Here is a 281,185-nt window from a genome sequence, read left to right on the forward strand (position 1 = left end):
GCGGAGAGGACGGAAAGGCGCAGCTCCTGCTCGCTCAGGGGCCACGGCTGGGGCGGGGCGGGTTCCGTGTGCGAGCCCGCGGGGCAGACGGGCCGGGCGCTTCCTCCGTTCTTTCCTCCGGAACCATCAGCCTGCACCCCCGGGTCGGGAATCCCCATCCCCGGGCTGCGGGGGCACCCCGACCGGGGGTCTCCTCTGCTCCCCGCCGCGTGCTGCTGGGTGGGAGCGGGAGCGCGCGCCGGATCTCCCTGCAGGGCTTCTAGAACGACTGTGCCAGGCTGCAGCCAGCGCCTGGGAGGCTGAGGCAGGAGGGTCTCCAGAGCCTGGAGTTCCAGCGGCCCGGGCGCCTCCCTGTGGTGGGGTCCGCGCAGCGCGGACGCTGTGACTTTCCACAGGAAGCAGCCCGCCCGCCCCCGCAGCCCCATCTCGCCAGACCTGGCGCTGTCTTCCGCCTGGGAAGCATCCCTGCCAGCGCCGCCTGGGGGCCCTCGGGGCCAGGGACCCTGCGTCAGGCGCTGAAGCTAGGGAACGTGGCAGGGTGGAGTAAACGCGTTAGGGAGCCTAGCGAGTGCGGGCGGAATTTCCCAGCGTTCCCAACCAGCCCTCTGCTGCGCCTCAGACCCGTGGCTGGGCCGGGGCCCGGGGCCGGGGGCCCTGGCTGGTGCCTCTGCAAGGACAGCGTCGCACCACTGTGTGAGCTGCCGGTGCGCTTCCTGGAGGACTTAGCCATCAGCACCCAGTTATAAACATCGCCCAGGCGTGGGGGCGCACGCCTGGCATCCCGGCACTCCAGAGGCCGAGGCAAGAGGATCGCCCCAGCTTGGAGACCAGCCTGGGCTCCGAAGTGAGACCCCCGTCGCACAAAGTAAACATCGTCCTATTGCTAACTAAGGCCGGTTACTGGGCCTCTTGAACTTGGCTTCTGGGTTAGGGATAAAGAGATGATCAGAGTGAAGCCGCCGGTGCTTGTCAGGCGCCCGGTGAGGGGCATCGTCGCCGCTCACGCGGCTGCTGTTGCCCCTGCACTGGGGTGCTGGGCTTCCAGGACCCCAAGCCCCCCCGCAGGTGTTTTGCCTGCGAGGGCCCGGGGCGGCGGTGGCCGCGACACTGGACACTGGCCACCCTGTGAGCCGGGACAGGGCTGCACCCCAGCGCGCTGTCGCTGCCGTGCTTTCCTGACTCGGCCTCCGTCACAGCGGGCGAGAGATTCCGGCTCCTCTGCCATATGACAGCCCCGGGCGGCTGGGGTGCAGGCCAGGTGTCCTGTATCGCCCTACGTTGCCTGAGAGCCATCAGGAACAATACAGCGGGGGTTGGGGTGGCCTGGCCCGATCCATGACGATCGCTGTGCGCCCCTGGAGGAGTGGGACCCTCACGGCCCGGCGCGCACACCCAGCGAGCTCCTAGCTGCACCGCGGGGCAGCAGGTGCGTTGGTTTCCCGGGCTGCATCTCAGGCCAAAGCCAAGCTGCCGAGTGGTTACAGCAGGGCCAGGGTGAGGGGGAGCAACCTGGCCATCTGTCCCCGCGTGACCCACTTTCTCCCACACGCGCGCCTTCGGTCGTTGGCAGAGAATAACGGAGTGCTGGCGCCAGGGCTCCTCCCAGGAAACACCCTGGCAAGCAGCGCTGGGGTCTGCAGGGCCCCCAGGCCTCACTGACTCAGCTGCTGGTGGCAGGATGGGGTGACGGTCTCTGGCGTCATCAGTCTTCCCCAGCCGTCAGCAACAGGGCAAGGCCGGAAGTCCTAAGGGGCGTGGTCAGCTTGCGGGTGGCAGGAACCCAACCCAGTACCCTTGTTTCTAGTTTGGCCCAGGAGTGTTCAGTGCCTGACCAGCAGCCCCCTCGGGCAGGAGGGTTAGGGTTAGGGTCTCACCAAGTAGCCCAAAGTGGGCTCAATCTGCAGTCTTTCTGCCTCAGCCTCCCCAGGTACAAGCATCTTTCTTCTGTGCAAACCTACTGCCCAGCTGGGTGAAGGGCAGGCTCTGAGCACTGGGTTGTGAACCCGAACTCCGCTCTGCTGCTGGAGTGGGGGCCGGAAGCCTGACGTGGGCACCTTGAAAGTTTGGGCTCATAACTAAGGTTGTGAGGGTGCTAAGGAGCCTTCCAGCCCGTGGGGGGTGTCAGGCACTCGTCCCAACCACAAGGGAAGTGGCTGTTGTTTTGTTTTCTGAGGCAAGGTCTTGCTATGCAGTTCAGGCTGGCCTTGAGCTCACTGTGCAGTCCGCTTTGGCCTCAAACGTACGTAGGGCAATCCTCCTGCCTCAGCCTCCCAAGGGCTGGGGTTCCAGGCATGGTACCCGGCTCTTTTCTTTTCTTTTCTTTTCTTTTCTTTTCTTTTCTTTTCTTTTCTTTTCTTTTCTTTTCTTGAGACTGGGCCTGGGATCTTTCCAGCCTGCCCACACTGGTCTCAAATCCCTGGACTTGAGTAGCACTGACCACCTCAGCCCGATGGCGGGCAGGGATTACAGGTTAGTTTTTACAACACAAAAGGGCTGAGGACAAAAACAGAAAGTGGGTAGGGGGCAAGGAGACAAGACACTAGGAAATAACTGGGGAGCGACTTCTGAGGGGGATTAAAGAGGAGGAGGGGGCTCTGGAAAGCTGCCCTGCGGCTCTCCAATCTCAGAGAAGGGCTGGGCTCAGCCTGGTGACAGGGACTGTATTTTGCATTAGTGACTCTGTTTTGATTCTTTGGTTTGGTCTGTGGGACCCTGGTACAAAAAATGAGCCCAAACAGGGCGTGGTGGCGCACACCTGTCATCCCAACACTTGGGAGGTTGAGGCAGGAGGATCCCAGTGAATTTGAAGCCAGGCTAGACTACATGACAAGACCCTGTCTCAAAAAACAAAAAAGCCAAGGGTCAGTCACAGACAATGCTCTCCTGCGTTTATTTAACATTATTTTTTGTTATTAATTATTGGGCGTGAGCTTTAAGTTATATACTTTTTTTTTTCTGCTACTGGGTGTTGAACTCACAACCCGGCTCTTGTACTGCTGAGCTAAATCCCTGGCCCAAATTACATAAAATTATAGCAGAAGAACATCTTAGCCCTTTGACTGTCTCTGGGTATCTTTGATACTTGCTTTTAGCAATAATGGACTTTTTTGTTCTTTCTGTGTTTTTGTTTTTGGGACAGGGTTTTGCTGTCCAGACAGCCTTGAAATTCCTGTGTAATTCAGGCTGACCTCACACTCTAGGTGACCCTCCTGCCTCAGCCTCCTGAGTACTGGGATTACAGGAATATGCCACCAAGTAGTAATGAAAATTACAACCAAAGCACAGATTTACAGGGGAGAAACCATTCATGGGAACCCAGAGGATGGGAAGGGTCAGGTAACTGGTGGCGCACTGGACGCTGGAATGGGGGTGCAGATAGGTAGGTCAACAGCACAGCCAGAGGCTGGCTCTCAAGGACCTGCCGCTGGGCTGGGGTCCAGGCACCCATCCTCGCAGCCCAGGTGTCCTCATTGTGGAGTCCTCCCAGCAAGAGCCAGTGTCCTTCCCAGGAGAGACCAGCTCGGTCCATGGGGTCCCAGGCACATAGCTTGGCCTCTGCTGCACTCCAGGTGGCCACAGGCTCAGGACGGGGTAGAGGTTTCTGGGTATAGCTGACATCCCCAGAGACCTCTGACTTCGGTGTCCTCAGGCCTGAAGGGGTCCAGGTCACGTGCACTCAGGGCAGATCCGCGCGTGGGGCTCCCAGAGTGCTCAGCTGACCAGCAGGCCCTGAGCACGCTGGGAAGAGACCCCACCCGAGACCTCCAGTGACAAAGGACCCGAGACCCAGGGCAGCTTTGCTCTGCGGCCAGGGACCTGCAGGGCCCCGTGGGTCTTCAGGGAGGTCGTGGTTCATAGGAAAAGTGGTTTCCACATCCCGGGCTGTCCCAGAAGGAAGCACTGACTTGCTGTTCCTGATGGAGGGGAATAGAGCCCCCCACCCTGGGGCTGTCTGAAATCTGACAGATCCAAGAGTGAATTCTAGAAATGGTGACAGAGGTTAAGAGAGGAAGGGAGGCTGAGCATGGCGGTACACACCTGTAATCCCAGGACTCAGGAGGCTGAGGCAGGAGGATCAGCATGAGGTCTAACCCAGCCTTGGCTGCATCCTGAGACCCTGTCTCAAAAAATTAAAAATTAAGATGACTATTATGCCAGGCTGAGGCAGGGGTGTCTCATCTTCAGATATCTGTGGAGAGAACTCAGAACACAGAGCAGGGGCAGGCCAGGCTTTTCCAAGGTGGCCGGGTCACTCAGATCTTTGGGTACCTGCCAGGCTGCACTGGGACCGCCCCCCGTTTTCCGAGGTCTGTGGCTGGCTCTGACACTATCCTTCCAGAGATGCTGCTGCAGAGAAAGCAGGAAGAAGCCCCTAAGCCAGCAGTATCCCATCCAGGAGTGACAGCCGTTCACACCCTCCACGCGCACGTAGTTTCTGGAGCCTGTAACCCCGTACTTGAAGGCTAAAGCAGGAGGATCTCAACAAGTGTGAGGCCCGCCTGGGCTACCTATGAGACCCTGTCTCCCAAAGCACAAAGCTTGCTCGATAACTGTCAGGCTTTTATTAAATTACGCCTGTTACTTTTCCACTACAGGCGTTTTGACTACAGAAGCTTTGCCTAAGCATTTCCCTGCCGTGGGGGGATTTAATTCTGTTTCTCGGAAGCGGCAGCGAGCTGTGTTTCACCTTAGGGGGAGGCACCTTCCTTCCCCAGGAAAGCCACCGCCCGCCCAGCACCTGTCTGGCTGGGTCAGGTCTGACTGCACTGCTCCATGCAAATGGACTGGGGAGGTGCGTTCCCATGACAACTGTGGTGCACTCCATCCTTCCAGAGCCCGTGCGCCCCCTCTAATCCTGCAAGGGGACCAAGCCCCCTTGCTCAGCCTCATGGACCTCTCAGAGGCGAGGGGCTCACTGAGGACAGGCAGGGAGAGAGAGGGGGCGTCAATAAACGCATCCCAGTGCAGGGCACGAAGCACGCGGCACACGCCCCATGCCTGTCATCCCAGCTTCTCAGGACCTTGAGCAGGAGTGTCCCCAAGGCAACTTAGCAAGTCTCTGTCTCAAGATGAAGTAACAGAATGAAAAGGGTCTGGGGAGGTGACTCAGTGGTAACATACACTCACACTCAGACACACTGGCACACACTCAGACACATTTACACACACACAGTTACACACACACACACACACACATGCACATGCACAGACTTTGTACTTATGGTTTGGCTTTGACTTTTGAGCCAGTGTCTTGATATAGCCTCAAACTCACAGTGATCCTCCTGCCTCAGCTTCCAGAGAGCTGCAATGACAGGTGTGTGCCACCATGCCTGGCCTCCTGGGACTCATTCTAGGCTCCATCCAGGGCAGTCATGTGGTGAATATGCCAATGCTGTGTCCTCCCCTGGGGTAGCAACCTTGCTGGGCTCACATGGACACACGGAGGCCTTGGGGACCCACAGGATGTGCACCTAGGTACCCCCAGGCCCTGTAGTTACATGTCTGAACCCCTCTACCCAGACCCCCAGGGTCCTCATCATGGGGTGGCCTCAGGAAGTGCCATGAATGGCTGACCCAGAGGGACAGCACAGGCAGTGACCTCAGAGGGACAGGGGCTGATTTGCCAGAGGAAGTTTGCTTAACCTGACCTCAAAGCCTCCACCACAAATGTGGACAAACACCCTCTGCCCATCACGATGTCCCTGCCCAGATGGAGCATGGGGACAGGAAGTGTCCCAGGTGCTGCCCGTGCCCAGAGCACGGTGACCTCTACCAGCCTGACCCAGGGCCAGAGGAGCACGAGAAGGAGCCAGGGCAGCCTCGCCAGCCAGGGAGGTCAGGGAGTCCACTGTCTGTCTGTCTGTCTGTCTGTCTGTCTTTTTTGTTTTCTTTCCTCCTTTTTTTCTGGCTGTGCCCTGACGTCCCCCAAGGCATTACATGGTCACAGGCAGGGGTTTTCAAAGTGGCTCTAGGCACTTGAGTCCCTGCTTCTAATAATTCCCTCAGCCAACTGCTCTCAAAGACCAAGCATGTCAAACTGCCTGGCAGGCTCTCAGAGAAAGACACCTTTCACCTTATCTACCATGAACATAAATTTAGAATTTAAGCTAATGTGACCACTAGTTAATAAGCACAGAAAATTCCCAGCAGGAAATGGCTGTTTCATCTCCTCTACTCTCCTCCCCTCAAGATCCACTTCAACCACACCCACTGCTATGGTTTGTGTCCTGATGTCTCCCAAAGCCTCATGCAGTCACAGGCAGGGCCTTTCAGGGGGGCTGGGCCTAGACTGCGTGACACTGAGATGGATGCCTGGTGCAATGCCGGGATGAAGTGTGAGTGCTGCCGCCCCAGCAGCCTGGATGACACAGAGGGGACAGAAAGCGCTGTTGTCACCCCTCGCTGCTTTGCTGCCTCCTGCCGGCTGTGAGCTGTTTCTCCTCTGCGATGCCACCCTGCCTTGGAGCCAGCTGACTACTGACGGAAACCTCAGCCGCCTTGGGCTAAACTCACCTCTCCTCCCTTTGCTCTGGGTGTCGGTGTCTCCGCTCAACAATGAGAAAAGTAACTGAGAGCCCATCGCCCATGCCCATCGGCAGGGGTGAACCCAGGGAGGCCACCACAGCCAAACCCATTTGTTTGGTTTGTTTATTGGATTTTGGATTTTGGCTTTTGTTGTTTGTTTGTTTGTTTTGGTCTACTTTGTTTTGGCTTTGGCTTTTTGTTTTTGAGTTAAGGTCTTGCTAAATTGCCCACTCCCGCCTTAAATTTGGTGTCCCCCTGCCTCAGCTTCCCCACCCCAAAACCTGTGCAAGTCAGTCATGCAGTCAGTTTGCTGAGACGGCATCTCGCTATGTAGTCCTGTCTGACCTCAAATTTGCAGTGATCCTCCTGCCTCAGCCTTCCAAGTGCTGGGATTACAAGGGTGTATCACCACACCCAGCACTGAAGTTTTCTTTATACACATGGTTTTACACATTTTTACACACCCTTAAATGATGTTGTGTAATATACTTTTTCTTGAACTTTTAAGGTAATATATTAAATTTGATTAGCTTAAGTAATTGCAAAGAATGTAATTTCCAGGGTGTTGTAAATAGTGACACTTTAAAACTACTCTACCACTTTTTCTTAGAAGAGTTAAAAATTTCCTAACTTTTAAATGTGAGGCTGAACATGGTGGCTCATGTTAGAAATTCCAGCACTCAGGAAGCTGAGGCAGGAGGATTGCCGGGAGTTCAAGCCCAGCCTGGGCTCCATAGCAAAAGCCTATCACAAAAAAACCAGTAAAATAAACATTAAAAAATAAATTTCTGATATCACAGCTCATGTTTATGGGGCCACGTGCCTGCTGCAATAAAAGGAAAAAGAAAAGTCTAGGGTGGAAAGATGGCCTCAGGTGTCCCTCCGGTAGACACTGGGCAGCATTAGTGACCCTGTACCTGCTGCTGGCTGTGGTTGGATGGTGGAGCGAGGAGGCCTTCCTATCTCAGCGGCCGGCTTTTCTGGCCAGGAATGGTCATCACTGCCTTGTTTTGTTTTGTTTTGTTTTGTTCTGTTCTGTTTTTTGAGACCAGCTCTTGCTGTGTGGCCCAGGCTGGCCTCAAATTCTTGGTGATCCTCCTGCCTCAGCCTCCTGAGTGCTGGGGTTACAGGTGTGCACCACCACACCTTGCATAAAATGGTTTTTTAGAAATGTTTGATTCTGGCCATCGAGGCAGTTCGGGGACTGGGTCTTTGGCCAGCGCATAGGCAAACAGCTTAATGCTTACAAACCACTGCCCATAACCCTGTCTGCAATAAGCAACGTGTGCTTGACACGTAAAATGAACATTAAGTACCATTCTTCACACCTCCGGCAAGGACTGAAAAGAACTTTCCAGAGCTCCCCCAGGTCCCTCCATGAGCCCTGACCTGCTGCCCGCCAGCCTGGTTTGTGTAGTCTTCTTCCTACACCACCGCCTGGCTCTGGGACCCCACCCACACTCTTCCGACTGGGACTCCTGCAGCTCCTTCACCCACAAGGCTGAGGGTGACCCCCAGGACCTGGCCTCTCCTATCCAAACAACCTGCCCACATGTCATAAGTAAGCAGTCATTTCGGCACAGCCCAGTTTATTTCTGTCTCCTTAGGAGTTCCCACCAATCCCTAATTTGTGCAGAGCTATTTATAAGGTACAGGTTGTTGAATGCGCCTTCTGTCTTCCTCATAAAAGAACCCAGTGAGTCACACAGCAAGGGGGGTAGAATAACACAGCTACTCACAAATTAAGCAATGGAGCTGGGCAAGGTGGCACACTCTCATCCCAGCGCTCAGGAGGCTGAGGCAGGAGGAGCTTTGTGAATTCCAGAACATTCTATATAATGAGACTCGGTGAAGTGAATCCACATCATCCCTAAAACAAATGTATTTTCCTTTTGAAGTTTCTTGGCCCTAGTTGCCACCCCCGGGGAGTAAACAGGTGGCCTCTCCCCTTCCAGGCACGGTATTCTGAGTTCACAAAGAATTTGTGCTCAACGCAAGAGGGGTGTGATTTCACTCTTATTTATTTTATTTGGGGATCGGAGACATAGTCTTGCTGTGTCGCCCAGACTCTTGGCGATTCTCCTGCCTCGGCCTCCTGAGGGCTGGTATCACAGTAGAGAGACAGTAAATTCTAGAGTGTGTATCCTGCCCGACACCGCCCTTGCCTCAGTCTATCCATCTGTAAAGCAGAGGTGATGAGGACACCTGCCTCTCCAAGGGGCACCGGCTTTGGTCCAGGCCCTGGCAGAGTATTCGCAGGTGGGAGGTGGCCACGTGAATAACCAACTCTGAGCACTGCAGAAGGGCACAGGCCAAGGAAGCAAGATGAGGGCTGCAGCCAGTGGAGAGACTGGCCCGTGACGTCCAGAGGGTGGCACCTAAGGGACAGTCCTTCCTCAGCACCTCCTCTGCTCAAGAACCCTGCTATGGCTCCCTAGTGCTTGCTCCCCCAAAGCTAAGTTCATTAGCAGATTTTTTGTGTGTATTTTTGAGACAGAAGTCTGACTCTAGTCAGGCCGGCCTGGCACTCACTGAGTATCCCAGGCTGTGCTCAAACTCGTGCCGATCCCCCTGCCTACGCCTCCCGAAGGCTGGGTGGCCGGCTCAAGGCACGGAACCCTGAGGCGCTGGAGGCCCGGCCGCAGTTGTTTTCTGGGGCGGCGCACTCTCAACTAGCGCAACATCGCCCCCCAGGGGCGACCGCGGGTTCCTCGGGCTAAAGCTACGGGGCGCGAGCTCGGCGGCGGGGGCGGGACTCGGTCAGATCTGAGAATCGCGGTCCGCCCTCAGAGGAGGACAGCGGCAGCGTCTCAGTGGCGCTCAATTTAATCAGAATGGCAATGCATGGGGCTGTGACCCTAGCACTCGGAGGCTGGTGGCTCGCTGTGAGGTCAAGGCCGGCCTAGGCTGTGCGGCCAGACCTGGTCTCTTGTTCCCAGACTTTCTCAGTGCCCCAGAGGCCTGAGCAGCTCCCCCACACAGCCTGGCTGCCTCCCTACGACATCCATCCGTTTCTGCCACTGGGGATTCAAGCGGGCCCTTTTTATTATCTACCCGGAGATGGGGTCTCCCTCCGTGAGTCAGTGGCACAGGCTAGGCTAACTTAGAGCTCTTCCTGCCTCAGCTTCACAGAAAATGCTTCCTTCTTTTTTTTTTTTTTTTTCTTCTTTTTCTTTTTTATCGGGTACCGGGGATCGAACTCACGACTGCCTGCTTGCAAGGCAGGCGCTTATGCCGCTGAGCTAAATCCCCAGCCCCAATGCTTCCTTTTCTTTTGGTCCCGGAAGCCTAAGTGCCTGCATTCCTGCGGGGCACAGGAGCTCCTAGCTCCTGTCCCCAAGGCACAGAGTGTGGCTCAAAACGTTGTGGTGGTTCCCGGCCTCCGTTTTCTTCCCGGGTGAGTGGTCCTCTCTCACTCTGTCTCTCTCCATATATTTGGAGACAGGATCCAACTCCTGTGCTCAAACAACCCTCCTGCCTCAGCCTCCCTGAGTAGCTGGGGTTAAAGGGCCAGGTTTGTGCAGCACAGTTTAAGAGTTAAACATGCTAGGCGTTGAGCTTAGCAAATCAAATCCCAGTGCCTACAGGAATTTAAAGCGATCCCTGCTAAAGATGGTCCCCACCGCAGGAGCAGGGAATTCCTCGAGACCTCCAAACAAGACCATCTCTGTGGACTGCGGGCCCAGAAGACACAGAGGTCCCTTGAGCACTGTCACTCACCGCACACTGGGTGGGATGGGAGGGGCCAGAGGATTAGTGCTGTGCCACCCAGCCATTTGCCTGAAGGCCCTGGGGGGCCATGTGGGTGCCAGAGCTGGTGCTGCCCGAGTTGGGGGCAGTGAGGCCCGGGGAGAGGGTGCTTAGGTAAGGGACAGAGAGATGGAGGGAGGGGACGCCAGTCCCAGATGTCACCACCCAGTCCAGCCTGTGCCTGTGGGGAGCCTCAACCTGGCCTGGCCTGAGCCCTTGCTCTGCCCAATCTGAGGGCCTCCAATCTGAGGACATGCTATGCGGCCATGGCAGCACAACATAGCCGGCACTATGAAGGGCAATGTGCTTGACAAACAGATGGGCAATGGACAGATGAATGGGATGGACAGTGGGTGCAAATGAGGCTGAGGATGAGAAAGGTGGAGCCATGGGGCTGGGGATTTAGCTCAGCAGCATAAGCACCTGCCTTGCAAGCAGGTAGTTGTGAGTTCGATCCCAGTACTGATAAAAAGGAAAAAGACAAAACAAAAAAAAGAGAGAGAGAGAGAGAGGAGCTGAAGGGACAAACAGTGAGGGAAGGAGATGGGCAGACACAAAGTGGGTGGCCGGCAGATGGACAGACAGACTTAGAGGGCGGCAGAATCGGAGCCTCTGAACTCACAAGGCGGGAGCAGCAGGGGTGGTGTCCAGTGGTGTAGGGGATATCGGGTGCCGGCTCCGCTCCGCCCTCTGCCCAGGCCGCTCCAAGCTCAGGATGCACATGCACACAGGTGTGCACTCACATGTGTGCACATGCACCCAGAACACGCACATGAGCCAGGCGGGGGCCACCTCGGCCCTCCCTGCCACCCTCCCCCAGCTGCCTACTTTCCTCCTGGAAAACCAAGGCCCCAAAAAGACCCAGGCTTCCACCCCCTGCCAGGGACTCCCACGCCCGTCCCACTCAGCGCTGCAGACTTGGGCAGGGAGAGATCCAGCCTCCTCCAACAGCCACATGTGCAGCCACAGTGCCCTCTCTGCCACACACAGTGGACAGAAATCTCCTGCCTGCTGCTCCTCCATGGGGTAACATCTCTTTTTTCTTTTTCTTTTAGGATTTTTTTAGTGCTAGGAATTGAACTCACAACCTTGTGCTTGCCAGGAAGGCGCTGGGCCACTCAGCTACGTACCTAGCCCCCTTTTTCTTGAGCCAGCATCTCGCTGTGTAGTGCAGGCTGACCCTGATCTCAAGACCTGGTCCAGGCCGGCCTCAGACTCTTGATGATCCTCCTACCTCAGCCTTCTGAGTGATGGGGCTGCCGAGCCTGAGGTTCAATTTTAATTACATGATCTAGAACTGAAACCAAAGCCTTGCAGACTTAGCATACCCTGCACACGAGCACGACTGTGCTGCCTGTTCTGTCCATATCCGTGTCCGTTTCCCTTCGAAAATCCTGCTGGCCGTGCACGTTGGCACCAGCACTTGCGTAGGCTGTGACTGGTGCTAGGCTCCACGATGACTGGACAGTTGCACACATCTGCCTCCTCAGGCCCATGGGAACCAGGTGGTCCAGGAAAGAGTCACAGCGACAGCCACCAGCCTGGACCCCTGAGCCCCAATGGACAGAGTGACCCTGGCCCAGCACCACCAGGCCCAGTCAATCACACGGTTCTCGTGGAGGTGGAACAGAGTCGCGATGTAATGTATCACATTCTCTGCAGTCTAAACTCAGTGTCTCACTCTGCACTGTGACCCCTGGAGGTAACCGGGGAACATCAGCTGCCAGAGACACAGTGGATTCTGGGCCACCTCTGTGACTTCATGGTGGTTTCTTTACCCCTGATCCAGGGCTGGAAAGAAGCTGAGAAGATGGTCCTTAGAAAAGTGGCCTAATTAACTAACAAGAAGGGTTTCCCATTAAGGACACTTCTCCATCATCACCAGAAGACACAAACTGCTTCTCACAGGCGAACAGGGAAGCTGGCCCCTCATGCCACAGCAGAACACTGCTGCTTTTATTTCTATTTACTTATTTTTGCTTGGTACTCCTGTTTTGAAACAAGGTCTCGCTATGCAGCCCAGGCTGACCTTGAACTTGCAGCAACCATCCTGCCTCAGCCTCCTGAGTGTTGGGATTACAGGGGTATGCACCATGCCTGGCTGGAAAAGAGCAACAGAATCACCCTGGTTAGGTGAAGTTTTAAAGGCAATAGTGTCTGTTTATGCAAAACACAGGGTTTGGGGTGGAGACCCTCTTCTATAAGCCTTGACACCTATGTAACTGCCTGTGTACCTGGTTTTCCTTACACAAGGCCCAAGCATCACCCCTGAGCAGTGCCTAGGACTTCGACAGTCACAGAGCTATCACTGAGAGTAGGCTGATTGGACTTCAAGGAACAAGATGCCAAGAGAAGTCTCAGAAATAAAAATGCAATCTAGCCAGGTGTGGTGGCACACACATGTATTTCTAGCACTTGGGAGGCTGAGGCAGGAGGATTTCTGCTAGTTCGAGGTTATTTTGGGCTACAGAGTGAGTTAAGACTGTGTTCCAGAGGTGCTTCCCTTTGGACACAATTGTGGAATTCCTGTCAACTCAGGCACCTCTAAGCCAGGCAGGGCTATGCTCACCTTACGACAGAAATCAGAAAGTCACATCTGGCCCAGTGAAACCTGGCAGCGCCAACCCAGTGCCCATGTAGCTTGCAGTGGAATCAGGCAGGGGTACAATCGCCGGAGGTGGCCCTGGCTGGAGATGGTTCCCGGGCTGAACAGCTCTTAGACAGAACCAGGGAGCAAGGGACACAGACTGAAACCCGAAACCAAACAAACCTCTGCTGGAGGTTGCAGGTGTGTCGGGGTTTCTGTCCCCAAGATGGGACGATGGCGAAGACACCAGGACCCTGGGCGGCGTCAAGGTCCAGTGGGACGGAGATGCCTGGGTTTCAAGAGCAGCACTGCGGCAAGGGGCGCTCTCCACCCCCTCGACTAGCTGGACCTGCAGCCCAGCTCCTGCGCCCCGTCTTTCAGAAAGGGGGGGGGGGCACTGCGAGGCTGTGTGAGCGTGGCTGGACTTGAACCTTTGAGCAGTGTCTGCTCCGTGCAGCTCTGTCTTGAGCAAGTGATCTTTTTAACATTTGTATTTGTCTTTACGTGGTGTCCGCTTCCGTTTTGCGAAAGAGCTGCTGATGTTTCTGTTTCCTGGCTTTTATTTTGCTCTTTATTCTATTTCGAGCTCCTCATCCAACAGGAACAACGTAATACTTAAGCTCAGGTGTCCGATTGAGTTCACTTAACATCATGGCCTTAAGGTGTATACATTTTCCTGCCATGACTCAAGTTTATCCTGTTGAGACAGGGTCTTGCGATGCAGTTCAGGCCGGCTGGAACTCACTGTGTAGCCCAGGCTGGGCTGGAACTTGCGGCAAGCCTCCTGCCTCAGCCTCCTGAGTGCTGGGATCACAGGCGTGCGCCAACTGGCCTGGAAAATGTACCCCTGTTTATGGTGAGGCAGGACTTCACTGTGCGTAAGCACATTTGCTCCATCCTTCCTCAGTGGCTGGGCACCCAGGCCAACTCCAGGACTGGGCCGGTGCAGCGCACTGCTGTGAACAGTGTGCGTGGGTCACCGGGGCATGACTCCTGCGCTCCTACGGGAGGAAGCCCGAGGGCACCAGCTGGTTTCAGACTCAGTGCGAATTCGCCCCGTGGGGCGCAGCGTGGGTCCCCGTCCCCCGCTGCGAGCAGCCAGGGTGCAGAGTCCCGCAGTCACCGGGCTGGGCTCTGCCCACGCAGCCGCGCAGCGCTGGGCCGGAAACCGAGGAGACAGGCGCGATCCCGAGCAGGACACGAGGGCGGACCGGGTGGATCGATGCGACAGGCGCCCGCCCCGCCCCGCCCCGCGCGCGCCTTTGTCCCGGTCACGGGACCCGGAAGCCGCCGTCACGTGCGCGCGGGATAAACACGGGAAGATGGCGCCGGCCACGCTGCGCGGCGCTGCTGCGTCACAGCGATCCTCCGCGGACCGCGGAGAGAACAAAGGCGGGGCGGCCGCCGGCGCAGGTGGGCGCGGGGCGCGGGGCGCGTGGGGGCCCGGTGCCAGAGGCGTCGCCGTCCCGTGGGCGCCGCGCGTGCTGGGGACGCGGCCTCGCGCGACGCGGTCCCTGTGGCGAGATCGGGCCGGGCCAGGGTCGGGGTCGGGGTCGGGTCGCTGTCCGGGTCCTCCCTGCGCCCCTACTCCCCGCGCCCCGCCCGTCGCTGCGCACGGAGCCGCGCTGTTTACGCCGCGCGCGGGCGGGGCCGGCGCGGTCCGGGTCGCGGCTGCTGGGGGCGGGGCGCTCCCGGCTGCCCCCCCATCCGGGCTCGGCGCGCGCACCTCCAGCGGGCCTCAGTTTCCCCCCGCATCTGCCCGCGCTTGTCACCGGCGCGGGTGCCTCTGGCGGGAGGGCGCTCTTGCCTCGGGTGCCCCGTGGGGATCCGGTCCGGTTGGTCTGAGGGGACCCCAGGCTTCCTCGACCCGGAGGGGCCGCGCCCGCCCAGCGCAGGACCCAGGACCCTGCACTCCGGGGTGGGCGATCACAGTGGGCAGCCGGGGCGTTCCCTGCCCTGCGCCCGAGCTAAACTCTTTTGGGCAGCTAGATGACGCTTCTGCTCCTGGTGAGGACCCGCTCCTCCCTCTCTCCCAGAGCGGAGCCGCGCAAGAACTGGGCCTGGACAGCTGCTTCGCTGAGTGGCGCCACCCGAGCCCAGGGCGTCTCCCAATCGGGGCACACCCAGGAGGGAAGGAGCGGAGGCCTGGTCCACAGTGCCCACTCCGACCCCAAGGACCGCTCTTCCTCCTCAGCAGCTGGATGGTGGGGGGAGAATTTGGGGTGAAGGCGCTGTCCCCCCTTCCCAGGAGTGACGCCCCCTCACCCAGAGCTGGGCCTGCGAAGTGTACAGACACTTTTGCACGCCCCTCCGAACTTGGCTTTCCTGGCCACTAAGTAGCCAGGACCCCAAAGGGTCGAGGGAATGAGAAATGTCCCCAAGTGGTTCCCCAGTGACCGCCACCTCCTAGCTCAGGGCGTAGGAAGAGAGGAGCTCGGCAGGCACTACGCAGGACCTGCCAAACTTAGACCCGGCCCGAGGGGGACGGAGGTGGAGCCTGAGCCCGGTTGCTTTGAGGATAGGTCCTCCCCTGTAGGCGGTTGGGGACCAGGCCATGCACGGGTCTGACGCACGGAGTGGTTGTGCCTTTGGAGTGTCCGCGGTAGTGAGTGCTGATGGGATTCCCCACCCGGGTGGCAGGGGCACAGCAGGGAGGGAACCTGACCCCAGGACTCTGGCCGGCTGTGCAACGAGGTGGAGAGGCTGGTGAACCATGGCTGTCACAGGGTCCGGTACCCCGTTCACCTGAGAGACCCCTGTCACCCCTGCCCAGGGTCCTGTCCTGCCCCAGGGTTGAGAGGAGGTGACCATTTCCTGAGCAGCCTTCCCGCCAGCCCTGGGTGGCTGCAGCACAGCGGGCCGGGCGTGGAATTGGAGCCGGTGTGCCGTGGGACGGGTGCAGGGCGGGACCCTGGCACTGGCTGAGCTCTCAGCTGCTGTCGCAGCCTTGCTGGCCCCGGTTCAGGGTTAGGAGAATCCAGGGACAGAAGCTGGATTGGGTCCCCAAGTGCTGCAAGGGTGGCCACTGGGCTGAAAGGCTGAGTTGTAAACTTTTAAAAATTTTTTTAGATTCTATTTTGTGAGGTAGGGGCTGGTTCTGTGGTGCAGGCTGATCTCGAACTCACTGTGTAGCCCAGGCTGGCCTTGCACTCACACAATCCTCCTGCCTCAGCCTCCAGAGAGGAGCTGGGGTCACAGGCATGCACCCCCACACTCCATTAGAATTCATTCTTGTGTGAGTCTTTGGAATACTTAACTGTTTGGAACCATCCTTGGGCATATGTGTGTCTACTTTTGAACCATAAATATTTTGAAGTCTAAATGCAGACTGTTTCTGTTGAAAATTTAGCATTGGAATTGGGGTATAAGTGTAAAATACGCTCCAGATTTCAAATACTTAACTACCAAGAAAAAGAAGAAGTGACACAGTGCGTTAATGATTTTTATGTTGGGTTTATGCTCAGATAATGCTATTTTGGCTGTACTGAGTTAAATAAAAACACACTAATTTCATCTGTTTATTTTAATTTTTTTTTGACAAGGTCTCACTATGCAATTCAGGCTGGCCTTGAGCTCACTGTGTAGCCCAGGCTGGTCTCTAATTTGCAATGGGCCTCCTGCCTCAACCTCTTGAGTGCTGGGATTACAGGCGTGAGCCACCACGCCTGGTTTTAATTTTTGTTTAAACAGGGTTACCAGAGAGCGTAAAATTACATATATGGCTTATGTTATAGTTGTTTTCTTTAAATTTGTTTTTATTTGCCACCTAGTGATGTGTTTTGTGGGAGGCAATGTGACATTGTTCTAGTTTTTTTGAGATGGGGTCTCACTAAGTAGCTGAGGCTGGCCTGGAACTCACAGAGATCCTCCTGCCTCAGCCTCTGAGTGTGGGGATGACAGTGTGATGGTCCAGTTCATATGAACAGCCCCTCCCCTTGGACTTCTCTTGCCCAGCCCTGGCCTGCAGCATTGCCCATGGTATCTGTGAATTCATTTAGCTCGAAGTTGTACACAGCACCATGGCGCCCTTCTCACTGCAGGGTCCTCCCCCTGGGGAGGTCAGGTTTCCTGAGGGGCTGTTGGGGTGTTGAGGCAGAACGTGGGGAGCAGGCGCCTGGCCTGACCTGCAGGTTGTGTTGGCACCTTGGTGACACAGCTCAGGGAAGCCCCTCCCTCCCTGCCTTCTGCCCCTGGTTTCTGCAGGCTCGTAGGTGTGGCCCTGGCAGGGGCAGAGATGAGGCTGCCCCGGCTGTGTGGTGACCTGGGGACCCACAGGCCTTTGGAGCTGATCCCTTGGTTAAGGTGCACAGCGCTGCCCAGTGCCCCAGGCCATGTGATGACCAGGTGCCACTCGGGCCTCAAGGAACTTGGGCCCCTGGAATGGAAGGAGCCAGAGTTCCTTGAGGCCCGAAGAGGCCACACTTCCTGGAAGTGACCGAGCAGGGCCCAGGCCTCAAGGACATGCCTGCACGTGCAGGAAGAGGCAAGCCCTTCCTTTGGGGGAGACAGGAAGGGTATTGGGGTACAGGTGGAAATCAGTGGGTTCCCAGCTGTGCAGACAGGCTGTGAGTGCCTGGGGGGGGATGCACCTGTGCTTCCGGGCCAGTCTGACATCTGTGCTGTCTTTGCTACAATCCCTTGGAGCCCAGCCCTCAGAGGCATTTGGAAGCCCAGGTCTCAGCCATGTGTGTCTTTGCCAAGACAAAGTCTCGCCATGTGGCCCAGGCCGGCCTTGAACTGAGAGAGATCCTCCTGCCTCAGCTTCCCTAGTGCTGGGATGAAGGGTGTGCACCACCACAGACAGGAGTGCTGGGCCGGAAAGTGGGTGCGGGGCAGGCACCCCTGAGGGAGGAATGTGTGTGAGTGTGGGAGTGTGTGTGCTTGTGTGAAGGTCACACATCCTGGGCACCATGGGATGAGATGCCCTGTCCCTGATGCTGGGCATCCTGGGCTGGTCCTCAGCTTTTCCTTGTGTAACCAATTTCTTTTCCCCTAAGGAAAAGGGAAAAAAAGCCCCTCTCACTCTAGGTTTCCTGTCAGCCTTCAGCACAGTTAGTTTTTATTTCTCAACCCTAGTTTCTGCCAGGTCCGAGCTGGTCCCCTGCAACTCCCGAGCCCCGCAGAGTTGGTGGCAGGGTACAGACACCCACACTGCGCGCTGCACAAAGTGGAAATCGCCTCTCCAGCACCTTCAGCCGCTGGCCCCTTCTCCCTCCCGCCTGGCCTGCTGGACAGAGTCCTCTCAGAGCCGGGCTAAGTGGTTCAGACTAGGGAATGTCGTTTGAAATGCCAGCGGGCTTAAACTAAAAGACACTGTGTCTTTCCAGTGCTTTCAGATACGTGGCCTTCAGTGGTGTGTGTCATGGCACCTCGAGATGGACGGGTCACCTCTGAGTCTGCAGGTCAGGGCCACGCGCCCAGGGGCACCTCCACACCTGCCAGGAGGAGTGGTTTCCCATGGCGACACAGCCTTAGGTGGGTGTAATTCTTCGTCGTCCTCTTCCATGTGGGGTCCTTCCTTGCTGGGGTGAGTTCCTGAGGTCCCCTTTTTCCTAATTCATTTAACAGGCTTTTTTCTCTTTTATTTATTTATTTATTTATTTATTTAGAGACAGGGTCTCACTATGTAGCCCATCCTGGTCTTGAAATCACTGTGATCCTTCTGCCTCAAGCCTCCCGAGTGCTGGGTTGTGGAATTATACAGCAGTATAATTCTTAAAAGAAAAATACATAGATTGAAGAAGAGATGTTTTAGGTAGATTTTGCTTTATAAAAAAATTATAATAATTCCCAGAAGAAACAAAACTGCATTTTTAAGCACGTGTTTGTAAACTGCCATTTAACTTTTCCTCCCTGGAGAGTGCTTGCAGGTCAGCCCGAGAGAAAGTTCCTTTAAAAGCTCGCCGGTGAGGCTGTGCTTTTCACTGTGCACCCTGAGCAGCCCAGACCGTCTGTCGTGGGGAGCCTTGGTGAGTGGTGGCCTTGCCCAGAGTCCTGTGCCGACCCTGACCCCTCAGCCTGGGCTCAGCCAAGGGGGTGTGGGGCGCAGGGCACGGGGCAGGGCAGGGTGGGGGGGAGCACCGCCCCCTCTGGTCCTGGGCACAGCAGGGTGGGGACAGCCGAGGCTCAGCTCCAGCTGGGGCCGGGATGCTGTCGCCCTCTCGCGTCTCTGCACTGTACTACACTGGCCAGGGCTGTACCTGGCAGGGAGGGACCGCTGGGCTGCCTGGCCCAAGGGTGTGGTTGAGGGGGACCCCAACCCTGATCATCCAGATTTCTCCCTGGTGAGCTGTGGGAAGCGGAGATCAGCTGAGCCCCTCCTGCTCCTGTGGGCCAGCGGGCACGGGCTCCAGCTGTGTCCCCACCCCGAGTTCCAACCCCAGAATATCTCTGTGCCTCTCTGCAAAGTAAGGGTCCCTGGATCCCCCAAGAGGACGGTGGGGCGCCGCTCGGGCTCCAGCAGGCACGGCCAGTGAGGCTGCCATCGGCTCTCCTCACAGGTGAGCGACGTTGGCCTCGATCCTTCTGCCACTGCCCTGGCCACCACAGTGGCACCGAACTAAGAAAGCACAGTCATTAGCTGGGCTTAGCAGTGCCCGCATCATCCCAGAGCTCAGGAGGCTGAGGCAGGAGGATCTCAGCGAGGTCAAGGCCACTCTGGGCTGTGTAGCAAGACCCTGTCTCACAAGCAAACACACAGTCCTTCTTGTCACACAGATGTCGGTGTGGCCACCAGCAGGAGCAGGAGTACATCCCCAGCGTCCAGCAGGGCCACGAGGTGTGTCCTAACCCTCCTGTCCATCCGTCCATCCATCCACCTATCCATCCATCCACAGGAGCTGTGGGCCAAATACCAGCCGGGAGACTCGGGGGTCGGTTGGTTTCCCTTCCTCTCTCAGTCAAGTGGGGAGGAGGTGGAAGCCACTGCTGGCCCTCAGGAGAGGCTGGTGAGTGAGTCATCCTTCCGCAGGAAGTCCTGGGGCCGGCAGGTGACAGCGGCACTGGTGTGATGCCAAGCCCTGGTCCACTCCCTCCCCTCCCGTCCCAAGGAGGTGGTGCCCTGTGGTCCTCCTGGTAGGGAGCTCCCACATGCATGAGGATCCTGGGAGGGGTCAAGCGGGAACCTGAACCACAGAGCTGCTTCCTCCCCCAACACACAGAAAAACCACGCAAGGGCCCTGGTGACCCACGTCTGTCATCCCAGCATGCAGGAGGCTGAGGCAGGAGGATCTCTGTGAGTTTGAGGTGGGCCTGGGCTCCATAGGGAGTTCTAAGCCAGCCTGGGCTGAGTGTAAGACCCTGCCTCGAACAAACAGGCTGCGCAGAAACCCGACTGGTGAGCTCACCGGCCTTTCCTGTTTCAGCCTCCCGCCCACCAAGGAAGAGGAAGAAGAGGAGGAGCGCGCCGTCCTGCCGGCTGCCCTGGCTCAGTTATCACAGTGCTGATGCTGTGTGCTCCAAAGGTACAGTACTGTGATAACTGAAGGATGGCAGCCACCTCGCGGCCACGCGCCCGGAGCCCACAAGGGAGGAGGGCCGACGAAGACTGCTGTGGAGGGGGCCTGCACCCTGAAACCCAAGCACCCTCCTGGCCTGAGACAGGGTTGTTCCAGGGCTTGGCCTTGGTTTGTTTCTCACCGTGCAGTTCACGCTGGGCTAGAACTCATGATGGAGCCTGGCTGGCCTCGGAGCGGGGTGACCCTCCTGCCTCAGCCTCCCCAATGCTGGAGTTGAACCAGCCCTGTGCCGTCTTGTTTTGTAACATGTCCAAGGTGGTTCATTGGCAGTGTGAAGGTGACAGTGCCAGGCTAACACTGGAGGACCAGGAAGCCTCGGGTGTTCAGGGGTCAACATAGGGAGGTACAAGTGTGCGTAAGGGGGCTGGGTGTGGTGGTGCACACCTGTGATTCCAGCACTCGGGAGGCTGAAGAAGCAGGGTCGCTGTGAGTGTGAGGCCAGCCCGGACTACAAAGTGATCACAAGGGCAGCGTGGGCTAAAAAGCCAGACTGCAGCTCACAGTGAGAATTAGGCTTCCGGAAGTGTGTGCTGCAGTGAAAGTGTGCACCATGAGCTGTACACACCTGCACTTGTCCCTGTGCTCCCAGCTCCCCCGGTGTAGCGAGGAGAAAAGCCTCTGCAGTGACCGGTGATGATATCTCAGGGTTAAATTCGTCTCCGGGAGCGGCTGTCCTGTCCCCCGAGATGGTTACAGTCAGTCTGATTCCAAAGGTGTTTACTGCTACTGCTGCTGCTGTCCCTTTTATGTGAAAATAAAGTGTAAAATTGTTCTTGTCACTAAAGAAGAACCACCCTGGTGGTGCACACTCATAATCTCAGCACTTGGGAGGCTGAGGCAGGAGGATCGCTGTGAGTTCTAGGTCAGCCCAGGCTGCATACCTAGACTCTATCTCAAAACAACAAAAAACAACCCACACTCAGTGGGTCCTGTCCTTCTCCAGCCTGGGTCTTGGGTCCCTCACCAGAACCCACACATGAATGCAGGGCCTGGGCTCAGGTAAGTGGGAATGGGTAGAGGGGACCTCGCTCTCCCCTGCAGCACCTCCTCTTGGTGGATCGAGCTCCAAAGCCGTGACACAGGCTGCGGGTGTTCACATGCCTGTGCTCATGCCTGGCCCAGGGCAGCCCAGGCATCCCCTGAGCACAAACAGGTGAGCAAGGTGTGACACAGGAAGGTGGTAGAGTATTACTCAGCCATGAAAAAGTGGCAGTTCCTCAGAGCAGCATGGTGAGCCTCTCAGGTGCCCTGTGGATAAAAGAACCCAGACTCAGCGAGGACCCATGTGTCCCCACCGGAGCCTCCAGAGCCCCTCAGGCAGCATGGGTGGCCTTGGACACCAGGTGGGCGGGAATCAGGGTCACGTGGGCCCAGACTTTGGTTGGGGGATGATGGGTACCTGGAGGTGGGTGGCGAAGCTTGTCCAGTGGTGGGAAGGGACTCAGATGCTGCAGATTTTATGCCTGTTTCACCACAATTCAAACACCTTGTGGGCCGGTGGCACTGCCACTTGTCACTTCTGCTCGCTTTCCAGGTGGCTGCTTCCCCAGGTGAGGGCAGCACCATGGCCTCCCTGGCCGTCGCTGTGGTCAGTGCTGTCACCTTCCAGTCTGTGACCCTAGATTCACACACTGCAGGGCTTGTGGGGCCATAAATGTCAACATAGCAGGACCAGAGACTTAAGAGCGGCGGGAAAAGCCTGCCGGAGATCAGAACCTGGAGTCCCCTGCAGGCTCTGCCCCTGGAAGTGACCCTGGGCAACTCCCTGACCACCACCCTAGAGCTGAGGGAGGATGCAGTCCCATGCACAAATCCATCTTGTCTACCTGACCAAGGTGGGAGGCCAGGTCCTCCTGTGGGAGATGCACTGTCAGTCTGGACAGCAACCGTGGGATTTGTTAAGTTTTGGAGACAGGGCCTCACTGTGTTGTCCAGGCTGGCATATGGCTCCCAGACACCCTCCTGCCTCAGCCTTGGAGTGCTGAGACCACAGCTTCTTGGAGCAGCTGGCCACCGTAATGGCCACACTGAGTGAACCTGTTCCTTCTGCCTCATTGCTTGGCGAGACTGCAAGCTTGGGATGTTTCTGCCCATTGGGTAGCTGATTTTTTTTCCCCTAAAGGTTTCTTTAAAAACCATCCTGCCACCATGCCTGCCAGCACTCAGGAGGCTGAGACAGGAGGGTCCCTGTGAGTTTGCAGTCAGCCCAAACTATATAGCAAGACCCTGCCTCAAAAACAGGGGAAAGAAACCAGTGTCCTTCGCCACAGACTTGGCCTCTTCAATCTGGGTTCAGGCCAAGCAAACTGGTCAGGAGCGTCTTTCACAAACCGGACCTAGCTCCACAGCAGCCCTGACCCATGGATTGTACCAGGTCACACCACAGAGGTGGCCGGCCATCTTCCTCTCCAGTTTCGGCCTCACTGCCGCCTGCTTCACAGATCTGCACTGCATTCACCCGGCCTCGGTCCCCGGCTCAGAGCCCTGCAGCCGGGCTCACTGAGCTACATGCATGTGTTCAGTGCGGGGGATTCCTCTCACTGGAATGGAGGACACAGCTGATGGGTGGGTTTGGGTTTTTTTGTGTGTATGAGACCGCCTCACTATGCAGTCCAAGCTGACCTCGAACTCACTGTGTAGCCCAGACTGGCCCCAAACTCCTGGCCATCCTCCTGTCTCAGCCTCCCAAGTGCTGGGGTTATAGGTATGTGCCTCCACCCCAGGCCAGCTGATGTGTGGTGCATGCAGGCTGCTATGGTACTTTGATCTCTGGTGGGGCAATGAGAAATGAGGTGCTGAAAAGTGAAGAGGAGCCAGACCTGGTGTGGCCCTGTCATCCAGTTACTTGGGAGGCTGAGACAGGAGAATCTCTGGAATTCAGGAGTTTAGGGCCAGCCTGGGAAATACAGACCATGACTTTAAAAAATAAAGTCCTCAGTGGGTCCAGTTAGTATTCGTGGTCATTTCCAGCTACTGTCCTTGAAAGTCAAATTACAAAATCACTTCACAACCTGTCACTTGGAGCTTCTCTTTGCACTTTGAAACGAGGACCTGGGTCAGTCAGGCCGCTGTGGGAGGAACCTTGCACCTCCCCCAGTCCTCCCGGGACTGAAGAGCTGGGCCACTGTGGGCTCCAGGTAACAGGCTTTCAGCCACGGTGGTTCAGGCTCAGGTCTTGAGGGAAGACTCGAGTTTGCAAGTTCAGCTGGGCATGGCAGCACATGCTAGCAATCCTAGCATTTGAGAGGCTGAGGCAGGAGGATCACCACAAGTTAAGGGCAGCCTGGGCTGCAGGGTGAGACCCTGTGTGAAAAAAAACAAACCATAAATAGTCCCTACTTTCCGTGGCCCAGCTTCCCAGATGTCATCTGGGCTGCATTGGTGCCTTGGTCCCCACAGGAGAGATGGACAGAGGTCACCGCCCATCTCACTGGCCCTTAGTGCAAATCCCACTCCTGGGCCCAGAAGCTAAGACGAGGGGTGGGTGCCTGCCTTCATGGGAAGAGGAGAGTGACCAAGAGGCCAGGGCATGGGCACCGATGCTTTTTGTCTTAGTTACTTTTCTCTCCTTGCTGAGACAAAATTCCCAAAGCCTCTCCTGTGCAGCTGCCCTGTCCGACATTGTCCACCCTAACACGGAAGTCACATTGCCAGTACAGGGCCAAGGGGCCCAGGGCAGCTGCTGGTGTCAGAGAAGGAAACTCAGAGGTCGTTTACTCGGCTGCTTTTCAGGTTGTGGCTCAGGTCATTTAAGCGTGCTTGCCGGGTATGATGGTACATGCCTGTCATCCCAGCACAGAGAGGCTGAGGCAGGATCGCTGCAAGTTCCAGGCTAATGTAGACTCCATAGTGAAACTTGACTCTAGTGAGACCCTGTCACACACACACACACACACACACACACACACACACAAAAAAAAAAAAAAAAAAAAAAAAAAAAAACCCAGAAAAAATTTTTTAAGCAATGGCAAAGTTTAATTGAAAGTCACAGTGAAGTGTAAGAGAGACAAGCAGAGTGAGCTCGGGCTGAGTCAGGGGAAAGCAGGGTGAGGGCGACCACAGGCCACAGGCAGGCTGTGGCAGAGGAAGCCAGGGCAGCCGAATGTAACACGTCCTAAAAACCCTTGCTCTCATTTTGCCCAGATGACCACCCGGTTCTCACCACCCCGGCATCCCCTCCCTGCCAAGCAAGGACCTGCAGGGAAGTGCGCTCCAGGGCCTCAGCGGGGCGGCCAGAACCTCTGGGTGAGCACATTCGGAGCAAAGGCCGGATGGCAAGGTTTGTGGCTGTGCGTCCTAGTAACTTTTTAAAATCGGAACATTTCCCATTTTCTGATCACAGCTCGAGGTCTGCTGCCATGTGTGTCTGAGCAACTCTGGACCAGGAACTGGGCCGCAGCAGCCTGGCCGTTTGTGTCACCTCCTCAACTGTGGAGCTGGGGAACAGACCATGGATCACAGATCTGGGGCCCAGGGTGACGCAGTCACCTGTCCACAGCAGTCGGGGTGGGGCAGGGATGAGTGCCCGGCCGCTGTGTCCTGTTGGGCTTCTCCCTCCACACCATTCTGAGGAGCAACAGTGTTGCTGGGTGGGGGTTAGTGAGTGAATACTATGTGCCAGTCTGGCATGTGATGGGCAGGAAAGGGGTACAGTGGCTCGTGTTCTGCTCCTCTCAGGTCCACCTTCATAGCTGAGTGGCAGCAGAGACCCGGGCTTCGGCCCACTACCTCTACCTTGAGCCCCGAAGTTTTGAGTACAGACTTAAAAACTCTTGTAGCAATGTGATGGAGTAATTCTTTTTTTAGTCTTTTTGAGACAGGGTCTCGCTATACGGTTCAGGCTGGCCTTGAGCTTACTTTGTAGCCCAGGCTGGTCTCAAACTCACAATAATCCTCCTGCCTCAGCCTCCGGAGTGCTGGGATTACAGGCATGAGCCACTACACCCAGCAGACAGAGTAATTTTATGTCTGTCGAATGTGATAATAAAAATACTGGCTTCAATTTGTTTCTCTCAAAAATGTCCTGAACTTTTTAATTGTATTTTTGTAGACAGACTGAAAACAAGAACAGGCTGATCTTTCACCGTGGGTCACATGAGAAACCCTGGCAGGGATGCAGCTGAGCCCACATCCGCGCCCCTCAATGTCTGTTAGTGCTGGTCCGGTGCTGAGGGGTCACAGCTGTCCCTGAAAGGGGCAGATTGCTAGACCTGGCCCCTGCAGCAACAGAGGGGTGACTGCGTCCTCCACAGTACTTGGAGGACCTCCAAGCCTGGCCGAGAGTCCCTGGTGTTGGGGCTGCTGGCACCAGTGAACACCCAAAGCCCTGTTTACTCTGGAATTTGCAAGAGTGGGTGGGGCGAGATGAACTGGGGTTTTCCCCTCGGGACTATAGGGGGTCTTTCCTGACACAGAGGCCCCTGTGAGAGAGTCCAGTGGCAAACAGAGGAAATCCTCCTCTCCCAGCTTCCCAGTCTGCGTGGCCAGGGAGGAGACAGAGATGCTGGGCCAGGTGTGCTGGCAAGGGGCAGGGCTGTCTGGGTGACCTGCTGGCTCCCTGCAGGAGAGCCCTCTTGGGGCACCTCACCCATTGGTCTCTGGCAGGTTGCTGGAATCTTCTGGAATTCCCAGGACCTCAGCCAAGGAGTCGGAGGCCGAGCGCAGCAGAGCATTAATGAGTTGAGTGTTTCCTTATGTTGTCCTGGTTTGTCCTCCCATTGAGTGAGCTCGTCCAACTCCTTGCACCATGTGACCGTGGAATGCACCCTCCAGAGAAATACGGCCTTGTTTTTCATTCTGAGCACAATGGAAAGATTTGAAAATTGTACCGATGATGCTAATAATAAGAGCTAGCCGTGCATGCTGTGTGACTGCTTCACCTGGCCCTGTATTTATAGATGTTGTTTTCTGTTTTGTTTTTGTGGTGCTGGGGTCAGATCTATGGCCTTGTGTATGCTGAACTACATCCAAACCCCTGCACGTTTGTCCACCTTTTTGTTTTTTAAGAGATAAGGTCCTAGTGTATTACCCAGGTTGGCCCCAAACTCCTGGGCTTCGTGATCTTACTGCCTGAGCCTTCTGAGGCCCCTAGCTATGTATGTGTCATGGTGGTCAGCTATTTATTATTGCTGGTCAAATGAGAGGGAAACTAATCAAAAACAAGGTCACTCGTCCTGCCATGGCTCAGCTCCAGCAGGCGCCTGTGTGTATTTGGTTATTAGGAGGTGGTGGTGCTGGGGATTGAATCCAAGACCTTCATGCTGCACTAGATCTCCAAACCACTTATTTTTTTGTTTGAGACAGGGCATAACTAAGTTTCCCAGCCTGACCTCAAACTATCTGTGATCCTCCTGCCTCAGCCTCCTGAGTGCTCAGAGTACAGGGGTGCACCACCATGTCCAATGAGACCCACGCTCTTAAAAAGAATAAGAACATACTGAGTTGATGGCCAGCTTGAACTGCATAACAAGAACACCAGAAATTTAAAAAAAGAACCAAAGTTTGCATTTCAAAATAGAATCAGTCTGTAATATTTTGAAATTCACTTTTGTTCACTGGAGAATTATCCAAGCTGTGGTACAGGTTTTATCGTTATTATCTAAAGCCCAGGCATTAAAATGTAATTCTTACTTAATCTGAGCTTTAAATCTTCACTGTTTGTGTATTCACTTGGTGATTCTGGTCTGTACCCGGGGCTGCGCAAGGCACAGCTCTGGCCAATTGCTGGTGTGCAGGCCTCCTCTCACCTCAGTGTGGACCTCGGTGCAGTACCAGAGCTGCTGTTCTGCTCCATCCCAACGGAGGCTGCGTCCCCATCCCGGGACCACTTCCAGCACCAGCAGTTGCTGGCTCAGGGTTGCAGTGGGCTCAGTCCGAGGTCGGCTGCTCTGAGTCCAGAGATGCACTGTGCAAAGGCCCTGCGGAGGCACAGCAGCCGGGAATCAGCGAGAGGAGGAGGAGGTGCGTACCCCACCCCAGGAGCACCCTGAGTGGAGAAGAGCTCTAATGGCCAGCAAGGTAGAGCACTTGAGTCCCTGAGGGAGGCACAGGAAATGGTCCCTGGGAGGCAGCGCCCCGGTTTTCCAGTGTGGACATTGAGAAGGGTGCATCAGGGCGCAAGGGAATTCACTGCATTAAGGCAGCATTAGTGGGGGCCCCACCTCGGAAAAGCGTCTCTCCCCTGTGGCTGGCATGGTGACACAGCAGGATGACAAATGTCTCATTGTTCCCCCTGGTGCCTTAATATTCAGAGGATGTCTGCTGCCACGTGCTTCTCTGTCCCCTGGTCACCTGGTCACCTCTAACTTCAGGTCACTGCTGTTTCCTAATGCTGTCTTAGGTCATTGGCTCAGGTTCGTGCTGGGTGTGCTGGTGCTCAGGAGGATCACAAGTTCAAGACCAGCCTAGGCGAAGCTTAGCGACATAATGAGAACTTGTCTCAAAATCTAAAATTTAAAGAGGAGGGGCTGGGGACATGGGTCAGTGTGAAGGCCCTGAGTCCAAACCCCAGTACCAAAGACAAAGCTAATTGTAAGCTGAAGTGAGATTTTCTTCCAAGGTCTGTGACGTGTGCTTACAGACCACAATGGCCTTGTTGAAGTTTGAATGAAGCCTATGCAGTGTGTGTGGAAGAGGCGGGAAGTCCAGATGGGCGTGGGCACCCACGGCTGCTTCCTGGTCACTGACCCTTAGCTCTAGTTTTCAAGGCTGAGCATTTCTGTTAGGCCTTATTTCAGGAAATACAGAATGCAAATTGATTTTTTTTTTTTTTTCTTTTTGAGATAGGGTCTCCCTATGCAGTTCAGGCTGGCATTGAGCTCACTTTGTAGCCCAGGCTCGTCTCAAACTTGCTACGAACCTCCTGCCTCAGCCTCCCAGGTGCTGGGATTACAGGCGTGCACCACCACGCCCAGCTGACTTTTTTCCCACTTTTTGCCTTTTCTGATTATATTGAGATGGTCACCTGCTTTTCCTTGCATCTGTTTAGATGTCAGATTACTTTGACTCCATTTTGAATATTCAACCAATGTTACATTCTTAGGATAACTTTAGTGGTTATATATAACATCCTTTCATGTCCCTAGGCTTGATTTGCTAACCTTCTGTTTCATATTTCATAGTTTATATTGATAGGTCAAATTAACCCGTAATTACATTTTGTTCTTCTGTCCGAGAGGAATTTAAACATCATATGATGAGCTTGTGAGTTCTTCTCTGTTTATGTTTTTATGTGCCACTAGAATATTCTGCTTATTAAAATAATAGTAGAATTACTTTAAAACCTTCGAGCTGTGGTGTTTTCTCTGTGGTGTTTCCAGGAATTATTCAACCTATGTATACCTCGGTCATAGTACTACTTTACATTTAGTATCACTTCATGACTTGCTATTTTTCCCTAGGCAACTAGCCTGTTAACAGGCTTTCTCACACACTTCGGTGTTGGACCTTATTACGGATTCTTTTTTCATTTGGTACCAGGAGTTGAACTCAGGACCTTCCACTTGCCGAGCAGACACTGGGCCTCTGAGCTGTGTCCCCGGCCCTGGACACTTACCTTCTGAAGTCTACGACTTCTGGAATAATTCACCCCTTCACTGTTCGGATTGGTGTTTGTGCGTTCTCTTCCTCTCCTTTCTCTTTCATACATCTCGAGATTCAAATAAGCTCTACTGATTTTTATTTACTGATAAGCTCTACCGATTATTATCTGAGTGTTCTCAAAGAACCAAATGTTCACTTTCTTGGGCTTGTCATATGCTGTCTAATTTCATTCATATCTTTCCCTTCTTACTTATTTTATTCTGAGTTTTTCCTGTTTGTTTTGTTGTCTGTTTCTAATATCCGGAGATGAAGTCGACTTTTTTTTCTTTTCTGAAATAATATTTAGGCTATAAATAAACCCTCTACGCACTTTTTTGCACTTTTGAGCTATATGCTAAAAGTTTTTAATATACAGGGTTTTTTATTACTCAGTTCACAATTTTTTAAATTTTAAAATTTTAATCAGCATGTATAAATAGGACACATTTTTAGGACTCACAGTGCATTTTTACATGTCTGTTGTAGTCAGGAAAAGGATTTAACATAGGATACATCATTTACAGGATTATTTTATCGTATTCACCCAGGGTCAAATGCAAAAGAGTGCAGGAGATCTGTCCACCCACTAGAGACCCAGAGAATCCAGCCAAGGGCTTGGATCCCACAGCAATGTCCTGCATGAGACCAGCTGAAGACCCAGAGCCCATGACAGTGCCTCTCATGAGTCCAGCTGGAGGCCTGGAGCCCACGATAATGATTCATGCAAGTCTGTTTTACGATTCTGCACTGGGAAGGATCCAAGGTCAGTGATACAAACTAGAGAGTGTGTGCCAGCAGGTGATCTGTGCCAGCAGGCTGGGGGTCTGCACTGGAGCCAGGAAGTGGTGCTCAAGGTGAGGCCCGGAGCTCTCTCAAAGAGACCCACAGCCGTCCTCAGTAATGGTGAGGACCCAGTCTCCAACCACAGTGGGGGCAGCCGAGTTAACATGAGGAGGCCAGAATGCCGAGCTCCTCCAGGGGCACCACCAGCACCCTCTTCCCCACCTGCTCTGCTTTTCTGCTGCTGGCTACAATCCTCAGGGGGCCTTCCGTACCCAGCACCACGCTGACTCAGTTCTGCTGGGTGTTGCAGGGTGACCACCAGTTAATCCACCACAATGTGCTTATTTCTAACATTATTTCTCCTTTGATCCATGATTTATTTGGAAGCTAATCCAAGCTAAATCCCCAGCTGTTTTTAATATATAAGCCATCTAGTTTGAGTTTAACTTAATATGAGTCCATCTCTGCAATGATCTCTGCAAACTTTAGAATATTTTTCTGATGTTTTTGAATCTAATATGCCATCTCAATTAGGTTAATTTTATTAATCATCCATTTTTAAAATCTTCTCAATCTTCTCATTTTATCAATTAAATATATAGTTAAAACTATATAAGATATATTTTTGAAATGTCCATGTAATTGTTAATTTTTTTATTCTTCCCTATAACACTTCTGATTTTGCCTTGTGTAATATGAGACCACCTTACTGGGACGTACACATTTTACACTGTGGTGCCTACAGTATAGTTTAGTGGCAAAGCATTGGCATAGCATACTTGAGAACATAGGTTTGTTCCTGGCACCAATAAACTTACAATTTGTAAGGTAGACTACATTTACATTGTTACAAAATGATTTTCTATACTTTAGTAATCTTTTAATATAGAATAAGCCAGGTATGATGGTGCATATTTATAATCCCAGACTCCGAGGAGGCTGAGGCAGGAGACTTGAAATTTTGAGCCCAGCTCCAGTAACTTAGCAAGACCTTGCCTCAAAATAAGGGCTGGGGGTATAACTTAGTGGTAGAGAATTGTCCAGCATGCCCCAGGCCCTGGGTTCTATCAGTAACACCCACATGCACGCACTCACATGCATGCCCACCCGAAGTTACAATTCTAGGGGTTTTTTTGTACCAAAAACTCAGAACCTTGTGCTTGCCAGGCAGGCACTCTGCCATTGAGCTAAATCCCCGGCCCTATTATACCTATTAAGTGTAAAGTTCAGTCACCACGAGTCTTTCATTGCCTCACATGCAAACTGAAATGTGAAAACAAGCACCCTGCCCCTTTCCCCAGCCTCTGGCCAACTCCAACCTGCTTTCTGTCTCAGTTCATCTCTTCACAGTCCTCAGAACCAGGAGAAAAGCAACTAAGAATTATCAAACACTCTAGATCCAACCACCTCTGAAAACGCCCACTTCTATGGCTGCTTGAGGCTTTGGGGGGAGGTCTAGACATGGCTATAGCATTCCCGCTGGGTCCCCAATGATCCATGCACATTCTTCATGCAGAGGCATTTAGTCCATCTCTAAGAGTTGTCCAAGGCCTCACAGTTCCAGCATTGCTGAAAAGCCCAAGTCCAAAGTCTCCTCTGAGCTGTAAGGCAAATTCTTAACTGTGAGCCTCTGTGCAAACAAGAAGAAAGTTAAACACTTCTAATATACCATGGCAGAAGATAGATGTTTCCATTCCAAAAGTTACTAACAGGGGGCTACAAGCAAATGGGATGAAAGTGAGACCAGAACCCAGCAGGGCAAACGTTAAATCCTGCAGCTCCACATCCAGCATCATTGGCAACCTAAAGCAAGATGTGAGCTCCAAAGGGCTTGGGTGGCTCCACCCCAGGGCACTTCCATGGTTGTAGCTCCCATGGTTTCCTCTTGGACCTTTTCTGCTCCCTCCTTACAGTTTTTTCTCAGACAATCCACATTCCTGGCTTCTCCATATTTGTGGGGTCTCCACTGCACCTCTGGCTTCACGTACTGCCCTCTCAGGGGCATAGTGCCTGGCTTCCCAGGCCTTCTTTTGAAATCCGGGTGGAAGTTTTTTAAGCCCCCAACTCTTGCATCTTGCATGTGCCTAAAACCAGCACCACATGGATGATCTCAAAGTCTGCTGCAGTAGCTGGAGCAGGAGCCAGGCTTCCTTCTCTTTTGGCTGCAGGGATCAAGTGCCTGGATTGCTGGGCACTGATTCCAGTCCTGAGGCCACTTCCCTAGGCCACGGCCATTCTGGAACAATGTGTTCTGGGGCTTTCTTCCCAAGGCGGAGCCTTTCTGCTTTACAACACTGAGGCTGCGAGGGCTGCGAGGGAGTCCTGCTGGTTCTTGTGATGTCTTCGGGCCATTTTTTCTGTCATCTTCTCCTGAAATACTTGGTTTTCCTTGCTAGTCTGTTCAGCAACCAATTTCTCCTCTGTTCTGTCTTTGCAGGGTGTAACTTTACTGGAGCTCCCTTGCTGGCCAAACTCACCATGTTTTGAAACATCTTGGTGGGATCTTCACTCTTCAGTCTCAAGCTAGATTTGGCTAAAAGCAGCCATGCCACCACTCAACATCCGACTGCCTGGAAATTTCTTCTGCAAGATCAATTAGTCTGCCACCCTTAATCTCAGTCTCAGGCAAAGTCTCTGCACAGAAGCAGAATGCATACAAACTTTCTGCCAAGCCACAACACACATAGTTTGGAGTCTAAGAGCCAGAGCAATACTTCTTCCCAGTGGAAACCTCCAGAGCCTGGTCTTTCCTGCCAGGATTTCTCTCAGCCTTCTGGTCTTCTGAGCTCTAGGCAGTGTCTCCTATCAAGTACAGTCTAAGGCATCCCAGCCCTACTTTTTCATCTTTCCGGACTCTTTTTCTTCCCACCAGCCAGTTCCAAAGGCTCCTGAACCACACGGTCAGGCATAGCCACAGCAACAACCCAAATTCTGTCTTAGTTACTTTTCTCTGCAGGCCAAGACAAAGTAGCTGATACCCAAAGCCAAAGGGGAAAAGAGCATTTAGCTCACAGTTTGTAGAGGTTTTACTCTATCATTGGCTGGCTTCTAAGACAGGGTGGCACAGCAGAGGAGAAACAATTCATGGTGGGCAAAAGTCAGCAAAGCAAGGCACAAGACAAGCCTCTTCCTGTCCCTTGCGTCATGTGCAGGTTGCGGGATTAGGGTGGTGCTAACCCAGCCCGTGGACTGACTCAGTAATCCCTCACCCTGAACCCCAGCACTGCACCAGGAATCAACTGCACACTCTAGATCCAGCCACCTCCAAAAGAGACCCACTGGTGACCAAAGGAGGCTTTGGGGGGACATTGAGACACAGCCACAACTCTTGTGAGTGCAAGTTGACCATCTGTGCTCGGAGTTCTGGCCTTGTGAGGGCTCCCAAGGGGCCCCGGGTAGTCCTGGTCACCAGCAGCCCCACCCTGCTGCGTGACCACACCACGTGGTCACCTGCTGGGCACCAGGCTTGCTCCGGCCTTGGCTCTGAAGTCACACAGCTCTGTGAGACCTGCTTTCCACTCGAGGCCACAGGGCAATGGCTCATTTAGCTCCCTGAGGAACTGCCTGACAGCAGTCAAAGTATCTCTGTCCTGAGGCTTGTTTCAAAATGTTTTATTAATGTAAGAATGTTCACTGTTTTTTATCATATCTCTGGTGTATGTCAGTTTCCATTTTTAACTTTCAGCCTATTTAAATACATACTTTTTTATCCAGCCTGAAAATCTTTGTCTTGTCTCCATCTGTCTTTTGAGACAGGGACTCACTATGTAGCCCAGGTTGGCCTTGACTCACAGCGATGCTCCTGCCTCAGCCTCCTGGGTACTAGAATGACAGCCATGTACCACCACACTCAGCAAAACCTTTATGCCTTAATTGAAACTTGAAATGCATGTTTTAATTTGTGTTAACAATCATTTCAGACCTCTGCCCCTCTTTGCTCTCTCCGTTTCTTTTCTCTCATTTTGGGTTATTTCACCATTCTCCTTTTCTCCTTCAGTGGCGTCGAGCATGGATGCTCTGTGCACATCCCCCTGAGACCTTGGCCTGGAAATCAGGCCCCTCATGAGTTGGTGACGTCATTCCTGGGTGGGGGCTGCCGGGCGCTGCACATGCTCCCTAGTGCGGTCTTTTCTAACGCAGTGCTCGGACTCTTTGTATCCCACTCTCTCTCCCATCTTTTAAGACATCGTTGGTGCTGCCTCAGGCCAACGTTGTGTGGTCTCTTGTTGGCCACGCTCTGCATTTCACTCTGTCTCACACCTCAGGGCTTTTCTAAGGTCACGATGTTTCTTCAGGGATGGTATCTTTCTCTTTTTTGAAAAAAAAAAAATCACAGAACTTGATTAAAAGACACGCAATGCCCGAGTCAAGCAACATACATCACTGTTGTGAGGAAACTCTCTTCCTCCTTCATTAAGCCCTGGGATTGACCTCAGGGCCTTTGCACTGAACAGCAGTCATTATAAAACAGGCTCGCTAAGCCACTACATTGCTCAGGCTGGGCTCAGTCTTTCAGTCCTCCTGCCTCAACCTCCCAAGTGCTGAGATCACAGGCATGCACCGACACACCTGCTTCCGTTTGAGGCATCCTTGTATATGCGGGTCACATATTGTGGTCACATCTACCCCTTCAGCCTTCTGCAACCCTACCCTGCCCTCCCTCTCACAGAAGAATGAACTCCCTTTTATGATGGTCCAGGAGCAGTGTCTTTCTTTCGGCTGCTTCTCTATGCACGTCTAGGCCCAGGCTTATCCCTGAGAGAACTTCCATCAGGAAGATGATGGTAGGCTAGCAGCCACCTCCCACACCCCGTGGAGGATGTCACCACACTGTCATTTTGTCACTGCAGAGAACAGACACACAGGCCAGCAAGGGCTCTGCCACAGAGCCACACACCTGGCCCATCCCACCACTATGTGCCTGCTTGGAAATGCACGGCTGTGATCCCAGCACTCACGAGGCTGAGGCAGGAGGATGGCTGTGAGTTCAAAGCCATCCTGGGCTGCAAAGTGAATTCAAGGCCAGCCTGACCTGCATAGCAAGACCCTATCTGAAAAAGGCAAAAAAAAAAAAAATATATATATATATATGTGTATATATAGATACACACACATATATATCTTAGTTTGGACATCAGAAACTGATTTTTAACTCTTTTAAAACCTGTTTTATTAATTGAACTTTCCACATACCACCTTCAAGACAGTGGACACTTTAGGCTAAATGAAGATGCTACCAAATGCATGAAAATGTGAAAGAGAACACAATAATAAATCCCTTATATAGGCAAGTATCTATACACATGTACGGACATATGTGTAAAAATATGTGTATTTGTTAGCTACTCTTGTGTTAGCAAATTATTCTGATACTGAGCTCAAAACAACAAACACTTATTAGCGCACAGCCTGGGCACGGTGAATTTGGAAGGGCTTAGGGCTTGGAAGGTACAGTCCAGAGTGTTGCTGAGCCAAGGCCTGGCTGAGCTGAACCAGGAAACTCCAGCCTCCTGGTGGCAGGAGCCCAGGCCGCCTGCTGGCTGCAGGCCTCAGTGAGGGGCTCAGGACTCGACCAGTGGCCCCCTTCATAGCAAGTAGAGACACATGCACAGACAGACAGCCGGCATAGGGACATGCCTACTTTCCAAAGTCACAGGCTGCCACCTTTGTTTCACTGAAATGGCTAGCAACCCAGCAGATTCTCCAGGGAGGGGAACTAGGCACTGTGTCTGGAAGTGAACGTCAGACCACTTTCAGACATTTTAAACCACCACAGAGATCAGCACCGTCCCTTCCTGGGTGCCAAAGTGAGCAACAACCACAAAACAGGGGTTCCTTGCCCAGGGAACCCAGAGCCTAGGGAAGCCCGAGAGTGAACATGGGCTTCCAAGGCCTGATTTCCGGTGAGTAAGGTGGGAACAGCAGGTGTGTGGGTCTGCATGCCAGGGGCTTTGGCAGGAGCGGTTTGTCAAAGGGGTGATCAGGAGCCGAGGTTTTGAACCCGAATCCCAAGCTGGTGGTGCTTGGCAGTGAGGCCATGGGCCAGGGTCTCCCTTCCTCTGTGCCTCAGTTTCCCACTCAGGACAATGGCAGGACGACAGGGGCCACCTCCTGGGCAAGCAGAGCTGTGCGGACACAGCTGGCATTTGTGTCATCAGAAACAGCGGGCATGTTGTTCCGGTCTGGGCCAAGAGGCGGGCTTTCCCAGCCTCGCTGGGAGTGAGGTCAGCGTTTTTCTAAAGTGATTTTCAGTGCTGTGTCTGTCCTGTTCTTTCTCGCCTGCACCCTGCTGTAAACTGTGGGTGTCCTCCCGCCCAATGCCCCGCCCACTCCTCCATCCACTTCCTTCCTCCCAGGAAACCTCTTGAGCAGTTTCACAATGTTCTTTTCAGAACTGTCTGCCTCTGTTTATTTTTATGTATTGATTCATTTTTTGTGTCAAGGTCTCGACAGGGAGCCCAAACTGGTCTTGAACTCTCTATGCAGCCCAGATCCCCTTGCCTCAGCCTTCCCGTGCTGGGATGACAGGTGTGCGCCACCACACCTGGCTAGATGATGCTCTGATTTCGGGAACAGGACATTGGACTATCAAACCGGAATCAGATTCTATCTACCTAGAATTTCAACATTTTCTAGGAACTAGTAGTATTCACCTCCCCGCCCCAGATACCATCGGCAGAGAAGACAGCAGAGTTAGAAAACCACCGCACCTTAGGGTTTGCTGGTTGATCTAAAAGTGAGACTCTCGGAACTCGGTCTGCTTGTCACTGGGAACCCAGCTCTTTCTGGGGTAAGAATTCAGGCCAGGACTGTGACATTACTGTCACTGCATTCACATCACTGTGGATCGTTATTACTGACAATGCAGAAGCACCGGTTTAGGATGCGATTATTTAGCATTGTTCGGAGCCTCACGTGTGCTAGTTTGACAGGAGTGACTACTAAAATAAAACTTTGGTAGAGCCGGTCAACCTCCAACTGTCAAAGCCAGCAAGCTCTCTCTCGGCCATCTGTGAGTGGACGGAGGGAAACGGAGGAGTCGGGGAGGGAGCACCCTGCCATCACAGACCACCCTGTCCTTTCTGAGAGACATGTACAGGTCTACCCTAAAGCAGCACGAAGCCACAGTCAGGTCCAGAGGCGCCCAATCCTCAGGAGGAACCCCAAAAGGAGAACCCATCCCTCCATACGAGAGTAGCACTGCTGTTTTATACACTTCCCCCACCTCCTTTGGCTGTTCTGTGTGGTGAGGAAGTGTTCTTTATTGCCAGGTTGGTGGCCCATGCCTGCAATCTCAGGACTCAGAAGGGTGCGAGTTCGAGGCCAGCCTGGGTTACAGAGTGAGTTGGAGGCCAGCCTGAACTGCATAGAGAGACCCTATCTCAAGAAAAAATGTGTTGATCATTACTTCAATTATTTTATTCATGCGACCGAAGAAATCCTCCTGAAAGAATTCTATCATTTTCTCAGGGGAAGCGCAGCAGACTAATTGTTTTGCAGTCACAAATAACACTCAACGCAACTTACCTATAAAAATTTCTTAAAACAATCATCTGTGACACATTAGTAGAAATAGTAGAAATTTCAATAGAATTGCTCCATTTTAACAAGATTCACATACAAATTGGTTCTTAGTAATATGAAGAATGGAAATTAAGGTTTTTAAAATTGTCTATACTTAATTTAAAAGAAATTTACTTTTTGCAATAAAATGTGGTAGTAAAACAAAAGCATTCTTAACAATAAATGATCTTGTTGACTAAAAAATAGTGCTCCTAATTTGTGTAAATAATTAAAATGCCCGACTAATACCGTGCTTGGACACTGCAGAACTGAGTCCCCATTGGGGTTGGATCACAATTTTTCCTTTGGGTCACGCGCGTCTGTTTCGGAGGCCCAGGCAGGCTAGGCCCAGGGCTCGCAAGGGTTTCCCAGCCTCCCCACAGTGACAAGGACAGGACTTCTATCCCTTGGGGCAGCTGCCCCAGAGCCCACCGGTGGCAGGGCAAGGACCAGAACTCCGGGTTCTGGTTGCAAATTGTAAGCTCAGCAGGGATCGGGGACCCCTCGGAGTTGCCGCCCAGGCTCGCCTTCTGCACCCCGGGGCAAGGCGGGGGCTTTCCCAGGGCTCGGGTCCTCCCTGCCAAGGGACCGCCCCGCCGTGCTTCCCGACGGCCACGCGGACAGCGGCAGCGGGTGCGGGGGAGGGGGGAATCCGGGTGGGGGATGGGCAGGGTAGGGGAGGAGAGTGGGAAGGGAAACCTGGTGGGGGAAGCCGGGGGAGGGAAACCTGGGGGTGTCGGGGAAGGCCGGGGAGGCCCTAGAGCAGGGGAGCCCCGGGCTGGGAAGAGAGAAGGGAGGGTTAGGGGAGGGGCTTCCCGGGCCCCGCCCCCCCGCGCGTTGCAGCTGCGGGAAACCCCAGGACCCGGACCCGGCCGGGAACCGAGGTCGCCTGGAAACTGGGGGATGGGCGCTGGCCGGAAGTGGGACGTGACCGTCAGCTGAACCGTGGGCGAAGCTCGGGCCACGAGGGCGAGGCGTGTCGGCTACGCGCCGGACGCTCGTAGGTCGGGTGCTCGAGGACACGGCCGCGCGTGGGCTGTGACCAGCGTCTGCGACTGCGCGGGGCCAAGGTGCGCAATAGCGAGAGCGCGCGCCACGCGGGACGGAGGAACCGGTCCGCGTGTGGACTCCGGCGCGCTCCCGCCCTGGGCGGGGCTTCGCGCGTCTCGGTCGCCGCCCCCGGTCGCGTCACGCGGCTCCGTCCTGCGGGCTCGTGCGGGCTGCCTCCTCCCCGGGGCGCAGAAGTCCAGTCGCCCGGCCGGAACGGAGGCGACAGGGGCAGCAGCACGGTGCGGGCTTCGTCGCAGCAGGATTCTTAGGAATCGAGAAGCTGTGGCCTCTGCCTTGCCCTCTGCACCCTGGATGTGGGAGGTACGAACGCCCTCCTCAGGCTGGAGCGCCAAGGGGAAACGGGAGCACGACTGGAAGGACAGGCCTCTAGAAGCAGGAAACTCCCTTTTGTTTGTTTGGTACAGGGTTTCCCTTTGTGGTTCAGGTTGCCCTTAAACTCCCGGAGATCCTCCTGCCTCAGCCTGCTCAATGCTGGGATCACAGACATTCCTGCCACCACAACCCGTTTAGAAAGCACTTGCTTTAAAGCACACAATAAGAGCCAGGGATGTAGCTCAAGGATGGGGCACTCGGCCAGCACGTACAAGGTCTTGGGATTGGTCTCCAAGATGCAAAATAAACCACAATAAGACAAGACCTGCCGAAGCAGTTCATTGTAGAAAAGCCAGATATTGTTCAAAATCAGGAAGAAAAAATTGCTATTCCACCACCCAGAACACCGCTGTTAACCCCTGGATGTGCGGTGTTATACATGGTCACTCTGGACACAGTACTTTTTTGTTTTGTTTTGTTTTGTTTTTGGTATCAGGGATCAGACTTACGACCTGGCACTTACCAGGCAGATACTTGAGCCACTGAGCTAAACTCCTGACCCTGGAAGTAGTGCCCTGTAACCTCTTCTGGCGGCCGGAGACCGCATGACATGTCACCAAGTGTGTTCCCATCCCTGACAGGGGACCCGCGGGAGGACTTGAAGTCCTGCGTGGAATTTCATTTAAACAGAACCGCACTGTCTTCTGCTGGTGCTGAGAGTGAAGCTGGGAGGGCAGCAAGAGGGATGGGCTGAAAGGACCAGGGGTGTGGGGAGTGACCTGTGCCTAGGTCCTGGGGCGGAGCTTCTGGGTCCCCAAAATCATCCCTGGGGAGCAGAAACAAAGGACAGGACATTTCGAAAAGGAAATAGCCCAGGAGCATTCAAAAGGAAACTGCAGAGGGTGGGTCAGCTTCACTAGTGGTGACCACCGTGCTGTGACTCATATGGTAAGTGTGGTCGTGAAAACCTGTTTTTCTTTTCATTAATCTTAGTACGCTTTTGGTATGTATAGCCACCGCGTCCATAGGGGATTTGCAGCCGTGTGTGATGCATGGTGATTCTTTTTCCCTGTCCCCTCCCCTCCCTCCCACTCCTCGCATCCCTCCCACTGCTCGCCTCCTTACTGACAAAAGCTTGGCTTCCGTTTTTTCCTTCTGCTCTCTTTTCTCCACCACCCCCCTTGTTGCCCTTCATGGTTAAATGTTTTCTTTCTACTTCCCCGTTTTGATTCTTATTTGCACTTTGATTCTTATTTGCACTGTCACAGTGGAGGGCACAGCAATTTGATATTCTTTTTCTACTTTAAAGAGAGTGTCTTACCGGTTCAGTAACATTTGCTAGCAGTGCGAGACCCTGGGTTTGATCCCTGGCACCACTTAGAATAAATCCAAGAACGGTCTTTTACCTGCATCTGTCCAGAAATCAGCTTCCTGCAGGAAGCAAATCCAACATGTTCATTAAATTTAAAAAAATATTGTGTAGACTTTATTATATAAAAACCTTTGAAACCTTAAAGTAGAGCTGGGTGTGGTGGTGCACTCCTGTAATCCCAGCACTCAGGAGCCTGAAGCAGGAGGATTTTTGCAAGTTTCAAAGCAGCATGGGCTACAAAGTGAGCTCAAGGCCAGCCTGAACTGCATAGTGAGACCCTGTTAAAAAGAAGAAAGAGAAGGAGGAGCAGAAAGAAAGAAAGAAAAGAAAATTGTAAAGTAAGCTAGTGATGGTGGCAGATGGCACGTTTGAGCCCAGCTTGAGCAACTTAGTGATTTTGGGAGAACCTGTCTCAAAAAAATAAAAATACAAAGGGCTGGGGATGTACCTCAGTGCAAAAGTTGTGGGGTTCAATCCTAAGGGTTGAGAAGCAACGCAAGAACGTAGTAGTCAATGAGAGACTTATTTCAAAGTGGCGCTTAAGGCTAAAACCTTCACTGATAGACAGAGGGTCAAACCTCAAATGCCTGCAGTGGCAGGGTACTTCGTTACTTTCCACAGTTCTGGAAAATTCTTGGTATTGTCTCAGAATATTTCCTTGCAGTCTGTTCTCGTTCTCCTGAATAACTGTGTTCACCTGTGTGTTAGAAGAGACCTCATCATCTGCCTTTCATAGTTTGTCTTTACATTTTCTGCATTGCATTCAGAACAGAGTTTAGGCCCTGCCTGCCAAATTCTCTCTTCAGCTGTGTCCAATCTGCTCTTCATTTTGTAAGGCTCTTTACCCAGGCTTGCAGATGCCGGCAGTGACAACCTAGGGCAGACACCAGGTTTGTTTGCTTCTGTCTCCTTCGCTACCATAAACCCTGAGGGAGACCTGCGTTAAGCTCTGCACCGAAGGACTTCACGATCGTCTAAGGTTGTCTGCCAGAAACCAGTGCCATGAGGCCCAGTGGGCCTGCGCGACCGGTCCCATCTTACACCCCTCAAGAATTGGCACAGGGGTCTCTCTGGAGCAGTCTCCAAAAACCAGCACCGGGAGGAGCGTGAGGACCACCCAGAATCGCTCCGTGCAAACAGGGGCTTCTTTCCCGTCTCAGCCTTCTGATTTCTCGTCAGACCTGCACCCCCTTAGTGTCACCCCCTGGCTGCTCCTTCTAAATCTGCCAGTGCCCTCCCTGTTGGGCCCCACAGTGCTCTGAAATGATTGGGGGCTAAGTTACAGGCCGTGTCTCTCTTTTGGGGGCTCCCCTCACACCCCACCTGGTGACAATAACTGCATATTTTGTCAATTTCTCTCCCTCTTAAAATGTGACCTTCCAGAGACCTGGGGTATTTACTTTGTTGGCCACTTTATCCTCAGCGCTCAGGAGAACACCTAGAGGACGGAAGGTAACCAAATAATATGTGTTGGATCAGTTAATATGAAATTGTTCTTTTTCAACCGGGATTCAGACTGGCTTTGAACTCATGAGGAGCCTCCTGTCTCAGCCTCCTGAGTGCTGCTGGGCCTTAGGATATACATGACCACACCCATCCTGCATTCAGTTTTGCTGTTTGCCCGGGACCCAGTGTATGTCTCTGATTTCCTAACTACGCAAGCAAGTAGGGTGAACTGGCCCAGGAACCTAAGTGTGTGGACTGTCAGTTTTGGATTCAGATTACCAAAACAGGAAACCCATGTATCTTTCTACCAAGTGTCGAGGTACGCATAGGAGAGTGTCCTTGTCTTTCTGTGCAGCGGATATTTTTCCTGTTCCTCACCAGGTTCCCAGCTTTCCACGATGTCCCCATCTTAGGTGGGCTTTTGCTTCTCTTTTCTCCCCCTGCGGTGCTGGGGTTTGAACCCAGGCCTTCTTGTGTGCTAGGCAAATGCTCTGAACCACATCCTGGGTCCAGGTGGGCTTTTGCTTGAGCTGATTTCTAAAAAAAACTCCAGTGCTTTTAGAGCTTTGGACTTCGCAAAAATAAAAAAAGCTTTTACTTCGCAAAAAATAAGCGAAATTGGTGATCATTTAAAAAACTGGCGAACAATTCAGATTTGTTTTTGTAAGTGTGCTGGGGGACATCACCTGGTCTCACTGACAGTTCAGTTTATTGCCTCTGTTCCAGGGAAGCCAGCAGTCGGGCCACCGTCACCGGGAGTGGGTCCTGGACATGGTCCGTTACACACGATAACCACAGAGCTAGAGGGGAAAACCCACCGCTTCGCTCTTCCCACAGATGTCATTGCAGACCACGTGTCTGCCTTTTCATTCAGGAGACACTGTCCCTGCTGCTGCGATGCTGGGAGGTGTGGGGCAGGGCCGGCTCCCCTGCCCTAGGGGGCCGCAGCCTGGAGCCTGAAGGAGTGTGGCCACAGTGACACTGGAGGGAAAGCAGCAGCGACCAAGTGAGCAAATCACGGGATGTGATGGCTAAATGATGGCAGGATGAGAATAAGGAGAAACGTATGCCAGCTGGGTGTGGTGGCACATGTCCAGCATCTCGGCACGCAGGAGGCTGAGGCAGGAGGATAGCGTGACTTTGAGACCAGCCTGGGCCACCTAGAGGGTTCAAGGCCAGCTTGGACGACATGAGGCCCTGTCTCAGAAAACAAAACAAAGCCTCAGGTCTGTTATTGGATAGGATCCATCCCAGGACGATGCTTCACGCCTGTCCAAAGGAATTCCAGTGATTATTTTGAAGGAAAGAAGAAAGCAGAAAAAGCCTGATGCACATTTCTTTTGGTTTGGTCACTTCTTGTTAACGGATGGCAGTGTGAGAGATTTCTAATCATAGCAGTCTCAGAGGATTAATGGAGTTTTCGAATATTGTGGCCAATCCCACCCTGGATTTGACCCCCTTCTGCCGTCTTCTCTGCCTGTCTCCTGACACAACTGTGCACAGGGGCACGAGTGAGTTGGGAGCAGCTCGAGGCCTCTGGGGTCTGAAACCACAAGGAGTGGCGCCCTCTGGCTTCTCCCAAGGTCCCCTGAGCTCCATCTGCAACGCCTCCAAGGGTCTGCAACACCTCCAAGGGGACGCTGCTGCTGTTGAGTGAGATGGATCAAGGTCCTACCGGACTCTTGTCTCCCCACGGGCCCCACAGACCAGAGGTGGCTGGTGTGACTGCTTGTGGGACCGAGCACTTCATGGGGTTTTACCAGGAAAAATGCATCGATCGCAAACTCTCGGCTGGCGGCAAGTGGACTTGGAGCGTGGGTGATGAGCTCGAGGCTGGAGCCGTGGTCCGTTGTCATCGATGAGCACCCACCAGGATTCCTGCATTCCTTCCCTGTGCTCCGGGAGGGCAGCAGCAGGACGCACTCCTGTTCACAGCTTGGGTCTTGGTTACTTCTCTCTCATTGCTGGAACAAAACACCCAAAATGAAGAAAGAAAAGGTTTGTTGCCTGCTGTTGTGGATGTTTCAGTCCATCATCAGCTGGCTCCAAGGCAGGGCGGTGTGGCACAGGGGCAACACTTCACACTGGCAGAAGACAGCAAAAGCAGCCAGAGCAAAAGTGGGGAGAACAAACCTCTTCTCCCCACTTACACTGCACATAGGCCATCCCCACCCAGGGCAGGTGTAGCACTGACAAAGCCTCTGGGCCCTCCTCTTGCACAGGTTGAGGGTGTTTACAAAGTGGGGACCCCAGGGGCTGGAGATTTACCTCATCGGCCTAAGTGCCTGCCCTGCAAGCAGGCAGTCGTGAGTTCGATCCCCGGTACCAATAAAAAGGAAACACACACACACACACACACACACACACACACACACACAGAAACAAAGTGGGGACCCCGGCTCCCTGCTCAGTCTCTCAGTTAAACTTCTAGCCTTCTCAGGTTGACGCAGTGTATCAACCATAACACCCTGGGATCCGGACACTGCCCGGAGACCCTGGCCACTTGTGTGGGTCCCAGGCTCCTGGCAGCGAGTTGAGCAGGAACTTGTGTTTGCTGAGTGCGTCTGGAGTTCCTGAGAGCTGTCCCACACGCAGCACCCCCTGAACTGAACCCTGATTCTTTCAGAAAACAGGTGACTCATTCTCGCAGTCTGTAGACGCGTTCAGAGTTGCCTTGAGGTTTCTTATGCAGAATCGGTCACGTTTGGAAACCGGCTTAGCATGTGACACTCAAGTCCAGGGCCTCACTGTGGGCTTGGAAAGGCTTCGTAGCCCTTGATTTCCCAGGTGATCCCCTGGAGTCACCTTTGGCCTCTGTGGGGCAGCAGGGACAGTGTCTCCAAGGACGATCTTAATTCGTTTTTTCCTCCCCTCCCTCCCACTCGTTGTCTTGGCCCCTGCCCATTTGCAAAGATCTTTCTCCCTGCTTCTCGTGAGCCATCTTTCATTTTGCTCTTTGTTTATACTCTGGGTTTGTCATATAAGAGACACTGTGTGGTGTTTAAGCTCGTGTGTCTGATTGATTTCGCTGAACATCATATTCTCAAAGGAAAAATCCATTTTCCTGCAAATAACTCAAATCTGTCCTTCTTTATGGCAGAGGAGTACTCCACAGTGTGTAATACCATATGTGTGTCATCTGCTCAGCTGTCCATGGACATCTGGGCTGCTTCCCAGGTTATGAGCTGTGCTGTTATAAGCATGGTATGCGTGGATCCCTGGAGTGTGATGTCTTTAAGTCTCTTGGGAAGGAACTCTTCAGGGAGAGGGGAAGGGAAATCATTCTGCTGCCATAAACCCAGGCTCTCACTAAATTACACAGCCGGTCCTCGAGCTGCAGGTGCCCCCACTCTGCCTCCCATGTAGCTGGGGTCTCACCTGTGCTCCTGCCTGGCACAACATTCCTTTCCAAGTGCCCTGTGCATTTCTGCACCCCTTTCCTGTGGAAGGTTTCTTCCGCGAGCTGCCCTTTGTGCCCCCTGGCTCATGCTGGTCTCATGGGCTGGCGGCGGCGCCCAGTGCTGTGTGATGCCCCTCACTGTACAGTGGCACTGGGGCCCGGAGGAGAAGGACCTTGCAGCTGGAGGTGTGGGCAGTGTGCATGGACTTGGAGTGGGCAAGAAGGGGCTGCAGGGCCAGTGGAGCCAGGGCAGACGTGTAGCTGAATTCGGGTTTTTTGAATGGTGGTCACCACAGGCTTATAACATAAAATGTACCCTTTTACCCGCTCCGAAGCGTCAGACTCTGTGGCATGGGTCGCATTGTAGTGCTATGCGCTGCTGTGACCGTTACTGGTTTCCAACACTACCGCCTTCTCAATAGAAACTGCACTGGGCGGGCAGGAACTGCTCTGCCGGGTTCCTCGGGCCTCGGGCAAACTCTCATCTGCCTTCTGAGCCCGTGAATCTTGCCTTCTGAGCCCGTGAATCTTCCCTTCTGGATACTTCATGCCAGCAGACTTGTGCTCTCCTTGCCTTCCGGGGTCTGGCCTATGTTTTCAGTGTTCAGGGTTTGTCCCTCACTCAGAGGTGTGCCGAGGCTGAGGCGTGTCCTGTCTTACCGCATGACACACTGTGTTTACACACTCTGCTGTTGGTAGAGCTGGGATTAGTCTACCTCTTGGCTGTTGTGAACAATGCTGTAATGAATGCTTGCATCTTGAATTCCTTTTTCAATTCTTGTTGTTTGTTTGTTTTTGAGCCAAAGTCTCACTGTGTAGTCCAGGCTGGCCTGAAACTCTTGGCAATCCTCCTGCTTCAGCCTCCCGAGTGCTGGAATGACAGGACTGAGGCTTGCTTATGACTGTTAAGTTGCAGGGTGGAAATAGTTTGGTTGTAGCCAATCCCAAGATGCCAACGTGAACCGTTCTCCTGGACGGTGGACAGGGCAGTCACACAGCTTCCTCAGAAGGTGAGGGGGCAGTCAATCAGTAAGTCATACACTTCCATTTACCCTCTAAAGAGAATCAAATGATGGAGGAAGGAGTCCCAAAAAGTGATTGCCCTGCTCTGGGTTCCAAAGTGCTTGCTACTCAAGGCTGTTTGGTGCACCCTCTCCAGGTGATTTAACTTCCTGAGACTCGGGTTTTGTACCCCCATTTTCTCTCCAGCTTGCATCACTGTTTACAGAGGACACAGTCACAGGGAGGAGATCACTGCCCACAAGCCTGCCCCGCTTCTGACAGCTTGCCCCGCCTGGAAGGGCCTGTTCCTGATAGATTAACCAGCAAACCTAGTAGAGGTGTTGGCCTGCCTGGATGCCTGGTCCCGCCAGCAGTGACCAGCTAGCCGTGCTTGTCCCTTGGATACAAGCATAGGTTTCTCAGCTGTTCTCACCAGGCAAGCAATTCTGCAAATGCCATACGCTCTCCATGTAGTAATGTGTTTAGATCCAGGCTTGGGCCACTTTGAGTTACAAAGACCATCACACCCAGGAACCATCCATCTTGCCACTCACTCACCCATTCATCCATCCATCCACACATCCATCCACCCATCTATCCATCCATCCATCCATCCATTCTTCCACCCATCCACACAAGACTTTCAGAGTGTTGAGGGCTGCAGATACAAAGGTGATTGCATGATCCTTACTGCCTATCAGCTCACAGGCTGTGACAGAGTAGGACAGAGTGGGAACAGACATGTGAAAAAAATTTTAAGACTAAACTGTGAGGAGGGAAAGCGCCAGAGAGTACGGGCGACGAGTGGGAGACTCAAGGAGTTCTGCCAGCCAGGGGTTCTGGGAGGTTTTCACGGTGTATGTGTGGCAGAGGGGAAGGTGGCAGGGCTGGGTGACAGTGTGAGGGACCTGGGGGCCAGGCTCTGGGCTTGGTTCCCCTGCAGCAGGACTCTTTCTCTGTTTTATTGCCTTGTGCCTTAAAACTTCGAGTTTTGCTAAGAATGAAACCCTAGCCACCGTTTTCAGAGCTCGAAGTGTGACAGGTCCTGTATGTTCTCTTCCTTGTTGAAATTAATCTTTACAGCAGCCTTAGGGGCTTTTTCACCTTCACTTTAAATTGAAAGGTCTCACCGGTGATGCAGGAATTGGCCGACTGCAACCACCTGCGATTCACATCCAAACCTGCGATTTTGGAGTTGCAAGCCAGCCAGACATGGTGTAATCGAGGGAGCGGCGGTGGACCTGCAACTCACAGTGCTGACCCCAAAACTTCACATTGTGTAATGCTCATGCCTGGAACCCTCTCGCTACGACCTGTGCTGATCACAGAACTCTGAACATGCCACGTCCAAGTTCGGGCACAACAGTTACTGCAGAAGATGATTTCAAAAGACGAGGGCTCTGAGGCCAGCCTGGGCCACAAAGTGAGTTCAAGGCCAGCTCGAACTGCCTAGTGAGACCCTTTCTCAAAAAACAAAACAAAACAACAAAAAAGATGCTGGGGACCAGGGTTGCTGCAGGCCATACTGGGTCGGTGGTAACCATTGTGAGCCCAGTGTGAGCCCACCGGTGCCTTTCCTGAGTAATGTGTCATGCTGTGCAGCCAGCACACGCCTGTGCTGCACGTCCGGTCGTGGGGCCTGGGTGCCAGCTTCCTACCGTCCTCCTGGCGGGAAGGCGGAAGGCACGCACCACCATCTCTGAAGAGCACAGCTGAACTTTCTTTTCAGCCAGCTTGCCGGGTGTTTGTCTATACTTGGGCTGCTTACTTTGGCGCTGACATGACCTTTGCACACTTGCGTGTGTACAGAGGACTAACCCACAGCCCAGGAAAGCAAAGACACCTGTCCGGGGTTTGCTTCCTGGTGCCACTGCGGTGTGGAGCTCCGGGGGATTTGTTTCATTTGAAAATGAGTGTTTGGATGCCTTCACTCGGGACTCCATATTTTAGGGGAAGAGGACGGCACTTTGAGGCTCCATGGCCACCTGTGTTCAAGCCCCCCCTCCTGCTCCATAGGGTGGCCCTTCACAGGCCACCTAGTATCACCTCATCAGGGGACCTTGTGAGTGCAAGGAGATGGCAGGGCCCTGGGGCACAGATTCGTGTGAGTGTCCTTTTTGGTGCTTTCTCACCGGGATGCAAGTGGACATGTCCAGCAGTGTCCTACAGACCGGTGAAAGGCTTGAAGCATCGTCAGGGGTATTTAGGTTTCCTTGAATTGGAATGAACCTCTGCCATGTGACATTTTTCAGGAAGTGAGAGTATTGTGAAACAAGGTGAACCCTGTAGCTCCTATGGGTTGGGATCCAGGGGCCCCAGGCGAGGCACCCTCAGAGGTACCATGAAGTCTGCTTGCATTCTCATGACATTTCCTGTCTCCGACATGTCGTGATATCTTCTGCCTGCAAGAGACGTCTGATCATTTGTTTTGCAGATGGATCCACAAGTTTCCTGCGAGCCGGAGGTATGGCCACCATGCCCAGGGCCCTCTCTGTACCCAATCCCCAAAGGCGTTCAGCTGACCTTTTCTGGCTGTATCTGTCCCGTGTCCCGGTCTCCAAAAGGACACAGAGCTTCACGAGCTCCTACTGAAAATGGTCTGGCGACTCAAGTGGCAGCCTGGTGCGGACCTCAGGGATGATAAGACTTCTAGACATTGTCTTCCTGCGGGGTAGTGGAGAATGGGAACTTTCCAGGAAGACAAACCTGATTCCTACTTCAGGGGCTCAGGGTGTGTCATTTGGGCTTTCTGCTTCAGTTGCCCTGGGGCAGAACTGAGAGGTTAAAAAGTAAGGATGCTTGATTCCATGCTGGCAGGTATCACAGAATAACGTGGTCGTGGTCGGGGACTTGATTGTGCAGAGGTCAAAGGGTTGGCCCGCCGCTCCTTTTCTAGTGAAGAACTCGCCACGCTCAGGTCTCCTACTTTTTGGCCAAGGTCTTCCCAAGACATCAAGCTAGGGTGTCAGAATACTATTTCCTGGCCAGGTGTGGTGCCGCACACCTGTAATCTCAGCATCTGCAAGGCTGAGGCAGGAGGCTCCTCATGGATTTAAGGGCAACCTGAGCTCCATAGTGAGTTCAAGGCTAGCCTGGAATACATAGTGAGACCATGTCAACAACACACAAAAGGAAAACAAAAGAATTCCTCACAGTGTTTTAATTAATGCAGCGAGATAAATCCCCAGAGTGAGACAGCCTGCTGTGTTTTCAGAGGTGGTAAGTCAGTCCAGAGCAATCCGACTTTCCTCTAAAACCTGACCGATGGCAGGGAAGCACCTTCGGGCGGTCATCTCATTACCTGCTTCAGAAGATACCACCAATCAGCTCTTGCATGCAGAGCTCATGGCTTGGCTTTATTAATCCTACTCTGTTGCTGGTTAATTACAGGAACCACAGAAGCCTTCAATTAGATTAAAGCCATAGTAAAATACCTTGTTCTGTATATTGAGTGTTTCTAGAACACGCTGATGTTTATCTTTCCAGACGTTGCTTTGTTGACAACCTGTAAAATAATTAAACCGGAGAATCAGATTGTTTGTATATGTAATTTTTGTGACAAAGTCCCGCCATATATTCTAGGCTGGCAAAAAAAAAAAAAAAAAAAGTTTAGCAAATTTAGGCAAAAAAAAAAAAAAAAAGAGCAAACCTTAACCACTCACTGATGGGGGCTGTCATCTTCCATCCCTTCGATAGCCCTGAAGTGAACCTTATGATTCTCTTCTCTCACAGTAGGACAATGGAAGGATGCAGCACTGCAGTGTCTAAGCTCGGGCCCTGAGAGGGAGAGGCCAGGGGTGATGGGATATGCGTGCGCCCTCTTCTCAGCACAGTGCTGGCCTCGCTGTGAGTGGAATAATCGCAAGTGGGTGATGCCGTGGGATGTGAAGTGAGCTCAAGAGCACGGAGGAAGCCGGTGTGCAGATGCCACGTGAAGCACGTGTTCCGTGTGTGTGGTGGTGCAAATAAAGACCAGTCTGGGGTTTCTCAGTGACCATGGGTGGAACTATGAGTGGGAAGTAAGCTTGCCCAAGAGGAGCGCAGCAGTTCTTTGAGATCAGGCCCCAGCACCCCAGAGGGTGAGGCGGGCTTACAGTGGAATGGCTCCGGAAGCCTAGGAAAAAGTGACAACAAAACTGGGGTGTGGGGAGGAGGGCAAGCTGCCCTGGAAGTGGGCCAAGGGGGGCTCAAGAGGCAGAGGAAGGGGGCATGGTGGGATGGAACTATCATGCGAGACGGGAGGCCCCACCTGAGGACCGTGTTCCATGGCAGGCCTTGTGATCTGTGCTCAATGGGGTGATCCTGATGGCTCCATGGGGCCATCAGGATGGGTGTGGCAGGTCACAGCTGGAGTCCCAGGCCTCAGTGGCTGAGGCTGGAGGATTGCAAGCTTGAAGTTGGCCTGGATGGCTTAGCGAGACACCTTCTCTTCCCCCAGAAAGGCCAGGGATGTCGCTCAGTGGTAGAGAACTATCCCAACACGTGGCTTGGGTTCAATCTGCAGCGCTGTAGATGAATGAACAAACCAGTGACTGGACAAATGGATGAGTGAATGGAATTGGGCCGGCTGTGTGCATCACACACAGTTCCACCCAGAGCAGCCAGCCCCACAGGGTGCTGGGATGGCTCTGAGAGAGGACTCGGCCATCATCCTGTGGGATACGCGTTCAGCCAGAGGTCTTCAAATGGGGCTGTGTCACAACACACAGAATCGCAGGTCCAGGAGTGAGAGTCAAAGTAGCTGGGGTCCCATGTGAGTGACCTGTGGGGAACTTTGTCCTTCCTGTCCCCAAAGGTCGGGGCTTATGAAGGACCAAAGGCTTGGTCCTCCCAGAGGAATGTATGTGTCCCATTGAATCAGAAAGTGGAACTGTCACCTTGGATCCCTTGTCTCCAGGGCCCCCAAGGCAGGAGTCACTGTGCTGGAGGTGAGGTCCATGCTCAGCAGGAAGAAGAGGACAGGACCAGGAGGAAGTTGTGCAGAACCCAGTAGGTGTACGTGGGCCTTTCTGGTACTCCCCAAGCCATGGTGCTGTGCTGGAACGTATGGGCCCAAGGCCTGTGGGAACTGGGAGTCCTCAAAGGCTACAGACCAGGCCCTTCAGAGCCATGGCTGAGCGCAAGGGAGTTAAAATGCGTAGCAGGACCAGAGGATGAGGGCCACCTGTGGTCCTAAGACCAGTAGCCAGGAGCCAGCTGTGGTGCTGGTGAGGGCACTAGTGCTGACCCAGCCCTGTTGCCTTTCTGCCTGGGGACTCCCAAGAGGGCGAGGCTTTCTGGAGTCTCTGCCCTAGGTGGACTCTATCTGCCTTTCCTTTGTCCCTCCTCCGGCCCTGTCCTTGCTGGTGTTTTTCTCAGTTAACCTCATGTCTAACCTCGTGTTTGAACCACCCTCTCCACTTCCCCAGGACCTAGCCAGGGCACACTCACCGGCGAGCTGCTGGTGGGGTCAGGGCACCTGAGGCAGCGATCTGCACTTTGGCCACATCTTCACCATCACATCACGCACAGCCTGCGACACTCGAGCGGGTGCTGTGATTTCACGTCCACCTCGGAGGACGCTGACCGTCAAGTTAGCAGGAACACGGTGCATAGATGGCTGGGCGGTGCTGAAATTCCGACTGAGGTCACGTGGCCGCCAGGGCACCTCACCTGCCCAGCGCAGGCACTGCAGCTCACAGCAGAGCAGGCATCTTGCTAGCATGGAAGTGGCCGAGAACACGGGAGGCAGATTCTCTAGATGCACAGCCTGGTTTTTCCTGAGTAAGATCCCAAAGACTGCACCTGTAGTTCCGATTCCTGACAGAGCCGTGTGTGTGTGTGTGTGTGTGTGTGTGTGTGTGTGTGGGGCTGTTCTCGGGGCTGTGCACGCTCAGTACTAGTGTAAACAGAATGTACTGGGGGCATTCCTAGGCCCGCGTGCATAGAAGCCCTTTGCTGTTCACCGTGTTTCTTTTGCTGAATTATATGTGAAGTGGGTATCTGGAGGACTTTTATTAGGCATAACCTTAAGGTAAAAGAAATTTATAGATTCCTCCCCCCTACTACGTTTAATAATTTTCTTTTGTGTTAGTTACTTTTCTCTCGTTGCTGAGACAAAATGCCTGGAATGAAGGAAGGAAAGATTTATTTAGCTTACAGTTTGCAGAGGTTTCAGTCCATTACCAGCTGGCTCCCTGGCAGGGTGGCACATGGCAGAGGGGTAACCGTTCATGGCAGCAGAAGACAGCAAAAGCAGCAAGAGCAAACGGGGGACCAGGCCTCTTTTCTCCTTTTATCTTTTCAGACTGCTGGGATTAGAACAGTGCTGATCTAATCAGTGGATTGATCCAGCCATCACAGCCTTAATCCTAGCACTGGTAGTCGCTGCACCGCACTACAGACCGGTCACACATTCTGGACTCAGCTAACTCTGCAAAAGCCTGCCCCCACCAGGCTTTGGGGGCATATCCAGACATAAGCCATGCTAACTTTTAATCAGTTATTTTGAATAAGTATTTTAGACAGCCTACTGTTTGCAGGGTGCTGGGCAGCAGAAAGGGTCTCATTCCTGTAAGTCCAGTCACTTCCTCTCCTTAGATGAAGCTGATTGGATAGGTTAGGGAGGCTGTAGCAGCCAAAGGTTAGTTTAGATTCACATATTTTGGAGGGAAATCGTTAAAGAAAGAGTGAACATTTGTTGAATATTCCATTTCTAGTATGACAATATTGATGTAAAGAGTATCAAATTAAGGGCTGGGGATTTAGCCCAGCAGCATAAGCACCTACCTTGCAAGCAGGCAGTCGTGAGTTCGATTCCCTGGTACCGATAATAATGAAAAAGACAAAAAAAATCATCAAATTAGATACTTCAGAAGACTTTGAAACATTTATCTGTATAAAACCTGGAGTAATGAGAAAGAACCATTTGTGCTGACCCCTTTGACCTTTATGTACCCTAAGCTCTGCTTCTCTTAGTGGGCATGACCCTGTGGATTCATTTGCTTGTTTTAAACCACTCTCCTGCTGAGGAATCTTCTTTTATTTCATTTTTGTGTTCCCAGCAGCGCAAGGCGGATGGCACCTACAGGTACCTGTTGTGTTCGTCTATCGAGCCTAACGTAAGGTAAAGGGAAGCCTTTCTCAGACACCAGACCGAATGAATGAATTGCAGTGACAATAAATAAGCAAACAGAGACCCAACAGTTCATGACAATTCAACAGACTCAGCGGTAGGAAAATGGAGAGCTTTTGTGAGTATAGTTTTTTTTTTTTTTAGGGTAAAGAATATGGTGGAGAAATGACTCACAGAGAAAGAACTATACTTTATTTTTTAAAGAACTGTATTTTTATTGAATATCTCATTATTATAAATTGATGGGCAATTCTCCAGTCCCACTAAGTGGTGGGCAGAGAACAAAAACAGACCATACTTGTATTAGCACTCCGAACAAACACGGATAAATTAAGGGAGAAAAGTGGAAGAAAACCAGTGAGAAAGCATATGAGAAATTACTGAGCTCCTTAATGGCCATGAAAATTAAAAATTAAACAAGGTGCATTTTAAAAACATTAAAGGTGCAAACCATTTAAAAATTATAATGTGCACTGTTATTGAATCTGTGTGCATTTTTCAGGGCGATGTCTGTTTACAGAGACTGTGTAAAGTAACCTGGTGGCGTCAGTTTATGAACTCAGAATCAGAAAATATGCAACTCATTTCATCAGTAATCTCTTTGCCACTAATCTCTCCAAAAGTAATTATTTGTGTTGATTATTACGTCTCATGTTTAATTACTATTTAAAAATTATGTGCATGAAGAACTTGCATTAGTTATGAAGATGTGGAAATAGAGGTACGATCATAAATTTAAGTTAAAGAAACAGTTTACAAAATCAAATGTACATCATGTAATTTAAATACATTGAAAAAAATAACTGGAAGAAAATCTATACCATAGCTGTGTTTATGGTAGGGTTGGAAGGCTTGCCATATTTACCTCTCTTTAGTCTCTGAACTTCTGTAATAAAATTTGATGGTTGCACAATGGGGATTTAGTCATTGTTGTTCAGCACAACCTTTTAAAAGCAGATCTCAGCCAGAGATATAGCTCAGCAGCATAGCGCCTGCCTGGCAAGCATAGGTTGTAAGTTCGATTCTGGGTACAAAAATTTAAAAAAGCAGATCTCAGCCAGGCATGGTGGTGTACACCTGTAATCCCAGCACCCGGGAGGCTGAGGCAGGATCTTGCAAGTTCAAAACCAGTCTGGGCTACAAAGTGAGCTCAAGGCCAGTCTCAACTTATATAGCAAGATCCTGTCTCAAAATGATTAAATAAAAATAAAAGCAGATCTCATTGTTTAACCATGTTTTCCCATTTCTAGGTAGGCAGGAGCTTTGGCAGAGGCATAGGCAGATTAGAAAACACTCTTTTGATGGCTATGTGTGAAATCGTGTGCGTGCTTTTGGTTGTGATGTTACAGTTTCCTGGTGAGAGCCTTCCAGTTTGCCACCTGGCTTGGCTCAATTTAGGAGAATGCCGCACACTGCATGTTAGAAAGGACTCTTTGCTCCTCTCCATCTGCCATCATTTCTTCCTGATGTCAGATATGCTCTACAGAGTGACTTTTAATCCCTTGTATTCTCAGACAGTTTAGTTGGTGGTGTTCTTGGTCAGCTTGTCAGCCACCTCAGAAAACAGAGCCGTGGAAGAGTCCTTCCCCTCCACTGTGTCCAGGCAGTAGACCACTGGAGCCCGGGTGTTTGCATCTGTGGGGCTCAGGGAGCTCCTCCATATGCAACATGGGATCTGCCATGCTATGGGACTGCGGCCTCTAGTTCTCTTCCTGGCTATCCCTAGATTAGTGGCTCTCAAAGGCGGGGGGGGGGGGTGTCGTCCCTTAGGGGACCTGTGCAATGTCTGAGGACAGTTTTGCTTGTCACAGCTGCAGCCAGAGGAGTAGAAGATTGGGGAAGAGAGGGGGTATCAGAGGGTCTGCTGCTGGCACCCAGGAGTAGAGGCCCTGTGCTCCTCCCTACTAGGATTGAGCCCCATCCTACAGGGAATCTTCCAGTCCAAGCTGTCCGCAGTGCTGAAGCTGAGAAACCCTGCCCTAGAGTGATCCTTCCAAAATAAAAGCCTGCTTGCCCACCTGCAGAACACACTATTTTTTGCAGGTAAAGTTTTTGCGTAAGACTTCTTTTTTATAGTCCCCGGATATGTGGGGCAGACCATTTCTGATAGACTGTGGGCCTCCTCCCTGGCCCCTGGGACTAGGCTGCTACTCTAGGTCTCTGCTGACTTTTTCAGGCTGGGCCAAGACACTTCCTGCATCGCTATTAGAGGCCAGGAGAATAGAGGCCAGGAGAGGGTCTCCGCAAGGCCTCGAGTCCTCAGTGATGCTTGCCTGGTAGGAGGCAGTGGTCGGACTTGAGACCTTATGACCATTCCACTTTGTGAGTGGCCAGGTTTATTCTTGAGTACAGTGGATTCACTGTTGCTATCCTTATTTTTCCCCTCCCTTTAGTTTATTGAGACAGGGTCTTAACATACAGCACAGGCTACAAACTTAGCAGTGCCTCAGGTTCTGAAATTCTAAGATTATAAATGTGTCTGTCACACCTGGCTTCTTTTCTTTCTCCCTTCTCATTGGAATTGTTCTTTCATGGCTATGTCTACACTCGTGTTACCCCACCTTATTTAATGGCCAGATTTAAAACCAAAGCGTCAAGCCTGACAGCCCATGCTTTCCACTCTCTGCCCCTTTGTGACTTTAATTGGCCTGAAGGGAAGGTCTGATAAAGAGCAGGAAGCCGTAGTTAGCAGGCAGAGAAAGTGATGCAGGGGCTGCGGGGCAGTCACCACGAGCCTGGCAGACAGGACAGGGCAGGACAGCTCCAAGAGGTGCCAGGCTTGGCGCCAGGCTGGGCCCTGCCTTCTTCCCTCCCGCCTGGCCCAGCAGGCTTGGGAAGTCGCTTGGGCAGCCACTCCGACCTTTATGAGAGAACAGCTAAAGGATTAGGGAAATGGAGGCCGACTTGAAACCTATGACCTGGGGTCAGCCAGTAGCTAGTGGGGTCCAGACGGACATGCAGGCAGCACAGAGGCTGAGGAGCAGAGGCTGAGGATTTCACCAGGGGGTTTTCAGGAGGAGGCTGAGGAGGGAGGGGACAGCAGGGATCCCTGGGGCCCTGCGCAGAGTTTTTTGCAGTGAGTTAGGGGCAGCTGGGACCCCTGGGGGGACCCAGCAGGGGACACCTGAAGCTGACCAGTAAATGGGTTGCAGGTCCAGCTGAGGGTTTGAGGAGGGCTGGATAGGTGGGAGCCCAGTTGCAGTAGGACCCCAGCAACACGGAACCGAGACTGTTTGCTCCTGGACATCACAAGGCCGACGCCTAGTTCAGGAGTCAGCGAACTCTGCAAAGCGCTGACCACGCACCAGACTCCGGCGACCGTTTTCCGTGGTTTGGTTTCCAGCTCCACACGGGGTGCGCGGGTCCGGGCCGAGGTGCCGCCTGCAGGTTTGAGCTTTGAGGGCTGGGGTCGGGACACAGCTGCGCGCGCCGACCGCGACCAGGAGTCCAAGGCCAGGAGAGCGCAGGCAAGCCCCGGTGCGTACTTAGATCCCCGCTGCGTTCCGCGCTCCGAGTCTGCGCGGCGGGGCGGGGCGACATGAGAGGCGCGCTCCAAGGCTTCCCCGAAGCCCCTACCGAGGGCCACGCCCACTGCGCCTCGGGGCGGGGCCGACACGGGGCGGGGCTTCGTTGGATGGGTGGCGGGGCCTGCGCGTCTGGCTTGGTGGAGAGGCGGGTCTGTCCTGCGTGCTAGAGGGGTCGCTCCCCGAGGTGCGGCGGGGAGGCGGGGCCTGCCGTGGGGGGGGCGGTGCTTGCCGCGGGGCGGGGCGAGCGGCGGGGCGGGGCGAGCGGCGGCAGTGGTGGGCGCAAGAGGGACGTGGGCGCAAGAGGGACGTGGGCGCAGGCCGCGGCGGCCGCCGAGTACCGGACACTGAGGGAGCCGGCCGTGCCCGGTGCCTCGCGGCGCTCACTCCTCAGCCCGGGCACACTCGCCGGCCCCGCTCCCTGGCTGCCTCGGCGAAGGCCTGGACCCGGACGGAGCGGCGCGCGGCGCACGCGGAAGTGGTGAGAGCGGGCCCGGCGGCGGCGGCTTCGGGGGTTTCCAGCGGGCCCGGGGCGCGGGGCGCGGGAAGGCCGGCGCCGCCCCCTCCCCTTCCTCCCTCCTCGCCTCCGCCGGCCCGGGCGCGCGCCGCGACATCCTGTTTACCGCGGCGACGCTGGGGCCGCGAGCGCGCTCCTGGGCCGGGAGGGGGCCGGGGCCGGGGCCGGGGCCGGGGCCGGGGTCGGGGTCGGGGCCGGGACCAGGTCGAGCCTGGACGTCAGCCGCGCCCCGCCTGGCGGTCGTGTCGGGACCCGGGCGGGCCGCGCGACGGCCTGACGGCGGAGAGCTAAGGGGGCGGGGCGGGGACCGGGCGCCCCGACTAGGCGAGGGACTCGGCGACACCCTGGAGTAGGGCCAGGCCCAGGGCTGCGTAGCCTGGGGCGCTTCCCCGGCAGGCCCCGCGGTCCGTGTCCCTGGCCCGTGCCGGGTGCCCGTCTGGGGGTGGCGGTCCGTGCGTTCCCGGGTGGAGCCCCTCGAGGTCATCCCCCGAGAGACCTGAGCCATCGCCACCTCTGGTCGGGTCCCCGCAGTGCGAGTTCCCAACGTGGCCCCTCCGCCGAGCCTTAGTGTTTTTCTCGAGTGTAAAATTGTCCTTACTTCGTTTAGAGAGGAGGGCATGAAAAAACCCTGGGCTGGGAAATGGTGTGTGTAATGCAGAGACAGCTAGACAGGATCGTGGAGCCTTTGGTTGTTGGCTGCTTGTAGATAAGGTTTCAGTTAAGTGTGGGCTCCAACAGTGGAAAAGATTTTTTAAAAAAGATACACATTTTGAATTGATTACATTTGTGTTCTTCCTTTTCCAAAATCCTAGTTTGTTCCGTTTTGTTGCTGTCACTTTTGCTTTTGGTGGTGCTGTGGGTTTCCAAGACCAAAGGAATCATTTTCAGGGAGGATTCAGTGTGGTTTTTTGTGCATTTCGGTGAAGATTGACGGTGGCCATCGGAGTTCTGGACCCTTCTGGTATAATGTGCTTTGTAATGTGGAGAAAATGTCTCCACACTGACATCTGAATCACCTTTAAAGAGTCGACGGCATCATGTCATCATGCATAGGAATAATCATGGTGTTTTCTTAATTCTGTATATTATGTGACCCAAGCACTTTCATTTCATGGCATCTTATCTTTCTGTTTATAACCCAGTAACTAGCACTAGGTAACTCCTCCTACTAGGATTTCGAGGTTAATGCTGCAGCCAGTTTAAATTGTTTCTTTCTTTCTTTCTTTCTTTCTTTTTTTGTTTCTTTCATTTCAGGGTATACTAATGACTGTAGTGAATGACCTAGACATTGGCAAAATAACTGAACGTTTCCCAAAATATAACTACATTTCAGTTTGTTGTAATTTAGGTAGTTTTGATTTAGGCTAAGGCTGTACTCATATTGATCTCTGATTATTTGATAGTTACCCTTTACAAATTAAGGTGTCAAGGGATTTGAATAGGTGGCAAAATCTTTTCAGTTTGGGCACTTTGGTGAAAATAAGGCATTTTGATGGTAGGGTTGCTTTGCAGGAATACACTTGGATTAAATTGCATGAATTTGATCTGAGGATTGAGAGGTGTGTCCTTTGAGATTCTTTATAAACACTGGTGGTTTCAACAGCACATTCCCAGTTATCAGTGCTAATAATGTTCTGAGATTATCACTTCCTTTCTTTGAAGTAAGATATATTTGGAAGCTCACTCAAATGAAACAAGCATTGAGAATATGCGTAGATCTGTACCCATTTTTATAGAAAGAAGACTGTAAAGATAACTGCGTTAGTGAGGCCTCTGTTTTCTAACCTCAGAGTCCTCTGGTGTCTTCATTCTGTATGTTGTTATTATGTTTTAATGAGATAATGTGTTACTAAAAATTTGCCTGAGATGTGCATATTTGTGCAAAGAAAATTTTCTTGTTCATTTCCACATTAAAAAAAATACCCCTTCAGGTGGCTGGGACTTGGGTAAGGAGCTGAATGCTGTTGAGCAGGGTGTGGAAGAGAGGTGCCAAGACAGCCTTGCGGATTCTGGTAGACAAATGGGTCTCATCTTGGTAGTTTTGCCGTAGGCACTGTTCACGGGTTTTGAAGAGGTTTTTGGTAGCTGCAGCCTGAGAAGGGTTGGTCCTGTGGGCATCTAGTGAGTAGAGGGCAGGGATGCTAGCTACTAAACATCCTGCCCTGCCCAGGAACTCCCCACCCCCAGCAAAGTGTTATCTGGCTGCAGGTGCCAGTACTGTGTAAGCTGAGAAATCTCATTTCACCTCTGGCCACTGTTTTCCTTGTCTGTAAAGCGGAAATAAACATATTCACCTTGGTTTTCTCACAGAATTGCTCGGGCAGGTCAGATAAATAATGCACAAGTAATGCATAGAAACAAATTCACAAATTACAGTTTTATAAAGACATTGCTTATTTTTCTGAGCGGATGGTTAGATATGCTGGTAGTTGCTGAGTAAAACAGGTGGATTGTTTGATAATAGTTTTTTTCCAGTATTGGAGATGAGTTCAGGATCTTTTTTTTTTTTTCCTGGTACTAGGGTTTGAACTCATGACCTCGAGTTTACGTCCCCGAGTTCAGGGTCTTTTACATACTTAGGCAAGTGCTCTACCACGAAGCTACATATCTAGCACTTTTTAAAATTCACTTTTAGACAGGATCTTGGTAGGTTAGCCTGGAATTTGTGATCTTTCTGCCTCAGCCTTTTGAGTAGCTGGGATTATAGGTCTGCACAATCAAGCTTGGCCATTTTTCTGTTTTGGAAATGACACTGGAGGCAGAGTGTGGTAGTGTTCTGCTACTTGCAAGTCCAAGAATACTTTGAGCCCAGGTGTTCGTGGTCAGTTTGGGCAACACAGTGAGGCCTTGCTGTTTTGTGCCGCTCTGCAGGTTGGCTTCTTGGACACCTTGGTGTTTCTTTTTTTTTTTTTTTTTAATTTTATTTAAGGAGAAAAGAAAAAAAAAGCAGAGAAAGGGTACAAGTTATACAGATTTGCAGAAAAAAAAATGAACAGTAGGAAATCACTAGTTAATGGATTACATATTGTCATCTTAGAAATAATTGTTCAAGTCACAAAATTAAAGCTTGTAAAGTGGACATTCCATCAATGATACTGCAAACAGTTCTGTTCAATGATCCAATAAAACTCTGTGATATCATTTTCTATCTTATACACTTAAATATACATGCAGTTATATAGTTTAGAGCACTTTCTTTTCCTCTCTTTTGTACAATGACTATTACACATTTTGGGTTTCATTGCTCCCACGGTTCTGATTACTTTTTTGGAAGAGAGTAAAACCAAATGTGACATAACAGAACAGAATCGGTCAAGTCAAAAGGGTGGACATAATAGATAATGTGAAAACATAATACAAGGTGATCAACAATGGTTACCATAATGCCTCCCGCTATCTCTAATAGAATTGCCTATATCGGTAGTTATAATACAATTGAACAAAACAGTAAAGAATAAAACCGACAAAACCAAAACATTGGAGACATTGTAGGTCTTCAAAAGTAGATAAAAGTCAATGAGAATGGGCGTTATAATGAATCTCATTATCTTCACAGCTGATGCCTAAATTTTCGAACCTGATACTATCCAGCAAAACAGAATAGGGGAACATCAGTTAAAAACCAGATGGTGAAAGTAATACAGGGTTTTAAATCAAGATAATGGAAAGTCAAAGTAGGTTACTATAATATATCCTGCTATTTTTTTTCCTTTAATTAAAAGGATAAAAATAAAAAGTAAATAATGGAGTGGAGATTGAGATAAAAGAGGGCATAACAACGAAACAGCACAGATCAAAACATAACCATTTAAGCAGAATAGTGTTTCACCACCAGATAATCCTGACCTAAAAGTAGTTACCATATTGTCTCTTTCCTTGAAATCCTTGAGTACAACTTCGTATACTGTAGCAAACACCTTGGTGTTTCCTGTGAGCCTCTCGAGGCCCTCTGTCCTCAGCGAGGAACACAGGCCTTGTTTCCTGTCCCAGGGCTCCGTGGCAGCTCGAGGTTTCACACGCTGCCATGTTGTACAGCGCCTTCAGGCAGGAAACCAGCTCCTCCGGTGTCTTCCTCTGAGTGCCCCACGTTGGTGGCCGTGTGGAGGCCACGGGCAGCTGTAAACAGTCAGCTCATTTCCTGAGCCCTTCACTTGCAGGGCTTTATGATCTGTGAGCCTCCACAGCTGGCTGTGGGCACACATTCTTCCTAGGTGCTTGGAGATGAGATGTGTTGTTAGGAGCAGAAGGAAAATGTCTCCTGAGTCTGGTCTGGCCAGATGACAGCTGGCATTGGGTAGGATATTTTTAATCTGTGTAGCTGACTTTATTCTGCAGTAATAGTCACGAGTCATTTTGTTTATTCATTTAGCAAATATTTGTTGAGCTCTTGCTGTGAATCTCAGTGAGTAAACAGAAGAAAACAGGAGAAAATCTCTGTGTGCTGGAACTAGCAGTCTTGTGAAGCCCCTGGGGGTGCGCACAGCTGTGTGGTTGAGGTTGTGCACACACAGGAGTGAGGTGGACCTGGGCCCTTTCCTGGCAGCCTTCAGACACTGCTGGAGGTCTGAGCACCCAGGGGTGGCTTCCCTTTTTTCTGTTTTGTTTTTAGATTTACTGATGAACTCATTTTTGGTCTTACAGACACCTGTTGGTACCTACTGAATGTCTGGCAGATAGATGGGCAAGGCACTGCTGGAGATGGAAATAAGCTGCAGGGTACAGCTGCACATAGTGTGGGTAGTGCTGGGGGCTGTGACATGAAGACCACCCAAAGAGTGTGAACCCCTGCATGGAGCATTAACTGATGAGGAAACTTCAATTGAGAGGGACCCGGGGTTAACATGGGGAGGTCATCTAGGCAACACATAGTATGGGAAAGGGCATGAGGGCAGGCACATGTGGAAGCCCACTGGAGTGGATGACTCGGAAGGGTATAGGAGACTGGGCAGACTGGGCCGGGCAGTACAGAGCGACCTTCCTGAAGCCTGTTTGCTGCATGAAGTGGGGACAGTGGCCTGAGCTGGGTACAGTGAAGGCAAGGATGGGTAGCCACTGGAGACTAGATGTGGGAATCACATCACGTGTGAGTGGTATGGGACAGGCATGGGGCACAGAAGGTTGTGCAGGGTTAGGGTCTGGTGGCCATGGTGCACCCTCCCCTGGCTCCACCACAGCGGTGCTGAACTTGGCCCCACTCACAGCTCACCTGCCGTGACTGTCAGGCCTCTGACAGTGCACCTGTCTCACCAGCTTTCAGGGAGAGGATTAAATGGGAATCCTTGCCCCAGTGGGGTGGAACACAAGGGAGGCTGCCCTCGAGTCTCTCGAGTCTCAGCCAGGAGTGAGGAGTAGGTTTGTGAAGAGCAGGCTGGCTCAGGGTCTGCCTGGGGGGCAGACCTTTGTAACACGCTGGCAATTTAAGGTTGTCGTTGTTACCACACAGGATGGTGGTTGGCATTGGTAATGGTGACCAAGGAAGGCCACAGAAGGGGTCACTGCAGTGCTCTAGTCTCAGCAGAAAGGGCCACACTGCACGCCTGGCTTCGGGTCCAAGGAGTACATGACATGGCAGGGAGGCCGGAGGATAAGGACCTACTGCGGACTTCTGCCGAGCCAGTTGGAAGGCTTTACCTCCCAAGGGAGTGAGTTTTCCCGAGCAATGGGCAGCTGGAAGCCTCTGGTGAGCTGGAAAGGAAGCTATGGGGACGCAGCAGCAGCCTGAGCCCCGTGTGGGAGGCTGAGGCATGGGTGTGCGATGCTCTGGTACAAGGCAGGCAGGGTCTTGCGTTTAGCCCTGTTTCTTCTTGGTGTGGATGGTCTGTGTCTGCAGGCTGTGCACCCATACTGGCTGCTTCTAGCTAGGAGGACAGGAGTTCAGGACACCTGTTTCCTTTCCGTAAGATCGAGGGTAAGGTAATTCCCACCTCTAAGGGGCCTTCGAGGTCTGAATTCCTACAGAATTTTGCAGTGATTGGTATACATGCTTTATGTCAGTTTAAAAATTCAAACTATCCAGGATGTTTTATGATGGCCGGAAGTAGATGCAGAGCAAACACAAGTGGTAGCAGAGTGGCTGGTGTGCTGTTAGAGAGGCTTCGTTTAGAAGTGGGTAGATGGGAAAAAATCCTGCTGCTTGAAGAGGGCGTTTCTTGTGTAGAGAAACCTTATTATGTAAACAGCACTCAAGGTGGTACACTGTGCTTACTTCTGTTTCTGAGGAACAATGAGAAACGAAGAGGCTTTCATTTAAATGCCACCTTAGGTGTATCCTTCCATAGCAGCCAGCTGGGTTTCTGGGAGGGTCTGGAGAGATACTGCGTTGCTGCCACTGACCTGTTTTCACAGCTGGCAGTGAGCCTGGGCACCAGGAGCACCTGCTTGGAAAATGGTCTTCAGAGTTGTGTGCAGATGAAAATCTTAGAGATCAGATCATATTTTGGGGAGTTTAAGGAGCTGCAGGAGATAGAGGATCTCTCACTGTTCAATTTCCACAGTGTATTCCTAAAGCAGGTTTTAGCCAGGATACAAAACTGTGCAGAGTCAGGCCTGGCGTGCATGCATGTGTGCATGTGTGCGAGTTGCCGCCTTAGTGAGCTTTACAGGTTTCTCGATTTGAGAGTCAGTTTTTTCTCAAGAACAACAGCTGTACCTGGCTGGGGGAGGGCTGTTAGTACTCTTCTCGTGGGTGTGTGGGTGACAGCTGAGGGCTCAGCTGTTCCCTCCTCCCCCAGAGACAGCTAAACTCCCTAAGGGAGGAGCCGGGCAGTCGGTAGTGGAGTCCTCCTGCCCCCAGAAGAGGCTGGACTGTTGGTATTTAAAAAATAAACCTGGCTGTTTCTACTAGAGTCAGAACAGTGACCTTATCCTATGTTCCTGCAAATAACAGCCCTGTTTATTTTTTAAATAATAATTTGTTATTAATGCAACTCATTTGTTTTTCATGGTGTTGTAAAGGGCTTAAGGGTATTAAAACTGACAGCAGCTCACTTAATTAAGCACAATTACATCGGTAGGCTTGCTGCACAGTTAATTTGCCCACACTGTAGCCAGACTGTAATTCATAGCATTTTTCAACTAGTAGAAAAAAGCAGAATTTAAAGTAATCTTTGAGGCTGCCGTAGAGTAAAGACAAGGGAGACACGGCTGCCAAGTGTATGTCCTGCGGCAGAGGAGCTTGTTGCGGAGAGGGCAAGGCAGTTGGCCCAGAGACACAGCTGACGGGTGTGCACCGAGGGGGCCCTTGGGGAGCCCCTGCCATCAGCGTCTCCCGAGGCTCAGTTGTCAAAGGCCCCTGAGTCACATTGTCCAGAGTTGGTGTCTGGGGGGTGATGACTTCAGAGAACCTCACCCTGCTCCTGGCTGCAGGGTGGAAAGGAGTGGGGGTCAGAGTGCCTCAGGGTGGGAGCTGGGGGGCAGGCCGCAGGGAGCCCACTTGTCCTGGCCAGCAGCGGGCTGCCCCACTTCCATGCCGTCTTAATGGTCAGCAGTCTCTATAGATGGCACACATGTGGCAGTGAGATGTTGTGGCACTGCCTTCAGAGTGGCACCCTGCTGGGAGGAGGTGCGTGGAGCAGGTGCATAGCTGTTTGCAACAGACAGAAGAGGTGTCCAGGTGGCTCTGGGACAGCGGGGGCCAGCTAGAAAGGGGGTATCTGCAGTGACGGCTCTGCTCCAGACCTGAAAGCTGAGCGAACCCCCTGGGAAAGCAAGGGGTTTCTCCAGCGGTGGGGCCAGTGAGGGAGCTGCACATGTCAGGGAGCGCCTGAGGGCCTTGCTGTACCTGAGGGCTTTGCTGCTCCTGGCTGCCTCACAAGGTCGAAGGGGAGGCAGCACTTTAAATAGGACAGCCACATGCTGGGCTTCTGGGTTCCTGGCAGCCTGTGAAGAAGAGCAGCAGCCTACCCCACTTCCTCCATTCTCACTTCCTCCTTCTCTCTTGGTCCTTAACTCTTTGCGCTTGGTCCTTAACTCTTTGCGCACTGACTGCCACCTTCATGCTGTGAAGCTGCTTGCTGAGCTCGCCAGTGACTTTTCTGCAGTCACGCACTGACACCTTTTCTCTGTCCTGGTCATGTAAAACATCTTGTGCTGCCGAAACCTCCCCCTGGCAGGGGTTCCAGCTCAGGCCAGCTGGCTCTGGCTTGATGCTGCTTCCCCTTTCCCTGTGCACCCTTGCTCTCTGCTTGGGGGCCTTTTCTGTCTCAGACTGTTCTTTTTACTCAGCCAAGGCTTGCTGAAGGTCCTGAGTAGCAGATCTCTCTCACTTGTCCTTGCGACAGGGATGAGGATCCACTTTATGCCCTGGGGGGGGGGCAAAAGGCAGGGTCCCTGACAGGTTCTCAGAAGCCAAACATTGGTAATTATGACACCAGAAGCTTTTTTGATTTTTTTTTTTTTTTTTTGGTTGTTTTTTGGGACAGGTCTGTAGCCCAGACTGGGCTTGAATTTGGGCCATTCCAGCCTCAGCCTGCGATTCCGAAGCTGTGGCGCCATACCCAGCTGCTCTGCTGTTCTTAGTATGTCTTTATGAGCGTTGGCAGCCTCAGGCCTGCAGGCTATGTCATAGCCTGGAGCTATAGCACAGCATTGGTCCAATACTGCTTGGTGCGCAGATGCCCCACTTCCTCCCGTTTAATGCAGTCAGTATGCTTCTTATAAACACCAAAGGCGGGAAGGGAAAGAGGGAGAAGGAAGGGAACAAAAAAAGACAAGTGTTGCCCTGGTTCCCTTTTGTGCCGTTAGGCTCAGGGCTGGTGTGTGTCTGGGGTTCTGTTGGTCCTGCAGTGCCTCTGCCTTGGTCTTTCCACAGGGCACCTGGGCTGCCCGCCAGGTGGGTTAATGGTTCTCTTGGAGGAGTTGCCTATATTCCTGTAGCAATCTTTGGTTTTCTTTCTGGTCACAGAAATGTAAATAATAACTGCCCCTGAGTTTGCCCGTGCAGGGATGACAAGGATTAAGAGAGCGAGGCTAGTGAGCTTGCAGAAGGCTTTGGAGTACGGGGGACCTCCGTGGGGCTGCCTCTGGAAGTGGGCCAGGCAGGCGGTGAACACCCCACTGTGGGGTGGGGGGCAGCCTGTGTCCCTGGCCGAGGTAGATGGAGGCCTGGAGAGCAGCTGCAGGGTGCGGCCCCTGGAAGGCGGCTCTTCCTGCTTCAGCCTGTGGAGATGGCTTCCAGTTTGCTGTTTGATAGCCAGAGTGGGGTTTTAATGGTATCCTTTGTTAGACGGGAAAACAACACTGGTAGATGGCAGAGTCGGAATTCAAATCTAAGGCTGTCTGGCGTAAAAACACTGCCCTTCAAGCAAATTCTTCCTATCGGCCTGGCCTTCTGTCTTTTTGTCTTTGCTGATGTCAGCATGTAAAATGAGACCCTACCAAACTTGATCCCCCTGGTTTTCTGGAGAAGCCTGGTATTTTGGAAGCAGTTCTCTGTTCTCTGAGCAGCAGCTCCAAGCATCTGTGTAATACTTGACGCTGTCAGACGTCAGGCAGTGAAGACAGCCCAGATCAGTGCCTCCTTCACATGTTGTCCAGACTGGCCCTGACCTCCTGGGTTCCTGCCTCAGCTTCCTGAGTAGCTGGGACTCCAGGTGTGTGACATGGTGCCTCAGCATTCCTTTCTGAAAACAGTTTGGGACGGAGCACAGGATTCGCTCTGCTGTCTCGTGTTTTCTTCGGGGGTCCTCTGCCGACCTGCTGTGCTTTGGGCTGGCGATGCAACTGGGGTCGCACACTTGCTTTGCATGTGCAGGCCTGTGGCTGCTCCCAGCACTGCACAGACAGCACATCTCAGTGCAGCTTACTCCTGAGAGCCCCGAGTTCTTGCTTTCTATTGAAGGGCAATTGTACAGTGTGGCTGGTGCTGACCTGCTGAGTCTGAGTGTACTTCTGGCGGCCTTGTGAAAGGCTCTCTGGACTTGGAACCCGGAAGTGCCAGCTCAAGGCTGTCCCTGCCCCAGAAGCTGTGTCACTGTGACTCTGGGTTCCCCCGTGGAGCCTCAGTTTTTCTGAGCTGGAAATGAGCTCCCCAGGAGGCTGTGAAGGCTCAATGATGGAGCATTCGAAACAGCTTCAAGCAATGCCCCACCACCTCGCCAGCGAGTCTGTGAATGATTGCATGTTGTTTGTGCCCTTTCAGGTAGGAACTTCATAGGTGGGTGGTACTGAAATTCCCGCCTCCTGCCTGTGTGCACTGGTGGGTACTGACCACAGAAACATTGAAGTAAGACAGTGCCCAGTTAGTCTGCAGGCTTGAGTCCTGGTTTCCTTCACTAATGGAACAGTCAGGCACATTACTCAGCCTCCTTGTGCCTCAGTGTCACCATCCTGAAATGAATGCTGAGGTTAATAGTTCCTTCGGTCCTTCGTCTCCCGTGCGGATACCCTGGAGATACCCTGGACTCCACCTCCTCTGTTGTCTTGGGACTCTTGTGTGTCTCACATTCCTGTCTTTTATGCCTTCTGTCCTTCTGCTGGCTCCTCCCTTGTCCTTTTGTGTCTTTGCTGACTTCTGTGTTTAAGAGGTGAGAACCTTGGCTCAGGTATTCAAGTGAGGCTGTTGTCCTCCGTGTCCCACATTCTTGTCACTTTCCTTCCGTGTGCATTTCTTGCTGAGATTCTTTGAAAAGTTGTTTTTTCATTGGGAAACGGAACATTTCCTGGTAATGTGTGTCAGCCCTGCTTGCTCATAAGGAGCCTTCTATTGAGTGAGCAAGTGAAAGCTGGAAATGCCTTCCAGGGTATGAGCGCTTTACTGTGTGGCAGACAGGCAGTGAGCTGAGGGGCAGGCCGAGAAGGGCTGGGGCACCCAGCTCCTCCGGTCCCCTCAGGCAGGCCTAGCCAGCTCCCATCTCCTGGCACCCCTTGGCCTGTGGTTGGCTGCCCTGATGGGGCACATGCTGGGTTCTCCCTGGCCATGGACTGTCTGTCTTGAGCAGAGGTGGTGCTCCCGGCGCCTCCCATGTGACTTTGGTCTTCTTTTTTTTATTTTTTGTATTGGTAGTCGAACTCAAGTCTGCTGGCTTGCAAGGCAGGCGCTTATGCCACTGAGCTAAATCCCTGGCCCCGTGACATTGGTCTTTTGTGCATTGTCATGGAAACTGACCTGCATTTATGGTAGAGTAGGTTAGAAACGTGCTCCATGTTTCAGATGGACAACTGGGAGTAAGTTCAGCCAGGACAGGTGTTAAGCTGGCAGCCACCATTGTGTTTTCGGTGTTGCTGAATCAGTGTAGCTGGGTGTGAGGCCTGAGCCAGGCATGCTGTGGTGGGTGTACGGGGCACGCACCTGTTTGCTGACCCAGGTGTCCTGCATGCTGCCCTTGGTGTGGCACACAGTAAACCTCTTGTGAAGAGCCCTGTTGGATGCTGAGCTGAGGGGATCACTTGAGCCTAGGAGTGTGAGGACCAACCTGGGAAACGGGGCAAGAGCCAGGTTCCAAAAATAAGGTGGGGGCAGTAGAGGGTGGTACTGGGATTGAACCCAGGGGCTTTGCTCTGACCTATACCCCCTGCACCATATTTTAAATTTTATTTTGAGACAGTCTGGCTAGGTTGCTAATTTGCAGTCTGTGCTTGGCTAAAGGGGTCTCTATATTTTTCTCCGATGTATTTTTCGATAAAAATCAGTGCAGTAAGGATCAGGCAGTGGAATATTGCCACATGGTTGGGTGAGTGAAGATACCTGAAGGTGTTCAGAGCCAGATGTTTAGGATCTACTTGATTATAGAAAGCGAGGAGAGCAGTCAGGCAAGTTTCTTCTTGGCTTGCAGACCTGTTTACCTTTCTCAGGTTAGAGCTGGTAGCGCTAATGATTTTATGAGGCCACTGCAATGTGTTTGGTGCTGAGTTTATGAAAACTAATAAGTGCTACTTAAGGACTAGTGATGCATAGTAGTCATAAAATCTTCTAATAAGAAGGGCTGGAAGAATGCAGAGTTGCCTGGGAAGCACCTTTTCCAGTTTTGTAGTGGACAGAAGAATCCGAGCACAGAAGCAACTTGCACAGGGCCTCTGTGGGCTGAGGCCTGTGTGTTTTGCCTGGGATGTGGGGATGGGATTGAGGCAGTACACAGCCTGCTTACTAGGAAGCTAAGGACCCGTTAGATCTGACAGTCCTGGCAAGCAATTTGCGAGTCATTTGAGGGAAATTGGGGTCCTTCAGGGCTCCCCTCACGCTGCGGAAGGCAGGGCTCAGGCAGGGGTGCAGCTCTCTGGGTGAGGTACACGGGTATGCCAGCCCAGTGCCGGTGGGCAGGCGGACAGGTAGCCCAGAGCCCCATGGCTGCTGCTGCTTGCTTGTTTTCTTTTTTCAGAAAAAACCAATGTAAGTGACACAGGATTTCAAAGCAAGACAACAGGAGATCAACAGTGGCTACCATAGTGTCTCTTGTTTTCTTCTAAATGGTTGACTATATCTTCACACACAACAAGTTCATATAAAACAGAATACTATAAAATTGATCAGAACAGAGTAATGAAGACATTGCAGGCCTTCAGAACCAGACAGTAGGAAAATCAACAATGGCTACTGTAATGTTTCTTGTTCTCTTCAAAATAGCTGTCCATACCTTCATGTATGTTGAAATTAAGAAAAAACAGATTAAAACCACTCCGAACAAAGAATAAAAGCATTGCTGGATTTCACAACATGACAATACGGAATCAGCAGTGAATACCATAGTGTCTCTTTTTCTTCAAAGTAGCTGTTCATTTCATCACACATAATATAATCGATTTTCATAAACTGTTTAGGAAAAGTTCTAGGCTTGTATAAACCTCTAATATGTACATCTATCCTTTCTGCACTAGAGAGAAAAAACAAAACAAATTAGAAAAGTAAGAAACACAAAAGACAAGTAAATGAAAATAGCAAAGAGCCCAAAACAGTGACAAGATAGGCTTTCAAAACAAGGTGGTAGGAACATAGCTAAGTTTGTTATTTTACATCCTCAGATCACCAGACAAACATGCAAAATGGATCCAGTCCTATGAATGTTAACTGTTCTGTTCCAAGAACTAATAGAATCTGTAGCACAATCATTTTAGCTACCTTAAGTGTATTTATACAAATTTAGATATTTTTTCTTTTCCCTTCCTTTTTTTTCTTCCTTTTCCCTGAGTTATTATTTTTCTGCCTTTGACCAGGTTCTTACCCTTTCATAGTATGTACTGAGGATTTTGTATCTTACCATTTTTTATACTAGGGAGACAGTATGGTGTTTACACATGTGAGTTTGATTTATTTCACCTGTGAGTGTGTTCTCACGCTGCCTCATTTAGCTGCTGCTTTCTTGTAGGAGCAAACTCATGAACACGGGCTTCATGTGTCGCTTTGAAGGGTAACACTGTGTTCCAGTTTTTAAACATTTGATGGTCCTATCTCTGCAAGTCTTTAATGTTGACATTTACTCCCACAGTAAGGTATTTTTATTTACTCTGTTCTAGTCTTTGCCCATAATATATGTGTTACAGAATTTTCATTGTCAGATCAATATGTATCTGTCTCTTTTCATTTAAACATTGTTTTATTCTATTGTAGTACAGTCTTCATAATATTTTTGAATGCCTATGTAACATTTAGTTGGGTTAATATTTTGTTTAAATGAATCTCTATTATAGAATATTTAAGTTATTTCAGTTTTTTTGCAAACAACAATTAGGAACCTTTGAAAAATACAACATTTTCCTGCTGCCAAGTTAGGATAAATGCATGGAGTTACTGTATCAAAGAAGATAACTTAGGGCTGGGGATTTAGCTCAGTGGCATAAGCACCTGCCTTGCAAGCAGGCAGTTGTGAGTTTGATCCCCGGTACCGATAAAAAATGAAAAAGACAAAAAAAAAAAAAAAAGAAGAGAACTGATTTTGGAGCCTTAATGTGTAATTCTGGAAAATCGCACAGAAACTTAGGTGTGGAAGGCTTTGCGGCTGCTGGGCAACTGCTGAGCTTTTGACAGCTGTGCAGACCCTGTGCAGCTCTAGACCTGGGCCTCCTGGCCAGTGCGGTGCACAAGGGGCAGAAGACAATGTTTTCAGCTGCTGTGGAAGGGTTGGATGTGCTTTTGTTTTGATGCATTTTCTCATTACAAAATTATACTCTCAGTGTAGAGGAAGCCGTGAATGTGAAGTTGCAGCGAGAGGTTTTATTACCTGCTGTGCAGCTTGGTGACAATAGAGGCGCAGAGCTGTCAGCTGACCTTGAGAAATACCCCTGGCAATCTGGTGCATTTTTGTGTGACTGTTAGCAGTGGGGACCTTAACTTCTGTGTCAGCTAGGTGCCCTTGGAACTTGCTTTTTGCTTGACTTTTGCTACCTAAGAAATGTCACGAGCTCTTGGTGTTTTTCTGCTTGGTGTTTTATGGGGGCCAGGATGACAGGTGTGGGGTGCAGATCTGAACGTGCACTGCCTTGCTCCCAGTCCACTTCTGCCCTCTGCGGTTAGGCTCCAGTCTGTCTGGACTCCCAGCCTCAGCTAAGGGGCCCTGCGCGGGCAGCCCCATGCCTTCTCTCATTCCCTTCCTGTGGGAGCTCTCTGCCCTGTGACCAGCGCTTAAGTAATGTCACAGTCTGTGTTCTGGGCCTGATCACTCATGCAGCGCCTCCTGTTGGGAGCACTTTGCTTCTCCTCCTGCAGGAGTTTCATGTCCTTCCTTCCTGGATGTCTGCCTCTATTCGTTAGGAGGGCCTGTACTTTGTCCCTGGCTCTCCCTCTCTTAGCCCTTAATAGTCACCCTTGCTGTCTGCAGCCCCTGCTGCGTGGAAGCTCCAGGGGGGCTGGGGCTTTCCTTCCCTCCTTCCTCACTTGGCTCAGCCTGTGAAGCCCATGGGTTCCTGGCTAATTGTTTGCCATTTTCTGTTTTGTTGTTCTCTTTTGCCAAGAGAAAGGCCATTTTGCAGAGCACACCTAGGAGGCTGAGGTGTAGCTCCTTGGTGGAGCCTTTGCCTAGCATGTGAGAAGCCCTGGGAAACAGCACCCTAGGATGCTCAGACCTCCGTTAGGGGGCTAGTTGTGTTGAGAACAGTAAGGACAGGAAAGGGCTTCGAGATCATGGCAGATTAGCAAGTGCTGTCCTACATTTTTATTTGAGATTTTGGGAAACAGGTTCAGAGAGGTGAATCAATTTTGAGCTTCTATGCACAGACTCTATACCCTCTCTTCAAGTCATTACAGTGTAATGTCAAATTCTGTGTTCGCCATTTTTGTGTTTTCTTTTGGAGAACTCAGGGTGTAGCCCTAAGAATTGGCCTTTCCTAGGCAATCATTTGGAATTTGCTATAGCTGCTGAATAAATAAGGAAATAACAAGTACCAATATATTTGCATCTTAGAAAAAGTAGTAACAGTCTTAAGACCCCTCATTCACAGACACAGGCTCTTGTTAATATTTTAGTGCTTGTTATTTAGACTTGGTATTATGTTAATAACCCATAAAATAAAAAAGCTTTCGAGGAGATGGTAATGACAATGCTGTTTTGTTGTCTGGGTTTTCAGATGATTCCTCATAAGCCCCATCCCGCTCCGCCCTGAGCTGTGCTGTGCTAGTAACTTAAGTGTGGTCAGGACTTGTTGTGATGCATGGTTCTTCATTTATGGATCAGTGAAAGCTTATTTCTGTATTACTTTTTGTTGTTGTTGTTGCTTTGTTTTTTTGAGACAGAGTCTCTCTATGCAGTTCAGGCTGGCCTTGAGCTCACTTTGTAGCTTAGGCTGGTCTTGAACTTGGCAATGATCCTCCTGCCTCAGCCTCCCTAGTGCTGGAATCACAGGCATGTGCCACCATACTAAGCTTTTATTTCCCTAATTCTTGTCTGTAGGGCATGTACAGTGTTTATTCTGCTATGGTACTATTACATCTTTGTTAGTATTTTGATTATTTCTTTAGGATACTATCAATGGCATTGTCGTCTTAAAGTTTTGAGTGCTTATCTCTGCATGATTTACAGAGCACATGCTGAACCTTAATAGAAACATTAATTTTCCCAGTTCATCCTATAGAACAATGAGTTCAGTGTGTTCCTTGGTGAGTTATCAGCCCTGTAGAGTCTGGCATGCCTGAGCACAGGTTCTCTTAGTAAGATTTCCACCAAGCACCCTTGACATTCTGGGGGCCACATTTCCAGATCGCTCGAGGCGTGAGCTGGACACCACCTTTACAGCCTGGACGCCCGTCCTGTGAAAGAACAGGCTCCGCTGAGTGTTTATCCCCTGGTTTGCAGTGAACTTCAGAAGCGTTTCTGAGTGAGTGTTGCTGTCTGCCCCAGCTTAGGGTTGCAGTGCTGGCTGCTGACTTTTCACGATGGAAGGAGAAGCCCACAAGAGTGTCAGGAGACACACATCCGGGACTGATGAGTGGTCACAGTGACTCCAGACGGTTCTCATACCTGAGTTTGGGGCTATTTCACGGCTCAGGTCTGCTTCCGTGAAGTAAAAGGCAGTTTATCTCTGCAGAGACTTGTGAAGACAAGTTTATAGCTGCGCTCAGAGAGAGCAGTTCACTTTCAGGATTTGCTTCAGGCACCTCTGCAGCTCTGTGCTGAGGTTTCAGATCGCAGATGTTGGAGTGGTTTGTTTAGCGTGAATTAATGTCATGGAAGCTTGGTGGATTTTTCTTTGTATAGGGCGTGTCTGCAGAGCCCAGCAGCACTTGGGTGCATAAATGCTCTTCTCCCTTTGTCCCGTCCCATTGCTCTGGGCTCCTGTGAGTCTTGTGTACCTACATGGTCAGGCAGTTACAGATTAGGTTTGGACTCTGCGATCAGATGTTGTCAGTGGTGGAAACCAAAGCCAGGGACCCAGGGGAAAGGGAAGGCCATTCTGAAGGCCTTAGAAATGGCCAGGCACGCCCTGGCACAGGGAGTTACCCTTCTCTGGGAGCTGAGAGCCCAGGCTGCCACTCAGCACCCACTTGTTTATGGCAATGCTGGCTCTGTGATTAAACCCTAATAGGTATTCAGAAAAAGCAACTCACACCATAGCATCCTTTTGTCTTAGAAGAAAAGCAACATGTGTCCCACAGGTTCACGCCACTGGCCTGGGAGGTGCAACCCAGAGCTTCCTCTCAGGCTACCACTCAGGTCTCCCCTCATGCTGTCCCCAGTACTTTGGAAACGTTTCTGATGCTGTTTCTGTGGAGACCTTTTATGTCTCCTGAGCTTCTTCTGCACCATGTAATAAAGTATATGTTTGGATTGATAGTGGTGGCCTGGTTTTTTTTTTTTTTTTAGCGATGTGGGAGTATTCTGGTCTTGCAGTGGTGATGTCTTTACCAAGGGAAGGGTTCTATTAAGTTTGAACTTGTGCTCACTAAATTGGGGAACTCCATACTGCAGGTGAAGGGGCAGAGGCGCTGTGGTGAGGAGGTTCTCGGTCAGGGCCTGGTCAGTGGGGTCGCTTTTCTGTTGATGTCTGTATCAGGTCTTTTTTGATGCTTAAGTATTAGAAAAAAGATGTTAGGGTGTGCTGACCTGTGTAACTGGAACAACTTAAGGGGAGTCCTGTTTCCGTCTGTGTCGCTGTGTTTGGCCTCCTTGGCTGCCGTGAAAGGTTTTCCCCAGGTGCCCTGAAGGAGGCCGACCACTGCCTGTAGATAGCGTCCTTCTGGCCTCGAGTGTCTGAAAGGCTCTGTGTGGAGAGCTGGGGCTTTGGCGGCGGTGGAGGCGGGTCAGGCCTGCCCTGTCCTTCTTTGTAAGGCTGTGGGCTGCTCCGTGGTACAGACCTGCCACACTTGTGTGTTCCCTTCTCCACCGCTGTGCATTCGGGTCACACCTTGTCATGGAGCACCTTCCCCAGTCGAGCAGCCGACTCTGTCCTGCCTTCCCAGGCTTCCCAGTGCTGCTTCCTGCACGGTGCAGCAGCCTGTGGAGCTGGAGCTTCACCGGCCTCCTGCAGTCGGATGCAGTCGCTGCCTCTTTCAGTGCTGTTGAGCACAGAGAACGGATGACCTGACGTCGCACACCGACCACACACTATTTGCTGCTTTGCTCGAGAAAGTCTGACCTGGTTCCCCTTCTGTCTGCAGACCACACTGTTCCAGGAGACTCTGGTGTGAGGTGGGGAGCGCCATGGCAGTGGAGTGAGGACGCTGTGCGGCAGTTTACTGTGTCCCTCTGTCTCGGGTTGCTCATCTGTAAAATCGGGGGATCGCAGCGCTTGTCTTCTGGGCTTGTGGTGGAGTGATGCCAGTTCTTGTGTTTATTGGTAGTTAGGGTAACAGGGGACCAAGATTAGCTGGCCGCTGAGTCTGCCCTCCTTCCCCGTCCTCTCCTTATGGATTACAGTGAAGTGCGTTTTTCTGAGTCTTTCGGTTCAGAGGCTGACGAAGCGGGGTAACTTTGTCAGTGCCCAGAAAGTGGCAGCTGCAGAAGAGAATGCTCGCTTTATTTATTGTTTGTTCTCAAAACCTGCAAAACAGTGTGTTAGAGGATACAGCACAGAGGGAAGAAGTGTGGCTAGTGGTGACTTAGAAGACTTTTATTGGGCTGGGGATTCAGCTCAGTGGCTCCAGCGCTTGCCTGTTAAGCACAAAGGTCATGAGTTTGGTCCCTGCTACCAAACAAAAAACCAGAAAACAAGACTTTTATTGAGGATGTAAATTTCCCACCGGAGTCTGCGCAAGTGAAAGCATGCGTTGTCCAGGCTCTGTGAGTGGACTGAATTGGGAGCGCCCTCCAGTGCTCCTCCTGTCCTGCTTGTATGTTCCCTGCAGTCAGACTGTGTGTAGGACACATGGCCTGTGGTGATGGTCCATGGCTGCCTCGAGGCTCTGCCTTCCAGGGAGCAGGGAGAGCAGTGTCCCTGTGCAGTCTGGTCCCATCGATTCCAGAGGGTTTGGCACCAGTGCTTCTGCCTTTGTGGGTGGGGACCCCCCCACCCCAGTATTTTTAAATCACACTGTCACTGTTTCCATGATGTTTTGGCTGTGGTGTGCTTCAGAGAGCAGGCAGTGTAAGGGGGAGTGCAGAGGCCTGGCTCTGCCTGGTTCCTCCTGGCCCCTCCTGACTCCTCCTGGCCCCTCCTGGCCCTTTCGTGCTGTTAGTCTTCACTTTCACGCAAGGGTGACGCCTACTGTTCTGCCTTTCTCTTCGCTCGTTTTACTGTGCAGCCCCACTTTTTCCGTGGGAGGTCAGAGTATTTTCTTGTCTGTGTGTGTGTGTGTGTGTGTGTGTGTGTGTGTGTGCGCACAAGCTGCAGCACGTCCTGACGTGAGAAAAGACCATGGCTTATCTCATCAATCCCTGTTTGGACATGTGGTTTATTTCCATAAATTTGCTGTTAAAAATATGCTTACTCTTATAACTTTGTAATGTGGGAGGTTGGATAAATTCCCAGAAGTGAGATTGCTGGGTTAAAGGATAAATGCATTTATAATTTTTATTACTATTATAAATTGTTCTCCATGGGATTTGTACCATTTTGCACCCACGGATGTGTGTTTAATTTCTTACATTGCAGGAAACCGTCCCCACTTCCTGTCTTCGTCAGGTCAGTGTGGAGGGAGGTGTGTGAGGCAAGGGGGCCCCATCCTTTTTTCTTGAGCTGTGGAGGTGGTAGTGGGCATCTCAGGCCCCATCTTCAGGCCAGGTGCCAGGGAGGGAGGCTGTGGCGTGGGTGAGGCCAGGCCTGCTGTGAGTCCTGCTTCGCTGCTGGCCTGCCCTGCCATGGGAGCACACAGTGGCTGGGTTGTGTTCTGGCAGAGCCACTTGGTCAGCACAGGGAGTGATCAGATTGAATGGTGAATGTGGAACTTCTGAAAAATTATCATAGTGAAAGACCCATTGCACGAGTCTGCCTCAGCATTCTTCCCTCAACTTGAACACACTCACTTGTCATTCCTTCCACTTTCTTGAAGCCGCTCTGGAGTCTTCTTTCCTGAGTGTCTTCACAGATGTGATCAAAAGTAGGTGACTGCCACTGCTGAGCACCCTCAGGAGAAAGACAGCTCATCAAAACACGAAGCTGTGATCCTCCTTCGCTGGGTCTGGCATGGTGCAACTGTTGGTTCCTCCCCAAAGTCAGGATGACAAGGAAAGGTTAACATTTTGAAAGTATTCAGGACATTGAGGCAGCCAGGACAGTGCCACTAAAGACCCTGTTACCGATTAAGAACTGTTGGTCAACTTAATGCCAGCTGGATTACATCAGCATGGCACTGAGCGAAGCTGCTCCACCTGAGGAAAGTTGCCAGGATAAATAGGTTGAGAAGAAGGGAGGTGTTGAGGGTTGAGGCATTGAGGCGTTATTGCATTGAGGCATTGTGGGTTCTCCTACGAGTTGCTGTTTGAACTGTTGGTTCTTAAGAAGCTTTGTTCCTCACATCAAGCATTGCTTTTTGGCTCTGGAGGGGCCAAAAAGCTGCTTGGTCTCCAGGATGAACTTGTCACGCTGCTTCCTGGCATGTACCCGACTGTGCTTGTCGTCGGAGGAGCTCGGGGCCTCTGTGTTGCTGAGGATGGCTGCGGTGCCTTTCAGGAGAGCCCTGGTCTTTGTTGTGAGTGTGACTTCTCGGCTCCAGCGTAGAACCCTCATCCCACTAGCACAGCTCCTTCATCTTGCTGGCATAGACTTTCTGGCTTCCACCGCTGACCCTTATATCTTCCCGGCACAGATCCATAAAAGAGACTGGCGTGAGTCCTTCTTGTGGGCTCTGGACCTCCAGCTGGACTCGTGGGACTGAGCTCTGGGTTTTTATCTGAACACATGTGGGACATTACTGTGGGATTTAGGCTCTTGACTAAATAATCTATGTCTTTGGTGATGTGGATAGATTTCCTACATTTTCCTGTGTTAACTGCCGGTGACCATTATAAAAATAATATTATAAACTTCATGTCCTGATCCTAATTGTTCTCTGTGTACAACCTCTAACTACAACAGACCCTGAGGAGAGAGTACTCCAGAGCTGCTGCAGGACGTGGCTGGCACAGTGGGAGGAGTGTGTGCAAAGCGAGGGGCAGGATGTGAGGGGGAGTCATGGCAACGTGACTTCAGCTGTAATCAATTAAAAAACGTAGCATTCTGATATGACAGTATGTGCTTTACCATGGGTAATCAATTTGTGGATATTATGTTTTTAAAATTTGTTAATTTGCTAGTGAAAGATAGCAAATCTGTGTCTATGCCGATATTTGATTATGACTAGCACTTTACCTTTTTTTTTTTTTTTTTTTAGGCAGGGTCTCATTGTGTAGTTCAGGCTGGCCTTGAACTTACTATGGAGCCTAAGGTGATGTTGAACTTTTGGTGATCCTCTTGCCTCAGCTTCCTGAGTGTTGGGATTAGTGTACATATCTGACCTACATTATCTTTTGTTTGAAAACTTCTGTTTTCTTTGTAGATTGCTAATTAAGCCTTTTGCTTGATGTATTTTTGTTATAATTTTCTTTTTGATTTATTTATGATATATGTGTTAATGGTACTAATTTTTTGTTCTCTATGATACAAATATTTTTTCCTGAATTTGTTTGCATATATATTAAGGTGATTTGATGAGCAGTTTTACACTTTCATGTGCTCAAATCATGTCATTTTATAAGATTTTTACTTCTGGTGTCATGTTAGAGACCTTTTGACTCCACTAATTGTATAAATGTTTAGCTGAATTTAGATTTAACATTTGTTCTATTTGGCCTTTTAAAATGTTTATTTTAGTCTATGATGTAAGATGAATGCTAACTTTTTCAGTCTAGCTGTCCTGCTATAAAAAATTATTTTCTCCATTGTTTTAAATTTTCATGTCTTTTAGAAACTTGTTCAGTTTTCCTAAACACATCCGCAAATTTATATTAAAAACCTGTAGAAAGAATGTAAGATTCAGGGTCAGAAGGTTCCAGTCTAGACTGTTTTCAGGTACGTAGTTGGTAACAGTCTGTCATTGAAATGGTAGTTTAACATTATCTTTGACTTAGTTTTATTTTTTAAATTACATCTGACCATCAGCTAGAGTTATGAGAGTAATGAGGTCATAGATGTGTGTGATGAAGCCCATGCTGCTGATTAGAAGGGTCCAGGCATGGTTAAAACTCGGTATGTTGAAAGGTATTTTCTGTCTATTGGAGGAATTTAGGAGAACCAACAAAACAAGTAGTTTACCATCAGCTGATAGAACCCAGTTGTGTATAATTATTTTTTATCTTGACATGGGTTAAACAGTTTCCTTAATGATTAAAGACAGAAAGCAAGGTGATGCTGTCATTAATTTTCCACATGATGACATTTTTCATTTGGCCTCTTCGCTTACGACAGGTATTTACTTTGCACAGGAGAGTGGCATAGGCGGCTAGCGTGTGCCTGTGATCCATGTGGATCTCCCTTTTGCTCCCCACTGCCAGCCATGAGTTTGGGTTGGGTAATCACCACCTCCTCAGCCTTCCTGTGGAACACACAAGCCTTGGCTTATACTTGCCCTCAAGTCCAAGGACGGTGCCCAGTTGGCGTGTTGACCGCTGAGTTTTTACCCCTAGAACACTTGGTTGATCAAAACAAGTCATCTCCATTTTAACTTTGATTTCTGATTATCCTCAGAGTAATACGTGAATAAGCCCCAAGTGAAAAGAATTTTTAGGGTATAGTTGCATTCTAATGAAATGTGTTTCAATAGAGGTAGAAGACGGTTTTTTAAAAGATGTAGATATACATTACAATAAATTTTTAAGGATTCCTTGGGGGTAACCAAGTTTTCTAGATGAAGATAATTTAGTTTATAATAATCATATTTCTAAAATCTTCTTGATGAGAAACACAGGAAAAACATTTCCCACACCAGACATGAGTTGCCTGAGTACAGTTTACTTCTGCCAATCAGAGGCATGGGTTATGCTCTGGGGGTGCTGAGCCCGTTGTCCCCAGGGGCACAGGACCTTGCTGCCTGGAGGAGAGTGGCCAGGCCAAGTGCCACCACTCAAGACTCTGGTGCCTAGAAATAGTAAACCTAATTGTCCACCATTTTTAAAGAAGTTGAAATGGGAAACTCGGTGTGGAAAAAGTCTTCTGTTAGACTGGTAGCTGTTAACCACACTAGGGATCTTCTCATGGCCTTAGGGTTCACACACACAGGACAGGTGCACATGCGGCCTTTGCCCACACTGACCGGCTTTGTGTCGGAGTTCTTGTTGCCTTTGCGTAGCTTTTCTGTTGGCCCTACTTCTTGAAGCCATGAGTGCCCTGTGTGTAGGCCCTGTTCCCCAGGACTTGCTGGCATCTGGCTGCTGGTATTGTTTTGTACAGCATGAAGCTAGAAGGCCAGCAGTGTGGAATTTGTGAAATCTCTGCGCATGTCCTTTGGTGAGCTCCTGTTTTACGTTTGCCTCCTACCAGTGAGGCTTAGTGGTTAAAGCAGTGCGCTCGCATGCTGGCCTTAGCTCCAGAAGGGAGTATGTTGGTGCACCAGCAGGGCACACGGTCTGTGTTTTCTCTGCTTCCTTCTGTGGCCTTGACTCGGTGACTGTGGTGCATGCATACTGCTGTCAAGTACAGCACCCGCTGGGTTCCACGGTGCCGAGTGACGCCTTGTGCCCCCTGGGGCTTCTGGAAAGCCTCATGCGGCTGCATGCTTAGCTTGGTGGCCTTGTCCTGTGAGGCACACGTTTGTGTGCCCAGGTTCTTATGTATGCGGTGCTTCACCAGCAGACGGCCACTGTGCGCTAAGTGGTTGTAACCCTCAGTGAGCCGAGGGAACCGACATTTGGAAGGATTCAGTCTCTTTCCCTGTGTAAATGAGTAACTCTTATCCACTTAAAAGCCATGCCTCTAAAGCGCACCATCTGGCCTCCTGAATGGTGACGGTGCATCTCTGCAAGCAGCACCAGAGCCCTGAAGCCCAGCGGTGGAGCGGAGCTGAGTGTGGCAGCTGTTACGCTTTCCTCGTCGATTGCGCTTTGTGGCTGCCTGGTTGCTTAGCCCTGTGTGTGTCCTTTTGTGCACAATGTCACTTGACAGGACGATGTGCACACTGGAGTGGGGTGCCAGGTGGGCAGCGCTGCCCTGAGCCTCATCAGTCACCTTCAGGCAGTGCTTCTTTGGACCACGGGAGCCTGCAGGTCCCCTGTGAGGGAGGCCAGGGTTTCTCCAGTTCAGTTGCTGTTAGGTCAGGCGCTAAATAAACTCAAGCATGCAGTAAGGATGGGAGGGAAGGGTGTGCAGACATGGGGCTCTGCCCGGAGGCACTGGGGAGCTTGTCCCTGCCACCATCCACTGGGACCTCTTCCTGTGCCACGTCCACGCTGATTGCATCACAGGAAACACTGGGGGTGGGGGGAGCAGGAAAGGTATAGGAAAGCAGTTTTCTCTGGATTTCTTTTGCAGAGAGCTCTCCTTTTAATGGAGAAACTTGAAAGTGTGTGGTTTTGTGTCCCCAAGAGTTTACTCACTAGCTTCACACAGCACTCAGACCATTCTGCACTTTATAAAGGTTTCCAGTGTGGGGGAGGGGAGGAGGGGAGACATTTCTGGCAGAAGAGAGGAGGAGGGTAAGCTGGATTCTGGCCGCCCACTCTGGGCTGCTCAGGTCATCTGAGGCTGGGCTTCGGTTAGTTGGGGTAGGGACACGGAATGCAGTGTTCACACGAGGAAAGGTGCTGCTAAAATTCTTTTTTTTTTTTGCCCTAATTCAGCTTAATTTATAGGCCAAGGAAAGACTGTACCATTATTTGTTCCTGGGTTTTTGGTTATTCGTGGACTGAAGGTGTGAATAGCGTGTACATCCAAAAGATACAATACAGTGCCTCTGAACTGGAGCTTTACTTACTGTAATGTTTAAGAAACTTTTTAGCCGACTGAAAGTAATTTAGCATCTCTCAGATGGTACTGGAGTGAGCAGTAGATAGGTTTTCTTGTTTTAAGAATGGCAAGTGTTCCGTTGAATTGTGGATAGATCAGCTTGCCTCAGCCGTACGGATATAACCCAGAAACTGAAATGCTAAGATCAAAGTCTCCAGGTTTAAAATTTTTTTTATTTTTGTTTTGGTGGTTGTTCCATGATCAACTAAGTCAGTTTTGGTGTTTAGTTATTAGTCAACATTCTAATAATGCCTATAAAATAAGCTATTTTGCAGTAATTTTAAAATGGCAGGAAGTTGTAAAGATAGTATAGAGAAAGAGCCTGTGCTGTATAACTGCCCTTTAACTTAAGTGATAGGTCTGTTTGCTTCAGGGTTTTAGATTCATGATAAAATTAGCAGAACAAAAGTTGCTCAGTGTTGAAATTTCCTGAGTGACTTCAAGGACAGCCAGAGTGGTGGCTGCAACTCAAATGTTGGTGGGTACTCACAGGCTGAGGGTGACTGAGGCAGTGTTGTACTATGACAGGCTGAGTGTGACACAGACAGTGTTGGTTGGTACTGACAGGTCAAGTGTGACTCAGAAGGTGTCAGTTAATCCTGTGATAGGCCGAGTGTGACTCAGATACTGTACTGTGACAGGCAGAGTGTGACTCAAATGGCATTGTACTGTGACAGGCTGAGTGTGACTCAAATGGTGTTGTACTGTGATAGGCTGACTCAGTGTCAGTCAGTCTTGTAACAGGCTGAGTATGACTCAGATGGTATTGTACTGTGACAGGCCAAGTGTGACTCAGTGTCAGTCCTGTGACAGGCCGAGTGTGACTCAGGTGGTGGTGTACTGTGACAGGCCGAGTGTGACTCAGGTGGTGGTGTACTGTAACAGGCCGAGTGTGACTCAGGTGGTGTACTGTGACAGGCCGAGTGTGACTCAGGTGGTGTTGTACTGTGACAGGCTGAGTGTGACTCAGATGGTGTTATACTGTGGTAGGCCAAGTGTGACTTGATGTCAGTCCTGTGACAGGCTGAGTGTGACTCAGATGGTGTTAGTCCTGCGACAGACCCGAATGTGAGGCGGTTTCCCTGAAGCTGAAAGTGCCCGAGGAGGGGGGTGGTACAGTCTGGTGGCTGTGGCCTGCTCCGTGGTGACTGCAAGCTTCCTGTGGGTGCAAACTTCTCGGGTGCCCATGGCAACCCTGAGGCTGCGTGGCAGGTGGTCACTGGAACCTGCCTGGCTACCCATCAACTCTCCAAATAGCCGGGGTTGCTCAGCCTTCTCGAGGTCCTGCAGACCGTGCCAGTAACTGATCCCTTTTACAAAACAGTCATTGAAGGTCTTTCTGCAAGAGGCTCGAGCTTCTTGAGGTGCTGTGGCTGACGTAAGATGCACTGCTGTGTGTTCTTATGTGCGCTTCCTTTAGTCGTAGGAAATTGCCAGTTTGGTCCAGCGTGATCAGTTTCCTGGGGTTGAGCCTAGCATGACTTGCGACTCTCTGACAGCTCTCTGAGTGTGGAGCACATTTGAAGGTGTATGGATGAGTGGATGAGCCACTGCAGCCCCACACGCATGCCCTGGAGCTGTGCACTGACTCCAGCCCTGCTGGGGCGCTGCACGGCCAGCTGTGTCCCCCTGGTGCTGTGCAGTGCCTGTCTTTGACTTTATGGGACACACTGAGAATGTATCCTAGTAACACAGTCTTCATGGTGAGAGAGCTTTGGGACGTACGAGGGACAGTGCTGGAATGACAGCCTCCATCCCTGCCTTCTCAGAGGGAGTGCTATGTCTAGCTTTCACTCTTGCCTGCCTGAACACCGAGTGCCCTCCAGTCTCTCTGCCTGTAAGGTTGCTTCACTGGCCATCATGAAGGCTCGGTGGCCCTCACTGTGAAAGGGGGTGCTCAGTCCCCTGGGAGCTGGAGGGCGGCAGCAGAGGGAGTCAATGTGGGAGTCCCCAGGGCCCTCTTAGTGCCGCGCCCCCTCCAGGCGCTGGTGGAAGATACTCAGGCGCAATTCAGGCCCCACACAGCTTTGTGAGATGGGGGGAAGGGGTAGAGGTGCGCTTGGGACCCCCATTTCAGGGGCCGCTGTCCCAGTGTGGAGGTGCAGATGGGACTGGGGAGGATGGGCTACCGGATCCTGGCAGGTCGATCCACAGCCCCCAGAGCCACTCCCCTGGGGCCTTCCAGGGTCGCCCTGCCCAGCTTCTGTCACATCAGGAAAAGCCGGATGAACAGCCAGTGATACCGGACCCAGGGGCGGCTCTCTGAGCTGCGGCTGAGGGGGAGCACAAGGTGGGGTGACGGTGAGTCCTCCCGGTCCATTCTCTGTGTTTTGTAGTTAATTTTCAGCCCCTTCCCACTGAGTGGGAGCTGGGAAAGTGGGTCATGGCTGGCGGTGCAGGTCAGGCCCAGGACGTAAGAGCCTGAGTGGAGTCCTGCTCCACGGTGCAGTCTGTGGGTGACTTCTAGGCCCGAACTCATGTAGCGTGATGTCACATACTTCTGCGGTGGCCTGAGAGAGGCCATGGTGAGGATGCGTTGGGTTCCACTGGGTCTGGTAAGCGACCCAGAAGACCAGGTGCTGGGACAGGCAGGCGAGGGCTCTCGTAGTTCAGTCCTGAGGCTGCCACTGCCCCAGCATGTTCTGGGCCCTGCAAGCCGGGAGCCTCCCCTCCCACTGCTGGTCCTTTTACTTGCCCTGTGGTCTCATCAGGAGTCACTCGATCTGCTGTTTGGGCAGTGTGGGTTCCCCACATCCCCCAAACCATCCAGCCCTTTGCTGGTTAGCCCCTCTGCTGTGGCTAGCCTGCCTTTACACTCCTATTCTTTATGCTGGGCCTGGCGTACCTGCCTGTAGTCTCAGCTATAGGTAGGCTGAGGCAGGAAGATCCCACATCTGAGCCCTGTCTGGACAGCTTGGTGACTTAGTAAGAGACCTTGTCACAAAACAAACCAAAGCATAAAAGGGACTGGGAATGTAGCTCAGTGGGAAGGCCCTGGGTTCAGTCCTCTGTACATTTGGGCATACAGCTTCGTTTATTCTGCTTTTGGGTCATTTCTTGCAATTTTGTTTGTTTGTTTGTTTTGTCTTTTTTTCTTTTTATTGGTACCAGGGATCGAACTCATGACTGCCTGCTTGCAAGGCAGGTGCTTATGCCGCTGAGCTAAATCCCCAGACTATTTCTTGCAATTTTGATGAGCAGCTGTCTGAGGACTGGCCAGGGCTAGAGCACAGTCCTCCAGCCTGACAGCCTGTGCCTTCCTGGAGGCCTGCAGGTAGTGACAGGGGACAGGGGCTTCCATTGTGTTCAGCCCACTGGGCGGGGGTGGGGGTGCTGGTGGGGCTGGCCCTCACACTGGCCTGTGCCATGTCTCGTGTTCCTTTCTGGAGGATGTACGTGTTTTGTAGAAACTGTACCTCCAGAGCGCTCAGTGTGCCCAGGGACCTGAGCAGACTTTCTACTTTGGAGTTGGTCACCAGATGGGAACAGGCAGAGACAGGGCAACCCCGGGATCCTCTGGAGACAGCCTGTCCTCAAGGTGGCACACTAGATGAGCTTATGGTGCACATCCCCTTGTAGACGGCTCCCACCTGCTTGGAGTTTGGTGTCTCGGAATTTGTGTCAGCGTGCGTGCGCCTGTGTGTGTACGTGTGGGTGCGTGCCTGCTGCTCAGCTCTGGGAAAGGCCTCTTGGCGCTCACTCTCAGCAGGATTGTGACCCCCTGGGAACCTGTGGGATGAGTCAGTGAGGGAGGGGCAGGCATCCCCCCTGGCAGCAGTGACTCATGCCTCATGGATGCCGAGCTGTGAGCCATTGTGCTCTGGGCCTCCTGCATCTGCTGCTGCCTCAGTGTGGTGAGTCTGGGGATGAGGAATGCACTGGGCAAACCTGGTGGGAGCCCCATAGGTGCTCTTCCCAGCACAGGCAGGGGTGGCTGGCTGTGAGCTTGGAGTAAACTCCCCTCCCTCCTCTCCATGGAACACCGAGCCTGGCTTCCTAAGTGGCTCCAGACCAAAGCAAGCCCCCTGCCCCCGAGCCACACCCCTGCCCCTTTCAAGGCCTCACTGAGTTGCTCAGACCGGCTTTAAACCCATGATCCTCCTGCCTCAGCCTCGCAGGTAGCTGGGATTCCAGGCATGTGCCTCCATTCTTGGCTGGGTTTATTTTGTACCTGTGCTCTCTCTAGATGAGGATAGCAGTGGTAAGCAATTTCTGGAATGCTTTGGAATTAAATGGGTAAAATGTTTGGCGTAGTGTCCTGTATGTACAGCTAACACTGATGTGGCCTTTGTTTATATTATTTTTCTCATGGTTGCTGTTCTCTCTCGAGATTTCCTTGCATTTATTTAAAAATCACATAGTGGTGCACTCCTGTAATCACAGCACTCTCGGAGGCTGAGACAGGAGACTTGTAAATCTAAGCCCAATCGGCACAGTATAGCAACTTAGCAAGACTCTGTCTTAAAGTAAAAAGAATTGGAAATGTAGTTGAATGTGAAGGCGCTGAGTTCAGTTGACCAAAACAAAACTGAAAATGAAAACATGAATTTCTTTGGCTGCAAGCTCCACCTTATTACTGAGCTCCGACTCTTGGGCTCATGGCTGTTTCTTAATTCCCTTCCGGGCCCATGAGTGTTACAATAGGCACAGCAGAGTGGTCAGGGCAGTGGAAAGTGCATGTGCCAGGCAGAAGTGGGTGTCCCCTAGGGCTGCTGAACGCCAGAACGCATGGTGATTCCATTATGTGCCTTGGGAAAGGCCTGCAGCATGGTGTGAGAGAGCTGAGCAGAGCTCAGCTTTTTCTTTCAAAGCATATGAGGGGCTGGGGATTTAGCTCAGTGGCATAAGTACCTGCCTTCCAAGCAGGCGGTTGTGAGTTTGATCCCCGGTACCGATAAAAAGAAAAAAAAAAAAAAAAGCATACGAACGCTGTACTTTCTTTATGAGTCTGCTGTTGGCCTGAAGTTCTTTCCAGGGGCGCACAGTATGGCAGTGCTGATGGCAGTGCCAGCTTGGCAGTGTGTGCCAGTGGGAGGGTGAGGCAGGAACATCCTGTTTGAGACCAGGGTCGGCATGCGGGCCTGGGTTCAATTTCCAGGACAGTACTTTGAAGAGAATTTTGAGGGAATCTGGTGCTGTGGTTTTTGATTCTTTGGAAGCCAAGGAACTGCTCCGAGTCAGATCCCACATAGAACCTCAAGCAAGAGTCTGATTTTTCTCCTGCAGGTCTGGAAGTACCCTAGCGTTCTTTACAGTGTAGGGGAGCATAGTGAGCTGCCAGCTGGCTCGGTCTGAGTGGCGGTCGCAGTCCCTGCCAGCCTTATAGCCAGTTTAGTTCTGAATTTAATTTTGGTTGCAGTGTTGAAAAATCTGATTCCCATGGATCAGTAATTATTAATGACAGTAACATGGCTTGCACTTCAGGGTGCTCTTCAGTCAGATTGCTGTAGAAACCTGAGAGGGGATCGGAGAAGCTTTGATTTCAGAGGAGAACCCCAACACTGGCACACTCCAGGAGCAGGACAGATGGTCGAGAGCTGTGGTGACTCACTTGCCAGCCTGCAGAGTGCGGCCACTTCAGCGCCTGCGCCTGCGCCTGCGCCTAGCATTTCTGGAAGCGCAGCTAGTGTGTGACAGGGTCGGAGGCACCCAGAGCCTTGGGTTCCCAAGGTGCCTGTGGCTTGCAAGTCTGGGTCTGTGTTATGCCCCGCTGATTATTTATAAATGGAATGGGGCTGACCATGGAACTGCGGGACTGAGGTGTGCCAAGGCCCCTTATGGGCTCTGCTGAGCTGCTGTCCGCTGCATCGAAGTCTGCACTCAGGGCTCCGAATCGGTGCCGCCTCTGTGTTAGCTTGCACATGTGAGGCTGAGAGCTGGAGCCCAGAAGCCACCGCTGGGCCTACCTGCTGGGATGCGCTTCCAGTGCTTTTCTTTCCTAGGGATAGACATTGAACCTAGGGCTTCTATAATGAGCTGCCTCCCCGGCCATTTTTTCATTTATTTTGAGGCAGGGTCTTGCTAAATTGCAAAGTTGCCTCAGCTGAGCTGCAACTTTCTGTTCTTCTGTCTCAGCCATCCAGTGAGAACTTCATAGGTGTGAGCCACTACGCCCAGTTCCGGTGGTACTCTTTATTCTGGAATTTTTTTAAACTGCTATTGCTGGGTGGGAACATAACCTACTCAAGTCCCAACTTCCAGGCTTCTCTGCTCCAACCAGCACTAGCAGCTAATCTGATAAGCTAGTCTGATTTAAAAAGTGGCAGTAAACTCACTCTTGCCCCTCCCCGTGTTGGTATTAGCATAACGATGGGTGGCATAGAATGTTCTTATTCCCTGGGTTATTTCCAGGGCCCTGGGAGGGGTCCTGGGCCGCCTCTGGGAGATCGGAAAGGGGCAGCCCCCCAGGGCACCTGCAGGCTGGCCTCCTGGCCCTGCTTCCTCCCTGTGTGGCATGCTTTTGGACTGTGCAGTGTGCAGAGCGCACACTGCAGTCCTGAGTCTGCTCTTAGCTTCCAGCCAGACATAAAGACCTTGGTTTGTTTTTGGATTATGCAGACAGTGTCAGGGTTTGTACACTGTGGGTGCCTAATGGATGTTTTAACGGACTGATGGTTCACAGTTAAAATGGTGCTTTGCAGGGTGAAGAAGCCTGTCCTCACAGCGGCAGTGACCGTCATGTATGGTTTAGGGAGTCCTCAGTTGTTGGTTTATTTTGCGACTGGTACCTCTTAAGCACTTGCTGGGTGGAAGGAGGTGGGGGACCAGGCTGCAGAGAGCACTGCATCCGATTAGATATAGGTTCCACATTTGTCTTTCTGCAGTTTTACCTGCACACTGTCATGCAGATTATCAGCCTCGTCTGAGCCTCATGTATTCAGCTTTCCATCCTCACATCGAGCAGGTGTTTGTGAAACATCGATCATGGTAAAGCAGATCTTTAGCTGGATGAAGCGTTCGTGACAGGAAGGCTTTCGTGACAGGAAGGCTTTCATGACCTGGTCCTTTCCCTGAGAGGTGGCTGAGGGAGGAGGGCACAAAGCAGGCCAGGGGCGTGGATCGGGGAGGGGAGCTGCGGGAGATAGCCTAAGAAGGTTGTCCAAGGGAACCCAAGGAGCAGAGTGGAAGGGGCAGAGGTCTTGCAGAAGAACTGTCCTGGATGGAGTGGGCGTGGCATGGCACAGTGGCAGGCGTGGCTGGAGGGTGTCACAAGAGTACAGCAGCAGATGTGTGCTCTGGCTGCATGTGCACAGACACAGCACCATGTCAGGGGTGAGGAGACGGAAGTGCAGAGGGGCGTGGGTCTTGCATGCAGACCTTGTATAAGTAGTGAGCTCTCTCAGCGAGGCATGGATAAGGGGTGTGTAAGCATAGGTGTCCCTCCTGGATGGTCTGCCTGGTGCACAACCAGGACCAGGCACTCTGTTGGGGCTGCCCACAGCTCCTTACTTAGGAGTAGCCTCTTGTGGAGTACAGATCTGTACATCCTTTTTTTTTCTTTTTTCTTTTTCTTTTTTTTTTTTTTTTGAGACAGGGTCTCACTATGCAGTTCAGGCTGGCCTTGAGCTCACTTTGTAGCCCAGGCTGGTCTCAAACTCACAATAATCCTCCTGCCTCAGCCTCCTGAGTGCTGGGTTTACAGGCATAAGTCACTACACCTGTGTCCCTACATACTCATTAGCCCAGGCTGGTCTCGAACTCACAACGATCCTCCTGCCTCAGCCTCCTGAGTGCTGGGATTACAGGCATGAGCCACCATGCCCAACAGATCTTTACATCTTGTTGATAGAGACTCAGTATCTTTTTCTTGTGCAGTGCATCCTTTTTATACAATACTGTGACTTTTGCTGATTATACTGGACAGTACTCTCGTTTTATGTTGTTGTGCCTTTTACAGTACTGCATGTAAGCTAGGTAAATCAAAGCAAAGTTATCAAGTTGGAGTTTCCTTGGCCATTTCTTTGTCCTGACTATTTTATGATGTATATACTATATACAGTTCCTTGTCTATAAAGACCAGCTCAGTTAATGACCTAGTCACAGGGGTGGAACTTGGGTGTTCCATGAGGAGGCTGTTGGATTTTAGACACATTCACTAAGGGTGTTGTGCAGATAAACCCAGCAGCCATGAAAAGTCTTCAAAACATGTATTATTTCTACAGCATCTGACACTGGGGAAGATAAACTACCTGACTTTTTTGGCTTCTATATAAAATGCTGTAATATTTTGTATTTTGTTTACAGCTTTACCAGGAGCTGCTTACCATTTTCTCAGATTGTTCATCAACATTGATATGCTTGTATTTGTGTCACTAAGACCCTGCCAGGATCTATCTGCATTTACAGTTATTACCTTAATGAAGTCCCCTGGACATTATGGGTACAAGTACTAGACTGCATTCATTATATTTTCCCTGGACTCGTGACAACAGTTATGTGTTGGAATATGTGTTCTTATAAATTCCGTTTAGTTCCTCTCCAGGCTTAGAGCATTATACTGATTCCTTTGGAATTGTGCATGTAAGTACTTTGTATTGTATTCATTTGATACTCACTGGAGGGTAGTAAATGGAAGGCGTCACTAGATACGTATTTACAAACAGAAAGGGGTTTTGAGAAGCATGGGTGGGAAGCGTGGCAAAGTGCAGAGATGTATGGGAAGAATTGAAGTCACACTCTGTGTGAGCTGACTCTGAACTCATTTGAGTAGAGTCGCTGTCAGCTGCTGGCTTTGAAACCCTAGAGCATAGGGCTGTCTGAAAGAGTGTCAGGTGGTCTCAGCACGCTGGACCTGGAGCCGAGGCTGGGGACTGAACTTCATGACTCCCCGCCACAAGAGCCCGGGCAGGAACGTCCTGTGTGAGCTGAGCCAGAGTGTTTCGGAGTGGAGGAGTGTTCCTTTAATGAGGAAGAGTTACCTGCTATTGCTCCAGAGTGATTCTTACATTTTTCAAACTTTCACAATTCTGATTAAATGGCATAGTGGAGTAATTTGTGATCTTAGTGTGATTAAGTTCCCCTCAGTGCTGGAGGTTGGACCTGGGGCCTGGTGCATGCCGGGCAAGCCCTGCATCGCACCCTGGGTCCCTAGCCTCTTGATGGGGTGGGTGATGAGCCACCTTCATTAGGTGGTTCTCTAACACCCAACATAACTTGCCACCCAGGGCTCAATGGATAGTGACCCCAGAAACAACAGAATGGTAAAGAGAGCGCTAACTAGGTGACTGTTATTGTAGGCTAGATTTGATCCTGCTGGCTGATGCAGGAGATGCTTGGTGTCTCAGTTACTTTTCTCATTGTTGAGCGGAGACACCGACACCCAGAACAAAGGGAGGAGAGGTGAGTTTAGCCCAAGGCGGCTAAGGTTTCGGTCAGTAGTCAGTTGGCTCCAAGGCAGGGTGGCATTGAAGAGGAGAAACAGCTCACAGCCGGCAGGAGGCAGCAAAGCGGCGAGGGGTGACAACAGCGCTTTCTGTCCCCTCTGTGTCATCCAGGCTGCTGGGGCGGCAGCACTCACACTTCATCCCGGCATTGCACCAGGCATCCATCTCAGTGTCACGCAGTCTAGGCCCAGTCCCCCTGAAAAGCCCTGCCTGTGACTGCATGAGGCTTTGGGGGGACATCAGGACACAAACCATAGCAGTGGGTGTGGTTGAAGTGGATCTTGAGGGGAGGAGAGTAGAGGAGATGAAACAGCCATTTCCTGCTGGGAATTTTCTGTGCTTATTACAGTAGTTAAAGGTGTCTTTCACTGAGAACCTATCAGGCAGTTTGACATGCTTGGTCTTTGAGAGCAGTTGGCTGAGGGAATTATTAGTAGAAGCAGGGACTCAAGAGCCTAGAGCCACCCAGCTCAGAGGTGGCAGAGCCAGAGTTTAAATTCAGGTTTGACCCATGATAAACCACTGCCTAAGGTCTGTCCCGTTTGCTGTAGAGACGTGCTCTTGATTAGCTTGTTTACTCCCCTTTTCCAGCCAGGTTATAAGGCATGTTTCCTAGACTTGGAGATCTGGTCTGGAGTTCTGACATGTGATCTGTGGTTGTATTCAGATGAGGTATCAGTGAGAGAAGTTGGGCCCTGCTAGTTATTTAGTAACTCGAAGCATTTGGTAAGCCTGGTTAACCAGAAATCTACCTCTTACTCTATGTTTGAAGTGGTGAAGGGAAGGGAGGGTTTTTACAGTTAGTAGTTAGTGCCTTTAAGAACTGTTTGTAAACCGAGATGTCTGGCTTGGCTGACTGGCTTTGGGAATTCCCCCGTGCCTTCCTGGAACCCAGCTGAATGAATTGGCAGGGAATTCCACCCTGGTTGCTTTTTGAAGGTAATGGTGCACAGCGCATTCTGCGTCTCAGCTACTTCAAAATCAGTGCTTGCTGCGGGTGAAACCATCCAGTCAGTGAGCAAAGTCTTGATTTTGTGCAAGGATCATCTTGTTAGCTGTTCTCACGTAACTAACTGGGAAGACATTTAACAGTGGTTTTGGTTTTGTTCTGTTTTTCCTCCACAACACCTAGGGCTGCTTTGGGGCATTTTGTTGTTGATAGGCCCCCGGCAGGTGGGCCAGCTTCTCAGGAGGCACTGGTCTCCTCAGAGGTGATTCCCATGCTGCTCTGAGGAGCTTTGCATGTCTGTAATTTATTTGGGACCAGTTTCATAGCCTTTCCTTGTTGCATTACTCAAGTCACGTGGCAGCTGGTCATTTCTGTTCTGATGGCGACCTTGAGGACTGCTGTCTTAGCTGGGAAGGGAAGGCAGGTGTGTGCTGGCTGGCTCTGTGCCTGGGCGTCCTGTGTCCTCCTCCCCTGATCTTACAGGCTAAGGTTGGGGATGGAGGGAGGCTGGCTTCTGCCATAGACCTGTCCCCTGGCCTTGGTTCACATTTTGGGTTTCTCTCTTCTACGTCCTTTCTGGAAATAAGCGGGATTCGCTTCTTATGTTATGTTGAGGTGGGAGAAGGGCAACGCAGCAGCATTTTTCTTTCTTGGTTGTCTTTGGCTGACATTTTCTCAGAAGGAGGTAGTAACTCAGGATCCCGCGGTCTGGAGGAATTGAGCCACAAACGCTCACAAAGGTTGAGCTAGTATTACATCTCGAGGGTTGCCAGCAGTTTTCATTTCAGCCACTTGTTTTCTTACACCTAGCTTGTGAACCAATTGGGTGTTTGCCTTTGGATGACCTGGACACAGGTGCCAACTCTACCTCTTGCTAGTTATGTAACCTTGGGCAAGTCACAGTGTCTGAAACCCTGTTCCTTTCTCTACTGGAAAGGTACAGTAACATCTTCCCTAAGTGCTGTGCTAGTGTTCCATCACTGGGACCAAGTGCCTGAGAAAGGAAGGTTAGAGAACAGGTTTGTGTTGGCTCAAGTCCATTGCTAGCTGACATCAAGGTACAAATGGCATGGGGGAAAGAGCATGGAAGAGAAAATCAGTTACCTCTTGGCAGCCAGGAAGCAGAGACACCTAGAGCAAGCTGGAGTGGAAGGGGTCAGAAGCAAGACCTTTCCCCTGAGGCCGTGCCCCCATGACCTCCATTCAGCTAGGCCTCCCCTCTAGGTTACCAATCCGCTGTGAAGTCAGAGGTTCAGGATCAAGTGACCTTCTGAAAGCACCCCCACCTCCCCCCGAGCATAGTGGGTTCTCTCTGAGCATAGTGGGTTCTAGTCATAACACTTCAGTGGCTTACTGGCAATCAGTTTAGTTCATAGGGAGATGTCTTAGACCTTTCCTGTTGCTGGGACAAAATACCCAACCCCTGTAACTTAAAGGAGGAGAGGCTTATTTTGGCTTGTGGTTTCAGTGGGTTCAGTTTCTGGCCACTTGGCTCTGAGGCAGAAACAGCACAGTGAAGGCAGCTGGGGAAGGAAAGCTACTCAGCCCAGGGCAGCCAGGAAGAGAGGGAGGAGCCAGGGGCAAGAACACACCCTTCCAGTTCGCACAGACTTCTTCCTGCTGGACCCCACCTCTCACAGCATATTCACCCGTGAATTCTGAGGAGTACAGCTCTCCCAGGATCCAGTCACACCTTCCAGAAGCCTCACCTCTGAATGTGTGAGACTGTTAGGGGACCTTCAGATATATCTGAACTGTAACTGTGAAAGTGCTTTGCAAATGTCAGGAGAGCTGTGTGGGCCTGAAGGATGCCTGCTATACTTTTAGGTGTTGGTGTAGGCAGCTGTGATTACCAAAGGGGAACTTGTGTCCCAAAGCCCAGAAATTCTCTTTAAATGTCCCTTACCCCCATGGTTTCTGCAGTATGACCAGAAATAAGGTACGTTTGTTAAGGGGTTGGGTGTTGTGTAGTGTGGGATTACTGGCACCAGACAATGCAGTGGTAAAGGGTCATCTCATGATACTCAGCCATATGAGTCATGCACATTTGTGATTTACTTGAAAAAGCGGAATCATAATACTGTGGGAGTGGGCACTGGTTCAACTTACATTATTTTTCTTGGCATTAGACGTTTTCAGGTTAAAAGTTACTGAGTACCTTTTACTCTCTAAAAGCATAGCATCTATAAAAAGCTTTTAAAATGTAAACTATTAAACCTTAATTGGAAACTGTCTCTTCATTTCTCTGCAGTGAGGGTAAGAGAGACGCTTTGCATTGGCAGTATCTGCATTTCACTCTGCTACTTGCCCAGGCGGTGAAGTAGAGGGCAGGCACATGTGGACGCTGGGTGGCCCTCAGGGAGCTGCTTGCTCATCCATTCTGCCCACTTGCTCTCTAGGGAGGTTGCCTGGCTCCCCGAGGCCCGGGTAGATGGTGGCAGAGATGAAGTGAGAACTCAGCCAGTCATAGTGTCCATGACCTGAGACAGACCACCAAGATTCAGTGACTGTTGAATGAGGAGGTTCCTGCTACCATCGTTGTCACACGTAAAATGTAATTCGTCTCACTGAAGCCTGACTAGTCCTTTCCAAGCTGGAGATGAGTTTCAGGGTTATGCTTTACACCATGCCTGTGCTTCATGCTTACAAGCTTTGCTTGGTTCAGTAAATCAGGGGTGACCACAGTGAATTCTACCTTTCCATCTGGGGCTGCTTTCCACTAATCATGGTGGTCCTGTTTGGCATTCTTTTTGCTGTCAGTTTTAACACTGGGAGACACTTAAGTTTCTTACTCTGTGCCCAAGTCCCAGTTAGGCAGGTGTTGGAGGTGGGAGGACTTTGAATGGTGGAAAAGCCCCATCTAAGAACTTGACCCTGTCCTGAAAGAGTCTAGTAGTATGTTAGTTAGGTTCCAACCTCCATTTGATTTCAGACAATTTTTTTTCTTTCACTACTGGATGTGGAACCCAGCACCTTTGCACTGAACATCATCCCCATTCCTTTTTATTTATTTATTTTTATTTTGAGACAGTATCTTGCTAAGTCACTGAGTGGCCCAGGCTGGACTTGAATTTACAGTCCTTCCACCCAGCCTCCCAGAATGCGGGGATTACAGGTGGATGTGCACCATCAGGTCCACCTCCGTCATTGTTGTTATGTTAGGTAGTGGGTAGCTGAAGGAGGGAAAGAATCATTAGAAAAAGGATGCTCTTTTTCCTGTTTGCATTGTCTTCATTTGTTTGTTATCAGTATATAAGTGACCAGCGCAGCTCCAATGAAACAGGAGACAGGAGACGCTTTTGTGGACGACAGTTAACTGCTAGTTTATTTACGCGGGCTCTGGTTTATATATTTGGCCGTGACCAATCACAGGCTGCCACAAGGAAGCAGGGTGGGAATGGGATGTAGGCTCTGGCTATTATATCCAGCTGTGGCCAATCAGGAGTTGCCACAGAGTACAGAGTGAGTGCGGGGTGCGCACGGGTTGGCTAATTTAAAGAGGAACGTAGTGCATTGCGGAAGCTGGCGTGGTCCTTAGTCCCGGCTGGGGTATGGTATGTTGAGCGCCTGCGCCCAACATATAAGGACCCAGGCAGATGATGGAAATTAGGGATTACTGCCAGGCAGGGCTTTAGAGAATTACAGCATGTCATTTGTAGTGTTTGGTAACCAGAAGGGAGAAGGTAATTGAGAGTATGTGTCTACTTAGGGTCTCCCATGGTATTAGAGGCTCTAAATGCATCAGCTTATTTAATCTTTCTGGAAGGGACTTGCTAAATTTGAAAATATATTAACAGAGAAAACTTAAAATACAAGGGTATAGTTGGATAAAAATATCACTGTAATCAATATTCAGATTCAACAGAACATTTCCAGGTGTCTCACCCCATCAGCTCCCCTCAGAGCAGCAGCCATCCCCATTTTGCTCTAAGTATGCCCGTGGGATAAGTCCTGAATGGAAGCACAGATGGATTTAGATGCAGATGCTCAGGAGAAGAGCTGCTTCTCCTTTGTGTCAGTTCCTTTCTCAGTGCTGGGACAAAATACCTAATACCTGAAACCTGTGGAAAGGAAGAGAGGTTTATTTGGCTCATGGCTTTCAGAAGGTTCAGTCGTGGAATGGTGTCCAGGGCAGAGCAGCATGTAGAAGGTGCTAGGGGAGGACTGCTGCTCAGACCAGGACAGGCAGGAGGTAGAACAGAGCAGTGGAAGCCAGAGGTGAGAACAGGCACTCCAGGGCACACCCCAGGGCCACCAGCCAGCCCCTCTTCCAAGAGTACATTCATCGGGGAGCCCCTGGGTGAATGCACTACAGCCAATGAGCCATGCCTTCCAAATACAGGGAACTTTAGGAAAGTGTATTCTATCTCCATTCCTATGGTAATCTAAACATAATTTAAGTGTGGGCTATTGGGATGATCACCTTATAACTGCCATGCACATCTCTGTTGCCAAAACCTTAAACCACTTACTTGAAACTTTTTGGGGAAGGGGGGCATTTGAGATCTAAACCATAGCAGTCTTGGATTGAAATCATCACCCTTAGATCAATAAACTGTAGGTCAGGTCTGGTTTTGGAGTCAAGAGGTTGCAGGACCTTTTGGGGAAGTCATTGTAAAGGTCCTGAGGGGATCGTTGGAGTTGGGGCTCCCCATGGTGGGGGTGTCTGGAGGACTGCTGTGGCTGCTGTCGGGACTCAGGAGGCAGACAGGTGAGGTGAGAGGCTGCTCTGGACTGCATGTTTGCTCCTCTGGTCCCTCGCTCCCGTCCAGCTCACCAGCAGCACGGGCAGAATGCAGGGATGCACAGAGCAGGATGCGGCGGGCAGGTCTGGAGCCATGCGGCTGCAGGGCAGAGAGTATGTCTCGCCACACTTCCTTCCTTGAAGGCCCATAGCCGTCCCTCATTAGAGCGCTGCTTGCTCCTCTGGGAATCCCTTTTTCTCCTCTTTGTTTCATCTGTGTTTCTTTGTGCTAGCTCCTGAGGCTACCCAGCAGATACATTTTTTGAAGTCTTTCATGTCTGAGTATGTCTTTTTTTTTTTTTTTTTTTGTCTTTTTCATTGTCATTTTTTATCAGTACCAGGGATCGAACTCACGACCACCTGCTTGCAAGGCAGGCACTTATGCCACTGAGCTAAATCCCCAGCCCCTCTGAGTATGTCTTGACTTGGCATCTACCTCGTTGATTATTTGGCTGGCTGTGAACTCTGAGTGGGCAGTAGTTTCACCTCAGTTTGTTTTGTCGTCTTCTGTGACAAGGACTGGCCACGTTCACGCTGCTGAGGGGGCCTTGGGTGTGAGCTCGTGACCTCCCTCCCCCACTCCGGAGGATGTGGGTGGCAGGCTGCTTTGCCTGGATGTGGAATGTGTGGGTCCGTGGCGCTGTTAAAAAAAATCCTGAAAATGCCCTCACTTGTTGGCCATTTGAGTGTTGTCTATCCACTCTGCTTGGGCTACTTACGGACTGCTGGTGTTCCTGGTGTCCTGAGGTTTGCCCGGAGTGCCCTGGGCAGGCCTCTCAAAGTCTTTGTACCTGATGGCTCTCTCCCTGTGGTTTCTCTTCTACCTGGGCATTCTTGAGTTTCTACAGCAGCTCAGATGTGTGACCACTGCCTGCTTCTCATTTTCATACTCTTCTTTCTAAGCTAAAATTTGCCTTCAAACTTTTCTACTGAGCTTATAAAAATTCAAGAATAAGTTACATGAAGTGTTCCAATCTTGAGTGTTTGTTTGGCGTAGTTTTGACAGTTGTATACTCTATTACAATCCCACACAAAGCAAATAGGAACATTTTTACCAGTCTAGAAAGTTCTGTAGGCTCTTCTCCAGGTCTCCTTTTCGTTTCTGTTGTTAATATTCAAGAGCCGTTTTCCTCCTTTGGTTCTCAGAAATGGTTCTTACAAGCAGAAACATCTTATTCCTATTTGATAAATAGGATTATCATGTGTCTCTGAAGATGCAGTTTTCCTCTCTCTCCCTCTGAGCTGCCCACAGAGAAGCTTCCTTCAGCTCTGTTTACCTTGGCTTTGTGTCCTGGAATAAATGGGAGGCTGACCGCCACTGCTCAGGCTTATGAACTTTGAACTTCCCTGGAGAGTGACTGAGCCAGCCAGCCTGGTGTCCCAGAGTCTGCCCTGGTGAGTGATCACATGGCTCAGAGCAGCTTCCAGGCTGTCACTGGAGGGCTGGGCCTGGCTCTGCATGCTTTAGAGCCCCATATAGGGAAGAGGGTGCCGCTGGCAGCGCAGGGCATTGGTGCCCGGCCTTCTGTGGGCCTAAGGTCCCCAGGTTTTGCCTATCCAGCACGTAGGTCCAGACCCAGGCTGCCCAGTTATCAAATAGCTCCTTGCCACATGGTAAGCATCTGACTTTGTATTATCAGGCCTCCATTTCTGATACTTAGGGTTAGAAACAGGGCCCTCTGCAGCCTCCGTGCCTGCTGTAACACAGAGCTCCATCAGCTTCCCTTCCAGTGAATGAACCCTAAAGAAAGTCAGAAGACAGTTCCCTGCCCCCCAGCCACACTGAAAGTGACCTGGACTGGTGCCTGTGAAGTGGGCAGTACGGCGTTCCATGACTACAGGACATTTTCTGGACAGTGCCACTGTGGACCTTGCTGGAGTGGAGGAGCTGGCAATGGTACCCCCTCCTTCTGCCCAGTTCCACGCTTTAGGGTGCGTGGAGGCGCTGTCCACAGCGAGACTTGCGACATCTCTGGGTGCACGTGGATGTGTCCTGGACCTCGCCGCAGTCCCTTAGGATTCCATTTCTGTGGGTTTCCAAGTCGCTTTCTGCACATCAACCACAGGGTTATGGGAGTTTTCTCCTGTGATGCTTCCTTTACTCATTTGTGAATTTTGTCTTAAAATAAAAAGGCGTACTGGGTTTATTATGTTTTTTCCAAAGAATACATATATTTTAGTGGTGTTGAGAAGGAATGTATGTAGTCAGACCTTTTTATCTTCACAGTCTGGTAAGGAGGAGCTGTGGTTATTTTCATTTTACAGTGAAATAATTGCCTTAAAGTCACATAGTAGTGAGTGGGATTTGAACTCATGTCGGACTTTAAAATTGGGATTTTTATTGAGGAGTGTTCTGCCTTGTTGTGTACTCAGTATGGCCCTCCGTCACATGTCCCCCAGGCTGCGTGCACTCTAGTTGCATTGTACCCATGCTAACCCAGTACTTCCTGTTTACTCTAGGCAAATGGCGTCCTGTCTAAGGAAGGTTGTTTGTTTCCACGCTGTCCAGGAACTTAATGTCAGTTTTCTCCGTTTCCTCAATGCAAGGTCATCCTCTGTCAAGACAGAGCTGCTGCTACTACCCCTGTCTTTCCAGCAGACTTCACTCTCCAGGAGGCAATGAGTGGCCTTGTCTGTCCTTGAGTCCTAGGCCTGGCCACATGTTGGAGATAGGGGATTCACAAATGCTTCGTTCAGTGTCATTTCTTATTTCAGCCATTGCATTTGCTGTCTGATTGCTTACCTCCTACAGTGACCCGTGGGAACTGATTTCTCTTGAATGTACCATTCCTTGGCTTCTCCAACCTGAGTACCCACGCAGCCCTGGCTGCTCAGTGTGTTGCAGAGATTGACTGAAGTCTCATCTCCTGCCTGCTGCTTTGGCCCCTTTTCTGGCTTCCACTCCTGCGTGTGCCTCATGGAAGGGGCCCTGCGTGCCTTGGCTCTATCTCTGCACGCGCTCCCAATCTCTGCCTGAGATGTGCTATCTTTACTCTCAGCTGTTTAATATTTGCTGTTTGTCTGTAAATACTAGCCCTGATACCATCCTCTGTGAAACCTTGCTGGATCTTATTTAGAGTTAGAGGACTTGTTCTGCTCCCGAAGAAGTCCAATATAGTACGTCCACCTGTCTGCTGTCCCTCCGTCCATCCATCCAAATGGAATCTTTCCACACGTAATATTATGCAGTTTGCTCTTTCTGCTTCCTATAAAAGCTTACCACATGTAACTGTTGAAAGACAAGTCAGTTTTCTCAGTTAGCTGTTGGTCTGTAGAATTTTCCGTTCCTATGGTTGTTTCCTGATGTACACTGAAACGTGGTAGGCATACAAAAATTACTTGCTGAATGAAATTGAGCCCCTTGTTGAGTGAGCCTGTGTTGAGTGAGCCTTGTCATCTTCGAATTCTGTCATCAGTAGAGTGTCCCACTTTCTGTTTTCCTAGCATAATTATGAATGACACCCCTTTTTTACTTTTAGAAGTCTTTCAGTGTGGATATGACATAGGTGACTATTTTACTAAGCCAGTCCATCCAAGCAGAAGCCTATCTAGCTTTATGGAGCAAAAAAGCTAGAGTAAGAGGTCCACGGATTACCATTTCTCTCCAGTGAGCAGTCGGGAAGCCCCAGGCTCCATATTGGGAAAGTCACCTTTCCTGTATGTTCAAAGTCTGTTTCATTTTCCAGAAGGACTGACTCTTTTCAAAAGTGCTCTAACAAACCATTTACATTGCAGAAACAGACCCCTGCTTGCTTTTCTGATGCTAACATTAAGATTTCAGTTTCTGTTCAAAGAAAATCTGTGAGCAACATGGATTTTTTTCCCAGTGAGAACCCAATGGGACTGGAAGCTATAGGTGCAGGCTAAAGATCCCGGAGACCTTGGGAGCTGTAGCGTAGTTGGGAGTGTGTGGGAAGGATCTGAGAGTGAGGGTTATGTCCTTGCTGGCCCCTCCCTAGCAGAAGGACTCTGCAAAAGTGCTGTGAGCTCTCCCAGAATATCAGGCGGGGATGAGATCCCACCTTACAGGGCTGATGTGGCCAGCGAGGTTGTGTACAATGGGGGAAGGGAGCTGGCAGAGTCAGTGGTGTGTGATAAGAGGTGGCAAATACTAGTTTTTGTTGTGATCTTGATGTTGGGCAGGAATGAACAGGATCTGCCCACTCCTGTGTGACTAGAGTTGCTGGTCCTTCGCTGCCTGTCAGTGTTAGATGCTGCAGCAGTACCAAGGATGGGAAAAGGAAATCAGTGGAAAGAAATCGGGTGGATGCAGAGCTGAGAGTGCGGGGACAGAGCTGTGGGTGCAGGTGAGTTGTGTGTTACCTGAATGTCTGTCTTGAGAGTCTCAGGTGCTCAGGTAGAGTTTCAGGCTGGATGGGCTGGGCCTCTGTGACCTGGAGACTTTGGAAAGTTCCTCTGTCCAGGGCACACCCTGGGAGACCCTGATTCAGTAAGTCTCGGTGAAGATTGGAGGGCTGGGTGTATTTCTTTTTGCAGTGCCAGAGATCAAACCTGGGGCTTCACATATGCTAGGCAAGAGCTGAACCCTGTAATTAATACATATTTTTTAAAAAGCCCTAGGTGGTTCTGATACACAGCTGTGTTTGAGAGTTACTGCATTATGGGGTGGTTTATTGCCCATTCGTTCTGTAAAACGTTCTTTAATGGTTCACTACTCAATGTATGGCAGGTGATGACGGCATTGTAATCCTTATTTTAGAACTCAGAAGAGACATGTTATTGTAAATATATTAAAATGGAGAGCTTGAATTAAACTGAGTTGTTATGTGAGTTTTAAATGTACCCCTGCCATGCTTTTACATTGTTTTCTAGAACACTTGCCTATATTTAGATTACTTGGAATGAAGTACTGTAAGGAAAACTATGAAATAAGAATCCAAAAGCCTGTTAGAAATATGAAGTGCCTAAAATATAAACTAAGTGTGGTTGCATTTAAAGCCTAAAGGAAGCTATTTTCTTCTGATGTTTGAGAATGTTACTGATTTTAAGTGAATGAACTGGGATGCATATTACTGCTGCTTAGCTGTCCCAAGCTGTCACTCAGATCACTGAGCCAGCTTGGGACAGAGTTTTGTTTGGACCAGTAAGCGTGGATGGAGTCTCAGCACAGATGTCAGTCTTTTAGAAGTCGATTGTTGCCTGACTGATTTCTTTGGCACATGTTTTCTCACCTGTGGAACAGAGCAAATACTACTGACCTTGTTTGTATGTGCTGGCCAGGTATAAGGAGGACGTGAGACAGTTCGGGAGCTGTGATGGGCGCTGATTAGCCGTCTCTGCTCTCGAGGGTTTATACCTGCTCTGGAGTATATTAATAGCGCTCTATTTAGCTCTCTGGGCTCTCAGATTGGGTGAAAATCACACACTCACCTCGTATTCCTAACATTTCTCCGTTGTTTGCACCTAATCTGTCTCAGTAAGGAAGATTATTCTGGCCTTGTTGCTGTAAACCCTAATCGCTCACCAAAAACCCAGCATTTAGATACTTTCTGGTGATTTTCTTCAATTTTGTGTGTGAATCTCATCTCTCCAGCTACACTGATCAGTGGAAAGGAATTCTTTCTTTGTTCCTCTGCTCTTGAATAATGTTTGTGACTCACCATGGTTTGGCAATTTAGACCCTTAGTAAGGGTCCCATGGCTCTCTAAATTTGAATGCAGAGAGATGACAGAGGAATGGTAGGGACAAATGGCTCTGTGGAAGAAAATAAAAATGAAGAGGAATACAGTTTTTTCACCTGAGACCACTGTTCTGACTTGGGTTTTTATAATCTGTGTCTCTTATGTCACCAGTAGTGTTTTGGTGGTCTGGGCTTCTAATGGTACAGCTCTGTGAAGTCTGAGAACTCATCTGGAAATTTAAGACTTGTTTGCTTTGAGGCTAGAGAATGACCATCTCTAATTACACAACGTTTCTTATGCATAGTGGTTGTACTTAAATACACAGTGTGCACTGATAGTTTCCCAAGGGGTGTGTGTGTGTGTGTGTGTGTGTGTGTTTTCTATGAATATAGGCACAATATTTTATTTTCTAAAAATTGGGCATATGTTTTCATTTTAGCAAGCCTGGACTAAATATCTGATTAAGACTACTCAGATGGCATTTTACTAGTAAAAGAGAGTACAAGTTGAAGATGGCAGTCTTTACTACTTGATTTTGCTCTGAGGTAGTGGGAACCTTCCATATGCACTAAATTAATGAAACAGTGTTTTTCAGTCTTAGAGTAAAACGTGTTAATTGGAACAAATGGGAAAGAGGAGCTAGCTGAACAGGTTGAAAGGTTGAGTGTAGTAAAAGGCAAAAGATTGGTATGATCTGAAGACAGACCAGAGCGTAGATTGAGGGTAGAATTACGTAAAAGGAAGTACGTCTATATAGGGAGCCCTTCTGCACCTCATTGCTGTCCCAGAGCCCATATTTGTAATCCCAGGGATAAGTTATTTGGATTCCAGTAAGGAATTCCAATCTACCACTTCCATTGCAACTCATCACAACAATACAGAGATAAATACCTGTCTGTAGTTGTGGGGGGTCCAGCGGGTCCTAAGTCCAGCTAGCATGATGGCTAACTAGAACAAAGGCTGTGACTTAGGGCTGAACCTGGGTTTACTCATTCATGAGAGGTGAGTGGCTTGGGGATGAGTGATGGAGAATGGTAGCCAGTGAGTGTTGGGAGCTGGGCTGGGTAGGAGGCTTGATGGCACCTCTGCAGTTCGCAGAGGGACAGGTTCACAGAAAGAACAATCTACACATCACAGATTGAGGAAGTAGCTTGGGTTTGGGGGCTGGTGCCTCAGCTTTGATGTTTAGGCATCGTGCCCTGGGACATGGTAGATGCTTTCTTGAGCCTCAGTCTCAGCCTGTGGGGTGGCATCCCTTGGCCTAGCTCATGCATACTACTTGGGAGCTATGGGCAAGGCATCACTGACCTGTGTGTCGCTTTAAAGACATCAGCCCCTCGCTAGACCTATTTGCCTTGCTTAGAACCAATTGAGGAGTAAAGAAATAACCCTACCCAGCTCTGTACATATCAGTACATGGACATAGGCCAGGTTCAGCCAAGACAGACGCAAGTCTTCTTTCAAGGAGAGCTATCCTGGAGGTCCTCCATAGAACTACCTCTTTACTGACCACCCTTCCTAGGACCGAGTGCTTTTCACACTTACTACCCATCGCTCAGACCTGTGACCCATCTTTTTTGGGTTCAGTTTTGTACATCTGATCTGTAGAGCCTCAGAGTGTTTTCTTGTACAGTGCGCCTTGTTTATATAGTACTGCAGTTTCTGATTGTACTATATGGAGCTAGTTTTGTGTTTTCATACACTACAGTACTGTATGTAAGAGTTATGTGAATAAAAGTAAAAGCGTCAAGTTGGAGTTCATTGGACCGTTTCTTTGTTCTTAGTACTGTGATGTACGTGTTACTGTATGCAGAGCAGTCTTCTGGGGCCTGTTCATTCAGCTGCAGGAACAGTGAAAACTCGGTCATTAAATAAGGGTATCTGCTTCAAACTCAAACTGGAAGCTCAGTGACCTTGTCCTGTGAGATAAATAAGGATGTGGCTGGATCGGGAACAGGACTGGAGAAGTAGCCTTCTGGTTGGCTTAGCAGAGGTTTTACTTAAGAATGTTGCACAGATGGTACACTGAAATCTTAACCTGAGTACTGACTTGACCTCTCTGCATTGGTAATACTACTTGGAGATTAAGAGATGTTTCTAAATTATCTGAAATGTGCTTTCTGTTAAGGAGATCAGCAGCATCATCTCTGTTCTTTTTCTTTACTGGTTTCAGTTTTGTACTGATAGTACAATGCCAGAGACTTCCAAAATTCCAAACTAGAAAAATCTGACTTCAAAGTGTTTAGGCTAATGAGAGTAGCAAAGTCAGCTTCATAATTATATTTTTTTCTTTTTTGTTTTGGTCCTGGGGATCAAAATCACAATCTTATGCTGGAAAGGCAGGTGCTTATGCCACTGAGCTAAGTCCTTGGCCCCTCATAATTATGTTTTGATCAATAAATACAATTTTGGTGTATTCTTTTCTCCTTTCTCCTTTTCGCCTTTTCTCCACTCTGTAGTCCTATCAGTAAAGGCGTGTGTATGTGTGTGTGTGTGTGTGCGTGCATGTCATTTGTATCCTGGTTTCGTTGGCGGTGACTCCTATGTCAGGGACTGAATTCCACAGAATCAGGGTGCCCAAACATGTCAGGGCTAGGAGTGTACACATAACTTACAGTAGTGTGTGTGCTTTTGTGCCTGAAAAGCTTGGAGGCTCAGAGAGTTTTATTGTGGCATAGCCTGTCGGCTGTCTGCCAGGTCTCCTAAATCCCTGGGAAAAGGCAACAGGTTCCTAATGCTAGAACAGTGTTGTCCTGTCCTTCAGAATAAAAACCAGGACCATCTTTTCATTTGCTGATAACTGTTTCTTCTCTGTGGGCTCCAAGAGGAATGGTGTGTTAGCCTTCCTTGCACAGGGACAAAATATCTGACACCTGGGACTTAAAGGAGGGGAGGTTGTTTGGCTCACAGTTTTGGTAGGTTCAGTTCATGGTTCATGCAAGGCAAAAAGGACACAATGAAGGGGCCTGGCAGAGGACAGCTGCTCACCTCATGCAGTGAGGAAGGATAGAGAGAAAGCGGGAGCTGGGGACAAGAATGCATCCTTCCAGGTCATCCTTCCAGTGTGTCTCACCAGATTTTCTCTGTGAACATGAGAGAATTTTGGAGGATGTTTTAGATCTAAACCATAAAAAATAGGTGAGTGCATTTCAATAAGATGTATGCATAGTAATTTCTTTAATTCTCAGAAATGCCCCCACTCCCAGCCCTGTGTCCTGATATTTCCAGTGTGTAGAAACATCTGAACCAACTTCCTGCCCTACTGTGTATATTAATCTCTCCTTAAAAAAAAATAAGATGGTATGGAAACAGACCCAATTATAAAGGTGTTACAGAAAATTTAGGGTATTTTGATTCCGTAGATATTCTAGCACTTTGTATTTCCTCACTGCATAGAGCAGAAGTCTGTCAAGGAGTAGTTTGGAGAATGTGCAGGGAGTCGGGTGGGGAAGTGGGAAAGGAACAGGAAAACTCATTCATTCTTGTGCTTAACAGCTTTCATATGCAAAATAGTCTAACCCGGATGGCTGACTTGGGTAGTGATAGATTCAGTCCTAAGACCTGCTTTGGACTCTGCTTTCAGGAGCAGGTGTTTGCCTGGGTGCCCAGAGTTTAGTAAGGTGTTTGAACTTGCCACCTTCTCCCCTCTGCCCCTTCCTTCCCTTCTCTTCCTTCGTCCTGGTACTGGGAAGGAGGCGGGGTTTCCTGACAAATGGGCTTTGTTCTGGGAAGGCTCCATGGCCAGCTGCCAGTATGTCCCAGAACTCAGCCAGTCAGTCCCACGGTGAACAGAGGACTCAGAGAAAGCTCTGATGAAGACAGGAGCCAAAGTGGGGAAGAGCAAGCAGAGCAGGCCTGCAGAGGCCAAGGGTCACTTGGAAGGAACTGCACTGTTCTTCGGTGATGTCACTCACTCTCCTGGCTCTTCCTCTGTGCCCACCTGCCGTCCGTCAGTACTGCAGAGTTCCCCCCGTGTGTGGGTTATTGAGTAACAGCAGACGTAGCAGTGTCCCAGGATGCACCTTCCAGAACACTTGCTTGAGCGAGTATTGCAAAGATGCCCGTTCATGCCTACTTTTTTTTACCAATGCTTTTTAACCTGTTCTGATTATACTGAAATGGTAGACGTCATCTTTCTGCTTCAAGAGAAGCAGGGCGTGTGTGAGAGCTGAGGTGGGGGAGAGTGAATAAAAGTAAATGAACGAATGTATTCCTGGAAGTCTGGTGTATTCCGTCTCTACCCACAAAGGCAGGCCTTCCAAGGTGATGCTTTCACATAAATTTACTTAACTTGATAACTTCATCTAGGGCAGGACATTTTCTAGTTCTGATTAATGAAACCAGCCTTTGCAGAAGTGGTGTCAATTCCCATATTAAAGGCTGTGCCTGTCTCATGCCTTCCTGGAAGGGCAGGTCGCCTCCTGCTGGCCAGACCCATACCTGTTGGGTTCAGGGCCCTGTGGCAGCTGTGCTCAGGCTGTGGAGAGTAAACTGTCTTGTTTGTGCCCCCTGGAAACATTGAGTTGGGGGCTTTGCAAGGCCCCAGAATGTGCTTTGGTGGTGTTAGATTTGGTGTGGCCCTCACCAGGCGTGACTTCTGCTGAGTCAGATGTGCACATTGGCACACGGTAGCCCCACAACTTTCATGCCAGAGCTGCCATTGTGGGTTGGAGCAGCACAGCAGCCACATTGACCTTTTCTTCATGGCAGGGACTTGATGGCTCTGTCAGTGCCGGGCTAACGGAGAAAAGTTAGCATCGCTCTCCCTTGGAGGTGACAGGGTTGAGGCTGAGATTGGGGAGGCTCAGGACCCAGGCACAGGCATGTGGTTGTAACCCTGGTGCACTTCACCACTGGGCGTCCTTGTCCTCACCACGCCTGGTGGCCATCATCACCCTGCTCAGGGAAGTGCACCAGGCTGGTTCTAGAGTGCGACTTCCCCTGCTCCACTGCCCCCTTTCTAGCTGCTTGACTGCCTTCTGACAGCTTGCTGGCTGGTTGGTTTCAGGGCCTGCATATGTTCCTCAGAGGTGGACAAGTTCAGTCCATCCCCATTGTCTTCCTCTTGCTGTCATGGAGATTGTCCTGTAGCCCCTGCTCTGGGGCACATCTGTGTTCCTAAGGACTCATATGGCCCAGTATGGTGAAGATGCCACGGTGGCAGGGATGGATGGCCTCTTGTCTCCAGATGGAGGTCAGCAGAGTGCCAGCCAGGGTGGCTGTTGTGTAAAACACAGATGGCAGCAGACGAGGAGCAGAGAGTCAGATACACAGACTGAGGCCCTTGTGCTTTGCTGGGCACGCAACGGTGCAGTTGGAATGGAGAATGGCGGGCCACTGCCACCCTAGTTTGAACACAACTTGCTGTGCAATCTGGCAGTTCCCCTCCGAGGCACGGACCCCACTGGATCCGAAGCTGATGCTGTGCGCTGGTGTTTCTGGTGGGTGTGCATGAAGATCCAAGGTGGAAACCCTCAGCACTGCCTGGGGGTGGCTGGCAGTTGTGTGCCACCCTGCCTAGATCATGGGGAAGAAAAGTGCTTGAGAGAGGATGGATCCCAGACCCGAGGTGGAGAAGTGTGACTTGGTGTGCTGCGGAGACGGGAAGACTGGGCGCTGGAGATGGTTGCTGCCCTGAGGGATGGAAGTAGATGGGATGAGTGCCGCAGGGCAAAGGAGTGTGGTCTGGTGTAGAGAGTGGTGGGGTGTAGGAGAGCAGCGGGGCAAAGGAGAGCAGCAGGGCAAAAGAGAGTAGCAGGGCGCAGAGGTTAGGAGAGCTGCAGGGCGTAGGAAGGTGGCAGGTCACTTGCCCCGTGTGTACCACATGCCAACAGACACTGGGGTACGTCGTGATTGCCACAGGCGGATGTTGGCCGCTGTTTCTGTGTGTGACGCCAAGCCTGCTGTCACATGACAGTGACTCCAGCCTGCCTCCCGTTCTATCTCCTGTGTTGCCTCATGAGTGCTTGTTCCTGCCGCCCCAGAGTTGCTGGCCGGGCTCTACCCACACTGTGTGGGTCCCAGCTTCCTGTTGTCCACCACACTGGCTGATGGGGACTTGTCCACAGTAGTGACCTCACTCTGTGGTCACCTTCCTGGGGAGCATGACATGTGTCTGTCCCAGCTCTTCACGGCTGTGGCTGTGAACCGTGGGAGGTGGTAGAGTGATGTTGGTCCCTGGTGGTGTACGTTGTGGGCAGGTGCCCTTTCAGAAGCCCCTTTCCAGCCGCCTTCTGCGTGCTGGTTGGGGTTCCTCCCCTCCTGCTCCAAGGCCCTTGGTGCAGCACCTGTGTGTTGCAGAACACGTGTGGAAGCCTGCCAGGGCACACCTGGAGATCGTTCTTGCCGTTCCTGCTCCTGCCGTCCTGTCCCTACTGCCTTTTCAGGATGGGAGCATACAGCTGTGCAGCAGAGAGCAGGGCTGTGCTTTTCTCAGGCCTATACCAACAGGCTGCTGTGTCTAAATGTACAGGATTTTTAAGTCCAAGTTAGCATATGGGGTCAGATTGCCCTGGAGGGGTGATGAACCAAGAACTTAGTATAATAGTGCCTGCCTCTGGGGAGCAAGAGAGGAGCGCTGTGGCCTGTGCTCCCTCCCCTGTCTTTGTTAGTACTGGGAATTGGATGGGAGGGTACTTACCCCTAGGTTACATCCCCCAGCCATTTTTTTTTAAAGTTTTGGGATGCAGTCTTATTAAGTTGCTCAGGGTTACCTTGAATTTGTGATCTTCCTGCCTCGGCCTCCTAAGTAGCGCTGCCATGCCCAGCAAACTTTTACTGTAGTGTTGAATGTATATATTTGTTGTGAGTCTGACACCTTCAGTTTAAAGGTGGCAGTGACTTATTTTTCTGCCTAATGCAGGCTTTTGTGTACATTTAAAACAACTACAGTACCAGCTTTACATTAGAGAGATTAAAAAAGTCACCATATTACCTCAATTTAATGAAGTGCCAGCTTTCCACCATGCTCATTTGTTCTTTTTTGTTTAGTTGTTTCCATTTCCTTTGCCTTGGGCTTAGCTGTGAATCCTGGTTAATCAATGCATGTGGCCTTTCTTAGATCACTGAGTATTTTTAAGTCTTGATTTGCTTGTGAGTAAAATAAAAATGAAACTTAAAATGTGAGGATTCAGAACAGGTATTGAAAGTGCTTTTTGTAAGATGCACTAAGTATATAATTGTATTTATTGATTACATCAGCAGCCTGAGCATTCCGCTGACTCTGCTTTCTTGGTGTTGGTTTAGAGGGAGGCGGCAAGCAGAGCTGCCCTGGGGCTTTTGGTGCCCTTCAAGAGCACAGCCCCTGAGACCTGGATGGTCCAGCCTTCACGGTTAGGCACTTGTACAGCTGTGGTGTGGGCAGCTTGGCCTGGGCCAGGAGGGGTGCACAGGTGCTGGCTAGGGCATGCCAGTGAGGCCGAGAGCCCACAGACCTTGGTGGGCACCTGCTCACCTGTGTCCACCGATGGACCCCTCTCTTGTTGGCCCCGCCCTTTGGGTTTGGGAAGTGAACATTTGCACACATTGTGATCCAAAGGCTTGAGCAGGTCTGGTGAGATCTGGAGAGCCAGAGAGAGGTAACATCCTGTCCAGTTCTGTGTAACCCTGGGCACATTGCTCCCTGACCCCTGCTGTGCAGAGCTCTGAGCCCTGGCTAAGGACAGCCAGGCAGGGGGTGGCCACCTGAGGGAGGAAGGAGGGTGGGCAGCCACTGGCTGACTCCCATTGGCTTTATCCAAGGGCAAGGTAGACAGAAATAGTCTAGTGACTCCCAAGGGGAGTGGTGGTCACTGCCTTATGGCTCAGCCTTCAGGAGAATCTTGGCCATCCCCAGTGTTGAGCCACCATCCCAGCCACTCTTCTGTTGTTGGAGAGAGAGCAAGGAAGGTTTACTGACTCATCGTCATTGTGACTATTCTCCAGAAACTTGAGCTGCTCCTGGCATTTGTAGCGAAGCCTCTGTGTGTGAGGGGAGCCGCAGATGCTCGTGCGAGGCTGCAAGCTACTCTCCCCCAGCTGCATGGAAGGCTCTGGCCATGGAGGCTTGGCCTGGGAGGTCCAGCTGAGGCTGTGGTGGGGCCAGGGCAGCAGGGCTAGGCCCCTGAGGAGGGAGGGAGCTTGGTGCTGAGAGAGCGTGTTCCCTGGGACCAGATGCTATAGGTTGGACAGAGAGATGTCCTTTGCAGAGTTCCTGTTGCTGTGTCCTGTGTTTGAGGAGTCGCCTGAGGCATATGTGCAGCCAGCCACCTCCTCCAGGGGCCCCAGTGTGGTCCCTGCCAGATCACTGTCTTCTGGTCCACCCTCTGTCTCTTCACAGGGTCCTGGCTTGCTGGGTTGTCTCTAAGAAGATTGCCTTCATCCTCCTTTGCAGATAAGGACAGAGTCACCAAAGGTTACTTCACTAAGCTGCTGGCAGGCACGGCCCAGGTCCTTGCTGAGCTGTGGTTTAGCTCTGCCCTGGGGATTTTCCCAAGGCCCTCTGGCCCTGCAGCTCTGCCTCTGGGTGGCTGGCTGTGCCGTGGTTGCCTGTTCCCATCAAACTTCTTTCCAGGCCCATCCTTCCCCATATCTTCTTTTCCTGCTAACCTTGAGTGCGTGTGTAATGCGCAGGACCTTCCCTGTCACACTTCACCCACATTAGTCACGCCTGCTGTGATGTCTGCCCTTTAACTGTGAGGTATCCTCAGCCCGTCCACCTTGTTTCCTCTGCACTTCCTTCCCCAGCATGGAGGGGCAGGAGGAGCTCTGCAGCTACTGTGTCCCCCTCCTGTCAAGAAGGAAGAAATGCAGGGGTGGGTGAGAGCAGCAAGTGGGCAGTGTCCTTCTGGTGTCCTTCTGCAGGCAGCCATGCTAGGGGCTGGGTGGGTCTCCACTGTGACACCAGCTCCTGTGCACTGAACTCTGAGAAGGATAACCCTTGCACTCCTGCTGGCTGCCTGCTGGAGGAGCAGCTAAGAGACTGCTGACTGACCCCCAGAGCCACCTCTATCCAGCTTGGACTCAGCGTCCCGCCTGAGTCTCATCCATGCAGGGTGCCACCACGTGCGTTAGAAAATTATGCAGATTGCGTGTTGGGTTCTTTGGTTTCTAGAAGGTCCCTGAAAGATGTGATCCCAGAGGTGGGGCACATCTCAGGGAAGCGGGCAGTTGCTGGCAGGGTATGTGGTGTGGCTTGGCCCCATGGGTTCTGGGAGGCCAGCAGTGGAGGGTCCCTGGGCCAGACGCCCAGTGCACAGCAAAGACCAGGCCAGTGCTGCGGGGTGGGTGAGTCCACCTGTGGGTCCTGAGTATCTTGAGCTGCACCACTCGGGAATGTGCATTCTGCTGGAGCTCAGAGTCCCAGGAGAACACGCTGGCCCGTTCTGGGTTCAGCTAGGAAGGTGCGCATGCTGAAAGAAAGCAAGGAGCCTGAGCTCAGTGGGGTTACCAGTTATTTTGCTGAGTGTTTTAAACTGAAGCTTTTCAAACTATGGTCCAGTGTTTGTTATTGGCCATGAAGTCTATTTGTGGGCTTTGCCTAACATTTAAAGACACAGCAAGTAGGGGAAAGCAGTGTAGACTAGAAAAGAGAGTGAACTGTCCCTAGGAAAGATGACTGTGTTTCTGTGAAACTTGTATTTTACATACAAACTTGCATACTGTGGGTCCAGCAAGCCAGAAGGCAACTCTGACCCTAGGCGTGAGCACAGAATGCTGGACGGTGGGGTGTGGTGGGCGGCAGCGTGGGGGTGAGGGTGGTGCCAGAGTTCTGCAGGGGCCACGCCAAACTGCTGCCCGCTGCCCCTGAGGCTGGGCTCTGCCTGTGGCCTCAGTGGCACCCCCAGGGCTGGACTAGAGCCCCGTGGAGAGAAAGATGCTGTCCTAGCACCTGAAGCCCCAGACCTTTCTCAGCCACCCACGTGTGTTGCATGCACGTAGGCAGACCACGGGCACTCGAGTGCTAACCAGAAAAAGGGTTATAGTTTCAAGGTTGAGGAAAAGTGTAGGAAAGGTCTTTTTTGAAACTTCCTCTTAGTTTTACTTTCCTTAACCCCACTCTAGTTTCGAGGCAATAGCAGAGCTCTTTCGGGTACGGACGGGAATGGACACTGACCACCTGGGCTCACCCACACCTGGCTCCCTTTATTTCTGGAGTGAGCACACATTGCAGCTGTGAAAGCTGAAGGAGGCATGGATGCCCGACTGGGGTGCCCAGTTCCAGTGCTGGGACCTGCGTTTGCAGGGAGCCATGCTGACCTGAGTAAGTGCTTTGAGCCACACCTGGAAGCAGCAGTGTCACTGGCTGCTGACCAAGAATGGCTGCACTTACCGTGGAGTCCTTATCAGACTGTCCTGTGTCTTTCTGTCTTTCTCTCAGTCAGCAGAGTTGGTTTCTCCTGTTATAGTGTTCGAGCACTGTAGGAGCCGTGCGGGACAAGGTGATGCCCTGCCATCATGTGTAACAGGAGGGGGCAGCGGCGGGTTCGGGATTGTTTCCTGTGTCTCTGTTTGGATCCTGGTTGCCTCCACATCTTTTCTGATGATTTTGTCCTTGTGTCATGACCTTTTGGAAATACAAACTAATGAAAATTGTGGTAGGGTGAGGCATGTTGTTTAGACATTTGTAAGTTAGGGTTGGTTTGTTTGTTTTGCCTCAAGCTAAAGGTTTTTACAAGCTTTAAGTGAACTCACACATTGAAATCCTAGTAGCGTGAGATTTGGGACGTCTTGAATCCTCACAGCAGCTCCTGTGAGGTGGCCACCTTTTATTGTCTCACATGGAAACAGAATTTCAAGGAGCTTGAGCTTGAGAAATTTACTTAAGCTCCCCCAGTAAGTCGGAGAAGAGCTGAGATGATCTGCAGCTTTTGCTCTCTACAGACTCAAGCTGTGACTGCTGCAGAGGCCTGCTCAGGGCCACGGGGCCTAACAGTGCTGATTGGAACCCGGCCCGCTTGGACTGGGGACCTGTGCGCCCATCCACAGCTCTGCCCTGCACCTGTCCTTGTGGTCTCCCTTCCTCCTAGCCCTTCCCTGACACAGCTGCACCTCCCCTGTGTCCTTTCTTCGTGCTAGGACTTCCAGATGACTACAGTGTAAGCCTCACACCTTGCCTCCCTGAACTCTACAGGTCTCACTGTCTTGGCCGCCCCTCCATGTGTGCAGACCTTGCACTCACTTTGCCAGTTGGTAGGGTCACCAAGGTTTTGGCCGGTGCTTGTGTGTCCTGGTATGTCTTGGATTCCTGAGGCCTTGCACCTTGGTCAGCACAGCATGGTTAGAAAGGGGAGGCCAAGGCAGGAAGTGTGTTCTAGACCCAGGCTTGCCACTCACTGGCTGGCTGGCCGTGGGAACCTCTGAGACCGGGCCTTGCCTGTAAAGGAGCTGCAAGGCTCTCATGTGGTTAGAGATGCAACAGCCTTGAGTGGGGGACGCTGCGTGTAAACCCAAGGTTTTATGGTGATAAAACAGGAACTGCCTCAGTATTTTAGGAGCTCAGTGATTCCCAAAGATGTTCTCCCTGCTTCCTTCTTTCTTGGCTCCTTCCACCACCATATTTTCAGTACACAGGAAGGACCTGTGGATGGCTTCACTCAATCTTATTCCATGCTACTTAATGGATTGTGAGTAATTAGTTTAAAAGAAGGAAAAAAGCAACAGAGAACCCTGATGCAGTGGGGCTTTTAGGGAGACGAGTATTGACCTTAATTAAGCACAGAACCGCGCCTGCCTCCCCCAGCAGCCTCCTGGCAGGGAAGCCGTGCGGACACTGTGAAGCATTGAGTCAGCATTGATTGTTGGAGCATCCCTGAAGTTTATAGTAAGTGCATTTATGATTCCAGCCATTCCTGGAATTGAGGCTGAGTTAGCCGTGGCGTATTCTGTGTGACAGGAGTGCCATACTGAAAAGCCACGATCCCGACTTGCTGACAGGAGAAAAGAACAGAGTTTCGTATTTCTCATATGTCATCCTGGCTGCAGGCCACCAGCTTTCCAGGATCCAGCACACTTTATCAGAATCAGGGTCCCAGCTCTCAGAAACCACAGATCAAGTCACTGCTGTGGCAGTGTGGGGTGAAGCCTTGTGATGCTGTATCTGAGCAAGACACACGCCCAGTTTCCGGGCATTGTGCTGGGCCCTCGTGGGGTTGGGGTCCTTGCCGTGCAGAGCAGTGCATCTCAGGGGCATGAAGAACTGGGCTGCTGCATGGTGGCTCTCTTGGGCTCAGGAGCTGGGGTCCCCTCGGTGGGAGAACGTGACAGGGCATGACAGCACTGGGCAGCCAGAGAGACAGCATTGGCAGCAGGGCATCTGGAGCAGTTGTTTTCCCTGGGCATCAGCTGTGTACAACTCTGGTGCGCATGCTGGCTGTTCCTGAGCCTTTCATGAGCCTGTCAGCGGTGTTGAGTGCAGGCAGCTGGCTCTGTGCCTAAGACGCTGGAGATGTGTAGTAGGGATCAGTTTCTTGTCCTTGCCTGGAACTTGGTTCCAGCAAAGCTTAATCAGCCTAATAGAAATTATGCTCAGGCTCAGGGTGCTTGTTGAGCACTAACTCCCGAGGCCTTTCTGTGCAGACCCACGTCATTCTTGACGGCCATGTCTTCCATGCACATGGAGAACACTGAGGCTGAGGGCTGGCAGCTGTGTGGCCAGGGGTTATGCTGCCTGGTGGAGGAGATGCCAGGCTTCCCACTCTGCTGTCTGAGTCTCTGGCAGCCAGGCTGCTTAGGTTTCCTTTTCAGAAACGCCCACCCCTCCCTGCATGTCCTCCTGCTCTCACACTCGAGCTTGCAGCACACCTCTGTCCTCTGACAGAAAGTCTGATCATGGCTTCAGCGCTGACCACCTTGTGTTTGTGGCCTCTTTTGAAAAAGTCATTGTGCCTAAGGTCTCGAGGAAGACTTTCGGAGAGCTCTCAGTGAGCCCTCAGTGAGCCCGTGTGGGTCCTTTGGAGGGGGAAGGTAGAGGACTAAGGAAACGCAGGCTTAGAGACCAGGCGGGCTGCCTGTGGTCATGCTTGCCAGGGGTGTGTCAGGCCTGTGACAGGCAGCCCACATGACAGTGAGGGGCACCTCCGTGCGCTTCTGCACAATCACCAGGTGTGAGCAAGGTGAAGGCCCCACTAGAGAAGCGAGGTTGCACCCCTCCCAAGTGTGCCTGTTCCTTTTAATTTCCCACAGTCCATGTTTACCATGTAAACCTGGCATCTGGCTTAGCCAGGAGTGATCACTCTGAAGTGACTGCATCTATGAGCACTGCAGTGGTCTATTTGTCTTTCTTGTCAGTATTCAAGATGTAATTGTCTGTTCTTCCCTTGCACAAATACTACTAGCATTTCAAAAGATGGCCTTACAAATTTAGAAGAGTTTTGTATCTTCAGAGACTGCTGCACCTTGGAAGATACTTGTATATCCATGTACTGCAGTTCACCATTGTTCCCTTGGAAACTCGATTTGTTTTTGTGGCTTTTCTCTCCTTGGGAAGGTATTGGATGTACTTGTCTCTTGAATAAGAATGCCATAAAGGAATCTGAGAAACTTACCACTTTTTAAAAACTATAAAGCACATCTTTGGAACTGAGCCTTGACCATGTTATAAGGCGAAGCATTCACTGCTTTCGTGGGAGCTTTTAATTCCTCCTTTTTATTCTTTACATTTCCTTAGCTCCTTTGTATCCATGTGTGTTGGGAATTGAGCCTAGTGGACTGGATTTTTTTAAAGAATAGTTTGTGATTTTTCCCAGTCTGTTTCTAGCATTGAAGATGTCCCTTTTCTGTCTTGTGGCAAGGAATTTGGATTGATTCGCTGGAGTTCTGCAGTGTTGATAAGCTGGTATTTGTCCTTTTCTCCCGGAGCAGGAGCAGGGAGATGGTTTCCCAGTCCAGGCACAGGAGAAAGCGGGCCTCCTGCCCTGTTCCAGGCTATGTACTTGCAGGCCCTGCCCAGGACGCATCTTCACCCCTCGGGCCCATGCCCCCCCTCCCAGGCTCAGGATTGAGCACCCGAGCAAGTGCTGGTTCCTCCCTGCTGTTCCTGGCTCTCAGAAGGACCTCAGTCTGCACCTCCCTGGTACATCGTTCCTGTTCACTGTGAGCCGCACATGGGCAGGGACCATCTTGCTTTTCCCTCTCTTGGGTCTGACATGGACCCAAAAGTAACTAGCTGAATGGAAGAATCTCCTCATGAGGTAGTAGAAGTCAGCTTTTGAGCGAAAGCAAGACATTAGCAATTAGTAAATATCAAATTGCTGGGGCTGGGGATTTACCTCAGCAGCATAAGCGTCTGCCTTGCAAGCACGCAGTCATGAGTTCAGTCCCCGGTACTTATAAAAAAAATGTACATAAAAATATCAAATTGCTGTTTTGAGACAAGCCAGGGTATGTTTCCATAATTTTAACAGTTGGTTAATTTTTTAATTTTTTTTGGTACTAGGAATTGAACTCATGACCTCACCATTGCCTGGCAGGCACTTGCCACTGAGCTAAACCCCCAGCCCCAGTTGGTTAATTTTTAAAAAGCTGAAGATGTAATGATTTGTTCTGTGAATCTTGTTAAAAATTGCTCATATCAGAATAGCCAAATCAAAGTTGTGCTATCCAAATTCATGTTTATACCTCCGCCTGGCTCACGGTCCTTCATTTGCTGAGGGTCAGCCACCACAGTGAGCCTTCAGGGCAGAGGGTTGCGGTGGCACCCTCACCAGCTGTGCCATCCTGGGCTGGTGCTGTCTTGGGCCACCTGCCCAAAAGGCCAGGTTCAGAGGGATCCTGGCCCTCCCACCTCTGCGCTTTTGCTGCCACACAATGCCCAGGTCGTGCCCCCCTGAAAGCTGGATCATGGTCAAATTTGTTGAATGATTTGGCAGGACGAAAATAGGGACAATCATCAGTACAAACTTGGGAACCTGTCAGCCTCCACAGTAAGGTTGCAGGTCTTTCTTTGTGGAAATGGTTTGTTCTGTTAAAGAGCTTCCGAGAAGCAAGAGGAAAATGGTTTCAGTGACAGAGTGGGTGCCTGTGCATGTGTGTAGACTGGGTTGAGAGAAGACACAGGGTGAGAAGAATGGGGAGGGAGCATGTGTGCACATGCAGGAGCTTTGCCCATCCTCAGCGTGTGAGGTGAGGCCGTGACGGAAAGGCGCTCAGCCCTCACCTTGGCCAGGTACCCTGTGCCAGGAAGAAGGCATCTGGCTCCCTCTCGCAGAACAATAAAACAGGATCTTTGTGCGATGTTCACCCCGAAGATAAAAATGTCTCCCTGTCCTCCTGACGTCCTCCTCTGTTGTTTTTGTTTGTTTGCTTTACACTTCTTTTTCCCCGAAGGCCTTCTTCTTCCTGTTTAGATTCGGGTTGTTTGCTTAGTGAAAATGTTGTCTTGTTTTTGGACCCAGTTACCTCTGAGCTGATTAATTCTTTTTTTTTTTTTGTCTTCAGCTTGACTCTGCATGGACTTTGGAAACTAGAGAAGAAAATCCAGCTTGCTGTTTGGGGCCGTTGGATAGCCGAATAAATGCAGGTATGTATATCTGCACTTTTTTTAAAGACAAGTATGGAGCTTTGAAAAGAATAGTAGAACAGTGTTCCCAAGCCTGTGATGCTATCTGTGCTATTGTCTGTATTGTTAAAAATCAGCGTTGCATTCATTTCCAGTATTACATACGCTGAGGGTTTTGGAGATTGAGCGCCTTCCTGCAGGATCGTGCTCTGCTGCTAGCACTCTGCTTCTGCTTGCCGGAGACAGGCTGCCGGCCCTGCTTGCCCTGTGGAAGTGAGCAGCTCTCCGGCACCCATTGGACTGGCGTGACTGTGTGTGACTGGTCCTCTCCTGTGGACCGCTGTGTTTTTCCTGTTGCTCGCGGGACTATGTCTTGTATGTGCGTGAGGGCCCACTACTCTTCCCCCTAGGGCCGGGTGGAAGTGCTTCTTTGGACTCCCGCTCTGCGGGCCTGGGCAGTTTCAGGCCAGAGTGCCTCTCACTGCGAAGCAGGCTGCAGCTACTGGTTTTCTTCTCCACTTTGCAGTGTTGGGTACAGATGAGGTCTCAGTGTCTCCCGTTTTAATCAGTACTGTCTGTTGACCTAAACTTCCTGGTACTTTAATGCTTAGTCTTTCAGTCCTCTTTCCAGAAGAGTCTGGGTTTCAGACTTTGGAGAGTAAGCTGTTAAAACAGAATTGTGCTTGTTTGCAATGGTGAGATCTGCTCAGGGGTTACCTTCCTACAGGGGAGGCAGAGTTGGTAATTACTAATTTACCCTCTAACATCATTGCTTCCGCAGCAGCCACGGTTTTTTAGCTACAACTTATGTGCACATAGATAAAATAAGTTCACACCAGCTCTAAGGCATTTCTGATTTTCCACTGTGGTTAATGACTGAACACGCATCATTAATTCTCCCCAGTTTTCAGCTCGGGAAGGTTGGGCACAGGGCAGAGCGGTGTTCCACAGTGCCAGGCACTTCTTCCCACGCGCCTTTCTCATGCTTTCCTCTATCCCCGTACTTTTTCCGCGAGTGAACACACTGTCTTACTTTCCTCCTCCTGCAGTATCTAAATATAAAAGAGGACTGCAATGCCATGGCGTTCTGTGCTAAAATGAGGAGCTCCAAGAAGGCCGAGGTGAACCAGGTGGCACCTGAGCCCGGGGTGGAGGTGACCTTCTACCTGCCGGACCGGGAGCCCCTCCAGCTGGGCGCGGGCGAGTACACGGCGGAGGAACTGTGCATCCGGGCGGCACAGGAGTGCTGTGAGTGCGGGGTCTAGGTGGGGTGCTGGCTGACCCCGAGCAGGATACAGTGGGCCTACATGGCAGCCCCTGCTTTGCCTTTGCCACTGACTCCCTCCTGCAGGGGTGCAGTCTGGAGTCTGGTCTCCCAGCACAGAAGTTGCTTCTGTGCTGACACTGCTGAGCTATAGGCTGCAGAGCAGGGCACCTGGCCCCTAAGCTCATTGTGGTATACGTGCATGTGCGTGCACGTGCACCCGTGAGACAAGAGCAGTGTCGGCCCTGGTGCAGAGGCCTGCAGATCACAGGCACACCGCAGAGCTGTGGTGTGTACACGTGAGGTCCCTCAGCCACCGTCACCCTGCCTTGCTGTTATGCTGAGGAGACAGCTGGCCTGAGTGCTTCCTGGGCCTGGTCAGCTGGCAGCCATGAGGATGGCAGCCTTGCCCATCAGCTTGTGAGGTGGAACCCAGGCATTGGCCACCCAGTCCCCTCATTACTGCCCAGAGCGGGGGACACTGGCTCCTTTCACCTGCTTTCTTTGAAATGAAGCAAGCTGAATCGGCAGAACCTGGTCCCAGCCCTAAGTTCTCGAGAGTGGTGATGGCTGTGCAGCTTAGTGGATACACACTTGAAACAGGCTTCCTTTGTATCATGTCAGTTGTATTCCAAGAAAGCTGTGTGCTTGTCCTTCCCGAGCTGTTGGAACACTGTTGGGTTGTGAGGACCCTCCATGACTGGCCTGCTGGTGAAAGCCGCAGCTGGCCTGGAGCCCTGCTCTTCCTGCTGTGTGTCCTCCTGCTTCAGCTCTGGAGTGGGAAGCATGCTGTCCTCAACTCCTGCTTGCTGGTTGTGGCCCGGCATAAAATGCGCTACGCACAGTGGAGAAACGCAGTAATAGTTTGCAGTTATTCTGATGAGCAGCAATGCACATGGAGCTCTAGACACCGAGCAGCTCTCAAAATGCACAGCTGTGAGCCCTGCAGGTTCTCTTGGCACTCTAGGCGGTCACCGCAAGTCATGTTCACTGCAGTCCGGTTTCTTCCCTGCTCTTCACCTGCCTGTGGTGGAGCGCTTTGCTTTTAGTTCTCTTTGCTTTGTCTTCAGGGGGACCTCATCAGGGGGGCCCCTCAGCCCTAAGTGTTACTGTTGTAGCTGAGTAGCCTTGACAGGGCTGTCTCCTCATAAGGTGGCAGAAACCAAGAGATAGTAAACAGAGCCTTAGCAGCAACTGCCAGTGCTCGCATGTAAAAAGGCGTCTTTGGTCTCCTGTGAGGGGGAGGGCAGGGTGTTGTAGTCAGACCTGCAGTAGAACTGCAGACAGTTCTGCAGTTGCATGTAAACTATGCTTCACACAGGATGTGTGTGTTCATGTACAGATGTGTCTGCAGAAAGTCTCGGCAGCAGGCCAGCCCACAAAAGCCGCCTGAAGCAGGCCTTGTAAGACTGGACCCACAGCCGCTGGCCTTTGTTCCCGGGGAAGTACTCTTTGAGGTGCAGCTGTTCTCTCTGTCGATGAGGAGCCAGCTTCCACCTCAACTGGGGGTCTGACTTGAGGCGTCAGGACAGTGCTCAGGCTTCGCCAGGACACCTGCAGCTTCCTGACTCTGAGTCTGTGGGCCAGGCCAGGCTGGGCAGGGAGGAAGGGACCCTGGCAGTGCCACTGCATTTCAGGGGCCTGAGCTGGAAAGTAGGTACCAGTGACCTCATTGTCCCCTACATTCTGTGGTTATTTGAGTTCACTGTCTCGGCTTGAAGCCTGGCTGGGCCTGGAAGTGTCAGTAAGAATTGGCTGTTGGCCTTCAGCTCCCCTACACATGGGTTGAGATGCCAGGCTTTGAATGCCATCTTTCTTGGGCACACCAGTGGCGCCCTCCTTTCTGGACCTCTTCCGCCCTGCTTACTGTTGGACAGGCGGCCTGCAGTTGCGGGGCAGTGGTCGCTGGGCCAGCTTGGTTAAACTGTGTCTTCTCGCTAGTAGGCTAAGAATGTTTATGGAGACAGTACAGAGCACTTAAGCAGTGCATTTATTATTAATGGCGATAGATTTAATCACTGACAAGATCACTTTGGTTATTATTTATTCTGACGCGCTTTGTACACTACTGCCAGGAACTTCTTTGCATGTTCAGTCACCCCATGTGCTAGAACGGTTTAAAGGTGGCTTCATGGGAAATGGTGAGGAGCTGAGTGTTGTAGCCCCTGCTTAGCACAGCGCACAGCAGGCAAGATGTGTGCGCCCTCCTGGGGCCTTTTGATCGTTTAAGCAGGATTGACAGGACTCCATGATAGCCACCTATAATGAGAAGCATCATCAGCTGCTCTCTCTAAACAACTTGAGAGTGGTTTTCCAAGAACTATGTGTATTTCCTGGGATCGAGGTTCTCGATTAGTGTGGTTAAAATGCCTGCCTGGAAACTGGCTGGAAGCTGTGCCCAGGTGCCTTCTGCGGAGGTGTCATCTTCGCACAGCTCAGGCTTTGAGACATGTGACAGTGCAGTGTGTTTCCTCACAGTCTCTGATGTGTCCCTCTCCCCAGGTATCTCTCCTCTGTGTCACAACCTCTTTGCCTTGTACGATGAGAACACCAAGCTGTGGTATGCGCCCAACCACATCATCACCGTGGACGACAAGACGTCCCTCCGCCTCCACTACCGCATGAGGTATGGCACTGGCCTGCTTTCCTCTTGCTTCTGAGTCGTTTGCCAACGGTGGCGCTCCTTTTTGCAGTTTGTAATTTTTGCATTTGCTTGCTCTGAGAAAGGACTTCCTCAGTGTCTGCAGTCCAGTTGGCGATGAATCTGATGCTCTGCTGTGGCTTGGAGAAGCCAGGTTCAGGGTGCAGACTGTTTGCAGTCAGGTCTCTGTGGTCTGGCAGAGCTGTCCTTAGGGTGAATCATGGTTGTGAGTTAAACGTAGTGGGTCGTGACCAGAACTGAAGAATAGATAATATCAGCATGTAGACAAATCCCAAGGACATGATTTTGAAAACTTTTGAGGTGTGTGATATATTTATGTATGTATGAGGTCATGATATAAAAATACAGTCTTACTAAAAGCGGTAGCTGAGAAGTACTGGAAGTACAGCCTAAGATGGTAACCAGGGTTGATAGTGCTTTTTGGGAGTGGTATTCTGATCAGGGAGGAGCGTCTGGTTGTAGGGATGCGATTCTCCTTCCTATGAGCAGTGCCTCTTCTTGTGTATTGTAGACTCTGCTTGTTGTCAGTGTGTCTGAGCTTACCCAGTCGGTATTTCCGAGCTGCAACCCCTTACCTTTAACGTAAGCATTTCTGGTCGTCAAATGGACTTAAAAGTGAGTTAGAGGCTAGTTATGTGATTAGCAGTGGAGCCTGCATAGGGGTGGACCTTCTTGGAAAGGCTGTTACAGATGTGTGATTAAATCAGCAGCTAGTTCAGACGCAGGTAAGATGCAGTGTGCTGGAAAGTGCTGTGGAGTCTCGAAGTTTTTCCATGGCATTTAGCTGTCGTTCCTTCAGGAATTTGGTAGAGCAGTCACCACTGCATGACCATGGTGTGTTTTCCTGGAGGCTAACCCCATGTCCCTCTCCTGATCTTCTTAGACCTCTTTCTCTCCATCCTCTACTTACCTAGCATCCCTGCTGATAGGAGAGGATTGTCCAGTGTGCGGTTTCTGACCCTGCATTCAGGACAAGCTGAACCTTCTGACCGCATTTAGGTTTGTTTTTTCCAGATGTAACCTTGCTGTCCCTGGCCGGGGGGTTTGCTGTGTGGTGAGCACTAGGTGGGTCCTCACAACCGGAAGTCCAGGCAGGTATACACTGAGTTCTAATTCTTTCCCTTGCGGTTTCTGAGCTTACCTCAGAGTCCAGCCGGGGAGCATTTGGGACGCGGGAGAGACTGCAGCTTAGGCAGTCAACGCTTCCATTTTCCAGGTGGGGAACCTGCCCTGCAGACAGGAGGGAGGCACTGAGTTCACACTAGGGGTTTGCCCTTCGAGCAGCAGCTTTTGGTGGCTGGAGCAGTGCTCACTGTTAAAGTGTCATTGCTCACTCCCCATTTCCATAGTGGTAGCGGCCAGAAAGTCACTTTGACTTGATCCTGACACTGCCTGCAGCAGGATATGCTTTGTTATCTGTCACAGGCTCTTGGAACTTGAGAGAACTTGAGCTGAAACATTTGCGTTATGCGAACTGCAGGACTTCGAACCTCCGAGTCTCACCATAAAAGGCACAGTGTGATCCCAGTTCTATTTGGGGAAATAGTCTTCAACTTCACTGTGGTCTCTAATTTTTCCATAAAGATTTGGTAATTGCTGTTTTATAGGTGAATGTAAGACTGTCACATTTTTTATTCCTTTCAAAAGAAAGAATCCTGCTTTTCCGTTCAAGTGCCTTTCCCTGCCCAGCAGTGAGCCCTGCGGAAGGACAGACTCATGGTCTGCAGCGTTGCTGTGTAATGCGGGGCGCGGGTGGCTCCTGAGTGCTCCCAGCTGGCACCTCATGAGCAGAGTTGGGACCCGCGGCCCGTGCCTGCCCGTGCCTGCCCGCGCCCTGTGCCTCCGAAAGGGGTGTGGGTGGCAGTCAGGGCTCCTTCCCTTGTCACTTTTTTCCTCTGGTGTTCATGTTGTCAGGCGTTTGTGTGTACCAAGTTGGATGAACACACTGGTATTTTAATTTGCATTCCTCATAAACTGACCATTTAACTACTTACAGGTGTTTACAGGTACAGAGTAAGGTTGGATCTATGAATCTAATGTGAAGCAGTTAAACCCAGATAATTAGTGCTTCCTTGTCTCAGGTGCCGACTTTTTGTGGCGAGCACATTTACAGTGTACGTCAGCCATTGTGAAACGTGCGGTGCATCCTGTTAGCTTTGTCTACCACACCCATGGATCTTGTTTTTAAACACTTGTTCTTTCTGATAGTTTGAGCTCTTTTGATGTTATCAATGATTCATTTTAAGAAGAAATGTAGAATTTGCCAGTTCGTTAGCAGTTAGAAAAGGGTTGGTGTTGGTCACACTTTTGTTACTTTTGACATGAAAATGTCAGCCTTTGCCCATAGGTGGTTCATAGGGACTCAGCCTTGTGTTACTTATTTAAATTTTTCCACAGGGTATGTTTGGGATACGTAGCTCACCATGGGGTACTTACTGGTCCAGACTCATGGGCTCTTGAACCCTCCCCTGCTCCATCCCTAGCGGGCTGCTTGGCCTCCTTTGCCCTAGCAGCCTTTGCTGTAGTGAGGCAGCTGCCCATCATTTGATGCCCCTTCCCCGACATGTCTGAGCTTCAGGTCGCAGACTTCCCTGCCAGAGATGGTCCTACAGAGCTTCCAGGTAGATGTCCAGAGCAGTGCAGGGAGCCTGCTGGGCCAGTGCAGGGACACTTGCCTTTGCTGTCTCAGCCTCCCCCGTCTCCAAGAGCCGTGTTCTCCACACTGCAGGACATCACTGTGTGGCCACAGTCCCATGTCCTCTCAGCCTGCCTGCGGCCTGCATCCCCCAGCCTTGTGTGCAGCAGCTTCTCTTCCTGCTGCTGGCGTGCAGCGTGGACGCCGGCTCAGCCAGCCACTCCACTCCCTCCCATCATGTCCTGGTGGGCAGGGACAGTCCAGCTGCCCTGCAGGCCTGCGGTGGCCCACACAGCCATGGGACCCTCGGCTGAGTCCCAGGCCTGTAGGGCTGGGAGAGAGGTTTTCGCCTCCGTGACTCTGCACCCACTCTGTCCTGTCCATGCAGCACGCTCCCTGTGTTTGCTCCTCATGTTATTTTCATGTCGGCGTGCAGTCAGCACTGTGCGCAGGCTCTGGGGCTCCCGGTGCTGATGGTGGGTGCAGCATCTGCGGCTCCTCAGGCTCCCCTGAGTGCCTCCAGAGGTCCCTGCCTTAGGTGGCTCCGCTTGTTGCTTCTGGCCCAGGGACAAGCAGTCTACCTGGCACAGTGCCCAGGACCGGAGTGTGATTTCACTGGCTTTAAAATCCTGTCTTGGGACCGGCTCGGTGTGGCCCCCTTCACATGGTGCATAGCCTGTGATGTCTTTGGGCAGTGGGAAGCGAGTGGCTCCTCCAGCACTCCAGGGTCCCCAGCACAGGTGACACTCACCTTGTTGCCTTTCAGGTTCTACTTCACCAACTGGCACGGGACCAATGACAACGAGCAGTCAGTGTGGCGGCACTCTCCGAAGAAGCAGAGGAATGGCTATGAGAAGAAAAAGGTTCCCGATGCAACCCCGCTCCTCGACGCTAGCTCGCTGGAGTACCTGTTCGCACAGGTGGGACGCTGGGCCTTATGAGAGGTGACGGCCCCTCTGGTGTGCTCTCCAGGCCATGCTGCCGCTCTGCCCCCGCACTGTCCCTGCGCACCCTGGTCTCCCACAGTGCCCTGTGTGCGGAGGCAAGGGGTCACCCTGCTGGGCTAGCAGGGATGTCCAGGAAGAAGGAGGGGCCATGGGGATCCTGGTGAGAGGCCCGCCCACCATCTGCTGCCCTGTACTGGCCCTCTTGGGGACACGCTGTCACCACCTTGTGTCATGCAGCGCTAGAAAAGGTTACATTCGTGCTGTTTCACAGCCACTTTATTTTTACTCCATTCTGCAAGGGGTCACTGAAGTGCTGGTCATGGTGTTTCTCAGTGTCATGGCACATGGCTGCAGTGGTATTCACCAGGACTTGTCCTACCTGCTCAGCCTTGAGGTCCTGGGACAGGGGTCCGTAGGTCAGTGGGACACACTCACACACTTTCTCTCTCTCTTTCTCTCTCTCTTTCTCTTTCACACACACACACACACACAGAAAACATGAGCTTTGAGAATGAGGCTGCCGTAGGACCCTTAGCTGTCAGTGCCCATCTCCGAGGGCTATGGCTGAGCAGCACGCGCCTTGCCAGAGGTGGCATGTCCCCGCAGGCAGGGAACGGATGCCCTGTGGAAGACAGATTCCTTTGTGTTCCTTGGGATGGATGGGGGCTATCAGCTCCCCCTGCATTCCGGGACCTGGCCATTTGGCAGTGTTGGAGGCCAGGCCAAGGTACCGGCCTTACTCGGGTGCACGCTGCTCGTCAGCCTCAGGTGTGCCAGCCTACAGGGTGCTCCCTGTGTTCCTGCATCCTCCACATCCCTTGTTGTGTCCGGTACATGATCCCAGGGCTGCACCAAGGCCATGTGCACCCCTTTCTCTGCTGGGGGTGTACCCATGCTAGGGCAGCTAGCTGCACGCTTGTGTGGAGCTCCTCCTCACGCTGGGAAGCTCAGCTCTGGAGCTGACTCGTGCTTCACCTTTGCCCACAGGGACAGTACGATCTGGTCAAGTGCCTGGCTCCCATCCGCGACCCCAAGACGGAACAGGACGGGCATGACATCGAGAACGAGTGCCTGGGCATGGCCGTGCTGGCCATCTCCCACTATGCCATGATGCGGAACATGCAGCTGCCAGAGCTGCCCAAAGACATCAGGTGCGCCCAGCCACACTCAGCTGCGGTGCCCCGGGGTCCTGGTCTCATGGAGAGGGGCTGCTGGTTGCTGCATCCTGACGCTGGCCAGGAGGCTTAGAGATCTGCACTGGGGTGGGATTTCTGCACCAGGTGTACTAATAAAACCAGTGACCCCAGCCATGTGCCCCTGTGGATTTCTCTGCTCTGTGTGGGTCTGTCGGGCTGCTGTGTCCCCAGCTCCAGTGCCCATGGAACCCTGGTGCTTCATTCTGATGGGCCCAAGAGGACTGTGTGCCCCTCAGCATAATCCCACTGTCTATGAGATGTGTAGTCTTCTCACCACTGGGCTGTAGAAATTGTCATAGGGGCCTGAGGCAGGTCTGGCTCTGTAGTCCATGCTGGCCTTGAGCTCGCCCATAGCCCAGGCCGGCCTTGAGCCTTTGGTGGTGGCCCTGCTTCAGCCTCCCCAGTGGTGGAATACAGGTATATGGCCCCTCACCCAGCTGAGACCACTCATTTTCAGGGATGGTCTGAGACTGCATGGTGTCTGCCAGGTGGCACGCTCTTCCTAGAGCGGATGTTCCTACTTATTCTTGCGCTGGGCCAGCAGCAGTATAGGGACTGATTCGATCCACGCAGAGCAGCTCTCTTGTTTTCTGTGGCCTTCACTCTGGGGCTTTCTGCTTTGTTTTTTCATGAGGTTGGCATGAAAAATGACAGCACCTCTCTAATTCTGTCTGCCACGCTATGGGAATCTTTTTGTTGAGGCTGAGTCTGGTTGTACTGCAGGACAGTACAGGTGCCCACACTGGGCTCGGCAAGCAGACTGCTATCCCTGTGGACTCTGCTTGCTTCTGTCCAGGCTCACAGGTGCTCTCCTGAGGACTGCTTTCTGCCCTGGGCTTTCCCTGCTTGTTCCTGTTTGTACTTTCCCCTCAGGAGTTGTGTTTGCATAGCATCCCCGAGCCATGTGCTCATGACAGGCACTTGGCTTTTTTTTACATCTTGTAACAAGCTGTGCGACCTTTTTGGAAAGGGTCAGGTGTGGAAGTTCCCCAGGACGCCTCCAGCCTCCCTGGTGGACACGCCCTCCCGCTGGCTGGCAGGGTGTGCCATGGCCAGTACTCAGGCCTTGTGTCTGAGCATATCCGTGCATACCAGTGCAGTGACACTACCAGGCCACTTCACAGCCTGTGCTTGTGGCCTGGGATGCTGGGTGACGCTGTCGGAGGCCTGTGTCTGTGAACTCTGGGCCTGCGCTGCCTGTGCCTCTGGTCTCTGTCTGCCTCCCTCTGCTGTCGCCAGCTTCCCCTGCCACCCTCCCTTCTCACCTGGTGACCTGTGCCAGGAAGATTTGTGGACTGTTTGTTCTAGACTGTTGTCTCTAGACTGTTTCCTGCTCACTGGTCTGTGAAAAAGAGGTCATTTTCCTTTTTCATTTTATTTTTTAAGCTACAAGCGATACATTCCGGAAACGCTGAACAAGTCCATCCGACAGAGAAACCTGCTAACCAGGATGCGGATCAACAACGTTTTCAAGGACTTCCTGAAGGAGTTCAACAACAAGACCATCTGTGACAGCAGCGTGTCCACGCACGACCTGAAGGTGAAGTACCTGGCCACCTTGGAGACCCTGACAAAGCACTACGGAGCTGAGATATTCGAGACGTCTATGCTGCTGATCTCCTCCGAGAACGAGATGAGCTGGTTTCACTCCTCCGACGGCGGGAGTGCTCCTCTCTGCTATGAAGTGATGGTGACTGGCAACCTCGGGATCCAGTGGCGGCAGAAGCCAAACGTGAGTGGCTGTGGGGCAGGGAAGCCGTGTCCCATGGCCCATGTCTTAGCCGGCCAGGGTCCCTCCCGGCCGCCGAGTTCCTGTGCAGTGGGGGCCAGGCATGCGTGGGCAGTTCTGCTGTCCAGGGCCAGATTGAGATTAGGCTCACAGAGGGCCAGGACAGTCTCCGCGCAGTGACAGCACAGTCACTTACTGGCTGCTTGCTGTGTATTGAGCAGTTTGTGTACTTTAGTTCCTTTATTTCTAAAACAAAAGTCCTTGGAGAGGAGGGCAGTGCTGGTTACTCCGTTCGCAGATGAGCTCAGCGGGGCATGGATATGGGCAGCCCCTGCCTGGGGCCCTGCCGTGAGCAGTCATGGAAGTCTCAGGGTGCCCCAGCTCCCAGAGCAGGTTGTGCCAAAGCTTCTCCATGAGGCCTCTTGCGGAGTGCAGGGAGACCTGGTTCGCTGTTGCTCCTCTGCCCTGCGGCCCAGTGGTTCTAGGTGGGTCACTTCAGTGGACCATAGAGAGTGGTTCTCAGATGTTGTGTCTTAGCATCCATGCAGGGATTGGTAGTGGGCCTCGCAGATCCAGGTGCATGGGCGGTCAGGCAGGTATCTTCCTTAAGGCAGCCCGTGTTTGTGTGATTGCAGGCCCCGTGGGCCATCTGCTGTGTGACAGCGCCCAGGGAGGGATGTCATGCTCTGCCACCCTGGGCGCTGGCTGGATGAAAGGTCTGGGTGAGCTCAGCATGGACACTGCTCTGGGCCCGACCTAGGTTCAGTCTCTGGTGGGTGCCAGGTCCTTGACAGTGGGATGGGAACACAGAGGCCGCTGTCCTTACTGTACCTGGCTCACAGCATGGGCGAGGAACTGAGTGCCGCTCACAGAGAACCTGGCGCTGGAGAAATCACCAGACTGCGCTCCTGACCACAGGAGCAGTGGTGTTAAGTCAGGCCTGAGCCTTGCGCTCTCTGGCTTCATCTGCGTGCGGAAATGGTACCTCCCTTTCCCAGGCTTTCTGTGCAGTGGATGCTGTACTTGGGGAGCCCGTGTAGATGTGGGTCTGCCTGGTGCGTGGGAATTGGGCAGGCTCAGAGATGGCCCAGTGGATGAGGGCACAGGTGTGCCCAGGAGCATGGCTGGAGTTGCTGCTATTCCTCCTGCCCTGTATTCCTCAGGGCAGAGGCTGTCAGGCTGGAGTATGGATCCTGGCACGGAGAGCTCCCGAGTGCTGTCCAGTCGGGGTAGGACTTGGCCCTGCCAGGTATCCCAGGAAAGATGTGCCTCCGCCCATGGGGAAGCACTGCGATGGGCTGGCAGTGGGTAGGCCTGACCGCAGATGCCTGTCCTGGGACAGTTCTGTCCCTCTCTAGGCTGACCCGTACACTGCATGTCATGTAGTGTTCAGACGGTGTGGTCGCCACAGTCTCTTCCACGAGATGTCACCAGACTCCCTGCTGACACTCAGCTTCTGTCCCTAACCCTGAGCTCCCAGCTTTCTCCTTCCTGGAGCTCGGCCGTGCTGAGATTCCAGAAGCTGGTGTGAGATAGGAAGGAGGTCACCTTAGCTCTGTCACCTCTGTGCACTTGTCAGGTTGTTCCTGCTGAAAAGGAGAAAAATAAACTGAAGCGGAAAAAGCTGGAAAACAAACACAAGAAGGATGAGGAGAAAAGCAGAATCCGGGAGGAGTGGAGCAACTTCTCCTACTTCCCAGAAATCACCCACATCGTGATCAAGGAGGCCCTGGTCAGCATTAACAAGCAGGACAACAAGAAGATGGTGAGTCTCTTGCAGGGTTGGATCGGGCAGTACTTGGTTCTCGGGTCCTGTCTGGGAGGCATCCTGATTGAGGCCAGGCAGGACTGGGGTTGGCTCGAGGCATACTGTCTCAGCCCTGTACCTTTTTTGGTCTTACAGATGCGACTCTGCCTCAGGGCTGTGGGCTGAGACTCTCGGCAGCTGGGTTTTATTCCCAGACACTTACAGACCTGAAGGGAGAGGAGCTTAGTGACTGTCAGGGTTTCCCCAAGGCCCGTGCATCTTGCACGGTTGGGTCCTCTGGACAGGCAGGACGTCCAAGCAGGTGTTCACACAAGCGGCAGGCTGCTGTGGCCTCCTTGGGGTGTGGGCTCGGCACGTCCAGCCGCTCACAGAGAGGGAGGGTGATCTTGCTCACTTCCTCCACGGCAGCACTTGGGGATCTCCTGTCAACACGCAGACCGTTTGGCAGGGGAAGTGGGAGCTCTGTCTTGTAAACATGTTTGTGTCTGAGGAAGTCACGCTCACAGCACGTGGCGAGGACAGGTTTTGGGGACATGCCAATTGCAGAGTGGAATGTGTGGCCGAAACAGGGCAGATGGGTGTCATATGGGGTGACTGACTTGGCTGGCAGAGACTTTTGAAAAACAGCAGGCGACCTGTGCTGAAAGCCCTGGGAGTGTCTGTGTCCTTCCACTGGGAGTGCAGGAGTTGGGGGCCATGGGCCATGCTTTATCCAGCAGGGTGTGCACTCCAGCAGGACCCCCAGACCCCGTAGAGGGCACAGCCCAGGCACTCACCAAGGGGCACTGTCCTCCACAGCCAGGGGGCCTGGGTGTTTTACTGATTTGGGAAGATGGTTTTGTAAATGGAAAAAAAAAATCAGTGTGAAACCTCACCTAGACTGGTGCAGGTGTATTGAAATAATTTGTAAGAGGTAACCATGTACAAACACAAGCACTTAGAAAAGCAATCTACATGTTAGCGGTTCTTCGTGGTGCAAGTATCAGTAGGTTTGATTTTCTTATTGTCTCTACTTTTTAAACAAAAAAGTAGACATTAATTTTCTCAGAAAAACGTGTTCGGAACGCAGTTAAATGTGCCGAGAAACCCAGAGATGCACTCGTGGGGAGGAGGATGGAAGAGGAGGGGAAGCCAGGCATGCTCTGCTGCAGTCCTGGGTGGAGCCCCACATTCTCTGTGTGCCCTTGGGATGCCGAGGTCCTGTGCCTGCATCACTCACCCTCTGGTGGGCTTAGACACAGGGGTCTGTCCACTCTGCTTCTCCTGGGATGCCAAGCACCAGAGGGCAGGTGCCTCCACATCCTGCCCAACTCGGGCTCTGGGACCTGAGAAGCAGGAGGAGCCACAGACAGGAGGCGGTGTGTGAGCCCGTCCCACTACTTGCCAGGGACACAGTCCTGTCTACACCTATTGGTGGCCTGAGGTCAGGCCAACTTCGTGACCCGGAGCCCTGCCCAGCTGCTGTGGGTGGGGGCAAGGACATGCAGGCAGGAAGCGGCCTGGGTCCCCTGGTGCACTGGCCCTATCCTCATGCCAGACGCTTCCTGCCCAAGTGTTCCAACCGCAGCTGTCCTCTGCCAGGGAGGAAGCGCAGCAGTTAAGGTACCTGCTGAGGACATGTAGCTGTTAGGTGCCAGTACTCAAGACTTAGGGATAGCTGGCATTCTGAGTACGCTCCCGGGAGCACCATGCAGACTTTTCCCGGAGCCTGGCCTTGCCTCTGTGCCTGCCCTCATCCCCTCTGCCCCAGCCCTGCCCTCTCTGCAGCCCTTCAGGACCAGGGGACCAGAGGACGCCAGTGCTGTGTCACCTCAAGGTCCCGTGTGTCCACAGAGGAAGAAGAAGCCTGTGGCTGCAGTCCACCCCACAAGGAGCTCCCCATGACCCTCGCTGTGGCTGTCTTCTCCTTCCAGGAGCTGAAGCTCTCTTCCCACGAGGAGGCCCTATCATTCGTGTCCCTGGTGGATGGCTACTTCCGGCTCACGGCAGATGCCCACCACTACCTCTGCACTGACGTGGCACCCCCGCTGATTGTGCACAACATCCAGAACGGCTGCCATGGGCCCATCTGGTGGGTTCTGGAGACATATCGGGTCACTGCCCACTTCCTGGAACCCTTTTCTCTGTCCGCACGCCCTGGGCTCTGGCCAGGCCCTCCTGTCTCCCTTTGAAGTCTGAGCCCCTGGCTGAACCCCTGACCAATCCTCTCAGTTCTGCTGCGGCCTCAGCATCACACAGTTCTGCGTCAGACCATGCTCGTGTGGACAGATGGGTGCTGTCTGGGAGGCCCCAGTGATGGGGCAGCTCCTCCCATAGGCCCTGCGTGGCCCTGCTGGGCAAGGCCTGCCTGTGCCGCTACTTCCGACTTCCTTGCTGCTGTGGCTGCAGACGCAAGTGGACAAACCTGTCCTAGCCACCGGAGCCGTGAGGTGTGGTAGTGAGCCCAGAGAGACCCCAGCCTGATGGCACGGGGAGCCAGGCCCCTTTAAAGTATCATCCTCCAGTGTGCCAGCCGAGGCTGCTATCCAAGGCCTGACCCTCCTGTCCCTTGACCAGGAGAGCCCTTCCCAGGGAGCGGCTCATTCCACCACTGTGGGGTCCAGTCCACAGTGCCCTCATCTGGTACCTTTTTGTGACAGCTCCTCCTCTCCCCCAGCCTGCTGTCCCAGTTGCTCTATTCTGCTGTCTCTCTCTTCAGAGGCAGTGGCTCACCCCTCCTGCATGGGACCACTGTGTGTCCTCGGCCCGCCCTGCCCAGGGCGCCATCCACTTGCTGCTGCTAACCCTGCACTGTGGCAGAGCTTGCACCTGGTGGGGCCGCAGGGAATGCCAGGAGTGGGAATCCCAGCAGGCATTCTGCCATTGGGGTCGAGCCCCTGCCAGGTCTTAGGGGGCTGGGACATCCTGGAAGAGGCTCAGCCTGTGCGGAGTACGGTAGTGCTCAACCCCCAGCATAGTTGGGAGGGACGCAGGTCCCCACCTTCCACGGGCTGCTGACCTGGCCAGCCTTACCTGACCTGCACCTGTAGAGCAGTATTCTCTGGGCCTCTGTGTGCCCAGCTGACCTGCTGGTCGCGGGGGTGTGGAGGCTAATGATGCAGGTACATCTCCTTTTCCGTTCTCCTGGACATGCCCCTTCACTTTGGTCATGATTGACCACTCACTGTGGTCTCTGGCCCATTGTGGTCTCTGGGGAGACAGCACCGAGGACACAGACCAGCTGGGCTCCCGGCCCACCACAGGCCATGCCTGAGAGAGGTGACAGTGTGCCTGGAGTTTGGGGACAAGTGTGTCTCAGTGGCTTGGGAAGCAGTGGATGTCGGATGCTGTCTCTCTCACCTAGCATCAGGGAAGAGGCTGGGAGCTGCGCAGGGGTTCTAGGAGGTGGGTATGGGTTGGTGCGCGTGTGGCTGAGGGCCCCCCCCCCCCCGCTCCCTTCTGCAGCACGGAGTACGCCATCAACAAGCTGCGCCAGGAGGGCAGTGAGGAGGGCATGTACGTACTGCGGTGGAGCTGTACCGACTTTGACAACATCCTTATGACGGTCACCTGCTTCGAGAAGTCTGAGGTCAGTGGGGATGGGCTGGCCGCTGCAGGAAGGCTGCTGTGGGCAGAGCCTGGGCTCAGCAGTCTCACGCAGTCTGGTGGGAGCTGATGCACTGCCCGGCCCTGTCTTCCGGGTGGCCCTGCTCCTGCAGGCCCGCAGGCCAGCTTCCGTCCGCATGCTTGCCTTGTCTGGAGTGGCTCTCCAGGATAAGTGGCAGCAGCATCACAGTGTGGTTCCTTCTGTAGGGACAAATGTCAGCCTCGTCCCTGTGGCCGGATACTGTGCTCCCCTGTGGTAGGACAATGGGTTCAGAGCCGAGTCGCCCTCCTGTGTCTCGACACAGCAGCGCTGTCTGGTGGGGGTTGGGGGACAGCTGAAGCTGAGAGGGCCAGGCGGGAGCCCCGAGGTCTGAGCATTGTTGACTCCTTCACTCGCCTTCGACTTCCCTTGATACTCGTCAGTGTAAGTGCATGCTGGGACATTTTAGAAAACGAGGAATTCGTGGAATTCATTAAGAAACCTGCCAGGCACCGTACCAGGTGTCTTAGCTCCTTGTGCCAGGGTAAGCCAGGTGGTGGCCATCTGAGGTAAATGGTGGCATCCTGTGGAGTTGCAGACTTCTTACTTTGGAGTACTTTTAGAGGTGCAGAGATGGTCCCAAGTTCCCTGTGATCTTCCTCAGCATTCTTAACTTCATATTCTCTGTGCTCTAAGTCACTTGCGGTCATTTTTCTGGACAGCAGGTGCTGGGTGGCCAGAAGCAATTCAAGAACTTCCAGATCGAGGTGCAGAAGGGCCGCTACAGCCTGCATGGCTCTGACCGTGGCTTCCCCAGTCTGGAGGAGCTCATGAGCCACCTCAAGAAGCAGATCCTGCGCACCGACAACATCAGCTTCGTGCTGAAGCGCTGCTGCCAGCCCAAGCCCCGGGGTGAGTGGCCAGGCTGTGTGGTGCCCACACCCGCCAGCAGACCCTGGCCCCTTTGGGTCTGCAGCATTTCGCCTTGAGCGCTGGTACAGGGCTGCCTCGGCCTGGCTTGTGGGAAAGCACAGACCCCTGCTCAGCCTTGCAGCTGCAGGAAGGACAGAACCAGCACCCACAGGAGCTTTCTGCTTCCTTCCCAAGACGCAGTGTCCTGAGACTCCTAGCTGGGCTTCCTGCCTGAGACACCTTCCCAGTGCAGCTTCCTATGGCCAGAGCTGCTCAGGTGTGAGGGGCGGGTACCTGTTGTCCAGGGCTGCCAGTCTCTTCCACAGTACCTAGCAGTGCCTGATGGGTGTGAGGGGCTCAGTGCCCATGGGTACTACACCCTGGAGGCCGAAGGACCACTGGCCAAAACCCAGAGACGAGGCTGGCCAGCTGCACGGATGATGAGCCAGTGCTGGTTGGAGAGGATGAGGCCAGTAGAGCAGGCACTGTGTGGGTGAAGCAGCAGGAGGGCTGGGCTCAGGGTCAGCTCCAGGCAGAAGCAGATGCACCCTCCTTCAAGACGCAAGAGCTCTCAGGAAGGATGTGTGGAGGGCACCTGGTTGAGGGCCTCGCCTCATGGATAAACCGGGACAGAGAAGGGAGGTGGGCTTCCCGAAGGGCTGAGGGACACTGTGCCTAACTCAGCACCAGGGCCCTGAAGCATTGGGGTTTCATGCTCCACCCCAGCCCCAGCCCAGGACGCTGCCTAGCAGGCAACTCGGGCCCCTTGGCTGGAGGCCGAGCTCCAGAATGGCAGGAGCCTGGCTGATGCTACTGCTGCTCAGAGTGGCTCCCACAGCTCCTCACCCAACCCGGGCTTCAGATGTAGGGGTGTGTGGCCGGGACATGGAGAGCAGGGAGCTGTGGGAAGGGCTTGGTCTGCAGGACTGCAGCCCAGCTGAGGAGAGGCACAAGCAGTCAGCCTCGCCTGCCTGGCTGCTACCTGGCCCCTGGTACTCCAAGGCTCCCTGATGGGTCTGCATCTTCCCGGCACTAAGATGCAGGCGAGGGATGAGCCTGGCTGGTACTGGACAGCAGTGCCATGTGTTGGCCCTGACAGCAGTCACAGGTGAAGAGGTGTGGCTCAGGGGCACTCGGGGCAGGAGGTAGCAGGTGATGGTGATGATCATGAAGGCTGCTCTTGGTGGGAGAAGTGCGCTTTTAGAACTGCAGCGTGCCTGTGCTCAGAAGGGCACTCCTAGGTCACATTCAGTCTCTGGGACTCCCAGGCTGCTGCCCCTCCGGGGCATTGCTTAGGCCAAGATGGAGCAGGCACTGGGACTCATCTGCCAACCCCAGCCCTGTTGGTTCCCTGCATCCCACTGTCTTTACAGTGTGCAGGTGCCATGTGCCCGGCCTGGGGAGCCCAGGTTGGCAGGGCCAGTGAATGAGGAGATGGCATGACACAGGTCCCGCTTCTGATCCTCACAGCTCCTCTTCCTTGCCATTGCCAGCAAGAGAAGCGGTGACATGGGGAGAGCCTGGCTGGCCCAGGGCCCCTATGGCCCAGCTCCCTCTCTGGATTTCTGGGGGGAAGCTGCTTCCCCGAGGGAGAGCAGGAAGTGAAGTGAGCACATGAGGCTGCTCAGAGTGGGTGTGAAGGTCTTTTGTGCCCCACGGTCACCTTGGACCCACGGCAGCCCTTGAGGAAGGGGACCCTGTGCCTCCCAGACTTGTAGCCAGCTCGATGGGTGCTGAGCCTGTCGTTGCTCAGTAGCATCTGGCTCCTGGGTTGAGCCCCCAGCACTGCAAAGCCAAAAGCTCACCCGTGTACCCACTGTACACTAGAGCACAGAGCCCAGGCAGAGAGAGCAGAACCGTCCTGGCTTCTTGGTGTTTCTGCTCTGCAGTGTAAAATCTTGTCCTGTGAGGATGGCGCTCACTGGCCCCTATGAGGACAGGGCCTGCATGCAGGGCTGGGCTGCCATGGGCATGATGCAGCCTTCAGACTGGTTGGTCAGTCACTACTGCCTCTGGCTCTACGGTCAGCGTGTGAGCTCCTGGACCTCCCAGGTCTGGTACCGATGCCATACTTACGTGCCAAGTGGCAGAACTGACATGGACAGGAGCGTGTGGCAGGTGTAGTCAGCCGACTGGGGCTTTGGCACATGGGAACCAGAGACAGATTCCCCCATGTCTCCCATGCCCATAGAAATCTCCAACCTGCTGGTGGCCACGAAGAAAGCCCAGGAGTGGCAGCCCGTCTACCCCATGAGCCAGCTGAGCTTCGATCGGATCCTCAAGAAAGATATCATGCAGGTAAGTCACTGCTACGGTCCCAGGGAGCCCCAGGATGGAGCATGCAGCCCCGGTCCAGGAAGATGGTAGGAGGCAGCAGGCTTCCCTTTCACCCTGTGACCCCACACCCTGTCCTGTGGTCCCCACACAGCAGCCATGGCTCTGTCCAGGTGTGTCTGACCTGTTCTGCTGAGCACTATCCTTGCTGCCTGTCCTGCTGGTGGGGCCAGGAGCTTTGTGTCCTGAGATTCTGACCCCAGAGCTGCAGGGCCATAGCCTGCCTTCCGTCTTGGACCCATGCCGTGCTGAAGCTGCCTGGTTTCTTGCCCCAGGCCATCCACATGTGCCCAGTCAGCAAAGAGGGGTGTGTCCAGTGGCTGGGTGCTTGCTGCTGTGGGCACCTCACATGGAGCTCCTGGTTGCCTAAGAGGGTCACCAGCAAGACCCACCTTCTGAACAAGGGACTGTGGGACCTGCAAGAACTGTGCCTTGGGGAAGGCAGGCTGCCCAGTGGAGGAGCGTCACAGCAGAGGCTCAGAGGCCAAGCAGCAGGACCTCTGCCTGGCCTTGAGCAGCAGGGCAGGGTACAATGGACCTGGGCTTTGGTGGCTGGTCTGGCCACTGCCCGGTGTGAGTCACTGCTGGGCATGCGGCTTCCTGTGACAGCAGCTCCCGTGAATCATCACAAGGACCCTACAAGGTGCTGAGGTAGAGTGGACCTGTGACTATTCTGCCATGACAGGTGACGAATGATGGCATTTGTGCAAATTTGGAGCATAAGACTAATTTTTCATCAAGGTGTATAAATGTGGGTCTAGATCCACATTTATACTTTGGAATATTTCTGTTGAATATTCTTTAATTTTAACTTTTCGAGTTCAGCACTATTAAACTACAAGTAGTCTACCACAAAAGTGAGCTTTGTTTCAGGTGTCACAGCCACAGCAGTCTTCACACATGACAACTGCATGTTCCACACACAAGTATCGTTCACACCGATAGGACGTGTGTTCTATTCTCCTGTTGTTGTCGTAGGTCCCTGTGGTGCTGCACCTGCCTGCCCACCAGTCATCTCTCCTGTGTGTTCCACAGTCTTTTGCGTGGATCCCTGGGCAGAAACATCTTGTTTTCCCTCTGCTGTGAATGAGCCCTTAGGAGCTGCAGTCCCAGTCCTCTAAGAAAGTCTCTCCATGATATTTTGCACTTGTTGTTTTCTTGGGAAACTATTGAACTGGGCAGCACATGTATAGGATCAGATGAAACACTCACTGGCCAGTGCCTTGTGCTTCAGGGGCTGTGTCATTGCTGAGTAACTCATTAGCAGCATCCATTCCGTGTTTGGTTTTGTTGTTGAAGTTTCCATCTCAGGCTTCCGTTTTGTCAAGGTTTCCCTATCAGGATTCCCACCACGGTGCCATGCTGACATGAGCAGTAACAGTTTGCTTTTCTTTGCCATACACAAGGCTAGTATTGCATCTTTCTGACGTCCAGATTGTGCTGTACACTTCTTTTTGCTTAGTTCCCATGTACAATCCCTGTGCTGGTCCGCTTGTGTTCTGTGCACAAGTATAACATCGGCAGAAGCAGTACGACAGCTGTGGAGTGTCACTTTCTGGTTAGTTTGGGAGATGGGAGAGCAAGTCTGCTCATAGTATTCAGTTTATTATCGTACGAGTAAGAGTCTGATGGCTGGGTTCTAGGGTGAAGGTCTAAATCGAAAGCTGAAGTCTTTGCATCCACAAGGACATAAGTTTCTGTACTGTATTTTGATCCATTGCTTTTCCATAAATCTCCTGTGTTCCGGCAGTTGCCATGAGAAGCCTGCGTTCAGGACAGCAGATCTGTGAATCCTTTCCTTCAGCTAGCGGGGCGTCACAATAAATGTGTCTTTGAATGTGGCTGTTGGGGCACAGGAGCGTTTCACTTGCATTTCTGGTAGCATTTCATTTGTCGCAGTTTCCAACACTGAATGGCAGTGCTGCCTTCTGTCCGGTATGTTTCACTCTTGGCAGGAGCTTCGCTATACTTTTGGACCTGATGCTGTCTTTCTGTTTGGGCGTGTGGCCATGTCAGTGTGTCTCAGCTGTGAAATATGTGCTCACACTGCTGTCTTCTTTGTCAGGTCGTGCAGGGAGGTCTGGATACCCTGTGTGTCGGTCGATTCTTGCTCCATTTCATTGTCACACCCATACCATTCTCTATAATATGTCACCTTCATCCACGCGTGAGTGATCTGATGATTCACTTTCCACCTTCTCCAAGACTTGGCAGATCTGCCTTTTCATGTGCCATGGTACTATATGGAAAAATCAAAAGAAAACTTTTTTGAAAAGCATCCTGGAGGGGTACGGATGTGTTGGACCCTCTGTGATGCTTGTGTAAGCACACACCAACCCAGTTAGACGAAGCGTGCTGTGGGTAAAAACCTCGCTTTGCCACTTTGCGCAGGCACCTGCTTCTTGCTGCTTGTCACACCAGGTATGCTGCTTCCCGGTGTCCCCTTAGGGAAAGGTGCTGAGAGTGAATAGCCTGCTATCACAGTGGCTGGGCCCGGGCTCTTGCCCTGTCCCCAGCAACTGATGGCACTTGTTCCTGCGGGTGCAGATGCTCCCCTGGGTGTCACCACCGTCCACTTCCACCTGTGAGGGGTCCTGGACCTGTGATTTACACGTTGTGTGGGGCTGAGGCCACTGCCTGACGCGAGGGTCTTGTGAATCACAATTTGATTTTGAGATGTTAAGAGTGTAGAAGCACTGAAGCGCAAGCCAGAGGGGTGCTCGGAGAGCTGTTGTTACCCACAGCAGCCCACTTGGTCCTCAGGCTGCGTCCCTTGACCACCCTGCCTATACCTCTGTGCTCAGTCACCTCTGCGGGCATGCAGGGGATGCAGGAGTGTAGCATGCATGTGCACATGTACAACAAGAAGGGTGGCTGGGTGGGCAGATGCACCCTCGTGAGAGACAGAGCCTGTGAGGGCCAGTAGCTTTCAGACAGGGGAAACTCCACCAACATCCAGGCCCCGCTTGGTTCCAAGCAGCCTTCTGATGCAGGGCTGCTTCCAGGACAAGCAGAGAGCCTGGAAGACAGGTGGCAGAGTGAGGAGTTCTGTCCAAGTGTGGAGGGACCTGAGGGTCCTCCCCATGTCTGCCCTGGGCCTAGGCTGGGGCTGCTGTTACTGGCTGTGTCTGCAGGTTGTGATGGTTCAGCACAGGTTTGGTCCAGGAGTCAGGACCATCTCTGGGGACAGGAAACAACATGCCACGTCAGTTTCTCCTGCACACCACAAGGACAGGGCTTGGCAGGCCGAGAGCTTGGGCCTTTGGCTCTCTCCCTGCACAGCTGGGGCTCCCATTAAGGACTTGGTCACAGACACAGCCGTCACTCAGCTGCAGAGAGGCCACCAACTTCTGCCTCCCCATTAGGGTGAGCACCTCGGCAGAGGTACTAGGACGCACATCTACTCCGGGACACTGGTGGATCACAGGGACGATGAAGGCACCGCGGAGGAAAAGAGAATAAAAGTGATCCTTAAAGTCCTGGACCCCAGCCACAGGGACATCTCTCTGGTGGGTACACACATACACCCGTCTTCCCATCAGAACCCACTCCCCAGTGCAGGCCCTGCCAGGCTCTGTGCGTACTGTGCAGCTGGGGACAAGCTGAGCAGCCTCAGGGCTCGCCCTGCCAGTGTGAAAAACCCAGTGGTCACCTGCTTCCCAGGACACCATGGGTTCCAGAGGGCCACAGCAGGTCTGGGCTGGACATCTACTGCCTCAGTTCCCATCACTAACAGCGGCCAGCCCTGCATCCTGTCTTGTCTCCTGAATCAGTGTCCTGTGGCCAGCAGGCTTGGCCAGACTGTGGGGACAGTTTTCAGGGCGGGGGGGGGGAGGTGACACCTCAAGCTGCCCTGGCACCAACCCTTACTGTCCCTCTGCCCCGCAGGCCTTCTTCGAAGCAGCCAGCATGATGAGGCAGGTGTCACACAAGCACATCGTGTACCTGTATGGTGTGTGCGTGCGTGACGTGGAGAGTAAGTGTGGGCGCTGCCTGGCTGGGGGGTTGTGGGGTGGGCTGTCGGTTGGTGAGCCCCTGCTCTGCTGCCTGGGGCTCGGCCCAGGTGGCACCTCAGGCCCTGCCATGCACTTGCCTTGTGGCTGAAGCCAGGGAAACTGGTGGCCTCTGCCTCCGCTCACATGCATTTGAAATGAGAGGGCTTTTTTCTTTTTTCCTGTGCACTCTGAATTATTTTCCTTTGCACTGAGCTACGTCTTCAGCCCTTTTGTTAGTTTTGATTGTGAGGCTGGGTCTCATTAAATTTACACCCTTGGGCTGGGGTGTAAATTTAGCTCAGCGGCATAAGCACCTGCCTTGTAAGGAGGCAGTCGTGAGTTCGATCCCCAGTACCAATAAAAAAGTTAAAAAAAAAAAAAATTCACACCCTTCGCAGGCTGGGCTCAAACTCCAGTCCTCCTGCCTCAGCCTCCTGGCTGGGAGTACAGGTTTGCTGGGGGAAGGGTTCTCATTCCAAGGCCCACAGAGGGCCGGGAGTGCTCACCTGCAGGTTGGTTGGGGAGCTGCCTTCCACCATGTGGTAGAAAGATCCGGCATCAGACAGGCTACAGCTCCCCTGTGTGACCACGTCAGTCCCCCCAGACTGGGGAGGTGGTCCCAATGTCCCCGGGCTCAGGGATCAGGGGTGTGATCTCTAAGAGGCCTCGCTGCTCAGGTGCTCAGATGAGGGGAAGGCAGGGCTAATCAGGCCTCTGCAGGGGGAAGAGCCCGTTGCATGCACCTCGTGGGTTGTGTGTGTGTGTGTGCATGTGCACACTCGTGTGGGACCCAGGCCGTGGGCTGCCCAGGCTCTGGGGAGGGGGTGACCCTACCCCGAGATAGCGGCACCCAGCAGCCGGTCCCTGCCATAGATATCATGGTTGAGGAGTTCGTTGAGGGGGGACCTCTGGACCTCTTCATGCACCGCAAGAGTGATGTCCTCACCACACCCTGGAAGTTCAAGGTTGCCAAGCAGCTGGCCAGCGCCCTGAGCTACTTGGTGAGCATGAGGCCAGTGGCACGCCTAGAGTTTGGTGGAAGCAGCTGTGTGGCTGCCTTGTGGGGCGGGGGGAGCTGTTGTCCGAGGACAGATGGACGCCTTGTGCATGGGAGCAGGGGCAAGGTGTGGCTGCTGCGTGCTTGTGTGGACCTCCCTGGGAGCAGACATCTGTCCTGCTTCTCCCTGGCCACATTCACTGTATAGCCCCAGTCCCTGTACGATCCCATGTCGTGGTCCTGTAGGGTGAGGAGGGGTCAGGCTGCCTGGCTAGATGCCCCTTTTCGTCCCACAGGAGGACAAAGACTTGGTGCACGGAAACGTGTGCACCAAGAACCTGCTGCTGGCCCGAGAAGGCATCGACACCGAGATCGGCCCATTCATCAAGCTCAGCGACCCTGGCATCCCCGTCACCGTGCTGTCCAGGCAAGGTACGTCCCAGGCTGGCCCTGCAGATCAAACAGATTCACGCAGTCCGTGTGCAGAATCACTGGGCTACATCAAGTGTGCAGTGAGGCTCCCCTGACAGCCGGGGAGGTGCTGCGCGGTGTGTCCTGGCTGAGAGCCGAAGCCTCCAATGTGCAGTGTGCCGAGGCCCCACAGGGAGCTAGCTGTGCTCAGCACCCTCATCCGGAGCAATGGCTCAGGAAGGAGCCAGTGAATCGCCAGTCCTCTGGTTATCTGGTTGGAGTCCTGGGCCTGCTGAGGGCTGAAACAGACACTGGTGGCAGGGAAAGCAGAGGAGCTGGGGTCATGCAGGAGAAAAGGTGAAATGGGCTCCCTGTGGCCGTGGCTGTGCAGGGACAGAGGATGTCCTCACATGGTCCTCATGCTATACTGTGCCCAGGAGGCACAGAGAGCAGGCAGGAGGCAGACAGGAGGAGGTCGGGGCCGTCCCGTCTCTGCTGCTTGGCAGTGGGGGCTGCTCTGGAGGCCACTATGCTGGCCTTGTGCAGCTCGGGCAGAGCTGGCACAGGCTTTACTGAAGTCAGTGGCTCTCGCCTTGATTAGAGGCCACAGAGGTTACAGGTGCAAGGGCTCCAGGTTTTGGGATTCAGTGTTGGCTGTACCTGTCACTGGCAGCTCCATGAGGGGTTAGGGCCTCTGGATGGGCTTGGCCTCCCGCCTTCTCTTCTTTGAGTCTCTCTGTTCCTGTGTATCCCTGCCCCCTCCCCCATGGCACCTCAGGGGTGCCCTCCTGCTCTTGGGGCTGTACCCTCTTGAGGTCAGTGGTAAATGATTGTCCCCAGCCCAGCAACCATACCAGAAGTGCCAGGGAAGCAAGGGGCAGCAGGGTTCGGGGACCAGCTGAGCCCCGTCCTGTCTCTCCCCAGAGTGCATCGAGCGGATCCCCTGGATCGCCCCGGAGTGTGTGGAGGACTCCAAGAACCTGAGCGTGGCTGCTGACAAGTGGAGCTTCGGAACCACGCTCTGGGAGATCTGCTACAATGGCGAGATCCCGCTCAAGGACAAGACGCTGATCGAGGTGAGTGTATCGCGGTGCTGTGTGCTGAGGGGCAGTGAGCATGGCAGCACTGACACAGAGGACAGACATGGGCTGCTTCCCTTGGGACTGGGGGCAGGCGAAAGGACGTCCCACGCTGCAAGCAGGTGCTGGAGCGTGCAGCTTCACGTGGTTCTGTAAAACTAGTGATTTCTGAATTTTAAAGTAAGGCTGTTGAAATTTTGGGAAATAGAAAAAGCTATTAAAAACAGTCATCTCTGATGACTGTTAGCACCTGGGCACTGGCCCTCAGTCTGCTGCCTCTGTCTTGGTAAAAGCAGGCCCACAGCTGATGTGCTGCAGCGCCTGAGTGCTTTCCTATGAGAGCCTCGATCTGCCAGTGTCCAGCAGTGTGGCCTGAGCGCTGGTCACTTCACTTAACTCTGACTGTGCCCCGGCTGCACAGTGGGACTTATGTTGTCTTCAGATTCCCTGCGTCCTTGCCTCTGCTTGGCACTGAGCCCACTGTGAGGGGCACTTGTCAGGTGGGGCCACAGGCCGAGCTGCTCCCTGCAGCTGCTGCCCTGGTCTCCTGGAGCCCTGGGTCTCGCTGTCAGTGTGGGGCTGGGACCCCACATGCTTATTCACAGAGCTGGGAGGGCAGGCCCTGGGCCAGGCGGCTCTGAAAGCACCAGCTCCTGGGTCCCACTGAGTCCTCTCTTTACAGAAAGAGCGGTTCTATGAAAGCCGCTGCCGGCCCGTGACGCCATCCTGCAAGGAGCTGGCCGACCTCATGACCCGCTGCATGAACTACGACCCCAACCAGAGGCCCTTCTTCCGTGCCATTATGAGGGACATCAACAAACTGGAGGAGCAGAGTAAGTGGGGCACTAGCCAGGGTGGTGGGGCGGGGTGAGGGGGCACTGGGGCTGCTCAGTGCCCTGCTCCTCTGTTCTCTCTTCCTTAGATCCAGACATTGTTTCCGAAAAAAAGCCGGCCACTGAAGTGGATCCCACACATTTTGAGAAGCGCTTCCTGAAGAGGATCCGCGACCTGGGAGAGGCAAGTGTTCCCAGCTCTGGGACAGGTGTGCCCTCCACTTGCAGTAGTCACAGGCCACCTCCGTGCCTGGTCAGAGTTGGAGAGGCCCCTGGCCATCTCCTGGGGGACAACTTTCCCCACTCCACAGGCTGTGGAGTGTGCCTCCCTGCCTGCACATGTGACTGCCATGGCTTGGCTTCCGGGGGGTCAGGTGTGGACAGGGGAGCCTGTGTCTGCCTGTCCTGGGGGCAGATACCCAGCAGAGCTCTGCAGACAGGGTGAATGGACAGCACAGGGTGACCAGCAGCTCTGCCCAGGCTCCAGTGTGACCCAAGGGACACTGAGAACTTGGCTTCTGCACAACTGTCTGCCGTGTCTGTCATTGAACAAGGGCTGTGGTGTCTGGAGCATCACTCGGGTTCAGGGCAGTGTCACAGCATGTGAGAGTATGGCAGGAGCTGCTGGGGCCTGGGCTCCAGAAGCCAGCTTTCCCTCTGAGCGGCCTGGCTAGGGTCTGAACACGCCTTCAGGGCCCCTAGTGTGCACGCAGTCCTTGGGGACAGCTGTGTCACACAGGCCCAACAGCTGGGTGTGCATCTCTCCCTCCCTGCAGGGCCACTTTGGCAAGGTGGAGCTCTGCAGGTATGACCCTGAGGGGGACAACACCGGGGAGCAGGTGGCTGTCAAGTCCCTCAAGCCCGAGAGTGGAGGCAATCACATCGCTGACCTGAAGAAAGAGATCGAGATCCTGCGGAACCTCTACCACGAGAACATCGTCAAGTACAAGGGCATCTGCACGGAGGATGGTGAGGGGGAAGACAGTGAGCAGGGAGGACAATGAGGGGGGCGGCGGTGCCCAGCTCTACCCATGCTGGCACAGTGCTGCAAGGCATGCGGGGTAGACCTTGTGCGTCGAGGCAGGAAGTCCCAAGCAGTCGTGTTACTCTGACATGCGGTGCATCTCTCGTTTCCTTGGTCTTCATCTTTTGTTCTCAGCCAGGCCCTCACTGCATCGCCTGGGCTGGGCTTGGACTTGTGCCTCTGACCCCTGAGTGCCGGGCCGGCAGCCCTACCCCCCCAGGCCTGGCCTGGCGCAACACTGTAACCCTGGGTCTCTCGGTAGCCAGCACACAGCTGCTCTCAGGGGCAGAGCTGGTCCACGGAAAGAAACCTGGGTGTGTAGCCTCTAACTGGTCCACATCGACAATGAGATGTGCCTCTTAGAGCTGCGGTGAAACCAGGGTGATCGTGAGCCTGTGGTCAGCTTAGGAGGCCCTGCCTGAAAATCAGAATCAGAATCGAGGCAGTAAAAGCAAACTGGTGGTGGAAGGACGGGACTCAGAAACTATAGAATCCTCCCTGGCTTAGCAGTTGACACATGGAGGTGTGCTGGCTCTGGCTTGTGAGGAACACCAGGCCTGAGTGTTGCCAGGCCCCTCCCTGCTGGGGACCTGCTGTGCCTGAGGGTGGGGATCCTTCCAACTGGTGCTCAGGGCTGACGGGATGGGGCTTGTCCTGCACAGGTGGAAACGGTATCAAGCTCATCATGGAGTTCTTGCCGTCAGGCAGCCTGAAGGAATATCTGCCTAAGAACAAGAATAAGATTAACCTCAAACAGCAGCTCAAATACGCCGTTCAGATCTGCAGGGTGAGGAGTAGGCACCTCGGGCACAGGCACGGGCATGGGCACGGGCAGGAGCAAGGTAGGGCAGCTTCCACGGAGACCCTGGGAGCTGAAGGTGGAAGGCAGGAAGTTGCAGCGACACTTGCGCCATGCAGCCACGGGAGTGACTGACACTGCGCTGCCCACTGTCTCCAGGGCATGGACTACCTTGGCTCCCGGCAGTATGTCCACCGCGACTTGGCCGCCAGGAACGTCCTCGTTGAGAGTGAGCACCAGGTGAAGATCGGAGACTTCGGACTCACCAAAGCCATCGAGACTGACAAGGAGTACTACACGGTCAAGGATGACCGTGACAGTCCTGTGTTCTGGTACCAGCACCGGCCCCAGGGTCAGGGGTGGGCCCTGCAGGACAGGTTCTTTTCAGGTGGGGCTCTGGCCCGAAGCCTGGAGAGGTGCATTCTGCCCACCACACAGGGCCCTCGTGGAGGCTTCAACCACAGCTCACACTGTTCCTGCGTCCCCATCCACACACACAGGCCTGCGCTAGGCAGCAGGGCGTGGGGGCAGCATCAGGGACCCCCAGTGCGCCAGCTAGGAGGCCAGGTGCTGCCCGCAGCCCCCTTTGCCCTGGACCTTCAGCTCTCAGCCCCATTGCAGCTCCCGGAAAGCACTGGCCCAGGAGGCCTAGCAGGCTGTGTGGTTCCCGGAAATGGGCCAGGTGCAAGGAGGGTGCGGGGGACACAGGGCAGGATGCGTGCCAGGGCCACAAAGGTGGTACTCTGAGCTGAGCTGTGGGGCCGGCGGCATTCCAGAGTGGGGCGCCGCAGGAGGTGGGAAAGACTACTCCAGATCCCGGGGCAGAGGGAGCAGGCGGGAGCCAGGGATAGCGGCTAAGGGTGGGGCTGGACAGTAAGAGAGCACCGGTCCGGGAGGTCAGGAAAGCAGACTGGGATCAGGACGTCGGCCTTGGCTCCTCTCGCGTTGTCGCCAGCACAGGGCACCCCAGATAGGGTGGTGGGAGGGCTCCGTGCATCATGGCGGCGCTGGGTCTTTGGGTGTGGAGAGGGGAGGGGCATGTCAGCAGTGCCAGGTGGCCAGGCCACACCAGAGGGCTGGTGTCCCGAGCTGTCCTTCCCCAGACCTGAGGGCTGGGCTGTCTTGCAGGTACGCGCCCGAGTGCCTGATTCAGTGCAAGTTCTACATCGCCTCTGACGTCTGGTCCTTCGGGGTGACGCTGCACGAGCTGCTTACCTACTGCGACTCTGACTCTAGCCCCATGACCGTGAGTCCGCCCCCTCTGCACCAGCCCAGGCTGGAAAGGACCCTGTAGGGGATGCACTGCTAGGTCTCCCTGCTCCCCACCACTTTAGTACCTGATGGTTAGGCTGTGAGACTCGGTCCTTGGCTGGCACGGGCCGGTGTCCCACAGGTCACCCTCCTTCCTGGTCCAGATAGGGACAGGTCGTAGGAGGGCGAGGGCGTGTCAGGCGGGCAGCCTGGGGAGGGCTCCGTGGCGCCACCCGTTCCATCACAGGCCCCTTGGGCAGGGGGTGGGCAGAGCCCTAGCTGTGATCATGGGGTTCCACGTCTTCAGCTAAGGACACTGAGGGAAGTGTGTTCCTGACTTTCATTTCTAGTTGTCTCACCGTCTGCTCGGTGTGAAGTTGAGGGCTTTGTTTGGTCTTGTTTTATGTAGTTGTTCCTGAAAATGATAGGCCCCACTCATGGCCAGATGACTGTCACCAGACTGGTGAATGCCTTGAAGGAGGGGAAGCGCTTGCCGTGTCCTCCGAACTGTCCCGAAGAGGTACGAGAGGGCCCCAGCAGTGGGGCAGGGTGGGGTAGGGCTCTGGAGAAGCACTAGGTGGGACCTCAGAGATGCCACCTTGGGCCGGGGACAGGGATGTCACGGCTAGGTTCTCCAGGTACCACCAGCAGAGCCTGGAGGAGGCCGTGGCAAGGGCTTCTCCTGAAGCGCTCAGCGTGAGCTTCAGGCTTCAGCTCCCCTCTCAATGGGGCTGCATCTTGGGGCTTCACTGCGGCCACCAGCTCCAGGCTGGGCTCCCTGTGCCCTTCATGGCGATGCTGGTGACATCAGCAGCGCTAACATTCCTTTCAACTGTGATTCATATACTGAATCTCCATTTCTGTATTTTAAATTGTCCAAATATGTCTATAGTCTTAATGAAAGCCATCCTACATGTCTACATGTCTAGGTTTATTTTCTTAACTCAATGTGTCTATAATTCTTCAAAAGGCTGTCACATACAACATTTTTATGTTACTATTTTTTTTTAACCTTTCTACAGGTTTATCAGCTTATGAGAAAATGCTGGGAATTCCAGCCATCCAGCCGGACGACCTTCCAGAGCCTCATTGAAGGATTCGAAGCACTTTTAAAATAAGCAGGAATAATATTGAAATACTGTGTATCCAGCCCTCCCACCCTAGCAAATACCCCAGACATTTTAAAAAGGGACAGAAAAGCTGTGCTCTGTCTGGAAGGTCCCGCGACACACGGGTGTGTGTGTGAGGTGCATGGGTGCCAGCCAACTTCCTCTTTCAGTCGGGCACCTTGAAGTCCGGTGACAAATGTGACCACCAGAAACCCGGAAGCACTTAAGCACTCCTCTGGAAAGACCCCCTCCGCCCTGGCTGATAGTCACCTAGTCACCTGGAGAGGACTGGTGCCAGCGGGAAGGACCTGCCTACCGCCCATTGTCTACCCACTTGGGTGACAGTCGCTTTTTGCGCATTAACTTTAGGCAGGAGCAGGTGGCCTTGGGGCCAGTACTGCTAACAGCAGCCCTGCAAGGCAGGCCAGTGCTCTGAGGTCCCCTCCTGGTGCCCTGCAGGACTGAGCTTGCAGTGAGTGCAGGGGGCGCAGCTGCCATCTGCACGCAGTCCGCTGTGCCCTGGCTCTGTGTAGGAACTGTGGGACCTGCACCCTGCCGCATGTGACATCTGGAGGACTGCCGCACCCCAGTGGTCTCACCTAGCTGGACAGATGCCCCATCTGGACTCCACGACATATGCTTTAAAATGCTCCCACATGGGAGCACACTGTGCGTGGGCAGAGTGGACCCGCAGGCATCATGCTGTTCTTGGTGACCTCAGGGTCTGCAAGGTCCCTCTGGGGTGCAGTGCCTGGAGGAGACGCTGCTCGTGCCCCAGTGCCGCGTCCGCTGGAGTTTGCCAGTTGTCTGACGGAGGCTGAGCCTGAACCTGAACCCGAGGCTCTGTGCCTGGCGTCAGCATGGGCTCTAGTCAGCGCTGTCCTGGGGTGGCGAACCCCGCCTCTTAGCTCGGTCCCGGTTCCCTGCCTCTAAGCTCCTCTGTGTCAAACCTGTGGCCACTCTGTATGCACTTTGTTTACTCTTTATACAAATAAACGTACCGAGGACTTCACTGCACGTGGCTTTCAGTGTGAAGCATTCACTTTCACAGCACCCCAGACAGTTCGCTCACACGGAAACAACAGGACGGACCTCTGAGAGCAGCTGGGTTGTGGCCCTGTCACCCACCCTCTCCCTCTGCAAGTCCCCACTGTATCATGGGACGGTGGGTGCAGGCCAGACGGGCAGTGAGTCCACGTGTGCTGGGACTGAAATCCCCTCAGGTACTCAGCCTCATGCCTGTGTCACAGTCCAATGTCCTCCACTTGCTGACAGCCACAAGGGACAGGAAACAGGGCTAGGACAGGGCCACCACGCCCATGCAGGACCTGCCGCCTCCTGCTGCTGCCACTCGAAGGGAGGCGATGCGCAGAAACGGGCCCCGAATAGCTCCATAGCTGCCCTGTCCCCTGTAGGTGTCCACATGTGAATCAGACCAAGGGGATTTTTCACGAGGCACAGAGCATGCGTGCCAGCTCGGTGTCCTCAGTGAGGCAGGAGAACTCCGTCCTAGTCCAGTTTGGTGTGCCCCAAGATGGCAAGGTCTTTTTAACGAGCTGGACCCACGGACTGGGGTCACCAAGAGCCCAGACTCCCCTCCATTCCACCCCTAGCACAGAATCCCCAGGTGGCGAGAGGCTGCTCATGAGTTTGATGCCAGTCTTAAGAAAATGGTGATGTCAGAGGCACACTGAGAGGCAGGCTGGCACCTTTAGCCTGCTGTGACCCTGGAGACAAAGCAGAGTAAGGTTCTGCCCAGGAGCGCCAGCTGGCTCGGACCTGCGTGCTGACTGCTGTACGGACCAGTGGCATGGCAGCCAACCATCTGAGGCCATTCCTTGTCACCCTATGACACGCAGAAACCTGTGTCCCTGCCACGGACAAGTCTGTCCCAGAAGTTAAGGTGGGTCTTGAGGTGAAAGGAGAGGCAGGGCAGTGGCCAAAAGTCCTGGCTTGGCCGCACTCAGCACTGGAGCCCCAGAACTGGGCCGGAAGGCAGCCTCACAGACACTTGCTGCTGTAGGTGCCCCGCCAACGCTGGGAACGGACTGTCCTTGCCTAGAAAGCTGCTTGAAGGCAGTGGTGGGGCGAAGTGGGCCCCAGGGTGTCTGCCAAGCCCTGTACAGGTCACCCCAGTTACCCCTGCAATACCCCGCTGTCTCCCAGGCACCCAGTTGGTGGGGGGTCACAGAGGAGTGTGGGTGCCATCCCCACGGGTGGTTCTCTCACACACATGCACACACACACGCACCCCATTACAGGAACAGCTCTGAGCACCACACGTGGCCTTCCACTGGGGGAAGCACACTCAGGTGCGCCCAGCTTACAAGACGTTATTCTAAGGCTGAGGAGATGGCTGTTTCCCGTTTATTGCTTCAGATTTCACACACGGTGTCACGATGGCCCCTGGTGCTGACACGAGGACAGTTGTGGCAGTTTCTCCAGAGAGCTGGAAGTGACAGTCACGTGCACACGAAGTGGTTTCGGCCAAGCTCTCCTTCCCGCTGCCTCTGGGACGTGGCAGGGAGCCGGATCGGACCCTCCGGAGGCTGTGGCCTTTGGGGTGGGAGACAAGGCAGCGCCGGGCAGCCAAGACTGCCTGGCAGGCGCCCACACTCAGGACACGCGCTTCTTCTTCAGGTAGGTCTCCACGTAGCGCACAGCCATGCCCTGGCCGGCCCGTTCCCCTCCGTCCCCCGCTGCCTCAGGGCTGGGGAGCAGATAGGCCGAGCTGCGCTTCTCCGTCCGCAGGGGGGACACCTGGGGGAGAGCAGAGCGGGGTTAAAGGCTGAGCCAATGGTGGGTTGGCCAGGGAGCTGCTGGCTGTGATGGAGTCCACCACCACCACAGCTCTGGAGGGGACAACAAGGAATGGAAACCGGGAATCAAGAGAAGGAAGCATCCACAGCTCGGAGACAGACCACAGGAAAACGACAGGGTCTGAACCAGAACATCTGGCCCCTCGGGTTCAGAAGCAGCTCTGGGGCTACTGACTTGGGGAGCAGATCCCTGGGAACCAGGGGCACTGGACAGAATTGGAGCCACAGGAGTGGGGGGAGAGGGGACTCGCCAGCCAACGGCAGGGTCTTTTTGCCTTCCTGAGCCTGCAGAGACTGGGACACCGGGGACCTGGCAGGCCTGAGAGGAGTGTGGCTGTGGAAAGGGCCGGTGGCCCTGGGACCTGCAGGAGAGTGGGAGAGCCCGTCCACAGAGGCAGCTTGTGAGCGACTCCAGACCAAGCATTGCCTCAGCCCTGGGGACAGCATGTGGGCAGGACAGCTCTGGATCGGGGTGCAGGGTTCCAACCGGGATGCAGTATAGCCTGGGGAAGGCATCAGCTCTGGACCCCCATGTCACATTCCCACAGTGACCGAGAAGGACTGGAAAGTGACCCCAAAAGGGGCAGCCTGAGGTACACGGGCCTACCCCGGGGCCAGAGGCCAGGCCAGCCCGAGGCATCCTTGCCCTGATCCTACTGCCTGCGGTGCTGCCTCCTGCACAGGTCGGGGCGCTGACTGGCCTCCATCTTTACCAGTGTGGGGAGGGACACAGCCCCAGAGGAAAACCAGCGGCCAGGACCACAGGGAAAAATGCGTGTGTGTCGTTTTGCTTTGTTTCTGTTTTTTCTTTCTTCTTTACAAGTTTACTGGGATTTGGGGAATTTCCCTTTGTCCTTTTTCCTTATTATTTATGTCTTTCTCTTTTTTCTCTTTCTCTTTCTTTTTTTTGTACTGGGACTCCAACTCAGGACCTGGTGCTTAGCAGCCAGGCGCTGTGCCGCTGGGCCGTATCTAGGCCCTTTTTCTTTTACTTTTTTCTTTTAATTTTTCTCTGTTTGCTTCTTTTACTCTTCAGTTTTTTCCTCCTCCTTTTCTTTCATCTTCCATTTTCCATTACCCAGTCCTCTAAATGTCCTGCTGCTCCCCATTACGCTCCTCTGGCCCATTTCTGTCTCCTCACACAGTTTAAGGTGTCAGATTTTTCTCTTGTACTGCCCTGTTCCAAAGCCATAATCTTATTGCTATAAAGCATTGTTAATCTTTGGATCATTAATTGTAAAATAACTTTTGAATTACTTTCTACTGTTAGTGGAGATAACACCTTTCACATGTAGTACACGTTAGCTGTAAGTATGTGTGGGTGGTTTTAATGTTTACACCACAGTTGATTTCTTCTTAAGGGTTCAGGGTGGTACATAATTGTTTTTTTTTTTTAAAGAAATGGCACACAATTTCAAAACAAGACATTAGAAGAGACAATGGTTAACACATTGCATATTGTTATCTTCAAAGTAGTTGCTCATAATATAAGATATAGGCATGAAAAATTGATCAAACAATGTAGGCACAAACCTTTTCTTCACTGAACTAATAGCAATTAGTAGTATAACTAAACTCCAGTGCGTGTGTTTATATGTGTATTTTTCCTTTTCCCTTCTTTTTTCCTTCTCCTGACATAATTGGTTTTAAGATGTGTTAATCTTAAAACCAAGTTTATCTTCAGCAACGTCATTGTAGCTGATTTGCTTGACAGAGTCATATACTTGCTGCTACCAGTGGGTTTTCTCCTTCAGCTAACCGCCAGACAACATTTGTGACGTTGGAAATAGTGGCATGTAATCCCCAGAGGACGTGGGTCATTCCCCTCCCAAGATAACTGCGGTGCTCAGGCCTTGGGGCTGAGGCAGACTACGGTTAGCCATGCCCAAAACACACCACTGAGGAGCTGTGTCTCGAAGCGAAGCCATACAGAGAACAGAACAAAACAATAGACATGTAAGACAAGCAACGCGGTGCCTCCCAAATCCTCACCTACCTGCAAACAGTCCTGGGCACTTCAAGGGCAAGAACAGCGGGAGCCACGCACTCATGTTACCTGGGAGGACGGAGGACGGAGGACGCAGGAGCAGGTGAGAGGCACTGGCACGCCACAGAAGGGCTGAGTAAACGGGCGATGGGACTCCCAGCCAAAGTAATGCAGGGGCTCTCGGAACACACCGATAAGATGCCAAGCGAAACAGCACAACACAGGGATGACCAGTCTAGCAAAGAATGAGTCATGAGTCAATCAGAAATCCAGGAAATTAAGAGTTCTACTGAAAGTAAGGCCATAGAAGTGACCAATGCGAAGACAATTTTAGAACTAGAAGGCAAGGATGCTTTCAAAGACCCAACTACTGAGACACCTTAAAATAGCAATAAGAAAGTGGATACTTTTTGATCCAGCTGCTGCTAGATGGTACAAAGTAAGACAAGTGAAATAAGCAGAAAATGAGACAATATGCACTACATTAAAACCTATTAGCCAGGTATGGTGCCACATGCTTGTAATCTCAGCACTCAGGAGGCTGAGGCAGGATGACTGCTGCAAGTTTGAGGTCAGTGCGGACTACATAGTGAGTTCAAGCCTAGCCTGAACCGCACAGTATACCCTGTCTCAACAAACCAAACAGAAAACCAAAATCTGTTCACAGAAATAATGGCAGAAAACTCCCCAAATATAGAGAAAGAAACCTACAGGTAAGTGAGCCCTTTAGAATCCATATATATAACCATGAGCACAGGATCCTCTCCTTACCACGTTACACCTAGGTACCAGAAGATGCCACAGGACAGAACCTTCAACACTACTGGACAAGGGTAGCAAAGCACACACAAAGGTAAACCCATCAGAATTACCGAGACTGCTTAACAAACCTTGCAGGCAAGGCAGGCTTCCAGTGTGATGTTGTAAGCCTTAAAAGGTAACTTCTAATCCTGACTTACGTATCCTGCAACTCTCCTTCAAAGCTGATGGACAAATAAGCTATTTCCATGACAAGAGCAAGCAGGAAATTCATGACCCAAGCCAGCGTTAAAAAAATTCTCGGGTACAACTTAGCAGGAGACAGAGGCGTCAGCACCATGAGTCCCGGTGAGTGACACACAGTGCCAACCCTCCTTGTGATGGCCGCAGTCCCCCACCAACAGATACAGATACAGACTGGCAGAATGGGCCAAGAAACAAAACCCAAAGTATGCAGTATGCAAGAAACACATGTAATACTAAAAGAAACCCACAGATTAAAAGTCACAGAGGGGAAGCCACATTCTGCACAATGGGAGAAAGCAAGAGTACCTGTATCATAACTGAGCAGAAGAGAAGGCCACTGCATAGTTAAGGAAACAATTCAATAGGAAGAGATAACAACTATAACATGCATCAGATATCAGTGCACCCAAATTCATCAAACACTACTTGATGTGAAGTCAGATAAACACCATTGCAACTGTGATGGGAAAATCTCAATACTGACACTAACAGATCAACTAGACAAAAAACAAAAACCAAATACCAGAGTTGAATCAAACCTTGAAACAAATGGGCTTAATAGTTATGTATAATGAGTGTTCTGTCCAACAACCAAACACACATTCTCAGCAATACAGGGGATTTTCTCCAAAACAGAGCCTATAAAGTATGCTTAAGTGAATGCAAAAAAAAAAAAAAAAAAATCAGAAGTATCCCATGCATATTATCAGATCACAGTGCAATGATACTAGAAAATATTCCCAAAAAGAACCACAGAAATTATGCAAATATATGAAAATTAAACAATACCCTATTGAATAATCAATGGGTGACACAAAATCATGGAAGAAACTAGTTCCTCAATCTGTGATAACACTGATATGACGCATCAGAACCTATGAAAGCAGTCCTAAGAGGGAAGTTTGTAGAAGTTAATGTGTACATCGGGAAAATAAAGCAAGCTCAAATAAATTACCTAATGCACCTAACAGTTCTAGAAAAATAAGGACTATCCAAATCCAAAGTTGGTACAAGGAAGAAAATTACAAAGATCAGAGAAGAAATTAAACTGCATCTAAAAAAACAAAGAATGAATTGAGTTGGTTTTTTGAAAGAATCAACAAAATAGTTGCACCCTTGGCCAATTTTACCAAAATAAGGAAAGAAAAGTGCCAAATGCATGCAGTTAGAAATGACAGCGGCAAAATCACAATGGATTCTGCCAAACGGCAGCAGATCAGTGGTAACTACTTGAAGAGCCTGTATTCCTAAGAAAATGGAAATTCAGAAGAAAGATTCCTAGATACACATGAACTTCCAAAGCCGAGCCAAGAATATATAAAAATCCTGAGTATTCCAATATCAGTCAGTGAGACTGGAGAAGAAAGCTACCCACTAAGAAAAGCCCAGATAGCCTGGCAGAGTCACTACCAGAGTCTGCATGTTCTTCAGAGATCTAATACCACACTCCTCAGACTCTATAATGAAACCAAAAGGGAAGCAATAGTCCCAAAGTCAGTCTTGGAAGCGTGTGTTACCCTGATTCCAAAACCAGAAAAGGACTCAACCAAAAAAAAAAAGAGCTACAAGTATGATGCTGGTAAACAATGCAGCAAATCATCAAAAAAGTCATACACCATGACCAACCAGGATTCCTTCCAGGGTTGCATGGATGGTTTACATTACACAAACACCTATGCAATTCACCACAGAAATAGGAGCAAACACAAAAACAATATGATCATCTCAGTAGACATAGAGAAAGAACTTGACAAAGTCCAACATCTATTCATGATAAAAAACCCTCAAAAATAGTAATAAAAGGTTTTAGCATCAATATTATAAAAAGGCATCTATGGCAACCAATGGTCACCATCACACTAAATGGAGGAGCTAAAAGCTTTCCTTACAAAATCAGGAACAGACAAGGATTTCTCTAGCACCACTTCTGTTCAATACAGTTCTTAAAATACCAGCCAAAGCAATTAGGCAAGATAAAGAAATGAAAGATATTGAGATAGGAAAGAAAGAAATTTAATTATCATTATTTGCAGAAGACATGATCTTCTACATAAAAGACTCCCCCAGAAATCTCTGAGCCCAACAATTGATAACCAAATTCAGTAGCACATCAGGATACAAAGTCAACATTAAAAAACGAATAGTATGCCTGTACACCAGTAACAAAACCACCAACAGAGAAGTTAGGAAACAACTTTCACAACAGCATCAATAAAACTGAAATACTCAGGAATTAACCTAACCCAGGAAGTCAAAGACCTTTACAGAGAACAGCACACTACTTTGAAAAAGGAGACTGAAGAGGACATCAGAAAGTGGAAAGACCTCTCCCCTTCCGGGACAGGCAGAAGGAATGTAGTCAAATGGCCACACTTCCAAAATGATTCAACGGACTTAACACACTTCAGTCAACATATCAATAACATTCCTCACAGAGAAAATAATTCTAAACTTCATACGGAACCAGAAGAGACCCAGAGCACCAAAAGCAACAGGGGGGTGAGCGGTATCACATTCCTGGGCTTTAAATCGTACAAAGCTGAGTGATAAAAACAGCATGGTATTGGCAAAAAACCCAAACACCAGATTTGTGGGTCAGTGGGACAGAACAGAGGACGGCAGAACAGCTCCACACATGCTTGATCTTTGACAAAGGGAGCAGACCTTTCACTGGAGGGAAGACGGCCTCTTTAACTGATGTGCGGGAAGACGGGCTGTCTACACGCCGGAGGGGAAGCACGTCTCTCACCGTGCACTGAAGCAAAATCAACGTGGATCAAAGATCTAAACATCAGGACAGAAACACTGAATCTGCTGGAAGAAGAAATAGGTAGAACTTCTGACACGGGGGTAGTCAAATACTTTATGAACAGAACTCCCGTGACACAAGAAATAACGCCCAGCAGCAGCAAACAGCATCACATCAAGTTACCAAGCTGCTGCACAGGGAAGGAAGTCACCAAGGGAGAAGGCAGGCAACAGGTAGGAAAACATTTTCACTGGCTGTTCTTCAGACAAGGGACTAATACCTCAAATACATAAAGAATTTAAAAAACTAGACCCCCTAACACAAAGACCCAATCAGAAAACGAGCATCTGAAATGAAGACACTTCTCAGATGAAGAAATACAGATGGCTAATAAGTGCAAAATTACCTCAGTTCGTGAACGCTGCTGTTCTCAAAAGTACCTCACAAAATTCTGCTTCCGTGCACAACGTCGTATCAGGAGACAAATACAACTGCAGCCAGCTTCCTCCCGCTAACACAAACACCCCATTGTCCCCAAAACTGTAAAACAAGTTTGTGAACCGAGGTACTACTAGACTTGAAAAAATGTTCAACATCACTGGCCATTACAGAAATGCAGATTAAAACAACCCTGAGCTTCCGTCTCCAGCAAGAATGGCTGTCATCAAAAATCAAGTAACAACCCATGCTGGCAAGGCTGCAAGGAAAAAGCCCTTCTACGCAGATGGGCATCTAAATGGGTACAACCACTGTGGAAATCAGTACGGAGATTCCTCAAAACACTGAGACTAGCGGTTCCATTTGACCCAGTTATGCCCTTTCCAGGATTCTTCCCAAAAGAGTTAAAGACATCATATTACAGTGGTCCACGCACTCCCAGGTTTATAGCAACACAACCAATATTAGTGAAACCGTGCAGATGGCCCATGTGTCCGTCAGCAGGTGAACGGTAAAGAGATGTGTTTCCCTGGTGCAGGACCCCTCTGCCTGAAAGCAGGGTAGACGAGTCTCCTGTAGGAACCTGGTGCACCTGAGGCCATGCTGGTGCGGTAAATCAAACACCGGGCTTACACACTGCATGACTTCTCAGAGACTCAATACAAAGAAAGTGCAAATTAAGAGACACTGCAAAAAAAAGTTACTGTTGCCAGTATGGGCATTGTTTCAAAGTGTATCTTGGATGAACTTGCTAACAATTTAAAAATAAATCTGACACTGGCCAAAAAAAAAGGTGGGCTGTGGTAGTGACAGCCTGAGTGTACCTGAGAGGCGTGTGGAAGGAAGCACCCAGCTTTAAGTTGGTGTAAATCCCGTGGTCCAGGCTGAACATCAAAGGTATGGAAAGGCGCTCTGTGCATCTCATGTGAGCCCCGTTGGTTGCACACAGGCCAGGTGGAGGTGAGGCCCTGTGTCACAGGAGCCTGACGGCAAGAAGTGACCTTGGGACACTGCTCGGCAGATGGCTCCAAGCTAGCCCAAGGCTGAGGAGAGGTTGCTGCTGGGCAGAAGGGCAGGACCAGCGTAGAAAGGAGAGGTGAGCTGGGTATGGTGGTGCATGCCTGTCATTCCAGCACTCGGGAGGCTGAGGCAGGAGGATCCTTGGAGTTTGAGCTACAAAGTGAGCTCAAGGTCAACCTGGGTTACAAAGTGAGTTCAAGCCTAACCTACATAGTGAGACCCTGTCTCAAAAAGATGGCACAGTCCTCCAGGAAGAGCAACGCCAGGCCCCAGGCAGGTGGCGTGCACAGAAGTCAGGATGACGATGGTGTGGGGTGCAGAAATGACCCAGCTCCAGCTCTGCCCCCACGCCGGCCCAGACATGGGCAGCTGCTTCCCACAGTGGCGGTGGGGGGAGCCCACACTCCCCTTCCTGTGCTTGCTGTGTGCCAGGCACACATGCAGATGGGAGTCGCAGTGGCCAAGGGCAGGCAGGGCCAATGGCCAGTGCCCCACAGTGTCATGGCAGAAACTGCAACTGTCTCCGAGCCAATGGTGACCACCACTCTTAAGAACCAGAGTTGACCCTGTCCATGAGGATGTGCTGTGGGCTCAGGGGCCCATGCAGGATAAGAGCCCGCATAGCCGGGTTTGTGTGCCTGTAGGGTGGGAGCCAGGACAGGATGACTGAGGCCATGTGGCACTGGGCTCCAGGTGCAGCCTGGGTTTGGGGACAGACGCAGGGGAGGGGCCGATAGCCAGGAATCCGGCTTGGCCTCTGGCTGGGAGGCCGAGGTGGACAGTTGTCACATGGTCCTCTTGTGCTTGTGGCCCTGCAGCCTCCTGGTCCTGCCATGCCCTCGACTGCCCCTGGCCCCAGGTATCTGCCTCGAGCTGTGCCTGCTGGGCAGCTCATGTCACAGCCTGCAGGGGACATCGAGGAGACTCCTCCTTAGTTAGCACTGCTCTCCTCTCCTCTGGCCGCCCAGCACACATGGACCCCGAGCCCTCCTGCACCCCGGCTCTCCCATCCAGGCTAGGGACTCGCACTTTCAATGGAGGACATCCCAGCAGGGCAGCACCCTGCAGGCCGAGTGTCACGTAGTGGCAGGAGAACCGCAGTGAGGACAGGTGAGCCTGGAGTCAACCGAGGGCTTCTGTGGGAAACGGCTCTGGCGTTTTAGCTTAAAATACTTTTCTTCCTCTCATCATTAAAAAATGTTTTAAAGCCAAGGTCTCACTTTGTGACGTGAAGATGCTCCATACACACGATGACCCCAATTCCATTTCGTTTTGCTTTCTCTCCTCTTCGTGGGCGCAGTGTTACACGCTGACTTCGGACTGAGTAACCCATCCTCTGGGGCTGCCGACCCACTCAGAGGGTGACCGACGGGTGCGAATGCCCAGCTCCCCGAGTTACGCATCGGGAGTGCTTAGTAAACACTTTTAAAAACCGAAGTGCAGAGAAAAACCAGGCTGAATTGAGATCTATTTATGCCGTGTCTTACTCTTTATTGATTTTTTTAACAGTGAGAAGACTGATCTGACAGCGGAAAGACTGTAAAACAGGTACTTTTAAGTGCGTTTTCCCTAATTTGAATTTTCAAACAAAATTGCTAAAAAGTAATTTCCAAGTTAATGCCGGGAAGACAGCGGGTTCTGATCCATCCCGTGCAGCTGCGCGACTCGGCCGCCAGGTGGCAGCATCGGGCCCTGGACGAAGGGGTTTGCGTTGGCTTAGCTTTGGGGTCCCATCCTGTGCCCCGCTGCTGGCCTCATTGGCATCCCGCAGCTTCCGGGCTGGGCGACGCCGGGCACATCGCGTGCACCGCCAGGGCCGGCTCGCCTGCCTGGACGGCAGGAGCAGAGCTGTGCTCTCCGGTGTCAGCCAGACGCCGTGCCCGCCGCAGCTGTCCCGGTCCCCACGCGGAGTCCCTGGTGACCCCCGACGGCCGCGCTCACCAGGCTCAGCCCGTGACCCCTGCAGCTCGGTGGCGGCGCTGGACCGGACCGCAACGCTGACCTCACCGGCTCGGTGACCGCTGATCCATCCATGGCACGGACCCGCCCACTGCTGATTTCCCAAGTTGTACGGCTGTCACAGTCTGGTTCCGGGTTTTTATCCCCAGAGAGGACTCCTACACCCTTGCGGCCCCCAGATCCCCTCCGTGCGACCCGGGAAGCTGCATCTCCCCACTCCTCTGCGGCTTCTGCGGGGCGTTTGGGGCTCGCTCCCTGTCCAGGCCTGTGCAAGACCCACTCCTGATGTGGCAGGACCTGCCCGGACCTGTGTCTCACTCGTGTGTCACCGCGGGGCCCCATGCCGTTTCCTGCCCATTGCTGCAGCAGTGAGCTCGGTGTGCAGACTTGTGTAGATGCATGCTCAGCAAGGCTCAGTCATGTGGCATTTCACACTTGGAGCAGTTGCTGGCTTCCAGCAAAGCAGGAGCCTCATTTACACCCTACTCAGCCGTGTGTGTGTGTGTGTGTGTGTGTGTGTGTGTGTGTGTGTGTGTGTGAACCTCTCCCCATCCATGCCTACAGTTAGGCTGGGTTTTCTTCCTTTTTCTTTCTGCTTTTCAGGCTGCATGGTCCCAACTGCCCTGCAGTGCAGTCTGTTGATTCTTTGTGTTCAGATCTGTTCACTTAGGGCCGAGGATTTAGCTCAGTGGCATAAGCGCCAGCCTGGCAAGTGTGAGGTTGTGAGTTTGATCCTTGGTACAAAAAAAAAAAAATCTATGCACTTCATTTTTAAACTCAAAGTTTCCACTTGATTCTTCTAATTTCCTTCTCTTTATTGGTATTGCTCATGAGATATTACTGTTACACTTTCTTTTAGTCTTTTGTATGTGATTTCCTTTTATTCTTTAAAGATATTTTAAACATTTGTCTATCTTAGCATGGTTTGCTGTCCCCTGAAATCCCAGATTATTCAGGAGGCTGAGGCAGAAGGATCACAAATTCAGGCCAACCAGAGAATTTAGTGAGACCGTGTTTCAAAAGTAACATTAAAAAGGCTGGAGACACAGCTCACCTCACATGTGCAAGGGTCTGGAGTTCAGGCCCCAGAGCTGGAAAAAGTGTCTTCAGTAAGTCCATGCTTGGGCATCTTCGTGGATGTTCGTGTTCATTACTTTTTCCTCTTGTGTATTGGCCCTCTCTCCTTCCATCTTCCCTTCTTCATTTTTCTCTTGGAAACAACTGACTGTGGAAGAGGACACAGAGCCACAGCTCTGGACAGAGCGCCCAGGGCCGCTGCAGGACATGGTCCCTGGGGTGGCGGGGACGACGTTTGGTGAGAGGAGCATCTGAACAGCAACCCAACGCCACTGACTCATCAAACGCACTGGGCCATCCATGAACCCGAGTGCCAAGGTCTTAGTTTGGAAAACACAACTCATGCACAAACGTCTTTGGCCTTAAAACACTCCACACAGATAGCCCCAGCCCTCATGTGCTCGTGGTGCTTTTCTGCAGAAGAGCTGGAGCTCCCGGTTTAGTTTGTGCTGATACCATCGATGGCTTAGTGTCTACACTTAGGACCAGGATGAATTAACCTCAGAGCCTGGCAAGGCTGAGGTGGGCTCATGTTTCCCGTGCAGAGCAGCCATCCTTCCCTGCGGACCGCTGATGCCATCCGACCGAGGAGTGGGAGGGGACACGGGCTTCCATATGGTCCTCTGGCTCCCAGTGCATCAAGGACGGTGGTGGCCCTGCCATGCCTTGCCCTGCCCTGCAGGAGAGGCTCTGACTTTAGATCTGCAGGGGTTTTGAAGTGACTTGTGGAGACATCACGGTTTTTCCCAGTTCACCGAATATTTTTCTCCTGTGCTCCGCCCATTTCTCCTTCTTCTCTCCAAACCCCCAGTGATACTGCAGCGTGAATGGCTCCAGCTCTGCACTATGCAAACAGCAAAGTTCAGGAAAAGTCCACCCGGTGCTTGTAGCTTTGCTCACCGCTTGTCTCACCGCAGACACAGAGAGCGACAGGGCTGTGTCACTGTGGGCAAACACTCGGGCTGCTTTTGTGTTTTTCTTTTTGGGACTGCAAGTCAAACTCAGGACCTCGCGCTCGCCAGGTCCTCGCTGTGACACTGAGCTGCATCTCTGGCCTCGTCACTGTTGTGCTTTATTTGTGTACAATATCGTAACCATGGCTCCAGAGAAAGTTAGTGACAGCAGTAAAGCTGAGAGGAAAACAGAACCACAACAGAGCCCAAGAAAGAAGCCACCACTAGACTGGTTAAAGGCCTGGGAAAATGAATTTGTATGTGCAATTTTTGGGACCTCAAAAGTCTTATTTCTTATGGGAAAAATATGTTCAGTTCTCCAGTTTTTTGGTGTTTGAACATGAGTCAGGAATAGACTGTAATGCATTTTAGGCCGTTTGTATTTTATGTAGGTCCCTGAGAATGTGTTCATTGGTTGTCAGTCTCTTTTCTTTGTGTTCTTCCAATGGAACTGCTGCTTTTTATGTTTTTATGTTTCCTGAATCTTTTGATTTCCATTTTCTCCAATCTTCTGCTCCATCTATCTAATGTTTTTTAATATCAATATCAATATCATTTCAGTTCTAGAATTATTCAGTTTTTAAAACTGTTTATTTCTGGGCTGAAATTCCCCATCTATCCATTGTGACTTGAGGTCGCTGGGTGTTTTTATCATCGCTGTGACAGCACCAAGCCTGCCATCTTGGGGTCCCTCCTGGTCACTGCTTTCTCTCTGTCGTGGGTCTCAGCTTGCTGCTTCCTCAGTGGTGGCCGGGTTTCTTCACCAAGGCTGTGCGTGAGAACTGCCCAGTACTGGCGTCTGTTGTAGGAGTCCAGGCTGTCCATTCAGCCCGAGTTTCCTGGTCCCGGGGCAGTGCAGGGCCATGTATGTAGTGGAGTCGAGTTTCCATATGGAGTTTTGAGGCTCCCAACTGCATGACCCTCTCTTTTGTGGGTGCTCTTTTATTTATGGCCTTGGTGCCCCCTGAAATCTGCCCTGGGTCTTCCCATCTACAGGACCAAGGCTTCCTTCATGGCCCCGGGCAGTGATGTCTCGTGGCGAGGTCCCTCCCTCAGGGCCGAGTCCCTGCAGCCTGTTTGTTCTGGTCCCAGTTCAGGGCTGCAGGGCAGCTCTGCTTTCCTGTTGGCTGGTGGCATAGCTGCCCCTGCGGGGAAGCTGTGATACAACTTTACCAGCACGGAAGGCCAAGCAGCCCACTTCAAACATGTTTCTAGATCTGAATAGAAATTGTTCTATCCACTTGTGATAGTGGGGACCACCCAGACACTCTCCTTGACCCTCCATGAGAAGAAGAGCAGCCATCTCCATCCTGGATAAGCCTGGCCTTGTCTCCAGGTCCTGATCTGTGCAGCGCTGGCCGGGCTGTTTCTCTGTCCCTTCAGTGGGCGCTAAGCAGTGTGGACTGGGCTGGCTGCGGAGCTGATGTGTCACCCCTGGAGCAAGGCAGCAGGTCAGTGGTAGGACCCCCAGATATGTGAAGAGCCGTGCTCCACGCTGTGGGCTAGGACTGAACCTAGAGGAAGAGGGGGTGACTTCCCAGGGCAGACAGGACCGTGCATCAGAGCAGAAGCACCAACCTCTGCTGTGTTGCCCAGATCGCTCTCTCTGCGTTTCTTGCCTTCTGCAGAGGTGAAATCAGACCTCCTCCTGCCCAGCTCATGGTGGTCATGTAGTTCCCGCCACTCTCACTGTCACTCATCCCGAACCATGCCCCTTATGGAGAATCAATAAAGCTCAGGTTAGACCCTAGGTTGAGGCCTTTGTTCTGGTGAACCCCATCTCGGCTGGACTTACGACCCTCGGCTCCCCACAACTGTACATGTCTCAGTGTCTTTATTATCGCTTTGGGTTGCACTGGAAGTGGTAGGTTGGAATGAACTCACTAGAATTCCAGTAACTTCTCCATGGGGTTGCAAATATAAACCTTCCTGGCCCCCGACGAGGACAAGAAAGGTTCTCTGTTGTGACCTGAGGCATCGCCTCCTTTTTATGCATGGAAATTGATGCTCCTAGTTTGTATGAGATGCTGCTTCCGTGCCTGTGGAAATTTCTCCTTAGAATGCAAAGAAGGTTGGCTCCGGAAGGAGAACAGCTCTTCTCTGACCTTGTGAACTTGAGAAGACTGTTTACCCTTAGGCCTGTCCACTGGTGTCATGCAGGGGAAAATTTAAAACTCATGTTTACCAAGACTGCAGACTCAGTCTCAAGCGTCATTCAGAAAATAAAAATAAATAAATGCTTATGTTGCAATGCATACAGCAAGTGTTAGAAACAAACCACAAGTGTGGGCTCCTTTTTTTTTTTTGTCTTTTTTTTTCCTTTTTATCGGTACCAGGGATCGAACTCACGACTGCCTGCTTGCAAGGCAGGCGCTTACGCCGCTGAGCTAAATCCCCAGCCCCAAGGGGTCCTTTTTTTTTAACCTCCTCTCTGGCAGTGGGACTGGTAGGAGCAACTCCTCTCCAATCACCCCCTTTTTCCAGTTACCGTACCATAATACTAAGATTGCTTTAAAAGCAAGAGGTGGGAGGGAGTGAGGGGTACGGAGGTTCCCCAGCAGAACTCCTCACGTGTGGAAGGGGAGGTTCTTCCCACCCGCAACTCACACCACTCACCCCAGGAATCTGGGGACCAGAGCTGCTGATGTCAACATGAATCACTTCAAACACGAACTAAGACGTCACGCCAGAAACAGTTTTGAATCTTAAGACATACATGAAACTAAATTTTAAAAATGGAGTGTGCCCCTGCTTGTGAAAGCAACTCTTGTTCTGTAATTTATAAAAGAACAATAAAATAGCAATTGTGTAGGACAACATTTCGCAAATGCTATAAATTAATACATTATGGCACATTTCCCACGTGTTTGCACACTGCTCTTTGTGGCTTTAGTATTTGCACTGCGTCTCCTGGCATAATATGAGACAGCCTGAGGAATGGTGTCTGCACCGACGCATTATTTGTGAATGACATCACAGATCTCCAGTGACACCCTCAGCCTCTGCTTGGTGTGAATATGAAGGTGACGCCATCACCCATGCCTTTTCTCCACATGTGAGCGCACAGAGCTGGGCTCTCAATGGACGAGCAGATGCTTGGGGGGCATCATTGTGACCAGGTTCTCTGGCTTGAATGGTGCCGCTGCCCCCTAGGGCTCTGCCGGCCGGAGTCTCTGCCTCATCAGGCCTGTGAGAGCCTCGCTTCTGCTTTGCCCATGTCCAGCTTCTGTGCAGCTGGGGTGTCCCCAGCGCTCCATCATAAGAGCACAGTTGGGCGGCGACAGCTCACGTGAACTCACGTGGGGCTGCACTGCTAAGTGTGTCACAGAGCACAAGGCCGCAGAGTCATCATGAAATTGGAGGGGGGCCCCTGACGGCCAAGTGCTCAGAAGCTGCTCCCAGGAGAGGCCAGGGACGCTCCTGTGGGACTCTGGGGATGACACGGTCACACTGCACTAAAGGGGACACTGGTGCTCTCCTGCTAGGAGGGAGCCAAGGAGAAGGGGCCACAGGAAATCACATGCTGAGTCCCGGCGCAGCCCAGCCTGGAGCACAGTGTCACCGCTTACCTGCGCAGCGCCCTTGTCCTTGGATTCAGCTGATCTGAAGGTGGGTGTGGGCTGTGCAGGCTGCCAGCACATGGCTTGCGCTCCAGTGTCTGCTGGGTTTCTAATAAGTCCCCTATGGCTCTCAGGTCGATGGCTGCTGATGGCTTCAAAGCCAGCCCCGGAAGTGTGGTCATCGAAGTGCATGGCCACCTGAGCCCGGGACCAGCAGCTGCTCTGTGTGGTCAGATGGCAAAGATTCACCCCAGGCCACACCAGGCAGTCACAGTACCCACGTCCTTCACAGCACAGGAAACGGGCCCAGCAGTGCGAGCTGTGTTCCAGTGAAACCTCGCTTACAGACGGGATGAGCTGGACAGTGCGGGCAGCCGGCTGAGACAACTAGGGTGAGCTGGTGCAGAGCAACAGGAAGCCTCCTCGGGAACCCAGCCCCAGTTCCCACAGTGAGCGGAGGCAGCACCTGCAGAGCCCTGCCCTGTGAGATTCCCATGGAAACACCAGACGGGCCTTGGCTTGGTTCAGAGTACCCCGCAGCAGCTGACCCGGCCTCCCCGAGATCCTCAGAGCCCGAGAACCGCTTACCTGGGCAGAATCCCCAAAGGGCGGACAGGAAGGGGCACACTTGTCCAGGATGGTGCTGACCAGGCCAGGCGTCTGCAGGGTGACTTGACCAGCGGCAGCTGAGGACAAAAGCCACTCAATTCAGGTTACTTTACTACAAGTACAAGCAACGGGAAACTCACCACGCGATCTGCTCTTACACACACACTGGGTTCCTCGGTGGGTACATACATGTACCTGGCCCAGGAGTAATCGTTATGGTACGTGGTACTATTTCATTCATTGGGGAAGACAGAAAACAGAAGCTTACTCTATGGATAAAACAGCTGTGGAAACTTTCAAAATATGCCTAATTTCTAAAATAAGGATGTGGGGCACGCTGGCACATGCCTATAATCCCAGCATTCGTGAGGCTGAGGCAGGAGGATTGAGACCAGCCTGGGTTACAAAGTGAGCTCAAGGCCTGCCTGAACTGCATAGTGAGACCCTGTCTCAAAAAGACAAAAAGTAAAATAAAGCTGACAAAATCTGAATATTCTTGCTAATGCAATAAGCTGTCATTGATTTTGAGCCTGGATCAATGTATAACATTATAGTGAAAGCATATTTAATTTGTCTTCTGGCTTTTAAAAATACAAATCGATGTTTGGGTTCAAAATGATACTTTGTAAATATAGAAAATGTCCATTAAAAGTGAAATTCAACTTTAATCTCTCTTCAGGTAGTCCTGTTTTCCCTATTTTGTAACAGTTCAGAATTTATGTCCCCAGATTTACTTTAAGCATTTAAGTAGTTAAGTATGTGCCTGTAAGAATATGCAATATTCTTAAAATAAATGCAAATGGGATTACTGTGTCATACAGGTCCCACTGAAAAGCAGCATTAGAGACTTCATAAATAGTTCATCATAAAACAGAACACTGTGCCCTTTCTTCATATTCAAAGTATAGACAACTTTCAGTTATTTGGAAAAGTCAGTGCTGCATTCTCTAGGAAACTGCTTAACTGCTCCCCTGGTGGTAAACATGAAAATGGTTTCCAGTTTTTACCACTGACCACAAATGCTGGAGCCCATCACCACGCTGGAGGGCACGCAACATTTGTGATTTTTAAAAAATAAATGTACTTGAGCGAATTTGGATTTACATTAATCAAATGCCTGGGCCAGAGGTACTCTGAAAAAGTAAATGACTCCCATATCTGTTGACTAGCAATCAGTGTTTTAGGGAACCCAGGAACTCTGGATATCCTCAATGACTTAGAAGAATTTATCTGTTGCTTAGGAAGTGATTCAATATGTAAGAATTACGCTACTGCCAAGTTAAGCCCATAATTTTCCATCATGATTCAATAAGCATTCAATAAAGTTACCACACTCTTGAGGAAATACTATTAAATGTGTTTCTCATGACTAGCATTCATGCAAGAGTCTTAATTTTAGTGTGTTTTTTTTTTCCTCACTTAAACAGTGGGCTCTTGCCACGTGTGGTGACTTATGCCTGTAAACCCAGCACTTGAGAGGCTGAGACAGGAGGATCGTTGCAAGTTCGAGACCAGCTTGGGCTACAAAGTGAGCTCAAGGCCAGCCTACACTTCATAGCAAGACCCTGTCTCAAAAAGACCAAAAAAAAAAAAAAAAAAGAGAGAGAAAGAAGAGTGGGGTCTTGATTTGGGGCTCACTTTGGCCAACAGGCATCATTTGCTTCCGGTTCGTAAGTTACAAAAGCCAAACTCACTGCAGAGGCGCTGAGGGGCCCACAAGCCCTGGGAGTGCACTTACATGCCAGGCACACCCCGGGCAGCACGCTCGCCAGGTTCAGGTATGGGTTTCTGCTGAGCCGAATTTCTCTGGGTGGTTCTCCAAGGAGCGAGGTCTGAGTCTGAGAGGCGGCCTCTTTCTCAAAGGCATCAGCACTTAGCAAGAGCGGCTGGGACAGATGCACAAGGGACAAAGGGATGTCACTCCTGGCACATCCAATCTCATGTGATAAGGACCTGTGTAGCCTGATCTGACAATAGGAACTTAGGAAATATTTACGGGTGTGGACTAAAAATTAAAATTATCGCATTGCACCTGTTATCGTCTCAATTGGTTTTTTTTAAAAACAACTATTCTAGAACCAAAGAACTGTCAGAAGTGAAATAGAGGTAACGGTATCTTGTACAGTCTTCTCATTTAAAGCTGAAAGAATTCATCTTCACTGGAAAAAACAATCTCAAACCTCATTTCTTGAAAAAGCCATCAACATTTATTATTCTGATTGTTATTTTATATCATATGGCCATAACTAAAGGTCAAAGGAAAGTTTACTTATCTTTGGTACCAAAAGTAACACCAAGCAAAACGGGTGAGTTTAATAAACAACTACACACGTAGAGGACAAGACTACAAATTACAGCTCTCAAAAATTTATCACATGGCTGTTAGACTGTAGGACTGGTTAAGTATGAGGGTTCTAGCCTTTCTTCAACAGATAAAGACATGAAGACATGGTCTGATTCTTCAGTGTGTCTCGTTTTCTCCTGGAAAAATCTTTCCCATTTTACTCTCTGAACATAAAAATTGTAAAAGTAAGACATGATTCAGGTTAATATAAAGCTAATACCAACTGGAATGTGGCAAGACTTACCATGCAGACCTCTTGGTTTGTATGTTATTTTTTCTCTCAATTTTTATTTTTACCAGCACACCTGCAGGGTTTAATGGTCACAACCTGGGACAGCTGGTGTGTGTGCATCACCCTCATTCTGTCTTTTCTCATCCCTTCCTCTCTCCCTTCATCACCTCATCCCCTTCCCATCTGCAAGAGATCTGATGCACGTTTATAATAACAGGGTCTTTTGTTTTGAAGATTGCAATGTTTCCTTCACTCCTGAGGCATATATGGAAACCATGAAGAAATCACCATTTCCTGGATGTAGCAATGATCTAGTTTGCAATCCATATTTCTAGAATTTAGGTATATTACTACCTTTCAAGTTTAAAAAGTTAAGATTGTTCCATGGAACTCAAGCAGGACAGCCTCGAGTTAGAAAGTCACCGGAGTCACACTGACCCAAGGGATGACGGTAGACATGGGTGCTGGCCTGCGTCCTTACCTCTGATGCTGCTCCTGCTGGCTGCTTCTGTGGTGGCTGCCTGGGCTGTACGGCTTGCAGGCCCCTGGCAGCAAGGCTGGCAAAGCTCTGCAGACACGGTTGTGGCCCTGAGAGGCCCCCTTCTATGACGCCCACGGTAGCCAAGTGCTTCTCCTGAACGCTCTCCAGCCCCGGGCCGGCCTGTCCCACGCTGCACTGGCTTGGAAAGAAGGGGAGCAGACCTAGGGCAGCAGCAAGGGTTGCTGGAGTCGGAACCAGACTCAGGGCTGTCAGGACCACAAAAGCAACAGGCTTGGTTAGAAGCATCCCCTTGCCGTGTTACCGTGTCCCCTGCTGTGTTACCCATGTCCCCTGCTGTTACCTGTGTCCCCTTGTGTTACCCGTGCCCCCTGCTGTTACCTGTGACCCCTGCTGTTACCCGTGACCCCTGCTGTTACTCATGCCCCCCTGCTGTGTTATGTGTGTTCGTCTGCTCTGTTATGCATGGGCAGTGCAGAGACACCACCCTGTTCTTTCTAAAGGTGAGGCTGGAAGCTCACGGCCAGGAGGAGTCCTCTTTGGAAAGTTGAAAACCTCCAACAGTGTCAGTGCTGCTCTTGCTCTCAGCACCACCCAAGACAGTCTCTGTGCACTATATGTTTTACTTCAAGTTTTAACTGAATGCATTAGGCGTCCGTGTGCCTTTGGGGCAGTAAGTTACTTGTGTGTGTGTTTCTGTTCACATGCACAGCAGGGACGCCTGCAGCATGCAGCCCGAGATTGCACTGGGACCCCCACATCTTCTCCGCTGCCTGTCCGAGCATGCACACTCTCTGTGTGCAGCAAAGTGACTAAAACATGGCACAGTGCTTTCCACAGATGGAACACACTCCACGTCCAGGCTGGGCAAGCGGAACAGTGCTTATCTCTGAAGGACGCCTCGGAATGTCCCTGCCAGCACCCAGGCCCTACCACTCACTCGATCTCCAGGAGAGGGACTCCTTCTGCCTGGGTCCAAACTTCATTTAAGCAGAAGCCTGAGTTCTACTTCCCCGTCCTTCGCCACACGGTGGTAGGTGGCCGAAGGTGTCCTCATGGCTGCATGACACTTTTTCTCCACTGTGCAAAATCACAATTTACCTGTCTCGCTGTAGATGGCTCGAGCGGTTCTGGGGTGGAGTTCTGGTGGTTCTTGGTGCTAGCAGTAGCTGCTGTGGATACTAATGACTTTCATACTGGGGAGCTGCCACACCTACGTATCCCAGCTCCCTGGACTCCATCTAGCCCTCCCCTTAAATTGCATTTGTACATTTAAAAAATGTCCGTCGTTGCAATTTGTCTGTCTGCTTATTTGAAGAAAACAGTTCAGTCTTGAGTGTTAAACGCTCTGATGATAAGGTTTGTGCCAGTGCATGAAAGCCGACTGGCCTCTGTCTTTTCACCAACAGGTCAGAGGAGGCTCCCCAAAGAAGGCGGGAGATCCACTTGCCCAACGACGGAGCAAGCCCTGGTTCACTCCCTTCCGTCACAGACAGAATTCTCAAGTTGTGACAGTAAGAGGCACGGAGAGGCTCATGGGGAGGATTTCACAGGCTCACACGCCGCACAGTGTGTGGGCTTTTGGGGCAGAGGCGCCAAGGTCAGGGCTGGGGGTTTATGTGGTCTGGAGTGGCCTGGGCCAGGGCAGGTGAGACGGGAGCCTAACAAGTAAGCTTCCTGGGCATGAAGTCCCTCGGCTCACCAGGGCCAGCCCTGGGCTGCTCTCTCTCTCCCAGGGACTAAGCTTCCTTGGCGGGAAAACGCCGAGTGACTTCTGTACCGAAACTGCACTTACACGCTAAGTCTTAATATTACAATTCCTGATCTCCTTTCTACCCGACTGTAGTTCTCCTGCTCCTCCTGCTTCTGAGTTCAGAGTTTCCACTTTAGGAACTTGAAATTGGCCACAGCTAGCGAATTATAAGCCCAGAATTCCAAGAATGTGAATCAAGTCTTTTTTTAAACACTAGACAGCTGCCTGTTAAATACCAGCAGACCACAGGGCTTAATTTTTATTTGTTTTTACTTAGTGTGTGTGAATAGACAGGCACTAAAAATGTGAAAGTTTATGTTTTTATTCACTGAAAATAGCAAGAAATTCTAAAAGCAATTAAAGTTTCAGATGGAAAATCTCGAACCATTCCACTTTTTAAAAATCTACAGGTGAAAAGGAAAAGAGCTAATTTTATAAGCATTTTAAGTGAAATTTACATTTAATGTACTAAACAAATTTCTTAAATAATTTTTAGTATTCAATTTTTAGTATTAAAATTTCTTAACTTTTAGTATTAAACATTTAGAGCTGGGTACTTTGGTTCTTAGTGATATAAGCATATTTGGATGCTGAATTTTCTAAAGTAGCACATATTAAAGTGATGGTTTACTATTTAACACAAGGAACTGTTTTGCATGAGCTTTCAGTCATGGAAAATTTAAGTTCTTTGGAAGAACAAACCTGATTATGCCATAAACATTTCTACACTGGTTTTACTTGTGCCTGGTTGATTTTAACGGTAACAGGGATGAATTATCTGGTCACGTGACCGGTGGGTTTTGGTGTGAAGGGCTAAGTACACTCCCTATATTTAATTGGCTTTTGAATTCCTAGCAACTGCTCATTTCCCAGAGCACATTCACACATAAGAACGTTTTCATCTGCGCTTCAGCTAGAAAGTACCTTTCAAAATCACATTCAATCCTAAAGAGTTATCCATGGGTTGCAGCGAAGCCTGCACACCTGTGTGTAGAATTCGTAACAGCTAAATCTGAAGTAACTAGGGGCTGGGGATTTAGCTCAGTGGCATAAGCGCCTGCCTTGCAAGCAGGCAGTCGTGAGCTCCATCCCTGGTACCGATAAAAAAAAATGAAAAAAACAAAACAAAACAAAAAAAAATCTGAAGTAACTAGCAGGTCCACCAACAGATGAATGGAGAAAGAAAATGTGGAATTTACAGACCATGGAGAACTACGCTGCTGTAAAAAGTATACACTCAAGCCATCTGTAGGAAGATGGATGCACTCTGAGAAGTGAAATAAACCAGACACACAAACTCCAGTGTCAAACTGTTTCTCTCATACAAGAAACTCAGAGTACAAATAAATAAAAGAACAAAATAAAATGCGGATAATAGGAAACAGAGAGACAGCTCTTTTGCAAAAGGGAAGAGAACTAAGAGACAGAGAGGAGAGAGGAGAAAGGAGGCAAGGTGCACCATGCACAGGGCTGTGCCCGCCCCAAGGAGCACGTGTTACTGCTGCTAATAGGAACTAATGCACATTTGAAACATTTTGCAAAACAAAATCACATTCAGGTAAGAAATTCTGGTGAAATGCCACACGTCTATTTTTATGGGAAGAAAAGCCTTGTTTGCTACATGTTCAGAAGCACACAGAACATGTGCTCTATCTTTTCTAGCACTAATTGAAGACACCATTTAAAAATTACCAGTATATGAGCTTCATAGTGACAGATGTTAGCTGCTGCTTTTATAAAGCGCAGGGGGTGGGCCAGCCTGATCTGGTGCTCCTGTCCCAGCCCAGCCCCCGCACTCCTATCACAGTCCCTGCACTCCTGTCCCAGGTGGGTCCCTGAGCCCCTGTCCCAGCCCAGGCTGTGCTGAACTGTGGAGCACAGTGAACCCCTCAGGGGCGGCTGACCCGGCAGGCAGGGAGTGGGGGCCCCAGTAACTCATCCATGTCAGGTGCAGAAGAGGGGGCTGCTAGGAATGCATGTCCACCTCCGTCAGCACCCACTGGGCACAGGCAAACCATGGGCCAGGGGCCAGCAGGCACCAACCCACATTTACTTTTTGGTGTCTCTCCCGGGTGTCCTGGCTCCCTCCTCAGCGGCAGCGCCAGCCCCACCCCAAGTGCCGTCTGCAGGACCAGGGCGGGGGGCTCCCCCAGCAGGCCGGGCTTCTGTAAGAGAAGGGCAGGGGGAGCTGGACCGGGGACCGCAACCCTACATGTGGTCCCCATGTAGCCCAGGAGGAGCCCAACCGGAACTCACGTTGTTGGTGCGGATGCCCTCGAGCTTCAGCAGCGGTAGCTTTGCTAGGGACATAGACGGCACTCTGGGCAGCAGCGAGCTCTGCAGAACAGTCACATGCTCAGGGGACAGGAAGCCACCAAACAGCTCAACACAGCCTGAGGCTCCCTGCCAGTAAGTAACCTGAGTAACAGGGGCTAGAAGACTGAGGGACTGACAGGGACTGACAGGGATTGAGGGACTGAGAGGACTGAGAGGGACTAAGGGACCGTTCATCACAGAGCTTCCCCCCTCGGCCAAGACTGGATGAGAGACAATCTGTAGCCTCAGGGGCAGCCACACACTGCCTGTCTCTGTCCCTGTCACCTCTTCCCTGTCCATAACAGCAGTGAGACTCACAGCAGAGCCCGAGGAGGGCTCTGTTGCCCTCAGCCCAGAAGTCCCCAGGACGTGTGTCTCGGTCCAGGAGGAGCAAATTTAACAATCAGAACCTAGGAGCCCAGACACAACTCAAGGGGGACCGGGGATGACAGGACCCATGGTGGGGTCTGCTGAGCCGGGGTGACCAGGGTGGCTCCCTAAGGAACGCTGTCCCCTGCTGGCGAGTGAGGAGGTGGCGGGGGCCAGTTAGAGCATAAGGTGAAGATGCGCAGGGGAGGGCACAGAGGAGCAAAGACCTGCCTGAACCGAAGGGATCCCAGGGTGGGGATGTAGGTGACAGTCACCAGCAGATGGGGGCCTGGGCCTCACCCCACTGACCTGAGCCTCACTGCCCCTACTTCCTTCCAGGGTACAGCCCGACCCCGACCCTGCCATTTGCAACTCTGCACTGGGAATGCTCAGCTGCAGCCCCAGGGACCAGCAGGCTTAGCCAGTACAGACAGATACTCCTGAAACCGAGGGCCAGTGGTGGCAGAGTCAGCTCCTCCACACACAGCTGTTGGAGGGCTACAAGTCTTCGTCTTCGCTTTGAAGCATGAAGCCAGCCTGTTCAGGCCTCGGCCTGGAGATAGGACTTTATCACAGCCTGAAACAGCACCTGGCTATAACAGGCAACATTTACCTCCGGTGCCACAGCTCTCTGAAACTGCGTTTAAATGGCAATAATTTAGTTATTGCTCGTTTGCCTTATACGCATAATTACACACCTGCTTACATTTCTGGCCGTGCCGGGGGTGGTGCCCAGGCTTCACTGAGCTGCACAGCCCTATGAAGTCTTTTTGAGTAAAAACCACTAAGAACTCTGGCTTGGAAGCCCTGGTTTATTACCTAGGAAAACTGTGCAGCAAACACAGCTCTTCCCTTCTCAGTGCCTTACAAATAGGACTCAGTAATGCACCTGTGCTGCTCCAATTAGCTTCACAGGATCTGCTCTGCTCACTGCGTCACGATGATTTTACGAAGCTGCATAGGCTTATTAAGGATTTTCCTTAAAAGCAAAATAATCGGTTCGCTTCTTGGGAACTCTGAGTGCTAAGAACAGGTGAATTGTTCTCTCCAGACACTTGTTGCCCTGGTGTCCCTGTGCCCCCACCAGTACCTGGTGTGCTTGATTCAGGTGTAAGAATGTGGGGGTTACCGGGGGGCTGATCAGCTGCGACAGGCTGGGAGGTCCACCAAGAACCACTAGAGAAAACAGAAAGACTTAAGGGTATGGTGTATGGGATGGCAACAGAAGGGCCCAGAGGGAAAAGGAACACATCCTCAAACTTCTAACAAATCCAGGCTCTCTCCCTGCAGCTCGGCAGCCAGCTCCCGCAGAAGCAGGTTTTCCTTTCAGTGTTCGTTTCTGCTCATTCTGAAGCTTTGTTATTTGGTGCGCAGATATTTAAGCCTGCTATTCCCTCTGAATGAACCATTACAGTGTGACCGTCTTTGTCCCCAGTCCTAACTGAAATCTTCACACCAGGAAGAGCTGATTCTGCAAACAATGAGTTTCTCAGTCTCCTCGCAGTCAGCACAGGAGTGGAGACCCTGGGTCATTCAACTGCAGAGGCAACAGCAGAAGGCCTAGCCCACCAAGCCAGGATTCCCCAAACTGCTTCTCAAGTGGGCACATGTAACTGACCATGACTGGAGACACTTCCTGGGGGCTGAGGCCTGGGGGGGGGTATGCGGGGGGCAAGGTGAGCCCTAGAGTGGGGTAACCCCACGCAGCCAGCAGCGACCTCGCCTGGTGCGAAATAGAGCTGCATGTGGCAGGTGGTGTCCAGCGGCTGGGACTATTGATAATAGACGCACTGCCTGTGCCAACTGGGGACAGATTTGTTCTAAACTTTAGTACTGAATACGAACACATGTCCCCTGCAGTGCTAAAACAGCCATGTTAGGTAAAGGCGTGCATTTCGGAAGCTGAACTCTGCTGGGGAGGGTGCCAAGCAGGCCGCTACTCGGCGTGCACAGATGTGGAAGAGAACCGTGTGATGCTTAGAAACAGTGACACTCTTGTCTTTGCTATAAAGTGGGACAATTATATGACAAAGGATAATGGGAAGAAAAGGGAGGAGACAAATCATCAGCACGTTTAATCGCATAATCTAAAGCTGGCACTTAGCCTTTGATGGTATGGGCGGACTGATGTGGCATGTTAATTACTCTCTGCTCTGTAAACTCATGTTAACTAAGAGCTAATTTAGAGCTTAATATTTAACACTTATTAACATTCAAAAGTAGGGGATGTGGGCTGGGGATTTAACTCAACGGCATAGTGCCTGCCTTGCAAGCACGCAGTACCGAAAAAAGAAAAAAGTAGGGGATGTGGCCAGGCGTAAGCGGTGCACACTATAACCCCAGCACTCAGGAGGCTGAGGCAGGAGAGTCGCTGTAACTTCAAAGTCAGCCTGAACTGCTATCTCAGCTCATTGGTTCCAATCTTTACCGGGGCCTGGGAAATCAACCACCTGCAGCCCACCCTGGATGTTTTCAAAGGCGATGGCTCTGCCCATCCCCCCAGCTGGTGCCCTGCTCACCTGGCTTCGCCGCACACGTGCTCTGCCGGGGCTGCAGCAGCACCTGCAGTGTGGCTGGGTTGCTCAGTCCCTTCATGATCTGCACCGGGCTTGGCTCGGGGAGCAGCCCCTTCTGGCCACTCTGTACCTTTGGGAACACAGAAGGTGGATAGGTCAGGACTGGCATGTGATGGTGACCGTGCCAGAGATGCGGCACCCAGGCTGTCCCGAACCCTCCCCAGCTGAGGATGCTCACCTCTCACTCTGCATCTGCCATGCACTCTGCTCCTCCCCCTGCCAGGTGCCCTGCCCCCCTCGAGCCCCAAGCCTGGCTTCAAGAGGACCAGCAGTCACAGTGGGAGAAACCCCATCATAAACACCAATGAAGGGAGATGCAGAATTGAATCTTTTTGGTCTTTTTCCTTTTTTATCGGTACCAGGGATCGAACTCACGACTGCCTGCTTGCAAGGCAGGCGCTTATGCCGCTGAGCTAAATCCCCAGCCCCCTAGAATTGAATTTACTAACACCAAGATCACCTGAGGCTGTATGGGCGCTCAGACACCAGGGAAGTCTCTTTTTTTTTTTTAAGTTTTTTTGAGACAAGGTCTCCATAAGCAGTTCAGTCTGGCCTTGACCTCGTGATGTAGCCTGGCTGGCCTTGAACTTGCAGGGATCCTCCTGCTTCGGCCTCCTGAGTGCTAGGAAGTATACTGCGTGCCCCGCCGAAAGAGTTCTATTATACTCTGACTAAAGTTTAACAGCAGGGTGGGGGAAAGCGCAGCGGTGGAGCTTGCCAAGCACCTGCCAGGCCCCGCACTGCCACCAAAAATAAATTAACAATGTGTGCAGTCTGACAAATCAAAACTCTGCACACTACACGTCCTTATTTCCTCACCTTACTCCTCCATTGGAGACCAGGATGCACAGGTTTCCACGCCTGTGCCTGGGCTGCTCCCTAAAGGTGAGATTGTTTTCAGTTTTACAAACTAGCATGATATGTGAGCAATAAGCTCCAGGCCATGAATCAGACAGAGAGAGAGAGAGAGAGAGAGAGAGAGAGAGAGAGAGGACCCGGCCAGGGGGTTCCCCTGCCCAGCCAGCACTAAAACACAGGGGAAGGACATGGGACTGGGATGCCGACCTGGATCTGGGCCCCTGGCCAGCAGAGGGGGTGACAGGAGATATCTGCTGTGAGCACTGCCTGCCATGTGTGCATGTGTGTGACTGGGACTGACCCCAGGGCCTTTGCACTGAGCTCCATCCTCCACCTTTTTGATATTTTTATTTTAAGAGAATCTAAGTTGCCCAAGTGTTGGGCGCAGGCGCTCAACATACCATACCCCACCCGGGACTAAGGACCACGCCAGCTTCCGCAATGCGCTACGTCCCTCTTTAAATTAGCCAACCCGTGCGCACTTCGTGCTCACTCCGTACTCTGTGGCAACTCCTGATTGGCCACAGCTGGATATAGTAGCCAGAGCCTGCGTCCCATTCCCGCCCTGCTTCCTTGTGGCAGCCTGTGATTGGTCACGGCCAAATATATAAACCAGAGCCCGCGTGAATAAAGCAGCAGTTAACTGTCGTCCACAAAAGCGTCTCCTGTCTCCTGTTTCATTGGGGAGCTGCGCCAGTCACCCAAGAGCCGAGGTGCTGAGGCTGGAACCCAGAACGTGTGTTGCCCATGCTCTGCCTCTGAGTGGCACCCAGTGCCCTGGCCTGAACTGAAAGCCCCACCCCACACGTCACCGAGACCCAGCCAGCAGGGGCCGTGGCCCCAGAGCAGCAGAGGCATATGTTGGGGCTGGCACTGTTTGCAGGGTTGAGGTCCCCGGGCCACTGCTGTGCTGCACCTCCCCCTTCCCATACTTCTGCTCAGCCTGGGGAACACGGCAGGGAACCCCCACCCCACCCTGGCAAAAAGTCTGAAATCACCGCTGTGCACCATGGTCAGGCTGCACTCTCCTAAACGGTGACAGCTTCTCATTAAAAACACAGCCGTGTGACCGGGAAAGGTCAAGATCCACACTCCTGTCTGACTCTGGGGTCCCTGTGGCTGATGACGGGATTTTAATAAAAGGAAAAGGGCCCGTGATGGAGTGGGGTCCTGGGGGCTCAGCAAGGACGGTGTCACCAGGGAGCGCCCCCCACACCCCTCCCCCGCCAGCTACCCCCCCCCTGGCAACAGTGAAACAGTGACCCACTTCCCCAGGGGACATGTTGCTTCAAGCTGTCTTCAGAGTCAGGGGAAGCTGAGGACAGGGCAACCCCAACCCCAAGCTGCTACCTCAGAGATCAGGTTAGAGAGGACACCGCACATGCACACGGGAGGAGCAGTTGGGGGACCAGATGGGGACATGGGGGGGATGGGGAAAGGGATGGAGATGGGAGAGGGGGCGGGAAGGAAAGGAAGGGGAGGGGGGGCCTGGCTCAGTCTCCTACTATCAAATGCAGATGAAAGACAGCAGTTGTGAGGGGGCTGGGAACCCCAGGTTGGCAGCTCTGGGCATGAAATTCAGGGACACTGAAGCCCAAGAAGGCTGTGGCACGGGGAGAACAGGCCCAAGCTCAGGCTCCAGCACTGGGCAGCGGCTGATTCCCAGGCGAGGCAGGGGCTCCAGCTCCCTGGGTTTCCCCACCCCAAACTCCCTGGGGAAGAAATCCACAGGGACCACGGGACCAGGGACCCAGGCCCTGGCAGCCAGGGCGGAGTCGCGGTGTCCCTGTGTCCCTGTGATCTTGACAGTGTCTCGTTTACCATCACATGCTAAAGGAAGTTCTCCCCACTCACCATATTTTTTCCCCAATCACAGAACACAGCAAAAGCAAATCCTGCAGATGATGATTTTCTTTGCAAATCCTGTGACTGAGCTATCAGGGTGTCAAGAGAATCCTGGAAACATAGGTGCCTCAGCAGTGGTGCGAGCACCACCAGGCGTCACACACCAGGGTTTAAAGGTGGCAGAAGCCACCGAGGAAGGTGCAGGGTTCTGGGCACTTCACCACCATGGGCACAGAGGCTGGGGTTGGGGAGGCACAGGGTCCCCAGGGGCAGGGTCTCGCACTCAGCTCCTATGCAGGAGCCAGGGTTGCTGAGGGGATGGACGGGAGGCTGAGGCAGGACAGTCAGAGGTTAGGGTGGGTGAGTCCTGCTGCCCAGCTCCCTGTCACCTGCAGGTCCCCCAGCCTGTCATGGGGGCCTGGCCTTTCCCTGGACTTGGCCCCCTTTCCACTGACTGTGCCTCCCCCCCACCCCCGAAACATAAGCACATCCCACTGCAGGCCCAAGTGCACTCCTGTTCACTTGTAAAATTCTTCCCAAGAGTCTCTTCACGCCTTTCTGAAGCGGAAAGCGGCTGCCGGCTGGGGGTTCACACTGGTGCTGCCACGGGCCGCACCCCTGTTCCCTGAGAAGGGACACAGAGCTCTGGCCACAGCGCAGGGCGGGAAACCCAGCACCACAAATTACATGTCCAGCCCGACGAGGGGCAATTGGCCTGGGGAAAGGCAGTGACAGCCGACAGATGGCTGAGCGCACAGGAGGCCAGAGAGGGCTCAAGAAAGGCCAAGACCCTCACGGCGACAGCTAACTAGAAAAAGGGCAGCTGGGTGCGGCCCACACCTGTGACCCAGCGCTCGGGAGGCTGAGGCAGGAGGAGCACCACGAGTCCAAGGCCAGCCTGGGCTCCATAGTGAGACCCTGTCTCGTAATACCAAAAAGAGGGAGAGTGGGTGATCCAGGAAGTAGGTCAGAAAGTAGGGGGGATGGGCCCCAGGCGAGACCAGGGCCCCTGAGTCCCTCCGTCCTCCACTTTCCTCCCGCTCAGCTTGCTGCAAACCCCATTCCACCCCAGCTCCCGGCTCCACCCTTTCCCTGCAGTACCAATGGAACAGGCTCTGGGCCCCCTGCTGTGTGCCACCTTCTGTCCCAATGCCACAAGGCTCCGGTCTCCTCCACCCCCATCTCAGGGCCCATGTGGTCCCCACGGAGCTTCCCGAGAGCTGCATGATGATAACAAGAACGTGACCCGGGAGCACCCAGTAAGGGAGCACTCGGCTCCCAGGCCTTTGCGGGGTGGGCACTTCCTGGTTTGGCTGTGTCCCCTCCCCAGCCTCATGCGCTCATAGGTGGAGCCCTCAGGAGGTGGCCCTGGGATTTAGGGTGTGTGGTTACCTATGAGAGGGCTAAGCATGGTTCTGGGTGTGGATAACGGAAGCCCCGGCCCAGGGGTGGGTGGCACCAATGAACACGCCTGCAGCCGGGATGGCAGTAACAGGACAGAAGGAGAGCGGGCTCGCGTGTCCCCTTCTGCCTGCCCTGCCGTGGACTGTTCCCCCTCTGCCACACCGCCCTGCCTTGGAGTCAGATGACTACAGACTGAACCTCCACAAACTGTGATTCCAATAAACCTTTCCCCCCTTAACTTGTGAGTTACGGATATTTTGTCCCAGCAATGACAAAAGTAACGGTGACATTTCAAACACAGGGATCTTGGGATGGGATTTAGTTCAGTGGCACAGTGCCTGGTCCTGAGTTCAGTTCCTGATACCAAAAAGAAAAGAAAAAGGAGACATTTTGCACTCAAAATTTAAAACAGAATAGCAACTCAAGTATTTGCTGAATAGATGAAATCCCTTCAAAACATCTGAACGTACTTTGCTGAATGCAATTTCCGCTTCTGGTGACAACTGGCCTTAATGTCATATTGTTTAACCAAGCTTTTAAAACAAGATAAATGTGAGGAACGCTTCAGGAAAAGTAGCAGCAGTTCAGTCTGTGACAGCTGCCTGGGGTGGGAGGCGCCCAGGAAGACAGCACAATGTCAGAAATTTCCCTGTCACTAAATGGAAGGCCGGGCGTGGGGGTGCACGCCTGTCATCCAGCACGTGGGAGGCTGAAGCAGGAGGGTCGCTGTGAGTTTGAGGGCAGTCTGGGCTGTACAGTGAGTGCAAGGCTGGCCTGGACTCCACAGCGAGACTGTCTAAAAACCCTTAACAATAGTAATAATAATAATAACAATAGTAACAGTAAGCACTACGGGAAAGGAGAGCTTACCGAGCGCTGCCCTGCGATCAGGGCTGCCAGCGTGCTCCGGCCCGGTGCCCCTGGGGCACAGAAGGACACCTGCACCGTGTGGCCCCCGATGCTCAGGCCCGAGGCCGCCTGCCGTGCCTCCTCGGCGTGCTGGGCGCTGCTGTACTCCACGACTGCGAAGCCCCCCGCGCAGCGTCCTTCGTCCTGGGCCAGCTGACAGGACACGGCTGTCACCAGCGTGTTCTCGCAGGGAAGGACCCTGATGAGAACTCAGCTCCACGTTCAGAAACACAGAGCAGGACATGCGCTGGTGACCTCTGTGTCCTGGCTCTGCGGGAGAAAAGGTTTTCCGTTGCACAACGGTAGTCCTTCCCGAAGAAGGCAGGAAGATAAACAAGGGTTTGTTGATGTGGGGCAGGGTCTCACGATCAGTTCAGGCCGACCTTGAGCACGCTTTGTAGCCCAGGCTGGCCTCGAACCCAGAGATCCTCCTGTCTCAGTCTTCTGGGTGCTGGGATGACAGGCGTGCACCCCCACGCCTGGCCGGACCACACTGATGTAAAACAAAGTCAGCATCGTCCAGCAAGAACGGGAGAAGGACCACGTTCAAGCTTTTCCTCAATATTTTGGCTGTGCCCAGGGCTCTGGTGAAATATGGGCACCGTGATGCTGTCAGCCTGGAGCCCACCTGGATGATCGCCAGCGCACTCAGCTGCCGAGCCACTGGCCGGACAGGGGTCAGTGGGCACATCTGGGAGCACGCCCTGACACCCAGGGTCTGGCACCTCACAGGTGGCTATTCCAAAGGAACCCTTTGAGGGGTTTTGATCACTTTTACTGCTGTTTAATTTATTTTTGCGCCACGGGGCGCTGTACCCAGGGCTCTGTGGCCAGTTACATCCCCACCCTTTCTCTCTTTTGTATTTTGAGACAGGCTCCTCTACATTGCTCAGATTGGCCTTAAACTTGCAATCCTCCTGCCTCAGCCTCAGACTGCTGGGGTTACAGGGTGCACCCCCACATCCGGCTGGTTTCATTTATTTCTTTAAAATGAACTTTTTCTGCTTTGTTGGTATTTGAACTAAATTTCCATTTTCCTTCATGTACTTTTTCCCTTTGGAAAACTGTCCTCAGATAACTTTTCTCCTTGAAACTCTTCCCAGCTCCGTGGGGAATGGGGGAACTGCCGGCCTCAACGCGGAGGCGGGGACCTGCCGACCAACCCCCCCCCCCCAATGGCCTCCAAGCCTGATCTGCCCCCAGCTTGGCCTAGGGCCCCGTCCGTTGCAGTCCAGAGACCTTCCGACAGGGGGCGCCCTAACTCCGTCTTCATAATCATTTGCAAACTAAAAATGTCTTCTGATTATGGTTTCAGGTCTTTCCAAAGGCGAGAGTGGTCTCATCCCACAGCCCAGGTGCTCTGAGTGGGACAACTGGGGTCCCCCGGGAGCCTCTGCAGACTGCGGGGTCCAGCCTGAGTTTGATTAATGCTCCGTCATCTCAGGTTTCACAGCACAAGCTGACCAGTCACCCACAATCATCGCAGCACAGGCCCCAGGACCTGGCCTCCAGCTGGGGAACTGCGAGCCCCTCCCAGCCCAGGATGTAGGAATGGGGGAGGGGGTGCCGGCTGCCCGCCCGCACTAGGCCTGCAATGAGCTCTCCGCCTGGACAGTCACTGGTGATCCCGAGTGCTGGAGGGGGAGCGGCGGTGCCACCACCACCTCTGCTGCCCAGGCCCTGCGTGCCAGAGTGTGACACCAGACTCTTAACGTTACATGACGACTGGTTTTTGTTTTTGTTTTTTGTTTGGTATTGGGGATCTATCTCAGGACTTGCTTGCCAGGCAGGCGCTGCAGGGCTGGGCTCAGTCTGTGGCCCTGGTGGTTTTTTTGACGTTTATTACATTGCAATCGATGGGGTGGAGAGTGGGGGTGGAGAGTTAAGAAAATGCGGGGGCTGCGTGCACCTAAAGACGCGTCAGTCCTGCACAGGCACCACCTCTGACACACATCGGACCCAGCGCGTCGACCTGAGCAAGTGGGTCTCCCAGGGATCCGCCAGGGGCCGGGAACGTGGGGCGAGGGTGGGGTGACTGGAGAGACGTTGCTCAAATCATAGGAAACATCAGGGACACAGAAAGCGTGAGCTCACGGGGTTGCCACACGGCACTGCGAGGCCCTGGATGGTCATACCGTGCTCAGACAGGGGCGATGGCTCCACCTGGGGTCGCTGCACATGCTCATTCCCCTCTACATGCAAACGCTTTCTCACACCCGGAGGGGCCGGCGGGGGCGCACACCTGTCATCCCAGCACTCAGGAGGCTGAGGCAGGAGGATCGCAGCGAGTTCAAGGTCAGCCTGGGCTACAAAGTGAGGCCAAGGCCAGCCTGAACTGCACAGTGAGACCCTGTCAAAAAAGGCAAAACAAAACAAACAAGAAAAACACCCCACCGCGGGGGCTGGGGATGCGGCTCAGGGTAGAGCTGTTGCCTCGCATGCACCCCGGGTTCGATCTCCAGAACCATCAAAAAATAAAAAAATCCTGGACAGAATACACATACACAACTTCACCTGTCAAGTACACGCACACACACATACACACCAGGTTTCCGCCACTTTCGCCAAGGAAAGGATTGGGGAGGACGTGGAATGGGCAGGGGAACACAAAGAATGGGAGGCCCGGGTGCCCAGGACAGCAGCAGAACCGGAAGTGCACGACACCAGGGCACTGGGGGGACCTGCAGCAGCATCACCGCCCCGCCCCAGGGACCCACAGAGGGGGCATCTTTCTCCAAGGCCCTGCATCCTCGCTTGGGGCAGGATGAGTGGACACAGGATGGAGTAAGGGGACCAGAGAGGCTGGGCAGATGCCGACTGCGGGAAACGCAGCCCAGGTCCCGCGCACAGGGCCTGGTTTCCAGCCCCCGAGCGTGGAGTCCTCGCTGCAGAGCAGAGTGGTGCCTAGCAATCCCTGCACCCCGCGTCCCCATGTGTCCAGGTAAGGGGCTGGGCACCTGCGGGGGAGAGGAGGCCGCCTCGATCACCACCCGTCTCCCAATACCTGGCAGAACACCGGCGTGTGGACGCCAGAGAAGCAGCGCAGCAGCTCCCCAGAGTCGCTGTAGTTGGCCGGGAGCTGGTCCACACAGAGGCAGCGGGAGTGGACGCGCTCGGAAGCCAGCAGGTTGACGTCCATCCACTGCGCGAACAGCGCCGAGGGCCCCAGCCGCTTGCCCAGCAGCTCCAGCCGGGCCCGGGCCGCCGCGTCCTTCTTCATGTACTCCACAAAGCCATAGCCCTTGGACAGGCCAGTCACCTCGCTGTAGACCAGGAAGCACCGCTCGATGCTTCCGTAGGTGCGGACGAGCGCCTCGAACTCCTCCAGCGTCAGGGACTGGGGCAGCCTGGTGACGCACAGCAGTGCGTCCGTGGGCTGCAGCTGCACCACGAGGTCCCTGCCCCGGAAGGAGGCCTGGTGGAACGTCCGGATGGCGCTGCGCGCCTGGTCCCCGTCCAGCAAGGTGACGAAGGCTGCAAGAGAACAGGGCCTGTTCTAGGGTTCAGGGTCGGGCGGAGTCTTAAACAGCTCCCTCAGGGGCCTTTTCTGGTTCAAGGCTGACTCTGCTGCTAGACTAATCCATGGCCAGCTGCTCAGGTGGAAAGTAGAGAAATTATCTCAGGCGTTCTGATCTAAGAGCCACTAGATTTTCGGGGAGTGGGGGGTTGGTAATCTCCAACCGCACACAGATTCGATTTCCCCCCAACAACCTGATTTCATGAAGATTTTATTGGGGGAAAGAACTCACTGATATAAAAATGTGGCTATGAAATCTCCCTTTCTTCCGGTGAGCCAAAGGACTCTGAAAGCCAGGATCTGAAATAGTGAGAGGACAAACCGGGCAGGGTGGAGCACTGGGAGAGCCCAGCACTCCTGAGGCTAAGGCAGGAGGGTCCACGAGTTCAAGGCCAGCCTGGGCTCCACAGTGAGTTCAAAGTCAGTCTGCATTACACAGCCTGGACTTCCAGAACTGCTTCTCAAAAAAACCAAAGAAATGAAGCTGCAGCCAAAAGCCACCAGTCACCCAAAGGAAACCACTTCTTTCCAGTTAATTTATATTTCCCTAAACTCACATCAGACTACAAAACCCACATGCACAGACGACCGGGGGCACCACGTCTAAGGGAAAGATCACCAGTGTCTTCTGAGCTTGGACAAAGAACTTCATTAAATCCTGAGAAAACAATTTTAAAAAATCTGTCCTTTCTGACTAAGGAAGTTGCTCCAGCATCGAGAAAAAAATACAATGACAATTTATACAATCAAAACTGTGCAATAGGTTCTAAATCCATCAAATGCATATTCCTCTCTGTTAGTAATAACTTCAGCCATGTCACTTTATCTTTTGTCATAAAAAGGAAACATGCCAAGCCACGTGAGAAGGAAGTCTGGAAGTCTCGTTTTTAGGAAACAGTAAGACAACCTGAAAATTACAAATCAGCCACTCCAAAAGCTCCCACCTCACCACGCAGGGACACACAGAGGCGCTGCTTGGGCCACCACAAATGGCCATGGCAATGTGGCCACAAAGAGAGGCAGCCGGGTGGCGTGATGGTCACCACCATCGCCCTGCGGGGCCAGTCACCGAGCTGAGCACAATGCTGTCCTAGTAAAGAGCGCGGCCCTCACTTTGGGGACAGCACTGCACTGGAGGAAACGCATCGCCACGCTGCTCTGGGGACCCTTAGCCGACGCCCTTTGCAGAAGACGTGAGCTGTCTGTGTTCTGAGTCTCTTCCCTTGACCCAGTGCCCACATGGGTGCCAGCTCCCCACTTTTCCCTGCATAGCGCAAGCCAGAAAACTCTCAGTTCATCAACCGGCTGTGTTCTGACCTCAGCTCCCCCGGCTTGGGCTCCCTGGGACTGGAAACTGCTGACCATGCCCACGAGCAGCTCCCTGTTCTGCTCCTTCCTGGCACAGCCCAGCCTCTCCCCCCGCCCTGCTCACTCTCTGCTCACACCTAAGCTGCTGCCTCTCACCTCGCGCACACTCGTCCCACCGTCCCAGCCACATCCTGTAGCAGCTCTGGAGAGCTCTCTCCTGAGGGTCTTCAGCAGCACTGTCCTGGCTGCCTCATTGTCCTGAATCCATTCTAAATGCTTCCCTCTCCCTCTCCTGGTCTTCTGACTTTGGGGAGGTGCCTGATCTGGTGACTGAGGTGAACGAGGATCCAGCATTTTGTGTTTTTAGGAGCTGCCTTTTTGCTGGGCATGCTCGGCAGTCACTGGATTGATTATTCACTACACCTCGAGAAACCCTTAGGAAAGAGCCTGGAGGGCTCCAGGCTGCTGCACACAGCACCAAGCCAGGCAGAGACAGGCAGTAAGTGGGTTCCAAGCGGGCGGGAGGATTCCCAGGGAGATTAAGGGCAGTGTGTATTTCATCGTAATTTTTAAAATCTAAATGTTCACATGTCACATGGAAGTATTAAACACAATAACCTAGAGCCTGACAAGGCCTCCTCTACCCTAATAACTCCTGACTTTAGGGTGCTAGGGATTGGACTCACAACCTCACACTTGCCAGGCAGATGCTTGTGCCACTGAGCAAAATCCCCGGGCTCTGACCCCATGTTCTTAATCTTCACTTCCATACATAGGTACCTGTGAACACACACACACACACACACACACACACACACAAATGCACGCACACAGACATCCAAACACGGCTCACCATCCCCTTCCTGTCTCCCCAGAACAAAACACAAACAACAAAAAAGCTGCCATGGCTGTATCTCCCTTTCGTCTCCACTGGCTGGGTGCTACCACACCCCAAGTCTGGAGCCAGGGTGCCCTGTGCTCTGCACACTGCTTGGGCAGAACCTCGAACTCTACCCACACGGGTCTCGAGCCTCCTTCCCTTCTTCCTGCTGCATGGTGATGATAACTGATCTCCTAAAGCCAGGAGGTAAGGCAGGGGCAGGGAATGGGGGAGAGGGCGCCCTGACCCCAGGAAGATGGGTGACCTCACTCGCCTCCTGTCACCAGGGTCTACACCTGGCCCCAGCCACTCCCAGCTGACTTCCAGACTTCACCCAGGGTCCTTGGACTCGCTGGAAGCCTCCGAGGCTTTTGTCCTTGCTCGGTGTGTTGTTCGCTCGTGGACACAGTTTGTGAGTCCAGGTGCCCGTGTCCCTGCACCACTGGACATGCCATTCAGTGCGCCAGGTCGCACCCGGCAGGCGCCAGGCGAGTGACGGCGAGTGTTGAGTCCACCCAGCGACCCACAGCCCGAAACACCAGCCGGTCTGTGCTTTTCCCTCCCTCGGGGAGCTGCGTTCTTCCCAGCCGGACTTGAGAATTCTACCATCGGAAATAAATAATGTACTTAAACGAATTAAGTTTAGGCATAACTTCCTCCATTTCTTTCCAAGACCACACATTCTCTAAAAACAGTAAGTCTGTTCACATCGGCTCTGTGGACACGGCAGTGGTCACTTGCAGCTCATTGGGGGATCGGCGTTAATTCTGTCATTTCCCAGTGAAGCTGGAGCGCTCCAGTCGATCCCAGTCCTGACACAACTCCCTGCTTGCTCCACTTATTAACTGGGCAGACTGGACAGAAAGCACACTGACCATTCCTTCCCTGGCCACCTGCTCCCCAATACCAGGGATTGAATCAAGGGCCTTTGCGCTGGGCTACACCCCAGCTTCTCTCTTTTTAAAACTCCGAGACAGGGTCTTCTATGCTAAATTGCCCAGGCTGTTCTTAAATTTACAATCCTCCTGCCTCAGCTTCCCAGAATGCAGGGATTACAGGCCTGCCCCATAGTTCCCTGCTCCTATTTTAACACAAGGGCTTCTTCCTACCCCTAACACAGAAGGCTGTAATGTCAAAGTGTAGTTTATAGTTGTAACCATCTGTTAGAAAATGATTTATTAATCACACACATTTCTACAGAAACCACCACGGCCACATTATTGAATCCAAGGCAAACTGCTTAATCCAGTTGGCAAGTTTCTCTGCTGTGCTAGGTGGACATGAGTTGGGCCTTGATGTGCACAAACCCTGCCTACCACTGCCTGGGAACAAGGGCCATGGGACCTGTAGTGTGGGTGCCTGGCCCTCCCCACCTCTGCCTTCCTGCTCGCATGCATTTATTTCTGTGTGTATTATAAATCTCATAATACAAGGCGGGCATGATGGCACACACCTATCATCCCAGCACTCAGGAGGCTGAGGCAGGAGGATTGCTGTGAGGTCAAGGCCAGTTTGGGCTACATGATGAGTTCAGGGCCAGCCTGAACTGCACAGTGAAACTGTCTTTAAAAGGCAAAAAACAAAAAATAAAAATAAAGCAGGGGATTTGGCTCAGTGGTATAAGCACCTTCCTGATAAGCTCAAAGTTGTAAGTTTGATCCCCAGTACCAAAAAATAAAAATACCTATAAAAACTAAAAACACAGTCATTATTTTTGCTTTAAACAATCAATTATCTCTTATTTAAATATTAAAAGGAAACTTTAAGCATATAATGACCATATCTGACTCCCCACCACAGAACCCAGAGCCTGGGTAATTGCTATGGACTGAACCCCACCTCAGCCCTCTCACCCGGCATTTGCGTGTGTGCGTGTGTGTGCACACCTGTATGTGTGGGTTTCTTGTAATGCATGTTTCATGCTGATGAATTCTTTCAGTGCTTTTGTGTGGCTGGACCTCTGACCCTCCATGTGGAAGCAGATTCTTAGTGGGTAAAGAACTGGATGGTGGTTATTTTCTCTTTCAACAAAGAGTAAGGATTCTGGCTGTGATTTCTCACCAGGGTGTTTCCAAGAGACCCCCAAGAGCTTTCAGATAAAACCTCCTTCTCACTTTCTCTTTCTTTCTGTTTTCTCTTCTGCTGCATGTAGATTTCCTCCTCATCACACATTATGAGCGTTTTTACTGCGTCACCTGGGCAGTTCTGTGCCTCTTCCATCCTTCTTGTTACTTGTTCAGTCTTTCCACAACTTCTTACGCATGGAACATGGGTATAAAACTTCCTTCGGTAGCCGGGCATGGTGGCTCACGCCTGTAATCCTAGCACTCAGCAGGCTGAGGCAGGATTGTTGTGAGTTTGAGACTAGCGTGGGCTACAAAGTGAGCTCAAGGCCAGCCTGAACTACATAGTGAGACCCTGTCTCAAAAAGACAAAACAAAAACAAAAACAAAAACAAAAAAACCTCCTTCGGTGTCCATTTTAATCAATTTATCTCTGAAACTCCAGGTCAGTTTCAATAGACTGATTTCCTTCCAGTGACAGGTTCTATTTTTCTGCTTCGGGCAATAATTTTTTATTAGGTGTCAGACACTGTGAATTCATCATGCTTGGGTGGTAGATATTCTGTGTTAACATTTTTTTTTGTCTTTTTATTTTTTTATCGGTACCAGGGATCAAGCTCACGACCACATACTTGCAAGGCAGGCGCTTATGCTGCTGAGCTAAATCCCAAGCCCCATTCTGTGTTAACTTTGACATTCTCGAGCTGTGTTCTAAGGTGAGGGTGGTTACCAGGAAGTACTCGGATCTTCCCGGGGCTACACAGATCAACGTGGAAAGATCTGAAAAGACGAGGCTGAGAAAACTTGCTAGATGAGGCACACAGAAGGCCGTTTACATGTATTTTCTGAAAAGAACGATTTCCTTAACTGCATATAGGTAAACTAGAATCACAGGCTTTAGTCAAGATACTGTGATTAACAAACCACACCAAACCGGAACACCACAGCCTCCCCATCTCAGTAGCAGAACTGAAGGCAAAGACGCAGGCGGAGGAAGGCTGTGTCCTGACAGCCACGGGGACCTGGCTGGAAGAAGCCCCTCTGCTTCCTCACCCAGGGCTCGGTGGGCACTGGTCAGCTATGTGCTGACTCCGACATCCTCCATCCAGAAGGTGCAAGGCCATCTCCTCTCAGATTTACCAAAAAGCAGATCACGCCAGGCGTGGTGGTGCACATCTGTCACCAACCCCAGTACTCAGGAGGCTGAAGCAGGAGGGTCACAGGAGAGCAAGGCTGGCTGGGGGACATAGCGAGTTCAAGATCAGCCTGGACTACATAGACTGTCTCAGAAACAAAAACAAAAACAGCAAATCACAGGTCTGCTCCTACTTTAGAGGGCCGAGGAAGTATTGTCTCACTTCATGCCCCAAAGAAAAGGACCAATCATCGATGCATAGCTCTCCGCACCACACAACACAGAGCGACACAAGCCACAGAGGGGGATGCAGGGACCGGGTCCCTCAGGGCTGCCCCGGGGAGGGCAGGAAGCAGCATCACAGGAGCTGGGTTTCAGCTTCCCATGTGATGCTGCTGGCCACTGCTCCCCCATCTGAAGCACTCAGTGAGCCCCACACCAAGGCTCTCACATGCCCACACTTTCTAAATTATATACGATATCTGGTAGGACGGGGGCAGGGAGGCAGAACGCAGAGCCCCCCCTCCCCGCCCTCACGCGCTCTGCCCCGCACTGCACCCCCAGCCCTATGTGTACTTTTTAAACACAAAATAACATCTGTAACTGGGGAGGAGAGGTGTGCACTGCACTTTCAAAGCTGCTCTTACACCTCTGCCTATCACATGCACCAGAGGGAAAATCTATTTCCATCTCACAGATAGGAATCGAATGCGCAGAAAAGCTGGTTTCCCGAGGTGCCCACAAAAGTCAAATCAGTCTATTCACGAAGCCCCGAAAGTATCCCTAAACCCGAAGACCCCGAGCCTGTTAGAGCGCTGGTGGTAACCACACCACACCGCATGGGACTGCTCACTGCTGCCAGCCCTAGCGCTCCAGCCACACCATCCTCATTTATTTAGGGCACTGTCATTGCTGGCAGGAAGCGAACTGTGTCACAGTGACATCATTCAATGCTTACGAATTTCATGGACGGGCAGGGGATCTAGCTCAGCAGCACAAGCGCCTGCCTGGCAAGTGTGATGTTGTGACTTTGATCCCTGGTACAAAAAAAAAAAAAAAAAAAAGAAAGAAAGAAAGAAAAAGAAAAAGAAAGGGATCTCACAGATTAGCATGGTCATCAAAAGACAGGAAGCCTTTGTGTTCCATAAGGACCCCACACAGTCCCAGATTAGAGCCACCCAGACCACAACCTTACCTGTCCGTTTGTTTCTGTCCACATAACAATACTTCAACTCGTAATCCTTCAGCAAATCGTGGACTTCCTGAAAGAGACAGAGCCATGAGTTCAATCTACACACAAACCCAAGCAGCTTCTTCTGGGACATCGCCGCCAACCTGCCTCAGGTCAGGGCAGAAATCTTTCATGGCTCCCTAATCCCTGTCTGTCTGTCACCTATTTATTGGTTTTTTTGAGATAGGATTTGGCTATGTAGTCTTGACTGATCTTGAACTCACTGTATAGCCCAGGCTGGCCTTGAACTTGTAGCGATCCTCCTGCCTCAGCCTCCCAAATGCTAGGATTATCGGTATGCGCTATTGTGCCTGCTTCCTATTTAAATTAAGGACATTCCAAGTCTGGATCTGGCACCAGCTGAGGTCCCAGAATACAATCCTCGTGCTGGATTCCCACCCAAATGGAGCACTCACTCTCGAGTGTGCCCAGTGTGTCCACTCACATCTCCCCCTTGGTCCAGCAGAGTGGATGAGACATCGAGGCTCCCAAACTGTGCCTAGAATCAGACACAGGCTTTGAAATCCCAGCTAGAAAGTTCTTTGGTGAAGGTTTTTTCCTGATCATTTCCTGCAGACCAATTGATTGTACACCTGTGAGTCTCTGCAGCACCAACACAGGGAAAGTAAGTAACTCACTAGAATAAGCAAACTCCAGGGTTCTCACGTGGGGACCCTGTGTTCTGCTGCATAGCTCATTCCCCACTTCTGTCTGACAGCACTGGAGCCCAGGGCCTCAGGCTGTGACACACACAAGTTACCGAAGGATTCTTGGGTAAATCCACACCGATGAACCCACCTGGCTTGGATCCACACACGGCCTTGCAGTTAGATTCTCAACATATAGAAGACACAGGGGAGTTCACTGCCAGGCAGGGGACAGTGGGCCCATACTGGACGATGAGGACGAGGATCAGGTAAGCATGCTCAGGCCCCAGAGTGACCACTTCATAACCCCAAAGCCCACCTTGACGGATCCCTGCTGCTACCATGGTGAGTGCTCATGGAGCTCTTGGGAGCTCAGAGACAATGGAATCACTTCTTTTTATTAAAAATCAGAAAAGCACAGCAAACAGAAGGCAATTGAGAGGCCAAACTGCACGGGGAGGGGCGACTCGCTGGGTGGAGAATCAATGGATCAGTGGGGCTGGAGGGGCCATTCACCCATCGGCAAGGGCAGGGCACCACCGGCACTGCCAGGGCTGGCCCTGGAAGGCTCCTGAATATTGTTCCCTTAGCTACTCGTTAAAACAGCCAACATAGCAAGGGCAAGAAAATAAGTCATAAATTAACAAATAGTTCCCCCCTTTAACCCAGTGCAGGAGGGAAGAATAGTATAAAAATGTAGCTGGGCATGGTAAATGCCTGTCATCCCAGCACTCCGGAGGCTGAGGCAGGAGGATTGCTACAAGTTCAAGACCAGCCTGGGCAAAAAGTGAGCTTAAGGCCAGCCTGAACTGCATAAGAGACCCTGTCTCAAACAGACAAAAAAAGACTCTATCTATCTATCTATCTATCTATCTATCTATCTATCTATCTATTTACCTATCTATCTATATGAAAGTTGGAGCCAGGCATGGGGTGTGAGGACTCTGGGAGGATGAGGCCGGAGGATCACATATTGGAGCTCAACCTGGGCAATTTAGCAAGATACTGTCTCAAAAATAAAAAATTTAAAAAGCAGAGTGGACTAGAGTTGTAGCTCTAGGCGGAAAAAAGATTCCAAATGAACAATAAAGTTACTGACCGAACCTGCCCACTAGCAAGCTCTATTAGAAATGTTTAAAAACACAACCGTGTGCCAATTCCGTAAGCTATCGATTGTCAGAGTGCGTGTTGCTGTGATGGAGGTGTATGTCGTATACCACAGTTGTGGCCCCTGGAGGCGTCACAGCCCACTGCCAGCTGGCGAACCCGACACCCCTCCCAAGTCCTCAGCAGTGGGGCTGCGCCTTCCTCAGTGACGACTCTCATCTTCCAGCTCCGGTGCGCAGCTGTCAGGAGCAGATAAGGGAGACGGGACACTGTTCTCGTGTTACCAGGTCCCAAGGGCAAGGCCACGCTGACAGCATTCCCAAGGGAAAGCCTCCGGCTCCAAAGTATCCGCTGCAACCTAGAAATCTCACTTTGCAAACACACACCTTCCAGGCCTGGCTCCTCCACCAACCAGATGCGGAGCTGAGCTTTGCCAACTGGGGAACCGTGCCAGGCTGTCCACAAGGAAAAGAAACTGCTTTCTGTGTGCCCTGGTTGTTCTGACCCAGGGAAAAGTGGGTCACCCTCCAGCCGAGCCTCGGGCAGTTGGCCGATTTACAAACTCCAGCCCAGAGAAGGAGCCCTCGCCAGCGTCTGCCAAAATCCCACTGCGCTGACCACGCAGGCCAGGCAGGACACAGCCCCAAGGCCGAGCTCGCTGGGTGACTGGCCTGGGTCACGGCCGCGTCTGCAGGGCAAACACTGTGCCCTCCCACGGCCGAGTTGCTGGCCCGGTTCTCACAGCAGGAGGACTCTGTCAGCACTGACACCAGGCAGCCTCTTTGGGGCTCCTCTGGAGCCAAGTGGGGAACTCTGCATGGACAAGATGTCTTTCGGATGGAAAAATGAATGGAGCTGTGTCGAGGATGGCCAGCAAGTCCCCCTAAGAGTGACCACTGCAGGCACGGGCCGCAAACCTCTGTGTGCGGGGCAGGGGGAGGATTCAGCACTGCACTCAGCTCTGACCCCTGACTCCACGTCTAGCCTCTTCTGGGCCCCGACCTCCGTCCAAGTCTCCGAGGCCCTGTGCGGCACAGGGACTCTGATTTTCTTGTCCTGCCAAAGGCCCACAGGGACACTTCGCTACCCTTCACCTGCTCTGGGTTGAAAGAAGAAAACAAACATTTTTGTTTGCTTTATTTGAAAACTTGAAGTCATAACCTGATCCTCTGAGAAGATGTCGTGAGGCAAACGGCAAGGCCTGATCATGAGGTGGCAGCTGGGAACGAAGGACAGCATCTGGGGTGGGCTGGACCCATTCGGCCTCGCTCCCCACCGTGCCCTCGGCCCTGTCCCCTCCATGGCTGTCTCTAGATGTGGCTGCATCCTGAGCACAGCACTTCATACCCGGCGGCTCCGAGCTGTGTCACCCATGCGTCTGGGTCTGCGCTCTCACCACTGACTGCACCCAGGCGGGCTCCCCTGGCCACCCTATTGCTGCCCACCTGCTGGTCACCCTGTGACTGCAGGACAGGCTGGCTCTCTGCTCTCCATCTGTGAGTTTTGCACTACCAGGCTGCGTTCCTGTACACAGTGCAGAGCTCCCAGGGGGCCTGTCCAGGCTGCAGGGACCCCAGCTGGGGGCTGTGCCTAGAATAAGAGGTCTGCCAGGAAGCAGGCTTCGTGCTCCGCCTGGGGGCTCCAGGACACTTGAGCTCGGATGAGTCAATAGACACATGGCCAGGGGGCACACAGACTTTCTGCTAATGGTCAGTTTCTACCCTGCTGGTTAGCAAGGGAGCCAGTTGTGTCGGGCCAACGCGTCAGTTCAGCTGCAGAATCCAGCTACTCAGTGAAGCAGGAGTCCAGCTGTGCAGGAAAACCACACTGCACCCGCTTCACACCACACCCACAGAAGCGGTCCATGTGGGTGAGGCGGGTGAACCCAGCCAGCACAGCAGGGGCCAGCGCAGGAACCCAGGTGTCCTTCGCAAGCTCCCCGCCTCCCCAGCCTACATGCTGGACTGATCCACACCTACCGTAAGCAGACTCCTTAGATCTGATCTTTGTGCACACATGCACATACACACACAGAAGCTGCCATCACACACAGACCTCCCACCGGGGACCAGGACCCTGAGCCAAAAGTACCCCTCTTTTCCTCTCAACTTAGCCGGCTTCGGTCCTGTTACTGAGACAGGCTGGGGTCTGACATCCCGTATGTTGTCCTGAGTAGAAACCACCCATCTGCTAAGCCTCAGGACCAGCTCATTCCTCCGTCAGCCCAGCACCTTCCCAGCAGCCCCGGGCCCTGGCCAAGCGGGGTGCCTGCCGTTTTCGTTCCCCATGCTGGCAGGAGTCTGGGGATTTCCAACCACGGTTCCCCCCCACTATTTCCTTGATCCACAATGGAACTCTGGGCCTCACCATTTTTCCTGGCCATCTGGACACACCTTCTTGTGAAAAGTCAGTTCTAATCTTTTGCTTAGACCAGGTGTAGTGGCACCTGCCTGTCATCCCAGCACTAGGGAGGTGGAGGCAGGAGGATTGCTATGAGTTCAAGGCCAGTTTGCACTGCAAAGTGAGGTCAGGGCCAGCCTGAACTGCGTAGTGAAACCCTGTCACAAAGAGAACCAAAAAAAAAAAAAAAACAAAACAAACATATCTTTTCCCTACTTTTAAACTGCTTTGTTTTCCCTTTCAATGAACTGGTTAACAAATTAATTCCATGTCAGATATAGGCCTTAAGGGCACCTTTTCCACCCCTGGTCTCCCAGTTTTTCTCATTGATCTTTTTTTTTTTTTTTTTTTTTTTTTTGTCTTTTTCGTTTTTATCGGTACCAGGGATCAAACTCACAACTGCCTGCTTGCAAGGCAGGCGCTTATGCCATTGAGCTAAATCCCCAGCCCTCATTGATCATTTTTTAAAAAAATTACAACAAAATTTTAAAGCATGTCAGTTGGGGTTGATCAGGACTTTGAGAAGACAATTTTAACAAAGTCCAATTTGTGATATTTTCGTTTCTGGTTAATGCTTTTTGGGTTCTATTTAAGGAATCATCAACAAACTGGGCATGGTAGTGCAGGCCTGGAATCCCAGCATTTGGGAGGCTGAGGCAGGAGCACTGTTGTATGTTCGAGACCAGCCTGGGCTACAAAATGAGCTCAGGGCCAGCTTGAACTGCACAGCAAGACCCTCCCTCAAATAAACAAAGAAAGAAAGAAAGACAGAAAGACAGAAAGAAAGGTTGATCGCCACCTACCCACTGTCACGTGGGCACTGCCCTGCCGTTGCTTCCGGGAAGCGAGCCATCTTAGGGTTCACACTTAGGCTGTGGCTCATCCTGAAGGGACTCTTCTCAGTGGCTGTGGGGTCTCTAGGTTCCATTTTTTATTCTATGTATTCATATTTTGGGGCCTGAGCATGCTGGGCCAAGGCTCTACTGCCAAGCTGCGCACCCCCCGGAAGTCCAATTCTACTGCCTGTCTTTTCTTAGCAGCGCTGGGGATGGAACCCAGGGCTCAGGGGAGCCAGGCATGTGCCGTGCACACTCAAGTTTTGGTATGAGAGCACCCATTGCCTCATGCTGCTTGCCAGGAGAGCCATCCTCTCCTGCACAGAGCTGCTGTGTCCCATGTGGGTTACCTCTGCGCTCTCTTCTGTCTCCCCGGGCCACCTGTACCAGCGTCACAGCTGGACACAGCACAACTTTGTGGCAAGCTCTGAAATCTGCTGGTGTGAGTCTTCCAACTTTCTCTGCTTCCAAATCATCTTGTAAGTCCTAAAGCCTTTGCATTCTCTACAGACTTTACAATCCGCTTATTGGTGTCTAGGAAAAAATCTCGGACTGTGCCCGGGACCACATTTAGATGTCCCTCTCGGATGACCAACATGGGGCCACTGTGTAGCAGCTGCCGGGGACCAACAGGGAGACCATGGGGTGGGCTGTGGGGAGCCCAAGAGCACCGGACAGGCCCGCACATTCCCAGGCTCCAGTATTTTCTTAGCAGTAAAATAACAACGTGCTGGCTGGGTCCTTCCTTCGGCCCAGGTCCTTTACAACTAGTACCTCGTGTAATCCCAAGAACCCTCGAAGCTGGGTTTGTTTAAGTTTGATAATTTTTTAAAAGTTTTGTTTTCGTGAGTCCACGCTCGCAGCACCCCGGGATCCCATTTCCTCTGGGGACACTGCACACGGGTGAAACACTTCTTTCTGTCCCTGTCCCTTCCCTCCTTCTCCCTCCCTCCGTCTCTTACTCCTCTTCTATTTGCAGATCTGTCCCCCCTTTTTCCTGTCACCTATCTTTGGCTTTGATTTTTAGTTTTGTTAATTGAACTCCCCAGCCGCTGAGCTACATCCCCGCCCACTCTGCTGTTTAAACCTTGTCCACTTGGGGTCTGCACACAGCACAGGCAATGTTTCAGCCACTGGCTGTATGTCTGGTTTACTTCGATTAACATCAGGCTCTCGAGTCTCCCAATCCTCCCACAGCAACTCAGGGACACTGGTCTGGGTGGCAGAGTGGGCGCCTGGGCGTGCAGACACCAGGCATCTTTACCCTCTCACCAGGGAAGGACACAAAGCCACCTCCAAGATTTACTGCTGTGGCACACCAGTGTCCCTAAGAGCTGGATAGGAGAGCTGGACTTTGCTGCCCAGACTGAAGAGGATGGTGACCTGAGCCAACAGGATTCCCCCTCAGAGGACACCACGCCTCAGTCCCATTGCCGGGCAAACAGCAGCCGTGCAGCCCACAGCTCCGCCTGCCCGGTCCCTGCCCTCTGCTGGGGAACAGGCCGACCAGGTCTGGGGGCCACCTGGGGTGGCATTCCCTGGGGTGGCAGCGAAAACGACAACCAGAGACCTGGCCGTGTTCCTGCCTGGTGAAATGTTTCCCAGATCCTCTTTCCCCTTAGAATGAGCCCTGCTCCCCGCTGTGGCCTGGGGACTTTCATGCTGCCACCCCTGGGCTCTGCCTGCCGCCTTCCATCCAGGTCCTCGGGCTGCTTCTTGGGAGCTGCTCCACCCAGGTGGGTGCCTTCCCTTGGGTCCGCATCCTCCACCCCACGTGCTGTGTTACCCACTGCCCTGCGTCTTGGCGGCACTGTGTGATAACTTAGTGACTGCAGACGAGAGGAACAGGCCCCACAGCCAGCGTGACAGCTACCCAAGAGCCAGGCCCGGTACTCAAGGAATGCGTGCGGTTCCATGTCCCCAGCTGCAGTGCTCACGCTGAACCCTAGGAAAGCAGACCAGCTGGTGTGGTGGCTGTCAGCTCACCACTCAGGAGGCTGGCTGAGAGTTCGAGGCCAGCCTGGGCTACACACTGAGTTCCAGGCCAGCCTGAACTGCATAGTGAGAGCTTGTCTCAAAAAGACAAAAAAAAAACAGAGCTTCTTCAAAGGACCTGACACAAAGGAGAGAACAGGACAGGAGAGTGGGGCGGGAGGGAGCGCAGCGCAAGATCAGTGTGGGTGAGGCTCTGGGTACGAACTCAGCACCACATGCACACAAACATGCTCTTCCCTGGTCGGCATGGTTCATGCAGCTGGAACAGGCTTCCCTTGTCAGGCTTTGCCCACAGCTGTCACAGCACAGGGCATCCATCTCCAGGAGACAGACTGCAGTCAGTCAGCGGCACAGAGCACACCCAGGTGCTTCGGCCCTTCCCCGGCGGGTGTTTGGAGCAACTTCCTCTCCGTCGCCACCTGCCACGTCTTCTGCCCCCTGAACAGAGGGCCACATCAAGCCATGTAACCAGCACCCTGGGCCCCATGTAGTCTGCAGTGGACATTCAGGAGGGCTCCACTGCACTCTCTTTAGGATCCCCAAGATCAAAATGAAGGCGTTAGCCAAGCTCAGCCCTCATGGGGGGCTCGGGAAGAATCCACTTCTGGTCCTTCCGTCAGAATTCAAGTCCCAGAGGGTGCAGGACTGACGTCCCCAGATGGCTCACAGCCCTGCAGTCCCCATACAGTCCTCAAGCCCAGTGACCCTGAATCACCTTCCTGTCTTCAAATTCCCTGACTCTCTCTTCTACCAGCCTGACAAGGCACCCCGTTTTTACACAGCTCCTGTGATTACCCAGGCCCCACCTCAGTGATTTCCCTCTCTAGGGACCCCAAATCAACAGGTCAGGAGCCTCAGTTACATCTGCAGGTGTCCAGACTGCCACAGCCTGTGAGGGCCACACTGGTCCCCATCAGAGTCGCAATCTGTGGCTTGGGGTGGAAGAGCTGCAGGGGCCACTTCTGGAATCCCGTCTGCCACGGCTTCTACCAACCACAGACACCAGGTACTACACACTCACGGGTTCTCCATGCCATGCACCTAATTACCCAGCTGGAACAGGGTAAGGGGGCCGTCTCCACACAAGGGCGGGAAGGCGGATCACGGGGAGAGACCTGCACCCCATGGAGCGACTTGGCACAGGACAGGGCAGACAGAGGGGTGGCTGGATGGGGACGGGCAGGAGGATGAATGGTCCTCACAGTTAGGGAAAGGAGCTGGAGACCCAGCCCGGGAAGGAACCGGACTGAGCTGCGCAGAGCTGGGCTGTGACCTGCTGTCTCTGAGCGTGTTCATGTTGGTAGGAAGATGGAGGGGTAGACAGGTGGATGGATGTACGGATGGACAGGTGGACAGACAGATGGGCGGACAGATGGATGCACAGGCAATAGAGGTGTAAGCCTGCACGTGTCCACCTGGAAACTTATCACGCTTCAGCTGTCCTCCTGGTCCGGGCCACGCCACGGGCAGTGCAGTGGGCTGTCCAGTCAAGACTCCAGCTCCAGTGTGGGCCCTGCCTTCGTGCTCATGCAAAGGGTGTGCACCGTCCCCGGTGTCTCCTGGGGACACAGTCCTCATAGAGGCAGACCTGGCCTTGAGGCCACACTCATTCTTGGTCATGTCCCATTGTTCCTGTGGCCACCCAGGGTCAGGGCCTCGACACAGGGGTGGGGGAGATGCAGTCACACTTAGCAGGTGCCTTTGGAAATAACCCAGTCCAGCAACGAGCTCTGGACCCAGGGTGGACCCAATAAACAGGGACAACTTGGGGGATAGTGCCCCACACAGACAAAGAGGATGACAACCGCATCCTCACAGGACAGGGGCCCAGCAGGCATCATCCTGATGATCGAGGTCACCGTGGAGAGTGAACAGGGACAACATGGGCCCCTGGGGTCGCCTGTCCTCTTGTGGCTGCCTCTCCTCTTCCCAGAAAGCGTGACATTTACCAAGGTCACTAGAGCCACCTACAGGAGCCCCCGCTGCCTGGACTAAAATGACCCCAGTATCGGAGGAAGAACAGGGACCTTGAAGGACTGTGACCTGCACCAGCCAGGTCACAGAGGAGTGAGTCGCATGCGGCCACACAGCACAGTCAGGTGGTCTCACTGTCACCCCTCAAACCTTCTACAAACTACAAGGGGGAAACTCCACACCTCGGCGGCCACAGTGCACCAGTGCATGTGCGGTCAGTGCCACGGTGGGAGAGGAGGGAGAAAAACCAGCAGCCAGGCAGAGGGCAGGGCAGGGCCCCGCAGGGATAGAGAGAAGGACAAGGAAAGAAAGCACATGCGTACGAGCACACACACACACACACACACACACACACACACACACACACACGAGTCCAACAACTGCAAGAGCTTGAGATTCAGGCATCCAGGTGTCAGGAAAAGTTTCTCAGTGAGTTTCAAACACGCAGGCACAGAGCTGCCAACCTCAGGAGGAGGGGCATGAATGAACTGATCTAAGGACAGCGATGTGGATACACACAAAATGAGGCACAAGACACCCAGAGAATCAGTCACAGGCTCACAAGTTGTGGTGCTAAAATCGAATATGAGAAATGCTTTTCCTAGCAAGAAATACCACAAAGCATATCAAGCAACACCACAGACAATGAATGCTCTCTGTATTTTTTAAGAAAAACATCTTTTGGGCAGGATATGGTGGCTCACACCTGTCATCCCAGCATTTGGGAGGGAGAGGCAGGAGTGTCTCTGGGAGTTTGAGGCTGCCCTGGGCTGCACAGTGAGAGAGAGCCCCAGCCCCGCCCCATCTTTACTATTTGGATCCGGTCATCAGGAAGGAAACCAAGACCCAACTGAGCCAAGTGAAACAGGAATTAGAGACCTGCACAGCAGGGCACCCAGAGGTGGCCCACCCTGCAGCTACACAGGGTCCACCCTCACCTTGTCCCCAGGCTGGCCCTCCTTGGGTGCACTCTGTTTCCTGTCCTCTGCCACCCTGCCAGAGCCAGGCATCTCTGAGCACAAGTCCAGCGAGGAGACAAGGACATGCTTGCCATGCTGCAACCGTGGCCACACTGGGCTCTGCCATGTTCAGCTGGTTACATCCTGGCCTGGTCCTTCTATGCCCTTCTCTAATAGAGGGGACAGAGGTGAAGCCACCCAAGCCATAGGTTGCTAAATAAGACCCTGTGCTAGCAAGCCAGGCGAGAGAAGGTGGGCACGGGGCGCAGGCCTGTGATCCCAGCACTCAGGAGGCAGAGGCAGGAGGAAACCATAAATTCGAGGCTAGCCTGGACTGAATGGTGAGAACTTGTCACTCAATAAACCAACCAAACAAAAAAGAGACAAAACTTGGGGTATAGTAATAAGGACTCCTTTTTCACCCACTGCCTTCCATCAGAGTTGGTTCCATTTATTTACTGTTATTGTTGTTAGTTATTATTATTATTATTATGGATTTTTGAGATAGCATCCCAAAAGGCTACCCTTGAACTTGCAGGGATCTTTCTGCCTCAGCCTCCTAAATGCTGGGATCAGGTGCCACGAGGAGAGCAGACTTCATTCGGGCTTCCCCGATGTTCTGAGTCTTGTTTGTTTAAGGAGAATCCCCGAACCCCTTCCTTGTCCAGTTCTGCCTCCTGACTCCAGATCTGTGCCTCGAAGAGGGGAGAGTCTCTGCATCCACAGGCTGAGTGCCGCCCTCCCCGCAGGACAGCGCCGCCCACTAGTGATTTCCTGGACTGCTTGTTACACAGCACTGGGAGCATAAGAGCCTTGGCAAATGCTGCTTGGGCCAGGGCTGGGTACTGGGACGTCTGTGTCCTCAATGCTTCCCTTCCTGGCCATAAACACACAGGGAAGCGGCGGGGAGCCCAGTTCAGCTCTGCGCATTCCCATGGAAAGTGAAAACGCAGTGGACGCTGGTGAGGAAGCCTGGGCTGCGCAAGGACATGCAGGTTCTGGAAGCAGGCGGCGCAGCACTCCTGAGTAGACAGGAAGTGTTCCCAAAGACACCCAACAGTGCCAGGGAAAGGGGTAACAGCCCTGTTCTGAGAGAGGCAGGAGCTACTCTGCTGTTCAAGGAAGCAAAATAGGGTATTTTTGAGGTCCCAAGGTCTGAACACATACGAAAAACACCTATGGTGACACTAACACAAAAGGAAGACAGGAAGAAGCAGCTTCGAGGGGTCAGGTCAGCAGGCGTGGTGGCACACGTCTGTCATCCCAGATGCTCAGCAGGCTGAGGCAGGAGGGTCACTAGATGGAGGTCAACCTGGACCAACCTGGGCCTTGTCGCAAAATAAAAAATAGGGCCAGGGCTGGGGCTCTGTGACAGACAACTCAATCCCCAGTACCGAATTTAAAAACAGAATGAGTGTTTCGCGGTTTATGATTCTAAACAAAAGTCCTCAGGGGAACCCTACACTTTCAGGCGGGCCCCTGTGAATTCACGCCTGAGCTTCTCGATGAGAGGCCAGAATAAGGTGCTGCAGTGACAGGGGCAGAGGCCCGTTTTCTGTCTCTCTGTCTCCCAGTACCGACCCTGGGTTGGCCATTAATTTATTTATTTGAGTCACAGTCTGGCTGTGTGGTCCAGGCTGGCCCTGTGCTCACAGAGACCGTCCTGCCTCAGCTTTCCAAGTGCTGGGATTACAGTGTGTACTACCACGCCTGGCTGACCCTACGCACCCAAATAGAATGGGCCAAGTGAAGTGAAGAGGATGAGGATGACATCCGTGGGGTCCCAGCACTCTACGAGGAATGTGACCCTCATGCACCTGGTACACGTCCTGATACAAAAACTTTAAAATGGTGAACACGGGAAGTGAACGCCCCAGTTCGCTCCGCTCTGAAATCCCAGCCTGAAGTGGAACTGAGGTGATGTGTGGAGCGACCTCCAGAGGGGCGGTGACTGTGACAGTCAGAGGCAGGAGGTCTCCCTCACTAAGACACCCTGGGCACACAACAGGCACCACCACCAACTGTGTAGACAGAACTATGGATATTCAGGTATTCAAATCCCAGCAGCAGGGAGGACTGGGACCCGGAGTCCCTGAGAATCAGGTCTGAGGACCCAGGCAGGGCCGCAGGGTCTGGGGTCTCAGCCTCCTGCGCTCTACTATTCTAGCTCATGTCTGGGGCTCCTGATTACACAGGAACTGGGAAGTCCTAGGGTAAACATGTCCACCTTCCCAAGGATCAAGTCCAGGAAGTTAAATCACTGTTCTTCCATTCAGTTCAGGGTAAGCAGCCGCTGGTGAAGTTAACACAGATTTTACCCACAGCACCCCAAACTTGAAAACAGCTCATTCCTGTTTGGTACCGGAGAGGGAACCCAAGGGCTCAACCACTGAGCTGCAGCTCCAACCCCCTTTCTCAAGTCTGGCTGAGTCCGCTGCTCTGGCCTCCAACTTGTGATCCTCCTGCCTGCCTCAGCCTCCCCAATAGCTGTGGTCACAGGCATGTGCCACCATGCCTGGCACAACTTCGCACAGTGGAGTAACTCAGATCCACTATTTCTTAATATGAAGAACAACTGGAAGAAAAGTTTGAGAAGTACAATTGGGAATAAGATATGAATGGAGGTTTGTTTGCTTAAAACAGTAGAGTGACACCAGATCTGTGCTTTGGGAGGGTTCTCTAGGGAAAGTGGCATGAAGGACAGGCTAATATGAGACAGGACTGCAACAGCAGGTGACAACCTGAAAAGCTGTAAGAGTCTGTGCAAGAGATTTAAAGACTGGAATGAGACCGAGGAGTGAAGACAGAGAGCCAGAAGATTCCAGAAAGTTCAGGAAGATTCCAGAAGATTCAGGAGGCATACCAGGAGAGCCTGACTGAGTGCATGGCAAGTATTCAAAGAATACTTTTAAGAATTTATTAACATGTGTTCGTATTTTTAGAACTAGTGTTTTTATGAGGTATTTCATGTATATATCTTTAAGAGTTCCACTTCAAAATAGTGCCTTCAGTGTGCCTTTAACCACAGAAACTAGTGCTGTGGAATGTTGTTATAAATGTTATACCAGAATTTAAACAGAAATTGATTTATGAAAACTATGTTTAAAAAGAAAACACTTATATTTTCAAAATGTTACAAAAAATTACTGGGATCCCACTCTTCAGTCACCACGTAATAACTTTTCTAGAGATATATTACCAGCTTGACAACTGGAGCGAAGAATGTCTTTGGCCATGTGATATAGTTAAATAAAGGAATAAATACAGACTCCCTTCTGGGAAAGAACAAGTATTTCAAATATCTGATTACTTTGTAATTGAGTAAAAGCTGCATTAGTCATTTTATAGGGTAAATATGCAGTTTCTGCTTAGGTAATTTAACGTAGGCCTTACTGCTTAAAAGCTCATCTTCATTAGTAAATTGATAGTAAAACACAGCTACCAGGAAAAAAAGCAGGCATTAGAACTGTCAAGGGAAACTGATAAAAGACAAAATCCTCAAAATTCATGCAGAACATATTCATGAAAACACTGCAACTTGAAAAGAGTAGAGAAAGTAAGTTTAAATATAATGGACCAATAAAAATAGCAATTCTCAACCAAAGTAATCTACAAATAAAGCTGTCTTTTAACTGCTTTTAGAAGTCCTACACTTTGTTCTATTTTCTTTACTTACAAACACAGGTCACAAATAATTATATGACTGTGATCAGAAAACTAGTGACACTACAAGCCCTGCACCCTTACACAAATACACAAAAAAGAACCTTGATCTGATTAATTTGAAAATTCTGTGTTAGAAATATTAAAAGCATTTTATCATGGAAGTTATTATAGAAAAGATCAATGCTAAAACAAGGCTGCAAACAAGTCTAGTTCCTTTTTAAATAACTTTTAGAGAAACTTAGCTTTCCAGCAATGGCAGAAAACTTCAACCTGACCCACGAATTTAAGATCTTACACTTACACTAGTTCTGTTTGCTAGGTTATGCTCGCGGCTTATAGGAAACTCTAAGATTTAGCAAGGGAGAGAAAGAACAGAAATCGCGTGGAAATCCCAGAAAGCAGCTCCCATCCCTGCGGGAGTCTAATCAGACTCCTGGTGTGCTCTTCCTGGTGTTGAAGGGAAATAAGGATGTCCACAGCCAAGCGAAGCCAGCGCTGCCTGAATCGGCACCTAACGTTCCCGGGGTCCCTGAGCGCAAACGGGGAGCGGAGAGGCGGCCCGGTGGTGCCCGGGATCCCCGCGCACAGGCGGACACAATTCTCCAGTTAGTTTATTTCCAGCTCCGCGGTCCGCCCGACTTCCGCGTGCCCGGTGGGGAAGCGCTCGCTCGCTGGGGTCGGACAGGAAGCCGACCGCAAGGGACACAGGTGACCCGGGTGACAGAGCAGAGGGGCTTTTATGCTGCTGCTGGACACGGAAGCGGCCCTGGCTGCAGCCCTGTGTGCTCGGCCTGGCTGTGAGCGGCTGCCTGGTCGCAAGGCACAGAAGCCGGGCGCCGGTCGTCTTATTTTGTGGGTCACCAGGAATGGGCCAAGCAGGCGTCAGGAGCCAGCCCCTGCGGGTGTGTGCAGCGGCAGGGCTGGGCCGCGGATCACACGGAGTGCAGCCTGCAGGTCACCTGGTGGGGCACACGTGGGCCGCCGGGGGACAGGGGAAATCCAGAGAAACACAAGAAACTAGAACGTTTTTGCGAAAACAAAATACCTCCGGGGAGCGACGCCCAGTGGAGGCGAGCGGAGGTCGCCGCTGGACGAGGTGACCTCCGGCGTCCGTGACTGCGCTCCGCTCTCATCCGCGCCTGGGCGCCCAGTGGGCGCTCAACTTTGCGGCCAGAGCCGATCGGTCCGTCTGATCCGAAGCGCGAACCCAGGCTCCCCCTGCCTCGGGGTGGCCGCGCGGGCCACCGTGTTCCTAACCTCGCCGGGACACCGGGTCCTGGACCTCGCGGGGGACACCCCGACCCCCGATCCCGCAGGGGCACCCCGACCCCTGACCCGAAGGGACAATGCAGCTCCGCAGGACTCGGGGTCCCTGCGTGGGCGCCCCGCCTCAGTTTCCCCGCGTGCCGCCCGCACCTGGCACCCGCAGCCGCGCGGCAGGTTGCGCACCAGGATCTTCCTGCGGTTGCCCAGCGCCCGCCGCATCCGCTGTAGCCGCGCGCGCACCTCCTCCGCCGCCAGCGCGCGCGCACCGGGACCCCCAGACCCCGCGGAGCACTCGGAGCTCTCAGAGCCCGCGCCCGCCGCCGCCATCTTCCCGCGGGCGGACTCGGGGCGGGGCGGGGCGGGCCGGGCCGGGCGCCCCTCCCCTCGGTCCTCGCGTGGGTCCGCCACACCTGCGCGCGCCGGCCTGGGGGGTTTGGGCTGCTCCCAGGGTCGCCGAGGAACGGCCGCCGGGTCACTTCCGGGCCAGGCGGGAACCCAGGGGCTCGGGGCGTGCCGCAGGCAAGCAAGGTCTGGTGGGCCGGGCCCCGGGGTTCTGGGCTGCGCGCCCGGCCTGCACCCTCGTGCGCAGGAGGCCCAGACAAGCAGGTCGTGGAGGCCCAGGGTGCAGGGGAGGGGGCCTGACCCCCAGCTCGGGAGGCTGTGTCACTCCAGAGCGGATCAGAGCGCAGACCTGGCTCGCACCCATGTGCCTCGTGCGCGTGAAGCAGGAGCACAGGTGTGAGGGGAGGCTGCAGGTGGCTGCTTAAGCCCCTGCACAGTGATCAGGGGAAACCGATCCAGAGGAAAACACGCAGTGTGTGCACGGGGGAGGACTTCTGCGTTCCTAGGCATGAGGTAGCCCGAGGACTGCTGGTCACCACCTTGCATGGCCACTGGGATGGGCACCAACTCCCCATGCTCCCCGCACCCGGAGAGGGGAGTCACAGGTGTGGCCCCAGAGTGCACACACATGTGCAGCACGTTCTCCCGGGTCAAGGGGACGTGCAAGGACACGGTGGCACATACCTCAAGGACACATTCGTCCTGTGGGAAGGGAATGCAAAGCCAGAGCCGAGAAGGCCACATGCCTGAAAGACACAGAGCAGAGACCCACAGAGCGACCCGGAGGGTGGGGCTGCGGAGGGGTCACGGGGTCACACTGCCTTTTGGAGAGATGAAAGTGATTTGGACCTAGACAGAAAAGGTAGTTGCCAAATACTGTAAATGTAACCAAAAGTGGCCTCTGAATTGCTCACTTTAGACTTGTTAATTTAAAATGGTGACACTGCAGTTGACAGTGGTTCTTGATTTTTATCAAAGCACATTACCATACTTAGTGAGTCCATGTTGCACGGAGTTGGTAGTTCTGCCCCTCCCCCCAGTCTCCCGGTTCCTTTCCCGTTTGCAGAAGATCTAACTCCCTATTTCCTGTTATCCGGCTTGTTCTGGTCTCTCACTTCGCTGTACTCTGAGTTTCTCATAGAAGAGAAATCATGCGATGTTTACACTTTTGTGATTTACTACGCTTAGTATCCTGGTCTCAAGGTGCCTGCATTTTTCTCCAAACGGCTCTCGTTCATCTTTCCTTGTGGCACAGTAGTACTCCATGGCGTGTCTGCCACCCTTCCTTCATCTGTTGATGGACACAGCGTGGCCTCCAGGACTGCACTGTCATGAATTCTGCATGGCCCATGGTAATCTGACGTCTTCCAGTCTTTCAGGAAATGCCCAGAAAGGAAGTAGGCAAGCGGAAAGGAGTTTCTAGCTTTAGTTTTGGAGGACTCTCCACGCGGATTCCTGCAGTGATTGCACCAGTTTGCATCCCCCAACAGTGCAGAAAGGTTCCTTTTCCCTGCAGCCTCCCCAGCAGTCCTTACCATTTGCTCCCTGGCCATCACTTGGGGACTAGATGGAATGTCAGTGCTGTTTTGATTTGTGTTTCTCTAATGGCCATCAGTGTTGAACTTTTTTTTTTTTTTAAATGGCCGTTTGTGTTTCCCGCTGTTTGCAGTAGATCTCAGGAACGCAGGAATGCTTGAACACATTATTATTTATGGCCATGTATTGTTCTACCGAGACAATGATCACAATGTGCTTGCCTCATTGCTGGGCAGCAGACAGGCTCATCTGCTGTAAGCAGCGCTGAGATTAATATTTCCTTTTCCTCTGGAAGCAGTCTCTTCCTCAGGGAGCAAGCACATTTAAAGACTTTGTATAAGCATTTCTAAACTGGTTCTCCCAGCTTCCTCATCCGAAGCCTGGAGGGCAGTGCTTCGTTCTCTGCTTGCATCCCTGCTGTTCTATCTCAGAAAGTTCCATATCTGTTTCAAAATTTTATTCCTTTGAATTAAAATATTATGCTTTTAAGCACCAACAAAATCCTATCTGGTGGAGCTGAGAGACTTTTAATTTACATTCTTTCAAGAGTGCAAGAAGCAAGAATAGTCTGGCGTGTGCAGGAGCCCGAGTCATGTGTGAAGTTTGGGACATATATTTACCCAAATGAGTACCGTCTGCTCGACAGGCATTTATTAAATGTCTATTGTGTGCTAGACAATATAGGTAAGGGCACAGAGAGTATAGAGATGGCACGGCCAGGTTCCTGCGTGGCAGGGGCTGCGTCTCACTGAGAGACAAGGGTGCAATAATTCTAATTAACCATGACGCCAAGTATGTAAACAGAACCCCGCAAGCAGCCAGGGAAGGCAGCTACAGCTATCTAAAGCTAACTTTGGAGATGCTGCCTTCGCCTAAGATCTTTTGCAGACTACTTTTTTATCTCGACTTCAGAATTAGCAGAAAATTCTCTTGCACGGCTTCTGTGGTACCAAATGTTCATCCCTTAGAGATGACTTCAGCTCTTTGGAACTAATTAAATGTTATTTGAAGCCACGTCTGGTGCATGAATCAGGTGTTGTTTTGGGGGTTGGATGATGTAACCTCGACAGGGACTGGATGAGAGTGTTATCCATTTATTAAGCTGATTCTATGAAGCGGCTGCTTGGAGTGTATTCGACTCTTTGACCAACATTGCTGGGTCCTGCAGAGCAGTGGCCTTCATTCTGCTTGGACCCCGTCTAATGGGATTTACATGCGCAGCCCAGGAGACACACGACCAGAATGAAGACTTCCGGCGAGCTCGAGCTCGGCACCAGACACCACCACATCCAGTTCCCCTCCAGCTGCCGGGACATCACCACGGAAGACTGCCGACACATTGAGAGATGCCCCTGTGCATTTTGAACCCACGGCCTTTTCTTGTTACTGTCGCTGCTTTTCCAAAAACATGGAGAAATAATGGGCTTGGCTGGTTTAAACTGTGAAAACTGATCATCCCCGCTACACCTTCAACGAATGGATGGGCACTGCCAGAAGTGAGGACGACAGGAGTCCCTTCATGTGGGCCCCAGCCACGCTGCTCAAGGGCAGCTTCCCCCGCCACAGAGAGGAACATGCGTGGGAGGGCAGGAGCACGGTGATCCCAGCGCTGCTCACTGATTTCACGCAGTGTTCATCGATTCCCGTGAGATTTCATGCAGTCCGTAGTTACTTGGACCCTATAATGAGCCCGGTGCCAATCTTAGCCTTTATGTTTCAAAATATGTATGATCACGTTGTATATTTTTAGGGTACTGCATTTGGGGAAAATGTTGGAGAAGCCTAATATGTCTCTAATAATAATAATAATAATCACCTCTCATAGTTACATGTCATGGTAACATGATGTAAATAAGCACGTTAACAGGCTTTGGATTCCGTGGGAACAATGCGCTTGTGTTACTTATTCATTTAGCCATATCTGTTGGTGCCCCAAAAGTACCAGACATGGTATGACGTGCTGTATTTGATTTTTATCCAGAAGTGTAGTTTTCCCTGGAAAAAGTAATTGCAATTCGGTAATTATACACTTAGTCTGAGAAATACTTTGTATGGAGCACTCTTAGTATTCTTTGTAGTGCAGCAAGGTGTGTGATTATGACTTAGAGAAAACTACTCTGCAAACCTGGGTCTTGAGGGATGAGTAGGAGTTTCCTAGATGAAATGGAGCACACAGAGAGGTCCAAAGACATCATCAGGACTGGCATGACCACAGACAAATAACTTGATGTTTATGAAAGCTGTGCTTTTTCGGGGGAGTAGCAGGAAATAAGTGGGAAGGAGGAGCAGCTGTCGCTCCAATTTGGAGGAGCAGAAGCTGTTTTAAGCAAACACTTGGTGTGGCCCAAAGGGTGACCTTAAAGAGAAGGAACATTGGGCAGCAGAGTGATCAGGTGTAGCTTCTGAGAAAGAATGGGGCCCACAAAGGAGCATGAGCTCCTCAGGCCATGACCAGGGCGGCTGGGGGTCTCTGGAAGTAGTCAGAGCGAGGACCTGGCAGGGCTTGTCCCAGAGTGAGGACCACAACACTGGGGTGTGTGGAGGCCTCGGGAGCTCCTCCTGCGTCCTTTAGCGTCGCAATGAGAAGCCCGCAGTTGGCCTGTGGTGCAGCTCAGTGTGACCTCTCTCCACGCAGGGTCCAAGCACAGGCCGTCAGGAGTGCTCTGAGGCCCAAGGCGGGACCCCGAGCTTGAGGAGGCGGCTGGCAGCTCCCCTGCGACCTGGCCAGCAGCCGGAACTGGGGGTTTTGCTGAGAGGGACGCTGGCTCAGAGTGGCAGCATGTGGTGACGAGAACACCAGCTCACCGGGTCAGTTCTGTCCAATTGGAACAAGTGCGAGGACCTTTTGAATATGCTGAGCCAGCTGGGCATGGTGGTGCACGCCTGAAATCTCAGCACTGAGGAGGCTGAGGCAGGAGGATCACTGTGAGTTCAAGACCAGCCTGAGCTACAAAGTGAGCCCAAGGCCAGCCTGAACTGCACAGCAAAACCTTGTCTCAAAAGACCAATAGATAAATAAATAAATGAGCCTCAGCATGTTTGTCCCCACAGCTGATGGATGGTGCCAGTGGGTGACAGCACCCAGAAGACCACGCCCCAGGCTATTCTGATGGCTGGGGACGGGGAGAGTGGTGGAGGTCCCAGCTGAGGCTCAGTACCTGGCCGGGGCTACTGGGATGCCAGCGGCAGTGACAGTGAGTGTGTGGTGGTCGTGTCTGAGCTCCTGGTGACATCCTGGAAGTGCAGAGACCACTGTTGTGGTTTTTGATGGGAAGGACAGGGCCAGGCGACATGGCACTGGGGGACAAGGTAGACGCCCTGGGGCAAAGACATCGCACCGGCATGGACATCTCAGTGGCCTAAGCTGCTGGATGGATAGGGATACCCGGAGACAGTGGTGAGGTGGTGGGGGTCCCCGGGTGGGAACCTGAGGGCCCTGAGACGCTGCCATGCTGGTGAGAACAGGAAGATACCAGGCTGAGTGGCCAGGTCACATCAGCCCACTGCCCACACCTTTGGTCACCTGGGTGGTGATCAAGGTCACCAGAGCCCCTGGAAATAACTTCCTTACATCTTCACAGCACCTGTCCAGGGGGCTTTTGTCCTCCTCCTGTAATCTTGAATCAGGCCCACTGACCACTCACTGCCCCAGCGGCTGTCCCTGACCCCTGCACCATGCCGGGTATAAAATCCCTAAAAAAGATGAAAGATCAGAAACCGGCCAGGAGGGAGCAGCCACGGGGAAACCACAGAGGAGAAGCATTGGAGGATGCAGAGGGCAAGCAGGAGGTGGCCACCTGTCACCAGCAAGTGCCTGGTGAATTCAAATGGGATGATCTCGCCCCCAAGATCACTGTCCTGTGTATAGGCCTGGTGGCTGCACGATAAGCTCAGGCCAGTTGACCAATGCCTGGCTGTGGGGACAACAAATGGAGACCCTGACCCTGGCCTCTCTGCAAAGGCTGAGGAGGTTTGGGAGTGCTCACCACTGTGGCTGCCACCCAGGGCCTGAACCAGGCTCCCCTGAGCCACGCGCGACCACAGGGGACCAGTGACTTTGCTTGGTTGAAGTTCTGCGGAGAAATCATATTCATCATATTCCAGGCTTTCCTTTTGTGATAACCCAAATCTATCCTCGAAATAGTTTAAGCTCTTGCTAGAGGTTTATAGTCATAATCATGTAATGATGAAAGTTGTGATATTAAGTTTGTGAACCAAAGAAACATTTCCCTCAAGCCCTAAATGCACTCAATATTATAAAATGCTCGAGCGTGGTGACATACTCCTGTAACACAAGCTACTTGAGAGGTTGAGGCAGGAGAACCTCAGCAATTTAGCAAGACAGCCTCTCAAAACTCAGCAGGGGGCCAGGTGTAGCTCAGTGGCAGAGCCCTTGGCTAGTGTGTGGGAGATCTGGGTTCGATCCCCAGTAACGGCAGAGGCAGCGAGGAATTGGACTCCTCACTACCTGAATTTGGACACTTTCTAAAAGTATAATTTTGTAAAATGGCAGAATAGTAGCTATAAATTTGTGGGAAAACCATAGAACAAGCAGTATGAATCTCTGAAAGGTAAAGTGTGACCCAGCTCGTTCAGGGAACTAAATCCTTCTCAACTTCACACTTGTGCGAGGAGTGGAAGGATTTGCATATAAGCCTGTGCTATTTTTTGAAAAGTCATTTGTTGAAAGCGAGTATGTGAAATCTGTGCTTCCCTTGGGCGTCAGCTGGCACTCAGTGGAGCTGTCCTTGAGTAACGGTTCCAGCGCTGGGCGCAGTTGAGGGTGTCAGGTGATTTCCCTCCACACCCAGTGCCTGCAGCCTGCCAGACCTCTATGGCTTTGTTTTCGTTTTGGTACCAGGAATCGAGCTCAGGACCTTGCGCTCGCCAGGTGGGTGCTTGCACTGCTGGGCTCCATCCGGCCACCTTCCCAGTTCTGTGTCTGCCTCTGCAGATTTTTTCCTCGTCTCCTTCCTTTCCAATATTTAGTCCTGGGGGGCTGCCACAGACCCCTGACTCATCCGTCCTGGCAGTGCAGGAAGCTCACACACAGCGAGGAAGGAATCGGTCACCTGTAGCCTGCTGCAATTACCCTGTCATGATCATTGTGCCTTTGGGGGGCACAAGGTGATGTCTGATACGTGTGTACTTATGCAATGATCAAACAGTGAAGTCAGCCTGCCCATCACCTCAATGCTGGCTGATTCCTTGGGGTCACCCACAGGCTTCTCTTCTGGCTGTCGTGATGTGGACGGTCCATCACTGCTAACATCCCCCCTAGAGTAGCGGGACTCAGCCTCCTGTCCAGCTGGGGGCCCTGGCTCCTTACCCACAATGCTTCTGGCAGGCTCCTGCCTCCCAGGCTCCTCTTCTGTCTGTTTCAGGCCCTCGTGCTTGACCGTGTGGTGCAATGCTCAGTCCTCCCTGGGATCCACAGCTCCTATCGGGGCCGCTATCCTCCTGAGCACCCCGGGTGCTCCCAGTCCAGTTCCTCGCTGCCTCTGCCGTTACTGGGGACCGTTACTGAGACCCGTTACACGAGGTCTCTGCCTGACCCTGGATTCCTCCCAGGGGCCAATTCCCAGCTGCCTGGCTAAGAAATGGAAATAGTTGCAAAGGCCCTGAGTGAGGACCTAGAGCCCATGTGACCTGGGGCACTTTCTCAGGCCACTGTCATACTGTCCCTGGGGTCAGGGTAGAGTCCCTGGCCTGGCTCCCACATCCCTGTGGCAGATGACGGCCCACACAGAAGTCAGGAAGGTCTGAAGTGGCCACGGCAGATGGGAGAGGAAGGAGCAGAGAGGAGGCAGGTATGGAAATGGGTCAGAAGGGGAGGCTGGAGGCCACCAGAGGGTTCTGTCCACCCTGGGCCCAAGGGACACAGCTCCTCCAGGGCCATCAGGCCATCTGTGTCACTCAACAGCTCAACGTGGCTGCCTGCACCAGGGCTGATGCTGTCATGGAGATGGGGTCACTAATCACACTAGAGACAACCATACCCCAAAGGATAGAGGCCAGGAAATGAAGCCAGAGTCCCCCGAGTCATCCCCAGGCACACCGGGTGACTGTTGGGGTCCCGGCTCACGAGACCCTAAGGAATGATGAATACCATCTGCATTCCTGGGGAGGAGACCATGGGCCGGGTGTCAAGGGTCGCTTACTTCCCATAATAATCAGAAACCATGGTGGCGGGGGCAGGAGCAGGAAGAATGTGGACTCCAGTTCAGCGCCTCCACCCAGGAGAGGTCGGACGCAGGAGGCTGCAGATGCCCTGCGATGGCCGCGTGGGGGGTGGGGGGGCCAAAGATCAGGACAACGGTCACCAATGTTCTTCCCATCTGGCCCAAAGAGGGACAGCACCCTAGCAAGGGGCCACACGTGGGGGACCCACTGTCGGGAAGGAAGCAGGTGCCCAGGACCCTGGGGTGGCGCTTGTCCTGCTGGAGTTAGGACCCGGCCTGGATGCAGCCGAAGTCCAGCTGACAGTGTTGCCCACCCTGCTCACCTGGTGACAGGGGACGCCAGATGCCCTGGGCTGTGGGCCTCACGCTGGTCCTCAGCAAGTGGACCAGGAACCATCAGTCCTGGAAAGGGCAAGAGGAAACCATGAAACCAGCACTTCCAGAGCCAAGAGTGTGAATCAGGAATAATGTCACAGCCTGGAAGTGACAGCAGACACCAGGCCACCGTGACAAGTGTCCACTTAACAGGCCAGGACGTCTGGAATTGGATGTTCTGGAAGGGTGTTTTCAGATGAGATTTCTGTTCACCTCAGGGCGCCTAGGTAAGCAGCTCGCCCTCCGCTGTGTTCGGCTTCCTCTGGTTAAAGGTCAGGGTGGACAGAAAGCCAGTGTCCCTGCAGCCAGAACCTGGCCCGGAGGTATCTCAGGCTCTCCTGCACGGGCTGCTCCTCCCGGGGCACCAGCTGCCCCTCCCCCTCCAGGGCCTGGACCCACCGAGTGACACGGCCCTATCCTGCCAGTGCTTAGCAGGAGCTGCCCCGCAGCTCGGGACAGCTCGGGGTTCTCTTCTAGAGAACCTGCCACTGACCACTGACAGCCTGCATGGGCTGAAGTCCCTGTCCCATCTCCACTGCCATCCCCAGCCCAACGTCCACAGAACCTACTCGGACCCAGGACAGTGACAGACACCAGAGTCCAGTATCAAAGAAGAGGCCCTATTGTCTGTGTTAAGAGTACAGTGAGAAAAATAAAATCCTGGGGTAAGTTTAGTAAAACACCAATGGATGGGAAGTCAGTGTCTCCCAAGGCTCCTCCCCATGCTCCTAAAAGTCCCCGTTTCTATGGTTACACAGTGATCTGCAGGCTAGCAGGGACCCCAGTTCTGCGGAGGACTTGGAGGTCCCCGTGAAGGATGATCCTAGGACAGCTCAAGACAGCAGAGACGACCTCACAGTCAGGGGGTCTGGTCCTGGAGTGTCACCCTGGGCTGACTGGGAAGCGGAGGGGATCTCGTGCTGAGGAGCACCGGGTCCTGGAGTGCCATCCTGCTGCCTGTTCTGACCTGGCACAGCCCGGGCCCTAGAGCCGGCCACTCCTGTCTGGGCTTTGGCCTCCATCTGGTTTCAGCTCCTTTGTTTCTGGTGCCTTGGTTCACGGGGCCCGGCCCAAGGTAAACCACTTAAACATCTTTGCTGGGCGGAGTTCTCAGCAAAGTTCGATATGCCTTCTGCTTTATGTTTCTGCCACTTTAGACAGTGTCCCACCATCCTGGGGGACCTCCCGCCATTGTAGACCACAATCTCTCTTTCATCCTGCAGGCCCCGGTGCCTGGCACACCTGCAGACTGGGAATCTGCACTGGAGCTGTTTCCAGCAGGCTTCTAAAGCTCACATCCAGTACTCGGCCCGGCCAGTCTTACCGTCCATAGCCAGGGAGGCCAGGCCCTGAACAACGCCTGCTTCGGGAGCAGGCGCTTCATGTCCTCAGAGCGTGGACTACCTGCCTTACCTAGCAGGCCGGCTTTAAAAACACACTAAACTTCCCATCACAGGTCCTACATTCACACAGCCGTCTGGGCCAGCTCAGGTGTGGGTTTCCAGTTAACTCTTCCCTCACTGTCCCCATATGGCCAGATCTAAACTCCTGGCTTCCCCGTGAAGGCCTGCGTCTCTTACAGAATCATTCCCGACTCAGCCACCACTCGCAAGGGGCCCCACGACCGCCTGCTCTCCGTAGTTCCGCCGGCTCCTGTGCTCTGGCCAGCTCTTCCGTTTCTGCTTTGCTTATAATATTCCATTCCTTCTGCTTTTTCACTCAGTTGTCCATTTACGGGCAGCATTTGGGTTTTTATTCACCCGGTAAGAGAAACCCAAGCTTCGAAGCTGGCCTGTTCCAGAATACTTTTCCTATGAGCACAGACCTTTCTGCTAATATACTTCTCAGCTGTTGAACTTATTTCTAACTGAAAAAGGTCCCAAGATGAGGCATAAGAAAGCGGGCCTCAGGAAAGGGGTTCGTCCTAACTCCAGGTTTCCCAGGTGCCCGTAAGGATAGGAGCCTGTGCCTCCTATGCCAGGGCACACTGGTGATTACAGAAATTTCACTTGGGGAATTCCCACTCGGGCAGAAGCAGTTCGCCCGTTTCCCCTGGACCAAGGTGCCAGTAGTCTCCGCGCAGGTAGCTGCTTTGGAGCGGTCACCTGGAGGCTGCCAGGCCTGCAAGGGTTTCAGGGGGTCGCTTTTCTGTATTCTCTCACCTCTGGGGAAAAGCACAGATGACACCCCAGGGTGGGATAAAGAGTTCCCGGGAAGAATCCAGCAAACTTGCTCTAAAGATAGCAATAGGCAAGATGGTGATTGCTTCTGGGAACAGATAAATCCCTATTATTCAAGTTTTCATAAGTTTGACATAAAAGTAAAAACATTCTTAATTATGTCATTTTGCATAGGGAAGGAACACACTTCCTACATCGACTGCCCAAAACTGTATTTCCTGCACCTTCAGGTTTACCTAAGTGACTGCCCTCTGTGGGTGCCAATTGTCGGGGTCACCCTTGGGGAGGCTCTGAACAAAGTGGTGCTGACCCCGGGTGGTGGGCTGTCCTTTGCTCACTGTGGTCTGCAGGGTACCACGCTGTCACACCAAAGGTTCTGTCCACTCCGTGGCTCCCCACGCTGATCCCCGGTCAACTCCTCGTGTGCCTGCTGGCAGGCTTGAAGGACTCTGGTGCACCCTCCCTCTCCCTCCTGGGACAAAGTGACCGGCAACATTCCTGATGCTGGAGTCCTTGCCTGGTCCTCTCTGTCAGTGTCCACGTGCTGAGCTGCAGAACCGTGGAGGTCACTGCCTTGGGGACCCATGCTGCTCCCTATGCACCCTGGGCCCACTCAACCCTTCCCGGCTTGGCTGGGGCTGCAGTCCATCAGGCACCAAGATGTCAGGGTGCAACCACGCTCTTCTGGGGGAAGTTGCTCCAGGGAGTAGCAGGTCTCAACCGTGAGTCCCAGGGCTGCTGGCTGGGCTTGGGGCCAGGGAGGTCACACTGTCCCTCGAATCCAGAGCTGGAACTGAGCTCGGCCCCAAGGAGCCTGAGATCTCCCCTCCTCTGTGCTGGCCGCCCTCAGTCTCATCTGACCTTTGTCGGGCAGTGAAGCCTGAGCCTGCCATCCTCTGCTTGTTTGGCCCTGGTCCTCTTTTCTGGGTTGGGGGTCCCTGCTATGATTGATGCACTGTGTCAGCCTGAGAAGTTTAACTGACTCAGCAGAGAGCCAGGTTTGTAAACATCCTCAGCCCGTACAGGAGGAGGGCACAGAGACTTTGTGAGTGCTGCACCCACCCCAGGGTGGCAGTGGGTGTGACCTGTGTACAGTATAGAAGAGGAGAGGCTTGTTGTCCCCGTTTCTGCTCTGGCTGCTGCCTTGAAGTGTTGCCCCTGTGCCATGCCACCTTACCTTGGAGCCAGCTGAGTATGGACTGAAACCTCCACAAACAGTGAGCTAAAGAAACCTTTCCTTCCTTCATTTTGGGTATCTGGTATTTTGTCCCAGCAAGGAGAGAAAAGTAACCAGGACAGGGTTCCCACAGAGCTTGGAGCCCGGCAGGAGGTGCTGGGCCCTGAAGTGTACTGGGGCCCCCACTGTCTTTCTCACCGGCTAGAACCTGTTTTCCGAGCCTCAGACCCCCGGCCGGGCTGGTGCACCCATGACCTGCAGCAGAGCCCCGGGGACCCTGTCCTGCACAGCTGCAGCCTCTCGGCCCCCCTTGCAAATTCCTGTTTCGTGTTGCTGTTTTCAACATCTACCTTCTCCTCTCTGAAGTGGGAACCTCATAAGGACACGGAGGCTGAGCGGGTCCCGGTGCAGCCCCAGGAGGGACAGGGAGGGGACAGTCCTGGGACCCTCGGTTCTCACAAGGTTGGGCCCCCTGAGCCGTGTGGGGTCAAAATACATCATCCAACCTTGGGCAAGAGAAGATGATGACTACACCCCGTGGGCACCAGGTGACCCTGCCAGGACTTCCTGGGCCTGGGGACAAGACTCTTCCAGCTCCTGCCCTCTGTGTCGCATGGATTTAGGGCTCTTCGAAAGGCCACATCAGCCTTGCTGCAGGTGCTGGCGGAGGAGGAGGCCAGCCGTTCCACTGCACGTAAGCCCTGCCGAACCTCCCCCCGCAGCTGGCTGAGTTCCTTCTGAGCCCACCCCAGTCTAGGCGAATGGGGTGCCCAGGAAGAGCTCCGCCCACTCTTTGGCAGTCGCCCATTCTTCCTGAAGACGGGGGTGGGCACACCTCAGGTTTGAGTTTAAATCCCATTTAGCGGTTTATCACATCTCCAAAAGGACCGGGACAAACTACCAAAGAGCTCGGAAGAAATCCAGGCGCGTAGATGGTCTGGGGCCAAAGAAAGTGTTTTAGAAAGAAGAAAGTGTTCCAAGCATTTAAAGTCTGTCTCAAAGCCAAGAAAAATCAGGGCAGAAAAGAGCTCGCTGGCGTCAGGGAAGAAGCGACAGCCTGGCCCAGGGTGATGTTAGTAGGCAGGAGGGGAAGTGGTTCCTGGGGGGTGGGCTGAGGAAACAGGGTACTGGGGACCCAGGACAGCGGGCCCCGGGGTGCCCTGGGGTGGAACAGGCCCCGGGAAGGGAGCTGATTTCAAGGAAGTTGCTGGGAACCAGTGTGCACTGATGACTTGGCGGGAATTTTCTTCTTTATCTTCAAAGTGAAACAAACCTGTGGGGGCCGGGGATGTAGCTCAGCAGTCCAGCGCTGCCTGGCAAGTGCAAGGTCGTGAGTTTGACTCCTGGCACCCCGCAAACAGAACCTTACAAGTGGTGCTACCCTGCCCTGCTGAGGTGGCAGGGGGCAGGAAGCTGGGATTGGGGTGCATGAAGAGGAGGAAGAGGCAGACAGCAGTGGGACATGACCAGGGGCAGCACCTGCCCACACAGGGCTGGCTTGTCCGCAGCATACAGGACAAAAGCATCCATGGGCCCTAAATGTCAAAAATGTCACCTGTACCCTCAGGAGAACACCCAGTTCCCAGGCTGGCCGTGGTGGTGCATGTCTGTCTTCCTAACACTGGGGAGGCTGAGGCAGGAGGATGCTGCAAACTTGAGGCCAGCTTGGGCTATGTGATGAGACTGTCTCAAAGGAGGATGCCCCATTTCCTGGGTGGGGGGCAGAAGGGCTTGGAACCGGCCCCCCTAAGCAGTGCAACCCTCTCTGCGCCTCCGGGCAGACCAGATCCGGCCGGCACCAGCCGCTCCTAGGCACCAAGGAGCCAGTGTGGCTCCAACTCCCTCACTGGTTCTTTGGTGACAGCCTCCTCCCTGCCTTCCGGAGAGGGAAACCCTGATTTCTGCACATTTTAAATTATTCAATTTGGGAGGAATTTTTTAAGAAACGAACTTCCTGTGAGATCTATGTGCGTGTCATGTGTCTCCACCCCCACGCAGGTTGCTCCTAATTCGGCTGTGCGGACAGCCGAGTGTGGCTGGGAACTTAGCAGCAGGTCATCACTCTCATCTCCTCCCTTGATACATTTCCTCCTTTCCTCTCCCTAATTATCCAGAACTCAGCCGAGAATAGTAACAGTGCATTGGGTGCCAGGCATGGTGATGCCACCTGTGATCCCAGGACTCGGGAGGCTGAGGCAGGAGGATCATGAGTTTTGTTTTTTGTCTTTTTGAGATACAGTTTCATTGTGCAGTTCAGACTGGACTTGAACTCACTGTGTAGCCCAGGCTGGTCGCAAACTCAAGGTGAGCCTCCTGCCTCAGCTTCCTGAGTGCTAGGATTGCAGGCGTGAGCCACCATCCTGGGCTCACCACAAGTTTGAGGGCAGCCTGGGCTCCATAGCAAGTTCAAGGTCAGCCTGCACTACATGGTGAGATCCTATCCCCCGCCTCCTAAAAAAGAGTTCGTTCGGTGTGAAATGAAAGAGCAAATAGAAACCCAGGTGACACGGAGGAAGGAAGGAAGGAAGGAAGGCGAGGTGCGTGTGTGGCCTGAGCCTTCCAAGCTGCAGGCTGGGCTGCTGGAGAGACACTGCGGTGGCTCCCACTTGCTTCCCACAGCTGAGCTCTGGGTCCTGAGTTGGGAGATGGATGAGACCATGCTGCAGGAGGCAGAAGCAGGCTGGGCCCCTGGAGGAGGCCTTGGCTCCTGGCCCTGGGCCTGTGCACTCAGCTCCCTGGACCCCAAGATGTGTCTCCAAAGCCCCAGGAAGCTCCTGTTCCCAAGGAGGCTGAGGCAGCATGGACTTCATGGCCCAGCCCCAGCCACTCCCAGGCTCTGGCCTTTGCAGGCTCTGGGCATCAGAGGCAGCTGGATGTCCTCAGTGCCTGCCCAGTCTACTCTGGAGACTGCGTTGCTGTCTTTGGCCTCGGGGTTGAGCCGGGGCAGGAGACTGGGGGAGATCTGTGTCCCCTGCCCCCAGGGCTGCTCCTCAGCCAGGACCCTGAGGACCCGGGGTGTGGGCACACGTGTCACCCGGCTGTCACCCGGCTGTCACTGGAGGTGAGCGCTCTGCCTTACCACCTGGGGCATCCTTGGGGGGCAGCAAGCCCCGCATTCCTCTGGCCCGAGGGGGGTGGAAGTGGCCACTGTGACTGTGCCATCAGCTTTTGCTCCCCTTCCCTCCCCATCCCGTGTGGGCCCTGCACCCCCACAGCCACCCCCAGAAGGAATGCTTTTCCTGGATTCAGGCAAGCTGGCCCAGCAGAGCGCTGGGCTGACAGGAGAGGGATCTTACTTGGGTTGAGCAAAAACAAAGAAGTCAGAAGCACGTTAGTAACAGGACACTTCACTAAATTATTCACTGACTAGAGGGTTACACAGACAGGAAAAGCCTGATTACCTGGAGCAAAAAAAAAAAAACAAAAAAACCCAAACCCCCAAAACCCAAAAAACTTCAGTTAAAAAGTCCAGCACCATCCTAATGTTTTATTCTGTTTTAAACCTCAACTCCACCACAGAGTAGAAGGCAGATGATGGACTTGTTAACTTTGGATTAGCTATCTGTGGCAGAAAGTCCTAAATAATAGAGACTGACATAGGACTGAGATTTGTTTCTGTTACACACAAATTCTTTGGAAGACGGCTGCAGGAAGGACAGGCTTGTGTCCTTGTCGGGGATCTGGACTGTTACCCTCAACAAGTGCCTTCCATGCTGTAGACCAGAATGGCTGCTGGAGTCAAGCCACCACATCTGCATTCCAGGAAGCAAGAAAGAGAGAAAAAAACAACGGAAGGAGATCACACCACCCTACCGACTGCGTCTTACTGGCCCAGACTTCATTTTCCTCTTGGCTTGGTCTGGCTCCACTCAGCAAACGAAGTCTTTGTTCTGCACAGCTCTGGTCTGAGTAACCTCTCATTGACTGTTACCGAGGAGGAAGGAAAGAGCAGGTCTGCTCTAGCAGGATTTTAGTCATCTAGCACCGACAGTAGTGCAGTGGGGTGATGGAGCCCCCTAGAATCTGTGTGCACCCCAAACCTCAGGACTCTAGCTGGTCAGGAGGAGTCTTCCTGGGAGTGAGAGAAGGTACTAAGAGGAAGTCCCCTGGGTGGAGAAGGGGACCCCAACCCCGAGGCTGCATCACCCCGACACAGGAGGAGAACGAGGCGCAGGCCTGAGGCCCCAGCGGAGGGACAGAGCTGGGGGTCCCGGCCCTGCCTGATTCCCTCCCCTCGATTTGTCTTGTTAGGCTTTCACTGCTCCTCTCACAGGACGACGGCTTTCAGCAATGAACAGGAGACAGGGGAGGAAATGCAGGCCATTTAGATGTATATCCGTTTGCCTGCCTATCTCTTTGTCTATCTGTCTATCTAGCATCTTCCTATAGTGAGAACCTGTGTCTGTTTGAGACACAGTCTCACTGTGTAGCCCAGGCTGGCCTGGAACTCCAGTCGATCCTCCTGCCTCAGCCTCCTTGGTGCTGGGATGACAGGCGTGCGCCCCCACATAGAGCGGGCTGCAGAAAAGGCCAGTGCCTGTGTTCCTAGGCCTGCACTCGCCCCAGGCTCTGCATCTGAAGGGTGCCCTGGGTGACAACACCCAGCCAGTTATCGAGGTCTGGAGTTCAGGGAACGAGCACCTCCTTTTACAGTGCCCAAGACCAGAGACGAACACTCCAGCTACCAAGATCGCAGGTGCCACAGCTGCCTCGCCCGAGGAACCGCTCTGAGGCGCTCAAATCAAGGACTCTGTCTTTCAGGCCGTCCCTGCACTCCCCAGAGCCCCTGGGAAGAAGGAAGCTCATCTCTCAGGCCTCTGAGAAACATGAAAGTATTCTATGAAGACGTATTATCTTATGACCACGTCACCAAACTCACAAAGTGGGTGTCGTGGCCTCGCCTGCCATCCCAGCACTGGGAGGCTAAGGCAGGAGGACTGCCAGGAGTTCCAGGCCAGAACGCCCAGGCCAGTCTGTGCTACATAGCAGGGCCCTGTTGCAAAAAACCAAAACCAAAAGTAACTAAAATAAATAAATGAAGTGACACCCTTGCTGTGTCACTCCTGGGGACTCCACGGGGACCAAGCACCGTGTCTGTGGAAGTTCCCACTCTAAATTATCTCAGAGAGCTCAGGAGTGGGGAGACACAGAGAGAGGTCAATCAGCTGCCGTCTCCGAGGATGCCCTAAGGCTGGGGAAGTTATAATTAGGCACCAGGGCCCCGCCTGGGAATATAATACATGTTTGCCACGAAGCCACCCGCTAGGCTGGCGCTGGAAGCCTGCGCCACTTCCTCACCTGGGGACTTACTTTGCTTTAAGATCCATCATGCTCAGCCTGGAGCAGAGCGGCCACCGCAGGCTCATGGAGTTTTAATCCCGGGGAGGAGCACGGTGGGGAGGGCGCTATGCTCGCCCAAGGGTGCAGCAGGAAAATACCCCGGGGATCCCAAAGACCCACCCCACTGGGCTCCTCCTCCTCTGGGCGGGACGCCGAGATCTGCATGCCTTGAGTTCGAGGCTGGGTCAGGATCTGGGCGGTAGAATCACTAACCAGACACTGCAAGGCCCTGGAAAATGAATGTTCCCACCCAGGTGCTAATTCCCACATTGAAGCAAGAATATGGTTTGGGAGAAAGAAGCATCGCAGGAAGCCATGGGGACGCCGGGAAGACGTCCCCCAGCCCAGCCCAGCCCAGGAGGAGAAGCAGAGACTGCGTGCTAGGCCGGCCACCGACCGCTCCCACCGCAGCTCCAAGCGCTCTGGGTATGGCTCAAACATCTTGGCATTGATGGCAAAGAAGGCCACCTCTGGTATTGGGACTCAGGCGAGGCCAGCCTCCGGCTCTCTGTGTCCCTGCCTCACCACCTCTGGCATTGGAGAGAACTAAATTCTCTGCTTCCCCGTGGTGCCTTGGGCTGGTGTTGGGCACTAGCAGCGTGGGTCACCTCCGCCTGCGTGGTTACTGGATGGTGGGTCAGCATGGTCCTGACCTTTCCAAGAGGCCATGTCACTACAGGCCTGCAGCACAAGGCCCCGGGACGGGTGAGGCAGTGGTGACTGGGATCTGCTCAACTCTGCTCAAACCTTTCCCTCCTCTGGATTTACCCCAGCGGCACCCTTCAGTCTCCATAAGCCTGCAATGCCAAGCTGGTGGTGCTCTGCTCTATGCTGTCTACAGGAAAGTGGCTTTGTCACTCTACATCCCAGGGACAGGAGTGGACGGTCACAGGCAGGCGCAAGGCCAGGCAAGGCCTTTGCAGCCTCCAGGGATTGGCCACCCTGAGAAGGGACAGTCCCATCCCGGGTCACTGGGTACAGAAAATCAGAACACGCAGGGTGCAGGCTTCTCCTCAAGCTGTGACTCAGATGAACCCCGCTTCCCTGGCCTGGGTCCCGCTCCCTCCCACGCGTGTCCAGTGCTCGAGCGCCTTCCAACCGGGCCGTGAAGGTCCTTATCCGGGAGCTGGTCCTCTGAGCTCAGCGCTTTGTCCCCAGAGCCGGGGGCCTGGTGAGTGGCAAAGGTCTGGTGCCTGCTTTCATCGTCCCAGGGAGAAGGCTGGGCACTGACCCTCAGCTACCAATGCGCTAGCTGGGCAAAAACCATGTCTATGGCCCAAAGCGTCAAAACCATGTGTTGCAAGCACAGGAAGAACCATGACTCCGTCCGTGCTCCTGGGTGCTTGCTGCGGTCCTGCCAGCGGCCAGCGCCTTGGGAGAGGCAGAAGAGCCTTAAATTGCCATGGATACTGCAAGGTGAGGTGAGTCTATGACACGATTTCCAGAGACTTAAAAACCCCTGTTTAAATTTAGCAGCCCCCCTTCCCACAGCCCCCGGGGCGCGGTGCCCGCAGTGTTGCTGACGCAGGTTTCCCAGCTTTGAAGCCTGCGCTCCCTTCAAAGGCAGATTCCTGAGTTGCTGGGAATTTCAGAAATTTGACCTGATTTCATCACTTTGAAAACACCCAGGTAAGCGTTCCCAGGTAAGCTCCCTGCTCCCCCATAGGTCATCTCTGGAACCCACAGCGACCTTTGAAAGTGGGTGGCCTGGCCTGTGGGGCACTGGGTGCCAGGTCCAGCGAGGGCAGCAGACCCCACAGACAGACCATTTGATGATTGTTTGCTTGTGTTTGTCTTTTTGAGATAGCGTCTCACTGTGTAGTTCAGGCTGGCCTTGAGCTCCCTTCATAGCCCACGCTTCTTTCAAATTCACAAGGATCCTCCTGCCTCAGCCTCCCAAGTGCTGGGGTTACAGGAGTGCATCACCACGCCTGGCTATCATTTGATGATGTGGTCTATCAGTTCAAATTCTTCTCTTTCGTATTTTTCCAATGCCATGCTCCCCAGCAGTGAGTACTCCCTGTTCTCGCTGACCCTGGCCTGCAGCTATGAAGAGCTCTGAGTGTCCAGCATGAGGTGAGGACTGACCCAAGGGTGTCCGTCCAGTGCTTCTCCTGTGAGAGGGGCTGGAAAAGCCCAGGAGCCAGTCCACTCTCCCTGGTTACTCACAGGACTCAGGCGAGCAGGGTGCCCACCGTCCTGGCTCTGGCCACTCATCCTCACATACCCAGTCACCTCGGAGCTTTCTTGGTGAACCAGGCTTCTGTTCTTATCCTCCCAAAGATGTCTGCACTGACAGACGCCTTGGCTTCGAGAGACAGAAGCCAAACAGTCGGACCAAGCCCAAAGCAGATGAATGGAAAAGCCTCATAAGCTACTCGGACATCTCAGAGAGTCAGGGCTACTGTTGTGGCCCAGGATTCCTGGGTCTCAGTTTTCTCCCGTGTCACATCCTGGGTGCCGTGACATCCCCACCCCAGCTCTGGGGACCCTGCTGCTCTGCTCTGTCACCCAGGGCTACGCCTTTTCCACTGCAAAGAGACCTGACTCGGCTCCACTGTCACCCCATCTGTGTGGCCTGATCGCAGAGCCCGAGTCAGGTGCCCACTGTGGCCCAGCTGAGTGGCTGACACTGCCATCCTGGGGTCACCTCCACGGCCTTGGGTGAGGGCGGGAGTTGGGGCACTTCCTGGTCAAGTTGGCAGAGTACCCCAAAACGCATCCAGACTAACACTGGGAAAAACTTTTTTGGACTGATAAACTAACAGTTATTGTTAAAAGTTCAGAAGACGAAGAAATGTAAAGAAAAACTTACATGTGGATCACATTCATGACATTCAGACATCTACAGTTGGTATCGGCCTCCTCCTCTCTGCTGCCCAAGCAAAAACATTACTCTTTATTTTTAACTGACATTAAGTAAGCCGCTTTTTATTCTTCCCAACATGTACATTTTGTGCCTTTCCCCTGGCTGCTAAAGTGCGCAGTCTTTAAAGACCATTTCAAGGTACTATAAAGTATCCCACTGCATGAGGCAGTCTCCAGGCCATCCTCCAGGGTTTCCTGTGCGGTGTATTAGGCTTGAAAACGAGATGGAAGAATCTTGTAACTAAACCTACACGTTGGGGACAAAACAAAACTGTCAGAGATTCGCTCGTCTCCGGCAGCGACCTGAGAGCCTTGTGAACACGGAGGTGGAGCGCTGCCCCTGCATCCCACCCCTCAGCAGGCAGGCAGACAGACAGTCTTGTCGCCTTCTCTCCATCCTCCATTAGCCTCTAGAAGCGACACTCAAGGTAAGGAACAAAGTGCCCCTGAACTGGGCGATGAGGCAGGTTTTGGCCTGGGATGAGATGCACTTGGCCCCCTGCACTGTGGCTTAAAAAGGGTTGGAAGATCAAACCTCATGCTGCGCCCTGGCCATGCCGGTGCATGGCGACACATTCAGAAAAACCTGATCTGGGTGATCTGTCGCTGTGTAACCATCATGGGGTTACTGATTGAGTATTTCTGGCACTCAATCTAAAGCAGCACAGGAGAGATAAGGAGACAAAATAAGAAGAGGCCTTTAATAAGGGCGTGGGAGAGCTCTGTAGGGGTGCAGCGGCTCTCAGCATGTTGTAGTCAGGGGTTGTGAGAACAGTTAGAACCAGGATACATAATTTATATTATTTTATGATGGTCATCCAGAGTTAAACACAGAAAGTGCAGGAAATTTGTCCACAACACTAAAGACCCAGAATATTCAGCCAAGGGCCTGGATCCCACAGCAGTGTCCTGCATGAGTCCAGATAAAGACCTAGAGCCCATGACAATGCCCCTCCTGAGTCCAGCTGGAGGTCTAGAGCCCACAAAGATCTGTGCTGAGAAGGCCCAAAGTTCAGCGGTGGAAGCCAAAAAGTCTATGCCAGTGGGGTGAAGGCACTGTGCTGGTACGCTGAGGGTTCTGCACTGGAGCCAAGAAGTCACACTCACAACAAAGACCAGGGCTCTCCTAAAAGGCACCACAGTCATCCTCAGTGACATGGAGGCCCCGAGCTCCTCCTAGATAAGAACAGTCAAGTACCTGCCAGGAAGCCAGCATGACAAGTCTATCCTGCAGATTAAATGCACATGTCTTCCCCTCAGGAGCCAGGAAGCGATGCCTGATGTGAGGACTAGCCTATCATCACGGGGTTTGTGGCTGGGTATATTTTATATCATAAAAGTGTTTCTAAACAACACAATGCTCACACAGAGCTGGACCTTGTTCTCCATCATTGAGGCTCAGCGTTTGAATCCATATGTGCAGGACGTTTATAGGATGGTGACCACTGGAAATAAATACCCGACATCCACAAGTTAAAGGAGGAAAGTGACTTGTGTCGTCAGAGGGGTCAGTGCATGGCGGCTGGCTCCAAGGGCTGGGGCCGGGGCCTGGGCCAGACAGCCCTCACCCACGTCAAGGCAACCAGGAAGCAGAGAAGCAGGGGCAGGACAGAGGTCCACCCTCCAGAGGCACAGACAGCCCAGGGCCACCGTCAGCCATCTATGAACGCATCCATGGAAGGCCCTGGGCGAGCACACGTCCCGTGATCCAGTCACCTTCCTAGCATGGGAGACCCCGGGGGACATCTCAGGTCTGCACCGTGACCTGAGAAGGGGGGACTGCAGCCCACAACTCAGCATGGGGTACCCTGAATCAGGGGCTCCCGTCCTTCTGCCCCGCCCTGAGGCAGGGCCGGCTGGGCCTCAGTCTGCCCACACACCCTCCCCTTGGTCTGAGCGGGTCTGAGGGTCCCACCGTCTTCCTCCTGCCCATCCCTCTGGGGAGGAAGAGCCTCTGGAGGTTAAGGAGGTGGGAAATCTCTGCAGACCCCACAAAGGGTCCCAGCGTCAGCACGCTTCACGTTGCTTGTGCTGCTGTGGCTGCGTTCTCAGCAGTTTACAGACTGCAGTTCCACGCCAGACAGTGCACGGGCTTGTCTAGTCCTGGGACCCCACCCCATCCCCAGAAGTCTGCATCTTAATCCACATTTCATCCTGGTGCGATGGAGGCAGAGGATGCTCCCTGATCTGCAAAGGCCAGCGGTGAGGACAGCTCTGTGCCTGCCGCCCCGCCTCCCGAACGCCCACACCCGCTGGCTCTGCGCTCTGCCCTTTCCAGCTTTTCCATAATTAAAAGCCTCCTATATCCGCTTCCCATCTCCGTCACCCTATCCCTGGGCTGTCCCTGTCGTCTGCTTGTTGGTGGGGCTGGGGCTGTGAAGGGGGCAGATCCGCAGCTGAATTCCAAGGATCCAGAGAACCTGGGGCCGCTTGGATCTCTGTACACCGCGACACCTGCTTCACATGTGGTCACCTGGGTCCTGGCTGGAGCAGGTGGCTTCAGCCTGGGACACTCTGGTCTCAGCACCCAAGTGCCCCTCATGAGCCAGCCACCCTCACCCCTGAGCCAAGCACCACGTGGACCTGTGTTGGAGGTCATTGTCCTGTCCTACGTTACACAGATGGCGCCCTCACTGGCTTTTGCAGGATCCGCTTTTGGGGCACTGGTTTGTCCCCGACTGTGGAGCAGAATCTGACTGTGGTGTGTTTTCTTTTTAAATTCTAAATTCAGTTTTTAACTGATGCCCTGTCTCAGTCACTTTCTTGCCCCGGGACACAATACTCCACACCCAAGGCTTGGAGGAGAAGAGGCTGCTCTTGGCTCAGGGGTGCAGTCCTCGGTCAGGGGGGCAGAGGGACAGCTGCTCTCCCCACAGCAGGCAGAGCCAACGAGAAGAGGGAGGTGCTGGGGACAAGAACACCCCCTCCAAGTCAGACCGGGTGAGCACCCACCCCCAGGCCGCCCCTCTTCCTGACTCACCCTGTGGGTGAATCCACGATGCACACAAGCATACAAGTTTGTGCATCGGCGGGGCTGTGGCCGGGCGAGTGGTACAGTGGCTGAGTCAGGCTGGGCAGGTCCAGCCCTGCAGTGCTCACTGCTTCAGAGCGCAACATTCAAGGTCATTCCTGTCTGTGTGAGATGTGTGGTGTTTGACACCCTGAGCAGCTGCACCCCAGGCCCTTGCCCTCCCGTTTGGCTGTGACCTTGGACCTGTGGTCACCCCCTCCGTGTCCCCACTGCCCCACACTCCGTCCTTATGAGGTCAGCTGAGTGAGGTCTGTGGAGTGTGTTCTCTGTCACACCTAGCATTGAACTGTGTAAGCTCAACATCCTTTGGGTCCCTAGATGGGGTGTGTGCCCGGGGCAGGTCCCTCCAGACCCCTCGGTGTCCAGCCCGATGGTCTGGGACTTCTGCCCAGTGCTTGTGTCCCCATATTGGGTGTAACCCGTGTGTGTCCCCCGCCTACCCTACCAGCTGTGACCCTCACACTGTGGGCGGGCAGCTGCCGAGCTCTGAGTCTGATAAAGGTTTGCTGTTTGCTTTTTGGGTTTAATCTTTTCTGGTCTGCTAGGAGCCGCTTCTCTGTCTTTTTTTGTTCCTCACCTCTGCTCACTGTCTCCTGCTCCATCCCATTTGCAAATGCTGTATTTCCAGTTTTTCACTCAGTTCTGCTGTTTCTTTTATCCTCTTTCTCTCCCTCTTATTTCCAAGCCTGTTTGAAAAACCTCTCTCCTTGCTGTTATAGATCTTTTGTTTTTCCCTTATTTAGTTTGGGGTCCCTCATGTAAGAGAAGCCACGTGTTATTCAAGCTCGGGTATCTGATTTATTTTACCCGAAGTCCTGGCCTCAGGGTGCATCCATTTGCCTACACACGGCCCAGGCTTGTCCTTCTTTATGGCAGTGGAGTACTCCACTGTGAATAATTTCCTCACCCATGCATCTGCTGAGGGGCTTCTGGGCCATCTCTAAGGTGGAGCTGTTATAAATCGTGTTGCTGTAAAATGTGTATGCGTGGATCACTGCGATTTAGCTCTTTCAGGGAGGGATCTGGACAGGGAATAAAACAGAAACAGTGGGCCGAGAGATGAAATAGGTGAGGGCGCAGTGACAGGAAAGATGTCTTTCCACAGTAAGCACAGACAGATCTCTTTGGAACACTTTAGACTTGAGGGTGCAGAGGGTGTGGGCGCAGGGCCGCCTGCCATCCACCGTACAGTTGCAGGACGTGGTGTCCCGCCTGGCGGTCCCCAAGCGGAGCCTCCCGTTTCCTACCCGCCCAGCGCTTCTCGCCGCAGCTGTGCCTGCCGTGCCGACCTCGCCACTCTCCCGCTTCAGCGCGTGGCCACGGAAAACCCGGCTGCTTCTCCACGCGCGTGAGCCTCCGTGCCCCGGTGCCAGGGGACCTTGTGCGTCTTGGAGCCAGAGTTTCCGTTCCAGCAGCTTTGCAGAAGCAGCGCGGCATCTCCCTCCTCCAGGCTGTCACCCAGCTCGCCCACGGGAGTCCTTCCCGCCCTTCAGTTTCCATTTCACTGTTTCAGAAGGGCGCGTCCCCCCTCGTTTGGCTGTGTATGTTTCCTTCCGGTTGAAGAGGAGCTCTCCGCCCAGATCCTGGCTCTTTTTCTTTGAACAGGGTCTCCCTGTGAGCTCAGCCTGCCTCAGCCTTCCCAGTGCTGGGTGACAGGCCAGATGAGGGCTTTTATTTTGCATGTGGCCTGGTTCTGAGGGGGACTTGGGACCTTCTGATGAGCCAAGTAATCCCAAGTCTCCCTGCCTTTTGGCAGGGCAGCTCACTGCTGGCACTTTGGGCATCCGGAATGTTCTTATCCTTCCAGCTCAGTGCGTGCTACACAAACCTATGACTGTCCCATTTTGGTGTCCTGTTTCATTTATAACCCACCTTCTATATTGGTAAAACAATTATTCACTCAGCAAACTCCTGTCTGTACCTATTTGAGCCAGTAGGCATGCAGGGAGGGGACAGAGGGGCACTGAGGCGAGCAGGTTGGTGGGGGGCACAGAAGGCGGGGAGTGGAGGGGCTCCGTGTCCTGGCATCCCCCGCAGTCATGCTGTCCTCAGACCTGAGCAGCATTGGCAGAGCCTGCACTGTGTTCTCTCTGGACCCAGGTGGTACCTGATTACCTGTGTCCCTGCAGCCCCGCACCCTGCCTGTGGCCACCTCTTGTCCAGCCCTTGGTGCTACACCCATCTTCCTTCCCAGGACCCCTGCAAGCTTCTAGCTGCACCCAGCTGACTGGTTGCACTTGGCAGCCGGCCTTGGCTGGGAACAGACCGTCTCCCTAGGTCTGTTCCCAAGCTGCTGCCCTGAGGAGGGCTGTGGTAGTGGACATGGAGGAGCAGTGACCTCAGAAGAGGGAGAGGGAAGGGGGTTGTTGTGGGATAGGCTGGGTCTGGACAGGAAGTGCTTCAGACAGAGCGGCAGCACATGCAAAGGTACTGGGGTGGGCCAGGGCCAAAATGTTCCTGACCTTCAGACAGCAAAAATGGGGGCCCTATTGGGGCAGAATGGGGGGTGCAAAACCTTACCTTATGGGAAATGATAAGCCCAAGGCTGTCAAGCCAATTGGTAGGTTTGTCAAATTTACATTTAGACAAAGATCTCTGTGCCCTGGGAGGGTAGCTTAATAGTTAGAGCCCTTACCTGGCACCAGTGAAGCCCTGGGTTAAAAATTTAAAAAGAAAAATTTTAAAAAAAGGACCCAGCACTGATATGTGCTACAAGACAGCGTGACAGAAAATGTGTCACCTAAACATCACAGCCTTATTTGCATGTGGTGATCAGACTGCGTTTTGGGGGCAGAAAGTGGCCGGGAAGTGGGCAGGACAGGAAGGGGGTGTTGGGGACCGGCTGATGGCTCCAGCCTCCTTCAAGCTGCTGACACACAGCGCCATGTGGGAATCCATGCGGGGGGCTCAGGAGGAAGAGTGGTCTGGGGGAGGAAGATGGGGCCCTGGCCCAGAAGCAGCCATGCTGGGCGTGGTGGGCACGGCTTAGCATTGCGGCTGGGCCGGGTGAACAGCTGAGGTAGGACGCTGTGGGTGGACCCCGGAGAGGACTGGGGCAGGCCGTGGGCAGGGCTGAGCCACTTCCCAGCTGCACCCCTATGGCCGGGACACCCAGGCCGCACAGCGGGGGTGTGCGTATGGCCGGTTCGGAGGTTCTGCACAGAGGGTGCCGAGCCACCCCTGCCTGGCCACTGCATCACTGACCACCTGAACTGGCCCCTGTGAGCCATTTGCCCCCATTCCATCCCCGCCCTGGGTTTAACACCTCAGCCCCGTGGATGTCACCTACCTTGTCCCACATAGCCCCACTCTGCCCTGTGCTTGGCCTCCTGCGTGGAGCCTGGACCAGAACGGAGCTGGTCACAGGCAGCTGCAGAGGGCGCAGGTGGGAGCAGGGCGACGCCATGGGGTAGGACCCAGGTGTCCCCAGCTGTCGGGAACTGGCTATGGGTGCCCACAGGTCCTGGGGTAGGACCCGGAGGGGGTGTGGGACCTGCCAACCAGGCTGCTGGGAGAGCGGTCAGTTCCAGCTGTCACCCCTGCTGCCCCCCACCACAGCCTGGAGCTGCCACCAGCTGAGCCTGGGGAGGAGACTGCCGGTGTGCTGCTCGGGTGGGACCATGGCACGAGAAGGTGGGAAGTTCCTAACAGATCAAGGAGAAGGTGCCCCTGGGATGTGGTGCGCGCCTGTGACCCAGCACTCTGGGAGGCTGAGGCAGGAGGATCACTGCAATTTCAAGGCCAGCCTGGGCTACACAGTGAGACTGTCTCAAAAAACCAAAATATAAAAATTAAAGAAGAAGCGAGCTTTGTAACACTGAGCTGCTCACCTTCAGGGCAAGAGAATGGATCCCACGGAGTTCACTGCTCCGGGAAGGCAGAAAGGCCATCCACGCCCTCCAGGGGGAGATGGCAACTTAACTCAGGGATTTGGGGAGTGACTTTCCACGCCTTGTCTCTGGCTCTGAGTTTCACTCCCTTGATCCCCGCACCGACCAAGAGGCCAGCGCTCCCTGTAGCAGCTTGAGGACCGAGGATCTTCGGTGCTGGAGCCCAGGCCACAGGAGGTTGCACTGCCGCTGCCCGTCGTAGTTTATCTCACTGGGCCGCAGCTTTGCATGGGAGGAAGGGGCTCCCCAGAAGTACGGAGCTGCTCCGCATCGTGGAAGGCCCGACTTTATTTCATGTTTTACACTGTATTGTATTATTCTCGCATGAAAACATTATTCAGCGGACACCCCCACCACACAGAGACCGGGCTTTACACCTGCCCGTGCCGGGCGTCTCCCAACACATTTGCGCCACAATACATGAGTCCGAGCTGCACGGCTGGGTCACAGCGCTGCTCTCCCAGCAGCGCGGACCTGAGCCACCCTGGCCCACCAAGTGCGGCCGGGGACTCAGGGGACCTGGCCCAGCTTTCCACTTCGGTCTCCAGAGAAAGCTTTGGTTAGGAACCACATTTCACAATGTTCAAACACCTCCCCTCTGTGCTCAGTTCTGAGAAGTGGGACATTTAACCGTGTCATCTGGGGTGGTGACGTTAGATTTTGTAGAAACCTAAGGAAGCCCAAATGGGAACAGAAACAAACGACAGGAATGTAACACTTCGTGCGGAACCACGGGGATTCCACCACCTCCCAGGCTCTGAGTGCGAATGCCGCATGCCTTGGATAGAGGATTCCAGCAAAGGACAGTGATGAGTGGGGACGGCGCTGGAGCCGTGAGGGCATCGGGGTGAGACCCGTGTCACACACACACATGACGGCCAGGAGTTCCCGTGGACACGTCTCCTGCTTTCTTGCCTTTTCCCTCAAAGTCTAAGAATGTTTGAAAAGTTTAATAAATAGTAGAAAAATAACCTTTTGTTTAGAAACTCTGAGGTGCACCTGTTGCCCCGTGGTGTGAGTTCCACATGGTGACCGAGGTCTTGGGGGCCACGGGGACATGTGGTCGGGTAGTGAGGGCGGGTGTGCCATGTCCCCAGGCCCCTCTCCCTTGGCCTGCCCCCTCGCAGCCCTGCCCGCTGCTCCTCTGGTCCACGCGAGTCCGTTGCCACCCACCGGGGTCAGCATTCAGCGTCCACGGTGTGCACAGTGACGGCCGCCTGCAGGCAGTGGCCTGGGTGCAGCGCGGGGCGGTGCGGGTGGCAATGGTGGAACCCGTGGCTCAGCAGCGCAGCGGTCTGGGGAGGGGCGTCCAGGTCCAGGTCCTCGTCGTGGTTGCTGACGTCCACGCCCGCAGACAGGGGGTCGCTGTTGCAGGGCGGGTTCTCGCTATCCTCCTGGGGGCTCATGGTGCTGTAGCCTAGGGAGGAAGAGAGCTCACAGTGAGGGGCGCCGGGCTCTTCTGGGACCCAAGGATTCGGCGCATGCAGGTCCCCCAGCCGCCGGGGCGCACACGCTTCTGTGGGTCAGCAGTTGCTAGGGATTTACGTATTAAGAGATCTAGAATCAGCAGGGTTTTCCTAAAAAACGTATCACAAATGTATGTTGCTGTGTTTTGTTTTTGCGACAGTCTCATGATGGAGCCCAGGCTGGGCTTGGGCCCATGTAGATCCTCCTGCTTCAGCCTCCAGAGTGCCACTGTGCCTGGTGTAACACCCTCTCCTCCCATCTAATGGGGAAGCCACGCGGGCGCCCCCGGGACTTCCCAGAGGCAACCCCTCATTCTACAGCCCTTCTACCTAACTTCCCTGTGGTGAGGTCAATGCCATGTCCGGATTTTAGAATTTGCTGGAAATCTGGGAATGGAGGGGGGAGGGAGGTGCAGCAGAAGGGGCGGGGCAGGACAAACGTTTTCACCCACAGGTGACAGGTCGGAGGTCTGCTGGGGGGTGGGGAGACGCGTCCTCGATCCCGGGGAGGAAGCACCGCGGAGCCTGTCAGAGGCGTCCGGAGTCCATCTGAGGGCGACGCAGGCTCCAGGAAGGAGGCCATCGTCCACAAAGAGGGACAAGGATCAGACCAGGCATCTGCGCTTGAGCTCTGCCTTTCTGTTTTACTGTTTGCTTGACGGTTGCTAGGAAACCAGCAGGGCCACTAGTCAGGCCCGGACGCGCGCGCCACCCAGTGGCCATGCCGAGTCACTGCAGGAGGCTCCTTCTCGGAAGGACCCTGTTTCCCCTGGACTCGCGCTCTGCCTCTGCCTCCCAGGTTCTTTGGACCTGGCCAATCGGGAGGGGAAAGCCCTTCTCCAGGGAGAGAGGGCGCTGGAGCCCAGCTGGGGTGGACCCTGGGTTCCTCCCCGCCACTTCAGCCACGGTTTTCCCCAAGCATGGAGGATGGAATCGGATTACTGCACTCGAAGCTCTGGCTGTGCTCAGTGTCTAAGAGAAACAACTGCCCGGGGTGGGGTCTCCACAGGACGCTCGGTGACAGCTGAACCTTGGGGGACCTCGCTACCAGTGTGTCTTGCGCGCGCACGTCCAGTTGGCTTCTGTGGCTTGTGCGGGGCGCAAGCTCGATGGAATCCACCCCATACTACAGGGTCCTGCAGATCCAGGGCCCTCCAGGGGCTGCAGGTCCATGGAGGATGTGGGGGGCTCCCACCTCCTCTAAAGGGGGGTGGGGTGGGGGGTTGGCTCTTCCAAGCCAGCTGTTTCCTCCAGGATGGGAAACCCCTTCGGAGAACAGGGACTCAGACCGCGGCCTCCAGGGTTTACGGTATTTCACTTAATCCTGGTGACTTTAATACCGAGGACTTTTTAATCCTTTTTGCCATTCCTTGGAGAATCAACCTGGGACCCTCACAATGAGCTCGACCTTTATTTTTTATTTCTGGTACAGGGTCTCATTAGGTCACTAAGTTGCCCAGGTTGGCCTCTAACTTGTGATCCTCCGGCCTCAGCCTCCTAGAGTGCTGGGATTACAGGCCTGTGCAGCCCACCAGTTTCTTAATCTTATTTTTAAGTATCAGGAAACTAAAACTGAAAGTAACTCATTAAAGTCTTTGTTTGTTAAACAAAACGAAATGGAAGGATAGGCTGGCTCCTCCTGTGCCACCCTCTGGAGTCTCTCATCTTAGTACAGGAGAGGGGGTGCGGCTTCCCTTGCAGCCCTCTCACATCCCTTGTCCCTTATTCTCGGGAGATCACAGGGCAGGACAGAGGCCAGCCCTCGGGGGACCGCCCGCAGGCCTAGGGAGGTGACATCAGCAGGCGGCTGGGCAGTGTGCAGAGTGTGGGGCACGGTGGCTTCCCCGTCCTTTGGTGGCCCTCTGCTGAGAGCTATATTCCATTCCGGCGGACAGGAAGAATCCAGGTACTGTGAAAAATGAACTCCAGCCCTGAGCTGGAACCTTTCATCTCCGCCACGCTTCGCAAACCTGCTCGGTCTCCTCTGAGTGCACAATGATTTCTGCTGAACTTTAGTGGCCTGGGCCTGTTTTACCACTCAGAGCAGTGGTCCTGGCAGAAGGGATTCCTGCAGCTTCGGAGGGTATTTTTTTCTTTTTTTTTTTTGCGGGGGAGAGGGGAGCCAGGAAGAAACTGAAGGATTTAAGTTTTGCTCAGGCTCTGCACAAAAGGGTGCAGGCTGCCGGCTGGTGGGGGGCCATCGTTGGGAGCCCCAAAACCTGGCAGGTGATGGGTGGGGGTAAGGAGGCCACAGCAGAGGAGCTGCTGTGCCTGGGCTTTCAGCATCTAGGGTTAAGCACAGGACCCAGGCTCTGAAATTGAGGCCTGGTCTGGGAGGAAAACAGCGAGCTTCATGGGCCAGAGGCAGTGACCTAACCCGTCCCACATCTGACTTGGTGAAGGCTGTTGCTTTGGTCTCCAACACCCTGGGCTCCTGATTTCTCAATGTGCAAGCCCAGCTCTCGAGAGGCTGAAGCAGGAGGATCGCTGTGGTAAACTGGAGGCCAGCTTGGGCTACACAGTGAGACCTGTCTCACCCCCGCCCCCAATTGACCTTCAAGGTTCGGCAAGTTGGCAGGATCTCCTGTGCCTCCCAAGAGCCCAGACAAGGGCAGAGATCACTGGAGAGAAGCAGGGCATGGATGCTTGTTGGTCCCCAAGAGTACATGGTTGGGGAGGGGCTCCTCGATATGGGGTCCAACCCCCATATTGCTTTGATTTTGAGACTTGGTCTTGCTAAACTGCCTGGGCTGGCCTCCAACTTGCAACCGTTCTGCCTCAGCCTCCCAGTGCTGACACAGTGCACAGCTCTTCCATTCACACTGGGTGGCAGGACCGGAGGGGACCTCTTTCATGGAGGAGGGAGGATGGGGTGGGGTGGGGGGGAAGGGGGTGCTGTGTGGGTGCAGGGCTGCTCATGTGAGCCTTCATGAAGACCCAGAAGCCGCCTGCCCACCCAGGGGCACCTGGCTCATCCTGGCTGGGACACAGCATCCCTGGGGCACCTTTCGGGGAAACCAGGGCAGGACAGGGCGTCCAGGCCCGACTTACCATGGTCACTCTCCGTCCCCGACCGGCCCCAGTAGCGTCGCCTCCTCTCGGGGCTGTGTGCGTGGCGCTCGATGACAGCAGCGATAAAGCGGGTGTTGCTGACTGTGAGGGCGGAGGACAGGGGTCACCCACAGGCGGCCTCCCCCACCCTGCCCGGGCCCTCCCGTGCGGTGGCCTTGGTGCATCTGGGAAGTGGGGTCTGCTGCTCAAGGGGCTGATGGAGACCCAGTCCCTCCCCTTGGCCCAGTGTGAGAAACGGACAAGGACAACAGAGCAGGGGACGGGATGGGAGGGCGCTCCAGACCCAGATGCTCGATGCCAAGGAAAAACATGAAATGGCAACGTCCTGTGACTTCCACAATACAGCGAAGACCTGCTCTGCTCTTAGGAGAAAGGGAGGGAACAAGCCCTGAGGCCAACGCTTCCTGTGGTTTCTGGAGCCGGCCTGTTGGCTCACTCCTATAATCTCAGCACTCGGGAGGCTGAGGCAGGAGGATCCTTGAGAGTTCGAGACCAGCCTGGGCTACAAAGAGAGCTCAAGGCCAGCCTGAACTGCAGCGACACCCTGTCTCAAGAAGACAAAAACAAAGTTTCTGGGAGCCAGCAGGACAAAGCCCAGAGCGTGGACTTGGGACAGCGCCCGGGTGACACTCACTGATGCCCCTGTCCTCGTGGCTGTCCTCGTCCCTCTCGTCCCTGTCGTTTTCCAGGTTGGACATCCGCACCGACATCTCTGCCGTGGGTGGGGACACAAGTGTGGCAGTTCACCCAGGAGCCACCACAACCTGGTGCCCCGCCAGGACCAGTGACAGCCACACAGGACGGGAACACAGAGCCTGGGCTCTACACAACTCAAACCCAGACTGAGCGGAAAAGGGGGCTGAGGCACAGACTGCAGCAGGCAGGGAGCCACAGCCAGGGAATGGCTGCGTGGGACAGGAGCCACAATGGCCTGGGCCTTTCTCCCGGGGGAGGCCAGCCTCACTGTCTTGGGGTACAGCTGGCACAGCTTGGGTCCCGGGAGAGGGCCCCACTGCCCCCACCCACAGCATCTCTGCACTCAGCACCCGGGCCCCCCAGGTTCCTGCTCAGTGCATGCCCCTCTACCTGGGGTGGGGTGATGCTGGGAAGGGAGGGAGCAGGGGTCCCAAGGCCAGAAAGGGACTGGTGGGGTCGATATGGTAAAGATTGTGAGGTTCCAGGGATGATACCCACAAAGCTGAGGAGGCAGCCTGCCCTCACCTTTTAAGTTCAGCCTGGCTGATTCTCCTGCCTCAGCCTTCTGGGTGCTGTGTGTAGCGCCCCCCCCCCCCCCAATTCTTAGAGGTTAAAACAGCCACGGCCAGGGTCTTCCTGGCCCCAGAACAACTAAGAGGGGCCAGGGGAGGGAATGACGTGCGGCCTAGGCCACTCTGCACGTACCTTGTGCCGCCAGGGGCGACATGTGCTGGTGGCTGCGGCGGTGGATCTGGTGGCGGTAGGCGTAGACAGCCAGCACCAGCACCATGATGCAGCCCATGATGCCCCCGGCCACCGGGCCCACGGGCGCACTCTTGATCATGTTCAGTGCGATCACCTCGTCACCTTCAGCAAACACAGACAGACAGATGCCGTTAGGACCCGTACGGCAGTGGGTGGGGGAGTGGAGGGGCGCTGGGGTGGGAGCTTGGGGAAACGGCTGTTTCCTGCTGAGCGCCTCAGAGAAAACCCTGCGGTGCAGCAGAGGGGGGCAAGGACTTTCTGGTCCCCGACAGGAGCACAAGGGAGCAGACAGAAATTGCTCCATGCTCAGGGACCCTGGGCAGGAGGAACAGCCCTGGAAGGTGAGGACACAGGCCCGACCACAAGGAACCCTAAGCACCTGTCAGACTGACTGCAGCCGGGTGTGGTGGTACACGCCTGTAAGCCTGTAATCAGCACTTGGGAGGCTGAGGAGGACCGCGGGAGTTAGAGACCACCCTGGGCTATAAAGTAACTTTAAGGCCAGCCTGAACTGAACAGTGAGACCCTGTCTCAAAAATGCACACGAAAATAAATAAAATTAAAAAAACCAAATGGATCCACTTTAGAGCTCGGGGCTCTCTTTGGGGCGGTGGAGCTGGGCCCGACTCCCCATGGTCCAGCTGCGATTTAAGGCTGCACGGATGCATAAATAAGGGCACAGGCGGTGGAATCGGCCCCAATCTCTGCACCCAGTGGTGACATGCTGTGGCTGCACTCTTGGGTGCAGGGAACAGAGCTGTGGACCCTGGACACTGGGATCCCAGGGGGGAACAAAAGCTGCACAGCTGAGCTGGGAGCACCTGTGCTTCTGATCCAGCACGGCCAGGCCAGGGCCTGGAGTCCCTGTGCATACATGGGAGCACTTAGTGATAGCCAGACCGCACTGACACTGGTGCCCCACCTGTCCCCACCTGTGCCCCTAAGCCTGGCTGGGTAGTGTCCAGGGCAGCGGAAGGGCCACAGTCACTGCAGGTGTGGAGCTGGCCTGGACGGTGACCACACCTGGGTTTTCTAACAATGAGCTGAGGCGCCAGGGAACAGGGAAGATTCCTATCGATCTCTGCCCTGGGCTCGGGCAGGAGTTGTGTCTCCAGAGGGAGCCACGCCGGCCTCCAGGGAACATACCAATGGCGCCTGTGTCGTCCACATAGGGGCTCTTGGCTCCCACGATACCCCCAAAGCACTCCTTCTGAGGTGCGCAGTAGGACTTGTCCAGGTGCGTCTTACCGTCGCTGTCCACCACACACCACTCGCAGTCTAGCACCCCGAAGCAGTCCCTGAGGGGTGAAGTGCACGTGTCTGAGGGTGGGCACTGAGCCCAGGCTTTGGCCCCCAGGGGAGCAGGGCTGTTTGCAATCCAACAACGCCACCCGTACCAGGGAGGAGGCAGTGCCAGCTCAAAGCAGCTTAAAACACCAGACAGGAACAGCCCTGGGGATGCTGAGGTCCCGTGCATGTGGACACAACAGCACCAAGGAAGGAGATGGCAGCCACACCGGCCTGGGAACTAGTGACTGGGACACTCAAGACAGATTCCGGGACTGCCGCTTTCCTGGCACATTCATGGGCTCTGTGTGCACTCAGTCCGGGGAGGACCCTCACCCACTAAAGATCAGATCAAACTGGGTGCAGTGCTGTGCCCTGCAATCCCAGCACTGGAGGCTGAGGTGGGAGGATTGCCGAGTCCAAGCCAGCCTCAAAGACAGTGAACCTGTCTCCAACAACGACCACACCTGGAGCACGCTGGAGCCCAACTCTGCTGAGAGGCTGTGGGACCCAGGAAACCCAGACCCGAAAGGCAGAGGGACTCCGGGCAGTGCAGCTGAGAGCGGAAGCCCCATCACCGCCTGGCCACTCACCCACTCTCCAGCCGCTGGCTGCACCTGCTGTTGACGCACTGGCGCAGGGCGTCCTGCAGCCCTGGCTCAAGGGCCATGTACGTCACCGGCTCCTGGTGGACCTCACAGCTCGGGTTCCTGGGGGAGGCGAGGCCCAGTCAGGGGTAACCGCGACCTTCCCTGCTGCTCAGCGCTCGTGCAAACGCATGCGTGTGTGTGCGTGAGGATTCTGTACCACGCTACACAACAGCCGCACACAGAATACAGCCCCCTCCCATTCACCTCCTTCCATCCACAGCCCCTGCAGGCACTGTCCCTGCACCTCCACACCCAAAGGGTGCTTCTTCCTGAGTCCAGGGAGGGCGTCTTGGGAGGTGGTTTAGCTCCTAACACCAATGCGTGGGTGGAACCCTGCGTGAGAGGCAGGTTCCTGCGTGTTCATCCAAAACCAGGGCGCGTGGCCCGTCTTGAATGCTTGTAATATTGTCGGTGTGGGTGTGTAACACACATACCCCTCACCCTTGCACCGCAGTGCAATTTAAACCTCTGGGTGAAGGATTCGGGGTCAACATGCAGTGTCTTTACCATTGCTGCCCTGCCTGATGTTTTGACATTTTTCAAATTTTTTCTTCTTTTTCTCCACGAAATAAAATAGATTTGGGAGAAAATAAGTAAATTTAAACCTCCGAGCCCTTGGCATCTGACCTCTGGTCAGTGAACAGGTCATGTGTTGTGGGAAGCACGTGCTGTGTACTTCCCAACCCAAGACAAATCCACAGCCGTGTCCATGGCGGTCTCCTTTATGTGCGTGCGTGAGTGCAGATACCCGGGGACTGTACACGCTCACACGCGTTTACCGGTTCTCTGCGTTGGTGAGGTTGCCGGTGCACTCGTTGACCTCCAGGGGGCACTCACAAGGGCATTCGCATTCATTCTGCTCCATCCTGCAAAGCAAGAGGTGCCGAGGCGGGGCGTCCCTGACTACTGCGCATGCATGCGCTGATGGGCAGCTAAAGCCATCTACCGGAAAGGTCTGCGTGCACATCCGGGCCTTGCCTGCCTGTGGCCACAGGATGCAAGGGTCCTCCTGGCTTTGAACTGCCCTGCAGGTGGGGCCTCCTCCCTGGGACATCCTCTGTCCTGTGCATCATGCAGGGGCCACTTTTAGGGCATTGGCTAAGCTGGTCACCAGCTGGGGAGCCCAGGGCGCCGCTCAGCGCGCTTTACCGGTGACAGTTGAGGCAGAGCCGGTCCACCATGCTACATGCGCAGAAGGCCAGAGAGTCGCACGTCTCGTTGACGATGCCAACGAAGGCATTGGTGCCTGGGATCCTCGCCAGTCGGTATTTGGAGCAATGGCTGCCGTGCACAAGGTTGGTAAGGTCCCCCTGCGGGCCGGGAGGTGTCAGGGCGATGGTGAGGCAGGGACAGCCACACAAAAGCCTCCTGCTGGCAGAAGTCGCATGGTACTCCAAACAAGAGCCACTCCCGACCCAGCAGGCAGGGACGGCTCCCACTGGGCTGTGTGGGTGCTACAGACACTCTGTCTAGGTTTATGCAAATAGAAATCTTTACGGCTGGTTCTTTTTATGTCCTGCTTTGGAAAAACAACAGATTTAATAGATTTGGAGAGCCTGAACATTTACTGTATTTTCCATAAGCACGTGAGTAAAAAGGGTGGCAAACGCACAGGAGGAGTCAGGCTTCCCGGGCTCCCTGTGACCATGGAAGTCTGTCTGGGTCTCCCCGGGACACAGTGGCACTCGGTCTGAAGTGAGTCCCCAGGGCCTCCCTGCCCAGAAGACCTGATTCTGATACTATGTCCACGTCTCACACCCCCGTCCACTGGACAGCTGCTGTTTGCCACTGACCTCCTGACACTCAGTTTAGGATTTTTGGGTTTGCTGAGCACCTCTTAAGAATTAACTCTACACGAAATGACCGACGCAGACACCAATCACGAGTGATAAAATAACAGTGTCCTTTGAATGCCTTTCCGACTGTTGGTGCTGTCTCTTCCCATTCCGGGCCTTTCCCAGTTAGAACAGTTACCATTGAGGGTCTAAGATCCCCAGGCAGAGCCAGGTGAGTTCTGCAGGATTTCAAATTCTGCAGAGGAGCTACGTGGCACCAAGAAATTCCTCTGCGATGATCTGCAGGATAGTGACCAAGTGCAAACCCCACCGGGGCAGAAGAGGAGGAAGAGAAAGAGGACACAGAGAAGGGGAGGAGGGACAGGTGCAGGAAGGGGGAGGAGGAGAGGGAGGAGGAAGAGCAAGAGGAGGGGGAGGGAGAGGTGGAGGAAGGGGAGGAGGAGAGAGAGGAGCAGGAGGAGCAGGAGTGGTGGCTCCCCAGGAGACTTGAGAGAAGGTGCGGGTGCCCATGTGTACATCAGCATGGAAGCGACTTCTGCAGATGCTCAGAGAGAGGCCAGCTGAGTCTTCACACAGGCAAAGCACGAACGGAACACAACCTCGAGACCAACGCGTTCCCGCTCCAGCCTGGGCTTTTCAGCCCACAGTTACCAAGCTGGAGCCGCCCAGAGGCCTGTCCCTCTCCCTGGGCAGGTCCCCCGCTCACCGCCAGGCTGGTGTTGAACTTGTAGAACCTCTGCACGGTCCGGTCACTGAAGCTGTTGCACAGGTTCTTCCTCACGAAGTTGGGGTGGTTTAGGATGTCGTTGGCCACCAGCGGCTCCTGACGAGGCCAAAGAGAAGAGGGGGCCAGCGCCGTGTGGTGGCCGCGAGCTGGTGGCCCCCTTGGCGGCGCCCTGTACCTTGTGGGTGATGTGCTGCTGCTCCACTGGGGCGTGTCCCTTGGGGTCAATGAGCGTGGGGTGCGCCACCAGGTAGCCCCTGTCCTCCATGATGAAGCACCTGGCGGGCGGGGACGCCGTGAGCAGCTGGGCTTTCACGCAGAGTCGCCTGGCAGCAACCTCGGGTTCTCCACCGCCCCATTGAGAATGGGGAGATGGCCCCTGCCTGGGGTGGCCGTCACCGGGACTGGGGCTCACAGCAGTCAGTCCCCCCTCCCGCTCTACTCTTGCATGGTCCCCCAATCACCCTGCGCCCTGTGATTATTTGAAAGGATGTGCAAGCAGGAAGTCTGTTCCCTTTAAGCCAGAAGACTGGAAGGAAGCAGACTTGGGTTGTGATGGATACAGACGTTCAGGAGACTGTGTCATTTCTCCCTTCCAAGGTAAACACACGCCCAGTGCCACAGAGGGGAACCTTGACTCCAGCTCTCTTGGGTCTCTGCCCTGCTCTGCTGTCCCCTCCTTCCACAGGAGTCCCCAAGGCCCCGTCCAGCAGCAACATGAATGAGGACAGGAGATAAAGCCAGCGACTGAGCCTGTCCAGAATGCTGGCTTTGATCGCACACATGCTGCTGAGATTTCTGGGGCTGTGACAGGAGCTGTGGAAGCTGCTGGAAGCTCATGAAGCCTCCAGTTTAATGACAAGTTAAAATCAAAAGGACTGCCCAGGAGGGCCCTCTAGTTGTTCTGTGACCAAAGACACAGGAAGCCGCTAATGACTGACTTCCAGGGAACCAGGGTTCTGGGGCCAGGCGCCAGCCATGGCTCTTGTACGTGCTGTATTTTTTCAAATCATAAACACCATGTATCTTAGAAAAAGGAAAATAAAAAAGAACAAAACCTAAGAAGAATTCTCAGACCATAAATTCAATAATCTCCTTCTTTCCTTCCTTCGTGATCTCAGAAAGGGATACACTTGTCCGAGTCAGCCTCCAAGTTGCTGGCCTGGGACTTGTAACTCTCCTGCCTCAGCTCCCGAGTCCCAGGAGAACAGGCATGCAGCCCCACGCGGGGTTGTTTTTTATCCCGGCTGTGACTGTGTGCGGGCCTGCCATGTGTCTGCAGACGCTGACCCCTGCTTGCTTCCCTTCCGCCTGTGGCCGGGAACGGCGCCCCCAAGGCTCACCTTAGTTTGTTGCCACCATCCTGGTTGCACACGGGCAGCTGGTCCATGAGGACCTTGTAGAAGTACCTGAGGGTGAAGTCGATGCCCATCACGGCCACAGTATGCCCGGAAGACAGCTGTGTGCTGCAGGTGGAAAGGGGGACAGGACAGGGAGCTTACTTCAGGGGAAAGCTGTGCTGTGTCCCAGGGCTGCAGCTCAGCTCCAGTCACCCGGGGTGCCTCCCCCTCCTCAGGCCAAGACACCAAGGGTGGGCTGGGACTTGGAATGCTCTTGCCTCAGCCTCCCAGAGTGCTGGGATCACACTGCACCACCACACCTGGCTCAAGGACTGATTTAGTGTCCACGTGAAATTTTTTGAGAGAAAACATCAGAATCCAAGTATGGCCCCCGATAAGACAGCCAGGGGAGCCCCTGCAGGGCTGGCTGATTGCCGAGGCTGCAGTCACTCAGAAAGTGGCTGGACTGTGGGAGGTGGACGCTTCTGGACCATGGTCGCTTCCAGCAGCTCCCAGGGCGAGGGCCCTGGCTGCCCCTCACGATCCCCACATTTTAGGTCAGGAAACCGAGACCTCACAAAGGTGGGGACTGCGGCAAGTCCCAGAGACGGCCTGTGTTTTTCTTCCTAACACTAGGGCCAGCCGCACACAGCACAGTTCCCTGCCCAGGCCTCAACTGGCGGCTGCCCAGACTCTGTTCTTTGTGTGACACAGGAGCTGGGCAAGGGAGAGCAGTCCAGATGTGATGTCCAGCATTGGCCCTGCTGTTTCTGTCACCCAGGCTCTGGGGTCACCACGAAGCCTTTCCGAATTTCACTTTTCTGGCTGGAAAACAGAGCCCATCACAGGGCCGGCTCTTGGGGTGGAGTGAGGGGTGTGTTTCCAGTGCTCAGCAAGCAGCCCGGACCCCAGCAGCGCCCGGGAGGAGGTCACTGGGGGGCAAAGGGCCATGAGGTGAGAGGAGGGGTCTGTCACAGCAGGAGAACACGCACTTCACAGATCACCACTACCGCTGCTGCTGGACGGGTGGACGCTCCGCTTCGAGCCCTGGCTCTCTGTGACCTGCGGTTTACTGAGCAGAAGTCTATAAGGGCTGTCGTGTGTCACGGTCCGCCTGTCTGTTTCATTAGGTGAACAACACCAGAGGTCAAACCACCACACCGAGATTCTCTCCCACAGCCACCCGAAAAGGATTGGGACCATGAGGGCCTGGCCAGGTCCCAGGCTGGGGCCTGGTGCCTCCGACTCCAGGACCTTTCCCTGGCTATTAAGTCAGAGTGGTGAGGCGCTGCTTCGAGTTTGATTTCTTGTGTTGGAGCAGGGATGGAATCGCAGTTCTCGGTTTGTGAGTGAGGTAAGCATGGCCACGGGGATGACAAGAGACGCGTCGTGTGGTCACCTTCTGCTCACAGCACCGGGTCCGGGCCCCAGGTCTGACTCTGTCTGCCATGCGGTATCCAGGCTGAGCTGATCCGATTCCTAATCCTCCTCCTGCCACCCAGAATGAGCGCAGTGCAGAGGCCGCCTTGGGCATTGGCCCTGCCAAGTCCAGACTCAGACTTTCACCTGCACTTCAGATGGTGGTGTGGTTACCATAGCAACTCATAAAGCAGTCCCAGAAACATCCAACCAAACGGGCATTTCTATGGGTGTCAGACTAGGCTGCCTGCAATCCCGTCAGAGACTTTAAGTGCCAGAAACCCCAGAAACCCCCAAACACAAGACTGGGTCTGTCACCAGCCTCTGCTTGTCACCCTCACCAGCGACCTCACTCCCTGAGACAAGGCCATGCCATTCGGGGTCTCAGGCCACAAAGGAGGCTCAGGGAGGCCGGGACAGAGCCACTGGGTCGGCATCATCACCTCCCTCTGGCCCTCTGCGAAGCACGAGCAGCATGACCGTGGCAACAACCACTGCGTTTGGGTACCGGACCCGGGTGTGATTCCTGACTCCTCTCTGATGCCCATCAAGCTGATTTTGACAAGGACATCGATACTCTGCTTCATGTCCGAGTCCAAAGAGCACATGGCACAAAAATAACCCAAGTAAGGATCACCGAGCCCTTACCAGGCACCAAGCAGGATTCTAAGAGCTTCCTGGGTATTATTTGAGTCCTTAAATGCTCACTTCACATACACCCACAGCCTTCTCTTATTGGTGAGAACAAAGCCAAAAGAGAAACGGGGTCAGTCCTGGGAACGCTGCCTGTGTTAGCAGCTGGTGAGGCTCCCAAGCTGGTGCACAAGGCTCACATCACCAGGCAGACAGAGCTGTCCACCAGTCCACCCAGCATAGCCACTGCTTCTGAGGACCAGAGGAGACGCGATAGCTTTGTGGTCTACACTGTGTGGACTGCAAAGCACGCAGCTTTCAGTGGGAAAGGGCCCCCTCAGCTCAGCAGGGTTCCCAAAGCCTGCGGCCTGAGAATGCACGTCCAGCAGGGTGAGGCAGATACTTGTTCTGGGGAACAGAGGCTTTGGGGTGACTCAGAACCCAGGGCTCACACTGTCATCCCTACTCTTGTGAGAATTACGTAGATCAAAGATGCAACAGGAGGGCAACCAGAAGGCGGATCCGAACCCCGGCTTCTCTAACTTGAGGGCTGACTTGTAAACACCTGTGAATGAGCAAAATTCCTGCTACTTACTCAGATCCCAACCCACATGCGTGTGCCCTTGCACGAGTGTGCAAATCTGCCCTTCAAGTCCCAAATGTGCAGGAGAGGATGTGAACAGCTTCTGATGAGAGGAATAAAAATCAGGCTTTTATCCCCGTTTTAACTATATTTAAAGCCAAAATATAAAGAAAGAGCAGAATAAAACATAAACCTCAGGGAAAGGGAGCTGGATCTTTCGCTAAAGGGAAGCAGAGCAAGGCACAGAGAGCAGAGAGGGAAGGAAAGAAGGCATTGTGCCGCATCTATGCACCAACACCCATGGAGCATGCGCCCGCTACACGCAGCAAACACGGAAAACGAAAACAAAAATAGGGGGCTGGGGATTTAGCTCAGCGGCATAAGCGCCTGCCTTGCAAGCAGGCAGTCATGAGTTCGATCTCTGGTACCAATAAAAAACAAAACAAAAACAAAAACAAAAATGAAAGCCCAGTTCTGGCCCACAGCGCTGTAGTCAGGACCCTGGGATTCCGTTCATGTAAAGAAATGGCCTCTATTTGCTCTTCCTCGAGGGATGAGGCTTCACATGGGGACAGACGCCTCACCACCGACTCCTGGGGGTGACGCCCGGCACCGGGGCTGTGACAGAGACGGGAGCACCGCTGCTCTTCCACACAAGCTGCTGCAGCACAGGCCTGGGCCGCACCCTGAGAAGAAGTCAGCAGCCGGCCGCCCACGGGACCGTGAATCCCGGTTACCTGGCTTGCTCGCTCGCACTCCACTCCTGCACCCAGAGCCCCTGGACTGCAGAAGTCAAACCCCGGCAGGACGGGCCACCACTGCGCTGTCCTGTGGTCCCCTATGCTGAGAGGATGCAGCCCCTGGAGTGTGCAGGGGACTCCGTGATACCACTGCCCTCTCAGGGACACCTCAGGGACACCGGTAGCTCAGCCTCTGAAGCAGTGGCGTGTAGGAAGCACACAGCTCTTAGCTCCATTGGCGGTGACAGGACCTCATATAGCGTTCCCAGCACATTTGTTTCCAAAAGTCTTGTTTATTTTTTCAAAATACAGTTTCCTGGACAAATTGAAAAACAGACGACTTCTAAAGCCTTGAGCCCAAACCCACGAGCGGCAACCTGAGGGCTGCTTTCCCCTCTCATCATAATGCTGTTGGCGGGCTCTCGGCCCCTGCCAGGTCTTCCCTTGGCTGCGTCAGACGTCTCTCCAAGCCGCTGCACCCAGGCCCCGGGCTGGAGCCTTCACCCCTCAACTCACAGACACCTCGCTCCACAGAGGGTGGGAGCAAGCCTATTCCACCATCCGAGGGATCTGTATTGCAAACTTTTTTCTCTTTGGTACTGGGATCAAACTCCTGACCTTGCGCTTACCAGGCCAGTGCTTGAGCCACTGAGCTAATCCCTGGTCTCCCTGAAGGATGTGAAAGGACTAGAAAATCAGGGACGGTGGTACCTTGACGAGTGGATGGTGTGGCTGATGGTCACGACGTAGCCGGCTCCACCGACGTCCAGGTAAGGGCCGGTCAGGGAAATCAAGCCTGGGTTGGCCACGGCATGAAGGTACCTGTGGGGACAGAGACTGGTCATTTCCCAGGAATGGAGGACAAGGAGCTCATAACAGTTGCCCTAAACCGTGCCTACGGTTTATGGAAATCCCAGAGGTTTATTACCTTATGTGTCTGACTGTAGCTTCAACACAAGAGGTTAAGGGATGGTGAGTCTCCTAGTTTTATAAAAATACGACCTCACTGTATGTGTGGCTTTGTTTTGTTTTTGTCTTTTTGAGACAGGTTCTTGCTCTGTGGGTCAGGCTGGCCTTGACTTCATTATACAGCCCAGGCTATCCTTGAACTTGCAGTGATTCTCCTGCCTTGGCCTCCCGAGGCTTGGGATTGCAGGCGTGCACCAACATGCCCAGTGACGTGCGGTTTTTAGAGATCCGCAGCACAGAGGTTTTAGAGGCTGAAGCCACAGGGATCAGTGGATGAGGTAGAAATGAATGCCCTCAACTGGCATTCTTGGAAATTAGACTAAAATAAAGCCTGGAAATAAAAAGATTCTGAATTTTTATGTGCAGGTCCCATATGAGCCACGATTTAATACCACAACCACAAGAGGCAAGGTGAGGGTCACCCACTACGGAGGACATACCACGCTCATGGCAGGAACCAAACAACCCACAGAGACTCATGCCGGCCAGGAGAGAGGCATTTCAGTCTCTGAATCTCCGTGAAGACATAGAAACTTTGTAGGCAGTGAAAACCCACAAGGCTACTGTTAACGCCATGGCTGGAAAACCATGGGAGCTGGGTGTGGTGGTACACGCCAGTAATCCCAGCACTCTGGAGGCTGAGGCAGGAGGATTGCTGCAAATTTGAGACCATTCTGGGCCACAAAGTGAGCTCAAGGCCAGGCTGAACTACATAGAGAGACCTCATCTCAAGAAGACAAAAAACAAACAAACAAACAAACAAACAAACAAACAGGAAGAAAAGGAAAAAGAAAACCCAAGGGGAGAGTTCTGCCCCCAGCATCTGCAATATGACTGCTGAAGTCACCGTGCTGTGTGCTCACCGCATCCCCAAGGCCCCAGGATGCCCTGCGACTCACCACTGTCTGCGGGTCGGGTCGAAGGCTTTGTCCATGAGGGAGCCAGGGTAAATTCTGAGGACACCGTTGGGCGTTGCTATGTAACGGCGAACAATGTAAGTGTTCAGGCTGCTCATTTCCATCTGTGTCATCCATTCATCAGTGACGTGGCTGGTCGCCATGACTTCATTTCGGACAGAGAACTGGGAACAAAAGGGGCCACGGTGGGGCTCCTTTAAATGCTCATGAAAAGAGTGGGGCTCCCGCAGAGAGGCACCAAGGCTGATCCCTTCTTGAAACTCTGCCCATGCAGGTGGACGCTTCCAGACGGGGGATGACAAAAGCTCCCAGAGAGGCGGCTCCTCGGAAGAACGCCCTGGCCAGGCTCTCCCTGTGGGAGCTCGAGAGAACTGGCTCGGCTCCCGGGCAGAAAGGGGGCAGGAGAGTCCCACGCTGTCTCCTAACTATACCCCTACTGGGGAAACCCCAGCTCCACTCCTGTCCCGGGTCTCAGCTTCCCGGCCTGGGCCACCCGTGTCCCATCACAGGTCGCTGCCATGATGCTGTCCAAGTCCTGGGGTCCCCGAGTGGCACTCACTTTGAGCCCCGGGTTGGCTATGAGGCGGGTGTTGTCGCTGAGGTAGGCGGTGTAGTGCTCCACCATGCGCTTGGTCTCGGGCTGGCTGAGGTGCTCGTAGGGGGACGAGAAGCTGCCGGCTGACAGCATGACGGTGGGGCTCTCTGCAAGAGAGGACGGAGGGCATGGACCTCTGGGTGCAGCCTGGCCTGGTCGGGCCTGGCCCTGCAGGGTGCTGCAGGACCATGATGCCAGTGATGTGGGGCCAGGCTGTGTGGAACCTGGCCCGACGATGAGATGGACCCAGGGCAGGGGGATAGCGGCACGGACCCTGCACATCGACAAGTGAGCAGGGGTGGATTAACACCCACCGGGCACATGTGCTCAGGAAGTGACGGCTGGCAGTGCCAGAGACACTGCTGAGGGAGAGGGAAGAGGCCGGACATGTCCGGGGCAAAAACAAAGCTGAAACGTGACGTCTGCCCTGAGGCACATGCACTTTACGCCTGGTCTTATCTGAGTGGAAGAGCACAGTTTCCCATTTCAGAAACAAACCGATATCGTCCTGGAATTTCTACTGTTCAAACTTGCTGTACTTTGGAAAAGCACCACAAGGCACCACCTCAGTGCAATCTTGGGTCGTTCCTCTTTCCTTTTGTCACTTTTCCCTGGTGTCTTGTTGCCTTGCAGTCTGGAGACTTTCCTCTCTGGGACAGGAGATGGAACCCAAGACAGTTTTGCTGACCTGCATCCTCACCCCCTTTTAAAAATGTTAAATTCTGAGACAGTGCCTCAAAGATGCTGAACGTTCCAGGCTGGGCTGGAGCTTGTGATCCGCCGCCTCAGCCTCCCAGGGTACTAGGGTACAGGAGCACACCACTACATGCGGCTCAGACCTGGGGTCTGTTGACTGTACTTGGGCGACAGATGGAAATACTAGTGGGGACCTGGGGTGTAGCTCAGTAGAAGTTGGCCAAGCACAAGCCAAGCCCAGGATTTGAACCGCTAGGACTAGGAAACCGAACAACCAACAAACACTCCCCAGACTCCACGAATCTGCAGGAAGGCTGGCGCCCAGGAGCCTGGGTCTCCCTCAGGAGGGCCCCGTGTGATTCTGCCTGGGGCCACACAGTGGGTGCGGGGTGAGCGTTGGTGTGATGTTGGATCTTGGGTTGGGGGTTTAGCTCAGCAGCACAGTGCCTGTCTGCAAAGTGTGAGATTGTGGGTTCAATCCCCAGTACTAACAACAACCGAAAGAAACTCGGTTTCTGTGCTTAGACTCAGACTCAGATCTAAGCCACAGACGTTGGCATGGACTGTGCCACAACCACCCGGTTTAAAACTGGACATTTCATAACCTGCCCGATGAAAGGACCCCGCTGGACCCTGTTTCCTTTCTGTTCCTCTGGTGATTCAGCCCTATCAGCGGATGGGGGAATGAAGGCTGTGGTTCCCTTTAGCAGAGGCTCCGAACTGGGGCCCAGCTCGATCTGTGCCACTCCTCCCATCCCTTGGAAACTGCCCAAGGCAGGCCTGCGGCTCCGTGTACTGCAGACGTGGCCTCTCGGGTCCCTGCTATGGGTGGGTTCCCACTTTCTTCTCCCAGGCTTCGCTCCAGTGACAGCCAGAGCTGTTTGGTGATTCTCAAGAAGATTTTACGACAGGATTATGGTCACTCTGGGACTGTTAGGGTGAGTCTGCTGTTCTCAGGAGGCAGTGGGGAGCTGGCCTGTGCTTTAACAATGGGCCACAGAGGGAGGCGTGGCAGAGAGAGGTGAAATGTCCTATGAAGTGGTCTTCCTTGTGTCTAGGAAATAGACAAAACTTTTTGGGGGGTAGGGTGGGTACTGAAACAGGGCCTTTACACTAAGCTACATCCCTGGCCACTTACTTTTCTGTTTTTGAGACAGTGTTTCCCCAAGTCACTCAGTTACCCCGGCTGAGTTTGTACCTGGAATTGTCCTGACTCAACTTAAAGAATGCTGGCATTACAAGCCTGTGCCCCATGCTTGGCTGGATTCTTGTCTTTTTGTGATGTATTTCCACCACCCTCCTGCAGGAAGCTCTGACATAGAATACCTGATCACCAAATCTCATAATCCTTGCCAAGGAAATCAGTAGCAAACCATCATCTGCAGTAACTTCCTGTACTTTCCATTCCCTTTCTCTTGTATCTCACTTATCCTGCCCCTCATGCCCAGCAGACCCTAAGCTGCCTGGGTGACCCCGCACACGGGTGGAAATGCCTGGACAGGGGGAAGGGACAGTCTTCCCAGCACTGGTGCTGGTCAGCTCCACCTTTTCTGAGTGACCTCTAAGAGGCAGCGCTGTCATGATGAAATACAATACAACCCACAAATGTACTGTAATTAAGCTTTCTAGTAACCATGTTAAGAAATCCGGAAAGAAATTTATTACATTAACTAAATACTCATGGACTCCAACCCGTCAAAACTATGGTCACTGTAACAAATAACAGAGGTAAAAACTAGCTGTGTGCTTCACACCTCCCAGACCTCTTGACCTGGCCCTATTCAGAGGCCCAGAGCTACCGTTCGGCTGGCAGCCACCATACTGGACAGCGGAGCTACGAGGGACCCAGAGGAAATGGTGAAAATCCAGGCCTAGTCCTGGAGACAGCTGAGTTTCAGGAGAGACATCTCTCTCCCCACAGTGGCGCGCCTGGCCTCTCTTTCTAAATTGCTGGCGCATGTCACAGAAGGGGCTGCAGAGCTGGCCAGCTCTTCTGAGCTCGTGTCCATGAAGAATGTTCTAGAATGGCACATAAGGCAGAAGCTCTAAAGCCAGTGCTTGAGTTTGGAATGTAGAGTGAGGATGCCTGGCCTCGATCCTCTTCCAACACGGTGACCCCTGCTCAGCTTGCCAGCTATGCACGGATTCTTCACTGTCGAGCATGGGACCCTCCTGGCCGTGAGGAGAGGAGTGGACAATGGAAAGGGCACCTATTCTCTGAACTGAGAACACCGTGGGGCCGTGTCGGGCACATGAGGGATGGCAGGCCTGGGCAACACGGGTCATATGAATCCTAAGTGGAGTTACTGCTCCCTTCCCTTCCGGCAGGAAGAATTCCAGGAATAAAAAGGCGATTATACAGTGACAAAGGAAGAACCGGCCTCAGCTTTGCTACTTTCTGTTGTTCTTGGAAAACGCTCTGCCCTTATCTCAGACGTCCTCCTGCTCCACAGGTCAGCTCAGGTGCTGAATGTGAATCTAGGGCACCTTGTGGTGCAGATCCCCGCTGCTTCCTTCCAGTTCTCTGCCTCTTCCTAAACCCTCACACAGATCCAGATCTCCGCAAGACCCCCAGCGGGCTAGAGATTTTTCACCCGTCCGCCCGCCAGTAACAGGACCTTGCACTCACGGGCTGTCTCTGTGCTCCTGGAACTGCATGGCTCAGCAGGAGCAGGAGTGGCTAAGGTCGTATCCTGGAGTCTGGGGAAATGCTAGTGTCCTGGGGTGGTGGGGGGGATCAAAAGATACAGTGAGTGTTTAAATAAAAATTATTATAGTAAAGACACACAGTCAAGAATGGTAAGATAAGCCTGTTTGAGTTGAGGCAGAGTATTCTGAGGGGGATTCATGGCAATCTGTCTTTGCTTCAACACATTTGTAAATTTAAACATTCGCTGTAGTTGTATTTATGGCCACTTCTCAAGTATGCCAATTTCTCTCAGGAAAAAATACTACTGTGTCCCTGTCCACCGTATTCGCCAGATCAGGCAACACTTGACTTCCGGCTCCTCCTCAAAGTCAGAATGACTAGGGAAGGGAGACCTTCTGAGTGGACCTGGGACAGCACCCCTGAAGCCGCTCAGGGAAGAGCTTTCCAGGGCTGCTGTGGGAAGCAGCCAGGGCCTTGGGACAGGTGCACCAGATGGGGATGGGGAGTGTGTGCTCACAGCAAAACGTCCTTTTCGCCCTAGCGTGCACAGAGAGACTCTGGGGGGGACTGGGAACAGAACTCTGCTTGACTGGAACCTGTCTGTTCCCCTCCTTCCGGCCCTGCTCTCTTCTGGTTTCTGGTGTGAGCTCATCCCATGCATCACCGGAACACAGACCCTGCCCTGGCGTGTGCTGGAGGCTGGACCCAGGGGGAGGCTTTCGACCCTTCACACGTTCACCCCACCCCGCACTGCAGGTGGCAGCTGCCACCTGTGGGGCGCTCAGAGCTGCGTGGGGGGGTTAGGGTGTTGCCTACCAAGTGTCGCCAGCTGCTTGAAGTGGAGGCAGGCGCTTGGCTGGCCCAGCAGGTCTAGGCGGTGGTATAGCAGCTTGCTGCTGGGCACAGTGTTGAGGTTCTTCAGCTGTCTCACAGGCACTTCCGGCTGTATCACCACGATGCACAGAATGAAGGACGTGTCCTGTACCTGTGAAAACCAGGAAAGAATTGCTGACACGGAAGCCCGAGGATCTGTGGGCACAAGGGCATCCCACAGCTCATTCTTTGTGGCCTCCATTTTCCACTCTCATTGGAAGGCGTGCATGGGATAGCTGATGTGTGGGTGAGGGGTGTGGGTGCCTCCTTTGCTTACTCAAGGGGTTATTAACAGTCACAGGTGCACGGGCTGACGGTGTGAGGCTTCCCATCTGGGCTGAAAATGTTCTCCAGAGCACGCCCCTGGCTCTGTGGTGAGTGTTCCAAGAATCTACTACTTTACAGCCAATTGCAAATCCTCAAGTGGGGGAAACACGAGCAGCCTTTAAAGCAGAACCCAGCTCTCAGTTTGGGTTCCCAGTGACCACTTTCCTGTCCGGCAGGAGGTGAGCAGCATTTCTCGGAGTGCAAGGGCAGTGTCCTGGCTGGCCCAGGCTTCTGCCTCAGCCTCACCCGGGTACCCAGTGTGGGGCTGCAGGGTGCAGTGCCCACATGGACATGCAAGCACTTTCATATCTACCTTCCTCCCAAAGATGGGTGCTCACCTAACGTTTAGCAAGGAAAATATTCCCAAACAGTCAAAAGCCAATTAGCAAGTGACCTTGGACACAATGGTGCTGTCCTAGAAGATGACCGGAGGCCCAGGGGTCCCTGCCTCGGGACATTGTGTGAGCCATCATGCAGTGGGTCACATGTCTGTGGCACCTGTCACACCGGTAAAAGTGCCGGAGCACAACTGCACATGGTAGGCAGAAGTGGGTGCGGAGTGCGGCTGTGGGTCTGTTCCCAGGCCTGAGACGGTTTGTAAGTAACCGAGATGGGCGAGGGCCCTCGAGGTGGGAAGTGAAAGACAGTGCAGCCTCCTAAGCCTGCTCTGCTGATTTCTTCAAGGCAGGCAGGCGGGAAGTGCAATTTAAGTCTCTGAGAAAGGCTGCACACCCAAGGCAGTTTGTGTCTCCCTGAGGCTGCATTCCAGTCCTGCTGTGCTCACAGCGGCAGGGAACAGCGCTGCTTACTGTTGCCCATCCTTGTGTGTAGTTTGGTTGATTCACCATGAATAACTGTCATGTTTATAAACAGCAAAGGAGGAAGGGAGGCAGCCTCTGCGGAAGGTGGTCCTCACCCACCACCCTGCACTGCGAGCCCGACTGACCATGGACCCAGCCCTGCCGTGCCCCGCAGGCCCCACGCACCATCTTCCAGGCGTAGCTCACGTTGTAGGCCTCCTTCCCGGACTCCCGCAGCTTGTTGAGGTGCCAGGAGAGAGACGAGTTCACAGGGACCGAGATGATCTGGCTGCCCAGGGGGAGGCTGCACCAGGAGACAGAGTGCAAAGGTGAAGGGGAGTGGCTCGCAAAGCCAAGCAGAAGCCACGCGTCTGCGGCCCCTCCCGCTCTGGATGTCAGAAGCGCCCTGAAACTCAGGGCCCCGAGAGATGCAACCTGAGGTCTGCAATCCGCCAAAGGCATGCATCGGCCCTGCGCTGGACATCCTCACTCCCCAGCCCTGAACCCCAAGTCTAAGACCTGTGGGTTGGCGCGGGAAGTGCCCAGGCTGCTTTCACTGTGAAAGGCCACCCTGGAGAGCTCGGGATTATGCCAGACCATGGTTTGGCAGATGCAGCAGTGCTGGCCCTTGCCTTTTACTTTGCCAGTGTTTTCTAGTCTGGTAAAACTGGTACTTTTAGAAAACAAGGTATCACAGAGCTTATTTCACAGTTAAAGACAACGTGAACACTGGCAATGACTTGGAAGACTTTACAAACAAGTAATAATTCTGAGCCTTCTCTGCTATATGAGGCCAAGAAAACCTTAGCTGCTACTCTCATGGAAAAAGTACTCAAGATATTCTGATAGCAATAAAATAATCACAGACTTGTCCTATTCCCTATAGGACATCTTCATCCGAGGTGTGATGAAAAATTACACTGAACGTTTAATTAAAGATTTTCTATTATACTAAAAGACACACCACATTAATCTCCCTTAAAATCTTTGCTTTTTGCACACACTCCTCCCACCAGTGGGGCCGCTCCTGCAGCTCTGGAGTGGGCTCTCCTGAGGGCCTCAGTGCAGTCCTGGCCGCCTCACACTGATCCACACAGTTCCCTTTCCTGGCCATTTGGACTTGGGGGAGGAGCTGGAAGTCACAGGTAGCAGATCTGGGAAATAAGCTGGGTGACCACACAGCATTGCTTTCCTTTTGTTTGAGACAGAGTCTCACTGTGCAGCCCAGGCTGGTCTGAAATCTATGCAGTCCTCCTGCCTCAGCTTCCCAAATACTGGGATTACAGGTGCGTGCCACCAAGCCCGGCCAGCACTGTGTTCTTATCTGACAGAAATGGTCACCAATGTTTGATCAACAACGATAATAACTGAATTTATTACAATAAAAGATACACTGTCGTTATTCTCCTGTAAGACGCAAAATACTTCTCCCACTTCAGCTGCTCTCAGCTCAACCTTCTCTTTGTTTTTTTTTTTTTTTTTTTGGTACCTGGAATTGAATTCATGACCTTGCGCTTGCAGGGCAGGCACGGTGAGGCTGAGCTATATCCTCCACCCCCTTTTATCCTTTTTTTAAACCCCACCTACCTTGATGTGTCTTTTACTGTAACACGTTTGTTAAAAGTCTAAACATCCATCCGTGCATGTGGTGATCACACCTGGTACCTGAGCTCACCAGGTCCACGCGAAAAGAAGAAAATGCGATGACCCCACCTTGTCCTTACCTTAGGATATTTTGCCGAACCAACTCAAACTTGGGGATATTTTCATAGTGAATGATGTCCGTGTGGAGGGGGGGCTCGGAGAGTAAGTACGGCCTGGTGAGAGACGGGTGCATGAGCGTGTAGCCTGCAACGGGAAGCAGAGCGCATGCGTGAGAGAGTGGCTGGGGAGCCCAGTTCTCCAGCAGCGCCTGGTGAGGCCCAGCGCCCAGCCCCATCCTGGTCCCAACCTGCTCTGTTGGGCTCACTCGAGACTCCCGAGGTGCAGAAAGAGGTCATAAATTACCAGGAACATTTTGGCAGTACTGGTTTTCATTTTATGATATTTCTAATCTGCCTCATAAACCTTAGTGCTGAAAACTCCAAAGACAGCAACATAAAAGCCACAGAGCCACGTCAGACCTTTTGCTAACCTGCAGGGTTAGCAGGGTTTTCTATTGCTCTCCTTCTTTCATATTACCAGAAAAATATAAAAAATAAAGTAAGTTTTGAGGTATACATAGATTATATTGTATATTTTATGTGTGACCCCAAAGAATTCCTTTTTACTCAAAAAAAGGGCAAAATATAAACAAACAAAAAAATGGGTAAAAAGGTGGGCTACAGGATAGAGCTGGCCAAAGGTACCGCCTTCCTTTCGTTTGTTCACTTGTTTGTTTTATGAGAGAAGGTGTTACTATGTGTAGCTCAGACCAGCCCTGCACTCAGAGATCCTCTTGCTTCAGCCTCTCGAGTGCTGGGATTACAAATGTGTGCCATCAGGTCCAGCCAGGACCACGTTTGGTATATTATTCAATTGCACATTACAAAGAATTGTTACCCTCCCTCTGCACAACACAGAGACCATGTACTTTGTTGCCTGCCTCTGCTAGGTGTCCCGTGAACAGGGCTAGCCGTGTGGCTTTTGTTCAGACAGCTTCTCTATCCTGCTGCATTTGCTGGGACCAGAACACTGCAGACCGTTTTCTCTGTACAGCTGAGGAAGCCACTCTTCCCCAGGATCGAGGGTCAGCCTGTTACCTTTGTTGTCTATGAGGAACGTGTAGGAGGCCAGCGAGTCTTGGTAATAGGTCACGTCTTCCAGGATGTAGGCCAGGTTCACGTCCACACCCACGATCCCCAGCAGGAGGTTTCCAAAGTAACAGGGCTTACTCACAGTCATTATCAGGCCTGTGGGACACAAAGCATGGCTAAGGCTAAGGCCGGACGGCAAGGCTCTGGGAGAGTCTGGTGATGCCCTCAGTGAGCCCAGAGATGGTATCAGCTCGCGGTTTGCTTAGGAGAAAACCTGAGCGACCCAGAAACCAACCAAAATGCTTCTGGCAGACAGCTGGGGTGTGAACAAAACACACGGTCAATGTTTAATTTTAAATACATATGGAGAAAAAGACACTGCTGTTCACCCCCGACAGGAAGCTCCCTGGCTCTGAGCACCCTCATCTCACCATCCTTGCTGCCCTGTAGCAGCTCTGGAGCACTCTCTCCTGAGGATCTTCAGAGGGTGTGATCAGAAAAGCACCTGGCAGGAAGGCAGCTTGTGAAGCACAAGCTGTGTCTTCCTCCACCTTACTCACTGGCACTGGGCGCCTTCCAGTTCCTCCCCAAAATCAAAGTGACCAGGAAATGGGTTCAGGACATCAAGACTGCCAGAAAGTGCAAACCAAAGACCCTCAGGAGAGAGCTCTCCAAAGCTGCTGTAGGATGTGGCCGGGACGGTGAGATGGATGTACTTGGGAGGAGGGAGGACTGTGTGTCAGATTAACTGTGATGCGTGCTTTACTGGAATAACTGTGAAACATTCACCGCACACTGTGATCACCCTCATCAAGCTGTAGGTGAGCTGGAGAGGGAGGTGAGAGAGCCCTTCAGCCAATCTGAAAGTGTTCGCAGTTCATTTAAACAGAGGCCACAGGACAAGGACTTGGGAGAACCTGAGGTCTCCTCCAGCTGGGGACAGTGGCCGGGACTTCCCTGAGCCCTTGCTACATTTTTGTGTAAGGGACACAGAGGCAACCGCTTTCCTGGTCTCCGGGAAGATTCTGGATCAAGAGACACTGTGTGAGGGCAGTCCTCAGAAGCATTACTCGTCCAGACCACTGCTGCAGCTTCTCAGAAACTGGGAAGAGAGGTGCAGCCTTTTGAAAGGGCCAGAAGCTGCCATGGGGAACTCTGAGCCGCTGACAGAGACACTGAGTTCCTGAAGAAATGGGTGTCCAGGTAGCCAGGTGTCCCCGTGGTCAGGGCTAGGGCCAGGGCCAGGGCTAGGGGGAAAGCATGTCAGCTTTTGTGAGTCTTGGGTGTGTTTGTTTGGGTGCAGCCCTGAGCCTGGACATCTGGGCTCCCTGGCCACCTTGACAGTTGAGGCTCCACAGGGACCAGACATGGGCTGAGATGGAATAACCCCACCCCCTACAGCATGCTGGTCAAGGGCTGCAGACATGGACATGGGGCATCTCTCTCCTCCGGGTCTGTGTCCCTGCACTGTGGCTAAGCAGAGAGCCCCTCCTCTGTGACCCCGGGGAGGCATCTGGACTTCGACCTCACAGCCGGGAGGAAGTGGGCACCACATTGAGACTCTCAAGTCACATGCTGGGTCCCTTCTCATGTTCAGGGCATTCTCTCGGCAGGTTACAGTTAGAACACACCCTTGCTATAAAACACTGGAAGGCACACACACTTGAGAAGTTCTAAGAATGCATTCTGCATGCTTTTGCTTGGGTCTCCCTGGGCAAATGGGCTTCAAAGGTAAGGGCCGGCACAGTAGACCAGATCCCCAGGCCTTCGCTGAGATATGTTGGCTCTGCTGCAACTTGAGGATGGCGCCCGGGACCTTACACACCCTGGGCAAGTGCTCTACAGCTCAGCTCCATTCTCATCCTGACTACAGCCATTTTCCTAGCCCCAAAAGCACAAGTGAAATACCCCAGGGCCAGACACACGCTCCTTCTGAGTTTCTGTTCTCTGCACAGGTTGAAGATAAAATCTTAAAAAAGACAAAGAAAGAAAGAAAAAAAGAAAGACAGGCCGACACTTCAACTTCTCCATCAAGTCGGTAGAAAACGCTCTATCCCACTGTGGCAAACAGAAGGATGTGAGTCCCTGCCACGCTGACATTCTGCCCCAACCTAAAGCACCCAGACTGGCTTTCAAAGGATGTAAATGCCCAGCTTGTGACATCTTAGTGGCTTTGATCAGAGTCACGCACATAGGGGTCTGCTTTTACTGATGCCTCGTGCCATGGAGTTATAGGGTATGTCTGCCACTCAACACCCCTGGGGGCGGGGACACAGAATGAAAAGACACAGACCATCAGGTGATGTCCGGACTGGCAGCCACTGTACAGGACACATGAACTGGGACACCATGGAACAACAGGCAACCAAGGCATGGTATTGTAACTTGACAGAAAGCCTCGGAGTCACTCTCTGGTTGCAGAGGGGACCTTAAGAAAGGGTCTCGCCTCCCTGGTGACAGAATTCGGCTGCTCGATTCTGCCTTTGTGCAGGGCCGGGTTTTGGCACAAAAGCTGTGGGATTTCAGAGCTTTCCTGGTCAGACATGAGATGTGTACCATCCCGGCCCTGTGTGCACTGTGGCTGATTAGTGTGCAAAGTCACGTGTGTGTGGAACAGAAACTTTTTTTATGTTGGAGACAACCTTACTTAAACATGGGGTCCCTGTTCTGCATACCTGGAAGGCAATCAGACAGAGGGACAGCAGCAGCTGAGTTGCCCTATTTCTTCTTTATAGAAGAACACATTCACCTGTTTCCAGAAAATACTCCCTCTGCGCTTGTTACTTATTAGATGAATTTTCTCTGAGTACCTGCATTTTGGAGAGTTCATATTAACTGAGCCTAACATCAAACTGTGATGCAGCCACACTGCCGTCGGGCTGGTAACCTGCTCTGTGGGGGCGGGGCAAGTGGGCACAGGAGGAAGGAAAGACCGCAGTGGCACTCGCACTGCTGGCCAGGCGTCCACAGCCACTGCACACGCACAACAGCATTTAATCTTCGAACTGTCTTGAGGGAAATCTAGTTCTGTTTTTTAGCCAGGAAGCCGAGTCCTAGGAGAGTTAAGACTTCCCCCAATATCCCACTGCAGATAACTTGGGGTGTCAGGATGCTGCTGCCAGTAACCATGACGACAGAAGCAGGGTGCTATCGAGTGACAGGACAGCAGGGACACACGGGTGGGCGGCGTCACTGCCAGGCCATGCAGCAGCACCCAGCTGCTGGGGGGGACCCTGAGATTGTCTGAACTTCACTTACCACTTGAGGTGCAAAGCCACTTAGGGTGCAAAGCCACTGACTACACATGGACACTAGAGAGCCCGTGGGAGCCTCGCCTCGAAGCGCCAGGGTGCCACTGCGGTCAGGGACTGGGCAGGGCCTTCTGCTCTCGAATGTGACATCTCTAGCCCCATCCCCACGTCTCCATCTCTTCCCCCACCTAGCAGGAAGCCCCTGACTCACCGTCTCCCATCTCGTCGGAGAAGGGCAGGCTGAAGACAGCCTCATCGATCATCCGGTTGGCAAGGTTGGTGTAGAACCTGCCCACCGTGGTCTCCAGGTTGCTCAGCTGGTTCAGCACCATCATGCTGCCCTTGGTAACTGGCAGGGCGCTGCGGTCAGGCACGCCATACTTCCCTGAGTTCTGCTCGGCCAGGTCCCGCAGGAAAGCCAGCTCCTTCAGCCCTGTCACCCCGTCTGGAAGCAAAACAAGGGGGGCCAAGAAGGCAGAGGTTACGTGTACGTGTCCCACCATTCCTCCCCCACTCAGCAGAGACCGTGCCCCTTGGGACCTACAGGGGCCGTGTGAGGACCAAGGCGTGGGGTCTTCAGAGGCAGGGGCGGACGCAGGGGCGAAGGAGCCCCATCTGCTAAGACTGTGCTCACCCCAGAAAGTTTAATCACAAGATTTGAATTCCTTTGCTGCATTTAATATGTGAAAGCAAACGGACTGGTGAACAAGTCTGCATTTAATTTAGAGTAGTAGATGAAACTGTAAGAGCTTTAAAGGATATAAGTTTACCATTTCATTCTTTCTCTATTTGTAAAACGCTAGCCAGAGTCTCGTGAAACTCAATGAAAGAAGGATGGTTTGCATTTCAGGATGGTCCAAGCCCCATTTCTTTAAGCTCATTTTAATTACAAATGTCTCCATCCTTTGTATTGTTAGGAAAATACTGGATTTCATTTATTTAATGTATAGTTTTATATTTGGGGGATTTGAAAACTCTAAAAGATTTAGGCAGACTGGTATGTACTATTCTACAACATCTGTAATCTATAGTATGAAAATAAATTTAATAAACCATCGTTTAAAGTTTGTTATTGTTGGAACACAGTCAAAAGGATTAGTAACTGATCGCATATGGGTATCGCTGTAAACAAATTCAAATGATTTTCGTCACTACCGAGACCCTATCAGTGCATTTAAAAATGTTCTGGTCTCATATTCACGAAGTTTAACAGCAAACCACAATGCCCAGACATTAAAAAGACTCTGTTGTCTTCATGCTCACCCTATTAGTGTTTTTAACCTTTCTACAGGGAGAAGGGATGTATTTTCACCACCGAAGTCCACTCTGCGTAGGGACAGAACTTAACGGCTATGCTTTCTCCCTTTCAACACTGTAGTCAGGTAAACTCGGATTTCACTCCTCACGTGCAAGGCTGAAGCAACGAACGGGCAACTGCGCCAGAGAGGTCAGAATTGGATCCCGGCTCCCTCTGCTGTCACAGTGCCGAGGTAGCAAAGTCAGAGCATCTGTAGCCAACCACAGCCAGACAAGATGGATCCCTGGCCTCAGAGGACAGTCAACAGCAGGGGACAGCGCTGGAAGTGACTGTGTTTCCTTTCTTTGTCAGGCACTGATGGACCTGGCATTTTCAACATGCAAAAGGTGATGAGTGACAGTATCTGCTAGGCAAAGCAGAGCAGCATAGGACAAAGAGTCACAAAGCACGGTGTTTTTCCTGGTCGCTCACACAGGTGGCTGCAGAGTTGGAGTGGCAGACAGGTAAGCATGCTGGGCTGTCAACCATCAGTGGTCATGCTAGGAATGACCGCTCCCAGAATCCTTTTGAGCATACGTATGCGTCCAAGTTAAAGGTGCCCAAAGTCAAGCCTTGCAAGGCTGGACACTGAAGGAGGACCCGCCTGCCCAGCTCATGGCGCTCTTCTCTGGCCAAATCAGCAGCATCCAGCAGGCCTTGCTCTGTGCCTGAGGTGACACAGGGCTGGGAGCAGGTGGGATGCCTCCAGCCAGGCTATGCCCAGGCTTCGGAGGGATCTTCAAAGTCTGTGGCTTTGAGACCTCACTGTGTGCACTGAGTACAGTGCTGAGTACAGTCTATGTGCTGTGACCTCCAGAGCTTGCCCGCCCGTGCAGGATCTTTCCTGTTCCAGTTGCCCCCATGTGCTCTACACTCTAGGTGTGAAGATTAATTCTCTACTCCAAAATTGGAGTGGCTCTGCCCCCTGCTGAAACCCCACGTAACCTGGTTAGTGGTCAGGGAATATGTCCTCCAGGGGAGCAGCACTGGGAAACAGAGAGACAGACAGACAGAACAGATAGCTGGAAGTGCGGAAGGTGCCAGAGGTTTTAAGCAGTAGGATCATCAGGCTCCACAGATGCACGGGAGCCTCTGGCAGGAGGACTCGGCACAGCGAAGGGTCAGTGACAGCGGGAGTTTTCCACACAGTCTCTGCCATCAAACCACCATGTCTCACAGAGCGAGAGGAGCCACGGCGGCCTCTGGCAGCTCTGTTCATTTGCATGTCCATCTGCACAATGAGACCGGGGACTCTGCATCCCGCAGCCCCAGATTCTTAGCGCAGCGGAAGCTGCATGGAAGGAATCGACTCCCTGCCTCCTCTGCGTGAGTGAAGGGAGCCGAAGGGAGAGGAAAAGAGCGACCTTGGCCAGAGCTGGCTCAGGACACAAGACAACGAGGATACGTATTCCAGCAGCTCGTGAGGTGCGTGCTCTTGGGGAACACAGAGGGCCAGGGAAGGGAGGACATTGTGTGGGTCCCTCGGGCAGCACAGTGGAAGACACGGTCATCAGACAGACACACAGCTGGGAATGGCCCCGGACAGCAAGGGACCCCAAGCCTGAGTCGCACTGTGGAGACGGAACCCACAGCCTCTTTTCCTCTTCTCCAGCTGGCTGTGGAGTCCTGATATTTATCGCGTTCCTCGTTAGTAAGGTCTGAGACCCATCCTACAGTGCATGAGTTTTCAGTCCCCAACTCTGGGCTCAGTGGAGTTCAGTGTACTCACCCCACAGGTAACAGATGGGGAAGCTTGCAACAAAAAGCCACACTGCTGAAATTGCAGGTGGGGCCTCTGGCGCCAGACAGCTGGGCCCCAGGAGCCGAACCGGAGCAAGAGTGTGGGCCTCGGACACGGAAGATCTCAGATCCCTCCCAACAGGGCCTGAGCAGGACCGGAGGGCAGCACCTGGCTCTGTATTTTAAAAGCATTCCCCCAACATCCTTGATGTGGGTAAACCGAGAGCTTCACCCTAACATCCAGGCTTTGCATGGAGATGTGTTAGTGAGGAAGCCAATGCAGCAGCAGAGGCAGGAAAGCTGCGGGGTCAGTTTGGTCCCGTGACACAAGGGTAAGGCCAGAGGAAGCAGAGGGTGGTGTGGCCACGGGAGGAGGGTGCAGCACTGTGTGGACAGTCAGGCTTACTGAAGGCAGGCTGACAGCAGGGGGAAATAATCAGCATTTCTTTGAACTGACCAAGTCTTGCTAAGTTTGTTCAACATAATGGCATTTACACAGCAGCATAAAAATGGAAATGGATCAATACTCAGGGTGGCGGATGGGCTGTGGTTACTAAAGGCGCACAGGAATGTGTAAACGAAGATGCGTTATGTTTCGAGTCTGGACTTCCCCAAAGCTGCATGCAGTCAGGGGGCTGGGCCTTTCAAAGGCGGCTGAGTCCAGTGCTGGGATTGGCAGGGAGCGCTGCACCTGCTGGGGGTGGAGCTGGCACACAGTACAAGGGAGGGGAAGAGCCAAGCCTTACCCTTTTGCCCTTTCTCTCTTATATCTTGCAGTCACCATGAACAGCTGTGCCTCAGCCATGCCGCCCTGCCTGAGCCAGCTGAGTATGGGCTAAAACCTCCAAATAAGCTTTCCTTCCTTCATTTCAGGAGTGAAGTATTTTGTCTCACCAAAAAGAGAAAAGTAACCGAGACAATATATTAGGCGCTTGCCCCAACTCCCTGTGATGAACTCAATTGTTATGTTGCTGCCAGGAAGGCCCGATGAAAGGGACAACCTGGAGGAACAGCAAGCGCTGTGGTGACGGCCAGCTCTGCACGCTGTCAGCACCCGTGTACATCTCTGTGAAGGTCGGCTTCATCAGCTCACCCTGTGGCTCTACCACGGCACTGCTGTGGGAACCGGGCGAGGGTCCTGGGACGCAGAGTCATTTACAATCGTGAGGGAAGGCTGAATGGTTTCCGATGGAAAAGCAGCCTGTTGCTTAGCAGTGGCACCATGGATTCTAATGTGGACCCTGGTATGCTGAGCACTGGGCTGACCCCACCCTGCCCTGCAGAAGGAGCTGGAGGGACAGTGCTTTCACCATCTTGGTGACAGGAGAGAACAGAGGCCCATGTGCTGAGCACAGGAGCCAAGTTTACAACCTTCACACGAACGGACAAATGAAAACCTGGATGACCTGGGCTGGGAAGGAGCCGAAGTGGAGGAGAGCATGTCCTGGTGGGAATGCAGATAGGGAGAAGGCTGGGGAGAAAGGCTTGCCCCCAAGGCCCTGCACTCTGACGCCAGGTGCAGGAGGAGCCTGTGCCTCCCGTCACAGCACCCTGAGGAGAGAGTCACTCTGCTTTTTCAGAAGCGGCAGCCCCCAGGAAGGAAAGCCGCACACCGCTGCCTACCGTTCATGAGGGCGTAGGTCAGGATCATCACGGAGTTGTTCAGGAGGCTGTTTTCTTCATTGATGACCTGCAGAGTCGCCTTCTTATCCTCCTCTGGGGCATCCTTGGACGTGAGGCCGGCCGACAGGTAGATGATGACCATGTCTGTGTCTAAACAGAAACACATGCATCGGGGTGACACAGAGGTGCAGGCTGGAGCAGCTGACTCCCCCACCCGAGACCCTGCTGGCCAGCCTCTCTGTCCTCCCATGCAATGGGCACTGTCACCTCCCGGGCTGCATCTGTCTACCCTGCCCTGCTGCCCTGACCAGGCAGCCCGGGGGGGGGGGGTTTCCTCTCAGGAGTGCGTCAGGGCCGCAAAGGGGAATCGAGGTACCCAAGCCCTGGATGGCCAGGTCTGGGGGTGTAGGTCGGGTGAGAGGACTACATGAGCCCTGTGTGGAACTCCTGCTCTGTGCAGAGGGGTCACAACAGGGCCAGCGGAAGGAGCCAGTTAACCACTTACTGATCCCACGTTGAAATGCAAGATGACTGAAAATTGCTGAGGTTTTTGTTAACTCTTATATAAGATTATATAACAGGAACTATAAAAGTGACAACTTTGTCCAGTTTATTCAGGACAACTATCAGGTGGTTGAGATGACCCCTGCGGAGCCATACTTGGGAAGTTGGCAGGCAGAGAGAGTGCTGCCCAGGTACGTGGGATGTGGACAGAGGACAGAGCCCTGACCCTTGTCAGCGGCCAGGGAGGACCACAAGCTGGGACCCACATGCCTGGCCCTTCGGGCAATGGTGGGATAGCTGAGCCTGGCTGGAAGTTGGAGAAGGAGCCATGGAGGAAGCCACCACCCTGGATGCATGCGGAGAGGCTGGGCCGCCCTGCAGGAAGCAGCAATGGAGCTTACAGAATGCTCCTGGTTCCTTCAGTGTCAGCTGGAGTCTTGGTTTAAACAGACACTTTCGGGGCACCATGCCTTGAACCATTTCCTCTAACTGAGAATTAATGCTTGTGCATTGATTAAGGTTCTAGCTGCGTCTCTCTGAGGATGCTCCACACTGATGATTCGGGCAGCCTCTACGCTGTTCCCCTCCAGCCCAACAACCAGCACCCAAGTCCTCAGGAACAACCCTCCTCTGAGCACGGCCCAGACGGGTGATTCCTACGGGGGTGGCTGCGGGGGCACCTGGAATCAGAGGCCCCGGCTGGGCTGTGTGAAGACTCCAGACCCTCAGAAACTGTCACAGAGAAAACATGTCTTATTGGAAGCCCAAGTGCTAGGCTAGTTTGTTATACACATAATAAATACTGTTATTATTCAAACGACCCTAACCACAAAGTCACAGTGCTAGAATTGCTTCCAGTGCGAACATTTCCACTTTTAAAAGTATTCATCACTGTGCAGAATTGAAAAGTTAACTGCTATTGGTTCAGTACTATAGACAACTGAACTGAGCATAATAACATCTGACTCAAAGAAAAATAATACGGTAAAAATCCCTGTGTTTACTACACTGAGCACTCAGGCAAATCTGAAAGTCAGATTCAGTGCGTGAACACCACTAATAAACCACAGATAGAATTTCAAGACACAGGTGTCCCAGATTAGGAAGCAGGTGATGCTGCAAAACCACCAAGTTTTAGACAAAAATTTCTTTTAAACTAGACATGAATATCTTTGATGGCCAGGTGTGGTGGTGCACACCTGTAATCCCAGCACTCAGGAGGCTGAGGCAGGAGGATCACTGTGAATTCTAGGTCAGCCTATACACAGTGGGTTCAGGTCCAGCCTGAGCAACAAAGTGAGACTTTGTCTCAAAAAATTAAAAAAAAAATTTTCAGTGTTGTAAGTGTATCTCCATAAGTTATTTTATGAGAGCCCTAAGCAACTCATTCAATCCTTGTACTACAAGAAAACAAACCAACGAATAAACCTGTGCCTCTCTCTAGGGGGACAAACCCTGAGGCTGAAGCATGACAAACCACCTTTTCACCCCAAGGCCATGCAGACCCCTGGACAGCTTGGGGTGCCCTTAGGTATTCTCCTTTGGCATAGACTCTAGACACAGCATGCTCCTGGGGCGCTCCTGGGGAGTGGGGCAGTACCAGTGAGGTGAGTGCTGCGTCACCGGCCAAGCACTCACCCTGAGTCCTGAGGTCTCCGTCCTGATCCTGCTGGTCACCTCCCTGTCTGCAGAGCAAGTGGGGTTACTTCCCACCTTCAGTCATCAGTGCCTCCGAATGCCACCTGACTCACTTTCCCAATTATACTCAGGTTCTTCCCCAGTCACCAGCTGGAGCCTCAGGCCAGGCCTTGGGGGCTGTCCCGCTAGATGGGGACCACAGCGGCTTGGGGCAGAGCACACCCTGGAGTCAATTCCAGAGGGGAGACCATTCCGATAGGCCCCAGGTGCTCTGCCCAAGCAGTGGGGTCCACACCCCAACCTCTCACTTCCTCGGCTGCCAAAGGTCTTTCCACCAACCCCCATAAGACTTGGAACAAACAACCTGGAAGGGTGGGCAGCTCTGTGACAGACTGCACGGGCTGGCTGAGGACAGAGCCAGAGCTGGACATAGCTGCACTGCGGTGATCACACAGTGTGGCTCTTGTGTTAGGAGAGGCACCCCATATCCATGCTCAGTGAATCCTTGCATCATTCCCGTAGGGAAGGGCTGGCTCCTGAGGGTAACCTCACCCCAGCAGCCCAGGTGCACAGCTGGTGCTGAGTGACCATGGCATAAACAGGTGTCCACTCTGCTCTTGCCGGGCCACTGGGGTCCCTGGCATCTGGGGCTTTTGGGGTCCACTCAGGACACATGGGACGCTGCTCTGGCCCCACCAAAGAAGTCATGTAGCGGGGCACTGTGGCAGGTCCGCTGCTAATGGCACTGGACACTCTGGGAGCCCAGGGTCTCAGGGTACGGACTAGGACAGCAGATCTGGAGGGCTTGAGGAATTTACTCACACCCATCAGCTCTGAGGAGTTTCGGGAGAATGCTGGCTGATTCAAAACCCACCCACAGCTTGGGAACACCCAACTTCCCTTAGACAGTGAAGATTCACTCCTTCCCTCGCTTCCTCCCTCCTTTCTCAGTATTGCAGGAATCCAGATGCCCTGTGTGTGCAGATCAAGCTGCACCCTCAGCCCTGCTTATTTAATTCTGAGACAGGAGCTCATTAAGTGGCCCACGCTGGCCTCGAACTTCCGATCCTCCTGCCTCAGCCTCCCAGTGAGCTGGGATTCCAGGTGTGCACTACCACACTGAGCTGAAGAATTTCGTTATGCAAACTGATATGCATTCTTTGTTCTCTAAACTTCTAGAAGCAGCTATAAAGCGGAGGACCTTAACATCTAACTCAGCCAAAACACACCTTCTGTGCCAAGCATATCCCAAGCTATGTCGTGAAAACATGTCCAAGCCCTGGTAGCCAATCTCATGATGTTTTTGTTTACAATAGTAAGAAAAGAGAGTCAGGTGTGGTGGTGCACTCCTGTCATCCCAACATTTGGGAGGCTGAGGAAGGAGGATCTCTGAGAATTCAAGTCCAGTCTGAACTGCATAGTGAAATCCTATCTCAAAATGACCAAAAAAAAAGGCCCAGAGAAGAAACCCCCCATCGAACCAGGCTTCTGCCTCATTCGGGAGAGAAATGCAATCGAGAGGAGTTCAGGGAGGCCTCTGGTCACAGTTTTTAAACAGCAACGAGTGTCAACATTTGAGAATCAAGGGATCTCACATTAAACCCCACACTTCTGGCTCCCCTGGAATCGCAGGTCTGGGACGGCACCTGCACACAGCAGAGAGAAGGCACCTGCTCCAGTGGCCCGTAGGTGGCATCGGGGCTCACACTGGCCCACCTGAGCCTTCACCCCATTAAGCAGAGGATAAACACAACCGGATGCTTGAGCCCAGGGGTTGGGAGGACGGGATACCCCTCAGGAAAAGCTGGTGGGTGGACAGCACACACAAGCTGCCCTTCTTTGCTGACCAGAGTGGCTCAGCACACAGTTGCCCTGTTCCTCGAGATCCCTATCAGCTGTGAGGACCCCGAGATGTGCCAACAGACTCGGCGTGGGTGATTGTCCCTGGCTGGATGTAAGCACGGTCCCCACTAGGTTGGCTGCAGGTCCATCCCTAAGGAGGGGAACCTGCAGTTCACAAGTGACAGCAGCTACGGTCTCACAGATGAGCCTGTTCTGGGGGTGATGAGCCCATTCTAGGGGGACCGGGCCTTCCTGGAAGTCAGGGCTTCGAAGCAGGAGAGGATATCCCGGCCAGCCTTAAAGAGCAAAGCCATGGCAGTTTGAGGGGTACAAGGGGCGTGCTCTATCTATACACTGTGGGCACTGAGACCAAGAGCTGTGCAGCCCCAGCCCTGGCTGCCCCATTTAGGGCCTGCCTGGACACCCAATGCCTGGTGTGGGGTGCCTGGGGATTACAAAGATGAAGCCAACAGCCACCACTTCCCTCCTGGCTCTGGTTATTCCAGCTTCTCCTTCCCGGGAGACCAGTGTGCACTGGGCCCTGTGCTGCTCGCAGGCCAGTGGTACAGACATGAGGCCTCTCAGCGTCTCCATGGGAAATACTCATGTCACCACAAAAGGAAAAAATGCTACATGCAGATTTCTGAATATAAAAGAGAAAATGAGATAGATCCCTTGAAGTAGTTTCAAAGCGAGAGTCCCACTTCTAATACGCTTCTCTCCTTTCACACACATCCTAATTCCAGATTTCTCTAATAACATGAAAATTAAATTAGCGTGCCTTTGTACAGCGGAGAGCCCTGCTCAGCCTGGTGACAGCTGGCAGGACAGTATTGAGACAAAGATTCCTGCTACCCCCTGAGCAGGTGTCAACTCGGCCACGCAGCCAAAGCCAGTGATTAACATTCAAAAGGATGCGCCAGTGCCTGGGGAAATCAGTCAGAGCTCCTTCCTCACAAGTGGGCAGAGGTGCAGGCTCTGGGAGTCCGGAAACATGCAACTAACCAGCAACTAATCAGCAAGTCACCAGCAGTTAACCAGCAAGTAATCAGCACTTAACCAGCAACTAACCAACACATAACCAGCAAGTCACCAGCCTGTCACGGCGAGTGTGGGACTGGAACAGCTGAGAACAGCTAGTAAGATCCTAGTGGAAGCCACCTGGAGCTGGCACAGAACTTCTGTGCCCAGTCAGCCTCTCAGTGCACAGCTGGCCATGCACCCCTGCGGCCCCGTCCCTGCCCCTGAGGCCCCGAGGGAATGGACCTACTTGCTTGGAGCTTGGTGCTGTTGTTTGTGCTTCGGATCAACTGGAAGGCCTTCTGGAAGCCCGCCGCGTGCTGCGTGGGGCTGTCCGAGGCCTTGATGCTGCTGACGAAGCTGGACATCTTCCTCTTCGTCTCGCTGGTGGCCGGGGACAGGAAAGTCTTGTAGCACTGGTCTAGAGAGCAGGTCCTGACGGCGTCTGCCACAGTCAGCACGGAGATCTGCAGGGAGGCGGAAAAATGACAACAACCTGTTACCCCAAGCATTCCAAGGCTGTTTTTTAAAGAGGTGGAGTCTTGCTATGTTGGCTGGGCTGGGCCGTGAGCTCCTGGGCTCAAGCAATCCTCCTGTTTCAGCCTCCCAAGTAGCTGGAACTACGAGTATGCACCGGCACACACAGTCAGGATTTTTATGCAACATAACAGCCAACAGAGAGAAGACTCTAGGGTGCCACTTGAATTTAAAAACAGGCACAAAGAGGCATCAATCTATCAAGTTAAAAAAGGACTTGTTGGTCGGGGAGGGTACTACCCTGAAGTTTGGTTTTTGTTCCAGGATGAAGTAGCAACATAGCACTCACATTTAAAAAACACCAGCAAAAATCTTAAAAAAAAAAAAAAAAAAAAAAAACACAGCAATAAAATTCATGCAGAGAAAAACCACAGCAGGAACCTACCATCTTGGTTTTCGAACCTTAAGTGGCTATATTCATGAGTGCGTGCACGTGTTCTAAGCACTTGTATCAGTGAGACAGGAGAGCCAAAATGATAGGGTAGGACACGTGCACAGGGTGCAGATGACCCTTCTCTGCACCCGGGCCTCCCTGAGTGGCCCCAAGACTGCAGCCACTTCCTGCCAACCCTGGGACAACATCAGCCACCCAGCTGCGTCATTCCCTCTGTCGCATGACTTCTGGTGGCAAAGGCTTGGTTACGGGAAACCTAAACCCAGCTGCACGAGGCACACAGGAGGGATCCGGGGACGGAGGTTGCATTCTCAGGCCACAGTGAAAACTAAGGCACGCCTTTCCCCCAGATCCTGTTACAGGAGAGCTGAAGAAAATGCACAAGCATGGCCCACAGGAGGAGGCAGAGAGGGACCTGCAGGTAACCTGGCCACCGATCACTCTGCCACACTTTCCCTGAGCTTGGGTAACCTGGAAACCCAAGGGGTGTCACCCACTGGTCCCTCAGGGGACCATGCAAGTGCACATCACCTGAAGCCAGCCTTCAAGGTGGATGCACTGCGCGACGGTTACCTTGTCGTGCTCGTCGATGGCGCTGAGGATGACCTGAGCAGCGTCCTTGGCGATCTGCAGCTGGGTGTCAGTGACTGAGGCCCCGTGGTCCAGGATGACGACGATGTGCTTGGACTGTGGCCGGACAGTGGACACATAGATGGGCCTGCAGGGAGAGAAGCTCCTGGTCAGTCCTGCTTTGGGAAAAAGGGCTCCACCTGTGCCAGCTGGAGAGATGACCTCTGTGTGTGTATGTGTGTGTGTGTGTGTGTGCACGCGTGTGCGCTTACGTGCGAATGTGCTGAAGTATGCATGTGCAGGGGTGGGGAGGTGGCATGGAGGAGTAGCAGCAACCCCTCAGCACAGCACTGCAGGCTGCCAGGGCAGGCTCTTGCCTTGAAGATGCCCTCTCAGTGTGAAGTCTAGAAGCAGACTCTCCAAGTCACTGGCTGCTTCTGCTCACCCGTCACCCCGCACCTCTGCACGGCAGAAAATGAGCTGACAGCCCTAGGGCAGGAGTCAGGGAGGATTTTCTGTGCTAGGAGCCAGGGCACTCTGGGCAGCTCTGACACTGGTCTGGCCTTTCTTCCTACGGAAGCAGCCGCTTTCTCTGTATCAGGTCGGTTCCCTCGGGTCAGCTGTGGACTGGCCCCAAGCACAGCACCTAGCGCCAGGCTGGCAGACAAGTCCATACCTGTGACAGCCACTCTGTGCACCAGGGCCTGGCTTGCTGACATTAAGGAAAAGGGGGTGGTTAGGCCTCCAACCTAAGAGGCCTGGGGTTCCTGAGGTTTAATGAGGGCTGCTCACAGTTTCAGAGCTGGAACAATTGGGGGACAGTTGTTTAAGAAAGCAAACCAGCCTGGAGAGAATTCTTCTCTACCAATACCCCTCAATCACTTGATTTCTCTATGCCACGTGGGTGACAGTCTGACGCAACCAGCCAGCTAAAAGGTGGGACCATCTGGGTTCTCCAAACCAGGCAAGAGGATCTTCTCTTCTCTTTCTTTTTTCTCCTGACACAAGGCTGGCCTTGAACTCACTGTGTAGCCCAGGTTGGCGTCAAATTCATGGCAAGCTTCCTGCCTCAGCCTCCCAAGTGCTGGGATGACAGGTGTGCATCACCACGCCTGGCTAGGATTTTCTTTAAAGTGATTTCTTCCTTCCTTCCTGAGAACTCTTGTGGATGAAAAATTGGATGTTGGCGGAGTCATCTAAATGACTAAGTCATCTAAATATCTCCCAAAGCCTCCGGTGCTGTGCTCCTCAGTACACTCGGGCAGGGATGGATTCACAGGTGGTGGCCCTGGCCGGAGGTGGCCCCCGGGGTGAGACCCGGAAGGCTGCATTCTCGTCCCCTGCTTGTCCCACCTCTGCTTCCTGCAGGCCATGGGATGAGCAGCTCTCGGTCGACAGACCCCTCCGCTGGGCTGCTTCTTCCTGGGAGCAACTGACCTCGGACTGAACCCAGGAGCCAAACAGATCTCTCTGTGAGGCTGCGGGTGTCGGGATTCACACTTCCCCGTCAAGGGGAGCAAAAGGCAGCTGCAGTGAATGCTCATTAAAACTCGGGAAAATGGCATGGGAAGCAGGTGTCTAGCAGTGCACCAGGGGAAAGTGTGGCACTGAAAAGCAAAGCGTCCTGGAAATTGAGGTGTCTGTCGTACAAATCACCTCCGCATCTCCACCTTGGCTGTGCACAATCCCAGGCCACTTCGGTGGAGGAGTGGGTGGAAGAACTCTTTCACCCTGTGCTTTCCGAGCCTTGTAAAGCCTATGGCTGAAACCTGATGCAAATCATTACTACGGAAAGGGAAGCTGAGAATCACCGACTTCTGTCGTTCATAACTACGTGATGATGATGTCTCATTCCCGGCTGGATTTCAATAGAGACAGCGGGAACTGCAAATGTTCTCGAGCCTCAGACCAGGGAATTCTGTCACTGTGGCTCAGTGCTGCTAGGCTTGTTCTGCAGTTCCTGGAAAACTCGAAGCCTGGTCATCGGCCTCAAGCAGAGACCCATTTCAGAGTATGGCCAAGTTTCAGGACCTGCTGCTTTGACAGGGTGTATGGTGTGGGAAACTGAGGAATCTGGACTCCGTGGGCCCTGGGCAGGTGCCTGTGTGCGGGTGCAGGGTGTGTGAGAGTGCTGAACCCAGACCCCCAACCCACGTTAGACAACACCTAGACCCAAACCCCTCAGGCAGACTATGCAGAACAACAGTCCCACACTGCAGGAGCAGGTCAGCGTACCTACTGCGGTGCTCGTAGCTGCCCTTACACCGAAACTTGTGTGCCGGGAAGACGGTGAAGATTCCTTCTTCTGAACTGAAATACTGCCACTTGATTCCAGGGTTGGATTTCAGGTTGTCTGCAAGAACTGGAGGAGAGGAAAATGAGACAGAACTGTCAGACCCGGCGGGGAGCTGCTTTGCATAAACTGCTCAACGTAGGAAGAAATCCCACCAAATAACAAAGCTGTACATTTCCCACAAGATTCTCTCTGCCTCTTAAAAATGCCCTACGCTTAGAAAAGGCAATGTCTGGTTATATGAAACTACTCTTCCCAGCCTCGCAGGTTGCTGTCTCAGCCGTGGGGCCTGGGTCATTCCTCATGCATACCCGATCACCAGCCCAACTGCTGCCCTCAGCCCTGGGCTGCACTGAGGGCGAGGTATTCAGTCCTGTTCCACACCTGCATGTTCCACACCTCCACCTGCCTCTCCCCCGTTCCCACCCCACCCACTCTGCTGTTCCCCAGCCCCACTGGTCATTCCCTTCTTGATGCACAGGCCACACTGGACAGGCTGCCAGGCCCTGAAAAGGAGTGAGCCCAGTCTCGAGTTCCCATCTGGCTCTGAGTGTCCATGGGAACCGCTAAGGGTCCGTATCGCAGCTCTGAGGCTGAGAAGTCATGGTGCCAAGCATGTGGACTTCACGTTACCACAGACGCAGAGCTTTCGCATGGCTGGGCCGTTTCAATCTTACAAAGTCAGAAGCCTCCCAGCAGCAGCTCCGAGGCACCTAGGTCCTCCAGTGTCACTTGTCACTTTGCTCCTTTTCTTCCTGCACCACCCGGAAGCCTCCCACTATACCACATGGGCTTGCCCTGCTCCTCTGTGCATCAGCAGCAGCAGGGCCTCTCCTCTGACTTCCCAGGCTCCAGCAACGCCTTCACCCAGAGTGTCCCTTGGTCTTTCTTCCACAAATACACACTGTGAGCAGCAAGGGTGCGGTCCTAGGTCCCCAAGTCCTCTGACTCAGGTAGCCCTTGCACCGCAAGTACAGGTGACTGCTCAAAGGCCAATGCAGCATTTCACATGAGGATTGGAGCTTGTGTGTCCATGCACGTATGGGTGTGTGTGGGGGACGGTGCTGAAGTGCTGGGAACACACCTTGAACCCAGAGGCCCGGATGGAATGAGATCAAGAAGACCAACTTCACCCCCATGGCTGATGGCTCAACAGACACCTCTCATCAGTCATCAGAGCCCAGATGCTCAGTGTAGTGAGAAATAGGAGGATAGAGGGAGGACAGATCTGCCTGCTGTGCTGAGACGGGGCTGGGACAAGGACCCTGTGGGCTCCTGCCGCGGGGGCACATACTGACATGTGACTCATGCAGGAGCCATCGATGCAGTCCAGGCTTGTATTCAACCTAGCAGAGGACGGCGTGCAGAGCACATCACCTGCCAGGCCCATTGGGAACAGGACACAGAGGGGACATCTATGGTCTCTTCCTGCTGCGTCCATCACAGCTCAGCTCCCTACACTGCAGGTTTTCTATACTTTACCGATGTCTTCTGGCCACTAGGAATTCGATTTTCATTGGAGCCAGGCAAATAGTTTGGTTGCTCTCCAAGAGTTAGCACATGTGTCAGTAGCCAAAGTGTGGGATGGGCAGGCAGAGTGCCGGTTCACCCCCAATCATGACGGGCAGGGACACAGCTCTGGAGTCCATGCTGATTCCCTGTGCTGGGAGTGCTTCCGAGCTGGCCACTGCCCTTCTATCCTCTGCTGGCCACGAGCCTTCGAAGAGGAAAATATGTTGTGGAAGAGCAGCACAGTGCCTGCTCAGCGAACCAAGGCTGGGGCCACCCAGGGTCAGGCTCGGTGGCTTCCATGATGCAGGTGGCTGCAGGGTGCCAAGTGACAGCTGTGCCAGTTCCCAGCGGTGCCACTCAAACCCTCCCACCAGCACATGGAGCTTCTGACAGACCAGAGAGAGAATGGAGTAAGCCCTCCCCAGGAGATGGGATCCCTCACAGTCTGGGCTAAACCAGTGGAAACCGCCAGCTCTCAGCACAGGTGCCTTCTTCTGCCCCCACACAGCATCTGCAAACTTTACTGGAGGAGCAAACAAACATCAATACCTCTGAGTCTTGATCAAAGCCACTAGGATTGGACACATGGTACTTGTCTAGCACACCCAAGGTCCCAAGCCTGACTCCCAGCACTGCAAGAAACTAAGTTACTATTTTTAATGTGGGTATGGTAGCACATGCCTACAACCCCAACACTTAGGAGGTTGACGCAGGAGAAGTGTCCTGAGTTGGAGGCAAGCCTGGGCTGCATACCAAGTTCAAGGACAGCCTGAACTACACAAGATCTTGCCTCATGGCAACAAAGCGAGGGCTACTCAACTCTGCCTCCCTAGTGAGGAGCTGAGCACAGCAATGCTAATGAGTGAATGTGGCCTTGTGCCAATAAAAGTTTATTTAGAAAGATTAGTAACAGGAAACTGTCCTCCAACAAGGCCATGCAAAAACACATCGCGTACAAGACGAACATGGCCCCCAAAGCCTTCGGTTTGATTCCCACCCTTACCTTCCGGCATTCTTAGACACATATCAAGGAGCGCATTTACCCCTGCCCAGATCCGATCTCTAAGTCCCGGAGGGGAAAAGGGGTTCAGAGAGCTGCCTGGAAGTGCCTGAGACTTCTCTCCAGCTCGAGGGGGCGGACAGTACAGCCTGCTGGATGTGACCTCTGCTGGGAAGCAAGACCCTGACTGGCAACACCCCACAGCCCCATGTGCTGTGCTCCTCCAACCTCTAGGTGTGGCAGCGCCCTCTGCTCCCTTCACAGCAACATCTGCACAAGAACAGGATCTGCGCACTGGAAAAAAAGTAGCCAGAAGGTCGGAGAGCCTTTCAGATAATTAGAAATAAATCAGACTCCATCTTGTATGTGGTGCATTCAGTCTTTCAGGAATGCCATCCTGTTGGCCAGAGCCCGCCGGTGTCGCAGTGTGGGGTCAGGCACTGCCCGAGTCCTCTTGCCGCGGATCCCTTGGCACTGGGTCAGTTCCTGGTCTCCATTGGGCCTGTTGGGGTATGATGGGGGTACTGGGGAAGCTCTGGGGTGTGGAGTCATCTAACAGCCAGCAGCAGCAGCACACAGTGCATCATTCCTGCGGGCGACTCGGGGGCCTCGATTCACGAAATCAGTTCTGGGTTTGGCCGCTCGGGCTGGGGTCCACGCGGAGTCCTGCATGTCCACACCTCCCTCTAACACACTGGCCCTGGTCCCGCCACGCCAGCCCAGGACACAGCTCTGAGCTGCAGATGGGCGGGCTCTGCAGCGGCCCCACCTTACAGCAGGGACACAAAACACGCGATGCACACAGACATGACGCACACAGACGCACACCCCACTGACAACACGCAGGCAGATGACACACAGACGCATGACGCACAGGGACATCCACTATGGTGTGCGCGCCCAGCCTGCCCTCGCTGATGTTCACCCTGGCGCCTGGCACTACCGCATCCTTCCTAAGCCTGCCGCCCCGCCCTCTGCTCGGAGTCCACGTTGCCGGGTTCAGCGCTGGTCAGGCCGCCAGTGCGGCTCAGGAACACCCACGCGGGCTCTTCTCTCGCGTCGCAGCTGCCCCAGGAGAACAGGCTGGGTGGCCGCGCGCTACCTGTGTCAGTCCTCCAGTCCTGTTTCTCTCTGACACCAGATGCAAAATTGAACAGGCTCATCGAGTCAGCTCCGAAACCACAAAGGTGACTGCTTTAGAACGGTCACCTCTCCCTTCTGTCATGTGCATTAAACCTGCCAACAGGACCTGCACGGAGAGGAGAGAGAGGCCAAGCGCGGCCCGTGGGTGCGTTCCTGGATCCTGAGCACAAACCGCGTCCAGGGTCCATATTGCACAGTGGAGTGTGAGGTCCCCCTGGCGTGGCAGCAGCCAACCTGAAGGCCCGGGTCCTCCCAGCCATGAGGCGGCGCCACACAATGAGAGCTGGGGGGGTGGGCGAGAAGATGACTAAGACAAAACCTGAAGGCTAAAAAGGTGAGAAAATAAATCCAAATGGTACTGGAGATGTGTAAGAGAGAAGCAGCTGTTCAAAAGGAAAGAAAATTGGGATGGGGGAAAGGAGAAAAAACATGGTGGAAATGGTAGCTAAGAGAGTTGTACTACTCATCCCATCAGCTCATGGGAAGGATAAGTTAGTGCTCATATTGTGAGCTCAGTTTTGCATGCCTTATCTGGTAATCTGAGCTACCCTTTTGAAGACAAAGATATGCAATACAATAACGGTTCGTATCACCTTGTTTTGATAAGCCAAGTGACATGTCCTGGTCGACTCTTATAATCCCAGCTGCCTGGGAGGCTGAGGTGGGAGGAACAGGAGTTCAGTTTAGTGTGACTCCAGCCAAAGCTAAAACTAAAAAGAGCTAATAGGTGCAGAAAGGACGGAGAAAGTGACGCAGGCCTAGGGATCCCCTTCTTCAGGGCAGCAACCTGTGTGCCCTGAGGGCCGCTGTGTGTGCAGTGTGACACACTGGGAGGGAGCTTGGGGTGCAAGAGGGGACAGAGCTGTGGTGCGTGGGCTTCACGGAAGGCCCAGCACTGTGGGACGGGACTGAGGGTTTAGAGCTGTGTCTTTCCATACTCCATACAGAGCGTTTTAAAAATCAGAGTGGCGAAGCTTTCCTCTTCAATTGTTCACTTTTCTTAGCGTGTGTGTGTGTGTATGTGCAGTGACTGCATTCACCGTAAGGAGCTGCGCATGGACAGAGGGCATCTTCCAGCTTTGCAGGAGCCCTTTGCAGGAGCTGTAGAAAGCACAGTGCAGGGGCCACTCTTCACGTGTCCCACGACCCTGGAGAATGTTTCCTGCTTGCAGCAGGGAACCTGGGACAGGAGCTTGGAGCAAGGACCCCAGAGACCCAGGTGTTGGGGACCACAGATTCACAATGGCTAATTCTGCACATTTCCCTATGGAATAAAGGGAGGCTTTCCATTGGCTCTTCTAGGCATAAAATCATCTATGCCTTCTTGAGTCAGCCCAGGATTATGCTCCAGCATAAGACTGT

The 281,185-nt window shown here is 52.9% G+C and overlaps 4 protein-coding genes and 1 long non-coding RNA gene across 41 annotated transcripts in view; 2 read left to right on the forward strand and 3 right to left on the reverse strand.

Moving 5' to 3' along the window:
- Positions 1–13,536: 13,536 nt before the first annotated feature.
- LOC134478292 (uncharacterized) lies at positions 13,537–33,540 on the forward strand. Of its 27 annotated transcripts, none has more exons than XR_010050849.1 (8): positions 14,137–14,275; positions 18,190–18,831; positions 19,271–19,362; positions 19,699–19,809; positions 20,023–20,107; positions 20,227–24,624; positions 24,722–29,722; positions 32,180–33,539. XR_010050849.1 is itself a non-coding variant. In XM_063259172.1 (5 exons), coding segments are annotated over exons 1-5 (741 nt in total). In that variant the 5' UTR covers positions 13,537–13,848; the 3' UTR covers positions 20,024–21,169. The 27 variants fall into 27 exon arrangements, 6 of the variants coding, with proteins under 6 accessions (XP_063115242.1, XP_063115235.1, XP_063115275.1 ...); XR_010050843.1 differs by having other exon boundaries at positions 18,190–18,337; positions 18,472–18,617; positions 18,722–18,831; positions 19,580–24,624; XR_010050809.1 differs by lacking the exons at positions 19,271–19,362; positions 32,180–33,539 and having other exon boundaries at positions 13,543–14,275; positions 18,190–18,337; positions 19,580–19,809; ... (1 more) ...; positions 24,523–24,624; positions 24,722–25,398.
- A 15,230-nt stretch (positions 33,541–48,770) lies between these two features.
- On the reverse strand, positions 48,771–52,591 carry LOC106025528 (uncharacterized). 2 transcript variants are annotated; one of them, XR_010050867.1, is made up of 3 exons: positions 51,339–52,591; positions 49,558–50,414; positions 48,771–49,413 (listed from the first exon to the last, which is right to left on the reverse strand). It is a non-coding gene; the product is annotated as an uncharacterized LOC106025528 (long non-coding RNA). The 2 variants fall into 2 exon arrangements; XR_002788978.2 differs by having other exon boundaries at positions 49,558–50,022; positions 50,158–52,591.
- A 4,123-nt stretch (positions 52,592–56,714) lies between these two features.
- Positions 56,715–149,557, forward strand: Jak1 (Janus kinase 1). Of its 3 annotated transcripts, none has more exons than XM_013142859.3 (25): positions 56,715–56,733; positions 117,970–118,051; positions 119,080–119,278; positions 121,797–121,920; positions 125,358–125,511; positions 126,526–126,689; positions 128,121–128,466; positions 130,043–130,228; positions 132,145–132,302; positions 133,676–133,799; positions 134,519–134,708; positions 136,900–137,006; positions 140,408–140,551; positions 140,931–141,018; positions 141,911–142,038; positions 142,331–142,466; positions 143,370–143,521; positions 144,207–144,357; positions 144,447–144,541; positions 145,134–145,326; positions 146,044–146,168; positions 146,340–146,512; positions 147,309–147,426; positions 147,841–147,951; positions 148,454–149,557. In XM_013142859.3, exons 2-25 carry the CDS (start codon positions 118,046–118,048, stop codon positions 148,547–148,549), a joined length of 3,468 nt encoding a protein of 1,155 aa, XP_012998313.1. In that variant the 5' UTR covers positions 56,715–56,733; positions 117,970–118,045; the 3' UTR covers positions 148,550–149,557. The 3 variants fall into 3 exon arrangements, with proteins under 3 accessions (XP_012998313.1, XP_063115303.1, XP_063115309.1); XM_063259233.1 differs by lacking the exon at positions 56,715–56,733 and adding an exon at positions 56,803–57,027; XM_063259239.1 differs by lacking the exon at positions 56,715–56,733 and adding an exon at positions 56,803–57,027 and having other exon boundaries at positions 134,522–134,708.
- A 1,328-nt stretch (positions 149,558–150,885) lies between these two features.
- Positions 150,886–207,273, reverse strand: Raver2 (ribonucleoprotein, PTB binding 2). 8 transcript variants are annotated; one of them, XM_063259266.1, is made up of 14 exons: positions 206,956–207,273; positions 191,920–191,986; positions 184,826–185,295; positions 181,783–181,974; positions 176,749–176,875; positions 175,320–175,405; positions 173,801–173,881; positions 173,598–173,709; positions 169,774–169,994; positions 168,455–168,602; positions 166,696–166,793; positions 166,117–166,329; positions 153,356–153,581; positions 150,886–151,300 (listed from the first exon to the last, which is right to left on the reverse strand). In XM_063259266.1, the coding sequence occupies exons 1-14, from the start codon at positions 207,130–207,132 to the stop codon at positions 151,245–151,247; spliced, it is 2,274 nt and encodes a 757-aa protein (XP_063115336.1). In that variant the 5' UTR covers positions 207,133–207,273; the 3' UTR covers positions 150,886–151,244. The 8 variants fall into 8 exon arrangements, with proteins under 8 accessions (XP_063115336.1, XP_063115320.1, XP_063115340.1 ...); XM_063259250.1 differs by having other exon boundaries at positions 169,774–170,039; positions 173,592–173,709; positions 206,956–207,272; XM_063259270.1 differs by having other exon boundaries at positions 153,416–153,581; positions 169,774–170,039; positions 173,592–173,709; positions 206,956–207,269.
- A 26,723-nt stretch (positions 207,274–233,996) lies between these two features.
- The window catches only part of Cachd1 (cache domain containing 1), a 153,831-nt gene continuing 106,642 nt past the window's right edge, over positions 233,997–281,185 (reverse strand). Inside the window, exons 5-27 of the mRNA XM_003479120.5 lie at positions 276,111–276,237; positions 273,879–274,023; positions 272,625–272,841; positions 267,371–267,520; positions 262,922–263,155; positions 259,466–259,615; positions 258,449–258,572; positions 256,911–257,028; positions 255,541–255,709; positions 251,343–251,485; positions 250,766–250,947; positions 249,609–249,719; positions 245,526–245,648; positions 244,361–244,460; positions 244,165–244,281; positions 242,812–242,972; positions 242,442–242,528; positions 241,606–241,722; positions 240,872–241,023; positions 239,666–239,827; positions 238,899–238,976; positions 238,244–238,345; positions 233,997–235,143 (exon numbers count right to left, since the gene is read on the reverse strand). Coding sequence (XP_003479168.3) covers positions 234,905–235,143; positions 238,244–238,345; positions 238,899–238,976; positions 239,666–239,827; positions 240,872–241,023; positions 241,606–241,722; positions 242,442–242,528; positions 242,812–242,972; positions 244,165–244,281; positions 244,361–244,460; positions 245,526–245,648; positions 249,609–249,719; positions 250,766–250,947; positions 251,343–251,485; positions 255,541–255,709; positions 256,911–257,028; positions 258,449–258,572; positions 259,466–259,615; positions 262,922–263,155; positions 267,371–267,520; positions 272,625–272,841; positions 273,879–274,023; positions 276,111–276,237 — 3,308 coding nt within the window. The 3' untranslated portion in view covers positions 233,997–234,904. The remainder of the gene's footprint in view (positions 235,144–238,243; positions 238,346–238,898; positions 238,977–239,665; positions 239,828–240,871; positions 241,024–241,605; positions 241,723–242,441; positions 242,529–242,811; positions 242,973–244,164; positions 244,282–244,360; positions 244,461–245,525; positions 245,649–249,608; positions 249,720–250,765; positions 250,948–251,342; positions 251,486–255,540; positions 255,710–256,910; positions 257,029–258,448; positions 258,573–259,465; positions 259,616–262,921; positions 263,156–267,370; positions 267,521–272,624; positions 272,842–273,878; positions 274,024–276,110; positions 276,238–281,185) is intronic.

The sequence above is a fragment of the Cavia porcellus genome, unplaced genomic scaffold (genome assembly GCF_034190915.1).
Source record: "Cavia porcellus strain 051 isolate PalLab524CR breed Dunkin Hartley unplaced genomic scaffold, mCavPor4.1 scaffold_1, whole genome shotgun sequence".
In the NCBI taxonomy this organism is placed as follows: domain Eukaryota; kingdom Metazoa; phylum Chordata; class Mammalia; order Rodentia; family Caviidae; genus Cavia; species Cavia porcellus.

Excerpts from the sequence above, each read along its gene's own strand:
- Jak1 (XM_013142859.3), top strand. Across the intron at positions 125,512-126,525 it reads TGGAGTACCTGTTCGCACAG|GGACAGTACGATCTGGTCAA; the intron begins GTGGGACGCTGG and ends CTTTGCCCACAG. Across the intron at positions 146,513-147,308 it reads CGTGACAGTCCTGTGTTCTG|GTACGCGCCCGAGTGCCTGA; the intron begins GTACCAGCACCG and ends GCTGTCTTGCAG.
- LOC134478292 (XM_063259148.1), top strand. The coding sequence starts at position 13,849 with ATGACTCCTGCGCTCCTACGGGAGGAAGCCCGAGGGCACCAGCTGGTT. Across the intron at positions 18,338-19,579 it reads CCATGGCGACACAGCCTTAG|ATGTCGGTGTGGCCACCAGC; the intron begins GTGGGTGTAATT and ends CTTGTCACACAG. Across the intron at positions 19,810-20,022 it reads CTGGCCCTCAGGAGAGGCTG|AAAAACCACGCAAGGGCCCT; the intron begins GTGAGTGAGTCA and ends CCCAACACACAG.
- Raver2 (XM_063259250.1), bottom strand. The coding sequence starts at position 207,132 with ATGGCGGCGGCGGGCGCGGGCTCTGAGAGCTCCGAGTGCTCCGCGGGG. Across the intron at positions 181,975-184,825 it reads ACACGCCGGTGTTCTGCCAG|CTGGCCCAGGACGAAGGACG; the intron begins GTATTGGGAGAC and ends GTGTCCTGTCAG. Across the intron at positions 166,330-166,695 it reads CCTTTGGGGATTCTGCCCAG|AGCAGCTGCTGGTCCCGGGC; the intron begins GTAAGCGGTTCT and ends CTGACCACACAG.